Source organism: Ranitomeya imitator, chromosome 2, assembly GCF_032444005.1.
Source record: "Ranitomeya imitator isolate aRanImi1 chromosome 2, aRanImi1.pri, whole genome shotgun sequence".
NCBI lineage: Eukaryota > Metazoa > Chordata > Amphibia > Anura > Dendrobatidae > Ranitomeya > Ranitomeya imitator.
In genome coordinates, this window is record NC_091283.1 from 556625047 (window position 1) to 556913404 (window position 288358).

General features: G+C 44.5%; 1 protein-coding gene across 1 annotated transcript; it reads left to right on the forward strand.

Moving 5' to 3' along the window:
* Nucleotides 1–24887: 24887 nt before the first annotated feature.
* LOC138664945 (rho GTPase-activating protein 39-like) lies at nucleotides 24888–127724 on the forward strand. Its single transcript, XM_069752007.1, has 10 exons — nucleotides 24888–25028; nucleotides 51919–52347; nucleotides 90180–91425; nucleotides 102564–103116; nucleotides 109414–109506; nucleotides 117251–117324; nucleotides 120394–120593; nucleotides 122048–122139; nucleotides 124230–124399; nucleotides 127199–127724. The coding sequence occupies exons 1-10, from the start codon at nucleotides 25018–25020 to the stop codon at nucleotides 127391–127393; spliced, it is 3063 nt and encodes a 1020-aa protein (XP_069608108.1). The 5' UTR covers nucleotides 24888–25017; the 3' UTR covers nucleotides 127394–127724.
* The last annotated feature ends 160634 nt before the right edge of the window (nucleotides 127725–288358 follow it).

The window sequence follows — 288358 nt, forward strand, 5'->3', positions numbered from 1 at the left end:
GGTCCGTTATTTACGGCCGTAATACGCAGAAAAAATCCAGAAATAGTGATCTGTATGTAATCCGTTGGCAAGGTGTGGTCGCGTATTTTGCACATGTAATGTTGCGTATGTAATCCATATGACATCCATACTGCGTTTTTTCCACAAAACCTGACTAAATGGACATTTAGGCTACTTTCACACTAGTGTCGGATTCGGCCCGTCGCAATGCGTCGGGCCGAGATTCCGACGCTAGCGTTTGATGCGCTGCACAACGGAGGCAGCAGATGCATTTCTCCAGCGCATCCGCTGCCCCATTGTGAGGTGCGGGGAGGTGGGGGCGGAATTCCGGCCGCGCATGCGCGATCGGAAAAAGCGGTCCGTCGGCAGTAAAAAACGTTACATTTAACGTTTTTTGCTCCCGGCGGTCCGCCAAAACACGGTGCAACCGTCGCACGACGGTTGCGACGTGTGTCAATACGTCGCAATGCGTCGGTAATGTTACTCTATTGGGCAAAAATGCATCCTGCAAACAACTTTGCAGGATGCGTTTTTTCCCCTAAACGACGCATTGCGACGTATTGAAAACAACGCTAGTGTGAAAGTAGCCTTAATGGTTTTGTAGCCTGAAATTAATTTAAATCAGCATCAGCAACCCTATTTAAGGCCTTTACAAAAGGTGGCACCCTTCCATATGGACATTTTGTGGTTGTGCATTTGTTGGTGTGTTGTGGTAACATTTGCACCATGTCTGACCTACTGCACTTCACCCAACTCAGCGGGTTTTATTTAACTGGGTCTTGTCACGTCGGTTTGGGTAGCCATACCCTGTGATTGCTGATCCGCGAAGGAGGAGAAGAAGATTGTGGGTGCATCCTCTTTTGACCCAACGTCTCACAAAAGGCCATTTTCAGAGGCTCTATACAGCTCTACGGGCACATCCTGATAAGTTTTACCTATACTGTCGAATGACAATAGCAACATTTGATATCTTGTTGGAGACAGTACGTCCAGGACTTACGTATCAGGACACCAGGATGCGAAAAAGCATATCCGCAGAGGAGTGTCTTCTCCTTACCTTACGGTATGTATTCAACATCCTCACATACTGTATGTTGATGATGTTTTTTTTCAGGGTTGTTTGCTAGCAGCTATTTGATAATATATGTGTAAATTAAGACAAAACCAGAATAAAAATATGCTTTTCTAATGTTCTACTTATGTACCCTAGGTAAAAATCGATTAATTTCATTGATAATCCTGTGGGTTTTTTTTAAACAACATACTTGTGCTTTTTCATGTTTTGTGTAAACGATTGTTACCTAACTAATATGATTTTTTCTGTCCTTTCAGCTTCCTGTCAACTGGATTGTCTTATGCGGGACTACACCTAGAGTTTCTCATTGGTCGCTCCACGATTTCTGGCATTGTGCGGTCAACATGTAGTGAAATATGGGCGAAACTACATGAACTTGTCAAGCCTGAGCCAAAAATGGCTGATTGGCTCAAAATAGCCCGTGGGTTCAATGACACTTGTGACTTCCCACACTGCATTGGAACCCTGGATGGGAAACATATCAGGGTGCGTAAGCTGCCAAACTCTGGCTTCCAATTCTACAATTATAAGCAGTTTTTCTCTGTAGCTCTGTTAGCTGTAGTTGACAGTAACTTCAGGTTTATAATTGTAGACATTGGGGCCTATGGGCGAACAGGAGACTCAAGGGTCTTCAATTTGTCCATTATGGGTCAGTGGCTACGTGAAAACCAGTTAGACCTCCCACCACCACAACAACTACCAGGCTCCAATGCTGAAGCAGTGCCATATGTTCTTGTGGGAGATGAGGCCTTCCAATTGACAAGGAATGTCATGAGGCCTTATCCCAGGCACAACCTGGATCACCGGCGGCGTGTTTTTAATTTGAGGCTTTCCAGGGCGCGTAGACTGGTGGAGTGTGCCTTTGGGATTCTGTGTGCCAAATGGTGTCTCCTCCAGTCTGCAATTCAGCTGAGTGAGGCTACTATTAATGAAGTAATTAAAGCGCGTTGTTTTGCACAATTTTACTAGACTTCATGATTGTCCCTCATCTGCTATTGATGACGAAATGTTGCCCAATGTGAGTAGGCCTACACCACATGGCCCTCCTCCGCGCCGTCCCCTTTCTGGAATAAAAGTGAGAGATATTTTCACAAATTATTTTGTTTCTCCTCAGGGTGCTACTCCCTGGCAAGATTATGCTGTTTCTCAGTAGTGATTTCCTTATTTTCAAAATACGTTATCACCATAAAATATCATTTTTCTATAGAAACTGTAATCTGTGTGTTGTATTTACTTAATTACCAGATGGTAAAGAAAAGAGCATATGTATGTGATGTAAGAATGATTGTCCCATAAACGTCAATTGGCTTTTGACTAAATTTTTTACTTATAGCTAAAGCCTTTTGTTGTTAACTTTAAACCATATTTTTTTCATATGGCTTTGTATATATTTTTTTTTTCTTTAAGAACAACAGAACAAAGTGCTATTACAGCACAAAGTTAACGGAAACATGGTTATGTGGCAAAAAGATAAACAAAAAAAACTTTTTTTTACAGATTTATGTACGTTGGTGGAGGTGATGGCGGAAGCTCAGGGTCATGCTCAGGTGGCCTTTGTTGGGCCAATTGTCCTTCGCCCTGTGTGGATGCTGTGTGTGGCGGATCCAAATACAGGCCTTGATCATATTGGCCAGTTGGGTATTGCCCATAAGGGATTTGACTCTGGCCCTCATGCTGCTGTAAATATTGCCTGGTCTCATAGCCACCCCCAATATGGCCATGTTGTCCAAACCCAGGTTGGGACCAGCCTACAGCACTGGGTCTGGAAAAGTGGGCATCGTGGGAAGGTTGGTTGTAGGCTGCCATATGGTACGGTGCTGGCCTTGGTGGATTTTGGGTGGGAAGGGGTTGAGGTGTAGGCACACATGGAGGAGGTGCTTCAAATCCTGATTGACCATGCACCTGTTGAGTTCGTGGAAGGCGCAAGAGGTTATTTGGTGAAAGCTGCCTTCTCTCAATAAATTCTAAAACCTCATAGGGGTCATTTGGGAAGGTGCACAAATCAATCAGGATTTGAATACACCCTCTCACACGTAGCCTCACCTAACGGGGAAGGGGACGGAGGTACCGGGCCAGGCTGCAAGCAAAGGCCTCCTCACCATCATCCGTGGCTGCCCTGGCCAAATAATTAAGGACCCCAGCGTCCACATTCCTCCTACTGTCTTGCAACTCTCTCCTTCTGCAGCCTCTGCGTAAAGGCACAGCTGCCTGTTGGGAGGACACCAGTGGGACAGTAGGGCTGCTGCTGTGTCCATGCTCTTCCTGGCTTACAGGATCTGGTGCTGCTGAGGGTGGAGGTGCTGCATCTTGGCCACTTGTTGCTGGATCTTGGGATGCGGAAGTCGATGGTCCAGGAAGGATGGAGCTAGAAGAGGCCAAAAATGGGCCTGCCACATCTTATTCTACACCAACCGGATCAATCACAACTTCAGAGTCCGACCCGATCTCCCTCTCAGTGAGGTTGGACTGTGTTCTGTTTAGAAATTATTAAAATTATTACCCCTAATTAATAGTTGAGTCAATTGCTAACATATGTTTATTGTGTTGTGAGGTTTTTACTTACGGTCTTAGATCCATACGGGGATCCAAAAAGGAAAGCCGATCATAGTATATATACTTTCGCTTTTTTAGTGGAGCTGCTGACCCATTCCTGGCTCGCTGCTGCCTTTCCCGGCGATATTGGTCCCTGATGCTGCACCATCGTGTCATAACATCTTCAACTACAATGACATGGTAACAAATATTCTATAAGGTCATTCTGCACATTGCTTAAAACAGTTGGCATTGATTGATCATATTTTAACAAGGCTAATAAAATCCTTTTTTAAATTAAGTTCATAAAGTAAAAAGAGCTTAAAACCCAAAAAACATTATACACAATAAAATGAAACACAAGGACAGGGTCCACTCCCCTCTGTACCAGTCTGGCGTTCCCAAAAATATTACCCTACGCAACATCTATATAATCTCTGTACGGAAACCCTTTCTCTTGTTCAGCATCTTTGTTTTTGCTCAAAAATACAAAAACAAAAAATAACAGACTAAGCCAAAAAATAATCTGCATGAAATCATGTAGGTAAAGCATTTTTCAAGGTTAATTAATGTCGCAACATGAGTGTACTTACAAAGTTGTGTCTGCACTGCACGTGTGCGTTGGTCATAATCTGGGAATAGGATCCCGCAGATGGTCCTCCAAGCTGCCTCTTTCCTGGCCCGGTTTGAGTAGTTGGGATCCCGCTGGTCCCTGATTTCAGGCCTTTCTTGGACCAGGATGAGGAGCATATCCACATTAATTATGGATGCCATGCTGCTTGCAACTCCGTGGAGGCGAGTGCCAGGGATCCGGGATGTCTGTCTGGCTTTTTCAGCTAATTGTCTTCAAAGGGAGATTTGTAGTTAAAATTCTGCGCTGCCGCTAAGATGAATTTCAGAAGAGTATAGTTGATTCACAGTGGTTTTATTCTACGCGTTTCAGGGGTCTCAGCAAATAATAGGTGTGGTATTTCCTGATGAAGGGGGCATGAGACCCCTGAAACGCGTAGAATAAAACCACTGTGAATCAGCTATACTCTCCTGAAATTCATCTTAGCGGCAGCGCAGAACTTTAACTACAAATCTCCCTGTGAAGACATTATTTTCTCTGGTCGGTGAAGACCTGTGGATCTGCAGCAGCCGCTATCTATATGCTCTAATCTCATCCTAACCAGGTGAGCAAATTTGGTGTATATTATCCTCTGTGTAACGTGGATAAGACCCTATTGCACTCTTTGTCTCCCCATTGTTTTGCAATTTTTCAGCTAATTAGCATGTCTGAGCTTCCTGATTGAGGGCTTGGCACATTTCCTGGCACCTGGAGATGTCTAGCGTATTTCTCGCAAGTCACACTGCTGGTCCATGTGTCATCCGTATTTTTCTCGCCCCCATAGACTTGCATTGGCGTCTTTTTTGCGCAATACGCTGACAAACGCAGCATGCTGCGATTTTCTACGGCCGTACAATACCGTATAATACGGATACGTAAAATACGGCAGATAGGAGCTGCCCCATAGAGAATCATTGGTCTGTGTGCAATGCGTATTTTCTGCGCCTCTCATACGTCCGTAAAACTCGCTAGTGTGACGCCGGCCTAACAGTATTTGGTCAGTATTTTGCATCAGTATTTGGAAGCCAAAACCAGGAGTGGAACAAATAGAGGAAAAGTATAATAGAAACATATGCACCACTTCTGTATTATCACCCACTCCTGGTTTTGGCTTCCAAATACTGAGGTAAAATACTAACCAAATACTGAGAGTGTGACGGCAGCCTCCGTCTGTACACTGCATAGGAACACAAAAGTATTAGTTTAAGGCCACATTCACACAGTATTTGGCCAGTATTTACCTCAGTATTTGTAAGCCAAAACCAGGAGTGGGTGACAAATACAGAAGTGGTGCATATGTTTCTATTATACTTTTCCTCTAATTGTTCCACTCCTGGTTTTGGCTTATAAATACTGAGGTAAAATACTGACCAAATACTGCTACTGTGACGGCAGCCCCCGTCTGTACACTGCTTTGCACACACTAAAGTATTAGCTTAACCCCTTAGTGACAGAGCCAATTTGGTACTTAATGACCAGGCCAATTTTTACAATTCTGACCACTGTCACTTTATGAGGTTATAACTCTGGAACGCTTCAACGGATCGCGCTGATTCTGAGATTGTTTTTTCGTGACATATTGCACTTCATGTTAGTGGTAACATTTCTTCGATATTACTTGCGTTTATTTATTAAAAAAACGGAAATATGGCGAAAATTTTGAAAATTTTGCAATTTTCAAACTTTGAATTTTTATGCCCTTACATCAGAGAGATATGTCACACAAAATGGTCAATAAATAACATTTCCCATATGTCTACTTTACATCAGCACAATTTTGGAAAAAAAAAAAAAAATTATTAGGGAGTTATAAGGGTTAAAATTTGACCAGCAATTTCTTATTTTTACAGCAAAATTTACAAAACCATTTTTTTTAGGGACCACCTCACATTTGAAGTCAGTTTGAGGGGTCTATGTAGCAGAAAATGCCCAAAATTGACACCATTCTAAAAACTGCACCCCTCAAGGTGCGCAAAACCACATTCAAGAAGTTTATTAACCCTTCAGTTGCTGCACAGGAACTGAAGCAATGTGGAAGGAAAAAATGAACATTTTACTTTTTTTCACAAATATTTTACTTCAGAATCAATTTTTTTTATTTTCACATGTGTAAAAAAAGAAAATGAACCACATAATTTGTTGTGCAATTTGTCCGGAGAATGCCGATACCCCATATGTGGGGAGGGACCACTATTTGGGTGCACAGTAGAGCTCAGGAGGGAAGGAGCGCCATTTGGCTTTTTCAACATAGAATTCCCTGGAATTGAGATCGGACACCATGTCGCGTTTGGAGAGCCCATGATGTGCCTAAACAGTGGAAACCCCCCACAAGTGACACCATTTTGGAAACTAGACCCCCTAAGGAACTTATCTAGGTGTGTGGTCAACACTTTAAACCCCCAAGTGCTTCACACAAGTTTATAACGTAGAGCCGAAAAAATTAAAAATCATTTTTTTTTCACAAAAATGATCTTTTCACCCCCAATTTTTTATTTTCCCAAGGGTAGCAAGACAAAATAGACCCCAAAAGTTGTTGTGCAATTTGTCCTGAGTATGTCGATACCCCGTATGTGGGGGTAAACCTCTGTTTGGGTGCACAGTAGAGCTCAGAAGGGAAGGAGCGCCATTTGACTTTTTCAACATAGAATTCTCTGGAATTGAGATCGGACACCATGTCGCGTTTGGAGAGCCCCTGATGTGCCTAAACAGTGGAAACCCCCCACAAGTGACACCATTTTGGAAACTAGACCCCCTAAGGAACTTATCTAGGTGTGTGGTCAACACTTTGAACCCCCAAGTGCTTCACACAAGTTTATAACGTAGAGCCGAAAAAATTAAAAATCATTTTTTTTTCACAAATATGATCTTTTCACCCCCAATTTTTTATTTTCCCAAGGGTAGCAAGACAAAATAGACCCCAAAAGTTGTTGTGCAATTTGTCCTGAGTATGTCGATACCCTGTATGTGGGGGTAAACCTCTGTTTGGGCGCACTGCGGAGCTTGGAAGGGAAGGCGCGCCGTTTGACTTTTTAATCTCTTAATTGTGAGAGCGGACGTCATTTTGGGTTTGTAGATGTGCCTAACAGCAGAAACCCCCCACAACTGACCCCGTTTTGGAAACTACACCCCTCAAAGATTTTAATCAGGGGTATATTGAGCAATTTGAACCCACATGTATGACACAGAGATTGATAACATTAGGTTGTCATATTGAAAAAATTCATTTTTTTCCACGAGAATCTTGTTTTAGACCTGAATGTCTCGATTTTTCAGAAATAACATCAAAAAGTGGACCCCACAATTCGTTACCCACTTTATTATGAGTGCAGCAATATCCCATATGTAGTAAAAAAGTTCTGTTTGGACAAATGGCAGGGCTTGGACAGAAAGGGGCACAATGTGACAAATTTGGCTTTATTTGAAATTGAAGATCCAGGACCCATTCAAAGCTTCTAGAGACATTGAGCAAAAAAGAAAATCCTTCCAGGAATTATTACTCACAGAGGGAGGCATGCTCCTAAAACACAATGGCTGACTATAAAATTGGTCTTGCTAACAAAACAGTTGTCCCGCATTTGCGTATATTGTAGCAGGAAGAATAAACTGTACTGGAATGAAGGGCAAAATGTGTAGGAAAATGCAGCCAACTATGTGGCAAAGCGGAGTTTGTTCCAAAGATGAAAGAACACCATCAGGGCTAGAATGGCAGACACTTTCAGAGACTGGTCGTACAACGTCCTTTTAGCTCCATCAATCCCTATATGAGAGACGAATGTGCCAATAGACGTGGTACACCATAGCAAGCTCCCACCCGCCAAGGTCAGAACCGCTATATGCACAAAACAACCAGTTCTCTATAGAAAGTATTGTCTGGTACCAGAGGTTCGGCAAGAACCATAAAGTAAAGCCCATAGTGTATAAGTACAGAACTTCCTCATTTTTTAGAAATCCTACAATAAAATGATCATGCCCGTATCATCAACATAAATATAAGTAATATAAATGGAAGCCAAAGTTTTGTGTAGCAAGACAGTTATAAAAACAGTCAAAGTTAGATAAATGGTCAAAAATGTTTGAGTAATAAAGTCCTAGAATTCATTTTCAGATAATCTCACTTTTCAAGATCATTTCTGGGGTCCACATTCTAACGCTTATTGACATAGGTACGTGGACGAGAATTTGTTGGAATAGTAGTTTGGTATGGGATTGATCGAGTCGTAGAATTTTCAGATGACCTGACTTTGCAAGAACATTTGTGGGGTCCACACTCTAGAGCGTACAGACGTGGGTACGTGGATGAGAATTTGTTGGAATAGTAGTTTGGTATGGGATTGATCGAGTCGTAGAATTTTCAGATGACCTGACTTTGCAAGAACATTTGTGGGGTCCACACTCTAGAGCGTACAGACGTGGGTACGTGGATGAGAATTTGTTGGGATAGTAGTTTGGTATGGGATTGATCAAATTCTGGAATTAATTGTGAAATGGGGTAAAATGGGATCTACTAATTAATATATTTATCAATTGTTCCAAATTGTACTACTGGGGCCACTAAGCAGAAAATAAAAATGATTGAAAAAACAAACAAACTAATAATTGTAGGTGGTGTGGTAGGTCTCAAAACAGGGGGAGATACAAAGGCCTGGTTGGGATGGGCATGTGGGGCAATAAAATCGGGAATCACTCCGCCTGCCATGCTTTCTGCAAACTCGGCACCTTTTTTGAGGATACCTTTGGGTGGGAGTGACAGGGACAGGGTGAGGAAAATGGCGTTCTGACAGTCTCCGGGAATCCTCAGAGTCGAAGGCTTCCCCCGGTGCCATGGACTCAAATATGAGGCTCTCTACTACTTTTTCCTGAAAGTGCAGGAAAGTTAGTGGTCCTTGAGATTTTTTGTATAGGACAAAACTGTTGTAGGTGGCAGTCTGAATTAGATAGATTCCCACCTTTTTATACCACGCCCTGGTCTTCCTCTTGACCAGGTATGGTTGCAGAACCTGGTCTGACAGGTCTACGCCACCCATATGTCTATTATATTCTGTGACGCAGACAGGTTTTTCTTTGTCCCTGGTGGCACCCCTCTCTCTGACCGTCACAGTGGTGTCCGTATGCAGTGTGGAAAGCATATAGACGTCCTTCCTGTCTTTCCACTTCACTGCAAGTAGTTGGTCGCTTGCAAGTGAAAATGACGCCCCCCTCTCCAAACGTCTGGACACCAACTGTGACGGAAACCCCACTCTGTTTTTCCTCACTGTCCCACAGGCCCCTGTACTTGCAGCATGGAGGGATTTGTATAGGGGGATACTCGTGTAATAATTATCTGTGTACACGTGGTACCCTTGATTGAGAAAGGGCGTCATTAGCTCCCAGACAATTTTGCCTGGGATACCAATTGTCTGGGGGCAGTTTGGGGGGTTTATTTGGCGGTCCCTACCTTCGTAAATTAGGAAGGTGGACGTGTACCCTGATGAGCTCTCGCAAGCTTTATATAATTTTACGCCGTATTTGGCTCTCTTGGAGGGAATAAATTGGCGGAATGAAAGACGGCCCTTGTAGCTCATCAAGGACTCGTCGACTGCCATATTTTGCTCTGGGGTATAGGAATTTAGAAAGGAAGTTTTTAGGAGGGAAATTAGGGGTCTTAATTTATTTAGCCGATCGTAGTTGGGGTCAGTTCTTGGGAGAGCTTGGGCATTGTCACTGAAGTGGAGGAATCTCATCAGGGCTTCGTAACGGGCTCGGGACATGATGGCTGCAAATACAGGGGTGCAGTGGACAGCTTTTGTTGCCCAGTAAGAGCGGAGAGTGGTTTTTTTTACTATACCCATATTCAGGGTGAGGCCTAAGAATTTTTTAATTTCGGGGACATTTGTGGGGATCCAGGAACGGGAATGAAAGGCAGTGGGTTTTTGGGAAATATATTGCCGGGCATATAGGTTAGTTTGGTGGACGATTAATTGCAGGACTTCGGGGCTAATGAAAATTTCAAAAAAATCAATGGGGGTAAAATTGGCGACATCTACTTTTATTCCAGGGACTGCAGAAAAAGGGGGAATTTGAGGGGAAAATGAGGTGTCATTATACCACAGCGGTGGGGGGACTGCGGTACTTGGTCCTGCCTCTGAAGCTTCAGCAGTGACGACCGACTCCGCTACCACCGGGCTGGGGGATCCCGTGGAGGAAGAGTCGTCATCACTGTCTGAAAACTGCTCAACTTCAGGGGCAGAATCTGTTTCGCTGCCGGAGCTGCCGGAGCAAAGCAGGCTGTAAGCTTGCTCCGCGCTAAAAGTTCTGCGAGCCATTTTATCTAATTCCTCCCCTAACCCTAACCCTAACCCTACCCCTAACCCTAACCCTAACCCTAAAAAAAATTAAAAAAAAAAATTATAATTTTTTTTTTCTTTTTTTTTTTATAATCCTCTGCTGGTGATGCAGGGATTACGGAGAACGGGGGTGGGTAAATGGGATGCTGGCGGAGGCAGATATTATGTTTTTTGTCACTGACAGAGCAGCACTTGAACTGTAGTCTCTCTCTCTTCTCTCCTAGAACAACTACAAGGAGAGAAGAGAAAGGTACAGCCCAAGTGCTGCCATGTTTATCAAATATTAGGGGTTTTGATCACTGTAATTGGACATATTACAGTAATCAAAACCCAGCAGCCAATGAGAAAATTCTCATAGGTTGCTGGGTCTCTGCTGGCAGATCATGGCAGGCGCACTGCGCATGCGCCCGCCATTTTCTTCCAGCAGAGAAGAAGAAGGGGGGCCAGGAGCAGTGGGCTGGGGACCGGGGACCACTACTGAGGACCGGGGACCACTATTGAGGACCGGGGACAGGAGCAGGCGGTATGGTGGGGGGCTCGGGGGCTCTATTTCTCTCCCCTCTGATGTGCGATCACATCAGAGGGGAGAGAAATGCAAAGCATTTTTTTTTTTTTACAAACTATTTGCAGCGATCGCAATCCCAGGGGTCTGTAAAGACCCCTGGGATTGCGATCGCTCCAGGGGGTCTGCGATCGCTCCAGGGGGTCTGTAAAAACAGACCCCAATACACCGGGGGAAGCTAGGCTTTGGCGGGCGCATCTGCACATGCGCCCGCCATTTTGGAGCCCGGGCAGGAAGGAGGAGGGTCGGGGACCGGGGGGGCACCTTCTCCGGTACATAAGGTACCGTGGGGGGCTCGGGGGACCCTATTTCTCTCCCCTCTAATGTCCGATCACATTAGAGGGGAGAGAAACACAATACTAATCGCGTTTTTTTTTTTTTTGCGATCGCCGGTAAACGGTTAATTACCGGCGATCGCAAAAGCGGGGTCGGTGAAAACCGACCCGAATCATGTTCTCTGGGGTCTCGGCTACCCCCGGCAGCCGAGACCCCGGAGAAAATCGGCCTCTGGGGGGCGCTATGTACTTTTTCAACAGCGCCGTTAATTAACGGCGCTGTGGCTTAAGTACCCTTAGCGGCCGCCGTTAAAAGGCGTATCGGCGGTCGCTAAGGGGTTAAAGAGAACCTGTCACCTGAATTTGGCGGGACCAGTTTTGGGTCATATGGGCGGGGTTTTTGAGTGTTTGATTCACCCTTTCCTTACCCGCCGGCTGCATGTTGGCTGCAATATTGGATTGAACTTCATTCTCTGTCCTCCATAGTACACGCCTGCACAAGGCAAGATTGCTTTGTGCAGGCGTGTACTATGGAGGACAGAGAATGAACTTCAATCCAATATTGCAGCCAGCATGCAGCCAGCGGGTAAGGAAAGGGTGAATCAAACACCCGAAAACTCCGCCCATATGACCCAAAACCAGTCCCGCCAAATTCAGATGACAGAGTCCCTTTAAGGCCACATTCACACTTTCAGTATTTGGCCAGTATTTACATCAGTATTTGTAAGCCAAACCCAGGAGTGGGTGATAAATACAGAAGTGGTGCAGATGTTTCTATTATACTTTTCCTCTAATTGTTCCACTCCTGGTTTTGGCTTATAAATACTGAGGTAAAATACTGACCAAATACTGCTACTGTGACGGCAGCCCCCGTCTGTACACTGCTTTGCACACACTAAAGTATTAGCTTAAGGCCACATTCACACTTTCAGTATTTGGCCAGTATTTACATCAGTATTTGTAAGCCAAACCCAGGAGTGGGTGATAAATACAGAAGTGGTGCAGATGTTTCTATTATACTTTTCTTCTGATTGCTCCACTCCTGGTTTTGGCTTATAAATACTGAGGTAAAATTCTGACCAAATACTGAACGTGTGAATGTGACCTGAGTAAAAAAGGCATTCAGAGTAAATTATGCTTCTTTTCTTGGTGAACACATGCTCGCAGTTCATTTGCATTATTACAGACTTCTTGAGGGCAGAAAACACTGGAATCCTTCGTATTTGTCACATTTCAATTCTTTCTGTTTCTAAACCTGCCACAGCCAATTTGATGAGATTTCCATGCAGGACAGACACAGGAATCTGTTACTTTGACCCATCTCTTGTGCTCTTGTTTTGCTTGAACTCTGGAATATAACAGCTGCTTTCTCTGGTGCCCTCCAGAGATCCATTCCGCATCGCCTGCCTAGCAACTAACCGGCACAGTCACCTTGCTCTTGCATCAGACACAATAGGACAAGTGGCTCTACAAGAAATACTTTTAATAGTGAACAACGGGAAATCTGTAACATATATTTTCTAACTTAATTTTTGCAATACATCAGAAGAATAGCAGACAATCAGCTGCTCCAATCCATATAAAATGCGGAAATGTACAGTTATTACTTGGGCACCCTCTTATCCTGCGTAGCAGCAGCAGGGCTGCCACTAGAAATTTCGGGGCCCCATACTGGCAAAATTTTCGGGGCCCCCTTGAAACTCCGCCCAGGCTCCACCCCAGCCCCGCCTCCAGGCTCCACCCCACGAACTGTCCACAGTCCCACCACTCTCTCTTGGAAAATCTCCACTTCTCACCTATCACACATTGACAGTTCCCATCACCAGATCACACATATAGCCGGCAGCTTTTGTTTTGGCCAAAAGATTTTTTAAGCCGCCACCACAACAAGGTAGACACTTTTGGCCGGGCCCTACTCTACTGTAACCTACTAAATATTTGTTAAAATATGCAATACAATTTAGGTATATTTTTATTTATTTTTCAATTTTTAAAATGACCTATAATACTACATACAAGGAACAAATACCACAACACTATGACCAGATGACATATTACCACCACAGTGATCGAATAATATAAAATACAAGGAACAAATACCTCTACACCATGACCAGACCACATATTACCTCCACATCATGACCAGACCACATATTACCAACAATGACTGAATACTACAATACTGATCAGTAATACAAAAAAACCCACAATACTATCACCATCAGTGCCATTATGCACAGGAGATCTGTAATTAGTAAGCAGTGTCTGTGTACAGGTAATACAGTGATCACTGGTGACATTACACACAGGAGCTCTGTATATAATGTATAGATAATACAGTGATCACTGGTGACATTGTACACAGGACCTCTGTATATAGTATACAGTGTATAGTGTAAGTGTATAGGTAACACTGACTCACCAGTGACGTCTCTAGGTGAAGTCCTTCATCTTTCATCCAGCACAGACCGCCATCACTTTATCCAGCCAGGACTCGTCTCTGCAGGAAATAAAACAGTTATCTCGAGTTCCGCTTGTAGAACACATTACTTAATTTTCCCAACTTCTACATTACACCACATGAAGAAGGCAACATAGTATCACTCTACACAGTAACAGGACCGCCCCCCCCATTTAAAACAGTATACTCAAAAAATAAAATAAATACATCACTGCAATAATAATATCCCTTAATTAGCCCCTATGGTAATATTCGCCATCCTGGCCACCGTGTGTCTCATTTCAGGCTCCAGCCATATGTTCTCCTATCCTGCCCTCATGAGTATCCATTCTACCCCATATGATCTCCCCATCCTGCCCCATCTGTCTCCATCGTATCCATCCTGCCCCATCTGTTTCCAATCCTGCACCATCTCTGTCCAGCACTCTGCCCCATCTCTGTCCAGCACTCTGCCCCATCTCTGTCCAGCACTCTGCCCCATCTCTGTCCAGCACTCTGCCCCATCTCTGTCCAGCACTCTGCCCCATCTCTGTCCAGCACTCTGCCCCATCTCTGTCCAGCACTCTGCCCCATCTCTGTCCAGCACTCTGCCCCATCTCTGTCCAGCACTCTGCCCCATCTCTGTCCAGCACTCTGCCCCCCATGTGTCCAGCTTTCTGCCCCCCATGTGTCCAGCTTTCTGCCCCCCATGTGTCCAGCTTTCTGCCCCCCCCCGTGTCCAGCTTTCTGCCCCGCCCCCCCCGTCCAGCTTTCTGCCCCCCCCCCGTGTCCAGCTTTCTGCCCCCCCCCCCGTGTCCAGCTTTCTGCCCCCCCCCGTGTCCAGCTTTCTGCCCCCCCCGTGTCCAGATTTACTGCCCCCTCTGTGTCCAGATTTACTGCCCCCTCTGTGTCCAGATTTACTGCCCCCTCTGTGTCCAGATTTACTGCCCCCTCTGTGTCCAGATTTACTGCCCCCTCTGTGTCCAGATTTACTGCCCCCTCTGTGTCCAGATTTACTGCCCCCTCTGTGTCCAGATTTACTGCCCCCTCTGTGTCCAGATTTACTGCCCCCTCTGTGTCCAGATTTACTGCCCCCTCTGTGTCCAGATTTACTGCCCCCTCTGTGTCCAGCTTTACTGCCCCCTGTGTCCAGCTTTACTGCCCCCTCTGTGTCCAGCCTTCTGCCCCCCCTGTGTCCAGCTTTACTGCCCCCCTGTGTCCAGCCTTCTGCCCCCCGTGTCCAGCCTTCTGCCCCCCGTGTCCAGCTTTACTGCCCTTCTGTGTCCAGCTGCCTTCTGCCCCCTCTGTGTCCAGCTGCCTTCTGCCCCCGTGTCCAGCTGCCTTCTGCCCCCTGTGTCCAGCTGCCTTCTGCCCCCCTGTGTCCAGCTGCCTTCTGCCCCCTCTGTGTCCAGCTGCCTTCTGCCCCATCTGTGTCCAGCTGCCTTCTGCCCCCCTGTGTCCAGCTGCCTTCTGCCCCCTCTGTGTCCAGCTGCCTTCTGCCCCCCTGTGTCCAGCTGCCTTCTGCCCCCTCTGTGTCCAGCTGCCTTCTGCCCCCGTGTCCAGCTGCCTTCTGCCCCCGTGTCCAGCTGCCTTCTGCCCCCTCTGTGTCCAGCTGCCTTCTGCCCCATCTGTGTCCAGCTGCCTTCTGCCCCCGTGTCCAGCTGCCTTCTGCCCCCTCTGTGTCCAGCTGCCTTCTGCCCCCCTGTGTCCAGCTGCCTTCTGCCCCCCTGTGTCCAGCTGCCTTCTGCCCCCCTGTGTCCAGCTGCCTTCTGCCCCCTCTGTGTCCAGCTGCCTTCTGCCCCCCTGTGTCCAGCTGCCTTCTGCCCCCCTGTGTCCAGCTGCCTTCTGCCCCCTCTGTGTCCAGCTGCCTTCTGCCCCCCTGTGTCCAGCTGCCTTCTGCCCCCTCTGTGTCCAGCTGCCTTCTGCCCCCTGTGTCCAGCTTTACTGCCCCCCTGTGTCCAGCTGCCTTCTGCCCCCGTGTCCAGCTGCCTTCTGCCCCCGTGTCCAGCTGCCTTCTGCCCCCTCTGTGTCCAGCTGCCTTCTGCCCCCCTGTGTCCAGCTGCCTTCTGCCCCCTCTGTGTCCAGCTTTACTGCCCCCCTGTGTCCAGCTGCCTTCTGCCCCCTCTGTGTCCAGCTGCCTTCTGCCCCCCTGTGTCCAGCTGCCTTCTGCCCCCCTGTGTCCAGCTGCCTTCTGCCCCCTCTGTGTCCAGCTGCCTTCTGCCCCCTCTGTGTCCAGCTGCCTTCTGCCCCCCTGTGTCCAGCTGCCTTCTGCCCCCTCTGTGTCCAGCTGCCTTCTGCCCCCCTGTGTCCAGCTTTACTGCCCCCCTGTGTCCAGCTTTACTGCCCCCCTGTGTCCAGCTGCCTTCTGCCCCCCTGTGTCCAGCTGCCTTCTGCCCCCCTGTGTCCAGCGGCCTTCTGCCCCCTCTGTGTCCAGCGGCCTTCTGCCCCCCTGTGTCCAGCTTTACTGCCCCCCTGTGTCCAGCTTTACTGCCCCCCTGTGTCCAGCTGCCTTCTGCCCCCCTGTGTCCAGCTGCCTTCTGCCCCCCTGTGTCCAGCGGCCTTCTGCCCCCTCTGTGTCCAGCGGCCTTCTGCCCCCCTGTGTCCAGCGGCCTTCTGCCCCCTCTGTGTCCAGCGGCCTTCTGCCCCCCTGTGTCCAGCGGCCTTCTGCCCCCTCTGTGTCCAGCGGCCTTCTGCCCCCTCTGTGTCCAGCGGCCTTCTGCCCCCTCTGTGTCCAGCGGCCTTCTGCCCCCCTGTGTCCAGCTTTACTGCCCCCCTGTGTCCAGCTTTACTGCCCCCCTGTGTCCAGCTGCCTTCTGCCCCCCTGTGTCCAGCTGCCTTCTGCCCCCCTGTGTCCAGCGGCCTTCTGCCCCCTCTGTGTCCAGCGGCCTTCTGCCCCCCTGTGTCCAGCGGCCTTCTGCCCCCTCTGTGTCCAGCAGCCTTCTGCCCCCCTGTGTCCAGCGGCCTTCTGCCCCCTCTGTGTCCAGCGGCCTTCTGCCCCCTCTGTGTCCAGCGGCCTTCTGCCCCCTCTGTGTCCAGCCTTCTGCCCCAACCCCCCCCCCCCCCGATCGCCGCTCTCCGCTCTCCGCTCTTCGCTCTTAATAGAAAAAAAAAAAAGTTCTACTTACCTGCCGCGCTCCTCTCTCCACGCAGCTGCACTGTGCACTCGCCGGCGACTGACAATGACGTCAGACGCCGGCGACCTGCACGCTGCGGCTGGCGCCTGTTAACTATTGACGTGCGGGCGCGGGCCCGCATGTCAATAGCGTACAGCTGCAGCGCCGGCCGCCGCTAAGGGCCCGGTTCAGCCTGCGGCTGCCGGTAGGGGCCCGGTGAGCAGGTAAGAGGGGGCCCGATGCGGGCCCCCTCTGCTCACCGGGCCCCTTACGCCAGTCACGGCTGTAATGCCCTGATGGCGGCCCTGAGCAGCAGTATTATAGAACAACTATATATTACCAGTGCCAGCATGCTTGGAATACTGGGGCAGATTTAATATTGTGTGCGCATTGACTTTGGCAGAAAATGTGGATGCTTTTTTGGCACAAATAGTCTTGTCTCGTTTTAGACCTACTTATTATGTGTATAAAACACTGCTTGGCTTCACATGAATGTGACGTGTCTTTATGGGAGGTGTATGGCTTGACTAGAAAGGTGAGTATGGATTAAAATGCGATGTTGTGCCAAAATGCACCAGAATTTAGACATAAACTAGGCCAACCAAGAGGTGGTGTAACCCGTACAGACTCCGTGCACAAACCTTACAGTTGTGAAATGGTATCGAAAGGAATCTAAAAAGGTACTGAGTATTCGATCAACCCACTTCTTACGATTTAGCAATAACTTCTGAAGGCCTTCATACACATTACACTAAAGTTGGCTGAACCCTTGGAAAACATTTGGGCGCCCTGGTTAGTCAGTTCAAATTCAGGTCCCTTGACTTTAACAGGGTTAAGGATATATCTTGGCATGGCTTGGCATGATATTACTAATGGGTGCAGATGCGTTATATAGTTCGGGGCTCTCTGCATACTTTATGTCAAAATATGCCTGGTGAGATCATGATTTATTGAGATTGAGAAACGGACATTTGGGATACTTAATCTGTTCTATTACAAGACTTGTACTCTACTAAGATATGGTGCCAAAAATCATCTGTGAAAGAAACATATACTTGTTGATGGACATTTTGCTCTTTATTCCTTTCCTTATTGAAGCAGAGTCTGTACTAAAGGGTGTGGAGGGTGTAGATGGGGGATTTTGTTTTTGGTTTAATGTTTGTATTATTATCCTAAATTGCATCATTAAAAAGTTGTCTGATTGAAAAAATGTACCTGAACCTGTCAATATTGGAAGATCAGCAATCTAATGTATTTGAAAAAACATGTTGACTAAGTACCATATATTATTTTCATGCACTATACTATTTATTTACTGCAGGGTATTTGATTATTATGTTTCTGTCTTTGTTTTTTTCTGTTCAGTGGCTAGTATGAAGGTGCACTTACACGTTGCATGCTCACCAATTTATGTCCCAGTTCATACCTTTAGGTTTTTTTCTGTCTGCGCCATGTGCATGTAAAAGTGTGGCATGCCTTTCTTTTGGCTTGGGCATTATTTATTTAGTCTCCCTCGGCTGTGCGATACGACCTGGCCGTGATCGTTGGTAAGGCTACTTTCACACTAGCGTCGGAATCTCCCCATCGCAATGCGTCGGGCCGAGATTCCGACACTAGTGTTTGATGCGCCGCACAACGGGTGCAGCGGATGCATTTCTCCGGCGCATCCGCTGCCCCATTGTGAGGTGCGGGGAAGTGGGGGCGGAGTTCCGGCTGCGCATGCGCGGTTGGAAAAAGCGGTCCGTCGGCAGCAAAAAACATTACATTTAACTTTAACATTTAACATTGGGACCTGTTCTCTTCAACATATTCATTAATGATCTGGTAGAAGGTTTACACAGTAAAATATCGATATTTGCAGATGATACAAAACTATGTAAAGCAGTTAATACAAGAGAAGATAGTATTCTGCTACAGATGGATCTGGATAAGTTGGAAACTTGGGCTGAAAGGTGGCAGATGAGGTTTAACAATGATAAATGTAAGGTTATACACATGGGAAGAAGGAATCAATGTCACCATTACACACTGAATGGGAAACCACTGGGTAAATCTGACAGGGAGAAGGACTTGGGGATCCTAGTTAATGATAAACTTACCTGGAGCAGCCAGTGCCAGGCAGCAGCTGCCAAGGCAAACAGGATCATGGGGTGCATTAAAAGAGGTCTGGATACACATGATGAGAGCATTATACTGCCTCTGTACAAATCCCTAGTTAGACCGCACATGGAGTACTGTGTCCAGTTTTGGGCACCGGTGCTCAGGAAGGATATAATGGAACTAAAGAGAGTACAAAGGAGGGCAACAAAATTAATAAAGGGGATGGGAGAACTACAATACCCAGATAGATTAGCGAAATTAGGATTATTTAGTCTAGAAAAAAGACGACTGAGGGGCGATCTAATAACCATGTATAAGTATATAAGGGGACAATACAAATATCTCGCTGAGGATCTGTTTATACCAAGGAAGGTGACGGGCACAAGGGGGCATTCTTTGCGTCTGGAGGAGAGAAGGTTTTTCCACCAACATAGAAGAGGATTCTTTACTGTTAGGGCAGTGAGAATCTGGAATTGCTTGCCTGAGGAGGTGGTGATGGCGAACTCAGTCGAGGGGTTCAAGAGAGGCCTGGATGTCTTCCTGGAGCAGAACAATATTGTATCATACAATTAGGTTCTGTAGAAGGACGTAGATCTGGGGATTTATTATGATGGAATATAGGATGAACTGGATGGACAAATGTCTTTTTTCGGCCTTACTAACTATGTTACTATGTTACTATGTTAAAGTTTTTTGCTCCCGGTGGTCCGCCACAACACGGCGCAACCGTCGCACAACAGTTGCGACGTGTGGCAATGTGTCGCAATGCGTCGCTAATGTTAATCTATGGGGCAAAAACGCATCCTGCAAACAACTTTGCAGGATGCGTTTTTTTCCATAAACGACGCATTGCGACGTATTGCAAAAAACGCTAGTGTGAAAGTAGCCTAAGTCGTTGTGTGGTCGCTGGGGAGCTGTCACAGAGATAGCTCTCTCCAGCGACCAACGATCAAGGGAAAGACTTCGGCATTGTTGAAACTGTCTTCAACGATACCGAAGTCCCCCTGCAGCACCCGGGTAACCAGGGTAAACATTGGGTTACTAAGTGCAGGGCCGTGCTTAGTAACCTGATATTTACCCTGGTTACCATTGTAAAAGTAAAAAAAAAAAAAACAGTACATACCCACATTCTGATGTCTGTCACGTCCCCCGGCGTCCACAGGGTTAAAACTGCTTTCGGCAGGAGCGCTGCTAATGCACGCGCTCCGGCCGAGAGCTTCCCTACACTGACTGTCAGCGCCGGCAGTAACAGGGGTGTGCTCTGCTTTACGGCTGGCACTGACAGTCAGTGCAGGGAAGCTCTCAGCCGGAGCGCGTGCATTAGCAGCGCTCCTGCCGAAAGCAGTTTTAACCCTGTGGACGCCGGGGGACGTGACAGACATCAGAATGTGAGTATGTACTTTTTTTTACTTTTACAATGGTAACCAGGGTAAATATCGGGTTACTAAGCGCGGCCCTGCGCTTAGTAACCCGATATTTACCCTGGTTACGAGTGAACACATCGCTGGATCGGCGTCACACACGCCAATCCAGCGATGACAGCGGGTGATCAGCGACCAAAAAAAGGACCTGATCATTCCCCAGCGACCAACGATCTCCCACCAGGGGCCTGATCGTTGGTCGCTGTCACACATAACGAGATCGTTAGCGGGATCGTTGCTACGTCACAAAAAGCGTGACGTTGCAACGATATCCTTAACGATATCGTTATGTGTGAAGGTACCTTTAGTCCCTCTCAGCCCTTATCTACATGCATGTCACTTGACTAATGGTAAAGTTTTTAATATTAGGTCGGAGTCACACTACAGCGAGATACGGCCGAGTCTCGCAGGTTAAAACCAAGCTCTGGCACCGGCACTCCAGAGCGGAGCTCCATGTATTGCTATGCGGCCGCAAGCTCCGCTCCGGAGTCCCGGTGCCAGAGCTTGGTTTTAACCTGCGAGACTCGGCCGTATCTCGCTGTAGTGTGACTCCGGCCTTAGAGTTAAGACTGTCCCAATTACAGTTGCGATGATGAGGCGGGATGGCTTTTGCATTTTTTTGATCAAAAAACATGTTGACTAAGTATCGTATATTATTCTCATGCACTATACTATTTATTTACTGCAGGGTATTTAAGCATTACGTTTCTGTCTTTGTTTTTTATTTCTGTTCAGTGGCCAGTATGAACATGCGCTTATACGCTGCATGGACACCAATTCATGTCCCAGTTCATACCTTTTGGGTTTTAATCTAATGTCTATGAAGCCTCCTGACTCTTCCCCAACAGATGATCCTAGTGAAGAGAGGGATGGGAAAGTTGGAATTACGCGGCCAATCCTTCTATTCCTTTATAAAAGACAAGAGCGCTCAGCCGAGGGTGTGGGGGATTTGGGGGAGATAGCTGTCAGCTGAATTATTTAGGCTATGTGCACACGTTGCGGATTAGGCTTAGGAATTTTTGGTGCAGATACTGCATCTCTTGGCAGAAAACGCAGGTGCAGATTTGACGCGTTTTTTTGTGCGGATTTGCTACGGATCTACTGCGGATTTTTAGCGTTTTTTACCCCTGCGGATTTCTATAATGGAATGGGTACAAAAACGTTGCAGATCCGCAAAAAGGAAGTGACATGCTACTTCTTTTAATCCGCAGCGTTTCCGAACGGAATTTTCTGCACCATTAGCACAGCGGGGGTTTTTTTTCTCATTGATTTACGTTGTACTGTAAATCACTTGCGGATCTGCAGCGTCTCTGCACTGTAAAAAATGCTGCGGATCTGCAGGAAATCCGCAACGTGTGCACATACCCTCAATGTCTATGGGGTCTTTTAAACACCTGTTCCCAGTGTCGGACTGGGGTGCCAAGGGCCCACCAGTAACTGTGACCCTGGGGGCCCGCTGTTCTGCTACATGTAAATACTACCTTACTCTCATTCACAAATTTACCTTTGCTTCTATATAACAATAAACTGGACAGAATATTAAATGAATGATGAGATGCTGTCATTGTCTGTACATTGTTTATATTGGACTTTTGGTCAGTCTCGTGGTTCTCTTTCGCTTTTAACATTGTCTGTACATAGTAAATCAAGTTAATTGTGCCAACTTTTGCTTTTACAGAGCTGGATGGCCTTTTTCTGCAGTGGGGCCTACCGGGGAATTCACCTGTTCTCCTGTGGGCCAGTCCGAGCCTGTTTTTTCCCCATTATTATTAATATTATTATAAACTCAGTCCTATCCATTCATTTTGATATTGTGAAAGTAATTATTAATGTTCATTATTGGTTTAGTTGGACAAAAATGTACTATGGTTACAAGTGTTAAAAAAAAAAAAGTCATCCCTTACAGGCTGAAAGCCTTTGACAATAATCCGATCACAGTGTTACCCCGCTGTGACTTCCTGAGTGAACTGTTATTTGTGGGAAAACCTGGCAGTTGGTGTCTATTTCCCAGAACTATTGCACAGTGTCCATTTTCTTCACGGTTGTCTGTGTACTCCAGGGCAGGTCCCCTGAGCAAGAGACAGCGTATCTGCTCCCTAAGAAATGGAGGTCCTCAACAGAGGACCCCTATACTAATTCTGAATTTCCTAATCATGCATATTATAGATGCCCCAAACTGGGCAACCCCTTTAACAAGATCTGCTTGGCATTGTCATTATATTGATCAATGCAGCGAACGTACTATCCCAATTGTATCGGTGATTTTATGAGATATATTACAAATAAATGTACGTGTTATGTTGCTTTGGTACTGCAAATGCTCGGAGACGTCACTGGACTTTGCTTGGTGACTTTTGCACAGATACATTTAGCCCTAGGGTAAAGGTGTAAGTTAATTAAATCACTATGTTAATTGGAGACCCATGCACATACATCCAGAGTTTACTGGAGAGGTATTCTGAAAGGCCAGATGTTATTTGTGGGATAGGTAAATGAGCCTTCCAGACTGCGCATTTGTATCTGAGTGCGGTGGGAATCCCACACTAGGTGGAGCTGCAATATTTTTCTTACAGCGGGGGAGCATTATCACTGCATTGTAATAATGGCTAATTTTCACTTCACAGTGTAAAAGTAAAAAATATAGCAAAAAAAGTTTGGCTTTTTGGTTTCAGCAGAGACAAATAATTGAAAATGTTCTTAGGAATTATACCAAACCTATATTGAACTATATAAAGCAGCAAAAAAGAATACAAAAGTCCCAATTTAGACCAGAAATGCATCAAAATTGGTCATTTACTTTTTGAGAATTCATTTGATATTCCTTATGATGTTGTTTTTCGTTTGTTTGTTTTTTTTTTTTTTAATAAAGAATGGCTTAAACTATACAGAATTGAAGAGAGAAAAATTGTTGTACTCGAAAAAGTGCATGAAAAATGATGGAAGAATTCTCTTGTACGGCACTTTCCCATGTGCAGGCCCATACGGCCTTGTGCATATGCAGTGGACATTTTCTGCTGCCTAAAATCTGCTGAAAAAATCAAAATGTCACATGAGACCTAATAATAATCCATGGAAAATCATTTTCAACCAGGTGAAAATATCCTCTGAATGTTGGTCCTGATTGGTCTATTTTTGAGCCAATTTATTGGCATATAAATTTTCCAAAACCATATCACACCCTCTAATTTATGCATGCTTTTTCTGCAGCATGTGTATGTCTCGTTTTTTTTTTCAACCCCAGTCACATGCGAAAAGTGGCCCTGAGTAGAAAAAGCATTAAACGGAACATATCATGTTGAATGTACAATCGGAAAATGTTGGATAGTCGGGTGAAATGATCTTTTGTGGAGCACAAATAATCATCTTTTTTTGGCAGCACTTCATCTTACGCAAATGAGAACAATGTCAGTCTATACACACAGATCGATCTATAACAGGCTGCTCAGTGCACATTGGAAGCCGACCGGTGGAAACAGGCTATGCCCGCTGATCAGGAAACAAGCAGTGTCCCAAGTCGGCCCATGTCGTCAGACCCTCAGTTTCTATCTTTTGTATAGCTTGTAACATATTGATTACAATTCTCTTTTTATACTGGGGTGTCCAGTGGGTGGTCCTAGTTATTGATTGGTAGATTTCTCGGTATGAACATTCATAATTGGATCATTTGCAATCATATGAGTCCCGACTCCACCCACTGGACTCCTAAAGATAAAAAGAGCAGGAGTTTCCATGAATGAGTTACAACTTCCATAGTTTTGTGGGAAACAGTTTCTTGTATTTCAGTCCATTGTGATCACCCTCTCTATGACCTGAAGCCGGTAGGTTATATAACATTTTGGTGGTGACCGGCTCCCTTTAAAGTTATAATCCACTGATCAGCATTTTTCGAGCATGAAACCATGACGTCTAGACTCTCACGATAATCGCCTGGAAAAACATATTGCAAAAATTGAATTTCATTTATTCCTTTGCGTGCGATGCCATGTGTCGTGATCACAAAACTCGCATATTGTCATAATTGCAGAAAAGCAATTGAATATTTTCCCGTCTCAAACCATGTCAACATCATATGGGAATTAACAACTCGTCAGTTTATGGAATAGCAATCGGCATTTTTTAATATATGCCCAAAAAAATAATTTTACGCTATGGAAGCGAAATTTGTTTAGAGGAATAAAGACGGGACTTTTTGTAGTGGGAATTTCTTCCTTTTAACTCTTTAAGTTTTTAAATTCTGATCCAGAGCTAAACAGGTCACTGGCGTGAAATGGGTTAAGTCCCCCCCTCCTCTGTGAGCTGTGTGCAGGGTAATGCATGTCCCAGCTCTCTCCAAACCATTAGATGGGGGAGGATGTACTGGGAGTGGAATCAGATTACACATCCTGCCTGGGAAGGGAGAGCCTGAGTCACAGGGAAGGGGGGAGTTTACTATCTGGCCACTTTGTCATATCATTGCTTGGAGTGATCACAGCAGCACAGGATTGGGACAATCAACAAGTCCTGGGCTTAGCATTCACTTCAGGTAGACTCCCCTACTGGACAATGTGAGGGGAGACTTAAAAAAAAATGGCTGATAGGTAAGTACAGCAGCAGCATTATGTGTGTGTATGTATGTGTGTCACAAAGCACAACATGGAGTTGTGTGACCGGTTGATCGTCACCGAGGCCTCGCTTGTAGCTTGGGTATCTTACATTTTAAGTAAACCCAAATCCGAAAAGACTTTTAGAACCAACTCCACTATGTTGTGACGAGTCTTCGCAAAGTATCACGGTTTATTCATTGTTGCCCCTTACGATAGATTTCTGTGCGTGTGAATACTTAGTATGTACCTGAAAAAAAAGTTTTCTCAAAGTGGCCATTAATTCAGATAATTTGGCAAGTGTCAAGAGTAATAAGTCTGTAATGACAAAAACATGGGCCCCGATCGAAGATCTGTTTCATTGATTGCAAAATAAAAGGGTGAATTCCGCACCGAGGACAATGCTGCATATTAATGTGCAATTATTTGCTGCGTTCTAAAGTTTGTCCCATTGTTCCGATAAAAGGGAAGCTTTGGTTCTGGTACATTCACTTGATCACGGCTGAATCTATTTTATGTTACATATCAGTATCACAGTGACATGAGTGAATTAGAAGTTCTGTTGAAGAGTCCAACATCTAGATGGAGATGCAAGTGGCTTTCCACTCACAAACTTCAGTTGTATTGGTGGTTTTGGACATGTCCTCTGTGCTTGATGGGCCGTGACAGACTTGGGGAGGGGGTGATTTGAGCTTGGCAGCTTTTGGGGCTGAATCCTACATGTGGGATTTGAATTCGATCTGTATAAAAACAGCAGCTGCAAAACTCTTTAAATGAGAGGAGCGTGAACTGAGCAACAGGCAGGATTTCAGGACTCTACAGTATCTTGTTAAACAGGCTCGGGCTAATCGCTTTTGCTTCAAAATGTAATTGTCACACTTTCCATTTTGGCCATGAATTTTCATTCTTTTTCACCTTACAGAATGTGTAGATATAATTCTGTGATATTTTTTTTCTTACGCTTTACTTTTTCTTTTCAGACCTTTTTTTGTTTCCTCTTTAGCATTGTCACAGAATGGAATCCATGTGTTTCCATGATGTCTGTTCACCTTACCAAACATGATAAAAACAGCACTATTTGCTTATTGAGGTCTACGTCTGGTATCGCACAGTAATTTAACTATGATTCTGGGGTCATCTGTTTAGGATTTAAGGGGTTTGTCATCTTTGCTCTTCAGGAGAGCTTCCATACCTCCCGTCTTCCTCTTTGCCAGGTGGTGGTGTCTTCCTGAAGATTGACTATCATATCCCAGCTCCAAACTGAGCATTTTCCCATTCTGTTAGCAGAGACAGATTTGCCTCTGCAGCATACGAGAAGCCCAGGTGGCCTGAAGTTGGTTGGTTCCAGAGATCTGGCCTCCTCAAAAGCCCCCATACACATTAGACTAATGTGACCAGAACTCACCGGTATTAGCAGGCTTGGAGAACAGTTTAGTATGTATGAGAGCCTCCTGACTATCCCCTAGTCGATGATGTCTAGGGATATAAGGATACAGCCGGTCTGATTTTGGACTGTCGATCCTTTTGTTTTCGGAGAGATAGGCCTCCACTACAAAGTCTGGCAGCGGCTCTCTCATAGAGAACACAGGAGCATTCAGCAAAGCGGGAGCTTCTGTGTATGGAGGTGTTGGAGAAGTTAGCTGCTGGCCAAACAATTAGCAGAACCATTGCTTGACCAACCGCTATCTTTTTTTTATGGGGCCCTTAAGTCTGTATGGTAGCTGGTACCCTACACTACGAACTGTACACAATAAAATTAAAAATCTCTACATTCATGAAATCTGAGAGGAGTTTCAATAAGAGATAAATTGCTAAGTTGCTTGTTTTTTTTAAGCACTGTCTAATTTTACTCAATGAAAGTCAGACAATCCCTTTAATTCATGTTCGCACATCAATTTTTAAGCCTTGGGCCCTTGGATTTCTGCCACAGGCTTGCTTCAGATGTGATGTTGTGCATGCAATTTAGCTACACAAGGAATAGCCCATTTGTCATTTAATGGGGCTAAATTAGGTGAAAATGCTATCCAAAGCTCACACACAGTTCTATCTCGTTGTCTCATCCACCCCCCAAAATACACATGTATGCTAGAAAAACTCCTCTAGTGATGGACAGAAGGATTCAACTTTTGGTCCTTATGTCTTCAGATAACTGTGATTGGTGGAGAGTTGGGAGGTCTCCATATGCATTAAATGGGGGGCTGGCCTTCCCATAATCACTGGGTTCAGCTGCTATACTGTACATTTTAATGTGTATGACTACCTTAATCCTCAGTGTTTCCTACTAAACTAATTAGTCTAAAGTCTTTTTCTGTCGCATGTGAATAAAGTTGCAGTAACTCTAGTCACTTGCATAGCAAGGGGATTGCCATGAGTTTTGATAAGAATTTTGATATAGATTCCTTGCCAAAACAAGGTAAATCACCCACCATTTTCGTGGTCCTGCTGTTCCTTGTTAACTATACTGCAATGATGAGTTGACCTGCCATCTATATGCACCTGACCATTGCAGCAAATGCCTGCCCTCAGTGGTGATGCCTGCCCTCAGTGGTGATGCCTGCCCTCGGTGGTGATGCCTGTCCTCAGTGGTGATGCCTGCAGGCCGCTAATGACATTAGAAACCAGAAGAACAAGGAGTACTCGGTCCACAAATTATTTTATACAAACGTATATAATACTTTATTTAATTAATAATAAAAAGGTACATATATAACATTTAACACATAGAGGGTTAGGGTAGTCACAGGTTCACCGGCAAAGAATACATGTCAGAGCGTAAAGTGCATAGTGCCGCCACCGACGCGCGTTTCGCTGATCTTCTTCAAGGTGCGGCCAAGAAGATCAGCGAAACGCGCGTCGGTGGCAGCGTGACACGGGCCCGGCTCTGTACTGTATGATGGGTAAGACCCCCAAAATAATACTATAACTTTATTGCGCTACAATTATGTAGTAATCCCTGACGCTAGTGGATACATGTTGCTGGGGAAGGCTTTCCATCAAAACTTTGGGCACTATGCACTTTACGCTCTGACATGTATTCTTTGCCGGTGAACCTGTGACTACCCTAACCCTCTATGTGTTAAATGTTGTTATATATGTACCTTTTTATTATTAATTAAAGTATTATATACGTTTGTATAAAATAATTTGTGGACCGAGTACTCCTTGTTCTTCTGGTTTCTACTCTCGTTTGGAGTGTCCTTTTGATGTTATATGGCCTGTGATACGCGGTTTGTACATACGGATCCTATGGGCTGTGGAATATGTAGTGTTCTACTTGGTTTGGCTTTACGCTAATGACATTAGCTGCATCGATCAGACATGTATAATCTGTATAGGTCAGCATAGTCATTACAGGACAATTAACAAAGTCCAAAAGTTATTTATCAATGTATCACATTCCCTTAATAAATAATCTTTATTTTTATATAGCGCTAACATATTCCGCAGCGCTTCACAGTTTGCACACATTATCATCACTGTCCCCGATGGGGCTCACAATCTAGAATTCCTATCAGTATGTCTTCTTTAAAAGAGATTTTCTGGTCTCAAGAGAAATTTCTGCAGTCTATGTGACTACAGATTGCCAAATCGTGCAGTGTCCAGATTCCCCTCTACTTCTAGCGAGAGCCAGTAGTCTCATTAATGTTTTTCAAAATCGGCGCTAGTGTCCTAACACTGCAACATTAGATCAAACTATAGTCCCCTTATTCCAATATCAGGTTCCTCCGTCTTTGTGAATTTGTCTCATCCAAATAAATAGGATGCTAAGGCCCCCCATACACATTAAAGTCAGCATTTCTCACTGATATTGGCAAGATTAGTTAACCCCAACAGATGATGCCAAAGGAAAAAGGATTGTCAGGTTGACCTCAAATGCAGGATCCATTTGTTTCCACAGGAGATAAGCTGCTGCCATAAAGCTGCAGAGCATTTGTCCCACTGCTAGCTACAGTGAATCAGCACCTTATATGCAGAATGTAACCTTGTCATTGTTTTAATGTATACTATGGTAATATCCCAGACTTGTAATTAAAATTACATGTCGACTGTGCTGTATGCAATATAGTGTATATATAGCATACAGTACAGTCACCTATATATATAGTTTGTAGGAGTCATTTTTGGACACAGCTAAATGTATAGGCCAACAGATGGCTATGTTCAGCAGACTGGTTCTTCTTCAAATTGTCCTACTCAGTAGCAGACACAGATGGAAGAGGGCTTCTGTGCAAGAACATTACATGGGTCCCTCTTAGTGGCTGTAACAGAACTTGCTTGCTGATTTGAAGGTAGACGTGGACCCCCTTACCTCTTGGGCAACTGCACACGTTGCACCAATATGTCTTCCCTTGGTACCACTGATGGTACATCTCCACCACGTCCTTATCAATCAAATATTAACAGTTCCCATCAAACATCAGATCACATTCATAACCAGCAGCTTTTGTTCTGGCCAAAAGAATTTTAAGCCGCCAAAACGACACGGTAGACTCTTTTGGACGGACCCTACTCTACTCTAACCTATTAAAGAAAAATACATACAAATATATTTATATTTAAGAGAACAAGTCACATACATTTTTTAAATGACCATTAATCCAACATACAAGGAACAAATGCCATCACACCATGACCAGACCACATATTACCACCACATAGTGACCTATAATAACTAGTGATGATCGAATATACTCGTTACTCGAGATTTGTCGAGCATGCTCGGGGGTCATTTAGTTTTTCTTGCCGCAGCTGAATGATTTACATCTGTTAGCCAGCATAAGTACGTGTGGGGGTTGCCTGGTTGCTAGGGAATCTCCACATGTACTTATGCTGGCTAACAGATGTAAATCATTCAGCTAAACAAGAAAAACTAAAAGGTACCGTCACACATAGCGACGCTGCAGCGATACCGACAACGATCCGGATCGCTGCAGCGTCGCTGTTTGGTCGCTGGAGAGCTGTCACACAGACAGCTCTCCAGCGACCAACGATCCCGAGGTCCCCGGTAACCAGGGTAAACATCGGGTAACTAAGCGCAGGGCCGCGCTTAGTAACCCGATGTTTACCCTGGTTACCATCCTAAAAAGTAAAAAAACAAACGCTACATACTTACCTTCCGCTGTCTGTCCTCGGCGCTCTGCTTCTCTGGTCTGGCTGTGAGCGCCGGGCAGCCAGAAAGCAGAACGGTGACGTCACCGCTCTGCTTTCCGGCTGACCGACGCTCACAGCCAGAGCAGGAGGAGAGCAGAGCACAGCGCTGGAGGACAGAGAGCGGTAGGTAAGTATGTAGTGTTTGTTTTTTTACTTTTAGGATGGTAACCAGGGTAAACATCGGGTTACTAAGCGCGGCCCTGCGCTTAGTTACCCGATGTTTACCCTGGTTACCAGCAAAGACATCGCTGAATCGGTGTCACACACGCCGATTCAGCGATATCTACGGGGAGTCCAGCGACAAAATAAAGTTCTGGACTTTCTTCCCTGACCAGCGATCTCCCAGCAGGGGCCTGATCGCTGCTGCCTGTCACACTGGACGATATCGCTAGCGAGGACGCTGCAACGTCACGTATCGCTAGCGATATCGTCTAGTGTGACGGTACCTTAACTCTCCAAGCACTAAAAAATACTTGGAGGACCCCCCGAGCATGCTCAAGAAATCTCGAGTAACGAACATATTAGCTCATCACTAATAATAACACATACAAGGGACAAATGCCGTCACACCATGACCAGACCACATATTGGCACCACAGTGACCAAATACCACATATAAGGAACAAATACCACCACACCATGACCAGACCACATCATCATGTGCAGTCCTCCTTTAACCCCCTCCCCACTTCATCATGTGCAGTCCCCCCTTAAACCACCCATCAACATGTGCAGTCTCCCTTTAACCCCATCCCACATCATCATGTGCAGTCCCCTTTACCCCATATCATCCTTTGCAGTTCTCCTTTAACCCCTCTTACTACTTCCCCGTCATCATGTGCAATTCCTCCTCCTCCCCTCACCCATTTAATTCATTTTGTACAGAAAACAAAAAAGTTTTGCATACTTACCTCACACTCGCTCCCCAGCAGGGGGGTTCTGCCCCCAGCGTCCAGAACATGTTGGGCGGCGCATATGCCACCTGACACAGAAGATGGAGGGAGCAGGAGCTGCGCAGCCGTCAAGGTAAGACAGCCCTGCCCAGCTCCGGGAGAGCTCCCTGGCCCCAGCGCCGACGTGTGCGCCGCAGTGCACGCCACTTTGCTGCACGATGGGGCCCGATGAACAGTAGCACATAAGCGGGGCCCCGAACCTGCGGGCCCCTCTGTGCTGCCGTTCACCGGGCCCCATAGAGCAGTAAGGGCAGTAGTGTCCTGATGGTGGCCCTGGACACAAATGTAAACCTAGTCCTAATAAACAATTTTAGATATGTGTTTATCACATCATCTCCATTTACAAATTGATGTGGCGTGCCATGTTTAATGTCCATAGAGGCAGCGCCACAGACCATCTACCTGGTAGATTTTGATGTCTCTCTGACAGAATTGATATTTTGATGATGCAACCTGTGGCCAGATGTGCCCTTATGCTTTATGAATGGCCCCTTAGGCAATGTTTCTGTTTGTATCAGGGATTATGTGACAGGAAATCATTGGTAACACAGTATCTGTGTGCCCCCAGCCTAGCGTTACATGGGCAACATTGTCTAACTTGTCTGACGCTTGCCAATGGATTTTGGGGTGTCTAACCATGCTGACATGCAGCCAGATGCGACATTTGCTGTTTCATGAGTTTTGGTCTCAGCTCTTCCAGTAGGCCAGGTTTTTAAGTCAATTATCATTGCAAAATAAAGTCTAAGTGTTTTTTGGGGGTCTACCCATGGTTAAAGCAGTTGGTATACTTCCGTTATTTGTGATTCTTTTATGTACTGCCAGTCATATATAATAAAACCACTCCGAAAAACCATGGCCTTAGCATCACCAAATTTTCTGTGGCAGATTTCAAGTTCCACCATATATAATTCATAACGACCGTCTTCTTTGAGAAGACCACCGCCCTAGAAGAACACATTTTAATGCAGCTTTACCTAGTTCTCTCACAGAGGCTTTGCTGTATGTATTTTCCATAGTGCACAGGAAGAAGGAGAGGTGCCGGAGGTGAAGAAACCTTTTAGGCAAAATCAAATATGGTAGGATATTTCATTTCACGTTAAAAGATTTTGTTTTTGTTTTTACTCAACCAATTGTTCAGATATCATTAAATTGTAGTCTTATTGATACAGTATGTGCTATGCACAGAGGAGACCACATCATGAGGGATAGCATCGGATTTCTTGTTAGAATTGCTTCCGGTCTGCAGATATATCTGTCTACTGTATATCTGAGGTGAATAACACATAAATGAATGATCTTGACATTGATCTGATTAGGACAAAGTTGTGTTACTGAATGAGAAATGACCGATTTGATCCCGATAACAAGCACTAGGTGCTGTCTGTCTATTCTGTAGAATTCCTGGGGCCGTATTCTTCATATTCCAGCATGCCGAGTCTTGTCTGCTAAGTATGCCTCTCCTGTCGTGTGTGCTTTTGTCTGCAACGTTGCTTATGAACTATGAGCGCTCGACTAACCATAAATGTATTCATGAATAGAAGGACTTGGGTCTTTGTCGCTCCACCTGTGTAGGTATTCACCTTTTTTAATTTTGTGTTCAAAGAATTATGGGCAAGACACGGAAATGGCCTAGCCTCTAATATAACTGCATTGACCCTCTAAGGCTACTTTCACATTAGCGTCGGTACGGGGTTGTCGCGCTGCGTCGGCCCGACGTACCGACGCATACTGTGCAAGCGCCGCACAACGGGGGCAGCGGATGCATTTTTCCAGCGCATCCGCTGCCCCATTGTGAGTTGCGGGGAGGTGGGGCCGGAGTTTTGGCCGCGCATGCGCGGTCGGAAATGGCGGACACAACGCAGCAAAAAACGTTACATGCAACATTTTTTGCTGCCGACGGTACGCCACAACATTACGCAACCGTCGCACGACGGTTGCGATGTGTGGCAAAGCATTGCAATGCATTGCTAATGTTAGTCAATGGGGAAAAAACGCATCCTGCAAGCAATTTTGCAGGATGCGTTTTTTCTCCTAAACGACGCATTGCGACGTGCAGTGCACGACGCTAGTGTGAAAGTAGCCTAAGCGACTGTTGATGTGAAAACTCATATATCAGCATAGTGAACTGTCTGAGTGGCTGAATAGGTTTTGTCAGTGGATATTGGTCTGATTGCCCCGGCATAACAATGGGACCACACTTAGGCTACGTTCACATTTGCGTTGGCGACGCAACGCAAAAAAAAACGCACCAAAACGCACGCAAAAACGCTGCGTTTTGCGACGCATGCGTCGTTTTTTGCCGAAATTTGGACACAAGAAAAATGCAACTTGTTGCGTTTTCTGCGCCCGACGCTTGCGGCAAAAAAAACGCATGCGTCGCACAACGCATCACAACACATGTTAATGCGTCCCCCATGTTAAATATAGGGGCGCATGACGCATGCGTCGCCGCTGCGTCGTCCGACGCAAACACGCAAAACGCTAATGTGAACGTAGCCTTACAGCTAGTAGAAGTGGTAATTTATGGCTGAAGTTTTTAGTGTTTTTTTTTTGCATAGTATAGACCTTTGATAAGCAAGCATTCATATCTGTATTATAGCCTCTTGTTACTGAAGCATTTTAGTCCTGAATTTAGAAAAGCCAAGTCTCATCAGACAGAACGGAGAAGATATTAATACTATATGTTCTAGATTATTCCAATTTTATAGGTGGATGCCAAATGTGCTCATAACCCTTCTTGTTATATTTTGTGTAAGTCAATTCAATTAACCCCTTCATGACCCAGCCTATTTTGACCTTAATGACCTGGCCGTTTTTTGCAATTCTGACCAGTGTCCCTTTATGAGGTAATAACTCAGGAACGCTTCAACGGATCCTAGCGGTTCTGAGATTGTTTTTCGTGACATATTGGGCTTCACGTTAGTAGTAAATTTAGGTCGATAATTTTTTAGTTTATTTGTGAAAAAAATGGAAATTTGGCGAAAATTTTGAAGATTTCACATATTTAATTTTTATTCTGTTAAATGAGAGTTATGTGACACAAAATAGTTAATAAATAACATTACCCACATGTTTACTTTACATCAGCACAATTTTGGAAACACATTTTTTTTTTTGCTAGGAAGTTATAGGGGTTAAAATTTGACCAGCGATTTCTAATTTTTACAATGAAATTTACAAAACCATTTTTTTTAGGGACCACCTCATATTTGAAGTCAGTTTGAGGGGTCTATATGGCTGAAAATACCCAAAAGTGACACCATTCTAAAAACTGCACCCCTCAAGGTGCTCAAAACCACATTCAAGAAGTTTATTAACCCTTCAGGTGCTTCACAGCAGCAGAAGCAACATGGAAGGAAAAAATGAACATTTAACTTTTTAGTCACAAAAATGATCTTTTAGCAACAATTTTTTTTATTTTCCCAAGGGTAAAAAGGGAAAATGGACCCCAAAAGTTATTGTACAATTTCTCCTGAGTACACGAATACCTCATATGTGGTCACAAACCACTGTTTGGGCACACGACAGGGCTCGGAAGGGAAGGAGTGCCATTTGACTTTTTCAATGAAAAATTGGCTCCAATCTTTAGCGGACACCATGTCGCGTTTGGAGAGCCCCTGTGTGCCTAAACATTGGAGCTCCCCCACATGTGACCCCATTTTGGAAACTAGACCTCCCGTGGAACTAATCTAGATGTGCAGTGACGACTTTAAACTTAAGTGCTTCACAGAAGTTTATAACGCAGAGCCGTGAAACTAAAAAATCATTTTTCTTTCCTCAAAAATTATTTTTTAGTCCGCAATTTTTTATTTTCACAAGAGTAATAGGAGAAATTGGACCCCAAGAGTTGTTGTCCAGTTTGTCCTGAGTACGCTGATACCCCATATGTCGGGGGGAACCACTGTTTGGGCACACGTCGGAGCTCGGAAGGGAAGTAGTGACATTTTGGAATGCAGACTTTGATGAAATCGTCTGCTGGCGTCATGTTACGTTTGCAGAGCACCTGATGTGCCTAAACAGTAGGACCTCTCTGACCTTTCCCTGTGCACTGCAGTACTTTGCTCTGCCCTCAACAGGGCAGACAAAGTACGCCTGTGCCGGAGCCGCAGCGTGAAGACAAGAAAAGGACGTCATCGTAAGAAGATGGGAGGCCCCGGACCGGATCGCGACGCCCATCGGACCAGAACAGAACCAGGACCGCCCCTGGGTGAGTATAATATAACCTCTTTTTCTCATCTTTCAGGATACATCAGGGGGCTTATCTACAGCATTCCAGAATGCTGTAGATAAAGGTACCGTTACACTAAACGATTTACCAACGATCATGACCAGCGATACGACCTGGCCGTGATCGTTGGTAAGTCGTGTGGTCGCTGGGGAGCTGTCACACAGACAGCTCTCTCCAGTGACCAACGATCAGGGGAAAGACTTCGGCATCGTTGAAACTGTCTTCAACGATGCCGAAGTCCCCGGGTGACCAGGGTAAACATCGGTTACTAAGTGCAGGGCCGCGCTTAGTAACCCAATATTTATCCTGGTTACCATTGTAAAAGTAAAAAAAAAAAAAAAAAAACACTACATACTCACATTCCGATGTCTGTCACGTCCCCCGGCGTCAGCTTCCCTGCACTGTGTAAACGCCGGCCATAAAGCAGAGCGGTGACGTCACCGCTGTGCTCTGCTTTACGGCCGGCCGGCGCTGACACAGTGCAGGGAAGCTGACGGCGAGGGACGTGACAGACATCAGAATGTGAGTACGTACTGTTTTTTTTTTTTTTTTTTTTACTTTTACAATGGTAACCAGGGTAAATATCGGGTTACTAAGCGCGGCCCTGTGTGACGCCGTTCTAGCGATGACAGCGGGTGATCAGCGACCAAAAAAAGGTCCTGATCATTCCCCAGCAACCAACGATCTCCCAGCAGGGGCCTGATCGTTGGTCGCTGTCACACATATAGATGTCGTTAGTGAGATCGTTGCTACGTCACAAAAAGTGTGAGGTTGCAACGATATCCTTAACGACATCATTATGTGTGAAGGTACCTTAAGCCTCTGATGCTGGTGGGCTTAGCTCACATTCGATTTTGGGGGTGACAGGTTTCCTTTAAATTACCACTAGTCAAGGACATTGTATGGCCTGTTTACACAAGCCAACCAGAATTCCATGAGCACAGAACAATCGTTGATACAATCGTTCTGCGCTCATAGAATATCATGTTATTAGCAGCACATCACATGTTTACCACCTTAAGAATCCTTGCACACAGTGAACAAGCATTTTGCTCATGACAGACCGATTGCATAGCTGTCAATCTGAAGTGTATACCCAGCCTAAGTGCAATGTATCGCAGATAAATGTATTGTATATTTTTGTAATCCTAAGACAAATTCATTATTGGTTCTGAGGTACATACTTTTCAGTGGAAGATACAAATTGAACTTGAATTAGTAGTTTCAGAACTCGTCAGAAAATGGGGCTGAGGTTTAGAAAGGTTTCCTAGTTAGACTTTTATTGTTCTTGAAGTCCTAGTGGTTATAAATAATATAGATTTATGTGATGTAAAATAATGACCAAATGAAATTAGTTTATGTAGCAACTCCTCTGGCTGTGAAATAGAATGTAACTGTATTCGGTATATTTTCATGTTTTTTTCTTTTTTTTTTTTTTCTTAAATTTTTCAGCTAAAGCTTATAAATATATAAAGTGTAGCGGGAGAGTGCGGACTCTGATGAGATGTTTGTAAAATGCACATTCCTGGCACAGGATGCAACCTTCTAATATCTTGGAAACGTTCCCAGGGTCTCACTGATTTGTCTTCTGGCTGGAGAGTAGCCTGAAGTTTAAAAGAAAAGAAAAGGAAATTGGGCTATTTGTGGCTTTTTCATTTATTTTATTTTTAATCCCTTCTTGACGTTTATAACGAGGTGCACTAGGCACAATCATGTACAGATGCACGCCACATTTTTAACGGGGGAATATCCAAGAGGGTTGAATTCAATAATTATTTTGCATTTCTTATTATGTGTGAGTAATGTGTTTTAATGGATGATTAGGGTAAAGAGGCTCCTATAGATAACAAACTCTCCAAAAGGAGCAGGTCCTGGTAATTAATTGTGGTCCCTTTCACAGACCACGTTATTCTACCCACACCCAAATGTTGCGGAGTTCCACCGTTATTCACAAAGTGAACATTTTCCCATATAGAGACAACTTCAGCACTGACAAAGGGAGACGAAGACGCATTTGCTGCAAATGTGATTTACCGGTATTTTGATCCGGCCCCAAAGAAAACACAGAAATTGTCCAATGTTTTGACCAGTTTGTGGTCTTTATCAAGGACATCTGTGTGGGTGGTGGCCAGCTGCATGGATGTATTTGGTGTCCAATGTGTCCCATATACATCTCATGCACCTGGCCACCACCCACACAGATGTTCTTGAAAAGACCACAAACTGGTCAAAACATTGGACAAGTTCTGATTTTCATTGGTGCCGAATCAAAATAAATCACATTTGCAGCAAATCCATTTTCGTCCCTCTTCGTCAGTGCTGAGGTTATTGCTATGTACCTATAGGACAGGGGTGGGGAACCTCATACCCCCAGGCCATTTACGACCCTCGATTATCTTTTATCCGGGCAGATCCCCGGGGACCGCAGTGCTTGGGCCGGCAGCTATATTTTGACGGCCGCCTGCCCATTACTTTCTTCTTGCTGTGTGAGCGCGGGCACACAGTGCTCACTACTGACCCCTGAAACGCATGCAATGAAAGATTACGTCCTGACATCAGTGCTAACATCAAGACATACTTTGCAGGTGTAGTTAATGCGCAATTTGTACGGCCCCCGAAGGATGGTTTAAATATCCAAATGGCTCTCTTCAGAAAAAGATTTCCCACCCCTGCTATAGGATCATTGTACTTTCCTCAAGCATGACTACTGTTATAGGCAGTGTTGCCTACTTGGCCTTGCGTGAACATTTTCTAAAACCTCCCTAGTATAATAGATACCAATTTTCATAGGACCCTGTTCTTCAGTTTGCTCCAGAGAATAAATAATAATAAATAAGAAAGCTGTCATAAGACCGTCATAAATTACATTTTTACTGAAGCAATGCCAAATCTTTTAAAAATGGGCAGGGATTAACATAGGAGGTATAGCCTACAACGGGCCAACAAAATATTGTTGTTGTTGTATTATATTACATTATTATTCATTATTAAATTATATTAAAAGCTCTCTTAGGAATATGTTGGCACCATTTAAGTAAGCATAAGTAAATAGCAGAAATGTATTCAAGCCTGTGAATAAAGTACATTTCTATTTCTCTGGTGCGCATCTGAAACTTTTGTTATTTTTTCATATGGGGCTAAGAACTAACTTGTTCAGTCCAGCGCCAATCTCTACTGGCTCAGAGCCGTCATGGACTGATCCTGCTGGCGATTCTGTGGCTGCCTCTGACATCATGTGGACAGAGCAGCTTCTTTTCCGCTCTGCTCTGTTGACGAGGCATAACTGCTAATGTCATGGTGATTGATAGCCAGCTCCCCACTGCCTAATTCCGAAGAGCTGGCTGTCAATCAGCATGACATCTGCAGTGATGCCTCATGGGCAGAGGAGAGGTGAAATAAATCAGCAGAATTGCCGGCTGAGCTGATAGAGATTGTCCCTGCCAGAGAGTTCTTAGCTCCATACAAATAAATAATAAAAGTTCTGAATAACCTCTTTAATGAATTTGACGCATCTTCATTTTACGGACTGTGAATCAAGATCGGTGTACAAAGCGCCAGTCTTGATCAATTTTTTTTTTTTAGTATGCGCTCACCATAAAATGGCTGGTTGGCTGACATTCATCTCTTCTGACTCTACAATTACATTCTTGTTAGTGAAATGGTATGTTGTTTCAGTAATGGGTTGGGATGAGCATTTGCCTGACTCATCTGGTGCTGCTCATCTTCTCACAATAAAAATAAGTTGGAACAGGTCAAAATCCAATCTGCCCAACAGTTTGTGGTAGGCTATGGTATGATCAGGGGTGTAACTACAACAGGTGCAGGGGTTGTAATCATGAACATTACATTGCTACCTTTATATTGTCAGTAGATATTCTAGGGAATTAAACAGAACATATTGGGGACAGAACCCACTGATTTTGTTAGAATCATAGTGCAAGTTACTTGGAGCATTTTTAACTCCCTTTCTTCTGTTTGTCAGGTAATTAGGATTGTGCATGTTGGATTTTTACCAGCTAATTCAATGTTCCCCAAAAAGAAGACCGCACCGAAGGTGTCTGGAAGACTCTTATTTAGACAGCAGTCGACCTAACAAAAGTTCTGCCGGTTGCTCTCTCCCCACTCTACCATACACGTGAGCGCTTGCTCTGCTGAGAGCTCCTATCTTCTGTATGAGATAGCCATCCCTACCGGTGGCTTATCAATGAAATAACAAATGGATCGGCAGTATGAAATTGAGCAATCCTGGATCCTTATTTCCCCCGATAATCATGTTTGGGGCCTACATGCACATTAGATTGTTGGACGAACCAGTCTATATTGGCTGGTATGGCCAACGTTAGCCGCATGTGCATGGAGGCCCTTATGCCCCTCTCTGTATGGCAATAAAAATGTCTGAACGTACTTATTGGGGAACTGGGGACATAGTTTCCTCATCGGACAAGTGTCCAAAATGTGTGGTCAGGTTAAAAGTTGTTTGTAGTGTTTTTCAATTGTTTATGGGCATTTATTGGACAGCGATTAGCAACACTAATTGGCTGCTAATCTAATCTGCAGTTATCTATTATCTATGGACACCTAAAGGAAGTCATAATCAAGATTTCATTAGAGGTACAATGAGATTGCCGAGACATCTGAGCGCATTCACACCATCAAAGAAACGGACCATTTACATGATAAATGTACTGTTACAGCTATGAAAATGTATATTTGTATAGTGCTTTCATTCCATTGTTCAGCTGCAGTTCCTTGGTTGACTATTGTGAATGCAGCCTTTCAAGAATAGTACTTGTTCATTACGCTTGTCCGAGAGAATATTAGTTCCACCATTTTCCATTCATTCTATATATAGTTTGGCGTATGTGTAAAATGTTGCCTGCAGCAACTGTGGTATGTGCTATTCAGCGGAGCAAGGGCAACAGAGATATCCTTGTTTCAGAGTGTGTAATGGCTGGTTTGTGAGGGTTTTGGTTAACAGAATAGTATTTGTCTGAGTATTCTCTTCTTTTCTGCATAGTAAATCACAGACAGTATGAATGTGGTCCTTGAAGCCAACTAAACCTTAATCGTTCAGCTTATTCACCAAGCTGGTAATGTGATTTCCCAATGTTTCTGGAGAACCTAAGGTTTTCAGAATTGTTTCTGGAGGTTTCCAGACCTGGAAAAGACAGTATGTTAAGTAACTAAATTAATAATGTCGAATGCCTACAGGTTTCTGTACTTTCTAATATCAGAACTGTGGTCTGCTACTTAAAAAAACTTTGCAGAAAACAAAAGTTTGAAAGCAACTATCCATTAGAAATCAATGAAACTCACAGAGGATGGCCAAATGTCTCACCGACCCTGAACGTGGCTGCTGACGCATTGGTGCTCACCCTTGAATCCTGGTGGGATGAGAAGCTCTTTTTGCAGAGCCCATTATGAGCCTAGTCCTTGTCAGGCAGGAGAATAAGGCTGTACATGCCTAACTTTAGATAGACCTCAAGATTCCAATTTATTACATTTTCCGATACCAATCAAATGACTGGTGAGCCTCTGTGTTGGTACTAATCGCCAGGGAAGGGTTAAACCATATGAAAACAGGAAAAACTATGCAATGTGAAGATTTAGGGTAATATGGTAAAGAAAATGGCACGGACAAGTAAATGAAAGCCACCTTAGCAGCTATAGTCTAGTGTTCAGCCACATGGGTATAAACTGTTAACCTTTTAAATACATCCCACTTCATGTGGGATTATTCTTTCCAAGTAGATGGAAATTTTGATTTCTTAGGCATCTGTTCCGCCTTAGACAACGACTGGCGGCTGCCTGCACACTAGGACTCCAGCCGAGTTCTTGTTTCTAGATAGATTTTTGGCTGTGACTTCCATTATGTTGGAGTATTTGTGCATTGTTGGATTGTCCACTGTGCCAGGATATGAATAGAACTTGCATACTTGGGTCTTACTAACGAACGCCTTTGGCTAGGAAGCTTTTCTGAAGCAGAGGGTCTGCTTGCCAGGTATCCATTCGATATGTCTACTCCTAATTTTGTCATTCTTTTGTGTGTTTTTTAGGTAACCAGTGGCATCTATTATGTAGCACTTGTTCTTTATGGACAATCTCAGATGGCATGTGAATGCTATACTAACACTGGCAGACAACTAATGCAGTTTGATTCCTTCCATTTGTTCTGAAAACATGGCTCACCGTTTGCCTATGATACGTGATGAGCTAATGCACACTGTAATGTAATGAACTTCCCTCTGTTGAACCTCAAGGACATATGCCCAAACTTATTTGAACCTTGGCTCATATTGCTGGTAAATCTTATATTTTATTTTTACATTTTCAGATCTAATAAATTTAAAAGTACGTTGTTACAATTTTGAAGATACATTTTAACAGTGAACACATTACATGAGGTTCAGGATGGTTTATGTTTTTTTTTTTTTGCAGATTTGATAAAGCTTTCACATATTCAAAATTATGTATTATATATTTGTGGACCAAAGTTTTGAGATTGACACAAATTTTGCAGTGCTGTAAGACAAAAATGTAAGTGAGACCACTCCCTTGGATGAAAAAGAACTTGAAACATGAAGAGTCTCAGGATTAGTGATGAGCGAGTATACTCGTTGCTTGGGTTTTTCCAGAGCATGCTCGGGTGGTCTCCGAGTATTTGTTAGTACTCGGAGATCTAGGTAGTTTTCGTCGCCTCAGCTGAATGATTTGTGGCTGCTGGACAGCTTGAATACATGTGGGGATTCCCTAGCAACCAGGCAACCCCCACATGTACCCAGGCTGGCTAGCAGCCATAAATCATGCAACTGAGTGAACCAGCATGTTCGGGAAAACCCGAGCAACGAGTACACTTGCTCATCACTACTCAGGATGCGTTACTGTTGGCATAACACGTAGCGCTCACCTTTTCTTCTCCAGACAATCATTCTTCCAGATGTCCAAAACAGTCTAAAGGGGGCTTCATCAGAGAAATTACTTTGCAGGAAGAGCAGGGATTGGACTGAAGAACACTGGGGGAATGTTATTTTCCCTGCTAAAGCCCACTTGAGACTATTTGAGAGATTTGGAAGAATGACTGTTTGGAGAAGAATAGGTGAGCACTATCTTGAGTCCTGTGTCATGCCAACAGTAAAGCATCCGGACACTCGTGTGTGGAGTTACTTTTCATCCACAGAGTGGGCTCAATCACAATTTTGCCCAAGAACACTGTTATGAATAAAGAATTTGGTTTTAACATCCTCCAAGAGCAACTTCTCCCAACAATCAGGCTCCAGAAAATGCTTTTTTCCCCCACATTAGAGAGACCATGTAACAATTCAAAAGTGATAACTAAGTGGCTCGGTGAATGGAACATTGACATTTTGGGTCCATGGCCTGGAAACTTTCCAGATCTCAATCCTATTAAAAACCTGTGGTCAATAATCAAAAAGCGTGACAAACAAAAACACAGAAATTGTAATAAATTCCAAGCACCGATTTCACAAGAATGGGCTGTCATCAGTTAGGGTTTGGCCCAGAAGCTGACATATTCAGCATGCCAAGGGGAATTGCAGAAGTCTTGACAAATAAGGGTCAACCCTGTAAATGTTCAGTCTGAATATACTTTGGTATATTTATCAAGAAAAGTAAAAAAAAACTAATATGCTTAAAATTGTATGTCAGTACCCATAGAAACATCTGACTAAGGCTGGTTTCACACTAACGTTCGGCAGGGCTGCGGATGAAATCCTTCCTCGGTTAAGCCCCGCCCACTGCCGTGCCTCTTCAGCTCCGCCTACATCTGCATGCATACCCAATCTTTAACATTGGGTACGCAGGCCATGCGGATGCCTCCTTATGTGTTGTTTTGACCCTGTGCCAACCACAACAAAATGCAACATGTTGCGTTCGACACAGGTCAGCGCAGCGTCAAGACGACGCATGCGGAGGCATCTGCATACATCCGCATGGCCTGCGTACTCAATGTTAAAGATAGGGTATGCATGCTGATGAAGGCGGAGCTGAAGGAAGAGGCGTGGCAGTGGGCGGGGCTTAACGGAGGAACTCCGCAGCCCTGACGAACGCTAGTGTGAAGCTAGCCTAAGAGATCTAAAAACACTGAAGCAAAAATCTTTGTGAAAAATGTTTTTTGTTTACCCCAGAGTTAAATCGGACACACCGCATTTCTATTAGATCGGACTTCTAACACCGAAGGTACTGTATGTATGGTGCAGTAAGTTAGGGTCAGTAAACAAATGCACAGCTAAAATCTTCCCCTTTAAGAGGAAATGTAGCATCTAAAAATGTCCTATTTTTTAAATAATTTTTTATATTAAATGTATTTTTTGGGGCAATTAAAAAAATAGTTATATTCAATAATAATAATAATAATAATCTTTCTGACAACACATTCCCTTTAATTAACCCTTTTATAAAATCCACAATTTTAAATCCCCAGTTAACAAATTATTTTTTGAGTGCAACATTTTTTTTACAGAAATCCATTTCTTTGACATCTCATTTTTTATGACCAGCACCATTGGACATATTCTTATTACTATATTGCACCTGAGGCACCAAATCTTCAAAAATGGTTACAGTTCTTGGAGAGAGGATAAAAGAGAAGATACCAGGAGTGGGGAAGACTCAGATTTATGTTTGACTTTTCCAGTAGATACATTTTAACACATTAATAGGGATATATAATCAGAAAATGACCTGCAATTTAAATAAAGTTTTAATATTAAATTATTATAAACTGTTTTATCTTCCCTACATTATTTTTTTATATATTTTTTTTTTATATCACTTTCTAAATTAAAAAAAATAAATTCTATACTCTTGCAATTTTCAATTTGCCCAGTAAGAATAATATGAAGATGATAATTCTGTACAGATCAGATTTTAGTAATTATCTCCTTATCAGCAAAAACAGGATTACAATGACAGATAACACCTCTATATACAACACTGGATAATACATGCTGACACCAGCCACAACAGGTGATGGTCACACTCACCTCATCCCCCTCCCTGCACAGTGACCTCTGCACAGGTGACCAAGCATGTCTAGGATAACGTTTTCATGGACGTAAATAATTCATTGCCTCCATAATCATGTTTAGAAAATAAAATAAATCTAGAATTAAAAATGAAAGCATTAGAGAAAAAGGGTTTCATCATCTGGTTTTAGTTAAAAAAAAAAAATAGTATAGGTAATTTTCTTCAATTTCAAACATCTGCATGAGGATTCATGAGCATGAAAGGGTGGCCCTCAGCATCATGTGCCCCAGCGGTCACCAAATTTTCTTACCTTGAGAGCGCCATCCCCCTATTCAATGGGACACCACCTAGAGTCCTCCATTACCAGTGTAACAGTAAAGTTTCCCCACAGAAGACATACTGTACCCTCTTTTGGTATTCTCGAATCAGGCACTCCCATCATGTTATCACAAGCAGCTTCAAGCTAACTGGAAGAATATGAATATACAGTGGGGAAAAAGTATTTAATCAGCCACCAATTGTGCAAGTTCTCCCACATAAAAAGATGACAGAGGCCTGTAATTTCCATCATAGGTAGACCACAACTATGAGAGTCAAAATAAGAAAATAAATCCAGAAAATCACCTTGTCTGATTTGGCAAGATTTATTTTGCAAATTATGGTGGAAAATAAGTATTTGGTCACTAAAAGTTCATCTCAATATTTAGTTGTATACAGTATCCTTTGTTGGCAATGACAGTGGTCAAACGTTTTCTGTAAGTCTTCACAAGGTTGCCACACACTGTTGTTGGTATGTTGGCCCATTCCTCCATGCAGATCTCCCCTAGAGCAGTGATGTTTTGGGCCTGTCGCTGGGCAACACGGGCTTTCAATGCCAAAGGTTTTCTATGGGGTTGAGATCTGGAGACTGGCTAGGCCACTCCAGGACCTTCATATGCTTCTTACAAAGCCACTCCTTCGTTCCTCTGGCGGTGTGCTTGTGATCATTATCATGCTGAAAGACCCAGCCACGTTTCATCTGTTGTACGTCATTTTCGGAACGTTTCGGTTTAATAAGATCTTCATAAGTCCAATTGTTATTTTGATAGTTATATAGGTGTTGTGAAGGAATAAAACGCAATATAGAAAATGGATAAGTGGCCAAACAATGTGCGCACCATCGTCCCATCCTAGCTTACCCTATTTATCTCTCCTTCATGGCAAGCATATGCTCATCCATATCTACTCTTCTGTGCAGGCTACTTACCGAAGTCACCATCTGGAGACCTTCTCTTCATAGCTGCTTGCAAGACCTGGTGCTAATGTACCAAACTAGTGGACAGTCACTATCCACTCCTCATGGGCCCGCAAGCCACATGTGGCTCTCAAGCCACAGGTTAAGGACCCCTCATGTTCCCTGTACATACCTCCTCCTCCCCAGTCATTCCCACACACATTGGTCTATTTAATGACATTAGCGGGATCAAAACGAATCTTTTCTTAAAATAAACTCCACACTCACTGGAAATATCTGTGTTCACATTTGCGACGCATATTTTTAGAATCTGGGAACCTGAGTACCTGGAGATGACCTACACAAGCAGAATATGCAAACACTATGAATATGTAGCCCTAATTGTCTTCTAACCCATGGAAACATTATTCGGTGGACAGTATGGAATAAGGAGGAAGCATAGACTATAATGTGAGCCTGTGTCGAGACAGATCTGGCATCATTCTTCCATGACACCTAGGATCACTGGTTGTTGTCCTATAAAGCACATGTAAAACCCAAGAAACAAACAAAATGAGCATATACCTATAGAACGTACGGTAAATAGTAATAGTACATGTAAATAACATAGGGCACTTAGTTAACACTATTTTGATAAAGTATAAAAGCCATCCCACCGCGACATGGTGTACCCATAGGGTTGGACTTATTCTGTCTCATAGTTGTAGATGCACATACAGAATAACCAAGATAACACTTCCTCAAAAACACACGATTATTTTATTTTTTTTTTGCATGACAAGTGAAGGCTGTGAACATGCATCAATTCCCCCAAATCACAAAATCAGATGCGGAAGAGTTAAAGCGATCCATACAGGAATAGAAAGTCTAAAAGCAATAAATCCTTAAAACAGTTCTGCCAGATGGCTTGAGTGTTAAATAGTCGACAATGCTCAACGAACATCTAATCCCACATCTAAAACCAACGTATAGTCATATTTTTACATATGGCAGTCTTTCCAAAGATTTTTAATAACGCCAAAATTGAAAGTCTCAGTGTTTTTTGTAATTCACACGCTAAAGTTAAATCCAGATGAGGCTTTTTATGTTATGCAGAATTGTTAAATTTTCTTTGGCCGCTTTAATAAATCTTGACAGAAAAGCAAACCACATAAAGTATTTCCTAAAATAATAGACCGCAGAGATATTATAGATGGCACAGTCATTAACTTGGTAATAACGTGCACACAATGGCAAAATGATACTTTAATTCTTCAGACGGCGCTCTATGAAAATGCCTTGTTCTCTGGAAACAGCGTGGAATACCGGAATAATTTTCCTACAGCCCTTTCTTGTTTGTATTCATTGAAAAGACTTAACATAATTGCTAATAATGAAAATTTGTTTCACACTCGCATTATAATAGCATACAGCACTGGGCTTCAGTTATACCCTCAGTGTGTGTGTATGTGTATATAATATATGTATATATATATATATATATATATATATATATATAATATCTCTAATGTAAAAGTGCAATTATATCTGTTATTGCTAGTTGGGGGGAGTGAAGGCCAGCATTTGTATTTGTTCATAGACCAAGAATGAAATCTTAGTTAATGATAAACCTACTGAGTAAACACAATATCACATGCTGTTAATATACGCTGCCCAAAATGCAAAATGCTGGCCCCTGATCCTAAAAGGTAGAACGTGTAAGATGAGAGTCCAAGGTACAGCAGGCAAAATGAAACCATAGCACCTGTGTAGTTTTAAAAGGGACCTGTCACCAGGTGAAAAGTGATCACTTGTTGCTCTTATTTTATTCCCACTGTTCCCTTGAGTAATCAATCTTATTTTCTTTTTTTAAATCCATTATAGAGTTCCATAGATATGGACTGTTTTATTTGGTGCTAATTTTTCTGGCGTTTTCTGCGGGGGCGTGGCTGATTGGATTCTGTGGGGGCGTGGCTGATTGGATTCTGTGGGGGCGTGGCTGATTGGATTCTGTGGGGGCGTGGCTGATTGGATTCTGTGGGGGCGTGGCTGATTGGATTCTGTGGGGGCGTGGCTGATTGGATTCTGTGGGGGCGTGGCTGATTGGATTCTGTGGGGGCGTGGCTGATTGGATTCTGTGAGGGCGTGGCTGACATGATTCTGCGGGGGCGTGGCTGTCAGGATTCTGTGGGGGCGTGGCTGATTGGATTCTGTGGGGGTGTGGCTGTCAGGATTCTGTGGGGGCGTGGCTGTCAGGATTCTGTGGGGGCGTGTCATTAGACTTCTCTCTATAATTACTCACTGAGCAATGCCCCATTGTATAGACCATACAAATTAATGCTAAATAAGAGGTGCATATGTCTGGAACAATATGGCAGATTTACAAAGGTAAAACAGTTAAATACTCATTGAAGCAGCAAGAAAAAGTAAAAACATAAAGTGATCACTTTTGACCTGGTGGCAGTTCCTCTTTAAAGGCCTCTCTAATATGCATCTACTACGGAAGACGTTAGTACAATTAGTAATTTTCCATGATGGTGTTCTTTAGATTTGAGTGTCACATCACTAAACCAGAAGAGTGGATTCCACACATGGGATATATAAGGAGCTGGTGGGACATGTACCCCAGTTGGCGGTCTGGTTATTTAGGACAAGGTCTGCAGCTGAATCTTTCCTGGCTACTGACTATGTATCCTGATAATATGTATTGAACGATCGGTGCATGTTGCAATTAGGCAGGTTCATTAGATAAAGTATCACCCGTAACATGTAGTCATCGGACTCTTATATGGAAAATCAGTCTATTCATGCAATTGTGTAGAAGTCTTTTCACAGCTAGGCTGATTCGCCATTGAAAAGGCTAGCAGAAGTTGAGCGGCAAAGCATGCAAGAGGTATAAGATGTCTGTATTGTTCTTCACCCATTTTAGCTACAATTGATGGCTAAGACAACCCTAAAACTCCTAAACCGTTTATTTCCTGTGGTATTAGTTGGATTGGTCTACCAGAAGAGCCTCTAATGGGCTCAGACTCTGACATAAAAATGGACCCCAATAATCTGTAGTTTCTGCATTTGGAGCTGATTTTTGGGCAAACCATTGCCATTAGCATATCTTGCCCTATTGTGATGTATTTATAAGTGGACGTGTACATGTTCTTTATGGTTGTAGCTTGGCCCTCAGAATCACCTCAGATGAGTGCACGGAGCCCCAATCTTACATTGATTGAGTTCTGGAACCTTTAAGGGAACATCTGTATACTTGTCTGCTCATATAGGCCAAAGCACTGACTTTTTTTAGTAATAAGAGACTGAGTTTAGTGTCACATTCCTTTTATCTAAACACGGAAACTGATCGCGTAGCAGAGGGTCATTCTGGCAGTGTTTTGACTGTTAAACAAAAGCTTGGGTTTGTCAGTAATCCTCTTTATGAGTGAGAACCGCCATCATAGAAACGTGATATCGGTCATAAGTACCGCATTCTGTGCGTTTTTATATATATATATATATATATATATATATATATATATATATATATATATAGTGGGGCAAAAAAGTATTTAGTCAGTCAGCAATAGTGCAAGTTCCACCACTTAAAAAGATGAGAGGCGTCTGTAATTTACATCATAGGTAGACCTCAACTATGGGAGACAAACTGAGAAAAAAAATCCAGAAAATCACATTGTCTGTTTTTTTTAACATTTTATTTGCATATTATGGTGGAAAATAAGTATTTGGTCAGAAACAAAATTTCATCTCAATACTTTGTAATATATCCTTTGTTGGCAATGACAGAGGTCAAATGTTTTCTGTAAGTCTTCACAAGGTTGCCACACACTGTTGTTGGTATGTTGGCCCATTCCTCCATGCAGATCTCCTCTAGAGCAGTGATGTTTTTTGGCTTTTCGCTTGGCAACACGGACTTTCAACTCCCTCCAAAGGTTTTCTATAGGGTTGAGATCTGGAGACTGGCTAGGCCACTCCAGGACCTTGAAATGCTTCTTACGAAGCCACTCCTTCGTTGCCCTGGCGGTGTGCTTTGGATCATTGTCATGTTGAAAGACCCAGCCACGTTTCATCTTCAATGCCCTTGCTGATGGAAGGAGGTTTGCATTCAAAATCTCACGATACATGGCCCCATTCATTCTTTCATGTACCCGGATCAGTCGTCCTGGCCCCTTTGCAGAGAAACAGCCCCAAAGCATGATGTTTCCACCACCATGCTTTACAGTAGGTATGGTGTTTGATGGATGCAACTCAGTATTCTTTTTCCTCCAAACACGACAAGTTGTGTTTCTACCAAACAGTTCCAGTTTGGTTTCATCAGACCATAGGACATTCTCCCAAAACTCCTCTGGATCATCCAAATGCTCTCTAGCAAACTTCAGACGGGCCCGGACATGTACTGGCTTAAGCAGTGGGACACGTCTGGCACTTCAGGATCTGAGTCCATGGTGGCGTAGTGTGTTACTTATGGTAGGCCTTGTTACATTGGTCCCAGCTCTCTGCAGTTCATTCACTAGGTCCCCCCGCGTGGTTCTGGGATTTTTGCTCACCGTTCTTGTGATCATTCTGACCCCAAGGGGTGGGATTTTGCGTGGAGCCCCAGATCGAGGGAGATTATCAGTGGTCTTGTATGTCTTCCATTTTCTAATTATTGCTCCCACTGTTGATTTCTTCACTCCAAGCTGGTTGGCTATTGCAGATTCAGTCTTCCCAGCCTGGTGCAGGGCTACAATTTTGTTTCTGGTGTCCTTTGACAGCTCTTTTGTCTTCACCATAGTGAAGTTTGGAGTCAGACTGTTTGAGGGTGTGCACAGGTGTCTTTTTTTACTGATAACAAGTTTAAACAGGTGCCATTACTACAGGTAATGAGTGGAGGAAAGAGGAGACTCTTAAAGAAGAAGTTACAGGTCTGTGAGAGCCAGAAATCTTGATTGTTTGTTTAGACCAAATACTTATTTTCCACCATAATATGCAAATAAAATGTTAAAAAAACAGACAATGTGATTTTCTGGATTTTTTTTTCTCAGTTTGTCTCCCATAGTTGAGGTCTACCTATGATGTAAATTACAGACGCCTCTCATCTTTTTAAGTGGTGGAACTTGCACTATTGCTGACTGACTAAATACTTTTTTGCCCCACTGTATATGTATATGTGTATATATATATATATAATTATATACATACACTAGATGGTGGCCCGATTCTAACGCATCGGGTATTCTAGAATATGCATGTCCACGCAGCCACATAGTATATTGCCCAGCCACGTATGTCACCGGTTAAAAAATAAACATACTCGCCTTCTGATCCGAGGGCCCCTTGTAGTTCTGTCGCCTGTGCGAGGTACAGGCGGCAGCTTCCGATCCTAGCCTGCTCGCGCAGGCGCGCAGGGCCTATGATGACATCGTGGTCACATGACCGTGATGTCACGGCAGGTCCTTCTGCCAGATGATCTGTGCCAACGGAATGTGGCGGTTGTATCGCGAGGAACGGGTAAGGCGGCGTAGGTGAGTATATAATATTTTTTATTTTTATTATTTTTAACATTAGATGTTATTACTATTGGCGCTGCATAGGCCGCGTCAATAGTAAAAAACTTGGTCACACAGGGTTAATAGCAGCGGTAACGGAGTGCGTTGCCCACGGCATAACGTGGTCCGTTACCGCGGGCATTAACCCTGTGTGAGCGGTGAGCGGAGGAGTGTATGCGGGCACCGGGCAGTCAGTGCGGGGAGTAAGGAGCGGCCATTTTCTTCTGGACTGTGCGCGTCGCTGATTGGTCGCGGCAGCTTATTGGTCGCGGCAGCCATGACAGGCAGCTGCCGAGACCAATCAGTGAACGAATAACCGTGACAAAAGGACAGACAGACAGACGGAAGTAGCCCTTAGACAATTATGTATATAGATAATCAAACTGTATATGTTGTAGTTTTTAATGTAAAAAGATCAGCGATGTTGCCTGAAACTACAGATAACACTGAAGTGTAAGATGTAGAATGTATGAAAGCATCTTGTCCGGGCCATCCAAAAGCTGGAAGTGATATCCAGGCTAAACGATGCACAGAGTCTGATCTTGGATGGACAAGACTTAGTCCTAGACTGCCAAAATATTGTGCATGGAGAGGTCTGATAAGCAATTTTCCATCTTACAGAAATGAAGATGGGATTGAAAATCAGAGGGATGGCGCCAGAAAGGTTAAAGAGGCAACCAGATATTTTATTGCTTTGCGTCATGCAATTATTGTAAACTTTTTATTGTGAGCCGGAGGGTAACCTAAAGCAGTTCATAGCACTTAACATTTTCACGTATTATCCTCTGCCATGACCTCATGTCTTATTATTTTTGTTTTGCAGGTCAGACTGGGTGGAGATTATTGAGCCACGCTCCCATGAGCGGATGTACGTAAACCTGACGACTGGAGAATGTGGCTGGGAACCCCCGCTGGGTGTAAATGTGCGCCAGTCGGATGAGAACCAGTGGTGGGAACTATATGATCAGCAGAGTGGACGTTTTTACTATTATAATGCAATAAGCCATCAAACTGTGTGGCACAGGCCTCAACAATGCGACATTGTACCTTTGGCCAAATTACAAGCAGTGAAACGAGCGTCACAGCCGAGCCTCAGCTCACGTGCCAGTCAAGAGCGGATCTCTCATCGGGGTAGCACAAGCAGTGAGGGAGCAAACGCTCCGATTGAGGTCCTAATGCAAGATTCGGAGTATGGAAAAGATGGAGGCAAAAGGCGAGCAGACAGCATTGATAGCAGAAAGGATTCTGGGAGGTAAGCAATTATTAATAATAGTGCCAACCTACCTGTCCTAGAATGTAGTATTTATGCCATGCCAGGATTTCTTACTCCCTAGTTCTCTATGGGCACCTTATTATATATATACATATACAGCGGATCCATGACATGGACGTGTGTGTACAGTGCTAGGCTGCATTAAATTCCGTAAGTGTTGTGAGGCTACAAGTCCTTTCATGTCTGAGAGCGTGTAAAGAATCGTTTAGTGTGACACAAGCTGGAGAGCCGTCGTGTGTCAGAAAACACAAATAAAGGAGTTTTCCAGAAAAAATGGCGATTCGTGTAATTGGATTAAAAACCCACTTTACCCTTGTACGTGGTAAACTGCCATCACCTTTGCTGGTGTGAGGTAAGCAATGCTTATGGAATATAAGGGTATGTGCACACGTTGCAGATTTTTCCGCACGGATTCTACAGAATCCGCAGGTAAAATGACCTGCGGATTCCCTGTGGGTTTTCGGAGGATTTTGTGCGGATTTCACCTGTATTTTTACACCTGCGGATTCCTATAATGGAATAGGTGTAAAAACGCTGTGGATTCCGCACAAAGAATTGACATGCTGCGGAAAATAAACTGCTGCGTTTCTGCGCGGACTTTTCCACAGCACTGCGGATTTGGTTTTCCATAGGTTTACATGGCACTGTACAACGCATGGAAAACTGCTGCGGATCCGCAGCCAAATCCGCGTGTGCTCATACCCTAAGGGTATTGGCTGACACAGGACCACCGGAGCATTGGTGGCGGACTGGTGGGCGATTTAGCAGGGGAGTTATTTTATTTTGTCATCACAGACCTTTTTTGGCCACTTGAAGTTACACTGAGAAGTGAATGTAAACATATTGGGTCTGTACTTGTTTTCTCTTAAAGTGGTTGCCTGGCCTTGGAGTTCAAATCTGCAGTCACTATGTGACTGCAGACTTGTGAATCCTCACATCGTGCACGCTGCAAGGATTCTCTGGTGCGTGCAGTCAGTATGTGATTTGCATACTTCCAGCCACATTACGACTAGACTGTGTCCAGCCTCGCTCAATACACTTGCATCTAGTCTGTATGTGACTACATGGATGCAAATCACATCTTTATAGTCACACGCCTACCACTTCTGGCACTGGTTCCGGAGGATCCTCACAGCGTGCAGTAAAGTGACTGCAGATTTGTAGCCTAAGGGTATGTGCACACGTTGCAGATTTTGCTGTGGATCTGCAGCGGATTGGCCTCTGCGGATCTGCAGCTGTTTTCCATGAGTTTAAAGTACCACGTAAACCTATGGAAAACAAAATCTGCAGTGCACATGCTGCAGAAAAAATCATGTGGAAACGTAGTGTTGTTTGTTCCACAGCATGTCAATTCTTTGTGCGGATTCCGCAGCGGTTTACATCTGATCCATAATAGGAATTTGCAGGTGTAAAACCGCAGGTGGAATCCGCAAAAAAATCACGTTAAATCAGTAGTAATTCTGCAGGAAATCCGCAGTGCAGTTTACCTGCGGATTTACCAAAATCAGTCCGGAAAAATCCACAGAGTAATTTGCAGCGTGTGCACATACCCTAAGGCTGGACACCCGCTTTAATATATGTGGGCAGTACGATAAAGGAAACTTGCTAGATATTAACACATTCACTCCAGCACCAAGTAGTAGTGACAGGCTCAGAAAACAAGACGAGATGTATATAAAATATTCTGCAGTTGACCCTAGATGATCTGTAGATTTAAGAGTAATCATTTTAATTTTATTTTTCATAAATCAGTGGTACACATGGAAATCAGAAACTCTGTAATATATCTTATCTTTTTCCTCCTGGACTGATCATTCATTCTCAAAATTCTCAATTCCTGGGAGAAATCAGTCCTCAGTGAATACAGAATTTCCCATTACTGAGATGAGATAACAGTTGGTGTTTATAAAGTTCTATGGAGAACTAGCAGCAGAATGTCTGTGTCTGTCTCTAGCTCCTCCCCAGTCTGTAGAGTTTTATAGGTTGAAGAAAATGAAGAATTTGAAGAAAATGGTCCATGACAAGGCTGCAACCTGCAAAGTTGATCTGGCAACAGCAATCAGAGAACGTTGGAGCCAGATTGATGAAGAGTACTGTTTGAGGCCAGTCTCACACGTCCAGATAATTCCGATACCGGAAAAATCGGTACCGGAATTGTCCGTGTGTCTGTGAGCTCACGTAGGCCATCCGTGTGGCACACGGGCGCCACCCGTGTGCTGACTGGGTACCACGCGGAGCGTGCAGGAGACAGCGCTAGAGATAAGCGCTGTCCCCTGCATCTGGTGCTGAAGCCGCCATTCATATCTTCTCTCCAGCAGCGTTCGCTGCAGAGAAGATATGAAAAATCCTTTTGTTTTTTTGTTTGTTCGTGTTTAAAATAAAGATCCCTGTCCCTATGGGAGGTGGAGCCGCATATTCATGACTGTAATCGGCGGCCCCACGTGACCGCTCATTCAGGAGAAGCTGCGGCGAGGACAGGACGCTGCGAGGGAGCCGGGTGAGTATTTTATTAACAGCGGGGGGGCGAACAGGGGCTGGGTGGGGGGGTGGGGACAGGGATCTTTATTTTAAACACGAACAAAAAAAAAGGATTTTTCATATCTTCTCTGCAGCGAACGCTGCTGGAGAGAAGATATGAATGGCGGCTTCAGCACCACTTGGGGGGTTCAGCGCTTACTGAGCGCTGTCTCCTACACGGCACACGGACTGCACACGGACAGCGTCCGTGTGCGGTACGTGTTTTACACGGACCCATTGACTTTAATGGGTCCGTGTAATCCATGCGCTCCCACGAACACTGACATGTCTCCGTGTTTTGCACACGGTCCGTGAAAACACGCTGACATGTGCAGAGACACATTGATTTCAATGTGTCTACGTGAGTCAGTGTCTCCGGTACGTGAGGAAACTGTCACCTCACGTACCGGAGCCACTGACGTGTGAAATCGGCCTGACACAACAGCTCTCCAAGGTGTGATCACTCCTTTTTTAGATGCAGACTAATAAGCAGATCTAATTTGATGCAGGTGTTGTTTTTGGGTATGAAAATTTACATGGCGATTCCATAATTTTTTCCTCAGAATTTAGTGATTCCATAATTTTTCCCCTATACTTGGTTAATAAAAGTCACCATTACTGACTACCACATTTTTAGTTCTTGATTTCTTTTAGTGTTTCTTAAAGCCAGAAAGTTGCCATTTGAAATGACTTTAGTTTTGTGCCATGTCTGTGATCTGCCTTTTTTCTACAAAATTAAACAACTGAATGAACATCCTCCAAGGCCGGTAATTCCATAATTTTTGCCAGGGGTTGTATTATACAAGTAACTGAAAGGCTGAAGCCTTATGTAGCCTACATGAATAATGAAAAAATATACTCAGTACTGCATACGACTATTTTACCTATAAATTGTCTCATTTTAAAGATATGGGTGATTACTAGTGATGAGCTGTCAAACAGCCACGAGACATGCAGCCGCTGGGACTCGACCATATTTTTTGAGCACACCGAAGACAGTCACTACTTACCATATTCATTCACTACTTACTAGTGATGAGCGAGTGTACTCGTTGCTCGGGTGACCTCCGAGTATTTGTTCGTGTTCGGAGATTAAGTTTTCATTGCGGCAGCAGAATGATTTACAGCTAGTAGCCAGGCTGAGTACATGTGAGGATTCCCTAGCAACCAGGCAACCACCACATGTACTCAGCCTGGCTACTAGCTGTAAATCATTCTGCTTCCACAATGAAAACTTAATCTCCGAACACTAACAAATACTCGGTCACCCGAGCGTGCGGAAAACCCGAGCAACAAGTACACTCGCTCATCACTACTACTTACCATATTCATACGCTACTTACTATAGCCATACACTACTGCCTATTACTATATTCATACACCACTTACTATAGCCATACACTACTGCCTATTACTATATTCATACACCACTTACTGTAGCCATACACTACTTTCTAAATCCATACATTACTTACTATATTCATACACTACTTACTTTTACTTTATCCATACACTACTTGCTAAATCCATACACTACATTCTAAATCCATACACTATTTACTATAGCCATACATGCTCGGACCGGACACCCAAAATGTGGTGGTGCACCATCTTGGCCGACTTCAAAATGGCCGCCATGGTCACCACCCATCTTGAAAAGTTTCCCCCCTCCCATATACTAATGTGCCACAAGCAGGAAGTTGATATCACCAACCATTCCCATTTTATTTAGGTGTATCCATATAAATGGCCCACCCTGTATATCCATACACTGCTTACTAAATCCATACACTGCTTACTATATTCATACACTACTTACTATATCCATACACTACTTACTATATCATACACTACGGTGGCGCAGTGGTTAGCACAGCAGCCTTGCAGCGCTGGGGTCCTGGGTTCTAATCCCACCTTGGACAACATCTGCAAAGAGTTTGTATGTTCTCTCCGTGTTTGCGTGGGTTTCCTCCCACACTCCAAAGACATACTGATAGGGAATTTAGAATGTGAGTCTCATCGGGGACAGCGATGATAATGTGTGCAAACTGTAAAGCGCTGCAAAATATGTTAGCGCTATATAAAAATAAAGATTATTATTTATTATTACTTACTATATCCATACACTACTTACTATATCCATACACTGCTTACTATATTATACACTACTTACTATATCCATACACTACTTACTATATCATACACTGCTTACTATATCCATACACTACTTACTATATCCATACACTGCTTACTATATCCATACACTACTTACTATAGCCATACACTGCTTACTATATCCATACACTACTTACTATATCCATACACTGCTTACTATATTCATACACTACTTACTATAGCCATACACTGCTTACTATATCATACACTACTTACTATATCCATACACTACTTACTATATCATACACTGCTTACTATATCCATACACTGCTTACTATAGCCATACACTACTTACTATATCATACACTACTTACTATATCCATACACTACTTACTATAGCCATACACTACTTACTATATCATACACTACTTACTATATCCATACACTACTTACTATAGCCATACACTGCTTACTATATCATACACTACTTACTATATCCATACACTACTTACTATAGCCATACACTGCTTACTATATCATACACTACTTACTATATCCATACACTACTTACTATAGCCATACACTACTTACTATATCATACACTGCTTACTATATCCATACACTGCTTACTATATCCATACACTGCTTACTATATCATACACTACTTACTATCTCCATACACTACTTACTATATCCATACACTGCTTACTATATCCATACACTACTTACTATAGCCATACACTACTTACTATATCCATACACTGCTTACTATATCCATACACTGCTTACTATATCCATACACTGCTTACTATATCCATACACTGCTTACTATATCCATACACTGCTTACTATATCCATACACTGATTACTATATCCATACACTGCTTACTATATCCATACACTGCTTACTATATCATACACTGCTTACTATATCCATACACTGCTTACTATATCCATACACTGCTTACTATATCCATACACTGCTTACTATAGCCATACACTGCTTACTATATCCATACACTGCTTACTATATCATACACTGCTTACTATATCCATACACTGCTTACTATATCCATACACTGCTTACTATATCCATACACTGCTTACTATATCCATACACTGCTTACTATATCCATACACTGCTTACTATATCCATACACTGCTTACTATAGCCATACACTACTTACTATATCATACACTACTTACTATATCCATACACTACTTACTATAGCCATACACTGCTTACTATATCATACACTACTTACTATATCCATACACTACTTACTATATCCATACACTACTTACTATAGCCATACACTACTTACTATATCATACACTGCTTACTATATCCATACACTGCTTACTATATCCATACACTGCTTACTATATCCATACACTACTTACTATATCCATACACTGCTTACTATATTCATACACTACTTACTATAGCCATACACTGCTTACTATATCATACACTACTTACTATATCCATACACTACTTACTATATCATACACTGCTTACTATATCCATACACTGCTTACTATATCATACACTGCTTACTATATCCATACACTACTTACTATATCATACACTACTTACTATATCATACACTGCTTACTATATCCATACACTGCTTACTATATCATACACTACTTACTATATCCATACACTACTTACTATATCATACACTGCTTACTATATCCATACACTACTTACTATATCATACACTACTTACTATATCCATACACTACTTACTATATCATACACTGCTTACTATATCCATACACTGCTTACTATAGCCATACACTGCTTACTATATCATACACTACTTACTATATCCATACACTACTTACTATAGCCATACACTACTTACTATATCATACACTACTTACTATATCCATACACTACTTACTATATCATACACTGCTTACTATATCCATACACTGCTTACTATAGCCATACACTACTTACTATATCATACACTACTTACTATATCCATACACTACTTACTATAGCCATACACTGCTTACTATATCATACACTACTTACTATATCCATACACTACTTACTATAGCCATACACTACTTACTATATCATACACTGCTTACTATATCCATACACTGCTTACTATATCCATACACTGCTTACTATATCCATACACTACTTACTATATCCATACACTACTTACTATAGCCATACACTGCTTACTATAGCCATACACTGCTTACTATATCATACACTACTTACTATATCATACACTGCTTACTATATCCATACACTGCTTACTATATTCATACACTACTTACTATAGCCATACACTGCTTACTATAGCCATACACTGCTTACTATATCATACACTGCTTACTATATCCATACACTGCTTACTATATCATACACTACTTACTATATCCATACACTACTTACTATATCATACACTGCTTACTATATCCATACACTGCTTACTATATCATACACTACTTACTATATCCATACACTACTTACTATATCATACACTGCTTACTATATCCATACACTACTTACTATATCATACACTACTTACTATATCCATACACTACTTACTATATCATACACTGCTTACTATATCCATACACTGCTTACTATAGCCATACACTACTTACTATATCATACACTACTTACTATATCCATACACTACTTACTATAGCCATACACTACTTACTATATCATACACTACTTACTATATCCATACACTACTTACTATATCATACACTGCTTACTATAGCCATACACTACTTACTATATCATACACTACTTACTATATCCATACACTACTTACTATAGCCATACACTACTTACTATATCATACACTACTTACTATATCATACACTACTTACTATATCCATACACTACTTACTATATCATACACTACTTACTATAGCCATACACTACTTACTATATCATACACTACTTACTATATCCATACACTACTTACTATAGCCATACACTACTTACTATATCATACACTACTTACTATATCCATACACTACTTACTATATCATACACTGCTTACTATATCCATACACTACTTACTATATCATACACTACTTACTATATCCATACACTACTTACTATAGCCATACACTACTTACTATATCATACACTGCTTACTATATCCATACACTGCTTACTATAGCCATACACTACTTACTATATCATACACTACTTACTATATCCATACACTACTTACTATAGCCATACACTACTTACTATATCATACACTGCTTACTATATCCATACACTGCTTACTATAGCCATACACTGCTTACTATATTCATTCACTGCTTACTATATTCATTCACTGCTTACTATATCCATACACTACTTACTATATCATACACTACTTACTATATCCATACACTACTTACTATAGCCATACACTACTTACTATATCATACACTACTTACTATATCCATACACTACTTACTATAGCCATACACTGCTTACTATATCATACACTGCTTACTATAGCCATACACTGCTTACTATATCCATACACTACTTACTATATCCATACACTACTTACTATATCATACACTGCTTACTATATCATACACTACTTACTATATCCATACACTACTTACTATAGCCATACACTGCTTACAATATATCATACACTGCTTACTATAGCCATACACTGCTTACTATAGCCATACACTGCTTACTATATTCATACACTGCTTACTATAGCCATACACTGCTTACTATATCCATACACTGCTTACTATATCATACACTGCTTACTATATCCATACACTACTTACTATATTCATACACTGCTTACTATATTCATACACTGCTTACTATAGCCATACACTGCTTACTATATCCATACACTGCTTACTATATCCATACACTGCTTACTATATCATACACTACTTACTATCTCCATACACTACTTACTATATCCATACACTGCTTACTATATCCATACACTACTTACTATAGCCATACACTACTTACTATAGCCATACACTGCTTACTATATCATACACTGCTTACTATATCATACACTACTTACTATCTCCATACACTACTTACTATATCCATACACTACTTACTATAGCCATACACTACTTACTATATCCATACACTGCTTACTATATCCATACACTACTTACTATAGCCATACACTACTTACTATATCCATACACTGCTTACTATATCCATACACTGCTTACTATATCCATACACTGCTTACTATATCCATACACTGCTTACTATATCCATACACTGCTTACTATATCCATACACTGCTTACTATATCCATACACTGCTTACTATATCCATACACTGCTTACTATATCCATACACTGCTTACTATATCCATACACTGCTTACTATAGCCATACACTGCTTACTATATCCATACACTGCTTACTATATCATACACTGCTTACTATATCCATACACTGCTTACTATATCCATACACTGCTTACTATATCCATACACTGCTTACTATATCCATACACTGCTTACTATATCCATACACTGCTTACTATAGCCATACACTGCTTACTATATCACACTGCTTACTATATCATACACACACACACACACACACACACACACACACACACACACACACACACACACACACACACACATATATATATATACACACACACACACACACACACACACACACACACACACACACACAGCTGTGACTCGTCCTTCAAGACTTGGCAAACAGGCCACAAAAAAATATTTTATTCAGAGCAAATTGGCAAATGGGATGTGCTAATGACGCCTTTTATGGCTAACAGATGTTTGATGCCTTCCCAACTGTTCTGCTGCCTGGATGGGACTGCCAGCGACTACATCAGATCACTGATAAACCAGAAGAGTTTATTTTTGTTTCTTCACACTTTCCCTTCATTGCCTGAAAAGAGAACCCACATGTCTGCTTGTACAATGTATTTTCCAGACCCCTCCCCCCCCCCCCCCCCCCGCCCGCCCCCCAGAATAGGAAGGCAGTGTGGTTATTGAGCTGAGTCTGCCTAAGGCAATTAAAGGGATGTTTTGTTTTCACACTTTATGGGTTATATAATGTTACTAGTAGAGCAGCAGCAGAAAAATTGGGGGCAGCATTGCCTAATCTTAAGCTATGTTCACATGTCCAGTAATCATCAGTTAGAGCGGATCCAGCAGCAATTCCTTGACAAAGAAGAAAAGTTGTCATCCGGAAAAAAAAACTGAATTTACATGATCCATTTTTCGAAGTCTATGGAAAACAGATTCGTTAACAGATCCACTTTCCATAGACTTTAATGTTAAAAAATAAATAAATATCCAGTTGAAATCAGTTCAGTCTGACAAAGTTATTTCAAAGCTAATTTTATCTTCACAACTTGTTTGGCTTTAAATTGCTGCTGGATCCGTTCTAAAGAATGAATCCTGGACATGTGAACTTGGCATTAGGCCGGGGTCACACTTGCGAGTGCAATGTGAGAAACTCGCGCCTCAATACCCGGCACTGCCTCCGACACTCGGGACCAGAGCGTTTAGCTACATAGAAATACATGCAGATGAACGCTCCGGACCCGAGTGTCGGCGGCAGTGCCGGGTATTGATGTGAGAGACTCTCGTGAGTTTCTCGCATTGCCCTCGCAAGTGTGACCCCGGCCTTAGTTGAAGACAAAATTTTTTTTGTCCATCTAAAAAAAACCCTGATATTAAATGTATTCGTTCTACATTGAAGTCTATGAAAAATGGTTCCGTTTAGCCACCCGTTTTAATTTAAAAAAAGGATCTGTTTATTACTTACTGGATCAGTTTCAAATGGAAGGAAACAGAAGGCTATTTAACAAATCCATTTTCCATAGACTTCAATGTTAAGAAGAAAAAAAAATTGGATCCAGTTGAAATCAGTTTTCTTTAGCTGGACAAAAAAAAGTTGTCTGCGCAAAATTTTTTCTCAACAGATTGGTGCTGGATCTGTTCTAACAGGTGACTACTACCACTGGACGTGTGAACAGAGCCTTAACCAACAGAATCAATTACTATGAAGCCTTATGACATAGCCGTATGCACAAGTCCCTGGGGTTCTGCACAATGGCGCAGTAGGCATGGCATTTGGTGGGATATGCTACCACCCGACAGCACAGTATTACGGAGGTATTATTACTGCCCTACACTACGTCTGTATAACTTTCTATGAGGGCCTTATCATGGCTCATTACCATTCTGAACATGTATTATTATTTATTTATATAGCACCATTAGTTCCATGGTGCTGTACATGAGAAAAGGGGTTACGTACAGAGTTATAGATTTTGTTTACAGTAAACAAATTTACAGTGATAGACTGGTACAGAGGGGAGAGGACCCTGTCCTTGCGGGCTTACATTCTACGGGATAATGGGGAAGAGACAGAAGGTTGGTGGTGAGGCGGCAGTTCTGGTGGTGGTGAGGTGGCAGTTCTGGTGGTGGTGAGGTGGCAGTTCTGGTGGTGGTGAGGCGGCCGCTCTGGTGGTGGTGACGCGGCAGCTCTGGCGGTGGTGAGGCAGTTCTGGCAGTGTATGAACATAATACAACTTCATACTTGAGTTCGCAACTTGCCACTGACTTTTATATAAAGCAAGAAGTTGTATGACTTGAAGTTGCAAGGCATTACATAGTAACGGTTAGGTGTCTCCTTAATGGAAAAAAAAATTACGTCACAGAAGTTGCTGTTTATGTTGTCCGGTTAGCTAAAAAAAAAATGTGGAGAACATTGCTTATGTTTTATAATAATTTAGAATATTTGCTTATATAGTGGCATTCATTTCCACAACATATAGCAGATAAGATTATCAGTGCCCTCATTGGGGCTCAGAATCTAAATTTCCTATCAGTATGTTTATTGAGGAAAACTGGAATACCCAGAGGAAACCCAGATGTCCTTTGAACCCTGGACCCTAGTACTGCAAGGTGCTAACCACTGAGCCACCGTGCTGTCCTGACAGTAAAGTTCCTGCCATGCCATCACTGCCTCCCTGCTGGTCTGTTATTGCAGGACTGCAGTGCAGTAGTGACGTCACATAAAACATGGCCCTACTATCAATACCTGGGCTCGGCGGTCTCATGCCCTCTACCTCATCATCACTGCTTAGTCCATTGATCGGTTGCAGCTGTCATATGTAGGTATATAGAAAAACAATATGGCCGGCACACTTGGTAAGTGAAATCAGATGCAGTAGTAGGGACCAGATGAACCCACAATAATCAAAATAGTAGACCACTCTGGCATTTTGAAGAATATATATTTATTTGAAGAACCTCATATGTATTAATATGAGGCAGCTGCACACTATACCTTGAAAAAAGGTCCGATGTCGAAATGTTGGCTGTGTGTAAAAAATCAATTTCTCTTCACATGTAGACGTGACCATCATGGATCAAAGCTTCTGACTGCTGTGAAATTGAAATCTCAAAAGTTTTATGAAAGGGAAGTTCCTGGTTCCATAAACGGGGAAAACAATGAGATCTTTTCACACTTTGAGGCCGGAGTCACACATGCGAGAAACACGTCCGTGTCTCGCATGTGAACAGCAAGCTCTAGCGCCGGCACTTCGGAGCGGAGCGTGCGGCTCCATGTGTTCCTATGCGGCCGCACTCTCCGCTCCGAAGTGCCGGCGCCAGAGCTTGCTGTTCACATGCGAGACATGGACGTGTTTCTCGCATGTGTGACTCCGACCTAACTGTTTTTGTGGACCAGAAGACCAGAAAAAAAAATTCTTCATTTTTTTTTTTCTCCATTGAAAGACTTTCTTAGGAGACCTTCCCACAGACCCAGATTTTCCTCACAGAGATGATAGTTCCTCGCTATTATTTGTGCTGTCCTTTTTTTATCCTTTTTGGCTCATAGAAACCTACTGCTGTATTCCTGACATTGCTTCCTGCAAGGACAACTCAGCACATTTTGGCAGGTCATCTATTACCGTGAAATGCAACACTTGGCAAGAGACGAAGACCAAGCAATATTTAAGTTGATATTGGTGTGCCGAAGGTGGAGGGTTTGGTGTCTGGTGTTAGGGAACCACGCATGGAAGCCTCCTGGTCCATGCTCCTGTTCAGGCTTGTAGCTGAAGGGCCTTCGTTTCACACTTGTAGATGCAGATTCGTGGTCTGTGTCTTATGCAGACAGAAAATACCCAGCTATCTGGCTGGCGGGGACACAAAACATGGGCTGAATAGAGCAGCTGTTGCTGGATTCCGTGCAGTCAGCAGATCCTAAGTGTACAGATCTCACTCCCTTCTTACAATGGATTCTTTCATGAGCAGCTTGTAAAGTCCAACCAAAGGGAGGACAGACAGCTGCTGCATTGTCTACTCTGGAGTGGCCGAGGAAACTTCTCAAGATATTTTTCAGATATTGTTGCCCATAAGAAGATTATAAAATTTGTATATTACAAAAGAAAAATCTAAAACTGTATTTTCATTCAAATTATTTTGAGGGAAAACGCTAATAGAACATACTATTACTATAATATTTATTTTATCATGCTTCCTTATATAGCGGCAACATATTCCACAGCGCTTTACATAATTTGTCATTGGTGTCTCACAATCTACATTCCATATCCGTATGTCTTTGGAGTGTGGGAGGAAGCCCGTGCAAATATGGGGAAAACATGCCTTTATTTAAATTTTTCAGTGTTCCTGCATCTTGTTGGGTCAGGCCAAAAGTCTCCATTTTTCTTTTTAAGCTTGGAAACCACATTGAAAGCGTTGCTCCATCTGGACTTTTATTCAGAACGAATTGATATCCCAAAACAGTGCAGCCAACGTGGATCCACCTCCTGCTCTATCTCACCTAAGTCTCCGATACATAGGAACGCTCCACCCAGCCGAGCACTAATGTGTTCTCTATTAGAGAGCTCTCCTCTAGTAGTGGCCTATCTTCTTAGGATCAAAAGGATCGGCCAACGAAAATCAGATGTGCTTCACCCTTCTGTCTCCCCCACTACATCATCTGTCGGGAGGACCCCATACTCATGAGATTGTCTTGCTTATGTCAGGATGTAAGGCCAATTTTAGTCTAACATATATGGGGGCATTGAAAGGAATCTGTCATCTAAAAAAATGCTATTAACTTGTAGATATGAGGTTAATCTGCGGGGTAATAGCATTCTGACATCGTGCAACCTCACTGCTAGCCTGGAAGGAAATTGACGTTATTCTTCCTGGCAGCCTCTGGCTTTCAGTCAGCACTCTGAGCATAGCAAATGTCAGTTGTAACTGTGGCCCCGACAATGACTTACAGGCCACTCGTCATTCTTTTTCAGACCAGGCTGATGGGACAGGTCTGGAGACATGACCCTCCACCAGCGGCCATTGTATGGAAAGAAGTGCTGGTCAGTGTGTGAGGAAAGCTGCACTAACAAGAGAAAATGGCTGACCTCTAAGGCTACTTTCAAACTTCCGTCGGTACAGGGCTGTCAGCCCAACGGACGTTGTGCTAAATTTAGCACAACGTGGGCAGCGGATGCAGTTTTACAACGCATGCGCTGCCCATTGTGAGTTCTGGGGAGGAGGGGGCGGAGTTTCGGCCGCGCATGCGCGGTCGAAAATGGCGGACCCATCGCACAAAAAAATGTTACATTGAACTTTTTTTGTATTACCGACGCATCCAGTGCACGACATATGGAACGTGAGTCCATACGTCGCGATGTGTCGGTAATACAAGTCTATGTGCAAAAAACGCATCCTGCATGCAACTTTGCAGGATGCGTTTTTTGCACAGAACGACGCATTGCGACGTCTTTATAAAGACGGATGTGTGAAAGTAGCCTAACAGAGAATCTGTCAGTAAGCTCGTTATCACAGTCTAACGAGAGAGTTTGTAACTCCATTTTATCTATCTTTTACTGAGTTCCTCTCAGCTGATTTATGGTCATTTTGTGCCAGAAAATAAAGAGAGCCTGTAAGATCAAAACAGTGCAAAATTTTTAAGGAATCCCGGTTGCAAAAAAATAATTTTAGATCAAAATACATGCATTTAAGTTAAAAAAAAATAAAAATAAATAAAATAAAAAACTTGTCCCCAATGGTGGCTCACCCATTTATGTGTTACAGAATATATTCATTTTAAAAATCGTTAGTGTGCAAGGTCAGAGACACTTCACCATTGAGCCGTCTGTCAGCCAGTATTGGATGTGGTTACAGCTGCCACTCACTGAGAAGTGACGGAAGCCGCTCTGGCTGCACCTCTATGACTGAAAGCTGGAGGCTACCAGAAAGAATAAAGTTGATTTTCTCATGGCAGTGGGGCTCTCGGTGTGTTTGCCAGGCATCTTGAGGATGCTATTTACCTGCAGATTAATCGCATATCTGCAGGTTAGTAGCGTTTTTCTACATGGCAGGTTTCCATTAAGTTATTACCATGGTTTACCCAGTCCTTTCTAATTTTTCTGTGTGCTATACTTATTTTGAGGACAAAAATTATAGGAATTGGTTAGTGAAAGTTTGAGAACCAGAAATTTAGGAACAGAAATTGCAACACTGATACATAAAGCAGTTTTTTGGACATTTTACTAATTTTGGACTTTTTTGTGGCAGATTTTCGATTCCTTTATGTTCTGTGTATATCGTTCCTCTTTTTTTAAAAGAGCCTGACAGCAGATTTATGCAGCATGAATCACAGTGGCTGTGCTATTGTAGATGTGCATGTTTTATTCCGAGGCATTGCTGCATTTCAGAGAAAACACGATCAGGGATGATGCGTCTCCGGTGACTAGTCAGTGGTAGATCTCCACCAGCTTCTCTCCACCCTGGATTAACATGTTCCTCTCTATTCATTTCTAGAGCAAAACCTGGCTGTCTAAAGGTACCTTCACACTGAACAACTTAACAACGATATCGCTAGCGATTTGTGACGTTGCAGCGTCCTGGATAGCGATATCGTTGTGTTTGACACTTAGCAGCGATCTGGATCCTGCTGTGACATCGTTAGTCGGAGCAGAAAGGCCAGAACTTTTTGTCGCTGGATCTCCCGCAGACATCGCTGAATCGGCGTGTGTGATGCCGATTCAGCGATGTCTTCACTGGTAACCAGGGTAAACATCGGGTTACTAAGCGCGGCCCTGCGCTTAGTAACCCGATGTTTACCCTGGTTACCAGGGGACTTCGGCATCGTTGGTCGCTGGAGAGCTGTCTATGTGACAGCTCTCCAGCGACCACACAGCAACGAAACAGCGACGCTGCAGCGATCGGCATTGTTGCCTATATCGCTGCAGCGTCGCTTAATGTGACGATACCTTAAGGGTGTGGGGTAGGGGGAGCAGGTAGACTGACAGCAGGCTCAGCCTTAGACTGCCATCACACGATCAGTATTTGATCAGTATTTTACCTCAGTATTTGTAAGCCAAAACCAGGAGAAGAACTATCAGAGGAAAAGTATAATAGAAACATCTGCACCACTTCTGCATTTATCACCCACTCCTGGTTTTGGCTTACAAATACTGATGTAAAATACTGACCAAATACTGCTAGTGTGATGGCAGCCTTAGAGTCGGCTGTCAGTCAGCGCCAGGGTGCGGATACAGCCGCCGCTCACTATACACAGAGCGGTGACTGAACTTGCACTGGTGGATCGGGGCACAGGATACTCGGTACCGGTCCTTTCTGTTTCAGTTCTGGGATTGTCACGGTGGCTGGACCCAGTCCGTGACCCTGCTAAGGGGCGTCCAATAAAAGGTGATAGGAGTCTGTCAAGGTTTCGTGATGCCACCTGTGGTGTTCGGTCAGGATGACCGACGCTGCTTGGGGTCCGCTGGAGTGATGGAATGGCAGCTAGATGGTATACCTTCCCACAGGTGAAGTATGTCCCCAGGGCTTCCCAGTGATGTAGATGGCGATGGTGTGAGGTGCAGACAATAACGAGGACACAAGGTTGCAGTCTCTTTCTCTTTACTGAAGACTTCAGGATCCGCAATCCAGAGCACGTTTAACAGGGCTTTCTGAGACCGGCCGGTCCGATGGGCACATCCAGAGTTCCCTTTGCAGGTGGAAATCAGTGCCTACCACTAGCGCCTGTGTGTTGTAGTGCTACCCTGCTGAGCATTCGGAATAGTCCTCACAACTTCTGTTCTCGTTCGTTCGTTCTTTCAAGTTCTTTCTAATTCTTTCGCTCTCTTGTTCCAGATGTTACTAGTTTCTCGTCCCCCAGATATATTATGGCTAGGGCGCATCCGTATGACGGGAAGGCTTGGAGCTCTTCCGGGACCCTAGAGACGCCCCTCTCCACGTGTTGCCCCCTATGTCTTCGTAGGAAATTTAAGGTAGACAGCCAACCTATAATTAACTGTCCTGCGGAGTTCGAAGTAAGGCATGGAGTCAGTTACTTCCGCGGTGTTCCGGCCACCGGCTACGCGCCTCAGTAGGATGTTGCCTCGGTCTCACGGCACGACTCCTACTGGCTCTCCTTTGTGCTTGATCTCGTTTCTCACTGTTCCACAATACCCTTCGCTTCGTGTCTCTTTCTTAGGATACCGCCGCAAGGTAGTGCAGGCGCGGTTCCGTAACGTTCTGCTCTGTTCGCTAGGTACCTGCCAGGTTCCCACGCCCGACAGGGACCCCCCTGTGTCTTCTCCCTGCAACACCCCCTGCCACGGGATGTTGCCTGAATCCAACCCAGTCAGCTTCTGACTAACTTCCTACCCAACCCCTAGTTTTACCAGTGTGAGGAGTGGCCCAATAAATAAAGCCTTTTTCTCCCCCTAGTGGCCGGAGTGTGAAGTATAATGTGTGCTGGTGATACCTGGTCAGTAGAATTCCTTCAGTGCCATCAGACGTACCATCACTCCCCTTAGCGGCAGAGTGTCATATTGCAACGATTAGATCTCTGGGGCACTGCACTGGCACCACCTCAGTGACTGAAATGCGAATGCTACTGGGAGGAGTAAAGTTAATTTCCTCCTGGCAGCGGGGCTCTAAGTGCAGGTGTCGGGCAGGTTCAGAAGACAATTAAACTGCAGATTAACCCCATATCTGTTTTTTCACATGACGGGTTCCCTCTTAAGCCAGTATGCTGTATTTGGTGCACATTGACTTTTCTGTCTGGCATAAACCCGACCTTTGTTAATTGTTGGCATACTCCTGTGCCCAATCCAGTTTTTAAGGACAGGTGCTGGACAGGAGCCATAAGCACAGAAATAGCTACTGGTCTGAGTCCTAACAGAGGCGTGCAACAGGTGCGCTGAGTAATTTAGTATGAAGAGAAATATGAATCAGAAGTGACAGCTGTTATTTGTTGGTGGAGATGCCATCTTGGACTCGTCTGCGATGCACAATATATGTTTGTGGGATAGGAGACCATATGTGTATGTAGTAATGCATGCGGTGGCAATGGAATGGCCGCTCTTGTGACAAATAGCTGTTTTCGTTTTTCTCTTGTAGCATTTAAAACCTTTCCAATCTTTTTTTTCTTATTGTTTGACTCACATTTATTATCTTATATTAACACTTTCAGCAAGTAAAGTAATTCATTGGTACTTCTAACATACTAGCCCCAAACCGAGGGCTTTTTAGGGCAAATCTATATGTTTTCAGTTATAAAATTAAAAGGAACTTATCTGCAGGATTTACCCCTATAAACCGCTTCTACCACTATTTGTCACTTCAAAAGTTTTTCTCTAAAGTTAAAACCATTAGTTATTAGTGCTGTAGTTTAAAAAGTGTCCTCCGGACAGATACAGATTAGTGAAGGGGGCATTTACACTGGCAGACGTTAACAGCGATCAAGGCTGTTTAAAAGCTTGTTTAGATAAGCTGACCACTCTTTCATGCGCACATAATCATGTTTAATACAATCGTTCTGTGTGCATAGAACATCATACTATTGCCAGAAACATGTGGTGTTTACACAGGATGATGTGCTGCCGAGAACAATAGTAACATAGTTAGTAAGGCCGAAAAAAGACATTTGTCCATCCAGTTCAGCCTATATTCCATCATAATAAATCCCCAGATCTACGTCCTTCTACAGAACCTAATAATTGTATGATACAATATTGTTCTGCTCCAGGAAGACATCCAGGCCTCTCTTGAACCCCTCGACTGAGTTCGCCATCACCACCTCCTCAGGCAAGCAATTCCAGATTCTCACTGCCCTAACAGTAAAGAATCCTCTTCTATGTTGGTGGAAAAACCTTCTCTCCTCCAGACGCAAAGAATACCCCCTTGTGCCCGTCACCTTCCTTGGTATAAACAGATCCTCAGCGAGATATTTGTATTGTCCCCTTATATACTTATACATGGTTATTAGATCGCCCCTCAGTCGTCTTTGAACTGCCGATATCTCACCAGTCATTGCAGTCTGGAAGGGAAGATTGCAGGGCCATAGAGTCACAATAGTCCAATGTATAAATGACGACATAAGAAAAGAAGATAGTGTGAATGACCATTGATTTTTCAGTCTATAGGTGTTTAAGAGTGCAGCTATAGCTTTGCTTTAAGGAATATTATTGGTGAATAGACAATCAAATATCATGACGCAAAAAGAGTATCTCGAGTATGTCAATGAGATAAGTCTAAATAGTTTGCCAGAAAATTGTTTTTAATGTACAGGAAAGATATATATATTGGTACCGTGTTAGCCAGTAGATAGAAAAATATTTAAAATTGAGAGTCCTCAGTGGTTGATACCTTTTAATGGCTAACTGAAAAGATGGTAACAAATTGCAAGCTTTCGAGACTACACAGGTCTCTTCATCAGGCTTAGTCTTTGCCTGATGAAGAGACCTGTGTAGTCTCGAAAGCTTGCAATTTGTTACCATCTTTTCAGTTAGCCATTAAAAGGTATCAACACTGAGGACTCTCAATTCTAAATGTAAGAAGCCAAAACTTTTATTTTGAAAACAAAGAGGAAGTTTTGCCTCATGTGGCTGTAATTACCCAAAAACGAGAACCGGACCTTTCCCCTGGTTCTGCTTCTAAATATGCCTCCAGCTTGTCAGATGACCATCTTCGTGTCATATGATGGAACTTGAGGTTTGTGTGTTCTGTGGTGACATAGACAGCTGTAATTGTGGGGGATGATATTTGTATTTCGATTTCTCGATTTTTCACATCTGATTGTGGCAGTAACTGAGAAATAGGTTTTCAGGAGCAACTTCCACAAATTAAAATAAATCAAGTAACAGCGTTAACTTTTTTTGTGGATTCTGTTGCAAAGCGAGCACAAATTGCAGTAAAGCAAATCTGCCTAAGGGCCTATGTCAGACAGCCGTGATACGTCAGCTCTTTACCATCCTGAACTCCCATGGTTCTACTTAACGGAACATATGCGGAACCCTGTGGTGAGAAATATTCCGTTTAATAGTGTTGTGAGTGATCCTAAACTGTCATCCAGGTGATACAGTGCAGCCTAATAAAAAAGAGCTGCTAAAAAAAAGTCATCATTGTTTTAAATTTTTTTGTATATAAAACAATAGTAAACATGAAAATAAAAAACTTAGAATATATTATGGTGTGTTATGTGTATATATTCTATGTATTAGGTGAAGCTACATTTCCACATTCCTAACATAGGAGATGACAATTGGTGCTTATAAGAGTCTATGGAAAGGGAAGATGAGGAGGAGCTAAAGGCATTCTTCTATACATTTTCCAGAAATGACAGGTATACTTTAAAACACAAAGCTAAATTAGTTGGAACACCTGTTGATATAAGTGCAGCGTGTAGGTGCACATTCACACTGTGGCCATATATCAGACTTAACCTAGTATAAAAGTAAAATGAGCAAATGCCCTGCAGTAAGTAAAGAGGGTATTCAGTTAACAATATTTTTATCAAAAGAGCGTAAAAGCCATCCCACCACGACAAGATATACCATAACTTTAGAAAGGGCTGGAGCCATACTTGTAGGCAGAGGCCCACATAGTTACATAGTTATTAAGGTTGAAGGAAGACTTTAAGTCCATCTAGTTCAACCCATAGCCTAACCTAACATGCCCTAATATGTTGATCCAGAGGAAGGCAAGAAAACCCATGTGGCAAATGGTAAGCTCCACTTTGGGGGAAAAAATTCCTTCCCGACTCCACATACGGCAATCAGACTAGTTCCCTGGATCAACGCCCTATCAAGGAATCTAGTGTATATACCCTGTAACATTATACTTTTCCAGAAAGGTATCCAATCCCCTCTTAAATTTAAGTAACGAATCACTCATTCCAACATCATACGGCAGAGAGTTCCATAGTCTCACTGCTCTTACAGTAAAGAACCCGCGTCTGTTATTATGCGTAAACCTTCTTTCCTCCAGACGTAGAGGATGCCCCCTTGTCCCTGTCTCAGGTCTATGATTAAAAAGATCATCAGAAAGGTCTTTGTACTGTCCCCTCATATATTTATACATTGTAATAAGATCACCCCTTAGTCTTCGTTTTTCCAAACTAAATAGCCCCAAGTGTAATAACCTATCTTGGTATTGCAGACCCCTCAGTCCTCTAATAACCTTGGTCGCTCTTCTCTGCACCCGCTCCAGTTCAGCTATGTCTTTCTTATACACCGGAGACCAGAACTGTGCACAGTATTCTAAGTGTGGTCGAACTAGTGACTTGTATAGAGGTAAAATTATGTTCTCCTCATGAGCATCTATGCCTCTTTTAATTCATCCCATTATTTTATTTGCCTTAGTAGCAGCTGCCTGACACTGGCCACTGAACATGAGCTTGTCATCCACCCATACACCCAGGTCTTTTTCATTGACGGTTTAGCCCAGTGTTTTACAATTAAAGGGAACCTGTCACCCCGTTTTTTCAGTAGGAGATAAAAATACTGTTAAATAGGGCCTGAGCTGTGCGTTACTGTAGTGTATTTTGTGTACCCTGATTCCCCACCTATGCTGCCGAAATAACTTACCAAAGTCGCCGTTTTCGCCTGTCAATCAGGCTGGTCTGGTCAGATGGGTGTGGCGACATCGCTGTTTCTTCCCCCAGATCTTGCATATATTTCCGTTGGTGGCGTAGTGGTTTCCGCATGCCCATCTTCTGAATCCACTGGGCAGGAGAAGAAAAAACACGCGATCGGCGCTATTTCCCTGGTGATCTGTGGGGGCGGCCATCTTCCTGAGGCCACGCGTGCGCATATGGAGTCCTCTGCTGCCCGGGGCTTCAGGAAAATGGCCGTGGGATGCCGCGCGTGCGCAGATGGAGATCACGGCGGCCATTTTCCTGAAGCAGAGTTCGCATCTTTTATTTTGGTGGGGATATCTTTAACAAGAGTTCCACCCACCTTCTTTTTCAGGAAATTGAGGGATTTATTATCGAAAGGTATATATGTTGTTATATTGTTATTGGACTAAATGTTTTGTGTGTCGCAGTGGAGGTGGGGGGGGGGTCCTTGGGGTTGGTGGAATTTATTATGGGGGGGAATTTACAGAGATGGTTCCCCTCAGAATGGTATTACTGTTTGGCTGATCTTGCAGTTAGTGGGGCTCTGGACGGGGGTGTACCCTGGGAGCCAGTGATGGTGTTCTTTTACAACTGAATATGGTGTCGAGCTTGGGGTTACAGCTGAGGGTAAAATAATTATCTTAAAATACTTTTGTTGTACATGTGATTTTGGAGCCCCAAGGACCTCCCTCAACTTTCATTGATTATTGTTGTTTGTTAATATATGGCCACTGTGGCCAAATATATCCAAAAAGAAAGTCTCCTGTGTATCATTATTCTACGTTAAGGGGTGTGGGGGGAGTAAATTAAGTAATATAGGTGATGGTTACAGGGAAACGAGTTGGGCCATACACTGTCATGTAGTTTACCTTATGTGCCAGCGGGTCACAAAATGGATGGAGGTAGAGCAGGATCCAGACTTGACTGTTTTGCACATGGCTGGGGAAAGCTATATAGACAAGATACACATACCAAAATGGGGGAGCCACATCCTGTATGCACAAAGTACAAAAAAACTAAAGCAAAACCAAATAAATGAGCTTTAAAACACAGCCTTCATCAAGTAATTTACAATTTAGCAATATGAGAGTCAATGACTGTGAAGCTGGACAGCCACACTTCTTGTCACACAGATTCATCAAAAAAGCAAATATAACAAGGAGTATAAAGAATAGATGATGTGTTTACCAGTGTGACCTCTCTGTTAATATTCTGTAATTTTCTTATTTTACATGGGATTACCATTCATAAAGTTACCTGGTTTTCACTGGGCAACCCCTTAACCCCTTTCTGCCATTAGACGTACTATTGCGTCCATGTGGGGTGGGCTTTACTTCCCAAGGACGCAATAGTACGTCATATGCGATCAGCAGCGCTCACGGGGGAGCGCCGCCGATCGCGGCCGGGTGTCAGCTGCCTATCGCAGCTGACATCCGGCACTATGTGCCAGGAGCGGTCAAAGACCGCCCCCGGCACATTAACCCCCGGCACACCGCGATCAAAGATGATCGCGATGTGCCGGCGGTGCAGGGAAGCACCGCGCAGGGAGGGGGCTCCCTGCGGGCTTCCCTGAGCCCCCCGCAGCAACGCGATGTGATTGCGTTGCTGCGAGGGTCTTACCTCCCTCCCTCCCTGCTCCAGGCTCGGATCCAAGATGGCCGCGGATCCGGGTCCTGCAGGGAGGGAGGTGGCTTCACAGAGCCTGCTCAGAGCAGGCACTGTGAAGCAGCCTGCACTCCTATCAGATCGGTGATCTGACAGAGTGCTGTGCAAACTGTCAGATCACCGATCTGTGATGTCCCCCCCTGGGACAAAGTAAAAAAGTTAAAAAAAAAATTTTCAAATGTGTAAAAAAAAAAAAAAATTAAAAAAAAAAATTCCAAAATAATGAAAAAAAAAAATTATTCCCATAAATACATTTCTTTATCTAAATAAAAAAAAACAAAACAATAAAAGTACACATATTTAGTATCGCCGCGTCCGTAACGGCCCGACCTATAAAACTGGCCCACTAGTTAACCCCTTCAGTAAACACCGTAAGGAAAAAAAAAAAAAAACGAGGCAAAAAACAACGCTTTATTATCATACCGCCGAACAAAAAGTGGAATAACACGCGATCAAAAAGATGGATATAAATAACCATGGTAACGCTGAAAGCGTCATCTTGTCCCGCAAAAAACGAGCCGCCATACAGCATCATCAGCAAAAACATAAAAAAGTTATAGTCCTGAGAATAAAGCGATGCAAAAATAATTATTTTTTCCGTAAAATAGTTTTTATCGTATAAAAGCGCCAAAACATAAAAAAATGATATAAATGAGGTGTCGCTGTAATCGTACTGACCCAAAGAATAAAACTGCTTTATCAATTTTACCAAACGCGGAACGGTATAAACGCCTCCCCCAAAAGAAATTCATGAATAGCTGTATTTTGGTCATTCTTCCTCACAAAAATCAGAATAAAAAGCGATCAAAAAATGTCACGTGCCTGAAAATGTTACCAATAAAATCGTCAACTCGTCCCGCAAAAAACAAGACCTCACATGACTCTGTGGACCAAAATATGGAAAAATTATAGCTCTCAAAATGTGGTAACGCAAAAAATATTTTTTGCAATAAAAAGCGTCTTTCAGTGCGTGACGGCTGCCAATCATAAAAATCCGCTAAAAAACCCGCTATAAAAGTAAATCAAACCCCCCTTCATCACCCCCTTAGTTAGGGAAAAATTAAAAAAATGTATTTATATCCATTTTCCCGTTAGGGCTAGGGTTAGGGTTAGGGCTAGGGTTGGGGCTAGGGTTAGGGTTAGGGCTAGGGTTAGGGTTAGGGCTAGGGTTAGGGTTGGGGCTACAGTTGGGGTTGGGGCTACAGTTAGGGTTGGGGCTAAAGTTACGGTTAGGGTTTAGATTACATTTACAGTTGGGAATAGGGTTGGGATTAGGGTTAGGGGTGTGTCAGGGTTAGGGGTGTGGTTAGGGTTACCGTTGGAATTAGGGTTAGGGGTGTGTTTGGATTAGGGCTTCAGTTATAATTGGAGGGTTTCCACTGTTTAGGCACATCAGGGGCTCTCCAAACACGACATGGCGTCCGATCTCAATTCCAGCCAATTCTGCGTTGAAAAAGTAAAACAGTGCTCCTTCCCTTCCGAGCTCTCCCGTGTGCCCAAACAGGGGTTTGCCCCAACATATGGGGTATCAGCGTACTCAGGACAAATAGGACAACAACTTTTGGGGTCCAATTTCTCCTGTTACCCTTGGGAAAAAACAAACTAGGGGCTAAAAAATAATTTTTGTGGGAAAAAAAAAAAGATTTTTTATTTTCACGGCTCTGCGTTATAAACTGTAGTGAAACACTTGGGGGTTCAAAGTTCTCCCAACACATCTAGATGAGTTCCCTGGGGGGTCTAGTTTCCAATATGGGGTCACTTGTGGGGGGTTTCTACTGTTTAGGTACATTAGGGGCTCTGCAAACGCAATGTGACGCCTGCAGACTATTCCATCTAAGTCTGCATTCCAAATGGCACTCCTTCCCTTCCGAGCCCTCCCATGCGCCCAAACGGTGGTTCCCTCCACATATGGGGTATCAGCGTACTCAGGACAAATTGGACAACAACTTTTGGGGTCGAATTTCTCCTCTTACCCTCGGGAAAATACAAAACTGGGGGCTAAAAAATAATTTTTGTGGGAAAAAATTATTGTTTTATTTTTACGGCTCTGCATTATAAACTTCTGTGAAGCCCTTGGTGGGTCAAAGCGCTCACCACACATCTAGATAAGTTCCTTAGGGGGTCTACTTTCCAAAATGGTGTCACTTGTGGGGGGTTTCTACTGTTTAGGTACATTAGGGGCTCTGCAAACGCAATGTGACACCTGCAGACCATTCCATCTAAGTCTGCATTCCAAATGGAGCTCCTTCCCTTCCGAGCCCTCCCATTCGCCCAAACAGTGGTTCCCCCCCACTTATGGGGGTATCAGCGCACTCACGACAAATTGGACAACAAATTTTGGGGTCCAATTTCTCCTGTTACCCTCGGGAAAATACAAAACTGGGGGCTAAAATATAATTTTTGTGGGAAAAAATGTTTGTTTTATTTTTACGGCTCTGCATTATAAACTTCTGTGAAGCCCTTGGTGGGTCAAAGCGCTCAGCACACCTCTAGATAAGTTCCTTAGGGGGTCTACTTTCCAAAATGGTGTCACTTGTGGGGGGTTTCAATGTTTAGGCACATCAGTGGCTCTCCAAACGCAACATGGCGTCCCATCTCAATTCCTGTCAATTTTGCATTGAAAAGTCAAACAGTGCTCCTTCCCTTCCGAGCTCTCCCATGCGCCCAAACAGTGGTTTACCCCCACATATGGGGTATCAGCGTACTCAGGACAAATTGTGCAACAACTTTTGGGGTCCAATTTCTTCTCTTACCCTTGGGAAAATAAAAAATTGGGGGCGAAAAGATAATTTTTGTGAAAAAATATGATTTTTTATTTTTACGGTTCTGCATTATAAAGTTCTGTGAAGCACTTGGTGGGTCAAAGTGCTCACCACACCTCTAGATAAGTTCCTTAGGGGGTCTACTTTCCAAAATGTTGTCACTTGTGGGGGGTTTCAATGTTTAGGCACATCAGGGGCTCTCCAAACGCAACATGGTGTCCCATCTCGATTCCAGTCAATTTTGCATTGAAAAGTCAAATGGCGCTCCTTCGCTTCCGAGCTCTGTCATGCGCCCAAACAGTGGTTTACCCCCACATATGGGGTATCGTTGTACTCAGGACAAATTGTACAACAACTTTTGCCGTCCATTTTCTCCTGTTACCCTTGGTAAAATAAAACAAATTGGAGCTGAATTAAATTTTTTGTGAAAAAAAGTTAAATGTTCATTTTTATTTAAACATTCCAAAAAGTCCTGTGAAGCACCAGAAGGGTTAATAAACTTCTTGAATATGGTTTTGAGCACCATGAGGGGTGCAGTTTTTAAAATGGTGTCACACTTGGGTATTTTCTATCATATAGACCCCTCAAAATGACTTCAAATGAGATGTGGTCCCTAAAAAAAAATGGTGTTGTAAAAACGAGAAATTGCTGGTCAACTTTTAACCCTTATAACTCCCTAACAAAAAAAAATTTTGGTTCCAAAATTGTGCTGATGTAAAGTAAACATGTGGGAAATGTTACTTATTAAGTATTTTGTGGGACATATATCTGTGATTTAATTGCATAAAAATTCAAATTTGGAAAATTGCGAAATTTTCATAATTTTCGCCAAATTTCCGTTTTTTTCACAAATAAACGCAAGTACTATCAAAGAATTTTTACCATTGTCATGAAGTACAATATGTCACGAGAAAACAATGTCAGAATCACTGGAATCCATTGAAGCGTTCCAGAGTTATAACCTCATAAAGGGACAGTGGTCAGAATTGTAAAAATTGGCCCGGTCATTAACGTGCAAACCACCCTTGGGGGTAAAGGGGTTAATCACTAATCCGCAGGATAGGTTATGTCTACTTCATCAGTGAGGGTGTGACCTCTGGGACTTGCACTGATTGGCAGAACGGGGCACTTTTATAACCTTTAGAACAGAGCGGTAGTGTAAATGTCGGGCAGTCTTCCCATTCATTCCCTATGGCTGCCAAGCTCTGCACTCATTTTTTAACCGAAGCCCCATAGAGAATGAATAGTCGCGGATGGGAAACTCACCTGCCTCTTTGTGTTTTCACCAGACACTCCCTTTAATAAAGATATATGCTCCTCTCCTGAAGGGGAAACTGTCACAAGCGAAACCTGACCGAAAAGATCAGAACACTTATTTGCATAACGTTACATTGTGTTTTTATAACCTAAATACGTTTCACGGCTTATTGTGCAACTGCACAAATTCTGGATTTATACACTTTCTGTATGTTCATGGTAAAAAATGGATGGTGAAGGTATACTATATACACGGTCTGGGCTGATCTGTGGGCCACTGACATGCGTCTAAATCGTGATGTATGGCAGGAAATCATCCTGTCCATGGTTTGTCTTAGCGGCTCTCAATGTCCTGTTTACAAAATTCAAGATTTGCTCAAAGCATGGTATAATGGACCTTGCTCCTTCAAGGACCTTTTTACACATGACTTGTAGCTAATTAAGTGAATAGTCAGTTATCTATTGACTGATCATTAATTAGCCTTTGACTTCTGACCATGGGAAAAGTCATATTGTAAAAGTAGTCAATATTTAGGAGCCTATCAATTTAATAGTAAATTATTATTGATACTGCCATTTATCTTAAACTGGGTAGACCGGCAGTGTTTGAGAAAATTTGGGTAGGATGGTTGAATGTTCCAGGCTTACCGTCTGTAAATTTATTCTCGTGATACCATGTTTATATCACACTGAAAGTGATTTAGTTGTACTCCATGACTGGTGCTTTGGGATATGTAAACAGAAAGAGGGAAAACAAGCCAGCTCACCGATGAATAGGAGAAGCCCGGAACTCCGTCCTGATGAGACGTAATAGGATTTCACAAGAAAAGAAAAAAGTGGTTCCAGCTTCTGATAAAATAATGACATTTTAATCCAACATGTTTAAAATGGAAGTAACTCCTGGGACAACACCATAGCACTTGCGAGGTAAGCTTACCATTTTTCTCTCATCTGAGAAAATCGGGCCGATTATGCTAATGACGCTCTGATCAGAAGATTATCAGAGTGAGATCCAATTTTCTCGGAGTTGGAGAAACAAAAAGTTTCTCCACCTTCTCTATATTCTCAGTCTGTGAAAATCGGGCCACACCCGGATGTCATCCAACAGCGGTCCGATTTTTCCACGGACCCATAGTTGAATGGGCGAGTGCTGTATGTTTCTCTGAGGCAAATCATGCATTCATGCAAGCCAGAGGAAAAAAATCAGCCCCATAAAATAGCATGGAAACAAGTGCTATCCATCAAAATGACAGATGACTTCCAATTTTTATGGTCGCGTGCATGAGCCCTAATGCTGAGGGAAAACCGATGACTTCCAATTTTTATGGTCGCGTGCATGAGCCCTAATGCTGAGGGAAAACCGATGACTTCCAATTTTTATGGTCGCGTGCATGAGCCCTAATGCTGAGGGAAAACCGCCGTCAGGTTTTTGTCTTTTTTCATACAAGCAAAACAGACAACACATGAATAGAAAAAACAAACGTGGGGACAAAAATGGATCTTGCACAGTAATGAAAATTGGTCCTATTTTTTTTCGTTTGAGAAGAAAAAAAAATAATGTGAATTCGGCCTACGTTTACCAAATTTTGCTGCCGTTACACATTAGTAATTTCTTAAACAACACATTAATTTTCACAGTCGGTAGCCAGACAAAATATATATTTTTTCCTTCTCTCTATATAAGAAAATGATGAAATATTACTGTTCTCACTTGGCTACTGGAGGCATGCCACTTCCTGAGCGTACTAAACAATGGTTTGCAACCACAACGTTCTCTACTACTGGGTGGATAAATAAAGGTATACTAGCATACAAGTATTACACAGAACCGGCCACATCTGTCAACTCGGCTCTCTTCGAAGCGGCCCTAACACCATGCAGAATTTTCACTGTCGTCCTGTAAGAAATTCCAGGACAGTCCTTAAAAATAGGACACATTTTTAGTCTATCTGTAAGAAAAAAAAATTGAAGGCTCCCGTGAATTTTTAAACATGAAGAAGAAAATTGATGATAATTTACAGGTCAAACTGAACGCAGCTGATGTCTTCATATCAGAATTATGGTCTATAGTCATGTATCACTGGCAATCATAATGATTTATTATGGTTTTCCAATGTGTCCGTAAAAAATATTGTCCATGATTTTTTGATAAGCTGTCCGAAAAAAATAAAAAGTAATGTTGGCAACCCTCTACTGTGCCCCAGAGCCACTGCATCGCCTTTATTATAGTAATATTGTGACTTTACCACTCGGCAGCCAAAGCTCTTCTAACCTTGTAAAATATTAGAGATGCAGTTGTAGTAATTAATCACTTTTACGTGCAGGTAATGCCATTTTTCCATGAAACACTACTAGGGATGAGCGGACCTGTGGATGTTCGAATTCGTCGAGTTCAACAAAACTTTTGTCCAAAGCTGGGGAATGATACCAAAACTCTACTCTAACTTGAACCCAAACCAATAAAAGTCAATGGGGACCCGAACTTTGGTGCTGTGTAAGGGCTATAAAATGGTCATAGTAAGGGTTGGGGGGGTCTCTCTCTCACACTAAAGAAGTCCGTGTTCGGAGTTCAGCACCTATGACCCCCAAACTTTACACCTTGGGTTCTTTCATCTCAATATGCACAATATGGGTTGATGCAAATCTAGCAGTTTCTTATCATCTTGCTTGTTTTGCACAATGCTGACTCTTTGTGTGACGCCTAATATGTACAGTGCATTTCCGACCAGTAATTAGGATTTGCAGGAGGACATTTTGCACTCTAGCCCCCTTTTTGAAGTTTTATTCTAATTCTTTACAGCACACATACAGATTTTATGGCAGGTAACTTTGATTTCCCAGTTTTGTATTTACTCGAAAATTCTTTTGGATTTACTTGGTGCTAATGTTAAGAATGCGTAATCCTGGTCCTGGGTGACCTAAAAAACCTGGATTTCCTGTTTCTCTGCTAATCACTATAAGTAATTTATTAGCTGCTTAAGGTCTAACTTGATTATTTTTCTAATTATGTTTGAAATATGTGGGAAAAAACCAATCCCCTCTAATCTATACTTGAAGGAACTATTGTTATTGCTGATAACGGTCCACAATATATTCTTTGGTAAATATGGTGGTTCTCAAATTCAAGATGTTCATGGTTTAGCTCCTGAGACCCCTAGCAGATGGCTAAAGGAGGTTGCGTCCGGCCAGACATATCCCTTAAAGTAGCCATTAAATTAGCATTAATGGAATATATGAACGACCCCAGTCTGCCAGAGCAAGATTTGGCCAAGCAGTGTAGATTTTAATTTTCTGGTTCCTTTCTGTGCTTGGAATCCTTCTGCTGTTAAATATATAAATTCCTATTATATCACTATTTCATGCAATGAGATGTCATTTTTAAGTGACTTAGGCTGCCGTCACATTATCAGTATTTGGTGACTTTTTTTTACCTCAGTATTTGTAAGCGAAAACCAGGAGTGGGTGATAAATGCAGAAGTGGTGCATATGTTTCTGTTAAACTTTTCCTCTAATTGTTCCACTCCTGGTTTTGGCTTACAAATACTGAGGTAAAATACTGACCAAATACTGCTAGTGTGACGGCAGCCTTAGACAGGAATGTTGCTGCCAAACAGTATCAGAACTGCGTCCCCTTGGCAATCGAGACAATTGTTAACACCTCACCGAACAAGCGGCTACAGCCGGCACAAGAGCGCACAGTAGTGGAAATATTGATTCTGTGCACTAAAAATAAATTGTCCACTTCTGATGAATGGTGCCAATTCTGGGAAGGCCTCGGAGCGGCAGCCGCTCAAGCCAGTCGTTTGTCAGTGCGTCCAGAGCTAAACATAGAAATAATTAAACAGCAGCTTAGGTTTCAGTAAATTTGTCCCAGTGGATGTGGCCAGGAGAAATCAGGAATGGATATTATACTTTTATATATTTTTATATGCTAGTTACCTGTTGTCAGAGCAATGAGGTGTACATGTAATAAATACTGTGCAAAATAATCTATAATTAACAATGTTTTATCACATCTGGGAGTTTTGCTTGAGAAACTACCAAGAGCTAAATCACTATATATGCTACCGATGCATTTGCATAGTGAGCCAGTATGTAAAAGCGGCTTCTATTGTCTATTGCATGTATTAGCTGATGAATGATTTAGGGTATTTATTTATTTTACTCACTTATATAGCACCATTAATTCCACAGCGCTTTACAGACATGATCATCGCTGTCCCCGATGGGGCTCACAATCTAGATTCCTATCAGTATTTTTTTGAAGTGTGGGAGGGAAATCTGAGAAACCGGAGGAAACTCATGCAAATACAGGGAGAACATACAAACTCCTTATAGATGGTTTCCTTGGTGGGGTTGGAACCCCGGACTCCAGCACTGCAGTGGTAACCACTGAGCCACCGTGCTGCCCTGGTATGTCTAGAAATGACCTAAAAAACTACTGTGGTTTCTGTTACGGATCTGCAACTACATATGCAGGTATAAGTGGATTATGTTGCAGATCTGCTGCGTATTTCGTCCTACGCATTGTGACGGGTGAAACCAATAGTGAAGATCTGCAGAAAGAACTGATCTCCAGACCTATTTCCAGGCAGAAAATATCTCCATGTATCTTCTTTGCTGCTACTGTCATCTGCTGCAGATTTTCCATCTGTAAATCAGGCAGCAAAATTTTAAGCAAGTCTGTAACTTGTGCGAATGGCCATACTGGAAGATTGTTAAAGGGGTTGTCCAGGCTTGGGATGAAACTCTGCAGTCGAGTGCGGGTGATCATATGACTGCTAGTATGTGATTTACATACATGCGGTCACGTGCCTACTAGGTGTGCTCAGCCTTAGGCCTCCTTCGCACGTCAGTGTCTCCGGTACGTGTGGTGACAGTTTTCACATGTATCGGAGACACTTACACACATAGACCCATTCAAATGAATGGGTCTGCGCACATGTCATTGAGGTTTCACTGACCGTGTGTCTGTGGGCAAAACGTGCTGACATGTCCGTTTCTTTATCAGAACAGGCCGCAAAACGTCCCACACATGTGCACACTGATGACACACGGATGACCTTCATGTGTCATCAGTGTGAAATGTATGCTTCGGGTGCTGAACGAAGCTCTCATCATTGTCACCTCGTCTCTCTAACATCAGCGTAACCAGACAATGATGAGTTATAGCACTTGTGGTGTATATTGTGTGTAAAATAAATAATTATTTTGAAAAAATGTCATAGGCTCCCATGGTATTTTTATAACCAGAAGAGGGAAAGACGATGTTAATAATCTGGGAAAGGGCCAATATCCCAAAAAGTTTTCATGCTATTCACAGCAGCTCACAGCTGTTTGCTTAGCCTTTACTGGTTAGTTTTTGGTGGACCCTAGAAGAAAAATGACATAGGGTCCCCCTATAAATTCAACCAACAAAGTCTAAACAGACAGCTGTTGGATGATATTTATAGACTCGGAAAGGGCCAGGGATATTGTCCCCCCCCCCCCCCTTGGGGGAAGCTAAGAACATCAGCACTGTGGTGCGTTGGTAAGTGGGATAATAGGGTTGGAGTTGGTCAGCTGTATTATGGCTCTGACATCAAGCTCAGGGGTTAGTACTGGAGAGACGTCTATAGGATGCCTCCATTCCTAATCCCATAGTCATACTGTAAAAAATACACAGCCTGAATAAAGTCCTTTAATTGAAAGAAAGACACAGACTCTTAAATTTGAAACAAACACTCTCCTCCCCACATTTTATTCCCCATATAATAGTGTTTTATATTATGCGGCAAATATGAATTAACACAACGTGCATTGCAAATATGAAACACAATATTCATAAAGATAGGTATATACATTATTCATAGGGAGAGACCTGACTAGTCCAGTGCCGCCCCTGGCCAGCATTTCCAGTAACGAGTTTGTTTTCTTAACTATAAATAGGGTGGCACTTATTTTTTTAAGTTAAGGCTCTATTTCCTGAGAGCAGAACATAATAAAACATGTAATTAAAGGCTGACAATGACAGGAAGAGCTATCCTGGGGAGCAGGCGGTAGGGAAAGCCGGCCAGAGAGCTGTGGCTAGCCTATTTTAAATACTAGGGAGTAAGAGTGAGAGGAGTGTTGAAAGTAGAGATTATAAAATGAGCAAAGACATATTTACTGAATTCATACTAACCTTCAATATACAAGGAAAGGCAAGGTGTGCGGCAGACAACCTGGAGCTTTACTCAAGGTAATAGTGCAGAGACGGGCAACTTTCCGAGGTTAGTAACGCCACAGTTGGGTTCTACTGCAAGCTTGGCACAGGCATCACACTGTATTCGGCTCATGTCCAGACTTGTACACCATCTGAAAACTTGTTCAGACACATTTAGAAAAATATAGTTTTGTGGAAATTTTCTTGCTGGTACAAAACACAAGATTATTATTATTTTTTTTTTTTAAGTCTGTCCACATTTGCATCAAATTAGGGCTCAACCCCTAAGGTGAAAATGGCAGGTTGGCTATTTACCATAAAAGTTTTTTAACTCCAAGACGGAATGGATCTGGCTGCTATTCCCTGAACGTTTTGGTTGAAGGGAAAATAAGGAAGACGGAAAAGCAGTGTTAAGTTTTAGGGCCCCTTAATTTTTTTGCATCTATGGGAATTCCAAGTTATAACCCCTCTTATGGAGTGATTGCATACTGCTATACTGTCCAATCTACCATAAGAAAACCACTTGTAAAAACACCCAAATTAGCTCAACCTCTTCTTTATCTTTCAAAGTCGATGCTGGAGAGTAGCTACAGATCGTACCTTGTTTTTCGGGGTTGTTGGTTGTCTCAGTAGTTGGGCCCCAATGGATAAGAATGTCATAACTTCTAAATTTCACAGTATATTAGTGTAAGAGTGTCTTTCTGGTTCCTAATTTCTCTATATGTTTTGGCTTTCCAGTTACATAAGATTGTATTGCCCTTCCTCTTTTATGTATAGCACTGAGTATTCTGATTTTTAAGACTGCACCAATTTTTTGGTTCCAGAGGCTTCTTATTTAATTATATTACTCATATAGTACGAGTAATTTCACAACATTTACAGACATCATCATTACTGTCCTTATTGGGGCTCACAATATAGATTCCCTGTCAGTATGTCTTTGGAGTGTAGGAGATACAGTTTTGCTCAAAATTTTACATACCCCTGCAGAATTTTTGCTTTTTTGGCCTTTCTCGACCTGTCATTGGCTACAGCAGAACAAGTGAAGGTTCTGGAGTGGCCATCTCAGTCTCCTGACCTCAATATTATTGAGCCACTCTGGGAGATCTCAAATGCACAGTTCATGCTAGGCAGCCCAGGAATTTACTGGAACTGGAGGCTTTTTGCCAAGAAGAGTGGGAAGCTTTACAATCTGAGAAAATAAAGAACCTCATCCACAACTTCCACAAAAGATTTCAAGCTGTGATTGATGTTAGTCAGGGCAATACACGGTATTAAGAAATGGGGTATGTAAACTTTTAATGAGTCATTTGGATGTTTTGGGTTGTCATTATGATTTAAAGAGAAAACGCAGTAGTTTGACAATAAATGACTTCATCCAATCACTAACCATGAGTGGAGAAAAAGTTTTGGTGTTATCATTCATAGGCCAAGAAAGCAAAAATTTTGCTGGGGTATGTAAACTTTTGAGCACAAATGTACCTGGTGGAAACCCATGCAAACAAGGACATACAAACTCCTTGCAGATGTCGACCTTGATGGGCTTCTTTATTCATTTTGATCCTGTTCACTTACAGTTCTACTTTGGAAGGAAATGCTGGCCTGTATAAACCCTAGACTGGATTATTCATTGCCTCTCAGTCCCATTGTATATCTAATTGAGGAATTTGATTAAATTCAGGAATTGGATATCCCTTAAAACTGTTTTGCCTCAAGCAGGGTCCAGCATTACTTGAGTTCATAATTGCGAAAAAGTTAGATCAATGGACCAGTAACAAAGATATTTCATAGAATTTCTTCTATAGATTGTGTCGGACCGGCAAACTGTATTTGCTAGACCTCCAGTTGTGAATTGTTCACTATTCCTCCTCTCAAAGGAGTGAATATGAGACAGATCTAGAGACTTAGAATACTGGAGATCTTTTTTTTTAATTAAAACCAGTGTGACAAAGTCACTGGCAAAGTACTGGAGGAGGGGAGAAATGTATCGCTGCCGTTGTTAACCTCAGTGAAAACACTCCAGCACACTAAGTGCTGAGAGGGGTTAATCGGCCATGTTTAGGGCTAGGTAGAGAACAGCTGTAGAGTGGGTGGAGTTAAGATGATAGATATATTCAGGGTTGGGTAGGCCTGAAGATGCAAACTCCTGATCCGTGTTTTCATTATAAGGAAAGCTGAACTTTTGTTGTGTGTTTCTGAGCAGGCGGACCCCCCAGTAACATGAACTGTGCCATACCTTATGGGCTTTTTTTCCCCCGTTAGGCAGGAAAGGACATGTTTGTTTTGCTAAGGCTGCACTGGTTTATGCAGAACCTTTAATAAACCAGTGGAAGATGGCTTGTTCCAGTGTCTTCATCTTTGTGCAGCCTAGTGAGCCAATCTATGACACCAGGGATAACTTACAGCATTGGTGTATTTTTGCTTTATTGTATGTTAGATAAAGCAGAGTGCGTATAGAAATAGCGTCCCCCTTTTTTGTCTGGAAAATGTGAAGAGCGCATGATGACTGAATTAAAACTAGAGGTCATCGCCTTCACTTACCGACCACAACCGGCCCGCTAATCTCTCTAATGCTTTTCTGAAGGGGACAACAATGGGCACTTTCTTTCTCAAATGATTCACAGATGAAGTAAAGCTTGGTTAATTCAGTCTATGTTCTGCTAAATGCAGTACGTTGGTAAAAAAACTGATTTGGATGGAGGAGGAGCTGATGGATTATAAACATTCACTCTGTTCCTCAATTCCATCTTTTATTGTTTTCTTATATAATTTCTCTCCTTCTCCACTCCTTTTCCTGCTTAGGTTACGTTCTGCTGCTATGTAGCCCTCTCGTGATCCGATTAATGTTTTCTAAGCTGTTTGTCTTTTCTTCCTTCTTTAGCTCTTTGTCGACTACTTGCCTGTATCATTACCATCTTACTTTATCTTGCCTGTTCCTCCTTTACAGAAATGTGCAAGGTAATCGTGAATGAGAGTTGATGTAAACAGGCTGCAGATCACCCGATGATCGAGTAAAACGCTCACTCATAGGGTGAAATGATGTTTTGCGCAGCACAAATGATCATCGTTTTCAGCAGTGCATAATCCGGTGTAAACATGACTCCCAGTGCTGAGAATCAGGCGCTGAGCGTTCTAGAATAATCACGTTGTTTGGTCTGCAGAATAGGGAATTTAGATTGTGAGCCCCAATGGGGACAGAGGAGATGTCTGTAAAATGTGGAGTTAATGGCGCTATATAAGCCAGTAAAATAAAGAAAATGAGGACATAACGATGAAAAATGATAAACGAGTACCAGTCATCTCGTATATAGTTAATCTTCACTCGTTAATGGGCCAAAGTCAAGTCGGACTAAATGGACCATAGAGGCCTTTGGTGAGGGCACTGACCAATCGCTTTTACAAAGCAGCAGGGAAGACTGTCAGGGGCAGCGGCCTAGGTGTTGTGTATGTGCCATAACAAATGGCACATGGAAGGTACTGTCAGGCTTTGCATATGGACCCAGGAGCATCACACCTCAGAGGAAGTTGGATAGTAGTGAGCATTCATAAGCAGACATTGATATAAAGATGCACAAGTGAAATTTATTTTATATTGAGTTCACAATGAATATTTACTATTCATTAATAAACTATATAATTGAATCATACTATGATTGGTACAAATACAGGAGGTTATTTCATAATAATAATAATAATAATAATATAACATATCTTATGAACTACTTCCATCTACCAGTGTTGTCACCCTGTCTGTTTTTTTATGGTCAATGGTATTAACAGAAATGTACCCTAACAAAAGTATGATTGTGGGCCTTAAAGCCAGTGCCATTTATCAGGCTACTATTTCCTGTTGTCCACATTCGGGTGGTTCCACCCTGCTCAGCTTCTGCCAGGCAATTGTGTGAGAATTGAGTTGGGAACAGTACAAGAATCCCATTGTTGTCATAATCTGACAGCGGATACACAGAGGCCGAGTGTGAAGGACTCGTTCAGAGATGTTCTGACATCAGAAATCTCCCCATAGCTTTCCTGATTTCACCAGTTCAATGACCCTCATATCGCATGTGGTTTTAGGTGGAACAGAGTACCATCTTTGTGTTACGATGTATATAGATATGAACTGTATCCCTTTGTTACTTATATTTCCTTGCAAGGTTTGCACCTTTATCTAATGAAAATCTGGTTGCTGATTATTGTATTTAAAGCTGAAATATTTTTTATAGGTCTTTTATTTTATGATTTAGTTAAATTCCCAATGTTTGTATAATGTGTATAAGAATAACTGATGGGAGAATCATGTATTATCATCATTTAACCAATAACATTTAAAGGCTAAAGAACTAGATTACTCTTTCATTTTCTTAACTCTGTGTTTTGCCTATTTTTTACAGGTGGCAACCTGTTCCTGGAACAAAGGCAGCCATGTTGGTGAAAGTGAATAGTTTAAGACAAGTGCCAGTATCTCCATCCTGTACACCTCTTCAAAGTAGCAACCCAAAAAATTCTTTAGGCCGAGCTGCTGGATATGCTCATGGTCAGCCCACTTCTGTGCCAGCAAAACCTGGAATTGATACAAAACAATCAATGCAAGTAAAGAAAACAGACAATGGTGGATTCTGTCTTGTCTTGACTAATGGGGCCACTTGTCAAACTCCACAGAGGACTCCTACAGGGACACTGCAGCCTTCCTCCCCCAGGTATGGATCCCCACCACCTATATATGATGAGCCATCTATAGATTCTCCGATTTATGATGAGCCTCCTGCAGAGATGGACTTCGAGAGTATGACTGTACAGTCGCTTTCACCGCCTTTGTCCCCAACTAATAGTCTTCAGAGCCATTCACAGACTCCCAAACTTCTGCCCTACCCAGGTCATCCAAGTAAACACAAGAGAAACCCATCTGCTACGGAATACAGCCCAGCTGGCAGAGAGTATATAAAGCACATGGTCAATGTTGATCAATCCTCTAAACAAACTATTTCTCCTACTGGATCTCTTGATGCCTATCCTAAACAGCAGCCTGGTCCATTGGCGTTAAAAGACAGCTTTAAACATTCTTGGAGAGTCCTGGAAGCGAATGTTCTCAAGAACATGGAGGCTCACCATAACAGGCAAAACAGTCTTCCCCAAGACTACCCAACGGTGGTAAGCCAACAGGACTCTGGTTATTCCACAGGCCCTTCTCCTAGCTTGAGAAAAAGGAAAGGTAGAAGACAAGGCACGGCTCAGCCAAGACCTGGTTCAGTGGGCAGTAGCAGTGAACTCAATGCACTAAATGATAAACTAATTGCAGAAATGAGGTCTGTAGTCTGCAGAACGACTGCAGTAAGGGGCAGTAAGACTAGCCTGGACACGGACATGATAGAAAACATTGCCCCAGACAATAACAAGGTGCGTTTTCAGACGGACTCCTTAAAAAACTGCATGGGCAGAGGGTCAAGGGACGACCTCACATCAAGCAGTAGGTCTTTGTATAGACTTGGATCTGAAGTGAGAGATTATAAAGGAGAAGCAAATACTCAGCCAGAAGTGGTACGACAGAAACGGACCTATGAGAAGATGGACTTTGTGGAGAAGAAAGTCACAAGCCAGATAAGTTTACTCTCATCTGAATCCACAAGGACGGTATCACAGGTATTTTATTTTACTTGATATATATAGAGAATAAAACAGTGAGCAATTACAAAAATACAAACAAAAATGAAGCACATCCCTCACCTATTTAGCTTATAGGATATAAAATATATATTATATCCTGGGATTCTTTCTTGGTAAAGATGGCTTTAGGTTACAGGCTTGAAGCCTTTGTAGTAAACTGCCAGGTTTTGGTGACATATCGTATTCTGATCAGTTTTGTCATGGAGAGCTTGTAAGAGTTCCTAAAAATCAAGTACCTGAATGACCCCATATACCCACATAATTGCTACTATTCAACTCAATACTACAATATTTTTAACTATACACACTTCACCTACTACAGAACATCTTTTTGAAAGAGCAGAGACCTGTAGTACAGTGCCAGTCTCGGTGTGCCCCCTACAGTACCAGCCAGAGGCTTTCCCCCTTTTTACACCATACACCAGACACAGTATGCTAGCAGATGCTAAACCAACATGTACTTAGTTCATAATATTTAAGACTAAAGCCCCCTCATACACTTTAGGTAGCTATTTTTCCCGGTTCCGCCATACACAGGAGCACTCATATGAGGGAGTCAATGCCAGACTCCTCTGGCGGTGGCTTTACTCCCAGAAAAAAAAAGGACTGCCTATTGGAAACATCAACATCCAACGTCATTAGACCCCCCCATACACATTATATAAATTTAATAGGCTGAACCGAGAAAATGCCCCATAATGCGCGTGAAATGTATAATAAGATCTAGTGATACATAATTGAAGTTATGCTGTAATAGACTAAATGAAGGGGTAAACCAACAAAGTTAACAGACAAGCAGAGAAGCAAACATGGTAATAATAACCCTATAACTCTATACGTAACCCCCTTTTCTCACATACAGCACCATGGAATTAATGGTGCTATATAAATAAATAATAATAACCCACAAAACAGTAATAAAAGTGAAAAAACAATTTTATTTTATTCATTAAATAAAAATAATCATGATCCAGGCATGAGTACAACAGTGAGAAATAGGTGTTAGAAGCAGCAGGGAAAGACATATAGTTAGGCATTCATTGTATTCTGTTGTAATATGGCTGTGAACTAATCTGTAAAATTAATGGCAGAGTACTCACAAAGTCAACCATATAATAACACACCCGTTGTAGTCTTCTCCTGCTGAAATGGTGCCAGCGCTATACACATTAGACTGTTGGCCAATCCATACCTATATATGTGGGTTTGGTCAAATGTGTATGGTGGCCTTAAAACTCGGGTGTATCTTTTTCCCTTTAACCCCTTCCCGACCCATGACGCCATGTAGGCGTCATGAAAGTCGGTGCCAATCCGACCCATGACGCCTATGTGGCGTCATGGAAAGATCGCGTCCCTGCAGGTCGGGTGAAAGGGTTAACTCCCATTTCACCCAATCTGCAGGGACAGGGGGAGTGGTAGTTTAGCCCAGGGGGGGTGGCTTCACCCCCCCGTGGCTACGATCGCTCTGATTGGCTGTTGAAAGTGAAACTGCCAATCAGAGCGATTTGTAATATTTCACCCATTATAAAGGGGGGAAATATTACAATCCAGCCATGGCCGATGCTGCAATATCATCGGCCATGGCTGGACATACTAATGTGCCCCCACCCCACCCATCGCCCCCCCAGCCCTCCGATCTGCCGGGTACACTGCCCCGCTCCCCTCCGTCCTGTGCTCCGCTCCCCCCCGTGCTCTTGTCCGCTCACCCCCGTGCTCCAATCACCCCCCCGTGCTCCAATCACCCCCCCTGCACTCCGATCCACCCCCCCCGTGCTCCGTTCCACCCCCCCGTGCTCCGTTCCACCCCCCCCCGTGCTCCGTTCCACCCCCCCAGTGCTCCGTTCCACACCTCCCGCGTTCCGATCCACCACCCCCGTGCTCCGATCCCCCCCCCCCCCCGTGCTCCCCCCTCCACCCCATCATACTTACCGGTCCTGCCGTGGTCCGTCCGGCTTCTCCCTGGGCGCCGCCATCTTCCAAAATGTGCCGGCTGGCAGATTCGTTCAAAGTGCATTTTGATCACTGAGATAGAGTATATCTCAGTGATCAAAATAAAAAAATAATAAATGGCCTTCCCCCCCCCCCCTTTGTCACCCCCATAGGTAGGGACGAAAAAAAATAAAGAATTTTTTTTTTCCACTAATGTTAGAATAGGGTTAGGGGTAGGGGTAGGGTTTCGGTATGTGCACACGTATTCTGGTCCTCTGTGGATTTTTCCGCTGCGGATTTGATAAATGCGCAGTGCTAAACCGCTCCGGATTTATCGCGGATTTACCGCGTTTTTTCTGCGCCTTTCACTGCGGTTTTACAACTGCGATTTTCTATTGGAGCAGTTGTAAAACCGCTGCGGAATCCGCAGAAAGAAGTGACATGCTGCGGAATGTAAACCGCTGCGTTTCCGTGCAGTTTTTCCGCAGCATGTGTACAGCGATTTTTGTTTCCCATAGGTTTACATTGAACTGCAACTCATGGGAAACTGCTGCGGATCCGCAGCGTTTTCCGCAGCGTGTGCACATACCTTTAGAATTGGGCTATGTGCACACGGTGCGGATTGGCCGCTGCAGATCCGCAGCAGTGTTCCATCAGGTTTACAGTACCATGTAAACATATGGAAAACCAAATAAGCTGTGCCCATGGTGCGGAAAATACCGCGCGGAAACGCTGCGTTGTATTTTCCGCAGCATGTCAATTCTTTGTGCGGATTCCGCAGCGTTTTACACCTGTTCCTCAATAGGAATCCGCAGGTGAAATCCGCACAAAAAACACTGGAAATCCGCGGTAAATCCGCAGGTAAAACGCAGTGCATTTTACCCGCGGATTTTTCAAAAATGATGCTGAAAAATCTCACACGAATCCGCAACGTGGGCACATAGCCTTAGGGTTAGGGTTGTGGTTAGGGTTGTGATTAGGGTTACGGCTACAGTTGGGATTAGGGTTAGGGGTGTGTTGGGGTTAGTGTTGGAGGTAGAATTGAGGGGTTTCCACTGTTTAGGCACATCAGGGGTCTCCAAACGCAACATGGCGCTACCATTGATTCCAGCCAATCTTGTATTCAAAAAGTCAAATGGTGCGCCCTCACTTCCGAGCCCCAACGTGTGCCCAAACAGTGGTTTACCCCCACATATGGGGTACCAGCATACTCAGGATAAACTGCGCAACAATTACTGGGGTCCAATTTCTCCTGTTACCCTTGTGAAAATAAAAAAATGCTTGCTAAAACATCATTTTTGAGGAAAGAAAAATGATTTATTATTTTCACGGCTCTGCGTTGTAAACGTCTGTGAAGCACTTGGGGGTTCAAAGTGCTCACCACATATCTAGATAAGTTCCTTGGGGGGTCTAGTTTCTAAAATGGGATCACTTTAGGGGGGTTTCTACTGTTTAGGCACACCAGGGGATCTGCAAATGCAACGTGACGCCCGCAGACCATTCCATCAAAGTCTGCATTTCAAAAGTCACTACTTCCCTTCTGAGCCCCGACGTGTGCCCAAACAGTGGTTTACCCCCACACATGGGGTATCAGCGTACTCAGGAGAAACTGGACAATAACTTTTGGGGTCCAATTTCTCCTGTAACCCATGGGAAAATAAAAAATTCTGGGCTAAATAATTATTTTTGAGGAAAGAAAACGTATTTATTATTTTCACGGCTCTGCATTATATACTTCTGTGAAGCACTTGGGGGTTCAAAGTCCTCACCACACATCTAGATAAGTTCCTTTCGGGGTCTTGTTTCCAAAATGGGGTCACTTGTGGGGGGTTTCTACTGTTTAGCCACATCAGGGGCTCTGCAAACGCAATGTGACGCCCACAGAGCATTCCATCAAAGTCTGCATTTCAAAACATCACTACTTCACTTCCGAGCCCCGGCATGTGCCCAAACAGTGGTTTACCCCCACGTATGGGGTATCAGCGTACTCAGGAGAAACTGGACAACAACTTTTGGGGTCAAATTTCTCCTGTTACCCTTGGGAAAATAAAAAATTGCAGGCTAAAAGATAATTTTTGAGAAAATAATTATTTTTTTTTTCATGGCTTTGCATTATAAACTTCTGTGAAGCACTTGGGGGTTCAAAGTCCTCACCACACATCTAGATTAGTTCCTTTGGGGGTCTAGTTTCCAAAATGGGGTCATTTGTGGGGGATCTCCAATGTTTAGGCATACAGGGGCTCTCCAAACGTGACATGGTGTCCGCTAATGATTGGAGCTAATTTTCCATTTAAAAAGCCAAATGGCGTGCCTTCCCTTCCGAGCCCTGCCGTGTGCCCAAACAGTGGTTTACCCCCACATATGAGGTATCGGCGTACTCGGGAGAAATTGACCAACAAATTTTATGATCCATTTTATCCTATTGCCCATGTGAAAATGAAAAAATTGAGGCGAAAAGAATTTTTTTGTGAAAAAAAAGTATTTTCATTTTTACAGATCAATTTGTGAAGCACCTGAGGGTTTAAAGTGCTCACTAGGTATCTAGATAAGTTCTTTGGGGGGTCTAGTTTCCAAAATGGGGTCACTTGTGGGGGAGCTCCAATTTTTAGGCACACGGGGGCTCTCCAAATGTGACATGGTGTCCGCTAAAGAGTGGAGCCAATTTTTCATTCAAAAAGTCAAATGGCGCTCCTTCCCTTCCAAGCCCTGCCGTGCGCCCAAACAGTGGTTTACCCCAACATATGAGGTATCAGTGTACTCAGGACAAATTGGACAACAATTTTCGTGGTTCAGTTTCTCCTTTTACCATTGGGAAAATAAAAAAAATTGTTGCTAAAAGATAATTTTTGTGACTAAAAAGTTAAATGTTCATTTTTTCCTTCCATGTTGCTTCTGCTGCTGTGAAGTACCTGAAGGGTTAATAAACTTCTTGAATGTGGTTTTGAGTACCTTGAGGGGTGCATTTTTTAGAATGGTGTCACTTTTGGGTATTTTCAGCCATATAGACCCCTCAAACTGACTTCAAATGTGAGGTGGTCCCTAAAAAAATGGTTTTGTAAATTTCGTTGTAAAAATGAGAAATCGCTGGTCAAATTTTAACCCTTATAACTTCCTAGCAAAAAAAAATTTTGTTTCCAAAATTGTGCTGATGTAAAGTAAACATGTGGGAAATGTTATTTATTAACTATTTTGTGTCACATAACTCTCTGGTTTAACAGAATAAAAATTCAAAATGTGAAAATTGCGAAATTTTCAAAATTTTCGCCAAATTTCCGTTTTTATCACAAATAAACGCAGAATTTATTGACCTAAATTTACCACTAACATGAAGCCCAATATGTCACGAAAAAACAATCTCAGAACCGCTAGGATCCGTTGAAGCGTTCCTGAGTTATTACCTCATAAAGGGACACTGGTCAGAATTGCAAAAAACGGCAAGGTCTTTAAGGTCAAAATAGGCTGGGTCATGAAGGGGTTAATATAATGTACCACAATCCTTAGAAATCATCGTTGCCAACACGTTTTTTTATTGTTGGACAAGTTCTCTAAAAAGTCACAGAAAACATAGATGTTTGGAAACCCATACTAGATCATAAACATTAGAAGTGATTCCCGTCTATACCCTAGGACACTGATAGGAACACATTAGTAACATTTACAAGTAGGAAGACAGTCGGCACTCTTGAGATTTGGTGATGCCAGAGGTAGGATGCTCAGCCCAATCACAGCGCTATCAGCACTTGTCCTTGACACTACTCCACATGACACCAGGCCTTGACCAAGGTCCAGAATGACTAAAATATCTAGGTTGGCCATCTTCTTGATACATGGATAGGCTGCAATGAATAGAGGTCAGCATATGACATTCAAGATATTCCGAGTGCTATGGTTTTCTGTACACAATCTCATTAATCTGTACCAAACCTTCCAGCTTCATATAAACAATCACAAATGCAATTTTTCAGAACATTGGATGAAAATACCGTATTGTCTCACAGATTGTCCAGAAATTTGTGGATGGTTGCCAACGTTGTTGGACATGAACATGGATGGCTGTATAAATCAAATTGAGATCTGAACGCAGTGCACGGACTGGCCGGTGGCTCTTCATGTATTTCTACGTAGCTTTCACGCTCAGGTCGTGAGCGTCGCCGGCCAGTCTGTGCACTGCGTTCAGATGTCGTTCCGATTTATATGTCCGTCTGACTGAGCCCATAAGATGAGCCATAGTATGAGTGGTTGGTGGTATAACATGCAGTATCATAGTCTGAGTAGCTGAACTTGTTTCATGAGGCTGTCGTCTTTAGGTGTGGTCATTAACTTTCCAAACCTGGAGGGACATACCAAATATTTCAAGGTAAAACTTTATTGGATGTCACTATTTGTGAAAGGCACCGTCCGGTTTGGCTCTACCAGATGTGCAAGTTAACCCGGTTATCAGTGGCTAACTTGTAGCTGAAATCAGAATTTGTTATGTGCAATGTTGATGTCACATCCAAAACTGCGCAGGATTTTAAGTGTCAGATAATTAAAAAAAATAATCCAAGAATAAGAAAAAACAGCTGCACAACTCCAATCTTCCGTGGAATAAAAAACCTGTGTCCTTTATTTCATTTGCACAATACAATGTGGACAAGGTTACAAAGGAGGGACCTTCCCTCCTTTGTAACCTTGTCCACATTGTGCAAATGAAATAAAGGACACAGGTTTTATATTCCACGGAAGATTGGAGTTGTGCAGCTGTTTTTTCTTATTCTTGGATTATTTCGCATTTGTTTCCCAGCGAACACCTCTATATACCGTGAACATACCGTGTAGGGTGTCCATCATCTCCGCCAGTAAGTCGATTTTTGTCTTTGTGCCATTCAATTTTTCTTTTTTTCTTGTAATTAAAAAAAAAAAAAAATTAATAGTATGGTTTAATATTTTTTTACAAAAAATTATAATGCATTAGGCATCATTCACACATCAGTAATTTCGGTCAGTATTTCATCAGTATTTGTAAGCCAAAACCAGGAGTGTCACGAAAACACAGAACAGGCGTCAGTGTTTCAGTAAGGTCGGGATCACACATACGCATGATACGGCAGTGTCTCGCAGGTGAAATCCCTTCTCTGGCGCCGGCACTTGGGAGCGGAGTGTGCAGCTCCATGTGTTGCTGTGCGGCTGCACGCTCCACTTCGGAGTGCCGGCGCCAGAGGAGGGATTTCACCTGCGAGACCCGGCCGTATCTCGCGTATGTGTGATCCCGGCCTAATAGTCTTTCTCTGTAGGTTCCTCTCCTGATTTTGGCTTACAAACACCGAAGCAAAATGCTGACCAAATATTGATGTCTGAATGAGGCCTTGACACTTGTTACCTGCTCCCGGCTGTGAGGACGCCATGCACACCGATTCATCTGGTGACAGACATCCTTGATAAAGCCTGAGAGACGAAATGTCGGAAATCTTGCCTTGTCCATTTCATATACCGGCTGTAAATAAACATTCTTTTGTTACACAGAATATTCCTAAGAAATATCTTTTTTTGAGTGCCGGAGGTTTTTTCTACTACTGAATGAGGCCTTGGACACATGTTTTGTATGTGAACAGGCATGTTTCAAATCACACAGCAATCTGGAATCTTAAAAATTATACCCTTCAACTATTCTAACGATTAATGTACATAGTGTGAGCTACCAGTCACGATAACCTGGAGTTCAGTTTGACCTTCCGCATCGCTCCCATTCCCTGGGCTGTGTGCAGCACTTCTGTAGTCTAACTCCCTGTCCTGCCTCACGGCCATCATCTACTTCTTATCACATCTTGTTATGACATTGTAGTCCTTGATTCGTATTGTCATCTAAACAAGTCCACCTCCTGTCACTACAGCCGATAGAAGAAAACCTGTATAACCATTTGTTTATACAACCCTGGTATCTTATATCACTTACCGTAATATTAGAAGTCCAGTATGTTCAAACAGATTTTACATGTCACTTATTAATATTTTACAAAATCTTTTAGATTTCACTCTAATCACTGAGCCTCATAATAGGCTGCAATTTCATTATCATCACAGATGAAAAGGTTCCACTATTCACAGTAGGTCATGGTCACAGCTCGCCTCCTCCCCCTCCCTGCACAGATAACAGCACATAAAAAGCAACAAAGCAGACTGAATACTCACAACACATGTATATATCATTGAGCGTTATTATGTGACTATCGTAGATACATGATCATAATTGTGATTATTTATGACACATATGTGCTAAATTAGGAAGAATGGCAGCCCATTCGGAAAGTAATGAAAAACCAAAAAAGAGAGCATTGAACAGAGGTCACACAATATAAGCAGCACGAAATAGAAATAAAACGCCTTCATTAGAGCAAATGGTGAGGCAACGGTGGCACAACTACAGAAATGACTATGGTAAACAATAATGAACATAATGCACCAACCCATTTCCTCAAGTCAAAAATGGGTCACACTCCAAACTCAATATACACATACTGACAAACGGTTTATGAAACCCTGTCACGAAGTGTGTGATATTTAAAAGCAAAAATCTTTATTAACATACAACAGTACAAAAAGTATAAAACAGTGCCTCAAAACCAGATATAGTACAATGTCAAAGGGAACAGCGAATTGAAGGTACCCTCCGCAGTTGTTTCTCTAAATTGTCACAGCAAAACAGCCCTACAGGTCATATCAGAGATGTCGCAAAATTGCTATCATATCCATCCCCAGTAGCTATACATAAACCAACCATAATGTGACCCGAATGAGCCTTCACTTGCCAAACACACCCCTGCACCACCATACAGTACATGCAAGGCCACCAAATATTGCACTTAGTCCTTATGGTATGTCCCATTTACGTGGTCACGGGCAAGAAAAGCCTCCCACCATCAAAGAAACATCCCAGGCCAAAACCCGCTCATAACATGTCTGTCACAGAGAGCCAATAATAAATCACATAAAGGATACCAATTCAAGTTATGGGCAAACTGCCCGGTACATATTACCTGTGTCCTTGTTCCTCTGCCTCGTGGCACGCTATCCCTTGACAACCCCGACGCGCGTTTCGCATCTGCTTCCTCCTGGGGGCGTGTGGAAGCAGATGCGAGATTTTGCGACATCTCTGATATGACCTGTAGGGCTGTTTTGCTGTGACAATTTAGAGAAACAACTGCGGAGGGTACCTTCAATTCGCTGTTCCTGTTGACATTGTACTATATCTGGTTTTGAGGCACTGTTTTATCCTTTTTGTACTGTTGTATGTTAATAAAGATTTTTGCTTTTAAATATCACACACTTCGTGACTGGGTTTAATAAACCGTTTGTCAGTATGTGTATATATGGTAAACAATAGTACAGTACACCTATAGGTACCAACAGTGGATCACAGGTAGCAAGCGGTAACCACACAGACTATACTGGTGAGATAAATGATGGAGTCATGTACAAATAGGAACAAATCTCACAGAACTGAAGTATGCACTGATCATGTATAGAGATGGAATGTGTACAGTGATCTAAACAGCTCATAGGACCAAAGAAGGTGTGAACAATATATATAGATAAGAATGTGCAAGATGTATTCAATGCTTAATAGAAAAAGTGCCATTCAAGTGCAGAAATCATATGGTTTGTACAAAAGATGTCCATATTACCTGGTGGTGTACCATATAAGTGCGGGCACTTACCCCGACGCGTGTTTTGGACCGGTGTCCTGACGAAGGGGGTGAGCTGCAGTATCCGACACCGCTACTAGAAGATGTATAGCACTCTGCCTGGTAAATAAGGAAACCTGACACTCAGATGATCGGGGGTGGGGGGGAAACTAAAGTCATTCCCCCTTAGCATAGGCCATCACAGTCCTAGAAAATTATTTGAAAGCCTCCTTTGGATGTAGTTGGATAGTTGCAGAATAATCGTTCACAGGAACTTTCCCAATTTCTGCCGGTGTGAACATGTCAAAGGTCACCTAATGAATGAGCAAAACGCTTGTTCATGAGTTGATTTGATTTTTATGCATGTCTAAAATTCATGGTGTGACGTCCTTCCAATGATATGAGCTGCGTTCTTCCCCACGCTCAGAGGTCCCTTTGGGACTTACGTCTGAACCCCCCCGCAAAACAGGATTTGGGTGTATGCGCCAACTGGGCCATTGACTAGAATGGTAACAACAGAGTAACGTGTGTTCTGTCGTACATAATTTTACACCAACTGGAGGTGGAAACTCTGACACAGTCTACTACGTCTGGGTTTCCACCGCCAGTAGGTGTATTCATCGGAAAATAATGCACGACAGGACTCATGTTACTCTGTCATTACCAGTCAATGGCCCCGACGGCGTATATGCCCGAATCCCATTTTGCAGGGGGTTTGGATGTAAGCTCCAACGGGGCCACTAAATGTGGGACAAAGCACAGTATGAAAGCACCCTTAGTGATTGACCTGTCGCCATTACTACTAGTCGGCCTGTAAACAGGCCAATAAACAAGCAGCTCGGCACTGGCCTGACATCAACCTTTGTAAATGGGCCAATAAATTATAGCATGCTGCTTTTTTTTTTGGGGGGGGGGGAACCATTGTTTAAAGAAAATTAAATATGAAAAGGACACCAAAATGCCACAATAAAAGCCTTGATTGACACAAGTTTTTTTTTTTCTTCAAGTTTTTCTATATGTAGCAATGTTTTGGCTGTGACTCCTTCCTAAAATAGGCAAATACTCCCTCAGTTCCAATGTTTGGTCCTATATCTAATGGCAAAATGTAGAAGGACTTGTTAGTAATGTATTAGCACTTAATTTAAAGCACAAAGTGTACATTGACGATTTTATATTTTTCTGCTATGTTTTACAATAACACTTACATGTGATAGTCGAGCAGTGCTGAATAATTAAAATCAATCTGTTCAGCCACTCAGATCTGAGCAGCTTGCTGGAAATGCCTCCTCTATTTCTAGATTCATGTAGAACATCAACAGTTTGTGTTTGTTATATTCACATTTCCCCTCTGATCGTATTCATTCCTTTGGTGAAAGCCTCCTGATGATTACTTGTTTATATTTTTTTTTTTACAGTATTATTAGTTATTATCTGTACAAAGGTACAGTAGAAAATCTTGAGGTTCTGTTCATCATATAAAAAATGTACATTTCATTGTCTAAACTAGTTTATTGTGATTTGCAGAGTGGGACTCTGGAGGGGAACCCTACACATGAAGGCCGAGGACAGACAACCTTTGGACCTGGGTACCAGTTTCCTTACGCTACTCTGAGAAAACCACTTTCCCAAACCAGCATGGCGGACTGGGCTTCAAAGAACCTCAATATGCACACACAGGGAATTTTCCGCAGGAGAATCTCAATCTCCAATATGTTATCATGGAATGGTGGGTCCATCAAGAAACCCATGTTGATCACTAGCAATCGAGTCATCAAGAAGGAGGCCTGTGAAATGTTCAAGCTTGTTCAGGTTTACATGGGAGATCGTCAGGGACGGACAGACAGGAACCAAGTGGCTTTGGTGTTGGTAACAAAATGTTGGACGATACAGGGCTTGCGGGATGAACTGTACATGCAACTAGTGAGACAAACCACCAACAATATGACTTACAGAAGCCTGTCCTTGGGATGGGAACTTATTGCCATAAGTTTAGGTTTTTTCTCTCCATCTCCAAAGTTTCAGTCTTACTTGGAAGGTTATATCTACAGACATCTGGAAGAAGCCAGTGACCAAAACAGTAAGTATTCGTCTTTTCACTTTATCTCTTGCTTTTGCTCTTAAAAGGGTTGTCCGCTACTAAGACAACCCCTTATGTTTAGCCACAATAAAATAAAAAAGCTTATGCTCACCTCCTCTTGCCGGCATTGTTCCATTGGTGTTGGCTCTCGTGCGGTTGTATGACACGTGATACCCGGCACCCAATCAGAGCTGGAATCACTGTCCTTACCTTCGGACATTTTGAACATGAAGAAGTTAGTGCTGCAGCTAATCTCATCTTCAAAACATCGGAAGGCAAGGACAGTGACTCCAGCTCTGATTGGCACATGCCATACAACCGCACGAGAGTCCCGGGAACGCTAGTGCTGACACCACTGGAACGGCGCCGGCTTTGGAGGCTAGTATAAGCTTTTTTATTTTATTGGGGCCAAACAGTTAGAGCAAGAAGGGGATGTCGTAGTAGTGGAAAACCGCTATTTTAATATAGAAGGTTATATTACATATTACACGCACTGAATATGGGAAAGAATGTGTCGATAGGTAAAATCTATGTAATAGATGGATGTGTTTCATAAGTAGAGGTTCTCTGCCTGGGAGGAGGAGTGCTGGAATGTGTAGCTTGATAACGAAGGGATTCTCCAATTTTAGATTACACCCATGGTAATAAAGATTTACCTCCACTCTGACCTTTCGCTATTGGAAGCAAGGATTTGCATTGTAAGAGCACACATGAGAACCATACTATTGTTGATAAGCAGAGCTATTACTTGCATCACTTGAAGATCCTGGGCCTCAATGCAAAATGTGTATGTACCAGGACCCCACACCTGCTATGTGATTTGTATGAGTGGGCCACCAGAGCCCTGGTGTGCTTGATCCCTGTGCACCCACTATAGCTCCACCACCATGAGGTGTTATGTTACCACAGGTAAATATTACAGAGGGAGATAACCGATTTTTATATTCTGCTGCAAGCCTATAATCAGGTGGCAAATCTCATCTGTAATTTGAGTACTGGCAAGACCTACTGACGAGAATACCCAAATGGTCTCTTATATTTGTAACCAGAGTAATTATTCTGTAATCTTGTACCCAGAACAAACATGGGAGGAAACAATACAGGAGGTCGGAGCTCTATTTCCAACATTGGCAACTGTTCACCACTCATCGAGCTATAGATGGGTGGCTACAAAGAGAAATATTGTAAAACAGTGAGAATTGACCACTAACCAATTAAGCAAAATGGCCTTTAAATCAGTACAACTAAAATAAGTGTTTTGTCCTCTACTGTTATAGTTAAGACCTATCCTTAGGTTAAGGGTACCGTCACACAGTGGCATTTTGATCGCTACGACGGCACGATTTGTGACGTTCCAGCGATATATCCGTGACGTTCCAGCGATCTCGCTGTGTCTGACACGCTCCTGCGATCAGGGACCCCGCTGAGAATCGTACGTCGTAGCAGATCGTTTGAAACTTTCTTTCGTCGTCTAGTGTCCCGCTGTGGCGGCATGATCGCATGGTGTAACAAAGGTGTGCACGATATTGTATACGATGTGCGCATAGTAACCAACGGCTTCTGCATCGCACATACGTCATGAAATTATCGCTCCAGCGTCGTGCATTGCAAAGTGTGACAGCAGTCTACGACGCTGGAGCGATATTGTTACGATGCTGGAGCGTCACGGATCGTGCCGTCGTAGCGATCAAAATGCCACTGTGTGACGGTACCCTAAGTCATCAATATCAGATCAGTGGCCGTCTGACACCCAGCACCCCCACTGAGCTGATGTCAATGCCAACGCTGGCCGAATGTTAGCCATTGGGGTACTGAACAGCACAGCTTTGACAACTGTGTTGCATCCAGAAAAATGGGACCATTTTTTCACACTTGTCATCTGTGATCAGACGTCATACAATCCATTTTTTAAGAGTAGCAGTTATTAATCATTTACAGGACCATTTACAGTTTCCTATGTCACAGAATTTCAATGTGTCCGTAAAAATCAGACGCTATACTGTGGCTCCTTATGGCACCCGATTTTTAACTCATACGCATAGACTTGAAGGAGTGAGTCTCATCCGATTTTCCGAGGAAAATCATGCATGCTGCAATTTCTTTTCCAGATTCTACTAGTGAAAAAATCGCTCATCTGCACTGCCCTAGTCATCGCTGGGAACTATGGCTCCTAGTGTAACATTTTTTATCACCAGTATGCCCATATTAATAGGTCATATACATCCCGGGGTGACCGATTCCCTTTAAAGAGGTATAAGATAGTGATCATTATCTTTGATTTCCAAACTTTGTGATAGAAATGAATACAGACATATATGTAATCTGATTGATTTTTTGTTAGCGTTGGTAGTTTCTTTCTCTTTTTTTTTGCTGTAACTTTTCTTTTAGACTAGGAGTTGATGGTCTGTTGAATTATATTTTCAGTAGGGTTGTCCACAGTGCGTTTATTTTTTATCCAGATCTTGCTGACTTTAGTGATTGGTGAATTACTTTGCCAGTGTGTAACCTGTTTACGTAGAAAAAAAATAACTAAAAAGACTTCCTACATATTCGTGTAGCATGTTTCTTTTGTATGTTAAGCCCCATGTCGGCCAATTCTGTTGATCAGATGACTGTCTAATGTGTATGGAGGCCTCCCGACACTTCCGATTGGTCTGGGTAGAGCAGGATTGGCACTTTGGAATTCCAACGGTGATTTCTTTAGTTCTTTGCGCTGATAAACTGCTGCCAAAGGAATCTCATAGAGAACACGAGTGCTTGGCCAAATGCTCCTCTTTATGCGGGAGTCCAGGACGATAGCTGTTGTGAATTCTGTTATCGAACTCCCTCCTGTGGTCATGAATGGTACTTCGGCGAGTTCTGTCCATGGACTCCCTCTGGTGGCTGTGAGTGGAGCTGCTGCTTCTGAGGTTCCTTCCACAGGTGACGTAGTTTATTCTTTGGCTGGCTGCTCTATTTAACTTCACTTAGATCGTTACTCCATGCCAGCTGTCAATGTTCTTGTACTGGTTCAGTTCGCTCTTGGATCTTTCTGGTGACCTGTCTACTCCAGCAGAAGCTAAGTCCCTGCTAGCTAATTATTTGTTCATTGTTTCCTTGTCCAGCTAGCTATCATGATTTTGCCTTGCTAGCTGGAAGCTCTGGGATGCAGAGTGGCACCTCCGCACCGTGAGTCGGTGCGGAGGTCTTTTTGCACACTCTGCGTGGTTTTTTTGTAGTTTTTTGTGCTGACCGCAAAGATACCTTTCCTATCCTCTGTCTGTTTAGTAAGTCTGGCCTCCCTTTGCTGAAACCTGTTTCATTTCTGTGTTTGTGACTTTCATCTTAACTCACAGTCAATATATGTGGGGGGCTGCCTTTTCCTTTGGGGAATTTCTCTGAGGCAAGGTAGGCTTTATTTTCTATCTCTAGGGCTAGTTAGCTCTTAGGCTGTGAAGAGGCGTCTAGGCAGAGTTAGGTACGCTCCGCGGCTATTTCTAGTGTGTGTGATAGGATTAGGGGTTGCGGTCAGCAGAGCTCCCACTTCCCAGAGCTTGTCCTGTGTGAGTTTAACCATCAGGTCGTTCCGGGTGCTCCTAACCACCAGGTCCATAACAGATAGCTGACAAAATGTAGAGTTGCATTGTTTACATGTAGGAAAATAAGAATCAGATACGGGTCCCATCCTCACATTTATTATATATGGCAATGAACGTGAGGTGTCACATTGAGGAGGAAAGAAGGGTCATGTATTTGAATTTCAGCACCCACAATCCTTTAGTTTGGAGAAAAGCTGTCCCCCGAGCAATCGTCTATATGGGGGATCGAGAGGAATAGCTGCCAGGTGACAGCCATCTAAGGTGAATGCCTACCGTAAAAATTCCATCAGATAATTTATTACTTTGTCGATGTACAAAATGTTCTGTTGATGATTGAAATGCAAAATACACTCTATATTAGCGATAATTTGTATTAGGGTCTTACAGTAATTACGGTATTCTGTTTTGTGAACTGAAGGGTGCACAGACTTTTGCATGATCTATAAGCAATTTAACACTTTGTGTAACATAAGTTGTGGGAAATAAAACTAACACGCTACCCGCCTGTGCCTGCAAGTGATTAGTCTCTACTATTGTAAACCTTTGCTGTGAAGTTTTAGCATGACGTCTTGTCTTGTGGATTTACGGTCATTGTGTCATATGTCTTTACTGTATGTATGATAACTTGTCCTTGCTTGCCAGCACTAAGCTTGGACGAGAAGGTAAGGATATCAGAAATCTTTCTCATGTACCTTTTATGTGATAGAATTCAAAATAATGTTTTCCCTGACTTAGATTCTCACCTGGACATATTTCATTCATAACAAATACATGAAAGTTAGTGGACACCTGACGGCTCAGCTCACACTTGCATTTATAATTAGTTTATAGGAACCGAAACACTCAATTCCTACAAGAAAAGGATGTGTCCCATAACGGACACAAACTTCTCCAAATGAACCCATTTGACCGTGATGGGGTCTGATTAGTTTTCCTATTAAGATGTCCTTCTTTAAACTGAATAAATAGCTTCTTCTAAAAATGACAACATTTGTGATAGGAACCAAACTTAATACCACTTGTATAAGGGTTTGTCCAGATAAAATAATTACTGGATAATAAAAATTGATGTCTTTCTAAATTACCTTGTGTTTAGTTTCATCACTATTTTGAAGAATTTTTCCACCTGAAGACGGAAATGTTGTTTTCACTCCAAGACTGAAACCACAACCAGTCCTTCTATCACATAGCTGTGGTGTGGTACATGTATCAGAGTGGGTGACAGGCTTTTTAATTTTTTGAGACCTCACCATCAGAAAATTGTGCTGCCCGAGTGTCACCACTGGTCATAGACAACGCCAAAAGTTGTAAAAATTGCCTTCGTTTTATTCCTCAACCCACTAGAACATTAACATAAGTACAAGAGGCATCATTAATGTTGGTACAACAGAGTTTGGTGCTTCTAGAGAAAGGATATTACAGCTTATATTTACCTCTGTCAAAACTACCTCCCGAAATGTGACTCTCCAACAACTTGGGGGGCTTCTCATCAGTGAGGTCTACCTCATAGTTTGAGGAGTGGTCCAGACAATCCTCTATAAGAACTTAATTGTTTCTTCTGTCGGGCAAACCCATGGATATTTATGAGTTTGGCTGAACCTAGTCTGTGTATGGGGCCTTTTTATACGGTATTATTCGAACAATCAAGCTTACGTACATGGTCAAGTCCCTTTGTGAAATTGAAGAGAGGTTAAATAGTTTTCAAAAGAAAAACACAAATCCCTTTATTTTCCCCAAATTAAAAATACTCAAAGATTCTGTTATCCGTAATGACCTGAATTATGAAATGATCGTGCTATTATTAGTCACTCGCTCAGTAAACTTGATTAAATGAAAAATAATGCCAGATTTGCTGTTATTTGCTTCTTCCCCCTCCCAGGAGATAAAAAGTCCTATTTGACACAAAATAATACCAATGAAAACGCATCCCAGAAAAAAAGTCCCAACAGCGCCGACGACGGAAAAGTGTCGTTAAAAAAAAACGAATTTCTTGTGCAACAATACATAAAAACGCAAAAAGTAGTAAAACTTAAAAGAACTGTAATCATTTGATTTAACTGTAATTGTCGTTGCCTGCACAATAAGTTAACCTGTCACTTATTAATCCCAATAAATGCTGTAAAAATAGTAACTAAAGAAAGAAAACTAAAATAAAGTCCTCATACGTTCATGTTAATGGTTAAATACAAAAATAATTGTCTCTTGAAGAGCACAGATAGAAAAGAAAAAAACATCCTGAAAGCCAAAATAGTCTTGTGTTTGTAGAAAGTTAAACTGTATAAAAAAAAATAGAAAAATCTCTCTAATCTAGTCTAATCATGGCTGCTTGGTCCCATGAATTATAATGGTTATTTATTTTTGAAGACTAGGGCCTAGACCAAAGTGTGGCCAGACGTGCAGTAAGAGTCAGTAACCATTTGGGGATAGCTAAAATGGAAGAATTACTGGAGGACGCGCTATTTTGCTTTAGTTTGTTCCTGATTGACTATGGGATAAATTTGCTCCATGCAGCACATCCATTTGTCAGGGTTGTGTCACCGGTAACATCTGTAGTGTGGGCTGCCGACAGGCTAACTAGACAGGCGGATACAGGAGGCATTGTCATCCTGTGTAGCCCTAATCTTCTACTACGTAGCTGTCACTTGATTAATAGTCAAGTTTAGGTCTCGTGTTTCAGGGATCTTGGTTCAGCAGCTAAATTGATCATTTCTGCTTGCAGTTCACCAACGGATTCAGGAAGCTCAGGAACTGAAGTCTAAGAAAAACTCAAAATCCCGGAAAAAGAGGAAGCAAAATGTGGATGAGGAGGAAGGTAAATGCTAATGTCCTGGGGGATGTACCACAATCTGTGCCTGCTCTGCGTGTGACTAGTGTGCTTAATGCTCCAAAAGAAGACTTCTATCCATCGTATTGTCTATGTAGTTTTCTGATAATTGTACTAACTAGTAACTGCATGCGTTTGATCTACACAAAATACACTAAAAGTTTGATTTTGAGCTAATGTTCATGGACGGACACATGAAGTCTGCTACTGATTGTGCTACCCAATAATCCAATTCTGAACTGAGATCTTCATTATAAACATTATAAATGAAGCTAACTCTGTCACACTGCTGATTAAATGTTCCTTTGTTTTTTTTCATATCATTGTAACATTGTGCAGGGCGGTAGCCGTGGGCGAGGTACTAATCTTTTGTGCCCCGGTACCTGCTAGGCACGTGGACTTGTGCTATGGGTGCGCTATGCCCTTGCAGTCAGCATGATACCAATAATTCGGATGGCTAGGGACAGATGTTAAACAGTTCAATGAGGGAGACCACCAGTGATAAAATAAATAACAAATAATCTTTTTACTTTACGATAACTTGGTGGGGGTTATATACCGTTGGTAGCAAGTACGCAACTTCAGAAATGATTCCTTTCCGATGCAGAGCATTTTTCACATACGGTTTCAATTCCTTCCACTTTACTCGCTTGTTCTCTATCTTCTGTGTTCCTCTCTACTTCACGTCCAGCTAGCAAGAGTCCTATTCTCAACCCACGGTTCCATGTCTTCTTCCCCCCCAAGGGAACTATGTTGCCAATATGGCTGGGGCACTCTCTACGTCTTTAGTACTCTGTACCATCTTGGGCCATTACCTTGGAGCTGTACTACTAGGCATTCTCTTCTGGGACCTGTCTCAGATTAACCACTTTGTCCTTCCGTAGGATCTAATTTCCTCTAATTTTCCACTTAGCTTCACGCTAAACACTCTGTTGGTCTCCTCTAAATTCAGAACACCCATGTCATGCGGTGCTGCTACTACCTTAGGTCTGCTCCATATGCACACTGTGCCCTATCTGAGGTCCTGACAGGAAAATGTCTCTGTCCCTTCACATTAGCCCCTCCAACTCTGGGCTTGTCCCAACCATTAACTCTAACTCTCTCTACTGTCAGAATACAATAGTAACACCATTTTCACATGTCACAGTTCCCATTACAAATTACAACCATACATTTGTTCTTCGAAGGGGAAAGTGGGCAGTATGTCCATCTCCTTACATCATGATATTGAAAAATGGGCACTCCTCAAAAGATCAAATAAAAAAAGATAAAAAAAAAAAAATCAAATGGTTTATGCTAATGTCCCAGACTCCATTGGCCTAGCTGAATGACTAAATTTTGGCACTCTAAAGGGAATCTCTTACTATAGAGAAATTATTATTGGTGTAAACATAAAGGTTTGGTAAGAGTTATAACTTGAAGCTCTACTCTTATGATTTCTAGTTTTTGTGCCTGTTTATGCAGCAGTCTTGAGATGGGGAATCTTGCAGATCTTGGAAAATTAACTGGAGAGGCAGTTTGCAAATTACACATTATGTACTCTGCAAAAGTTTTAGGAAGGTGTAAATAAAATGCTGCAAAGTTAGAAATTTTTTTTTTTAAAGTTTTAATAGTTTATTTTTATTAATTAACAAAATGCAAAGGGAATAAACAAAAGAGAAATCTAAATAAAATCAATATTTGTTGTAATCACACTTTGCTTTCAAAACAGCATTGGTTCTTGAATGTACATTTGCACACAGTTTTTGAAGGAACTCATCAGATTGTTGGACAAATAGCCAGAGACATACTCGATGATGTCGAGATGAGGGCGATGGGGCCAATCATCACTTCCAAGTCTCCTTGTTCTGATTCATGCTGAAGATGGTTATTATTATTTATTATTATAGTGGCAATTATTCCATGGCGCTTTGCATAGTTCTTAATGACATTGACTTCAAATTTATTCTAAAGAAGACCCCAAACATACAGCCAGTCAGTTGTCTCTCTGATGGCATTGCATGATGGATACGTATCTGACACAATTAATCTTGACCTAATTCCCAACTTCATTTGCTTGATGCAGCCCCAAACTTGTAAATACCCTCCACCATGCTTCACTTTTGCCTGTAAACACTCATTATTGTATCGCACTGCAGCCCTTTGGCGACAAACCACCTTCTGTTAGAGCCAAATGTTTCAAAATTTGACTCGTTAGTCCAGATCACCTACTACCATTTTTCTGCACCCCAGTTTTTATATTTTTGTGAGTAGTTAAGTCACTTATCCTTGTTTCTATAATGAAGATATGTTTTTTAGCCGTGACTCTTTCATGAAGACCACTTTTCTTACCAGGCTCCTCCAAATAGTAGATGGGTGTAGCTGGGACCCACTGGCTGCTACCACTTCTGAGCTAATGGCACTGCTGGATTCATTCCAATTTCGAAGGGAAGAAGGCAATCCAAACAGCTGCATGACATTTCCTGGCGATAGAACTGATTCTATGTTCCTTAAAATTGTCCATTTGTTGGTGTCATCAAAGCTGAGAAATACAGGAAAATATTTACCTCTCATGCTATACCATCAGGTGAGGCATCTGATTGGCTCCAAATTTATTCTGCCGCTGGACAACAACCCCAAACATACAGCCAATATCATTAAGAACTATCTTCAGCGTCACGAAGACCTGGGTGTGATGATATATACCCCTCAGAGCCAAGATTTCAATGGCATTCAGTCTGTCTGGAATTACGTAGTCAGATCAATTTGTGTAAGCCTACTATGTGGTTCGTTCTCCAAGATGTTTAGAACAACCTTCCTGTTGAGCTCCTTCCAAAACTGGGTGCAAATGTACCGAGAAGAATTGATGCTCTTTTGAAGATAAAAATATATTGATTTGCTTTTGATTTCTCTTTTGTTTATTCACTTTACATTTTGTTAATTGATAAAAATATACGATTAACTTTTTCTATTTTTTAAAGCATTTTTACTTTGCGGCATTTTTTTCCAGACCTGCCTAAAACTTTTGAAAGCACTTGTATGTTCTTATTGACACAACGGCACTGTCCACACTGACATTATGGCTCCATGATGGTTCCTTTATTATCCATTATATTGATCACGTTTTTCCATATCGGCATGTTGTGTCTGTCAGGGTTCTTTTTTATGTATAAACATAAAGCAATTGGAAAGAATAACGTGAATAGAGGTGTATCTACAGTATATAGTTGTGTGTAGCCGTTTGGTGTGGTATATAATTACAGCTTGGAGACAAACAATGACACATAAACACGGCAAATGGACAGGAAGGTGGAAGAGTTAGCGCTGTTTTTTTTGTTATGTGACACCAGTCTTATCTCCTCGCCCATTGTGAATAATACCTTCCTTAGGAATTGAGCTCACCCCCATACAAATACAGAAGTTCAGCAAAAGTAAAGTGAAAATTCAAGGCTCCATATATATCCAAAACAGACTAAAGGGGATCTTTCTTCCGGTTCTTACTGCGGGATGTGTCACTTACTGAACTACGTGCTGTAGTTTTGATAAAATCATTGTTTTATCAGAAGCAGATTATCACTAGAGGACTAGTAAACCTCTTGCCATGTAGTCCTCCATAATTATGGGCTCTGTATAACCCCGCCCCATCACTGATTGTCAGCTTTCTGCCTATGCACAGTGCACGCATAAAGCTGCCAATCAGAAGTGTGGATGAGGTGATACACGGTGTGCACAATTAGTAGACAAGTGACTATTTTGAAAATATGATTTTATGCAGATTTATGCAGTAGACTGCATGTGGGTGTTCATGTCCAGTAGGGGTACACACCTGAAAATGACTAACACGGCACACGTTCACTCTGTCGGCACAGTTATAATCTATGGCCCTGCCAGTGCATATGTCCGAATCCCATTTTGCGGGACGTTCAGATGTAAGCCCTGACAGGACTTAATAACGAGTACCAAAACGCAGTGTGAAAGCACCCTTATTGACAAGGCTATGTAAGCAAACAGCAACTACACTTCATGTTTAATAAGTGTGTAGGTGACCTAAATAAGGTATGTGTTGGATCTTGTAATATTTCAGCAATCTAAATATAAGGATTCCTGAGTTTAGGATTAGACCAGCTCTGGACTTGAAGAACTGGCCTGCACATTTCTGCTGCCCTCATTTATTGTTGTCGTCTGAGTTATGCATTGATGCTGGAGGTAAATGATGGGTGTGTAATAGTACAATTCCTTTGTAATTTCTTGTGCTGCTTTGGCCCTGTGATTAAATTACATGCCACCAAAAAAAAAAGTGAGATAATGACTGTCCTACATATCCTACATTCTGCAATTGTGCTAACCTTCATTGTACAAAGGCCTACACCATTGACTTATATCATGTACTATATGTACAGTGGGGGAAATAAGTATTTGATCCTTTTCTGATTTTGTAAGTTTGTCCACTGACAAAGACATGAACAGTCTATAATTTTAAGGGTAGGTTAATTTTAACGTTGAGAGATAAAATCAGGAAGGAATCAAATACTGTAAATAGGTTAATAATCACGATTCATGGAGGGAAACTAAACTAATCCTAGGAGTAAACAAGTAAAAAAAAACAGGAACGAAAGATTAGCTGTCAGTCTGTAGGACTTCTGCAAGTTTCTTTAAAAAAAGACAAGTATAATGTCTGTCTTATGAAGTCTACTTTGCAGCCACAATTGTTAATTTACCAGGACCCTGCCCTTTCCCCAAAGTTCTTGTATTACACATGCAGGCCCTGGAGGAATAAGACTGTCCAAAGAATGTAGTTCTACCTTTTCAGTTTTGCTGAAAATGACTCTGAGTTACTTCACAAAAAAAAAATTATATATATAGAGATACATACACATATATATACATACACACACACACACACACACACACACACACACACACACACACACACACACACTATATACATATATAGTGTATATGTATATGGTATATATATTGTGTGTGTGTATATATATGTTGCGTGTATGTATGTACACAATATAAATATAAATGTATATATGTATGTATATATATATATATATATATATATATATATATATAATTAGTGAATGAAAAAAAAAATCACACTCTGGCTTTAGTATGTGTTTTAATAGATTATCAGAAAAGACAAGTACATAATTTTTGGACATAATCTCCTTGTTTTGACACTTTGTGACAAGCTTTTGTATTCTCTCATTGGCCACAAATGCGCCGCTGTCTCCACCTCTTCGTTGGACATGAATCTTCATCCTTGTAGGGCTTCTTTTATGAGACCAAAGATTTGATAGTCCGATGGGGCAAGGTCAGGGCTATAGGGAGGATGCTTTAACAAGTTTCTGACACTTCTTAGTTCTTTCATACACACTTCTGTTCATTCAAAACACTTTCTCCTTACTGTGCAAAAGGTCTTTGATAAATATCGGCACCAGACATATCCTCAAACCACAAAGAATTCATCACTGGACAGTGAATCACAAGTGTGGCAGCCATTGTTTGTCACCATACAGTCACTAATGAACTGATGAAATGTGTTCATCACGGGTTGGCTGGAGAGACGGCGACCTCGTAAGGGCTGATAAGACGGTGTGGCCATTAGAAATTTTGATCTACCATTTTTGACTGACCGTTGTGTGTGTGTTTGTATATATAGGTATGTTTCTTTCTTTTGCTTAGTTTGTCTTTGAATGTAAAATGGCCCCTACCCCTTATTTAATCTTCTACAAGTCCTGTAATTGTAAATGATCAGAGAAGCAGTACCTGACTCCAGATGATAGACTGTTTTTTGGATTTATTCCGTTAACCTACTATTATACAATGTGCCCTCCTTCTCTCTTACGCTTCTGCTATTTCTTTGCTTTCCCTCAGATTCCGAACACTACATTCTTCCTGGCCAGAGTATAATATACCCTTGAAAAATGTGTGGATTTCTTGAAGTGGTTCCGTGTTACTAGAGTTGTCATGGCTGCCTTTGAAGCAGTATTTATGGTTACCACAAACATTATGCGTTAAAGGCAAATATTCCTTGCAGTTTCTGTCTTCCACAGACCATCGCATTGAGGTGGCTGGTAACAGAGCCGTGTCCCAGTTCTCCCATTATTACAGGGCATCCCAGTAGTGAGCTCACGCCACTGGAATGCAGCAATGCATTGTATCCACGTACATCTCAACATTCAGTTTCTTCGAGATCTATTTCAGTAGCTGACACACCTATTCAGCAAATCAGAAGAAATTACCGGCCTGTGACAAAGCCGTTTGTCATGCTTCCTTTTACTGTTGTTATGGTTGTTGGTATGGTTGCTGCTTTGCTTTACTCTGTAATAATCCTTTTTGTACATTGATATGTGTGCATATGTCATGAATTAACCTTTAAACGGAATCTGTCACCTGATTTTTGCTATCTCATCTCAGCAGCTTAATGTAGGGGCAGAGACCCTGATTACAGCGATGTATCACTTACTGAGCTGCTTGCCGTCATTTTGATAAAATCCTTGTTTTCTCTACCAATTCTCTGAATGTTGAGTCCAGTATAACCCCACCCACAACTCTGATTGGCAGCTTTGTGCTGTGTACAAAGACATCTGCCAATCAGTGGAGTGGGCGTGGTTATACAGAGCTCATGAATATGGAGGACTACTTGGCAACAGGTTTACTAGTCCTCTAGTGATAATCTTCTGCTGATAAAACAGTGACTTTGGCAAAACTACACTAAGCAGACCAGTAAGAGATACATCGTTGGAGTCAGGGTCTCTTTCTCTACATCAGGCTGCTCTCAGATTAGTTGGCAAAATCCTGGTGACCAATTCCCTTTAAAAGGGTTGTCTTGGTTAGAAAATATATTTAATAGAGGGAAGTCTCACAAACCATCTATGAAGACTGACTCTGTCCTGGTGAACTCCTCCATGTATCAACACCATCTATTTTGGTCTGTCTGCAGGAGAAATCCCATAATCAGTATTTTTTGGAGGACCCTTCTAATAGGAATAGATTGTTCAAACTGAATAGCCTTTATTGTTTAGTAACTTGATAGCTTACATGAATAAGCCTAATTACCAGTACTAGCGATGGATCACTTTCTACATGAACACTTCTATGTGATCCACTAGATTGGATGTGGACATATTCTAAAGCGGTCCCAGACTAGTGTCAGAATTAAAGACCTCAGCTGTCAGCCCTTTGGCTGATTGACATGCCGTAATTCATTCTGACCGCATTTAGTAATGGTCACTGTGGAAAGCGCCCAAACCAATAATTTCCAAATCATTCTAATCACTGTCATAGTAACTGTAACACGCGTGACCTTAGACGAGCCGGGATGGGATGTTCGCCACATCTAGATATAAAGGAATAAATGGACGGTTGGGCTACGATTCCTGAGAAATTGGCAGCCAATATGCACCGCCATATTTGTGTGTAATCAAATGCATTATTTGGCTGCAGATTTCACATTGTTTAATGACATCAGTTCAATATTCCTCATTTTTATGGGATTTCTGTTTAGATTTCTACGGCTTGACGAGAATCAGCCTTGTATGAACCTTTCTTTAGACTGCAGTTAAACGGAGGTTACCCAAGGTGGATACATTATAGACAAAAGGATGTGCAGATTTCTCACTGCTCTGATTATTGACGATGGAGTACTCGTTTCAAATTGTTGAATCGTTCATTTTAATTGTTGGAAATGTATCTGGAATGGCAACTGTTCCTTCAATCCTTTTTGCTCTTTACATTTTAGGTCTTCCCATCAGCACCTACTCCAAATACTGTTACCGTAAACTGCAGAAAGTCGCAGTTACCGGAGGAAAGAAGGTGAGAAACCTTGAAGCTTGTGGTTTTATAGATTCAAAATGTTTTAGGGCTTCTATATAAACACTTCTCAATACCTAATTACCTATTGTGTTGTATGTCCTGAGCACAGAGGAAATGTAGCGGAAAGTAAGCGTTGTTCCACAGTTGTGAGCTTTTATAGCTATTCTACCAGGATATGACTACTTCTCTCCTGGCGCATTGAAGCCCTTCTCACCCGCTAGAGAGGATACTCTGTGATCACTGTGTACATGCCACTGTTATGTAGCATCCACACAGTGACAGCAGAGGATTGTTCATGGGTCCAATTCTAGCTTTCGGACCCTGCACATGTTCTTCTGATGTGGTACAGTTTACATGGTAATTTTACCGCTCAGGGTGCAAGAGCATTCCCCTGGCAAGGAGAATGAACGTTTAGGAGAGCTTGAAAATATTTTTTTACTTTGGTTAGAATGGTTTGTTTTACAGATAAGTTATTTTCAGGGTGACCTTGTAAAGTTCAGCCAAAGTGAAGACTAGAGACTGAAATTTAAGGCAGACAATCCCTGCTTGTGTTGCTGCTGTCTTAGCAGCCACGAGACATGCAGCCGCAGGGAGTGGAACATAGCAGCCGCGGGGACTCGAACATAGCAGTCGCAACACATCCAGCTGTGGGGAGTGGAACATAGCAGTCGCAACACGTGTAGCTGCGTGGAGTGGAACAGAGCAGTCGCTACACATGCAGCTGCGGGGAGTGGAACATAGCAGCCGCGGGGACTCGAACATAGCAGTCGCAACACATCCAGCAGTGGGGAGTGGAACATAGCAGTCGCAACACGTGTAGCTGCATGGAGTGGAACATAGCAGTCGCAACACATGCAGCCGCGGGGAATGGAACAGCAGTCGCATCACATGCAGCCGCGTGGAGTGGAACAGCAGTCACATCACATGCAGCCGCGTGGAGTGGAACATAGCAGTCGCAGCACATGCAGCTGCGGGGAGTGGAACATAGCAGTCGCAACACATGCAGCTGCGGGGAGTGGAACAGAGCAGTCGCGACACATGCAGCTGCGGGGAGTGGAACATAGCAGCCGTGACAGAAGCAGCTGCAGGACACAAGCAGCTGCAGGGAGTGGAACATAGAAGCCACGACACATGCAGCTGCGGGGAGTGGAACATAGAAGCCACGACACATGCAGCTGCGGGGAGTGGAACATAGAAGCCACTACACATGCAGCTGCGGGGAGTGGAACATAGCAGTCGCAACACATGCAGCTGCGGGGAGTGGAACAGAGCAGTCGCGACACATGCAGCTGCGGGGAGTGGAACATAGCAGCCGTGACAGAAGCAGCTGCAGGACACAAGCAGCTGCAGGGAGTGGAACATAGAAGCCACGACACATGCAGCTGCGGGGAGTGGAACATAGAAGCCACGACACATGCAGCCACGGGGAGTGGAACATAGAAGCCACGACACATGCAGCCGCGGGGAGTGGAACACAGAAGCCACAACACATGCAGCCGCGGGGAGTGGAACACAGAAGCCACGACACATGCAGCTGCGGGGAGTGGAACATAGAAGCCACGACATATGCAGCTGTGGGGAGTGGAACATAGAAGCCACTAAACATGCAGCTGCAGGGAGTGGAACATAGAAGCCACGACACATGCAGCCACGGGGAGTGGAACATAGAAGCCACGACACATACAGCCGCGGGGAGTGGAACACAGAAGCCACAACACATGCAGCTGTGGGAAGTGGAACATAGCAGCCGCGACACATGCACCCGCATGGAGTGGAACATAGCAGGCACGACACATGCAGCCGTGGGAAATGGAACATAGCAGACACAGCGCATGCAGCAGCAGGGAGTGGAACATAGTATTAAAGCACTTGGTTAACACTCGGGTGTGCTCAGATAACCTTATCCCAGCACTTTCGCTCATCATTAGTTAGTACTAGAAGATAAACCTGTGGGTTAATAATACCTTTGAGTAAGTCTACCCCTTTAACACATGTGTATGAGAAGTACACTGTTTAGATGGGAAAACAATGTTTGGCTTCCACTCTGCTCACAAAATTCTCAGTAAATATAAATTACCCTATGTCCCAGTGAAGTTCTAAGGGACAGACATATGTCTTTGTCTCCTGGCTTCGCCTCCTCGGACTCTGCACGCGCTGCGGTTTTGTTAATTTGATTTATTTAGCTGGGGGTTTCATTGTAGATTTTAACATCCCCATGTAAGGACATGTCATTAAATCACAGCAGGGGTACATTTCCCAGGTTTTCCTGCCAAATGTAGAAGTGCTGCTGTCACCAGCAAATAAACCAGAGGATGAAAATATACACACATTGAAAAGCTGGGGATAGTGGAGACTATGTACTGTGCGAGGGGTGTATTATTCGGAGTCCTCATGTAACTGCTCTTATCACAATCAATTAAGTGTTTTTATTGTTTTAATCTTATGTGAAAAGCATCCACTTCCATTAGGCTTGGGTGAGGTATTCTGTTTGTTCTGTGAGCCAGTAGGACATAAAGTAACACAAGGATATTGTAATAGGTGCTAATATCCAAGTTTCTAATTAATGATTTACTTGATTATATCATTTATCATATTTATCAATATTCCTGTAATGAAAAATATAGTAAACATTAAGGCCACGTCTGTATTTGGTCAGTTTTCTACCTCATTATTTGTAATGCACAATGGGCGTGCGCTAGCAATGTGCCGTCATTGAATGACGGACACTGGGACGCGGGCTGCAGCGTTTCCAGGTCCGTCACCGCTAGCGCAGATAGAGCATCTGCTAGCTCTATCTGCGCTAGCGATTTGGCATGTCGGCACTTGCGTTAACACAGCCCGTTTAACGCATGTGTTGAGCGGGCTGCTGTTAACGCAATGTGAACCTAGCCTTATACATTAAGGTGTTCAAAAATTGATTATGAAAATCAGCCCCTAGAAAGTCACTGGTAAATCGCTTGGCGTACGGATAGTTCTTGATTCTTTCTGATAATTTCGTTACGTTACTTCATAGGCCATGTTGGTAAAAGTATATCGTTTTTTTTATCTCCAATTTTACTATTGTGTTAGGGATTGAGGAAGCCGACACTGGAGGAAATTGAGCAAGCTCGGCAAGCCATTCTCACCCCATCTCTGTTTGGGAGCTCTCTGGAGGAGATTATGGAAAGGCAGAAAGAAGTGTATCCTGACCGGCGGCTGCCTTGGGTGCAGACTCAGCTCTCCTTGCAAGTGTTGGCATTGGGAGGTGAAAGGACGGAAGGAATATTCAGGTGTGTTTCACGGGGAAGTATTTCATGTAGATAACCAGCAGTAGTGAATCCAAGACACCGCAAAGATGCAGATGGTTCCGTTCTGTAGGATCCACTCGTGGTTTTGGCTTACAGATATTCAGTATATTGATGTGTGAGGCTAAGTGCACACGTTGCAGAAATTTCCGCGGCAAATCTGCGCCTCCTGCCGCGGGTATATCGCATGCGGAATTGGCATGCATATTCCCGCAGAAAACTAGCGTTTTGCAAGCATAATTAGCTTGCAGAATGCTAGCGTTTTCCAAGCGATCTGTAGCATCGCTTGGAAAACTGATTGACAGGTTGGTCACACTTGTCAAACATAGTGTTTGACAAGTGTGACCAACTTTTTACTATTGATGCAGCCTATGCCGCATCAATAGTAAAAGATAGAATGTTAAAAATAATAATAAAAAAAAATGGCTATACTCATCTACCGCAAACAGCCGATCTCCTCAGCCACTTCCGTTCCTATAGATGGTGTGTGCAGGACCTTCGATGTCGTCATCGCAGGTCCTTCACACACCATCTACAGGAACGGAAGTGGCCGCGTGCAGCGCTGAGGGGCAGGAAGACTCCCGGGGCCATAGAAGGTGAGTATATCACGATTTTTTTATTTTAATTCTTTTTTTTTTTAACAATTATATGGTGCCCAGTCCGTGGAGGAGAGTCTCCTCTCCTCCACCCTGGGTACCAACCGCACATGATCTGCTTACTTCCCGCATGGTGGGCATAGCCCCATGCGGGAAGTAAGCCGATCAATGCATTCCTAGGTGTGCGGAATCCACGCGATTCCGCAAATGTAATGAACATGCTGCGTTTTTTTTCTGGAATGCGAATCCGCTCAGGAAAAAAATGCAGCATGTGCACAAAAAATGCAGATTGCATTCTATTAAATAGGATGCTTAAAGGGACACTGTCGCCTGAATTTGGAGGGAACAATCTTCAGCCATGGAGGCGGGGTTTGAGGGTTTTTGATTCACCCTTTCCTTACCCGCTGGCTGCATGCTGGCTGCAATATTGGATTGAAGTTCATTCTCTGTCCTCCATAGTACATGCCTGCACAAGCCAATCTTGCCTTGCGCAGGCGTCTACTATGGAGGACAGATAATGAACTTCAATCCAATATTGCAGCCAGCGGGTAAGGAAAGGGTGAATCAAACACCCAAAAACCCCGCCTCCATGGCTGAAGATTGTTCCCTCCAAATTCAGGTGACAGTGTCCCTTTAATGTGAGCATTTTTTTTGCGGTTTTATGGCATTTTTATAGCGAAAAACCGCGAAAAATCTGCTATGTGTGCACACAGCCTGAGAATAGATATGCATCAGATTCACCTAATAATGTGCTTCTACGATCTCATATTTACTATGATATAAAACAATGACTTCTTTTTATTCCTATGCTATTTTTATTCTCTTTTTATCATTTTGGTGTAGAGTCCCTGGCGATATTGATGAAGTGAATGCACTAAAGCTGCAGGTGGAACAGTGGAGAATTCCAGACAATTTGTCTGACCCAACCGTTCCTGGTAAATACATCCATTCTTCGTAACACTAATATTTATTTACATTTTCTTAAAATAATTTTTAATAGTTATTAAACTTTGCAAATCACTTTATTAGGGTATTTTCATTGTTATAAAACATTGCATGTAAGTAGCTTCCAAACCCCTGCTTGTCCGCTTTATACAGGGTGGAGCGCGGTAATTTGCTTTTTTGCACTGCATGCTGTGGCGGCACTGTTGGTCGAAGAGAGGGGAGAGTGGGTGTGGCTTACAGTGGCTGATGGGAGATTTGTATTCCTCTGCCTTTCAGTTGCCATCATGCAGTGGACACGTGAGGAGAGGTCATTTTGTGTTGAAGCGTATTTTTCAAATGCCCACTCGATCATTGCAGTGCAGCGTGCTTTTCGTTTACAATTCGCTGTTCCTCCACGCGGACGTGTTCCTGGACGGCAATCAATTGTAAATTGGGTGAATGCATTCAGAACAGCAGGGAATGTGTCATGTGTACGAAGGGGACCTGAGAGAAGGATTACAACACCACAAAACATCGAGAGAGTTAGAGCAGCAGTACTGCAATCTCCGAAACGCTCTGCTCGGAAGCAATCATTTGCTCTTGGCATTTCAAGACGTTCTCTCTCCATGAGATGTGAACTGGCCAGCACGCTCACCAGATTTAGCCCCATGCGATTTTTTCCTTTGGGGTTACCTGAAGTCTAAGGTGTATATCAACCGTCCCAACACCTTGGAAGACCTAAGGAACAATATTGAAGCTGAAATTGGCAGAATACCAGTGGACATGCTTGTTAGAGTTCATGAAAACTTCAGAAAACGTATGCAGCAGTGTGTGGATAGCGAAGGTCGACATTTGCCAGATACACTATTTAAAACCATGTAATTTAAAAATTCCATTACTGTTCAGTATAATTAAAATATAAAATACATTTTCCTAATGATCATAATTTTTTTATTTCATTCCCAAATCAGCAAATTACCGCGCTCCACCCTGTATTTGCTGCCTTCAGCTCCACTGATATCAGAATATACTCATTTTGGAGTACAGATGATGGCAGTGAAAGGGTTAGCACCTGTGTCTCACTAACTCTGGGTTGATCAGGCTACAAATCGGCAAAATGCTATTTTATTTTCTTTGTTGGATCATTTATGGAGAGGAGAAATAACTTTGTAGCATATCATGTACAAAGGATGTGCTGCCAGCAACATGAAAGTTGCATAGTGACAGAATAATCGTATTGATTATTCAAGCATTATGCATTTTGTGTCGGCCTTGTGAATGGTCCTTTAAAAGAGCAACCATCAATTGGCAAACATAGTTGATAGCTTGTGCTAGACTCGAAAACATAGACTCTAATAGCCAGTCATACATTTGGGTGGCATAATGCTTTAATAAACTGTATTGGAAAGTGTAGTCGTTTTTTTTTAAATTTTCAATAATGGGAGTAAACCATATAGTTATATAACCTCCAAACTTGCCTCAAGTCGTTTCTGATTATTTTATTTTTCTAGAATTGTACCTTATGGCATCTGTAACATTAATCTCCGTTATGGAATGTATAGTTGATGCCATGAGGTCAGAAACATGCAGCTCTCCTTTGATGCTTGTGCTGAGCCAAGCTGTTATCAAGTCCATTCTTCTATGGAAACATAAGCTGGTGATGACAAGGAGCCGTTCCTGAGGCATGAGTAGGATATGTGGGATATGGAGAATGTTCGCATTAGTCTCAGGAATCTGTGCTATGAATACACTGGACTTAGATTTTAACCTGTGATCGCTGCCGTTTAACCCCTTGGGTTCCTCAGACCTATGTATATAAAGGATGTGACCTGACCATATACGTTCTAGAATTTATACGTTATATAGAATTACCTGTTGCATTTTGTTTCCTCCTTTGGGTGTTTTACAGTTTGTCTTCCTGTGATAATATATTATTCTTCCCTGCATCTTTTGTCTTGGAAAACAAATTTATTCCATGAAGACCTTTTTGTTCGATATTTTAACCTCCTGTGGATTTGTGTCACATATGACCAGTACTTTCTTCTGATTGCTGAACATTTCTAAGATCATCACAGCACATTTTTACTAATTTTTCCTTCAGCATCGCTCTTGAAGCTTTGGTATCGAGAGTTGGAGGAGCCACTAATCCCACAACAATTCTACAAGCAGTGCATTAGTAACTATGAAAATCCCGACGCCGCAGTGTCCGTTGTGCAGCAGCTTCCTGAACTGAACAGACTGGTGCTGTGTTACCTCATCCACTTCCTCCAGGTATGTTATCACAGGAGGGCAAGCTCATCGATCATTTGCCGTTCTCTGGATTCTACAGGCTTGGGATGAAAGTCTGTAGTCTCTCTAAGTGACTGCAGACTTCTGCATGCTGAGTTTTCTGGCATTGATGGTCAGACTAGACTTGCTCATCTTCTCCCATTGAGAGAGGACGAGCAAGTCTAGTCGACACATGACAGCAAACTCTTTCCAAGCCTGGACAACCCCCCACCTTGACTATATTATATTTTATTTCTGTATTTCTTAGCTTTTATATTCTGGCACAGTTCCTCTGGAAATCTTTTAAGCAATGGTGTGTAAAGTTGTATATACATCCTTATCTACATGAGACGTTTCAGGTTTCTTCTACAAATACATTGTGTTATGCACTGATCTTGAGTTACAGCCTTTATACCAATTCTGAGCCACATTCACAGATCTCTCAGCCTTCCTGGCTCCACAGAGCACGTTCATAAGAGAACATCATTTCAACAATCCAAGAAATTGTGAATTCAAGTACCCTAAGGGGACTAAAAATGTTTTTTTTCTTTCTATATTAAAAATAAAAAAAATTAAAATGCCAATTCTTTTTTTCCTTTAAAAATAAATGAAAAAATAATCATATTTTGATGTAATCACTCCCAAACCCGTTCTTAAATCTAAGTTGTCAAAAATAAATTTACCCAATAGAGTAAAAGCCATAAGGAGTAAAAATTCATAAAACTGTGGGGAGATCACATGTCCTATGTACTGTGGTATTTAAGAAAGCGCAGCTTGCCATGCAGAAAAGCAAGCCCTCACAGAGCTCAATCAACAGAAAAACAAAAAAGTTACTGGTCTCAGAAAATGGCAATACAAACCCTTTGGGGGGTTTGTTTACTTCTTAACGGGAACCTGTCATGCGAACTAGAGACCTGGCAATCACCTGAAGCAGTGTTGGGATTTTTCGCTGGAGCATTTAATAGAACAATGTACTTGGCTGTAATAGAGTAGCCGCGCTCTGACTCATGTCGCCCATGGTTTGGGCAGCTGGAATGGTTTGACAGGTTCCATTTGAATTCTAATAAACAACGAGCACCATAAAGGATAAAGAATGGCAGAATTTGCAGGGATTTTTTACCATTTCATCCCTCTTGATTTTTTTTTCCCCATTTTTAGTACGGTACATTGCTATTTTCCGTGCCACCGTTCATTTTCCTATACAATTCAGGTGAATTGTATGATCTAATGAGTTCGGGTGATGAACCGGCCGCCTGCAGTGCAGACCTTCAACACTTGGTGCATTATAAAATGAAAAATCCTGCGAAGACCCTGGAGCGTGGTGCAGCGAGAATCCATGCAGACAAGAATGTGACAACCTTCCCCTCCCAAAACTCCAGCAACTGGTCTCCCAGACATCCACAGACTGTCATAAAATAAGAGTGGATGCTGCACCGTGGTAGACATGGCCCTGTCCCAACTTTTTTTTTTTTTTTTTTTTTTTAAAGTGTTGCCGCTATCAATTTTTAAATAAGTAATTTTTTTCAAAAGAAGTGGAATAATGTCTCACTTTCACCTTCTGATCTATGTTCTGTTGTATAAAAATGTGGCTATAAGAGATTACCAAATCATGACATTCTTGTTCTCTATACATTTTACATATCATAGTTACATAGGTTGGAAAAAAGACTCGGGTCCATCAAGTTCAATGTTTCTCCATCAATTATACACTCTTTGTCACTAAATTATCTATAGTCTACAATGCCATTCCTGCTGAGGAAATCGTCCAGCCCTTTTTTAAAAGCTTGTTATAGTGTCTGCCATTACTGCTTCTTGTGGTCGGCCATTCCATAGTTTGACTGCTCTAACTGTAAAGAACCCTTTCCTGTTTAGCTGCCGGAGTCTCCTTTCTTCCACCCATAATGAGTGCCCCCTGGTCCTTTCGTACGGTCTTTGGAAGGAATAAGTCATGTGCCAGTGTTTGGTACGAGTCACACAAATATTTATAAATGAGATCTCTTCCAAAACATCTTTTTTTCTAAGCTAAACAAGACCAACTTTCCCAAACTTAGTACTTAAAGGGTTATTCTTATGTTCTGGTCTCCTGCTTGCCGAGGGGAAGCACAGGGACACAGAAGCTGGTGAGATCCAGCAATAAAGCCAGATTCAGTACAGTGCGTGCAAGCTCTATGGACAATAACTTGTATGAACTGCAATCCATGACTAGGAGACCAGCCAATGCTTATAGACTGCTGAAGTGGCCGGTAACCTAGCCAAGAAGGAGAACACAAAGAATTAAAAAAAAAAAAAAAAAGTCTTCTCAATAAAAGCTAAATCACAAAGTTGCTTGGTTTTAAAATTACTTTACAGTTTGACCCATTTAAGGAGACGAGACAGCCCCTCTAACAGTCAGGGCCCACATCACAGCGCTGCTTTTATGTCCCTTTAATTAGGTGCAGACGAAAAGTGAGACAACATATAATGGGACAGCACGGTGGCGCAGTGGTTAGCACTACAGCCTTGCAGCGCTGGGGTCCTGGGTTCAAACCCCACCAAGGACAACACCTGCAAAGAGTTTGTATGTTCTCCCCGTGTTTGCGTGGGTTTCCTCCGGGTGCTCCAGTTTCCTCCCACACTCCAAAGACATACTGATAGGGAATTTAGATTGTGAGCCCCATTGGGGACAGCGATGATAATGTGTGCAACCTGTAAAGCGCTGCGGAATATGTTAGCGCTGTATAAAAATAAAGATTATTATTATTATTAATGGAAGCACTTTTAAGAGAAAAATAATAACTGACCTCTCTTTTTATTTCTAAACAGATTTTCTCCCAACCTTCCAACGTGGGCACAACAAAGATGGACGTCAACAATCTCGCTATGGTCATGGCTCCAAATTGTCTGCGTTGTCAGTCAGATGACCCCAGAATTATTTTTGAGAACACTCGGAAGGAGATGTCTTTTCTGAGGATGCTAATTGTCCATCTAGACACCAGTTTTGTTAGGGGGTTGCTGTGAGAGTGGAAAATGTCAGCTGTTCTCTATGGTTCCTGTTACTTTTATATATCAGAATTGTTTTCTCATTTCTTAAGAGAACAAGGTGCGTCCCCTCTGGAGGATTCATACCTGTACTAGAGCGTCAGGATATTTCTAGCACTTTTCAAATCTGTGCTTTTTAGAGGTCATGAGTGCCAAAAGCATTAGATATGACTTCATCGGAGGTGCTCGGAGAACTTGTGAAAGCATGTCTGCTCTCGGTGGTGGGAAAACAATACCTGCTTCTTTGTTCTCACAGTGAATGTTTCATTGTAGAAAGGTTTCCCTCGTGCAGAGACATTAAAGTGCGCTGAAAATTAAAGTGTGAGATATTAGGAAATCGCGGCTATTTACTATGTGCTATCGCTCTGGAGGGGCCGGAGCTCTTAATATATTTTATTTTATTTTTTATTCTCTGTATGTTAATTTTGCTTTAAGCTCTCAGCTGTAATGTCGGAGCTCGGGGTGACCATTGTGACTATACAATATAATATGTCAGGCTTTTAATTCCACTAATGAGTCTGTTGCAAACGTGAATAGTTTATTCAAGGTGTGAATTCCATTTCTCACTGTCTACTATTAAATGCGACATAAATCTAAGCCAAAAGTCCGGTAAGTTCAGGTGCCGTTACCTGCCCTGACATCGCGGGAGCAGCGACATGTGACGTACCATAGTTCCTATAACTCAGTACTGAAGGTCCGGCACATATTACAACATATGGCGAATTATGCTATAGTTCAGGATCATTTGTTGGGAAGCAGACATTGGTTTCAGGAGGTAGTCATTTTATGCTACCTGTTCGTTACTCTTTTCCTGTGAGACAGTACAGGGCTTTTTTTTCTTCTTGTATCCCATTGATCTGTTGCAAAATATTGGTCTCTGCGGAATTTACTGTAAAATGATTGTTGCTTCCAAATCTTGCAAGCCTCGAAGATGGATTTGATGACTGACTCAATGAAAGTCATATTTTCCTTTCTCTAGTTTTACTATATAACTTTTGTTATAAAAAAGTTACACAGACGGTGGCCATTACTGCACCTTATCTTTCCTCAAGTGAAAAGGGGTTAGTTCAATGTCAGACACAGTGTGCTTGAGTGAGTGGCGCTGTTTCTGGGAATGATCCTAAACAAGAACCTGCCATCAGGACCCTGCTCGTTAAACTAAAGGTATGGGCATAAAGGCGCTGTTCTACTGATTTAATAGGTACCTTCAGTGTAGAAATCCATAGCCTGATTGTTGTTTAATTATCAGTACAAGCTTTGGTGCAATAAGCTCTTCGTGCATCAGGGCGGGACTGGCTCTTGTGCATATTGATCTCGCTGTGGACTTCAGGAAAATGGCGCCTGTGTCGCGCACAGATTTAGATCTCTGCTCAATGACAAGCCGAGATCTCAATCTGCACATGTGCCGCCACGGCACCATTTTACTAAAAATCAACGGGAGGTCATTGTGCACATGCGCCAACACTGGCCCCATTTTCCTAAAGTCATCAATGGATGGAAGCGCTGCCCGTGGTCAGGACGGCGCCGCCGAGAAATTTTAAACGAATAGAAGCTACAGATGCTAAGGGCAGAGGGGGAGCTGTGGCAAAGCCAAAAATCTTACCCACAGTACCGCCCCACTGTCCCACCCCAATGCACGAACATCATATTGCACCAAAACTTGGAATGATAATTTATACATCAACCAGGCTGCGGATTGTTACACAGAAGGTACCAATTAAATCAGTAGAACGGTACCTTATTATGCCCATACCTTTAGTTTAACATGCATAATCCTGATGACAGGTTCTCTTTAAAGGGTTTTTTTTTACTATAGACCTAAAAACTATCACTCATGTAGTTGCCAACTACCTGCCTGTTCTATCTGGCGCCGGCACAGACCTCCTGCAATTCAGCTGCTCCGCATCAACATCTTTCCCTCTTCGAGGCTGCTCTGTCGACATGCCGGGATCATGCTGATTGACAGCCGGCTCCCCGCAGTTAGGCAGCAGTGAGCCTGCAGTCAATCAGCATGATGTCAGCATTCATTCCCCATCAACAGAGCAGAGTGGAAGAGAAGCCACTTGTCTGTCGATGTGACATCAGTGGTAGCTGCCGAATCGCCGGCTGGAGCGGTTTGTCTCCGATGTGCACCAGCAGAGATAGGAGCCAGTCACAACAGGCAAGTAGGTAGCAACTACCTGTCTTAGTTCTTAGGCCCATGGTAAAACAAAAAATATTCTGGATAACCCCTTTAAATGTTACCACCAAAAACACCGATCTTTTTGCATCTTTTTTTGTATTATAACACATGCGTGCTCAACCTCTACAACTGGTAAACTGATGACCTCGGGAACAGGAGAGCAGCTCTAAAAAAAATGGTGTACAAAATGATAGGGCAAATGTGTTTTACTCTACAGATAAGGCACAGAGCTTGTTTTCTCAGCAGATCCCGTTTACTATGTACTGTGATTTTTTTTTTTTCAATGTTTTCACGTGGGACTGCATCTTAGATACTGAAGTGTGAAATCTGTAGTAAACTGTACTAACAAGTATCATTTTCACAATTCACTGAAATGCAGAATAATGTGAACACCCGTCCGAATAGTAAACATTTACTACCAAAACGTGTCTAAATATGTGAAAACTCAATCTTACGGAAGTATTGTGCCACACTGAGCAACACATTGAGACAATGTAACATATACCGGTAAGTTCTGAGTTCATGCTCTAAAAAGGCGTCTGTTTTCTGACCTGGAAATATGAACGGTAAAATATCATTACCAGCTTCTATGGTATATAACATACACCAGTGTCCATGGTGCTTATCTAGTAAATGGAAACTATTTTATCCATCACTGAATTTTCTTACTGTGATTGTCAAGTGTCACTAATACAAATCCCGGCCACTGGTTTCAATTTGTTTTATTGAGTTTATCTGCTTTATTACAAGGGCGGTTTACAAATACTTACAGAATGCTTTAGGGTGATGCAGAATACTCGGTTATATATACTTGCTTATATATTGTCAGATCTCAGGTTTGAAACGTAGGAGTAGGTCTGTATTGGAGAACGTTTTTAACCGCCCATACAAATTAGAACTGAGAGCTACTTTTCCTATCTCTACTATGAACGTACATGATTGGTTTAGCCAATGGCCAGAGGGGAAAAAGTAGCTGTCAGACACATCTGATTGGGGTTTATCTCCATGCGGGAACAAAGGATCGGCCTTGTTGGAATCAAACATGCCTGATTCCTCTGCCCCAAACCCCATATACATACCATTTGCAATTTACTTCTTATTAAAAATCCGCTCCGTTCTCAAAAACGGATGGATTTTATAATGTTCTAGTTTGCAGCAGTGACCATAACCTAGGCGACGAGCAGTAGTCTTCTCAGTGGTGGCCAGGCTGCTAAACATGGAGCACAGTGCTGGACGTATCTCTGGATCTGGCCAGCCTCAGTGCCCGTATGATCCTCCAATGCTGCACAGGCAAAGTTGGGAGAGTGCAGAGTTCAGACCAACGGTGCAAACATGCTACTGGCCCTAAGTATAAAATGAAAAGAAGCACACTGACCCCGAGCAGCAGGAAGCTGCAGGGCTGAGGCTCGGTGCACTCCTGAAAACTCATAATGAGACAACCCACTCAATAGTCTGTCTGATTCCCATAGTATTAAAAGGGCAGTTCAATCATTTCCAACTGTTTCCCTATCGACAGGATAGGGGTCTGATCCCTGGAACACTTAGGGTGCTTTCACATTGCGTTCATGGGTCCCATATGCGCTGACGGGGCTATAGACTGTAATGGTGATGGCAGAGCGAACTTGTGATCTGACGTGCATCATTTTCAGCAGTGTATAACTACAGGAGGCGGACACTCAGATAGTCTACTACGTCTGAATGTCCGCCTCCAGTAGGTGTAAACTCCCGAAAATGATGCACATCAGATCACACGCACACTCTGCCATCACTATTACAGTCCATGACCCCATTGGTGCATACAACCGAACCCCGTTTTGTGGGGAGGTTTGGAAGTATGCCCCGATGGGACCCAGAAATGCAATGTGAAAGCACCCTTAGCATTGGGACGCCCACTGATCATGACAACTGAGCAGCTGTTGTGTAACTGTGGAGTCCCTGAGGGGGCACATTGCTCCTCCTACATTCATTGTCTATGGGACTGTTGAAGATAGCTGAGTGCTATACTCGGTTACAGTGTGCAGTGTGCCCCCAGGACCCCCAATGATCAGACAAAGTATCATTTATTCACAAGATAGGTGGTGTAGCTGTGGGACAACACATTTAAAAGCCATGAATCAACTCGGTTTAGGAGGAGAAATGCCACTACATCATATTTCAGCTGTCATTATATACAATTAATGGGAACCTGTCGGCTGCACCAAATTCGACTGCACCCACGTCTATATTTTAACAAGCTCCTTATGCCTGATTGATTGTAAGAGGGTACATGCGTGCTATGTTATTTCCTCCCTGGGCATGCGCACTGTGCCAATAAAGCCGGTGTGCGTACACCCAACTTCATTAAACATCTCCAGGGAGGCAAAACGTAGCGGATGTGAGGATATGTGCAAAAAGCCAATGGTGATGTCGCTCTTGGAAATCAGGTCAGTCACAAGTTGGGAGGGAGGCATCAGCCTGGGGGAATCGATGCCCAGCTGGATTAGTCCTCACAGATCTGTATAACGCTAGCACGGACTAAACAAATATAGAGCAATTGTTGAGGCATAAGAAGGGGCTTGTTAGAATGGGACATAGCCAGGTTATTTTAAGAGGAACCTTTCATCCTCCATGGCTTCCCCTAAAAGCTGCTGTGACTGTGTTAGTGCTTTACAATAAGTAGTTGATCTTACCATACATACATTTAATGTATTCTGTTAGTTCATGATCACATTCATGCTGCACATTTTTGGTGTAGATTCTGCACTGACAGTCTACATCAAACAGTAGAGCTGCATCACCCCTATGGGGACAGAGCTGAGAACCACCCAAAATGGGGAGTCCAGCTGTACACATCTATGTGCTGCACACTTTCCATCGGTGTGGATGATGCTATACCATTTGCCTTGGACCCTTCTTGGACTTCTATGATAGATCAAGATGGAAGCCACGCCAAGTCAGCACTCCCCTTCATCTTCCCTTTCCTGTGAAATCTTGCACAAATTCAGATATAAAACCACAGAACGTTTTTCATCCTTTTAACTCATTTCTACGATATCCATGCAATATCTGGAGGAGTTTATGTATAAACACTTTTGACAGAAAAGGAGCCCTCTCTACCTTTTGATTTCTTTTATGCTGAGGTGTATAAATTACTATGTCTAAAATGGTAAAATGCTTTATTTTATTTTATTTGGTTTGTCAAAGCCGGACTGCCAGGATATGTAATTCTGTTTACTCTTGTGCCATTTGGTCTCTTTTCGTGGTGCGTTAATATGGCGGGGTTTCTGAAAATGTTTGTATCTTTTGGTTTGATTCTGAAATTGCAGTTGTGTTTCTGTTCTAGAATGTGCTCTACACTGGAACTTTGGCGGTAACATGTACGTGCATTAATTCATCTGCAACATTTTCTGCTTTTGTATTTTGCATCAGCAAATAAAAAAAAAATATTTTACATTGTAATTGAGTGTTGGCATTATTAGTTTACAGAACAGTGTTATTTTTTTTTTTTTTTTTTAAGCGAAATTTAGGTGGTAAGATTTTATTCAGCAAGTATTTAATATCTCAATTTATAAATCGAAAGAATCCGGCACTCGAATGAGGGTTATGGTGAAATCAGAAGAAAAATGTAAACTGTTGTCCAGACAGTGTGCACAATCATGACGTCTCGGTCTTGCATATATTGTACCTTTTTCAAACATACACACTGAGAGATCAGGGTAAATTGTATGACATCCTTCAGATAGTGTTGCCGCTGCACCACAAGCGACGGAGGTTGCATTATCAAATTGCACTGTTTGCTCTCTCACCCACGCCTCAGCTGTCAGAACCTGGTGAATCCTCTTCAACACACTATCTGAAGGATGCCGTACAATTTACCCACAACAGGATGTCTCAGGATCATCAGGGTGTATTATTATTATGTTTGAAAAAGGTCTAAGTAAGATTGAACGAAATATCACATATTGTAAAAAAAAGTTTAGACAACATAATACATTTTTCATCTGATTTCACCATAAGTAGACTGTGAGCCCTCGCGGGCAGGGTCCTCTCTCCTCCTGTACTTGTGTGTTCCTTGTTTTACTCATGTTTATTGTACTTGTCTATATTTGCCCTGTTCACATGTAAAGAGCCATGGAATAAATGGCGCTATAAAAATGTATAATAATAATCCCCATTCGAGTGCCGAAATCTTTCTATTCATGGGTTTGGGTTGGGACCCTATCCAAGCACTGACTTATCAAGGAGTGCCGTATTCCTATTTCTGAATTTGACATAAAATAATTCTCTTCGTTGGACAGATTGCATCTGTACAATACATAGAAAGCCCTTTATATCCTTGACAATAACATTTCATAACCTGCAATCCGCTTATTATAAGGTTATATAGTGGCTAAAAGGAGCTAAGGCCTCATTGACAAGTCCTATTTTTCCACATATGAGAAAAATGGACAAATTATTCTAATCCAACTCTGATCGGAGCGTGGTCCAATGGTCAACAGATTTTCTTGTACATAGAGAAATGAAAAAAACAAATCTCCACCTTCTGCATTCTGACAGCTTGTGAAAATCATGACATCCAAGTGCAGTCTGATTTTTTATTTTTTTTAACGAATTGATTGACTTGCATTGCTGATTTTGATCTGACCCTCAAAATTGAACACGTCTAGGCAATTTTTCACAGATATCTGAATGCCCCATAGACTATCAGACGTCTGAGTGATATCAGTTAAAATCCACAGATAGCACTCATAAGTGAATATCAGATGTGTAAATGAGGTCCTTTATAAACCTTATAACTTTAAATTGGAGATCAACCGCTTACATATAACATAACTTCTGTCAGGGACTGTATTTTTTATGTCGCTTATCCATGTTATGTAAATAAAAGCTTATAACCTGACGTTAAATTCATCCATTGGTTGTATAAATTGTTTTGAAAGCTGAAACCCTCCGAAATGTGGTTTAGGGTAAGAAAATAAATTGGCATCAATACAGAAATATTGATCAGTTAATGAACACAGAATTTTTTATGTAGAATCTCACCAAGTAATATATTTTGTATTAGTCTTACATTTTTGTAATAAAATAAATGTTTTTATTAATTATATTTGGGATCTAGTTTCTTCAAAATTTCTCTATCGGTACTTATATTTGATGATGAAGGGATCCGATTAACCATAGATGAAGTATTTCTTCTTTTTGGTTATAATGAACACAGAATGGTCAGATTTTGGCAAGACAAAAGTTTTGTCGCCTGGTCATATAATGCACCCAATCCTAGTTTACATCCTCACCTGTGCTCAGTAAATGATCCGTTAGTGTGTGTGTGTGTGTGTATAAAAAGAAACCCAGCACCCCAGACCTTCACTTGAACTGCAACTTGAGCTCTGAAACATGCCAAAAATCCACCCTGCGACCAAAGCCTGGATTATCAAGAGGCTGAAGACCAGATCCACTGCAGAGGTGCCTGGAACCTTTAATATGGCTCAGCGTCAAGTACAAAGAATTAAAAAAAGATAAGAGATTGGAGATGTGTTTGACAAGCCCAGGTCCGGCAGACACTGCAAGACAATTACTCAGGAGGAACGTTTGTTGGTTAGAAAATCCAAAGCAAACCCCTCTTCCACTGCAGCAGAGCTCCAACAGGCCTGGTCACCTCAAGTCCCTGTGTCAACTAGAACATTTTGTAGGATTCTGTCTCGAAATGGCCTCCATGGTCAAATCAGTGCCCAGAAGCCAGCACTAAACAAAAGGCAAATAAAAAACCATGTGGCATTTGCAAAGTACCGCAGCCTGCTAAACAGATGGACGCTGGAAAAGTGGCAGAAGGTGGATTTCTCTGACGAATCTTCAGTAGAATTACACCACAGCCGCCGCAAATACTGCAGGAGACCTACTGGATCCAAAATACACCCAGAAAACAGTTAAATTTGGTGGTGGAAAGACCATGGTCTGGGGTTATATTCAGCATGGGGGTGTGCGAAACATTTGCAAGGTGGAAGGCAATATCAATAGCCTAAAATATCAAGAAGTATTAGCTACCTCTTATATTCCAAATCATAAAAGGGGTCAAATTCTGCAGCAGGATGGTGCTCCATCTCATACATCGAACTCTACAACAAAGTTCCTCCAGGCAAAAAAGATCAAGGTGCTCAAGGACTGGCCAGCCCAGTCGCCAGACACGAATATCATTAAGCATGTTTGGGGTAGGATAAAGAGGAAGCATGGAAGAAAAAAACAAAGAATCTAGATGAACTCTGGGAGGCATGTATGACTGCATTCTTTGCTATTCCTGATGACTTCATTAATAAATTGTATGAATCATTGTTGAACCGCATGGATGCAGTCCTTCAAGCTCATGGAAGTCACACAAAATATTAAATATGACTTATAGCACCACAACTTCATTCACCAATGTTATGCAGCATATATCTGTATTTTAAGTTAATTATTTGTATGAATATCACATTACTTTCTGTGGGCGACAAAACTTTTGTCTTGTGAAAATCTGACCATTTCTGTGTCCATTAACTGATCAATATTTCTGCACTGATGCCAACTTATTTTCTTAACCTAAACCACATTTCGGAGGGTTTCAGCTTTCAAAAGAATAATTTATACAACCAATGGATGAATTTAACGACAGGTTATAATCTTTTATTTACATAACATGGATAAGTGACATAACTTCTGTCAAGGAGTGTATATACTCCTCAGAACAAGTTAACATTTTTACTTGTATCCAGATCACGTGCTGTTATACCGATATACCAATAGGGTAAAAAATCATTCGAGGGCTATTTGAACAAAAATGTTATGATAATTTGACAAACTTATCACTTCTCTAAAACCTATACTTGTCTTAGCAAAAGTGGATGTGGTCAATGGTAGTACAGCAAATTTATTACAATACCTAGAAGAAGCAAAATAAACACAAACTCCCCCTGTAACTAAGTAAAAAGCAAGAGTGTATTTAAATAGCACAGAGTTCTTAGTAATACTGTTTTTGATCAAAAATAGCATAAAAGCCATCCCACCGTCAACAAGGTGACCCTGATTAGGAAGGTCCTACGCTGTCTAATATTAAAAACCTTACCATGTGTCAGAATTGACCTCCAGTGTGTGAATAAGGGCAAACAAAAGGATTTGGTCCCAACCTGTGGACACCAGTCTGGGGAAGATATTAACCCCTTTCTGCTGTCGGACGGAATAGTACGTCCGAGGACAGAACCCCCGTTTTGATGCAGGCTCTGGCGGTGAGCCTGCATCAAAGCCGGGATATATCAGCTGTTTTGTACAGCTGACATGTGCCCACAATAGCGGCGGGTGGAATCGCAATCCACCCGCCGCTATTAACTAGTTAAATGCCGCTGCCAAACTCTGACAGCGGCATTTAACTAGTGCTTCCGGCCATCGGGCCGGAAGTGCGCTCATCGCTGACCCCGTCACGTTTTCGGGGGGTCAGCGATGCGTCGGCATGACAACCAGAGGTCTCCTGAAGACCTCTATGGTTGTTGATGCCAGATTGCTGTGAATGCCACCCTGTGGTCGGCACTCATAGCTGTAATTCAGCTACATAAGAGCAATCTGAGCATTGCTCCTATGTAGAAGAGCCAATCAGGCTATGCCAGCTTCTAAGCCTCTCATGGAGGCTATTGAAGCATGGCAAAAGTAAAAAAAAAAAAAAGTTTTAAAAAATGACAAAAATATGAAAGTTCAAATCACCCCCCTTTCACCCCATTCAAAATAAAACAATAAAAAAAAACACATATTTGGTATCGCCACATTCAGAATCGCCCGATCTAGCAATAAAAAAGATGAACCTGATGGCTAAACGGCGTAGCGAAAAAAGTCAAAACGCCAGAATTACGTGTTTTTGGTCACCGCGACATTGAATTAAAATGCAATAACGGGCGATCAAAAGAACATATCTGCACCAAAATGGTATCATTAAAAATGTCAGCAAAAAATAAGCCCTCACCAGACCCCAGATGACAAAAAATGGAGACTACGGGTAACGAAAAATTGCGCAATCTTTTATTTTTTTTAAGCAAAGTTTGGATTTTTTTTTACCACTTAGGTTAAAAATTACCTAGACATGTTTGGGGTCTATGAAGTCGTACTGACCTGGAGAATCATAATGGCAGGTCAATTTTAGCATTTGGTGAACCTAGCAAAAAAGCCAAACGAAAAAAAAGTGTGGGATTGCACTTTTTTGCAATTTCACCGCACTTGGAATTTTTTTCCCATTGTCTAGTACATGACATGCTAAAACCAATGATGTTGTTCAAAAGTACAACTCGTTCCGCAAAAAATAAGCCCTCACATGGCCATATTGACAGAAAAATAAAAAGTTATGGCTTTGGGAAGAAGGGGAGCGAAAAACAAAAACGCAAAAACAAAAAAAGTTGGGGTCATTACGGGGTTAAATGTCATTTCTAGCTCAAGGGCAAGCAACACCCCGGCTTGCACAGAACGCAAAAATACAAAGAAAAAAAATCAAAAAAATTGAGCTTGGTTTAAGTTGGTGTATATGCAGCACGGAAACACATGTTCACTTTGGCCATAAAACATACAAAACCTACAAGAAACAAAATGATCAAACTATACAAAACTAAACTAAATAACTGTAACTAAGTATAAACCAAAAGTGCATTTAAATAACAGAGTTCTTAGTAATACTGTATTTGATCAAAAATAGCATAAAAGCCATCCCACCCTCATCAAGGTGACCTTGATCAGGATGGTCCTACACTGTCTAATATGAAAAATCTTACCATATGTCAGAGTTGACCTCAGTGACTACAATGTACAGTACAAATTTGGCGTGCATTGTAAATGTTCATACGATTCCATTTTCTGGCATAACTACAAGTCAAAGATCCCAGCTTTAGGTATGTGTGGTAAGTATACAGAAGTTTTCCGCAGTTAATTATTATATGTCCAAAATTACTTAATGGTCAATAAATTACAAAATGACACTAAATCAGAACGACAGGCCCAGAAAAGTTGTATTCATTCATGGTCTTAAACTAGACACTCTACTACATTCAACAAGATAGGTTTCTGATTTTTATATACCTTACATACTTCTGCCTTTTAGACCGCGTCTGTCACCTTTGCCAGGACTGCTTAATAATTACTTGTATTCCTCATGAAATTACAATTCTGGGTCATCATTTCTTTTATCTGCCTTTCACATTCCTCTGTTATACGCCAGAAGTTTATGAATAAATCGACAACTGGGGGTTACAATTCCTTTTGTGAAATGGGCGTGTCCTCAGAGTTTGACAGTGTCAAAACAACCGTGACTGCTAAAGTCTAGTTGAAAGTGTATTTTTATGTTTCTAGGAGTCATAAAAAAAGAATAGCTAAACGTTGTAAGGAAAGGTGCTCCAGAACTTCTATATTGTGAAGAATACAAAAATTTCAAAAAATACACAACATTAGAGCTGACATTTCTCCTTTAGGATATGTTAACATTGTGCGCATTTAGTGCATAAAGCTTATGCACTGAATAATCCACAGTGTGATAGACTGGTGAACATCTCATACAGTTGTGTGAAAAAGTGTTTGAATCTTCCCGATTTCCTATTCTTTTGCATACTTAAATGTTTCAAAACACCAAACAAGTTTAAATATTAGACAAAGATCACACGAGTGAACACAAAATTCATTTTTTAAATTGAAAGTCTTTATTATTAAGGGAAAAAGAAACTCAAACCTACAGAGCCCTGTGTGAAAAAGTGATCCCCCCTTTAAGGGCAGTCTCACACGTCCAGATAATTCCGGTACCGGAAAAATCGGTACCGGAATTATCCGTGTCCGTGTGCTGGTGCGTTTCTGTGGCACATCAGTGTGGCACACATGCGGCACACGTGTGCCGCCCGTGTGCCCACTGGGTACCACACGCACCGTGCTGGGTACCACACGCACCAGCATCTGGTGCTGAAGCCGCGATTCATATCTTCCCTGCAGCAGCGTTTGCTGTAGAGAAGATATGAATAATCGTGTTTAAAATAAATATCCATGTGCCCACCCCCCTCCCACCCCCTGTGTGCCCGCCCGCTGTGGTTAAAATACTCACCCGGCTCCCTCGCTGGCTGGCGCTGCTTCCTGTCCTGGCGGCACCTTCTACTGTATGAGCGGTCACGTCGGGCCGCTCATTTACAGTAATGAATATGCGGCCAGGACAGGAAGCTGCGCCAGCGAGGAAGCCAGGTGAGTATTTTAACAACAACGGGGGGGGGGGGGCACATGGATATTTATTTTAAACACGATTATTCATATCTTCTCTACAGCAAACGCTGCTGCAGGGAAGATATGAATCGCGGCTTCAGCACGAGTGGGGGGGACAGCGTTTACTGTAGCGCTGTCTCCTGCACGGCACACGGACTGCACACGGACAACGTGCCTATTAACTAGTTAAATGCCACTGTCAAATGGCATTTAACTACCGCTTCCGTCCGGGCTGCCGGAAATGATCGCATCCCCGACCCCCGTCACATGATCGGAGGTCGGCGATGCTTCTGAATAGTAACCATAGAGGTCCTTGAGACCTCTATGGTTACTGATCGCTGGTAGCTGTGAGCGCCACCCTGTGGTCGGCACTCACAGCACACCTGCATTTCTGATACATAGCAGCAAACATCAGATCGCTGCTATGTAGCAGAGGCGATCGCGTTGTGCCAGCTTCTAGCCTCCCATGGAGGCTATTGAAGCATGGCAAAAGTAAAAAAAAAAGTAAAAAAAAAATGTGAAAAAAATAAAAAAATATAACAGTTTAAATCACCCCCCTTTTGCCCCATTCAAAATAAATCAATAAAAAAAAATCTAACCTACACATATTTGGTATCGCCGCGTTCAGAATCGCCCGATCTATCAATAAAAAAAAGCATTAACCTGATCGCTAAATGGCGTAGCGAGAAACAAATTTGAAATGCCAGAATTACATTTTTTTGGTCGCTGCAACATTGAATTAAAATGCAATAACGGGCGATCAAAAGAACGTATCTGCACCAAAATGCTATCATTAAAAACGCCAGCTCAGCACGCAAAAAATAAGCCCTCACCCAACCCCAGATCACGAAAAATGGAGACGCTACGAGTATCGGAAAATGGCGCAATTTTTTTTTTTTTTTAGAAAAGTTTGGAATTTTTTTTCACCACTTAGATAAAAAATAATCTAGTCATGTTAGGTGTCTATGAACTCGTACTGACCTGGAGAATCATAATAGCAAGTCAGTTTTAGCATTTAGTGAACCTAGCATAAAAGCCAAGCAAAAAACAAGTGTGGGATTGCACTTTTTTTGCAATTTCACCGCACTTGGAATTTTTTTCCCATTTTCTAGTTCACGACATGGTAAAACCAATGATGTAGTTCAAAAGTACAACTCGTCCCGCAAAAAATAAGTCCGCACATGGCCAAATTCACGGAAAAATAAAAAAGTTATGGCTCTGGGAAGGAGGGGAGCGAAAAACAAACACGGAAAAACGGATAATCCCATGGTCATGAAGGGGTTAAAAAAAGAATTAAACTAAAAAATCGTGATATTCTCACCTTCCGGCGTCCCCAGCAGTCTTCCCGCTCCTAGTGATGCTTGCTCACGTTCCCAATAATGCTTTGCGGCAATGACCTGTGATGACGTAGCGGTCTTGCGAGACCACTACATCATCACAAGTCATTCTCGCAATGCATTACTGGGAACAGGAGCATCAGGAACGCTGCGGGGGATGCCGGAAGGTGAGAATATCATGATTTTTATTTTTTTGTATTATTTTTAACAGTAGATCTTTTTACTATTGATGCTGCAATATTGGATTGAAGTTCATTCTCTGTCTTCCATAGTACACGCCTGCGCAAGGCAAGATTGCCTTGTGCAGGCATGTACTATGGAGGACAGAAAATGAACTTCAATCCAATATTGCAGCCAGCATGCAGCCGGCGCATAAGGAAAGGGTGGATCAAACACCCGAAAACCCCGCCCCTATGGCTGAAGATTGTTCCCTCCAAATTCAGGTGACAGAGTCCCTTTAAGGTCAGTGTTCATTACTCCATCATAAGACAGAGATTGGGGAAAAATGGCCTGCATGGCAGAGTTCCAAGAAGAAAACCACTGCTGAGCAATAAGAACATAAAGGCTCGTTTCAGTTTTGCCAGAAAACATCTTGATGATCCATAAGACTATTGGGAAAAAACTCTGTGGATTGATGAGACAAAAGTTTAAGTTTTAGGAAGGTGTATATCCCATTACATCTGCAGTGTGATTCCTATAAGTGTGTCCTAGAAGTGTGAAGATTATGTAGAATTAAAACCAGAAGGATATATACAGACTGTGCCCTTCTATCTGCCACCATCGCACTCTAACCAGCATGTTTATTCTTCCTACAGGTATGTTCATGCACCCAGCTCTCCAGCCTGCTTTCCTGCCTTTTCTGTCTATGAAGTGCATATGGCACATCACCCAACTTTCCACACAGACTTTCCTCTGCTCCTAGCAGTAGCGTTGCTACTGGGGGGCAGAGGGAGCCATCGCCCCGGGTCCCGTGCTCTGAGGGAGCCCACCCGGAGCTACGCTACTGTAACTGCATAGGCACACGCTGATACAGTACACTCTGCAGCAGAGCAGGGTGAATCAATCTCCCTGCTCCCCCGCCATGGGTCCCCTGAGCAGCCGGGGGGCCCAGTGCCAGCAGTGGGCCCCCACGTCATCGCAGGGTCATCTGTATCAACATCTAGCCGATACAGCTGACCGCGGTGATGAGGGAAGGAGCGCTGCGCTCCTTCTCCCATCATCCCCCACATCGTCTGACAGCGGGCGCGATGACGTCACCGCCCGGCGCCCGCTGTCAGGAGATGAGCGGGAGCAGGGAGCGCTACTGCAACGAGGTACAGAGGTGAGTATTTATTGTGTTTTTTTATGAGGGTGCTGTCTTATATACAGGATCTGCCTTTGGGGGGTGCTCCTTATGCTACAGGATCTGCCTATGGGGTGGGGTGCTGCCTTATACTTCATGATCCCCAGAGAACATGATTCGGGGGGTTTTTAACCCACCCAGCATTTGCGATCGCTGGTAATTAACCGTTTACCAGTGATCGCACAAAAAAAAAAAAAAAAGCGATCTCTTTTTAATTTCTCTGTCCTCCGATGTGATCGCACATCGGAGGACAGAGAAAAGGGGTCCCAGGTGGCCCCCCAATACTCACCTAGCTCCCCCGATGCTCCTCGTGTCTCCCGGTGGGCGCCGCCATCTTCAAAATGGCGGGCGCATGCGCAGTGCGCCCGCCGGCCGGCACCGGGAGAATCTTTGGGGTCTCGGCTGCCGGGGGTAGCCGAGACCCCAAAGAGCATGATCGGGGTCGGTATTACCGACCCCTGTTTTGCGATCGCCGGTAATTAACTGTTTACCGGCGACCGCAAAAAAGAAAAAAAAAAAAAGTAAAGTGTAATTCTCTGTCCTCTGATGTGATCGCACATCAGAGGACAGAGAAATAGGGGGATTCGGGGACCCTAGCATACTCACCTAGGTCCCTGGATCCTCTTGCTGCTCCTCCTGGCCGCCGGCAGAAGAACATGGCGGACGCATGCCCAGTGCGCCCGCCATCTGTCTCCATCTGCCGGCCGGCAGGAGAACAGCAGTTGGGGCTAAAATTAGGGGTAGGGTTAGGGGTAGGGTTAGGGGTAGGGTTAGGGGTATGGTTAGGGGTAGGGTTAGGGCTGGGGTTGGGGCAAAATTTAGGGTTAGGGTTGGGGCTAAATTTAGGGTTAGGGTTGGGGCTAAATTTAGGGTTAGGCTTCTTTCACACTTACGTCGGTACGGGGCCGTCGCAATGCGTCGGCCCGACATACCGATGCACGTTGTGAAAATTGTGCACAACGTGGGCAGCAGCTGTAGATTTTCAACGCATCCGCTGCCCAATCTATGTCCTGGGGAGGAGGGGGCGGAGTTACGGCCACGCATGCGCGGTCAGAAATGGCGGATGCGACGTACAAAAAAACGTTTCATTGAACGTTTTTTTGTGCCGACGCTCCGCCAAAACACAACTGATCCAGTGCACGATGGTCGCGACGTGTGGCCATCCGTCACGATCCGTCGGCAATACAAGTCTATGGGCAAAAAACGCATCCTGCGGGCACATTTGCAGGATCCGTTTCTTGTCCAAAACGACGGATTGCGACGGAATGCCAAACGACGCAAGTGTGAAAGTAGCCTTAGGGCTAGGGTTAGGGTTGGGGCTAAAGTTAGGGCTAGGGTTGGGGCTAAAGTTAGGGTTAGAGCTGGGATTAGGGTTAGGGTTTGGATTAGGGTTGGTATTAGGGTTAGGGTTGGCATTAGGGTTACGCTTGGGATTAGGGTTAGGTTTGGGATTAGGGTTAAGGTTAGGGTTGTGATTAGGGGTGTATTGGGATTAGGGTTAGGTTTGAGGTTAGGGTTGAGATTAGGATTAGGGGTGTGTTGGATTTAGGGTTTTGATTAGGGTTATGGTTAGGGTTGACATTAGGGTTGCTTTGGGGTAAGGGTTGTGATTATGGTTAGGGTTAGTGATTAGGATTATGGATCAGGTTGGGATTAGGGTTAGGGGTGTGTTGGGGTTAGGGTTGGAGCTAGAATTGGGGGGTTTCCACTGTTTAGGTACATCAGGGGGTCTCCAAACACGACAGCCAATTTTGCACTCAAAAAGTCAAATGGTGCTCCCTCCCTTCTGAGCTCTGCCGTGCGCCCAAACAGTGGGTTACCCCCACTTATGGGGCATCAGCGTACTCGGGATAAATTGGACAACAACTTCTGGGGTCCAATTTCTCTTGTTACCCTTGTGAAAATAAAAACTTGGGGGCTACAATATCTTTTTTGTGAAAAAAAAAATATTTTTTATTTTCACGACTCTGCATTTTAAACTTCTGTGAAGCACTTGGGCATTCAAAGTTCTCACCACACATCTAGATAAGTTCCTTGGGGGGTCTAGTTTCCAAAATGGGGTCACTTGTGGGGGGTTACTACAGTTTAGGTACATCAGGGGCTCTGCAATCGCAACATAATGCCCACAGACCATTCTATCAAAGTCTGCATTCCAAAAAGGCGCTCCTTCCCTTCCGAGCTCTGCCGAGCGCCCAAACAGTGGTTTACCCCCACATATGGGGCATCAGCGTACTCGGGATAAATTGGACAACAACTTCTGGGGTCCAATTTCTCTTGTTACCCTTGTGAAAATAAAAACTTGGAGGCTACAATATCTTTTTTGTGAAAAAAAAATATTTTTTATTTTCACGACTCTGCATTCTAAACTTCTGTGAAGCACTTGGGCATTCAAAGTTCTCACCACACATCTAGATAAGTTCCTTGGGGGGTCTAGTTTCCAAAATGGGGTCACTTGTGGAGGGTTTCTACTGGTTAGGTACATCAGGGGCTCTCCAAACGCGACATGGCGTCCGATCTCAATTCCAGCCAATTCTACATTGAAAAAGTAAAACGGCACTCTTTCACTTCCAAGCTCTGCGGTGCGCCCAAACAGTGGTTTATCCCCACATATTGGGTATCGATGTACTCAGGAGAAATTGCACAACAACTTTAGTGGTCTAATTTCTCCTGTTACCCTTGTGAAAATAAAAATTTGTGGGCAAAAAGATAATTTTTGTAGAAAAAATGCAATTTTTTTTTCACGGCTCTACGTTATAAACTTCTGTGAAGCACATGGGGGTTCAAAGTGCTCGCCACACATCTAGATAAGTTCCTTAAGGGGTCTAGTTTCCAAAATGGTGTCACTTGTGGGGGGTTTCCACTGTTTAGGCACATCAGGGGCTCTCCAAACGCGACATGGCGTCCAATCTCAATTCCAGCCAATTCAACATTGAAAAAGTAAAACGCCGCTCCTTCACTTCCGAGCTCTGCGGTGCGCCCAAACAGTGGTTTACCCTCACATATGGGGTATCGACGTATTCAGGAGAAATCGCAAAACAACTTTTGTGGTCTAATTTCTCCTGTTACCCTTGTGAAAATAAGAATTTGTGGGCGAAAAGATCATTTTTGTGTAAACAAAAGCGATTTTTTATTTTCACGGCTCTACGTTATAAACTTCTGTGAAGCACTTGGGGGTTCAAAGTGCTCACCACACATCTAGATAAGTTCCTTAAGGGGTCTAGTTTCCAAAATGGTGTCACTTGTGGGGAGTTTCCACTTTTTAGGCACATCAGGGGCTCTCTAAACGTGACATGGCGTCCAATCTCAATTCCAGCCAATTCTGCATTGAAAAAGTCAAACGACGCTCCTTCACTTCTAAGTTCTGCGGTGCGCCCAAAAAGTGGTTTACCCCCACATATGGGGTATTGGCGTATTCAGGAGAAATTGCATAACAAAATTTATGGTTACATTTCTGTTTTTACACTTGTGAAAATAAAAAAAATGGTTCTGAATTAAGATGTTTGCAAAAAAAAGTTAAATGTTCATTTTTTCCTTCCACATTGTTTCAGTTCCTGTGAAGCACGTAAAGGGTTAATAAACTTCTTGAATGTGGTTTTGAGAACCTTGAGGGGTGTAGTTTTTAGAATGGTGTCACACTTCATTATTTTCTATCATATAGACCCCTCAAAATGACTTCAAATGTGATGTGGTCCCTAAAAAAAAATGGTGTTGTAAAAATGAGAAATTGCTGGTCAACTTTTAACCCTTATAACTCCCTAACAAAAAAAAATTTTGTTTCCAAAATTGTGCTGATGTAAAGTAGACATGTGGGAAATGTTATTTATTAACTATTTTTCATGACATATCTCTCTGATTTAAGGGCATAAAAATACAAAATTTGAAAATTGCAAAATTTTAAAAATTTTCGCCATATTTCCGTTTTTTTCATAAATAATCGCAAGTAATATCGAAGAAATGTTACCACTAACATGAAGTACAATATGTCACGAAAAAACAATCTCAGAATCAGCGGGATCCGTTGAAGCGTTCCAGAGTTATAACCTCATAAAGTGACAGTGGTCGGAATTGCAAAAATTGGCCTGGTCATTAAGTACCAAATTGGCTCTGTCACTAAGGGGTTAAATGTAAAGTGGGCACTTATTGCTATAGGGGAACTCAGGTTACTGTGACTATCAAAGGGGCACACAGGACAATATTTCTAGGGGGCAAAATGTGGGCTCTCTTTTCTAGGGCACTTGCACCCGGCATTGCTATATTATAGAGGGGTGCCTTAGAATTTAGAGGTTGCAGAGAACCACACAGCAGGTGCAGCAATAGGGTCACATATGGCAGCAGTGGCTCAGTATTGGGGTATCAGGGGCAGTAATAGGGACACAAGGGACATGTGGCAGCAGCGGCTCAGTATTGGGGTATCAGCAGGATGAGGAGTTTGTGCAGGTTGGGAATAGATGGTGATGGGGCTGGAATATGAGAAGTGAAATGTGTCTGTTGTATTCTCTGCAGGTGAGTCATTGTTGGAAGAAGTTGTCATGTCGGTCTGGGCAAGATGGAAAAGACGGGAAAAGTGAACGATTCCATCAGAAAGGTCATCAGCGGTAAGTCATTATCTGTAACTGTGCAGTGATCTTTTATATGTTCTGTAGGGCTGGTATTTACCACTGACCATATGGCGGTAATATCAGTGTTGGTCTTTATATACAGATTATCTTCAGTAACAGCTAGATCAGAAATGAAGAGAGACGTGGCAACACTCACCGATCCTGTGAAGAAGGCTTTACCTTTTATTAAAGCAAACGTGAGACCATCTTCATGGCACGGGGGAGACAAAATAGAAGAGGTGAGCGGGGGAGAGGACAACAGCCGTTTCGCGCCCACACCGGCGCTTCTACATAGAAGTGCCGGTGTGGGCGCGAAACGGCTGTTGTCCTCTCCCCCGCTCACCTCTTCTATTTTGTCTCCCCCGTGCCATGAAGATGGTCTCACGTTTGCTTTAATAAAAGGTAAAGCCTTCTTCACAGGATCGGTGAGTGTTGCCACGTCTCTCTTCATTTCTGATCTAGATGTTTGCTGTGCCTTGGACGTGAGCACCTCGCTGTACACGCTGGGCTCAGTGGTTCCTGCGGTGACTCCATATGGTTACTCCTTATCGGGCTGTGCTGCTTTCTACCCTCTTTTGCATATTGATCTTCAGTAACAGCGCAGTCATCTGCTGAGGTTCTCCTCCACTATTAGGGTGCGTCACCCAATTGTTTTCAAGGTTACCTGGTTAGGGGCCCACCCAGAAGTTTCACCCCCCCTGAACCAAACCATAGCTACACCTTTGGCTCCTAGTATTCACATGGTATGCCTTTCAGCTCACCCCAGATTACCCCAGTGTTATTTATGACCTTGTTTACTTTGGTTTGATTGTATGCATCTGGTCCACTCTTAATTCTCTGACCAAGATGAACAGAGACAACTCCTCTCTGCTTCACACCTGAATGCTCTTTGTTGTACATATATTGCATAGAACAAGTCTGCAATGACTTTAGTCTGCAGTGTGATTCCCATAAGTGTGTCCTAGAAGTGTGAATATTATGTAGAATTAAAACCAGAATTGAACCAGAAGGGAACTGAAGGTAACTGGCCAGTCACTGTAAACAAGGTTTCTGTTTGTTTTCACTTTCACCCCTATAATCCTTCACTTTCTGCTAACTCCCCTAATCCCTACACCTAGTAAGGAACTGTTCATCTCTTACTCAATCCTCCCCATCCATCTCGCCTTCTCCTCAGAACTGTTCCTCAACATACAATCTTCTGTCTCCAAGCACAGACAGCCACCTCATGCCCTCTCCTGCTCCCACCTGCTAACACTTTCTCTGCTCCTTCTCACTGCTGGTGATATCTCTCCAAATCCTGGTCCTCCTCACCACATCCCCACAGTCAGTTCTACCTCCCATCCACGCTCTATCACAAATTTCCATAACCTCTCTAACTTTGTACCCATTTGCCCAGCCCCCACTTCCTCAGTCCCACTAACAGGAGCTCTATGGAACGCTCGCTCTGTCTGCAACAAGCTTTCCTACATCCATGATCTTTTTATTACTCACAAACTTTCCTTTCTCGCCATCACTGAAACCTGGCTCACCCCTTCTGACACAGCCTCTCCTGCTGCACTTTCGTATGGTGGCTTCCACCTTTCTCACACACCCCACCTCTGCAGCAAGCATGGCGGATGAGTTGGTTTTCTCCTGTCAGATAACTGCTCCTTCACCCCAATCCCACTTCCACCCTCTGTTACCCTCCCCTCCTTTGAGGTGCACTCTGTGCGCATCTACCCCCCCCAACCTCCAACTGGCTGTCATTTACCGCCCCCCAGGGCCAGCCACCACCTTCTTTGACCACTTCACCACCTGGCTACTTCGTTTCTTTTCTGCGGACATCTCCACTATCATCATGGGTGACTTCAACATACCCATTGACACTACCCTCTCAGCTGCCACTAAACTTCTATCTCTCACTTCCTCCTTCGGCCTCACTCAATAGTCTTCTGCAGCCACTCACAAAGATGGTCACACACTGGGCCTCATCTTCACCCGCCTCTGCTCCCTATCTAACCTCTCTAACTCACTTCTTCTGCTTTCTGACCACAATCTACTCACATTCTCTTCCCTCTCCACTCCTTTTCTACAATCCCCACCCCACAAACTTGCACACCCTCGCAGAAATCTTAAAAACTTCGATCTACACTCACTCTCTGAATCCCTCCTCCCTCTCACAAACATAAGTTCCCTACACAATGCGGATAACGCTGTCGCTCAATATAACACCACAATAGCTGTAGCTTTGGAATTTTCTGCCCCTCTCACGCATACCAAAGCTCGAAAAATCAACAGACAGCCCTGGCACACCAGCCTGACCAAAGAACTGAGGCGAGCTTCCAGGGCTGCTGAGCAGAGATGGAAAAGATCCCACTCCAATGAGCACTTCATCGCATTTAAACAGTCCCTCACTACTTTCAAGACCACACTCGCCACAGCTAAACAAACCTACTTCTCATCTCTCATATCCTCCCTGTCTCAGAACCTTAAACAGTTATTCAACACCTTCAACTCTCTCCTCCGTCCCCAGCACCTCCTCCCTCCCCACTCATCTCAGCTGAAGACTTTGCCTCATTTTTCAAGCAGAAGATTGAGAACATCAGAGACAGTTTTAGTTGACAACCCCAGATCCCTTCCAACTACCCAACCATCCACCTCCAAAACCAACTTCTCCACTATTACAGAAGATCGACTCTCCACTCTACTCTCAAGATCGCATCTCACCACCTATGAACTTGACCCGATCCCTTCCCACTTCATCCCAAACCTCGCCACAGTCTTTATCCCAACTCTAACCCATCTCTTCAACCTATCACTAACAACTGGTGTTTTCCCCTCAAGCTTTAAACATTTCTCAATCGCACCTATCCTCAAAAAGCCCTCTCTTGACCCATCCTCTGTATCGCCCTATATCACTTCTCCCCTATGCCTCAAAACTACTGGAACAACACATCCATCTATCTTCCTGCTCCCTCTTCGACTGCTTACAATCAGGCTTCCGGTCACAACACTCCACTGAAATTGCCCTAACTAAGGTCACCAATGACCTATTAACTGCCAAGAGCAAGCGACACTACTCTATCCTCCTCCTCCTGGACCTGTCCTCTGCCTTTGACAGAGTGGACCATTCCCTGTTGCTGCGGACCCTCTCATCCCTTGGCATCACAGACTTGGCCTATCCTGGATCTTGTCATACCTAACTGACCGGACATTCAGCATCTCCCACTCACACACCACCTCCTCACCTATCTGTCGGAGTCATGCAAGGCTCAGTTCTAGGGCCCTTTCTCTTTTCCATTTACACATTTGGCCTGGGACAGCTCATAGAATCTCATGGCTTTCAGTATCACCTCTATGCTGACGACACACAGATCTACATCTCTGGACCAGATATCACCACCCTACTAACCAGAATCCCTTAATGTCTATCTGATATTTCATCCTTCTTCTCCACTAGATTTCAAAAATGTAACATGGACAAAACAGAATTCATCGTCTTTCCCCCATATCACGCGACCCCACCAACGAACCTATCCATTACAGTAAACGGCTGCCCACTCTCCCCAGTCCCACAAGCTCACTGCCTCGGGGTAATCCTTGACACTGATCTCTGCTTCAAACCACATATCCAAGCCCTTTCCACTTCCTGCCGCCTTTAACTCAAAAATATTTCACGGATCCGTACATTCCTAAACCAAGAATCTGCAAAAACTCTGGTCCATGCCCTCATCATCTGCCGCCTTGACTACTGTAACGTCCTGCTCTGTGGCCTCCCCTCTAACACTCTCACACCTCTCCAATCTATTCTAAACTCAGCTGCCCGACTAATCCACCTGTCCCCCTGCTATTCCCCGGTCTCTCCCTTCTGTCAATCCCTTCACTGGCTCCCCATTACCCAGAGACTCCAGTACAAAAGCCTAACCATGACATACAAAGCCATCCACAACCTGTCTCCTCCATACATCTGTGACCTCGTCTCCCAGTACTTTCCTGCAAGCAACCTCCGATCCTCACAAGATCTCCTTCTCTACTCCCCTCTTATCTCCTCTTCCCACAATCGCATACAAGATTTCTCTCGCGCATCACCCCTACTCTGGAACTCTCTACCACAACATATCAGACTCTCGCCCACCATTGATACCTTCAAAAAGAACCTGAAGACCTACCTCTTCCAGTAAGCCTACAACCTGCAGTAGCCACTGATTGACCACTCTACCCTCACCTACTGTAGCTTCACCCATCCCTTGTAGATTGTGAGCACGGGCAGGGTCCTCTCTCCTCCTGTACTAGTTGTGACTTGTATTGCTCAAGATTATTGTACTTGTTTTTATTATGTATACCCCTCCTCACATGTAAAGCACCATGGAATAAATGGCGCTATAATAAATAATAATAATAATTATATCTGACATAGAAGTAACACACCTTTTTCAGAAAAGGAACATCATGCCAACAGTAAAATGTGGTGGTGGTGGTAGTGTGATGGTCTGGGGCTGTTTTGCTGCTTGAGGACCTGAAAGACTTGCTGTGGTAAACGGAACTATGAATTCTGCTGTCTGCCAAAACATTTTGAAGAAGAATGTCCAGCCATCTGTTAGTGACTTCAAGCTGAAGTGTACTTGATTTATGCACAGGACAATGATCCAAAACACACCAGCAAGTCCACTTTTGAATGGCTTAAGGTGAACAAAATTAAGACTTTGAAGTGGCCAGGTCAAAGTCCTGGCCTTAATCCAATTGAGATACTGTGTCATGACCTTAAAAAGGCAGTTCATGCTTGGAACCCCTCCGATGTGGCTGAATTGCAACAATTCTACAAAGATGAGTAAGGCAAAATTCCTTCAGAGCATTGTAAAAGACTCATTGCCAGTTATATCGCAAACACTTGATTGCAGTTGTTGCTGCTTAGGGTGGCCCAACCACTTATTAGGTTTCAGGGGGCAATCACTTTTTCATACAGGGCCCTGTAGGTTTGGATTTCTTTTTCCCTTAATAATAAAGACCTTCATTTAAAAACTGCATTTTGTGTTTACTTGTGTTATCTTTAATAATATTTAAATTTGTTTGATGATCTGAAACATTTAAGTGTGCCAAACATGCAAACAAATAGGAAATGAGGAAGGGGCAAACACTTTTTCACACAACTGTATATACCTTTCAGCATAAAGTGACCTGAGGTACACAGTTTTAAATCTGCAGCATGACAACTGTTTGTGGATTTACCCTTTCTAAGTACTTAGGCTGGAAACTACAATAATCTACAACAAAATCTGCATATAACACATACACAGTGGCTACAATGAGGAAAATCTTCAATAAATCCTTGGCATATAAGTACCCCTGAGTATTAGTATGCCAGAATTTTATGCCATGGACATATCTGCTGCAAACACATAATGTGTTTAGACAGGTTTCACTTGTCCGAGCTTCATGGTATGTTTACAGACTAAGATTTCTGGACCAGTCGTGGGGTTCCTGACCTGAACTCAACAGCTTCATACTTATTCAGATCAGGAGACTTACAGCCAGCTCTCAAATCGTGGTACATACGCAGAAACTGAAATGTGGATTGGTAAAGCTGGCCTTTAATGAGTATTTTGATGGTGATTTAAAGGTAAGCTATCAAGAAGCTAGACCGAAGTGATGCTGCAGTTTGTATAAAAGTGATGTTAGTCCCGGTGTATATCCGGACTAGTCAAGAATTGCTGTCACTCATCCTGCAGCAACAGTTAAGGATAATGATGGGACCACTGAAAAACAGGAAGATGATAAAGAACTCTTTCTAAAACATTACATTACCCATGGTGGGTTCCCTTTAACCTTTTTATTTATCAGTGTCATAAAATTATGCTGCATGTCAATCCATTCTTGGTTAAAAGAAATGTTAAAAAAAAACAATTTTTGAAATAAAAATAAATACTTCACAACTATCTCACATGATGTAACAACCACAAAACTCTCAATGTCTCAAACGGTGTGCTTAATATCTGGACATTCCTTGGCTATAGGCTTGTCTAACTCGATTTTTAGAGAAAAGTGAAAATGGTAACAACATTTAAGTTAAAAACATTTCACAAATGCAAACACATTACAAAAACCTGATTTATAGGACAAAACGTATAACTTTATTATTTCAAATGACTAACAATTTTTCTAACAATTTGTGCTGGATTTCTGCAACTCACAAAGGGTTTCTCAATAAGAGGCTTGTAACAACATAGATCCTAGTAAGTTTGGAGTGGAAACAAATGCAGATTTTTATTGCAAACACTTAAAGGACTTATCTAACATAAAATAAAAAATAAAAATCTAATACATTTATTATTAAAAAAATAGAGACAAGGGATACTCCCCTGTTGTTTGCACTGTGTAACCAGCGCTCTCCGATAAGGTGGTTGGTGCCATGATGTGCAAGTCATCTAGATGTCACAGAATTGCTTCAGCCTGTTATTGGATCTGGAGTACATTATTACGGAGTATTGGTGGCTGGTACAAGATGGCACTGAATGTTTCTCCTAATTATTAGCTCCTGGCAAACGCTCCCCTACCAAAAGATTACAATTATCTCCAAGAGTCTACTTTCTATGCAACAAAGAACATAAAAAAGGCTTCCATCGACTCTTGGGTCCTCTCAGTGCAGTAGTGATGGGTTGTCCGTGACCAATCTGAGACAAAGAGGCAGTTCCCTGCTATAAACTATGGGAGCTTGCATCCCAGTGAGAGCCACTAAATTCTTGGAATGGCTCTTACTAACCTAACATGACAGTGTTCAGCTCACCCAAACAAAAACGGGTGGAATGAGTTTCGGCTGCATTAATTTCATCTTAAATGTGTGTTCACCCGTGGTGAACAAAGATTTAATTTGGATCCATTTAGGATCCAAAAGACACAGCTATTTTTGGCGAGCAGCACCAAGTGATCTAGATCACCAAAACGTGTCGGACGACCCATCACTACAGTACAGAAGGTGCAAAGTCTATTGGCTCCAATGAGCAATTGATCTAAATGCTAAACCTATTGTATATTTTAAACATAAGATTCCTTAAAATAGTATTATACTTACCAGCCGCTGTCTTCTGCTCTTCCTGGCACTACTCCAGTCCAGCGATGTCATCTTTTGACCCCAGCTTCTAACTGACCGGAAGTCAGAAATAACAGTCACAAGCTCTCAATATAAGTGATCCACTCAGAGCTGCCACTGGGAGTTTCGGGGCCCCATAGTTGCAAAATTTTCAGGGCCCTTTTGAGACTCCGCCCAGGCACCAACCTAGCTCCACCTCCAACCTACCATAGTCCCACCACCCACTCATAGAAAAACTCCACATCTGCACAACGCCCTCACCAATCACACATCATCGGTTCCCATCTAACACCAGATCACATACATAGCCAGCAGCTTTTGTTTTGGCTAAAAGATTTTTTTAAGCCACCACCACAACTAGGAGACTCTTTTAGCTAGGCCCTACACTACTCTAACCTATTAAATGTTTGTTAAAATATCCAGTACTCTTTTTAGGTATGTTTTTATTTGTTTCTTTAAGCGAATGTGTCACATACAATTTTTAAAATGAACACCACATACAAGAGACAAATACCCTCACACCATGACCAGATCACATATTACCACCAGATAGTGACCGAATACTACCGCATACTAGGGAGAAATACCACCTCACCATGGCTGCACAACATATTACCACCACGTAGTGACCTATAATACCACATACAAGGGACAAATGCCCCCACACCATGACTAGATCACAAATTACCACCACATAGAGACTGAATAATACCACATACAAGGGACAAATAAGCAAACACCATGGTCAGACCACATATTACAATCACATAGTGACCAAATATTACAATACTGAATAATAAAAAAAAACTATAATAATTTTACCATAAGCACCATTATACACAGGAGCTTTGTATATAGTGTCAGTGTACAGATAATACAGGGATCACCAGTGACACTATACACAGGAGCTCTGTATATAGTGTCAGTGTACAGGTAATACAGTGATCACCAGTGACATTATACACAGGAGCTCTGTATATAGCATATAGTGTACAAGTAATACAGGGATCACCAGTGACTAGTGTTGAGCATTCCAATACTGCAAATATCGGGTATCAGAAAATATTCGCTGTATCGGAGTTCCGATACTGAGTTCCGATACTTTTACGATATCGAATACCGGAATCGGAAGTTCCCATAGTGCAATGATACACTATAATGGAGTGTGGGCGATGCGTGGGCGGAGACTGCGTGTCTGTGCGTGACCGTGGGGAGTCTGTGCGAGCCTGCACCGGGTCTGCTGTATGGGCCTGCCGGGGGTCTGTGCAGGCTGCCGGGGGTCTGTGTGGGCCTGCCGGGGGTCTGTACAGGCCTGCCAGGGGTCTGTGTGGGCTGCCAGGGGTCTGTGCAGGCCTGCCAGGGGTCTGTGGGGGCTGCTAGGGGTCTGTGCGGGCCTCTCGGGGGTTGTGTTTGTGTGCAGGCATCGTCCGATGGGACTACAAGTCACATCTGGCTATGCCTGCTACAATGACAGTGATTGACACATTAGCCAATGATGGGACAGTAGTAGCCCCATCATCCGGCTAATGTGTTGAATGTAAAAAACGCAAACATACATACTACATACATACAACATACATACTACATACATACAACATACTACATGCATACTACATACATACAACATACATACTATATACATACTACATACATACATACTACATACATACTACATACTTAATACAGACATACTACATACTATATACGGTACATACTACATACATACATACTACATACATACAACATACATCATACATACATACAACATACATACTACATACATACTACATACAATACATTCATACATTACATGCAATACATACATATAGACATACAGTACATATAACATAGAGTACATATTCACCATCACTTGTCACTTTGTTTCCCGAAGCCAGTGTCATCTGTAAAAAATATTAAAATAACAAACAAACAATATACTCCCTGATCCGCAGAAATCCACGAGTGTCCCACGGCCATCTCCCATGGAGAACGGCAGCATCAGCTGATGCGACCGCTCTCTAGGGGCTCCAGGAATACAATGACGGGAGGAAGGTATCCTTCCGCACTGTATTCCTCCGCCGCTGTAAAAAAATAGTCCCTAGTCTCACTTTTGGCATTGCTGTGTGAGAAATTTCCCGCGCAGCAAATGCCATAAAGTGAGTCTCTGAACTATAGTAACCTCACAGTGATGCACTGCAGGAGCCATTGTCTCCTGTCAGTGTGTCACTGAAGGTCCTATAGAGCAGTGACATCACCCGATGTCACTGTTCTATAGGGGAGATCGTCATGGGACACTCGTTATTAATTGGACTATGGCAGACAGGTAGTATACGGTTTATTATTTTACGTTTTTTGCAGGCGCTGAAGTATGGTAAATATGGTTAAATGAAGAACATTAAAATACTTTTTCTGGCTGTCTTTATTTTTTTTTTTAACTCTTTCACTACACTAGGATTAATAATGGATAGGCGTCTTATTGACGCCTTTCCGTTATTAACCTGGCTTAATGTCACCTTACAACAGCAAGTTGACATTAACCCCTAATTATCCCATATCCCACCGCTGCACGGGAGTGGGAAGAGTGGGGCTATGCGCCATTTCTGGGGCGGCTGCGGACTGGTATTTGTAGCCGGGGGGTGGGGGCAATATCCATGGCCCCTCTCTAGGCTATGAATATCAGCCCGCAGCTGTCTGCGTAGCATTTCTGGCTATAGAATATAGGGGGACCCCACGTCATTTTTTTGGGGGGTCCCCCTATTTTATTAGCCAGTAAATGCTACGCAGACAGCTGCGGGCTGATATTTATTTACAAATATTGGCCCCCGGCCGTCGGCTTTCCCCCTCTGGAGCAGAAAATTGCACGGGAGCCCATGCTGTTTAAAAAAAAAATCAACGCTCATTAAGGCCTCTTTCACACTTGCGTCGGTACGGGTCCGTCGGGCCGACGTACGTTGTGAAATTTGTGCACGATGTGGGCAGCGGATGCAGTTTTTCAACGCATCCGCTGCCCATTCTGAAGTCCGGGGAGGAGGGGGCGGAGTTTCGGGCGCACATGCTCAGTAGAAAATGGCGGACTGGTGCAGTTTTGATGCAGTTTTTGGTGCCGTTTTGGTGCGGTTTTTGCACGGTTTTGATGCAGTTTTGGGAAATAAATAAATAAATGGAAAATGTGCATGATTTGATTGGAAACATGCATGAAAAAATGGATTCGGGGGCCGGATTCATCATTTCACATCTCAGTTTCATCATTTCACATCTCAGTTTCATACGTTTTTCGCCAGATCCATTGCTGTGCGTTTTTTTCGCCGGACAGAAAAAACGTTCCTCTGTATGTGTTTTCCGTCTGGCAGAAACAGCTTTTCACGGATCCGGCAAAAAACGGATGAAACGTGTGGCCATCAGGCGCATTCCGCACTAATACAACTCTATAAGAAAAAAACAGATCCGGTGGAAAAAAACGGATTGTGCCTGACGGCAAAAACCTGATGTGTAAAAGCAGCCAGATATATGGATAGATACATCTATGTATCTATAGATATATCTGTAACAACTCTGCTGGCATCACGTCATGGCCTCACATCTCTCACACTATCTTACCCACTGCTCCAGGTCATGATGTGGTTTCTGTTTCATGCCAGCTTCATGTTCTGTGTCTCTGCTCTCTGCATGCCTCATGGCTATGTGTATAGGGGGCCGGCGCCTGAACTCTCTGGTTCTTATAGGAATCAGGTGCATCTGTCTAATCAGTTCCTGACCAATTATCAAGAGGCCTCCTGTATATAGTGCAGCTCCACCCTGTGGTCTGGGCATGTACAATGTGTTAGCTCAGTTTGTTTCTTGCTTCTGAGTTTGCCAGGTCCTGTTCTGAGTTACTCCCTCTCTGGAGGCTTTTCTCTGTGCTATTGCCTTTATCTTGTTGTCCGCCCTCCAGGAGGCAGAATATCCTGGTCCCTGTGTCTTTGTCCCTGTGTCTTGTTCCATTGCCTTGTCTGTACTTTGTCTTTTCTCGGTCTCCTTGTCTGTGGCTTCCTTCCTTACCTGTTCCTTCATATTTCATATCTGTTCCTGCACCTCCAGTGTGAACAGGTCCCTACCTGTTCCTCCAAACTATATATCTCTACCTGCACCTCCAGTGTGAACAGGTCCCTACCTGTTCCTCCAAAATACATATCTGTTCCTGCACCTCCAGTGTGAACAGGCCCCTACCTGTTCCTTCATATACCACATCAACCAGTCCTGTGTTCTCTGCAGTGCCTCTCAATCCTGTGTTCCTGACAGTCCTGCCGTTCCTGCCCTGCCTTCCAGTCCTGTGTTCCTGCTGTCCTAGCCAGTCCTGTTTCCTGCCGTGTCTCTGCCAGCCCTGTGTTCTCTGCCGTGTCTCTGCCAACTCTGTCTCAGCCGTGCCAGCCTACTCGTCTGAGTTCCAGCCCTGCTCTTCTGCCAGTCCTGCCTGATGCCCGCACCAATCCTGGTGTTCCTGTCTCCCAAGTGGGATCAGCAGCCACAGCCAGACACCTGTTGTGAATTCTGTGACCAAGCTCCCTCCTGTGGATGAGAGTGGTACTGCGGCTTCTGAGTTTCCTTCCTCAGGTGATGAGGTTAAGTCGTTAGGTGCTGCTCTATTTAACTCCACCTGGTGCTTTGATCCTGGCCTCCAGTCAATGTTCTAGTATTGGTCTTGCTTCCTTCTGGATCGTTCCTGTGGCCTGTCTATCCTGCATAAGCTAAGTTTTGCTTGTGTTATTTTTGTTTGCTATTTTTTCTGTCCAGCTTGCTTTATTGGTTTTTCTTGCTTGCTGGAAGCTCTGAGACGCAGAAGGAGCACCTCCGTACCGTTAGTCGGTGCGGAGGGTCTTTTTGCCCCTCTGCGTGGTTGTTTGTAGGTTTTTGTGTTGACCGCAAAGCTATCTTTCCTATCCTCGGTCTATTCAGTAAGTCGGGCCTCACTTTGCTAAATCTATTTCATATCTGTGTTTGTATTTTCATCTTACTCACAGTCATTATATGTGGGGGGCTGCCTTTTCCTTTGGGGAATTTCTCTGAGGCAAGGTAGGCTTATTTTTCTATCTTCAGGGCTAGTTAGTTTCTCAGGCTGTGCCGAGTTGCATAGGGAGCGTTAGGCGCAATCCACGGCTACCTCTAGTGTGGTGTGTTAGGATTAGGGATTGCGGTCAGCAGAGTTCCCACGTCTCAGAGCTCATCCTTTGTTTTTGGTATTTGTCAGGTCACTTTGTGTGCTCTGAACTTCTATGTCCATTGTGGCTCTGAATTACCTGTTCATAACAGTACTGGAGGCCCAAAGTACTAATGCTTCTCAATAGAGGGAAAAGAGAAGTTCTGAGACCATTTTTTTTCTTTGCACTGTGTTCTGTCTTTCTTTTCCCCTTTACATCAGGGTGGTTCAGAACACAGGTGTGGACATGGACATTCAAGGTCTGTTCTCTTTGATGGATAATCTCGCTATAAATGTACAGAATATTCAAGATTTAGTGGTTCAGAATCCTATGTTAGAACCTAAAATTCCTATTCCTGAGTTATTTTCTGGAGGTAGAGCTAAGTTTTTGAATTTTAAAAATAATTGTAAATTATTTCTGGCTTTGAAACCCCGCTCCTCTGGTGACCCAGTTCAACAAGTTAAGGTAATTATTTCTTTATTACGTGGCGACCCTCAAGACTGGGCATTTTCCCTTGCGCCAGGAGATCCTGCATTATGTAATATTGATGCGTTTTTTCTGGCGCTCGGATTGCTGTACGACGAACCAAATTCAGTGGATCAGGCAGAGAAAAATTTGCTGGCTCTGTGTCAGGGTCAGGATGAGATAGGCTACGTTCACATTAGCGTTGCGCGCCGCTGCGTCGGCGACGCAACGCACGACGCACAAAAAAACGCGCGCAAACGCACGCAAAAACGCTGCGTTTTGCGATGCGTGCGTCGTTTTTTGACGAAAATCGGACGCACGAAAAATGCAACTTGTTGCATTTTCTTGCGTCCGACGCTCGCGTCGGAAACGACGCACGTGTCAGAAAACGCAACAAAAAAACGCACGCGTCCCCCATGTTAAACATAGGGGCGCGTCGCTGCTGCGTCGCCGCTGCGTCGCCGATGCAACAGCGACGCACATTAGCGGAACGCTAATGTGAACGTAGCCATAGAGATTTATTGTCAGAAGTTTAGAAAGTGGTCCGTGCTCACTCAATGGAATGAATGTGCGCTGGCAGCTATTTTCAGAAAGGGTCTCTCTGAAGCCCTTAAGGATGTCATGGTGGAATTTCCTATGCCTGCTGGTCTGAATGAGTCTATGTCTTTGGCCATTCAGATCGGTCGACGCTTGCGCGAGCGTAAATCTGTGCACCATTTGGCGGTATTATCTGAGCATGAACCTGAGCCTATGCAGTGCGATAGGACTTTGACCAGAGCTGAAAGGCAGGAACACAGACGTCAGAATGGGCTGTGTTTCTACTGTGGTGATTCCACTCATGCTATCTCCGATTGTCCTAAGCGCACTAAGCGGTTCGCTAGGTCTGCCACCATTGGTACGGTACAGTCGAAATTTCTTTTGTCCGTTACTTTGATCTGCTCTTTGTCTTCCTATTCTGTCATGGCATTTGTGGATTCAGGCGCTGCCCTGAATTTGATGGACTTGGAGTTTGCTAGGCGCTGTGGATTTGTCTTGGAGCCCTTGCAGTGTCCTATTCCATTGAGAGGAATTGATGCTACGCCTTTGGCCAAGAATAAGCCTCAGTATTGGACCCAGCTGACCATGTGCATGGCTCCTGCGCACCAGGAGGATATTCGCTTTCTGGTGTTGCATAATCTGCATGATGTGGTCGTGTTGGGGTTGCCATGGCTACAAGTCCATAACCCAGTATTAGATTGGAAATCAATGTCTGTGTCCAACTGGGGTTGTCAGGGGGTACATGGTGATGTTCCATTTCTGTCTATCTCATCATCCACCCCTTCTGAGGTCCCAGAGTTCTTGTCTGATTACCGGGATGTATTCGATGAGCCCAAGTCCAATGCCCTACCTCCGCATAGGGATTGTGATTGTGCTATCGATTTGAATCCTGGTAGTAAGTTTCCTAAGGGTCGACTGTTTAATTTATCTGTACCTGAGCACGCCGCTATGCGGAGTTACGTGAAGGAGTCTTTGGAGAAGGGTCATATTCGCCCGTCATCGTCGCCATTGGGAGCGGGGTTCTTTTTTGTGGCCAAGAAGGATGGTTCACTGAGACCTTGTATTGATTACCGCCTTCTAAATAAAATTACAGTCAAATTTCAGTACCCTTTGCCGCTGCTGTCTGATTTGTTTGCTCGGATTAAGGGGGCTAGTTGGTTCACCAAGATAGATCTTCGTGGTGCGTATAATCTTGTGCGTATTAAACGGGGCGATGAATGGAAAACAGCATTTAATACGCCCGAAGGCCATTTTGAGTACCTGGTTATGCCATTCGGACTTTCTAATGCTCCATCAGTGTTTCAGTCCTTTATGCATGACATCTTCCGAGAGTACCTGGATAAATTCCTGATTGTATACTTGGATGATATTTTGGTCTTCTCGGATGATTGGGAGTCTCATGTGAAGCAGGTCAGAATGGTGTTCCAGGTCCTGCGTGCTAATTCTTTGTTTGTGAAGGGGTCAAAGTGTCTCTTTGGTGTTCAGAAGATTTCATTTTTGGGGTTCATTTTTTCTCCTTCTACTATCGAGATGGACCCTGTTAAAATTCAGGCTATTTATGATTGGACTCAGCCAACATCTCTGAAGAGTCTGCAGAAGTTCCTGGGCTTTGCTAATTTTTATCGTCGCTTCATCGCTAATTTTTCTAGCATTGCTAAACCGTTGACTGATTTAACCAAGAAGGGTGCTGATGTGGTCAATTGGTCTTCTGCTGCTGTGGAAGCTTTTCAGGAGTTGAAGCGTCGTTTTTCTTCTGCCCCTGTGTTGTGCCAACCAGATATTTCACTCCCGTTCCAGGTCGAGGTTGATGCTTCCGAAATTGGAGCAGGGGCTGTTTTGTCGCAGAGAAGTTCTGATTGCTCGGTGATGAAACCATGCGCCTTCTTTTCCAGGAAATTTTCGCCTGCTGAGCGAAATTATGATGTTGGCAATCGAGAGTTGCTAGCCATGAAGTGGGCATTCGAGGAGTGGCGTCATTGGCTTGAAGGAGCTAAGCATCGCGTGGTGGTCTTGACTGATCACAAAAACTTGACTTATCTCGAGTCTGCCAAACGGTTGAATCCTAGACAGGCTCGTTGGTCGCTGTTTTTCTCCCGTTTTGACTTTGTGGTTTCGTACCTTCCGGGCTCTAAAAATGTGAAGGCGGATGCCCTGTCTAGGAGTTTTGTGCCCGATTCTCCGGGTTTGCCTGAGCCGGCGGGTATTCTCAAAGAGGGGGTAATTTTGTCTGCCATCTCCCCTGATTTGCGGTGGGTGCTGCAAAAATTTCAGGCTAATAGACCTGACCGTTGCCCAGCGGAGAAACTGTTTGTCCCTGATAGGTGGACGAATAAAGTTATCTCTGAGGTTCATTGTTCGGTGTTGGCTGGTCATCCTGGAATCTTTGGTACCAGAGATTTGGTGGCTAGATCCTTTTGGTGGCCGTCTCTGTCGCGGGATGTGCGTTCTTTTGTGCAGTCCTGTGGGATTTGTGCTCGGGCTAAGCCCTGCTGTTCTCGTGCCAGTGGGTTGCTTTTGCCCTTGCCGGTCCCGAAGAGGCCTTGGACACATATCTCTATGGATTTTATTTCGGATCTCCCCGTCTCTCAAAGAATGTCGGTCATTTGGGTGGTTTGTGATCGCTTCTCTAAGATGGTCCATTTGGTGCCCTTGTCTAAATTGCCTTCCTCCTCTGATTTGGTGCCATTGTTTTTCCAGCATGTGGTTCGTTTACATGGCATTCCAGAGAACATCATTTCTGACAGAGGTTCCCAGTTTGTTTCGAGGTTTTGGCGAGCCTTTTGTGCTAGGATGGGCATTGATTTGTCTTTTTCCTCGGCTTTCCATCCTCAGACAAATGGCCAGACTGAACGAACCAATCAGACCTTGGAAACATATCTGAGATGTTTTGTTTCTGCTGATCAGGATGATTGGGTGTCCTTTTTGCCTTTGGCTGAGTTCGCCCTTAATAATCGGGCCAGCTCGGCTACTTTGGTTTCGCCGTTTTTCTGCAATTCTGGGTTCCACCCTCGTTTCTCTTCAGGGCAGGTTGAGTCTTCGGACTGTCCTGGTGTGGATACTGTGGTGGATAGGTTGCAGCAGATTTGGACTCATGTAGTGGACAATCTGACTTTGTCCCAGGAGAAGGCTCAACGTTTCGCTAACCGCAGGCGCTGTGTGGGTCCCCGACTTCGTGTTGGGGATTTGGTTTGGTTGTCATCTCGTTATATTCCTATGAAGGTTTCCTCTCCTAAATTTAGACCTCGTTTCATTGGTCCATATAGGATTTCTGAGGTTCTTAATCCTGTGTCTTTTCGTTTGACTCTTCCAGCTTCTTTTTCCATCCATACCGTGTTCCATAGGTCATTGTTGCGGAGATACGTGGCACCTGTGGTTCCATCTATTGATCCTCCTGCTCCGGTTTTGGTTGAAGGGGAATTGGAGTATATAGTGGAGAAGATTTTGGATTCTCGTGTTTCGAGACGGAAACTCCAGTATCTGGTTAAGTGGAAAGGTTATGGTCAGGAAGATAATTCCTGGGTCTTTGCCTCTGATGTCCATGCTGCCGATCTGGTTCGTGCCTTTCATGTGGCTCATCCTGGTCGGCCTGGGGGCTCTGGTGAGGGTTCGGTGACCCCTCCTCAAGGGGAGGGTACTGTTGTGAATTCTGTGACCAAGCTCCCTCCTGTGGATGAGAGTGGTACTGCGGCTTCTGAGTTTCCTTCCTCAGGTGATGAGGTTAAGTCGTTAGGTGCTGCTCTATTTAACTCCACCTGGTGCTTTGATCCTGGCCTCCAGTCAATGTTCTAGTATTGGTCTTGCTTCCTTCTGGATCGTTCCTGTGGCCTGTCTATCCTGCATAAGCTAAGTTTTGCTTGTGTTATTTTTGTTTGCTATTTTTTCTGTCCAGCTTGCTTTATTGGTTTTTCTTGCTTGCTGGAAGCTCTGAGACGCAGAAGGAGCACCTCCGTACCGTTAGTCGGTGCGGAGGGTCTTTTTGCCCCTCTGCGTGGTTGTTTGTAGGTTTTTGTGTTGACCGCAAAGCTATCTTTCCTATCCTCGGTCTATTCAGTAAGTCGGGCCTCACTTTGCTAAATCTATTTCATATCTGTGTTTGTATTTTCATCTTACTCACAGTCATTATATGTGGGGGGCTGCCTTTTCCTTTGGGGAATTTCTCTGAGGCAAGGTAGGCTTATTTTTCTATCTTCAGGGCTAGTTAGTTTCTCAGGCTGTGCCGTGTTGCAAAGAGAGCGTTAGGCGCAATCCACGGCTACCTCTAGTGTGGTGTGTTAGGATTAGGGATTGCGGTCAGCAGAGTTCCCACGTCTCAGAGCTCGTCCTTTGTTTTTGGTATTTGTCAGGTCACTTTGTGTGCTCTGAACTTCTATGTCCATTGTGGCTCTGAATTACCTGTTCATAACAGACACCACCCTGGAGTAGCACCTGGCAGCTGCCTGCTGCACAAGCCTGACCTCACCATCAGAGGCTCCAGTGAAAACCCAGGCAGCTGTCATAGTTACGCCCCTTCCAGGGTAGTCTGGTTTGTGGCACAGTGGGGCCACAAACCCCCCCGAGCTCACGCCCACCAGTCAGGGCGTGAGCGTGACAATATCTATGTATAAATATATCTATAGATAGATATATCCATAAGAGTTCAAAAAAGAAGCAGCAGTCCATTATCCAGTGTAAAAACGTGCAGGGTTTAATTTACCCACATGTTCAGGCAACGTTTCAGCTCACATTTAGCCTTTCTCAAGCCATTGATTGTCTGGGGGCCTTGCACCCGAAGATAAGTATCTCTGTGCTGTTCCCCTTTTTTTTTGTTAGATATATCCATAGATATATAATAGAAAGGCCGATGTTTCTAAGGCTACTTTTACACTTGCGTTTTTAGCAATCCGTTGTTTTGGGAAAAAAACAGATCCTGCAAATGTGCTCGCAGGATGCGATTTTTACCCATAGACTTGTATTAGCGGAGGATCGCGACAGATGGCCACAGGTCGCGTCCGTCGTGCAACGGATCCGTCGTGTTTTGGCGGACTGTTGGCACCAAAAAAACGTTCAAGTGAACATTTTTTTGTCCGTCGCGTCCGCCATTTTCTAACGCGCATGCGCGTCCGAAACTCCGCCCCATCCCCTCCGGACTTCAGAATGGGCAGCAGATGCGTTGAAAAACTGCATCCGCTGCCCACGTCGGGGCACACATTTCACAACGTGCGTCGATACGTCGGCCCGACGCATAGCGACGGACCCGTACCGATGCAAGTGTGAAAGAGGCCTTAATGAGTGTTTAATTTAAAAAAAAAACGGGGCTCCTGCGCAATTTTCTGCGCCAGAGGGGGAAAGCCGACGGCCGGGGGCCAATATTTGTAGCCTGCTATGAATATCAGCGTTGCCTTTACTGGCTATTAAAATAGGGGGACCCCCCAAAAAAATGACGTGGGGTCCCCCTATATATTATAGCCAGAAAGGCTACGCAGACAGCTGTGGGCTGATATTCATAGCCTAGAGAGAGGCCATGGATATTGGACCCGACCCCCCCCCCGGCTACAAATACCAGTCCGCAGCCGCCGTAGAAATGGCACATCTGTAAGATGTGCCAATTCCGGCACTTAGCCCCTCTCTTCCCACTCCCGTGTAGTGGTGGGATATGGGGTAATAAGGGGTTAATATCACCTTGCTATTGTAAGGTGACATTAAGCTGGGTTAGTAATGGAGAGGCATCAATAAGACGCCTATCCATTATTAATCCAATAGTAATAAAGGGTTAATAAAACACACACACATTAGGAAAAAGGTATTTTAATATTCTTCATTTAACCATACTTACCATACTTCAGCACCTGCAAAAAACATAAAATAATAAACCGTATACTACCTGTCCGCCGTAGTCCAATTAATAACAAGTGTCCCACGACGATCTCCCCTATAGAACAGTGATATCGGGTGATGTCACAGCTCTATAGGACCCTCAGTGACACACTGACAGGAGACAATGGCTCCTGCAGTTCATCACTGAGGTTACTAAAGTTCAAAGTCTTACTTTATGGCAATTGCTGCGTGGGAAAATGTCTCACCCAGCAATGCCATAAGTGAGACTAGGGACTACTTTTTTACAGCAGTGGAGGAATACCTTCCTCCCGTCATTGTGTTTCTGGGGCCCCTGGAGAGCGGTCACAACAGCTGTTGCTGCTGTTCTCCATGGGAGATCGTCGTGGAACACTCGTGGATTTCTGCGGACAGGGAGTATATTGGTTGTTTGTTATTTTAATCTTTTTACAGGTTGACACTGGCTTCGGGGAACAAAGTGACAAGTAATGGTGAGTATGAACTCTATGTTTAATGTACTGTATGTCTATATGTATGTACTGTATGGAGTATGTATGGAGTATGTATGGAGTATTTTTTTTTTTTCATTCAACACAGCCAGATGATGGGACTACTACTGTCCCATCATTGGCTAATGTGTCCCATAGGGGTGGAGCCGCATATTCATTTCTGTAATGATCGGTAACTGTGACCGCTCAATACAGGAAGAAGATGCAGTGGTGGAAGAAGCAGGGACTGCAGGGACCGCGCCAGGAGCAGGTAAGTATACGTGGAGAGGAGCGCTGCGCGATATTTACCTGCTTCTCGTTCCGGTGCGGCTCCGTCTCCAGCATCCTCTGGCAGTGACGCTCAGGTCGGAGGGCGCGGTGACGTAGTCAGTGCGCACCCTCTGCTGAGCGTCAGTGCTGGAGATGGAGCCGCACGAGGAGCAGGTAAATATTGACAGCGCCGGCGTCCAGAGCGAAGAGAGCTGAGTATGTGATTTTTTTTTTTATTGCAGCAGCAGCATTATATATGGCACAGCTTTATATGGAGCATCTATGGGGCCATAATGAACAGTGCAGAGCATTCTATATGGCACAGCTTTATATGGAGCATCTATGGAGCCATAATGAATGGTGCAGAGCATTCTATATGGCACAGATTTCTATGAAGCATCTATGGGGCCATAATGAACGGTGCAGAGCATTATATATGGGGCACAGCTTTCTATGGAGCATCTATGGGGCCATAATGAACGGTGCAGAGCATTCCATATGGCACAGCTTTCTATGGAGCATCTATGGGGCCATAATGAATGGTGCAGAACATTCTATATGGCACAGCTTTCTATGGAGCATCTATGGGGCCATAATGAATGGTGCAGAGCATTCCATATGGCACAGCTTTCTATGGAGCATCTATGGGGTCATAATGAACGGTGCAGAGCATTATATATGGCACAGCTTTATATGGAGTATCTATGGGGCCATAATGAACGGCGCAGAGCATTCTATATGGCACAGCTTTCTATGCAGCATCTATGGGGCCATAATGAACGGTGCAGAGCATTATATGTGGCACAGCTTTATATGGAGCTTCTACGGGGCAATAATGAATTACATGGAGCATTATATGTGGCACAGCTTTATATGGAGCATCTTATGGGGCAATAATGAATGGTATGGAGCATCTATTTTTATTTTTGAAATTCACCAGTAGCTGCTGCATTTCCTACCCTAGGCTTATACTCGAGTCAATAAGTTTTCCCAGTATTTTGTGGCAAAATTAGGGGGTCAGCTTATACTCGGGTCGGCTTATACTCGAGTATATGCGGTATTTACATTCCAATATTTGTGTCCCATTGACTTACATTGGTATCGGGTATCGGTATCGGCGATATTCGATGTTTTTTAGATATCGGCCGATACAATCCGATACCGATACTTCTGGTTATCGGAAGGTATCGCTCAACACTAGTCATAGCGGTATGAGGGCTTGATTGATACAATTTCTATTATTTACTAACTAATGTACAGAAAAATGTAGTAAAAAAATTATGGCTTAGAATTATGAAAAAAATGCAATTGCAGCATTGTTCAGGTTTCGTTTTTAAGGTTTTCAGTATGCAATAAATTAACTTTGTTATGCAGGTCAGCATGATTATGGCAATACTAGATGTATATGGTATTTTATGTGACGGTATACTGTTTTAAAACTTGAAAAAAAAAACTAGCTTGTGAGACTTCTGGTGGTTGATAGTGTTGAGCATTCCGATACCGCAAGTATCGGGTATCGGCCGATACTTGCGGTATCGGAATTCCGATACCGAGATCCGATACTTTTGTGGTATCGGGTATCGGTATCGGATCCATAGGGATGTGTAAAATAAAGAATTAAAATAAAAAATATTGATATATTCACCTCTCCGACGGCCCCTGGACATCACGCTGGTAACCGGCAGGCTTCTTTGTTTAAAATGAGCGCCTTTAGGACCTGCGAATGACGTCGCGGCTTCTGATCGCTCAGGTGACCGCCACGCGACCAATCAGAAGCCGCGACGTCATTCTCATTCACTAAACTCCTAATTCTAGGAATTAAGGACCTGCAATATAATGTTTATTGAACAAAATCAATTACATTTTATAAAGATGCATGAATAAATTTTATTGTTTAAATTAGATTCAGTCAGTTACACCACATTTCTTGAACTCCACAATACACCGCAAATAAACAAATCAAATCAATTATCACTTAGCACTCACTATTACAATCATATAGATGACTCGGAATTTAATAATGTATATACATAATATTTCTTGCATAATAATTTATAGCAATACAATTGATAACTGCTACATAGAGAGCCACGTGGATTGTAGTATCGGCGATACTTTTTTTTTTTTAAGTCTCAATGGTCCTTGAGCGATACCTAGTGGTGAGGAGTGTAAAGGACGGATCGCACGGCGTGGTGTGAATATAATTTGTGGCTTAGATGTTCCATCAGTTTCATTCATTGGAATTTTTAATCAATCAAATTATTCTCTAGTAGTGGAATTACCCACAACAGTGGAGAGCATATTTCATTCCAAAATAACCTGCATAAACGTCTAGCATGAGCCAAGTATCTCTGTAGTACATAACAATATTTTTTAATTTTCACATCGTCTGGTATATCACAACGTTGTAAAATTTCAAAAATTTCACCATCAAGACGTTGGGTAACTCTCTGGTGTATGTTAGTTGTAATAGGGGGTCTTAGTTTAATTCGTTCCTGCTTGGGAACAAGATACATTTTTTCGGTATGTTCCATTAATTACCCAAAGAGAGTCTTCTCAGCGGTATGTGCACACGTTGCGGATTTGCCTGCGGATCCCCAGCGGATTTGAGACTGCGGATTCGCAGCAGTTTTCCATCAGGTTTACAGTACCATGTAAACCTATGGAAAACCAAATCCGCAGAGCCCATGGTGCGGAAAATACCGCGCAGAAACGCTGCGTTGTATTTTCCATGGCATGTCAATTCTTTGTGCGGATTCCGCAGCGTTTTACACCTGTTCCTGTATAGGAATCTATAGGTGGTAAAACGCAGGTGACATCCGCATAAAAAACACTGGAAATCCGTGTTAAATCCGTGGTTAATCCGCAGGTAAAATGCACTGCGTTTTACCTGCGGAAGTTTAAAAAATGGTGAGGAAATATCCGCACACGAATCCGCAACGTGTGCACATAGCCTTTCAGAGGAATTAAACCTTTTAAGATATTTAGGCTATGTGCCCATGTTGCAGATTCGTCTGCGGAATTTTCCACACCGGTTTTTAAAAATCCACAGGTAAAACGCACTGCGTTTTACCTATGGATTACCCGCGGATTTACTGTGGATTTCCTGCAATTTTTTGGGGGTGGATTTCACCTGTGGTTTTACACCTGTGGATTCCTATTGGGGATCAGGTATAAAACGCTGCCGAATCTGCACAAAGAATTGACATGCTGCGGAAAATATACCGCAGCGTTTCCGTGCGGTATTTTCAGCAGCATTTGCACTGCGGATTTGGTTTTCCATAGATTCACATGTATGTACTGTAAACCGCATGGAAAACTGCTGCAAATATGTAGAGGCCAATCCGCTGCGATCCGCAGCCAAATCTGCAACGTGTGCACATACCCTTAAAGCGATTTCCCCTATCACTGTAGTTAAATCATGGGATTGCACAAAATAGATTTTATGACAGAAGGAGATGCCGTCACCAGTGTTTTTAAGAGATCCCAGGTACGACGTATTCTCTCAGACATCTTTACAACACTATGTCCACAGTGTAGAATGTCTGATTTTGTGTAAATTCACTTTTTAGAAGGTTTTTCATTTTGAATATACACAGCAGGAAAAGCAGGAGGAAACAGACCCATCCTCAAGCGAAGTTCCTCAGGGGTATCGGCTCTTAAGTCATGCATCAAATACCCATAAGGTTCTTGCGTGGCATCCTCAAAAGCTTCTAAGAAAAAGCGAGTTTTTCCCGGGTACATTTGTCGCGCTAGTGTTACAATTTGTAATTTATCCCGAGGTTGTTAAAAAGGACCATGTATTTTGTGTTTAAATTTATCGTGCAACTTTTCTTTCCTTGACAAAATGTCTTGCACCGGGTAGAAAATGCTGAGATTTCTGTGATGTACATACTTGGTAAATGCTTTTCTATTTCACTACTAGATGGTGGCCCAATTCTAATGTATCAGGTATTCTAGAATATGCATATCCTCGTAGTATATTGCCCAGCCATGTAGTATATTGCACAGCCCACGTAGTATATTGCCCAGTCACGTACTATATTGCTGTCATGTCGGACGCTGTTCACACTAGGGCGTCCGACAGACAGCGGTAATTCCACATTTGTCCACTATACGCTCAGTGGCGCCGGCTAGATTTTATCCAGGTTATCCAGGGTTAATCTGGCTGGTAATCTGGTTGGAGGCTGGGTCTAGCCCGTGGCCTTTAAATAGTCATTCTGGATTTTGGGCGTTGCCGATTATAGCTTGTGTCTTGTGCCTGGTGATCTCGGTCTGGAGTGGTGATCTAGGAGTTGAAGTATCGTATCTGGTGGTGTATTATCCTTTGTCATATTTGTCCTTCCTATATTTGTGTTTATTTTTGCCCTGTGCACATTATAGTGTTTTCCTGTGTGTCTGCGGCGAGGTGCGTTTTTAGTTTTCCCTGTCTGTACTTTCTGTGTAGGTTGGTGTGTGTTCTTATCACTGGGTGGCGTGTGGAAGTTTCAGCATAGGGCTGAAACAGGAGTCAGGGTCAGGCCTGGCGGCCCAGACAAGCACACCATCAGTGTAAATTCTGGGAGAGGGACACACAGGGTTTTCCCTAGTCTGAGGGATATCGCAGGGGCCCGGTTAATCAGCTTTAGTCTACCCAATACCCCCGTGACAATTGCCCAGCTACGTAGTATATTGGCCAGTCACGTAGCATATTGCCCAGCGACGTAGTATACAGCACAGAGCATATTGCCCAGCCACGTAGTATATTGACCAGTCACGTAGTATATTGCCCAGCCATGTAGTATATTTCCCAGCGACGTAGTATACAGCACAGAGCCACGTAGTATATTGCCCAGTCAGGTACTATATTAGCCAGCTACGTAGTATATTGCCCAGTCACGTAGTATATTGCACAGGCCACGTAGTATATTGCCCAGCCACATAGTATATTGCCCAGCGACGTAGTATGCAGCACAGAGCATATTGCCCAGCCACGTAGTATATTGCCCAGTTACGTAGTATATTGCCCAGTTATGTAGTATATTGCCCAGTGACGTAGTATACAGCACAGAGTCACGTAGTATATTGGCCAGTCACTTAGTATATTGCCCAGCTACGTAGTACATTGCCCAGCCACGTATGTCACAGGTTAAAAAATAAACATATACTCACCTTCCGGTCCGAGGGCCCCTTGTAGTTCTGTCGCCAGCTTCCGGTCCCAGGGTGTGATGACGTTGCGGTCACATGACCGTGACGTCATGGCAGGTCCTTCTCGCATAGGCCCTGTGATGACGTCGCGGTCACTTGACCGTGACGTCATGGAAGGTCCTTCTCGTGCAGGCCCTGTGATGACGTCGCGGTCACATGACCGTGACCCCATGGAAGGTCCTTCTCGCGCAGGACCTGTGATGACGTCGCTGTCACATGACTGTGACGTCATGGAAGGTCCTTGTCGCATACCATCCTTAGCACCGGAGCGTCGCAAGGAGCGGGAAAGGCGCTGGAGGGTGAGTATATGATGATTTTTTATTTTTTATATTATTTTTAACATTAGATCTTTTTACTATTGACGCTGCATAGGCAGCATCAATAGTAAAAACTTGGTCACACAGGGTTAATAGCGGCGGTAACAGAGTGAGTTACCCGTGGCATAACGCGGTCCGTTACCGCTGGCATTAACCCTGTGTGAGCGGTGACTGCGGGGAGTATGGAGCGGGCGCCGGGCGCTTACTGCAGGGGATTAGGGAGGGACTAATTGGACTGTGGCCATCACTGATTGGTTGCGGCAGCCATGACAGGCAGCTGGCGAGACCAATCAGTGACTTAGATTCCATGACAGACAGAGGCCGCGACCAATGAATATCTGTGACAGACAGAAGGACAGACAGACAGAAAGACGGAAATGACCCTTAGACAATTATATATTATATATCAACAATAGTCAAATTTACCTTTTTGGGAGAGAATAATCCATCATCTACGAATGTATGCGGCAGACTCTCCACAAATCTGACCCTTGGAAAAGAAAGGGTAATTTTGTCATATAGCTTTTGCCAACACGAATAAAACTAAACAATATTATTGGGTTTGTGAGAAAAATGGGTTTCAAAATTATATAACAGCTGTTTCACAAAATAACTTTTTCCAGAATTAGACGGCCCTGCTAGAATGCATGAGAATGGGTGTTGCATGCGGGGATCCATCACAATCCGTAACTAATAACCAAAAGGTACGGTGGAAAAATCGTCTAACAGTAAACGTTTTGTGTAAACACACTTTTGTGTTTTGCATACTGCTCTTGTTTCAATGTCCCAGTACTTTCTATTTTTCACAATGCCGGCCTGTTCAACGATAATACGTTTCTGTGTTTCAGAATCAGAATTATGCGGATAGTCCAGTACTAGATCTTTTAGACTGTTGAAATTAATAGATTGCATATTACCAACATTTAGTGTTATGCCCTTCACTTTTAAGACAATTTTACCAGTGTTGAGATTGTAACCGTGAGTTTTTGGACCTGCAGATACAAATTCAGTGATGTATCATCAGGTATCTCACTGGTCAATTCCACAAGGTAATCACCTAAAGAAGAACTCCACTCACCTTCTCTGTGCACAAAAATAACGGAATCTGTGTTGTGATAAATACCCCTTTTCTGCAGTTTGTCCAGCAGAGGAAAGCTCTAGTCTAGCATACGTTGTTATAAAGCATGCTATAAAAATGTTTTTGTTGACTGTGTGGTGTCCTTCTGTATATTTCTAATCCATTGATGTGTTTTCATCATCAATAACATGCAACATTGAAATGTCATAGTACGCTAAAAAAAAAAACATGTTGAAAAAGCTCTTTGGGATTCCTAATAATGCTGGTACATGATAAATTAGATCTCTGGGCAAACTTTCCCCATAAAGAATTTAAGAAAAGTTTAGAGATCTGTCTCTTAGGCCGGCGTCACACACAGCGTAAAACAATACGGTCCGTATATTACGGCCGTAATACGCTGAAAAGTCCCGAAAATAGTGGTCCGTAGCTCCTCCGTAGGCAGGGTGTGTCAGCGTTTTTTGCGCATGGCATCCTCCGTATGTCATCCGTATGGCATCCGTACTGCGTGGTTTTCTCGCAGGCTTGCCAAACCAACATACCGCTATAGAAGTGATCCATGTGTCCCAAAAAGAAAAGAAAATATATATATATACTGTCTATATATATATATATGTCAGTAGACACATATATGTATATATATTAATATTTATTCCAGCGCTATACAGCTTGAAAGCCGGTAATTAAATTACCGGCTTTTTCTTTCTCCTTCCTAAAACCCGACATGATTTGAGACATGGTTTACATACAGTAAACCATGTCTTCTCTCCATTTTTTTTGCAGATTCCACACTACTAATGTCAGTAGTGTGTATCTGCAAAATTTGGCCGTTCTAGCTCTTAAAATAAAGGGTTAAATGGCGGAAAAAATTGGCGTGGGCTCCCGCGCAATTTTCTCCGCCAGAGTAGTAAAGCCAGTGACTGAGGGCAGATATTAATAGCCTGGAGAGGGTCCATGGTTATTGCCCCCCCCCCGGCTAAAAATATCTGCCCCCAGCCACCCCAGAAAAGGCACATCTGGAAGATGCGCCTATTCTGGCACTTGGCCACTCTCTTCCCATTCCCGTGTAGCGGTGGGATATGGGGTAATGAAGGGTTAATGCCACCTTGCTATTGTAAGGTGACATTAAGCCTAATTAATAATGGAGAGGCGTCAATTATGACACCTATCCATTATTAATCCAATTGTAGTAAAGGGTTAAATAAAACACACACACATTATTAAAAATTATTTTAATGAAATAAAAACAATGGTTGTTGGAGTATTTTATTCAACGCCCAATCCACTCACTGAAGACCATCGTTCTGTAAGTAAAAAAACATAATAAACCAACAATATACTTACCCTCCGCAGATCTGTAACGTCCAACGATGTAAATCCTTCTGAAGGGGTTAAAACATTTTGCAGAAAGGAGTTCCGCTAATGCAGGCTGCTCCTTGCTGCAAAACCCCGGGGAATGAGGCTAAATATAGATCACTGATCTATATTTAGCTTCATTTGCGGTGAGGCGCCCTCTGCTGGCTGTTCATAGATCGTGGGAACTTACCTAGAAGGCTCCCAGGCTTTCTAGGAAATTTCCCATGATCTATGAACATCCAGCAGAGGGCGCCTCACCGCAAATGAAGCTAAATATAGCTCATTGATCTATATTTAGACTCATTCCCCGGGGTTTTGCAGCGAGGAGCAGCCTGCATTAGCAAAGCTCCTTGCTGCAAAATGTTTTAACCCCTTCAGAAGGATTTACATCGTTGGACGTTACAGATCTGCGGAGGGTAAGTATATTGTTGGTTTATTATGTTTTTTTACTTACAGAACGATGGTCTTCAGTGAGTGGATTGGGCGTTGAATAAAATACTCCAACAACCATTGTTTTTATTTCATTAAAATAATTTTTAATAATGTGTGTGTGTGTTATTTAACCCTTTACTACAATTGGATTAATAATGGATAGGTGTCATAATTGACGCCTCTCCATTATTAATTAGGCTTAATGTCACCTTACAATAGCAAGGTGGCATTAACCCTTCATTACCCCATATCCCACCGCTACACGGGAATGGGAAGAGAGTGGCCAAGTGCCAGAATAGGCGCATCTTCCAGATGTGCCTTTTCTGGGGTGGCTGGGGGCAGGTGTTTTTAGCCAGGGGGGGGGCCAATAACCGTGGACCCTCTCCAGGCTATTAATATCTGCCCTCAGTCACTGGCTTTACTACTCTGGCGGAGAAAATTGCGCGGGAGCCCACGCCAATTTTTTCCGCCATTTAACCCTTTATTTTAAGAGCTAGAACGGCCAAATTTTGCAGATACACACTACTGACATTAGTAGTGTGGAATCTGCAAAAAAAATGGAGAGAAGACATGGTTTACTGTATGTAAACCATGTCTCAAATCATGTCGGGTTTTAGGAAGGAGAAAGAAAAAGCCGGTAATTGAATTACCGGCTTTCAAGCTGTATAGCGCTGGAATAAATATTAATATATATACATATATGTGTCTCACTGACATATATATATATATATACCTATTCTATGTGTACATATTTATTCTACCTATTGGACTGTAAGCTGTCAGTGTGATTTTACTGTACACCGCACTGAATTACCGGCTTTTCTCTCTAACAGCGCTGCGTATTTCTCGCAAGTCACACTGCTTGTCCGTGTGTAATCCGTATTTTTCACGCTTCCATAGACTTTCATTGGCGTATTTCTTGCGCAGTACGGTGACAAACGCAGCATGCTGCGATTTTGTACGGCCGTAGAAAGCCGTATAATACTGATCAGTAAAATACGGCAGATAGGAGCAGGGGCATAGAGAATAATTGTGCCGTATTTTTTGCGAGTTTTACGGACGTAGTTTCTGCGCTCTTACGTCCGTAAAACTCGCAAGTGTGACGCCGGCCTTAGCGGGACTCAATCCTATATTTTCAAGCTCCAATTGTACACCTTCTTTTTCAAGAAAGGCGTCAATGTACTGTTGTTTTTTGTTGTCATCAGTGCATCAGCTAGGATAACCCGAGGCCTCCTGCTTATCTCTAAGATCTAATTTAATGTACGGTGCAAACAGATCATCACTGGTATTAGGAAAATCCCATATTTCATAGATGTGGGCTATCCTATACCCTTTTTACACGGCCATCTCAAGCTCTATAGTACACATGTACCTGCCAGAGATCTCTCTTCATCACTATTGTTGCAAACCTCTGTCTGTAAATTTACAGCGCATGTATAGCAAAGAGGGAACATTCATTTTTTGTTGGGCTTTACCGGAAGAACCGGAAAAAATAAATCCCTTGGTGTGAGGACCTTGACTTTGGCAATACCAAAATAATTTTTAATGAACCCAAATCCCTCATAGATAATATGAAAATGGCCTACAGGGTATGTTTTAGTTTTAATTACAAAGGGGTACAGACTGGTAAAATCATAGTAATGTAGGGACTATCCAGATTTCAGGCTTTGACAGAGATTAATGGCATTAGTACGTCCTCCGTAATGTGCACATGTTGCAGATTCGTGTGCGGATTTTTTAGTGCAGAATCTGAAAAAAAACCGCACAAAAACCACAGTAAATCCGCAGGTAAAACAAACGGCGTTTTACCTGCGGATTTACTGTGGTTTTTGTGCGGTTTTCACATGCGTTTTTACACCTGCGAATTCCAGTTATGGAGTAGGTGTAAAACGCTGCGGAATCCGCACAAAGAATTGAGATGCTGGGGAAAATAAACCGCAGCGTTTCCGCGCATGGAAAACTGCTGCGAATCCGCAGCGTCAAATCCGCTGCGGTTCCGCAGCCAAATCTGCAACGTGGCTTGGGGAATGTTTGAAGATTAGAGTCTTTATCAATGAAAATGCTAGGGTGCAATCAGCCTTATGTTTAACAAATATATGGGCTAGGGCCATATACTCTCTAACGGCTAGATCAATATTGAAATTGTTTTGATATGGCTGGGATGGTATCTGTTGTCTGTCCAAAAATAAAGCCGCATTAGTCACGTCATAATGATGAAAGTTCTCATGGTTGGAGATTTGTGTCCCTGCGGGAATGCTGTACACTTTCATGCATACCCTATCAGTAGCGTATTTTGCTGTGGCATTTAACAGGGCCTGGCTATGGCCTATCCGTACTGCCGGCGAAACTTGTACTCTCTTTACATAGAGAGAGGCTTGTCCGCCTCTCTTTTGTTTTGGGGCAGATATTTAATGATGGTAGTACCTGGGTCCAGTGTTGGTGATCCTTCTGTTTACTCGGCTAGAGATTGCTGACCCAGGTTACTCGTCTGTAATTGCTGCTCGTCTGCGTGTGTGTGAGTTTCGCTGTGTATGACCCGGTTTGTCCCTTTACTACTGTCTCTGTCTTCCTGCTCGGTACTGCTTTGTCCCTCCCGGTATTGTGACCCCTTGGCTCGGCCCTGTTTAATCATCTGTTTTACCCTTGGTTACCTCATACTTGTCTGGCTTCTGACCCTTGGCTTTGCTTCGTTATTCGGTTTGCGCACCTTTCTCCGCACCACGGTCAGCTCTCCGTCTGCTCGCGGGTAGCTCCACCCCTATGATCATGTGACCAGCTTAACCCCGCCCCATCTGAGCACGTGAATGGCCTAGCTCAGGTTGTGTGTGCTCTACACATCTTGGTCTTCTTGCTCCATGTGTATCGGCTTGCGTTCCCGGCTAGCGCCCCTGGCCTAAACCTCAGTGACACTGTCCCCATGTCACTACACTATTTTGTGCAATGCCAGCCATGATTTAATTACAGCGATAGGGGAAATCGCTTTAACCCCTTAATCTCATTGGACGTACTATCCCATCAAGGTGACCTGGGACTTAATTCCCAGTGACGGGATAGTACGTCCAGCGCTATCGGCCACGCTCACGGGGGGAGCGCGGCCGATCGCGGCTGCCTATCGCAGCTGACATCCGGCACTATGTGTCATGGACTGCCCCTGGCACATTAACCCCGGGCACACTGCGATCAAACATGATCGCAGTGTTCCGGCGGTATAGGGAAGCATCGCACAGGGAGGGGGCTCCCTGCGTGATTCCCTGAGACCCTTGGAGCAATGCGATGCGATCGCGTTGCTCCGAGGGTCTCCTACCTTCTTCTCCCTGCAGGCCCCGTATCCAAAATGGCCACGGGGCTACATCTGGGTCCTGCAGGGAGGTGGCTTACCAAGCGCCTGCTCAGAGCAGGCGCTGGTAAGCCAGGAGCCCTGCATGTCAGATCGCTGATCTGACACAGTGCTCTGCAAAGTGTCAGATCAGCGATCTGATCTTATAACATGATGCCCCCCGGGGCAATGTTATAAAGTAAAAAAAAAGATTTAGTTGTGTAAAAAAAAAAAAATCCTAAATAAAGAAAAAAAAAATATATATATATATATTATTCCCATAAATACATTTCTTTATCTAAATAAAAAAAACAATAAAAGTACACATATTTAGTATCGCCGCGTCCGTAACGACCCGACCTATAAAACTGTCCCACTAGCTAACCCCTTCAGTGAAGACTGTAAAAAAATAAAAACAACAAGGCAAAAACAACGCTTTATTATCATACCGCCGAACAAAAAGTGGAATAGCACGCAATCAAAAAGACGGATATAAATAGTGAAGGTACCGCTGAAAACGTCATCTTGTCCCACAAAAAAACAAGCCACCACACAGCGTAATCAGCAAAAAAATAAAAAAGTTATAGTCCTCAGAATAAAGCGATGCAAAAATAATTTTTCTATAAAATAGTTTTTATTGTATGAAAGCGCCAAAACATAAAAAAGATATAAATGAGGTATCGCTGTAATCGTACTGACCCGAAGAATAAAACTGCTTTATCCATGTTACCAAATGCGGAATGGTACAAACGCCCTCTCCCCCCCAAAAAAAAAAAAAATAAATTCATGAATAGCTGGTTTTTGGTCATACTGCCTCACAAAAATCGGAATAAAAAGCGATCAAAAAATGTCATGTGCCCGAAAATATTACCAATAGAAACGTCAACTCGTCCCGCAAAAAACAAGACCTCATCGATCGCTAGAAGACGGCAAGAAAACCCTTGATCGCGCTGGGATTCCAGTTCTGCAGGCAGTACCACCTCAGCCACAGCGGAGGCCACGTCCAACTAAATATTGGAAGTCGGCACCTAAAACTAGGAGCCAGAACACACGGGTTACTTGAACACGTTTTAAGTAATTTGCTACTTGAATTCACTTGGCTTCGAAAACATTAATATTAATGTGCTCTTCGAATAGTCCTCACAAAAAATAAGGTTCATAACCTTATCATTGGATCTTATCAGACCTAAAACGTGGTACAATGTCTATAATATTTACACTTGCTATAAATTCCGAGTAAAATACCATATGCCCTAACTTATTCCTCCCTCCCCCTTCTTATCTTCCCGCCAAGCCTTTCTCCCAACCCCCTCCCTTTCCTCCTACCCTACCGCCCCAAACCTCACCCTTCCTCCCCCTTTCCTCCCTCATCCCATTCTCCCTCATCCCATTCTCCCTTCTCCCTATCCCCTTTTCTCACCCCTTTCCCACCCTTCATTCCTCCCTCCCCCCTCTCTTCCCCCTCTCCCCTCCCCCCCTTTTTTTCCTCATAAGGGCATTCTAAAATAGGGGTAAGGCACTCGGGCATATAGTATGCTGCCCAACATTGGTGATACTTGGTGCTCCCGTTAATATGGAGCCCCAAATCACCATACAACTTGGGTTCTTAAGCCAATTGATTTTCTATTGTTTTTTCTACGTCATTGTCTCCCCCTGTTATGTCGCTTCCCTATTGTATCCCTGCAGAAATGTTTATATCTATAGCTATCGTTCTTGCCTGTTCTGGTATTTTGAGGAAGAATTAGAGTTGAAACCCCAAGATTCTCCGTCGTTCAGCAGTAATCAGTTATATTACCATGTGTAGAGTCCTTTCCCACAATGTGCGAGGGTTTAACTCCCCCTTGAAACGCAGAAAGGCTTTTATAGACTACCATAAACAAAAACCCGACATTATATGTTTACAAGAAACTCACTTCTCTAGGTCCTCAAGCCCTAAATATTTTGATTCCCATTTCACGCGTTTCTTTTTAGCTTCTCGGGAATTTAAAACTAGAGGTGTAGCCATATTTCTTAAAAATAAGCAACACATACTCGGACCCTGAGGGCAGGTTTATAATCATACAAGGCTCCTTACAAGGCCAAAATATCTGCATAATGAATAGCTACTTACCAGCTAATACTCAAACTTTGGTTTTTAAATTAATTTTGTCTAAAATATCTTCAATCCCATACCAACATTTGATATGGTGTGAAGACTTAAACTTCACCCTAAACCCAAACTTAGACAGCAGTGCCTTAAAACGGTCAGATATTACCAAGGCAGATAGAAAACAAAATCCTTCGCTTGATGGGCGAGAGCAGATTGGTGGCTGTGTGGAAGGAGACTAATGAGGCTACACATGCTTTTCCTCCGTACACAAATCATACTCAAGAATTGATCTGCATATAACCACAACAAATTCGCTTCCAACTGTATTATTTTCACACCATATCCCATCTTCATGGTCCAACCATGACGCAGTTCTTTCTGTGTTTAAATTCAATATAGCGACATCTCGCCTGTTCCGCTGGCGATTAAATGAATCTCTAATTGTAGACCCCACGGTCACTGCTCAAATTAAGGAGGAGTTAAGATTCTATTTCCAATCTAGTTAGTGAAGATTCGAGCCCTGGAAACGTGTGGTTAGCCCATAAAAAATACATTACTGCTACTTTTATTAAATTAGCGGCGAACAAAAAGAAGAATAGATCAGAACTCCAAACTAAACTAGAAAATAAGCTGGTGAAACTCGAACAAGCAAGCCAATTATCTACTTCCCGTTACTTAATTAAACAAATACATGATACCAAATTGCAATTAAATGCCACCCTTATCAACAGAACAGAGAGGGCCTTGGCCTGGACCAGAGCCACTTTTTATAGGGAGGCAAATAAGCCAAGTAGAATGCTGGCGTGACAATTCAATGACTATTATCAAAAACTTTATTCCTCTCCGCAATCTCCCCCTCCACACCTTCTACAATCCTTTTTACAAAATTTACCGCTTCCCAAAATCAACGAACCCAAATCCCAACAACTTCAAGCAGAAATATCTGAGGAGGAAATAAAATCAATAATTAAAAATTTGAAGACTAGTAAGGCACCCGGACCTGATGGCCTCACGGCTCTTTATTATAAAAAATTTAATGAACCACTCACGCCCCACATAAAAAACTTCTGCAATACCCTTTTAAATGGATCCCAGATGCCCCCCGAATTCTATACTGCGCACGTGAAAGTGATCCCCAAGCCGAAAAGAGATCATCTATTAACCAAAAATTATAGGCCTATTTCACTACTAAATGTTGACCTTAAAATATTTACCTCAATTATCACCAACAGAATTAACAAGATACTCCCCTCATTAATACATAGAGATGAAGTAGGTTTCATTTCTATGAGGCAAGGGCCAGACAACATAAGAAGAAATTTAAACATTATTCACTCAGCACATAATTCACAAAGATCGACCAAGCTATTAGCACTAGATATCGAAAAAGCCTTCGACACAGTATCCTGGTCATACCTCTTTAACCCCTTTCTGCCAGCTGACGGAATAGTACGTCAGCTGGCAGATCCCCTGCTTTGAGGTGGGCTCCGGCGGTGAGCCCACCTCAAAGCCGCGACATGTCAGCTGTTTTGTACAGCTGACATGTGCGCGCAATGAGCGCGAGCGGAATCGCGATCCGCCCGCGCTCATTAACTAGTTAAATGCCGCCGTCAAGCGCTGACAGCGGCATTTAACTAGCGCTCCCGGCCGCGCGGCCGGAAGTGCTCGCACTGCTGACCCCCGTCACATGATCGGGGGTCAGCAGTGCATCGCCATAACAACCAGAGGTCTCCTTGAGACCTCTATGGTTGTTGATGGCCGATTGCTTTGAGCGCCACCCTGTGGTCGGCGTTCAAAGCAACCCTGCATTTCTGCTACATAGAGGTGATCTGTACTTCACCTCTATGTAGCAGAGCCGATCGAGTTATGCATGCTTCTAGCCTCCCATGGAGGCTATTGAAGCATGCTAAAATAAAAAAAAAAAGTGATTAAAAATATAAAAAAAATAAAAAATATATAAAAGTTCAAATCACCCCCCTTTCGCCCCAATCAAAATAAAACAATAAAAAAAAATCAAACATACACATATTTGGTATCGCCGCGTTCAGAATCGCCCGATCTATCAATAAAAACAAAGGATTAACCTGACCGCTAAATGACATAGCGAGAAAAAAAATCAAAACTCCAAAATTACGTTTTTTTGGTCGCCATGACATTGCATTAAAATGCAATAACGGGCGATCAAAAGAACGTATCTACACCAAAATGGTATCATTAAAAACACCAGCTCGGCACGCAAAAAATAAGCCCTCACCTGACCCCAGATCGCGAAAATTGGAGATGCTACGGGTATCGGAATATCGCGCAATTTTTTTTTTTTTTTTTAGCAAAATTTGGAATTTTTTTTCACCACTTAGATAAAAAATAACCTAGACATGTTTGGTGTCTATGAACTCATAATGACCTGGAGAATCATAATGGCAGGTTAGTTTTAGCATTTAGTGAACCTAGCAAAAAAGCCAAACAAAAAACAAGTGTGAGATTGCACTTTTTTTGCAATTTCATCACACTTGGAATTTTTTTCCCGTTTTCTGTTACATGGCATGGTAAAATCAATGGTATCGTTCAAAAGTACATCTCGTCCCGCAAAAAATAAGCCCTCACATGGCCATATTGAAGGAAAAATAAAAAAGTTATGGCTCTGGGAAGGAGGGGAGCAAAAAACGAAAATGAAAAGGCGGAAAAAGCTCCGGGGGTGAAGGGGTTAAAGTCCTATCCAAATTTGACCTCCCTTGCAAGCTACTTTCATGTCTTCATTTACCATATGACAATCTGACTGCATTCCTCAAACTACCCTCAACACAACCTCTCCCAATAACCAGACAGGGAGGAACTAGGCAGGGATGCCCTTTATCACCAGCATTATTTGCCTTAGCTATGGAACCCTTGGCAGAAGCTATAAGGAATAATCCTAATATATTAGGCCCGGTTGACCTCAGAAACCAGTATAAAGTTAGCCTCTTCGCGGATGACCTTCTTCTGACCATTACCAGCCCGCACACTACTCTCCCCAGTGTGTTCTCGTTACTCCGCAATTTTGAATCAATTTCAGGCCTGAAAATAAATGTTGAAAAGTCAGAAGCCTTATTTATAAATACCCCAGAAGAGGTACAATTAGGCCTGATTTTTCAGTTTGGGTTCACAAAAAAGAGCACTTTTTGACTTATTTAGGGATAAATCTCACGAGTCACGACCAATAAATCAACACTATACAAGTGGAACTATATCCCATTGATTCGAAATCTTCAGAAAGACATGACCAAATGGTCTTCAATTGCACTGTCTTGGTTGGGGAGATTAAACGCCATAAAGATGGTGACCCTCCCACGATTCCTATACTTATTTCTTTCCCTTCCTATCACGATACCTTCCAAAGTTTTTCGGGATGTACATACCATAATCTCTAAGTTTATAAGGCAGGGGAAGAAACCGAGAATCAAGCAGAAAACAATGTTTGTACATAGAAAAATGGGAGGATTGTCCCTACCTAATTTAATAGCCTATTTTAAATTGGCCCAAATTTCTCAATTAACCAAAGTCTACTCTACTAATAACAAACCTAGATGGGTTTACCTAGAATCACACCTATTAAAACCCTACTCATTACCAGGCCTAGTATGGACCACAGAGAAGCTCCAGAGAGACATTTCTATTGGAGCGCCTTTCAACACTCACTCATTAATTCTCTGGAAGATGGAAAGATTTAAGCATGGACTCCAGTTTAAATATACCCCATTACAAAGTATATTTAACAATCCAATGTTTTTACCAGGTCTAGATCCCCTCCCTTACTCTTGGTGGATACTAAATGGCATAATTACGCTAAAACATCTTTGTACCCCATTTAACATATTATTAACCATGCAAGAATTCACCCGAAAACATAACCCACCATTTGGGGAAGCCTTTCGTATGAATCAAATTTTTAATTTTGCAAAACAGAATCTACCGAATAGAAATCCCTTCTCTATATCAGGATTTGAACAAAAATGTGTGAATGATCCCTTGGGTAGGGGAACAATTTCTTTATTATATTCTATACTTAATGTTATACAAGATGAGGACAAATTAAAGTTTATGAAGCAGTGGGAGGAAGACCTGGGAATCGATATGTCACTAGAGGAGTGGCGTAGATGTTGTGATAATCTATCTAGGGGCAGCCATCAGGTCTCTTTGGTGGAATCATCTACTAAAGTTCTTCATAGAACCGATCTGGTCCCTACAAACCTTCATGTCATCTACCCCCATGTATCTAATATATGTTTTAGAGGATGTAGCACTCCAGGTGACATGGAGCATATATGGTGGAGCTGCACTGTAGTCTCCGCTCTTTGGCAAGAAGTAAAACTTACAGCTGAAAAAATGTTTAATAAAGTAATCCAACTTGACCCATCTGTTTTTCTATTAGGATCTAAACACCCTGTATTTTCTAAGAACTCGCATAGACTGCTGAGTTTACTATGTATGGCAACTAAAATTATGTATGGCAACTAAAATACATATAGCATCTATGTGGAGGACCTCGTCACTTTCTATGTACTTAGTCAGAGATAGAATGAATGTGATTATGCTATATGAGCGTATTCAAGCAACTAGGACTGATAATTGGAATGCATTCTTTCAAATATGGACTCCCTGGCTGGACCTGGACCATAGCGTCTGCCTAACTCAAGCTCTCACGCTATCACCATGAAACCACTGCCCACATATGAAAAAGACATGGACAGCCGCCCCCATTGATCATCTTGCTTTATAATTTCTGTAATCACTCTCTCCCTTCGCAGGCAATTTATCTTTATTACCTGTTTTCACGCTCAAAAAACTTAAAGGTGATAAGTATAGGAATAGATGAACGATTAAGGAACTTTAATTGAAATGTACCCCCCCACCTAGTGTTTTTTCCCCCTTTTGTTACTGTCTTTTCTTTATATGTATAGAGTTGGATCGTTTTGCAATCTCTTTATTGAATGTGTTAAGTATGTTGACCTCCCCTGCGCGGGAAGGTTTTTCTTAAATTGTTAAATGCTAAAAAATCAAATAAAACTTATTGAAACAAACAAAAAAACAAGACCTCACATAACTCTGTGGACCAAAATATGGAAAAATTATAGCTCTCAAAATGTGGAGACGCAAAAACTATTTTTTTGCAATAAAAAGCGTCTTTTAGTGTGTGACGGCTGCCAGTCATAAAAATCTGCTAAAAACCCCGCTATAAAAGTGAATCAAACCCTCTTTCATCACCCCCTTAGTTAGGGAAAAAAAAAAAAAAATTATTTCTATTTTCCCGCTAGGGTTAAGGTTAGGGTTGGGGCTAGGGTTAGGGTTAGGATTACACTAGGATTAGGGTTAGGGGTGTGTTGGAGTTGGGGTTAGGGGTGTGGTTGGGATTAGGGTTAGGGGGTGTGTTTGGGTTAGGGTTTCAGTTAGAATTGGGGGTTTCCACTGTTTAGGCACATCAGGGCTCTCCAAACGCGACATGGCATCTGATCTCAATTCCAGCCAATTCTGCGCTGATAAAGTAAAACAGTGCTCATTCCCTTCCAAGCTCTCCCGTGCGCCCATACAGGTGTTTACCCCAACATATAGGGTATCAGCGTACTCAGGACAAATTGGAAAACAACTTCTGGGGTCCAATTTCACTTGAAAATAAAAAATTGGGGGGCTAAAAACCATTTTTGTAGGAAAAAAATGATTTTTTATTTTCACGGCTCTGCATTATAAACTGTAGTGAAATACTTGGGGTTCAAAGTTCTCACAACACATCTAGATAAGTTCATTGGGGGGTCTAGTTTCCAATATGTGGGGGGTTTCTACTGTTCAGGTACATCAGGGGCTCTGCAAATGCAACGTGATGCCTGCAGACCAATCCATCTAAGCCTGCATTCCAAATGGCGCTCTTTCCCTTCTGAGCTCTGCCATGCGCCCAAACAGTGTTCCCCCCCCCCACATATGGGGTATCAGCGTACTCAGGACAAATTGGACAACAACTTCTGGGGTCCAATTTCTCTTGTTACCCTTGGGAAAATTAAAATTTGGGGGGCTAAAAAAACATTTTTGTAGGAAAAAAATGATTTTTTATTTCCACGGCTCTGCGTTATTAACTGTAGTGAAACACTTGGGGGTTCAAAGTTCTCACAACACATCTAGATAAGTTCCTTAGGGGGTCTAGTTTCCAAAATGGTGTCACTTGTGGGGGGTTTCTACTGTTTAGGTACATTAGGGGCTCTGCAAACGCAATGTGACGCCTGCAGACCATTCCATCTAAGTCTGCATTCCAAATGGTGCTCCTTGCCTTCCGAGCTCTGCCATGTGCCCAAACGGTGGTTATCCCCCACATATGGGGTATCAGCATACTCAGGACAAATTGCACAACTTTTGGGGTCCAATTTCTCCTGTTACCCTTGGGAAAATACAAAACTGGGGGCTAAATATAATTTTTGTGGAAAATTTTTTTTATTTCCACGGCTCTGCGTTATTAACTGTAGTGAAACACTTGGGGGTTCAAAGTTCTCACAACACATCTAGATAAGTTCCTTAGGGGTCTACTTTCCAAAATGGTGTCACTTGTGGGGGGTTTCAATGCTTAGGCACATCAGGGGCTCTCCAAATGCAACATGGCGTCCCATCTTAATTCCAGCCAATTTTGCATTGAAAAGTCAAACGGCGCTCCTTCCCTTATGAGCTCTGCCATGCACCCAAACAGTGGTTTACCCCCACATATGGGGTATCGGCGTACTCAGGACAAATTGCACAACATTTGGGGTCCATTTTCTCCTGTTACCTTGGTAAAATAATACAAATTGGAGGTGAAGTAAATGTTTTGAGAAAAAAAAAATTAAATGTTCATTTTTTTTTTAAACATTCCAAAAATTCCTGTGAAACACCTGAAGGGTTAATAAACTTCTTGAATGTGGTTTTTAGAATGGTGTCACACTTGGTTCTTTTCTATCATATAAATACCTGAAAATGACTTCAAATGTGATGTGGTCCCTAAAAAAAATGGTGTAAAAATGAGAAATTGCTGGTCAACTTTTAACCCTTATAACTCCGTAACAAAAAAATGTTGCTTCCAAAATTGTGCTGATGTAAAGTAGACATGTGGGAAATGTTACTTATCAAGTATTTTGTGTGACATATCTCTGTGGTTTAAGGGCATAAAAATTCAAAGTTGGAAAATTGCGAAATTTTCGCCAAATTTCCATTTTTTTTCACAAATAAACGCAGGTAATATCAAAGAAATTTTACCACTATCATTAAGTACAATATGTCTCGAGAAAACAATGTCAGAATCACTGGGATCCGTTGAAGTGTTCGAGTTATAACCTCATAAAGGGACAGTGGTCAAAATTGTAAAAATTGGCCCAGTCATTAACGTGCAAACCACCCTCGGGGCTTAAGGGGTTAAATATCTTAAAAGGTCGAATTCCTCTGAAAGAGCAACAAAAAAAATACTAAAAAAGTGGAGTAAAGCTATAAGAACCATGAGTAATAAATCCCACAGCATAAAGAAATAGAAGCATCTACTAAATCAGACCGGAGGATTTATAGGTCCTCTTTTAGGTTTTGCGATTCCGATATTAACAAGTCTTCTCAGTGGTAATTGCTGGAACATACCGAGAAAATGTTTTTTTTTTTGTTTTAGTAAAGTACAAAGATTGCTAAGTCTGGGTGCACACTGTGTCAATACACAGGCATCCATCCACCAAAAACACCCACAGTATTTGTGTGTCTGTGTGTATTGTGATGCAGTGACCCATGCTGCAACAAGGGGGCACTGTGTGGGCTCCTCAGGATACACATGGAGGCGTAACTGGGTTTGTGAAACAGGGTCCGGCATGATTGTATAGCCGGTATGTGTCGCAGAGGGAGTCTGCGCTGTAAGTTAGTATTGTTGTTCTGAGACTTGAAGACACAAAAGAGCATAGTAAAACCAAAAACACTCAGTTTCAAGAAATCACAGTAATCCGCAAGTGCTAGTAAAAAGATGTAAAAAACAGGGTATTTGGTTGATACGTTTTTTTGCAAAAAATGTATACTAAGCTGCTCCACCAAAAGGCAAGGTATACCCATATAGAGCAGTCCTAACTGATGTATGCAATCCCTACCTGATGTATTTAAAATCCTGATCATCTGTATATTACCTGTGTGAACAGGTTTCAAAGAGGAAATGTCCATGTAGACACGCTGAGTGGAACAGCTTTTGTGCAGATAGCCCACAAGGAGTGGTGGGTAACGCACCCTAGTCTTGTAGACACAAGAGAACAATTATGGAAACAGCAACACATGGGCTACTTGCACAGTGAATAAGTCTGTAGGAACATGTTCACACACCATCAAGAATCTGGAAGACACAAAAGAGCATAGTAAAACCAAAAACACTCAGTTTCAAGAAATTACAGTAATTCGCAAGTGCTAGTAAAAAACAGGGTATTTGGTTGATACGTTTTTTGCAAAAAATGTATACTAAGCTGCTCCACCAGACGTCAAGGTATACCCATATAGAGCAGTCCTAACTGATGTATGCAATCCCTATCTGATGTATTTAAAAACCTGATCATCTGTATATTACCTGTGTGAACAGGTTTCAGAGAGGAAATGTCCATGAGGACACGCTGAGTGGAACAGCTTTTGTGCAGATGGCCCACAAGGAGTGGTGTGTAACTCCCTAGTCTTGTAGACACAAGAGAACAATTATGGAAACAGGAACACATGGGCTACTTGCACAGTGAACAAGTCTGTAGGAACATGTTCACACTCCATCAAGAAACTTGAAGACATGGACAGTAAGGATCACACTGTCACTTTAAAAGACTGCACCCCCTTGTTTGGTGTGATGGAATGTTCTGCTTCTCCCCACGTTCGCGATATCATCGCCGCAAGGGAGGCAACTGATATTTCTATATTAAAAACGATACCACGACATTTTCGAGCATATCACGGATCTGATCCCAGCGGTTTGAAGGTGAGGGGGATTGACACAATTCATGGGGGCATCATTGGTGGCAATCTAAACCAACTCCTAGCACAATGTGAGTGCAGGTGGATTGTCACCCTTGATACTATTGCCCCTAAAGGATTAAACGAAAAATTGAGTTTTGCCCCCTTTTTATGAGTATGGGGGAAATTTGGGACCATTAACCCCTGTTCCACCACTTCGTCGTCCTCTAGAATGCGATATATTGACAGGTGTTGCCGTAGTGCACTACCTGTATTATTACTGATTTACGCTTCGGTCTTCTATTCCTCTCCCCTCCTCTTTATTGAGGTATCCTCCAATTCTGATTTTATATTTTTTTTAATCTTTGTCTGTTCTTTTTTTATTCTAGTATGGTAGCACTATTTGCACGACCGTGGCCTATCTTCCTGAGACCGCATTTTCTGGCTGCCTTGATCCATGCGTCTATATCTTTATATTTAAATACAGAGGGATGGAAAGGACCCTCTTCTATCACAGCATTATATCTTCGTTCCAATTATGCACCTTATTATAGTCTCTTTGTATGTATTATACTTCATATGTATTTGTGCAGTTTTATTCTATATATTAGTCACCTTATTATCGCACATCGCATCATCGCACTTTACTAATGTTTATATGTCTGTAATTGTTATACCTATTTTTCTTTTTGGTATTATATATGTGGATATATATAATGAATGCGCTTATTAACGCTGTCATATCTGTGCACTCTTTATATTTGCGGTGTTATATGGGGGTATTCCATGATATCTAGGATTATGGCAGCCTGTATGGTCTCTACAAAATGGCCAGCGACTGTGCGCACGCGCACCTTGGACCGAACAGGTTTCCGGCTCCCCGATGGCTATCAATAGTGGCTGCGCACGCATATTATCTGACGTCATTTGGCGGTGTTCCGCCCCATGCAGGCGCGGCTATGAAGGCCTGAAGGGGAGTCGGCGCCGGGTCTTAGGTGCGCGTGCGCCGATATGTCACTTACATTTCCGGTATGTGCACTATTTAAACAACAAGGAGTGGCCAATGGTTAACCCTCTTTGAGAAAGCTGACCGCGAAACGTGCATCAGGGGGCCGCTGGTGGAACAGGGAGAATCTCTTGCCTCCTACATGGGTAAGCTCTGATACTTTACAATTTGATTGGGATTTAATATGGAGGTGTATCTCTGCACAATTATGTGCCTTACAACCTGGTTCTGATTATGGGTTTCCCCTCACATATTTCCTGGACGAATATATGATACATGTATATACCCAGTTTGGGGCAACTAGGCTCCCCTATACCACTAGCATACCTATGGGTTTCCTTTGTATTTTCTCCTGCCTTATATGTGCTATTACAGCATTTGATGTTTGAAACTATTGTTGTTTATTGTTATAATAAAAATTTATATGTTTTTATTTAATATGTGTTTTGGGATTTTTGTACTCCGGCTTTTTGTTGCATACGTATTTTGGAGTTTCCTTGTTAGTCCTATTGGTGTGGACAGTAATAGTGGTGGAGTGATACCTCTCTGCTCTCAGCCATTAAACCCATGATACGCTTTTATGGTTTATGTGTAGTCCTAAACTTATGTCTGTGGTAATGGGTCGGGACTTGCAAGGCCTATGGGATTGGTGGTTAAAAGGAAAAGTCTCGGTAGAAATAATGCTTGACAAAGACTCACCGGGTCGAAACGTTGCTGTTTTATGGCTCAATAAACTTATTCGTTTGGACTATACACCTGGATGGAGCGCTGTCATTTCATTTCCTGGTAGAAATAATGTGTCTAGGAGGTAATAATGTGGAGAATGCGTCCCCTAGAGTTAAAAGTCCCACGTTAGGCATGACCAGAGGAAAGGTTGTGTCTGCCCAACTTACAGATCTGACAGAAAAATGACTGGCACAGCCAAATTAGTGTGAATAGGTGCATACCAGGAGCAGCTACCTCCATATACAATATAAGGTTGCACTCTATCGTGCCAAAACATGTCTAATATGAAATACATGAAATATGAATAGCAAAATGGCTTTTGAACATTGGGAAAAATATTTGAGAGACGCTGTTAAGGACTGGCGGAACGCACCAAGTATAGATGATATGAAACTAGGTGCGTTCGCAGTCCGAGGTCCACCGTGCAGGTAAAAACCCTGCTGCTAGTAAGACGGACTATATGGCAGTACTAAAAGTATACACGCACGGGTTAACTTCACCCTGCGTGAAGGAAGTGATCCTGTTGAGTCACAGGACCGCGGTACCACACATAGAGCGCAAACAAGAAGTCAGCGAACACAACCCCAACACAGGATTGAAGTCCGATTAGACCACTTGCTGGCACAACACCGCAACTGGGTGTGTAAGGAAACTATTAAAATAGTATATAAAGGCACGAGAGTGCATGCAGTGCCGCACTGACGAACGCCACTAACCACCCAGGCTTGGGTAAGGAAAGCGCAGAGGAAGCGCACGGCGCCGTACAGGCGGTCACAGCAACTAGACGCTGTTATGTGTGTAACGTGCTGTTGGAAAAGTCGGGCCTAGATAGCAAACATACACCTTCCGCGAACAGTCATCCAATAGGGAGGGTATTTTAAAGAGCGACTTTCACACACAACACACACACATATTATCAAGACAATACTAGCGCATGGCCGTGCGGTCATGCGCAGTTTATATAGTTGCAGCACAGGAAGCTGCTACTGAAGTTTTGCCCTTTCAGGACCTTCCTGGAGGACCAATGGAATGTGCTGCAGTACCTGAGCATGTGACCCTCGATCTCCAACGGGAGATCTTGCCCTGGGCATGCTCAGTGTGTGCAAATAAGGACTTAGTCCCAGAGAAGCCCGCTCGCCGCAGATCAGTGCAGGGTACAACAGGAGAGCCAGAAAAGGCAACAGTAACCCTTTGCACAGAATCAGTCCCAGCAAGACGCTGGGAGCGACGCCTCTGCTGAGCAGGCCCCACTGCAGCCGGTACAGAATGGGAGACCGCAGCAGACAGGGATCGAGATTCCCCCTGTGCAGCAGAGGAAACTCGACTCCTAACATCACCCCCCCTCCCCAGGGCCCCCCCCTCCCTTGGCCTCGCTACGCCTGAAGACAGCAATGAGCTGCGGAGCCCAAATGTGCTCAGCAGGCTCCCAGGACCTGTCCTCAGGACCATAACCCTACCAGTCTACCAAAAAAAATTTTTTGCCACGTACCACCTTGCACCCCAAAATAGCATTCACCTCATAATCGTCTGAAGACGAACCCGATGTCCCAGCAGATGACTCGGAAAACCGGGACATGTACACGGGTTTCAGGAGGGACACATGAAAGGTGTCGGTGATACCCAGGTGTGGCGGAAGAGCCAAGCGATAAACCACAGGATTAACCTGTTTGAGCACTTTGAAGGGACCCAAGTAGCGAGGAGCAAACTTAGTGGACTCAACTCGCAGCCTGATGTTACGGGCGGAGAGCCACACCAAGTCGCCAGGAGCAAAGGTCGGAGCGGGGCGCCGATGAGCATCGGCGGAGGACCTCATTCTCTCCTTAGAGGCCCAAATGGCATCCTGAGTGCGGTCCCAAATATCCCGTGCCTCCACAGCCCAGTCTGCCACCCTGGAGTCTGCGGAAGACACGGGCATAGGCACAGGTACCCGTGGATGCTGACCATAGTTGAGGAGGAATGGGGTTTGTCCAGTGGAGTCGGCTACGGCGTTGTTCAGCGCAAACTCTGCCCATGATAGCAAGGATGCCCATTCATCCTGCCTGGCTGAAACAAAATGTCGCAGGTATGTGACCAAGGTCTGGTTGGCCCTCTCTACCAATCCATTCGTCTCGGGATGATAAGCGGAAGAGAGATTCAACTCAATACTGAGAAGACGACAAAGCTCTCTCCAGAACCGAGACGCAAACTGGGGACCCCGGTCACTGACAATTTTGTCAGGCATACCATGTAGGCGGAAGATATGTTTAATGAACAACGCTGCCAAGGCCCGTGCAGAAGGTAACCGTGGTAGCGGCACCAAATGCACCATTTTTGAGAAATGATCGGTGATGACCCAAATGATGGTACAGCCGCGAGATTTGGGTAAGCCCACGACAAAGTCCATCCCGACCATCTCCCAGGGCCTATCTGCCACCGGCAAGGGATAGAGCAACCCAGCTGGCCTTTGACGTGGAGATTTATTTTTGGCGCAAGAGACACACGCCAGAATATAATCCCTGACATCCCGGGCCATATGCGGCCACCAGTACGTCCTCGCCAGTAGCTCAGATGTCCTCTTTGTCCCAAAGTGTCCACCCACCCTGGACGAATGAGCCCAAGAGAGAACCTCCGGTCGCAAATTAATGGGCACAAAAGTCTTGCCCGGAGGCACAGACTCCAGCGAAACCGGCGCTACGGTTCTCAGGCTCTCGGAAGGGACAATAAGCCGAGGCTCCTCTTCCTCCTCTTCAGTTGACATAAGGGAGCGAGAGAGAGCGTCAGCACGAATATTCTTCTCCCCGGCGAGAAAATGAAGGGAAAAGTGGAACCGGGAAAAGAACAAGGACCATCTGGCCTGACGAGAATTTAGCCGCTGGGCTGTTTGCAAATAGACCAAATTTTTGTGGTCCGTGTAAACTTGGAAGGGAAAGCGTGCACCTTCCAGAAGATGTCTCCACTCAGAAAAGGCCAATTTCATTGCTAGCAGCTCCCTATCCCCGATGGAGTAGTTTCTCTCTGCTGGCGTGAAGGCCTTAAAGAAGAAGAAGCATGGATGCTTCCGACCTTGAGCATCCTTTTGATAGAAAACTGCTCCAGCACCAACGGATGAGGCATCCACCTCCATTAGGAATGGCTTATCCACATCGGGACGATGTAAGATGGGAGCGCTAGCAAAGTCGGACTTAATAGAAGTGAAGGCCTTGGAGACCTCTTCCGACCACAATTTGGGATTCGCTCCCTTCTTGGTGAGGGCTACCAAGGGAGCTACCAGAGTTGAGAAGTGGGGAATGAACTGGCGGTAATAGTTAATGAATCCCATAAAGCGCTGCACCGCTTTAAGAGAATGGGGCTCTTGCCAGTCCATCACAGCCTGTAGTTTGGCAGGATCCATAGCCAATCCCTGGGCGGAGATGATATAGCCCAGGAAAGGTAAGGACTCCTGCTCAAACATACACTTCTCCAACTTAGCATAAAGAGAGTTTGCCCGTAGGAGGTCGAAGACTCTGCCAACATCTCTCCGGTGGGAGTCAATATCTGGAGAAAAGATGAGAATATCATCCAGATAGATTACAACTGAGGTGGAAAGCATATCCCGGAAGATGTCGTTGACAAAGTCTTGGAAAACGGCTGGGGCATTACAGAGCCCGAAGGGCATCACCAGATACTCATAGTGCCCATCTCTGGTGTTAAACGCCGTTTTCCATTCGTCCCCCTCACGGATGCGAATCAGGTTATAAGCACCCTGCAGAATTAATTTAGTAAACACTATAGCTCCCCGAAGCCTATCGAAGAGCTCGGATATCAAGGGCAAAGGATACTTGTTCTTAACGGTGATAGCGTTAAGACCCCTGTAGTCTATGCATGGACGTAATTCCCCATTCTTCTTCTGCACGAAGAAGAACCCTGCCCCAGCAGGTGACACTGACTTCCTGATGAACCCTATTGCCAGATTCTCTTGAATGTACTGAGACATGGCCTCCGTCTCCGGGAGAGATAATAGATAAACTCGACTCTGGGGAGGCTCCGCACCTGGCAAGAGATCGATAGGACAGTCATAGGGGCGATGGGGCGGAAGGGTCTCCGCCGCCTTTTTGGAGAACACGTCTGCATAAGACCAATATTGCTTGGGAAGAGAGGAAAGATCTGCGGGTACCTCTGTAGTAGCAACCTGAACGCACTCTCGGTGACACCTACCCCCACATGATTCACCCCATCCCAGAATTCTGCCTGAGGACCACTCGATGTGAGGAGAGTGGTACCGTAACCAAGGTATCCCCAACAGGACCTCATCAATCCCCTCAGGAATGATGAGCAGAGATATAATCTCCTGATGGGATGGTGACATGGACAGAGTAAAAGGGATGGTCTGATGTGTTATCTGTGCGGGGAGTGTCGACCCATTCACCACTCGTACCGTTACTGGTTGAGATAGCATAACCAGGGGTATTGCGTGACGTTGGGCGAAGGCAGAAGACATAAAATTGCCCTCCGCTCCAGAATCCACGCAGAGCTCCACCGAGTGGGAGGATGAGCCAAAAGTTATTGTCCCCTTAAAGGACAATTTGGAGGCAAACGTCGCCGTGTCTAGTGCACCTCCACCTACCACCACTAGACGCTGACGTTTCCTCGACCGCTGGTGACATCTGGTGGCTAGATGTCCTGACTGTTGGCAAATATGGCAAACCTGGAGTGCACGAGCGGTCCGGGAGTTAGATCCCGCTCGTGACACTACCTTAGGTTCATGAGACTCAGGAGCCTGGGCTGGAGATTCCAAAGGTTTGGCGAAGGTGGGAGCCAGCCGAAACCTCTGCCTACACTGGGCTCGCTCTAACCTCCGCTCGTGAAAACGGAGGTCAATACGAGTAGATACTGTTATTAATTCTTCCAGTGTGACGGGAATCTCCCTAGTGGCCAGGGCGTCCTTAACGTGGTCAGCCAGCCCCCTCCAAAATATGGGAATAAGGGCTTTATCCGACCACTCCAGCTCAGATGCTAGAGTGCGGAAGTGGACGGCAAAATGGCTGACCAAGGACGAGCCCTGAGTCAATGCCAACAGTTGGAGCGCCGTATCATGGGTGACACGAGGTCCTAAAAAGACCTGTTTCAGAGTGCTCAGGAATAACGGAGCACTCTGCACCACATGATCGCCACGCTCTCACAGCGACGTAGCCCACTGCAACGCCCTGTCCGACAATAAAGATATGATAAAGCCCACCTTAGCCCGCTCTGTAGGGAAACGAGAGGCCAGAAGCTCGAGATGTATTGAGCACTGACTCACGAAACCCCTACAGGACTTACTGTCACCAGAAAATTTCTCTGGTAGCGGGAGGCGAGATAGCGTTGGTACAGGGGCGGCAGTGGACAAGGTAGCTGCAGCCACACTTGCAGCCTGAACAGCGACAGCAGTAACATCCACAGCTGAGGTTGAACGCTCAAGAGCCGCCAACCTTCCCTCCAGCTGCTGGATGTACCGCTGTAAACGCTGATCGTCCGTCATTACTAGCCAGACCTTGGCGCTAGTATTCTGTTAAGGACTGGCGGAACGCACCAAGTATAGATGATATGAAACTAGGTGCGTTCGCAGTCCGAGGTCCACCGTGCAGGTAAAAACCCTGCTGCTAGTAAGACGGACTATATGGCGGTACTAAAAGTATACACGCACGGGTTAACTTCACCCTGCATGAAGGAAGCGATCCTGTTGAGTCACAGGACCGCGGTACCGCACATAGAGCGCAAACAAGAAGTCAGCGAACACAACCCCAACACAGGATTGAAGTCCGATTAGACCACTTGCTGGCACAACACCGCAACTGGGTGTGTAAGGAAACTATTAAAATAGTATATAAAGGCACGAGAGTGCATGCAGTGCCGCACTGACGAACGCCACTAACCACCCAGGCTTGGGTAAGGAAAGCGCAGAGGAAGCGCACGGCGCTGTACAGGCGGTCACAGCAACTAGACGCTGTTATGTGTGTAACGTGCTGTTGGAAAAGTCGGGCGCTAGATAGCAAACATACACCTTCCGCGAACAGTCATCCAATAGGGAGGGTATTTTAAAGAGCGACTTTCACACACAACACACACACATATTATCAAGACAATACTAGCGCATGGCCGTGCGGTCATGCGCAGTTTATATAGTTGCAGCACAGGAAGCTGCTACTGAAGTTTTGCCCTTTCAGGACCTTCCTGGAGGACCAATGGAATGTGCTGCAGTACCTGAGCATGTGACCCTCGATCTCCAACGGGAGATCTTGCCCTGGGCATGCTCAGTGTGTGCAAATAAGGACTTAGTCCCAGAGAAGCCCGCTCGCCGCAGATCAGTGCAGGGTACAACAGGAGAGCCAGAAAAGGCAACAGTAACCCTTTGCACAGAATCAGTCCCAGCAAGACGCTTGGAGCGACGCCTCCGCTGAGCAGGCCCCACTGCGGCCGGTACAGAATGGGAGACCGCAGCAGACAGGGATCGAGATTCCCCCTGTGCAGCAGAGGAAACTCGACTCCTAACAGACGCTTTGCACAGAATTTTGCAAAATAGTGTGAGCCCATCAACCATTGTCAAGATGGTCTCATTAAATCTGATGGGTCTCTGACCTCCCTGTCCAAATGTGAACATTTACCGAAGGCTAATGTCTGTATGCTTGGGTGAATATGGACACCTCTATCAGCAAAGCCTACATATCGGTTGGCCGGAACCAAGTGTGATTAGATGTAATTAAAAACCACATGGTGAAGGGAGGAGTGCTCAGTCAGTAAGCTAACATAGAAATGACAGAAAAACGACTGGTACATCTAAACTAGTGTGAATAGGTGCATACCAGGAGCAGCTACCTCCATATACAATATACAAAAAAAGGTTGCACTCTATCGTGCCAGAGCATGTCTAATATGAAATACATGAAATTTGTATAGCAAAATGGCTTTTGAACATTGGGAAAAATATTTGAGAGACGCTTTGCACAGAATTTTGCAAAATAGTGTGAGCCCATCAACCATCGTCAAGGTGGTCTCATATTAGACATGCTTTGGCACGATAGAGTGCAACTTACAGACCTGACGTCACCTGAAGTGTACCACAAGGTGACTGATAGTGATGTGGTAGATAAAAAGACCATAGCTGACTTGAGTAACTTGAGGGATCAACATACTCTGGGGTGTGACACAGGCTCCGGGGGTGACGTGTCATAGCCAGTAGCAACTGCTAGGGCTAAAAACAATGGTGTGCTGACAGAAGCATTGACACAGTGAAACGACAGTGCTCCACAAGGTGAAGTCAGGATGACAGAGGAAGCCATACCAGAATGTATGACAGGACGGAAGTGTGTGTCTGACCACCTCTGGGACTTAGCAGAGGTGACCAAAGGTATGACCATTGAAGACGAGGAAACTCCAGGAATGGGGTCCGACACCATTAGAAATGGGGACCACTGGTTCCAGGATGACCGATCAGGTGGTGGTGACTTCCATTCAGACGGTGTCGAAAGCAGAAAAGAGTGCAGTAAGGCTAACTCGGGTATAAATGGCAAGTCTTTCTCCTTTTGCCGGAGACGAAAAAGGTGTAAAGGGGCTGAACAAATTGCACCCTCTGAGAAGATTGATAAAGAGGAGGTCTGTCAACAGCTGGCAAATGAGAGGTTGAAGGTGTTGAGTATGGAAGCCGCCAACTCCACACAGTTGGATCAGGTGCATCACCTGGAGTATGAGCTCTCGGTAGTCAAGGCTCAGCTCAAAGAGAAGGAATTGCAGGAGGTCCAGATCTTGACAAAGAGTTGACTCATGAGGAGCAAAAGATGACAGAGTTACTGGTCAAGTTAAAACATCTGAGAGACCAGAAATATGAGGAAAACATGGCTTTGGAGTCCAGGAACAAGAACAGCGATGCTTTAAAGATGCTTAAAGACGCTATAAAAGAGCATGTTGAACAAGAAAAGGCCCTGAGACAAACGGTTGAGCACAGGGTGGATGAGTTGGAGAAAGAAGTCTCTGAGCTCAGAGGTCACCTGTTCACGTGGCAAAGTGTGAATAAGGCCATAAGGGAAGATGTGGACGTGCTCAGAGAAGCATTGAGAGGTCTTCTGCCAGAGGATAAGATGGTGGTCGCCGACTTACAGCGGCGGTGCCAGAGTGGTAACGAGGTGAAGCTGCCATTGCCCATCTTGGCCAGGGGTTTGGAAGAGTGTAAAGTTGAGGAAGAGTTGGCGCTAAAAGCAGAACAAGACAGTCACCCGGTCGTGACAGAGGTCGTGATGGAAATATCCAAGGCAAACTGGGAGCCATCCATTCATGAAGAGAGTGAAACCTCATTCTTCAAGTGTGTGATAGAGGTACCCGAAGACGTTCGAGATGCATGTACTAGTGAGAGTGTGCATGAGGCCTTTAAAAAAACAGTAGAAGCATGTAGTGTGCACTGGAGACTCAGCAGTTGGTCATATTGTCGACTAGGGAAGTCACAGTGAAGCGGGTGGCTATCCTGAGGGATATGCATCTACAATGCCTCTGCACGAAACAGATGATCCTGGTGAGGAATAAGGAAGCCACTTGACATTTGGAGCGTGCCAGGAAAGCTCAAATTCAGCTGGGCATTATGGAAGACATCATTCAAGTTCCCAGAGGTTTGGTGAGGAAGGTCATCGGAAGACTTGGGAAAGTGATGCAGAAGATTGTGAATAGATCCGGTGTGAAAAGAGTGAGGATTCCAGCTGATGATGAAGCCCAGGTCATGCGTGAGGTTGGGATGGTTCCATTCCTGGTTGTTGGATCCATGGAGAGCCTTGGGAATATCTGGATGCTCATGGAATACCGCGTGGCATACCTAAAAGATAGAGCAGCTAAGATTTGAGATAGAGCAGATCAATAGAGAGCTGCAGGAAATGGGAAACAGGTGGCCGCCACCTTCAACTCGTGGTATAGAGAGGTGAAGAGGTTCGCCAAAGACTGGAGGTTTTCAAGCTAAAGTTAACAGAGGACATAGAGACAAATGGAGGAACTGCTCTCCGGGCAATAAAGACCATAAGAGAAATGGCCAGCAGACAGTTAATAGAAGGGGGCCTGATGGAAGAGGTAGAAGTAGTGATGCCTCAGTTAGCTCAGGGCTGAATGGCCTAGGCGGGAGACCCGGTAGCGGGCGTGAGAACAAAGAGTCAGACTCAGATCAGTCACTAGGCTCCACTGGATGGTGGACTCATGACCGCAACAACAGTGGGAGGTGGCCATGGAAAGAAAGGTCAGATGAAGGGCCACACTTGGAAAGTGGGTTGACTAAAAAGGGTCTGGTGACACAGACAGATGGTGACTCAAGGGCTGAAGCCCAAGGCCAACATACTGACCACTGGGGGCGAGGGAGGACTAACAAAGGTGTGATGCTGAATGACGCTCAAAACCGTTTGAGTCGGTCCTCTCAACTTGTAGGGCAAGTGGACATGGATGCCCACTCTCAAGGCCACTGGTGTGTGACAAATGTTCAACCCCACAAGTTTGAACAGAGGGGGGTATGTGATGCAGTGACCCATGCTACAGCCAGGGGGCGTTATGTGAGCTCATCAGGATACGCATGGAGTCGTAAGTAGGTTTGTGATAAAGGGTCAGGCATGATTGTAAATGGGTGGTATGTGTCACAGAGGGAGTCTGTGCTGTTAGCTAGTATTGTTGTTCTGGGACTTGTAGTTCCATAAGAGTTGTGTTTGTGTAGCTTTAAAGGGAGTCTTACAGGGTTAGTTGGAGAGCTGCGCCGGTTTGACTAACCACACACACCTACCACCTATGAGAGTGGTTATAAGTATATAACGTGACCATGGTGTTGTCACATGGGGAGTGTGTAAGGTCTTGGAAGGTCTATGTGTTGGAAGGTCCTATGTGGGGACGGACTTCCTGAAAACCACATGGTGAGGCCTTGGACCTGGAGACCTATGTGTTGGAAGATCCTGGGAGTAGGATTTCCTGAATAGCACATCTTGTGTTGGAAGATCCTGCGAGTAGGTCTTCCTGAATAGCACATGGAGATGCCATGTATGCAGAGTCTGTGACGGAACTGCACTGGGGGAGCTACTGTCTGTCTGAGGATCTGGACTGTCAGGTGGCCTGGTGAGCAAGGCATTTTCCGGGACGGTGATCCCAGTTCGGCAGCTTCCTTGGGAGAGAGAGTACTGACAAGAGTCAGCGTGTGGAGCAGGAGCTCCTGAAAGGTAACCCAGAGTATGGGGAACTGTGTGCAATGACATGGGGTCAGTTAATGAACTGTGCGGTCATCCATGGTAACTGGACGGAGTAAGGTGCAGCATGTTTAGAGACTGCACCCTAATGTCATGTGTTGGTGCCTGTTGTGTTCCATGGACATTAACCCCTTAAGCCCCGAGGGTGGTTTGCACGTTAATGACCGGGCCAATTTTTACAATTCTGACCACTGTCCCTTTATGAGGTTATAACTCTGGAACGCTTCAACGGATCTTGGCGATTCTGACATTGTTTTCTCGTGACATATTGTACTTCATTTTAGTAGTAACATTTATTTGATATAACTTGCGTTTATTTGTGAAAAAAACGGAAATTTGGCGAAAATTTAGAAAGTTTTGCAATTTTCCAACTTTAAATTTTTATGCCCTTAAATCACAGAGATATCTCACGCAAAATACTTAATAAGTAACATTTCCCACATGTCTACTTTACATCAGCACAATTTTGGAACCAAAATTTTTTTTTGTTAGGGAGTTATAAGGGTTAAAAGTTGACCAGCAATTTCTCATTTTTACAACACCATTTTTTTTTAGGGACCACATCTCATTTGATGTCATTTTGAGGGGTCTATATGATAGAAAATACCCAAGTGTGAGACCATTCTAAAAACTGCACCCCTCAAGGTGCTCAAAACCACATTCAAGAAGTTTATTAACCCTTCAGGGGTTTCACAGGAATTTTTGGAATGTTTAAATAAGAATGAATATTTAACTTTTTTTCACACAAAATTTATTTCAGCTCCAATTTGTTTTATTTTACCAAGGGTAACAGGATATAATGGATGCCAAACATTGTTGTACAATCTGTACTGAGTACGCTGATAGCCCATATGTGGGAGTAAACCACTGTTTGGGCGCATGGCAGAGCTCGGAAGGGAAGGAGCGCCATTTGACTTTTAAATGCAAAATTGACAGGAATTGAGATGGGACACCATGTTGCGTTTGGAGAGCCACTGATGTGCCTAAACATTGAAACCCCCCCACAAGTGACACCATTTTGGAAAGTAGACACCCTAAGGAACTTATCTAGATGTGTGGTGACCACTTTGACCCACCAATTGCTTCACAGAAGTTTATAATGCAGAGCCGTAAAAAAAAAAAATCATATTTTTTCACAAAAATGATCTTTTCGCCCCCAATTTTTTATTTTCCCAAGAGTAAGAGAAGAAATTGGACCTCAAAAATTGTTGGCCAATTTGTCCTGAGTACGCTGATACCCCATATATGGGTGTAAACCATTGTTTGGGCGTATGGCAGAGCTCGGAAGGGAAGGAGCGCCATTTGACTTTTCAATGCAAAATTGACTGGAATTGAGATGGGACGCCATGTTGCGTTTGGAGAGCCCCTGATGTGCCTAAACATTGGAACCCCTCACAAGTGACACCATTTTGAAAAGTAGACCCCTTAAGGAACTTATCTAGATGTGTGGTGAGCACTTTGACCCAACAAGTGCTTCACAGAAGTTTATAATGCAGAGCCGTAAAAATAAAAAATCTTATTTTTTCACAAAAATGATCTTTTCGCCCCCAATTTTTTATTTTCCCAAGGGTAAGAGAAGAAATTAGACCACAAAAGTTGTTGTGCAATTTGTCCTGAGTGCGACGATACCCCATATGTGGGGGTAAACCACTTTTTGGGTGCATAGCAGAGCTCGGAAGGGAAGGAGCGCCATTTGACTTTTCAATGCAAAATTGACTGGAATTAAGTTGGGACGCCATGTTGGTTTGGAGAGCCCCTGATGTGCCTAAACATTAAAACCCCCCACAAGTGACACCATTTTGGAAACTAGACCCCATAAGGAACTTATCTAGATGTGTTTTGAGAGCTTTGAACCCCCAAATGTTTCACTACAGTTTATAACGCAGAGCCGTTAAAATAATTTTTTTTTTTTTTCGCAAAAATTATTTTTTAGCCCCCAGTTTTGTATTTTCACAAGGGTAACATAATAAATTGGACCCCAAAAGTTGTTGTCCAATTTGTCCTGAGTACGCTGATACCCCATATGTGGGGGGGAACCACTGTTTGGGCGCATGGCAGAGCTCGGAAGGGAAGGAGCGCCATTTGGAATGCAGACTTAGATGGATTGGTCTGCAGGAGTCACGTTGCATTTGCAGAGCCCCTGATGTACCCAAACAGTACAAACCCCCCACAAGTGACCCCATATTAGAAACTAGACCTCCCAAGGAACTTATCTAGATGTGTTGTGAGAACTTTGAACCCCTAAGTGTTTCACTACAGTTTATAACGCAGAGCCGTGAAAATAAAAATTCTTTTTTTTTTTCACAAAAATGATTTTTTAGCCCCCAGCTTTGTATTTTTACAAGGGTAACAGAATAAATTGGACCCCAAAAGTTGTTGTTCAATTTGTCCTGAGTACGCTGATACCCCGTATGTGGGGGGGAACCACTGTTTGGGCGCATGGCAGAGCTCGGAAGGGAAGGAGCGCCATTTGGAATGCAGACTTAGATGGATTGGTCTGCAGGCGTCACGTTGCATTTGCAGAGCCCCTGATGTACCCAAACAGTAGAAACCACCCACAAGTGACCCCATATTGAAACTAGACCTCCCATGGAACTTATCTAGATGTGTTGTGAAAACTTTGAACCCCCAAGTGTTTCACTACAGTTTACAACGCAGAGCCGTGAAAATAAAAAATCCTTTTTTTTCCCACAAAAATGATTTTTAGCCCCCCAAATTTTTATTTTCCCAAGGATAACAAGAGAACTTGGACCCAAAAAGTTGTTGTCCAATTTGTCTCGAGTACGATGATACCCCATATGTTGGGGTAAACCCCTGTTTGGGCGCACGGGAGAGCTCGGAAGTGAAGGAGCACTGTTTTACTTTTTCAATGCAGAATTGGCTGGAATTGAGATCGGACGCCATGTCGCGTTTGGAGAGCCCCTGATGTGTCTAAACAGTGGAAACCCCCAATTATAACTGAAACCCTAATCCAAACGCACCCCTAACCCTAATCCCAACTGTAACCCTAACCACACACCTAACCCTGACACACCCCTAATTCTAATCCCAACCCTAATCCCAACCGTAAATGTAATACAAACCCTAACCCTAACCCTAGCCCTAACCCTAGCCCTAACCCTAGCCCTAACCCTAACCCTAATGGGAAAATGGAAATAAATACATTTTTTTTAATTTTATTATTTTTCCCTAAGGCTAGGTTCACATTGCATTAGGGAAATCCGTTTAGCACTAGCGGATTGCGCTAACGCAATGTCTTTTTAGGTGTCGTGTTTAGTGGTCGCGTTAACGTCCCCGCTCTGGAAGATCGGGGATCGGACCTCGGGCGCGCCGCGGACGCTGCAAGCAGCGTCTGAGGCGCGCCACAAAAGAACGGCACCTTGCTAGCGCGAGCCGAAAATGGCACGCTCTAGCGATGCGCTACACCCGAAAATCACATTGCTGTCAATGGTTGTGCTAACGGACCCGTTGCACGGCGTTAATTGTGACATTTTCGCCGTGCAACGCTGTCCGTTAGCGTTAACCCATTAACGCAATGTGAACCTAGCCTAACTAAGGGGGTGATGAAGGGGGGTTTGATTTACTTTTATAGCGAGTTTTTTATATCGGATTTTTATGATTGGCAGCCGTCACACACTAAAAGACGCTTTTTATAGCAAAAAAGTTTTTGCGTCTCCACATTTTGAGACCTATAATTTTTCCATATTTTGGTCCACAGAGTCATGTGAGGTCTTGTTTTTTGCGGGACGAGTTGACGTTTTTATCGGTTACATTTTCGGACATGTGACAGTTTTTGATCGCTTTTTATTCCGATTTTTTGTGAGGCAGAATGACCAAAAACCAGCTATTCATGAATTTCTTTTGGGGGAGGCGTTTATACCGTTCCGCGTTTGGTAAAATTGATGAAGCAGTTTTATTCTTCGGGTCAGTACGATTACAGCGATACCTCATTTATATCATTTTTTTTATGTTTTGACGCTTTTATACGATAAAAGCTATTTTATAGAAAAAATAATTATTTTGGCATCGCTTTATTCTCAGGACTATAACTTTTTTATTTTTTTGGTTATGATGCTATATGGCGGCTCGTTTTTTGCGGGACAAGATGACGTTTTCAGAGGTACCATGGTTATTTATATCCGTCTTTTTGATCGCGTGTTATTCCACTTTTTGTTCAGCGTTATGATAATAAAGCGTTGTTTTTTGGCTCGTTTTTTTTTTTTTTTCTTACGGTGTTCACTGAAGGGGTTAACTAGTGGGCCAGTTTTATAGGTCGGGTCGTTACGGACGCGGCGATACTAAATATGTGTACTTTTATTGTTTTTTTTGTTTTTTTTATGTAAAGAAATGTATTTATGGGAATAATATTTTTTTTTTTCTGCTTTATTTAGGAATTTTTTTTTTATTTTTTTTTACAAGTGTGGAAATTTTTTTTTTTACTTTTTCACTTTGTCCCAGGGGGGGACATCACAGATCACCGATCTGACAGTGTGCACAGCACTCTGTTAGATCGGTGATCTGACATACAGCCGGGCAGGATTAGAGCTGCAGCTGCAGCCTGATCCTGACCCGGAAGTGCTCCCTGCAGGACCCGGATGCAGCCCGGCGGCCATTTTGGATCCGGGGACTGCAGGGAGAAGACGCTCGGTACACGGTGAGCACATCACCGTGTACCGATCGTCTCAGGGAAGCCCGCAGGGAGCCCCCTCCCTGCGCGATGCTTCCCTGCACCGCCGGCACACCGCGATCATCTTTGATCGCGGTGTGCCGGGGGTTAATGTGTCGGGAGCGATCCGTGACCGCTCCTGGCACATAGTGCCGGATGTCAGCTGCGATAGGCAGCTGACACCCGGCCGCGATCGGCCGCGCTCCCCCCGTGAGCGCGGCCGATCGCATATGACGTACTATCCCGTCCATGGGAATTAAGTCCCAGGTCACCTGGACGGGATAGTACGTCATATGGGATTAAGGGGTTAATGAACTGTTTGGCGTGCGGTCACCCACGGTAACTGGACAAAGAGGTCCAGCGTCTTTATTGACTGCATCTCAAAGCCGTATACTATGAAGTGCTAAGGTCTATGTGAGGTCTGTGATGGGTAACATGGCCTACAGTAGTTTATAATGCTGGAATAAACCAAAATAGACTGTTTATGTGAAAAACCATGGCTGTCTACATTTATCCTGTTGCCCAGCGAGTATTCCCCAACCTGTTAGTGATCGCGGCATCACAGTATATACAGTATATATATATATATATATATATTATACACACCCACACACATGAGCATAACGCAAGGTGTACTTTGTTTTGCAGTGGTCATCGGTATGCTGAACTTTTCCTATATACAGGTCCTTCTCAAAAAATTAGCATATAGTGTTAAATTTCATTATTTACCATAATGTAATGATTACAATAAAACTTTCATATATTATAGATTCATTATCCACCAACTGAAATTTGTCAGGTCTTTTATTGTTTTAATACTGATGATTTTGGCATACAACTCCTGATAACCCAAAAAACCTGTCTCAATAAATTAGCATATTTCACCCATCCAATCAAATAAAAGTGTTTTTTAATAACAAACAAAAAAACCATCAAATAATAATGTTCAGTTATGCATTCAATACTTGGTCGGGAATCCTTTGGCAGAAATGACTGCTCTGCTTCAATGCGCCGTGGCATGGAGGCAATCAGCCTGTGACACTGCTGAGATGTTATGGAGGCCCAGGATGCTTCAATAGCGGCCTTAAGCTCATCCAGAGTGTTGGGTCTTGCGTCTCTAACTTTCTCTTCACAATATCCCACAGATTCTCTATGGGGTTCAGGTCAGGAGAGTTGGCAGGCCAATTGAGCACAGTAATACCATGGTCAGTAAACCATTTACCAGTGGTTTTGGCACTGTGAGCAGGTGCCAGGTCGTGCTGAAAAATGAAATCTTCATCTCCATAAAGCATTTCAGCCGATGGAAGCATGAAGTGCTCCAAAATCTCCTGATAGCTAGCTGCATTGACCCTGCCCTTGATGAAACACAGTGGACCAACACCAGCAGCTGACATGGCACCCCACACCATCACTGACTGTGGGTACTTGACACTGGACTTCAGGCATTTTGGCATTTCCTTCTCCCCAGTCTTCCTCCAGACTCTGGCACCTTGATTTCCGAATGACATGCAAAATTTGCTTTCATCAGAAAAAAGTACTTGGGACCACTTAGCAACAGTCCAGTGCTGCTTCTCTGTAGCCCAGGTCAGGCGCCTCTGCCGCTGTTTATGGTTCAAAAGTGGCTTTACCTGGGGAATGCGGCACCTGTAGCCCATTTCCTGCACACGCCTGTGCACGGTGGCTCTGGATGTTTCCACACCAGACTCAGTCCACTGCTTCCTCAGGTTCCCCAAGGTCTGGAATCGGTCCTTCTCCACAATCTTCCTCAGGGTCCGGTCTCCTCTTCTCGTTGTACAGCATTTTCTGCCACATTGTTTCCTTCCAACAGACTTACCATTGAGGTGCCTTGATACAGCACTCTGGGAACAGCCTATTTGTTGAGAAATTTCTTTCTGGGTCTTACCCTCTTGCTTGAGGGTGTCAATGATGGCCTTCTTGACATCTGTCAGGTCGCTAGTCTTACCCATGATGGGGGTTTTGAGTAATGAACCAGGCAGGGAGTTTATAAAAGCCTCAGGTATCTTTTGCATGTGTTTAGAGTTAATTAGTTGATTCAGAAGATTAGGGTAATAGGTCGTTTAGAGAACCTTTTCTTGATATGCTAATTTATTGAGACAGGTTTTTTGGGTTATCAGGAGTTGTATGCCAAAATCATCAGTATTAAAACAATAAAAGACCTGACAAATTTCAGTTGGTGGATAATGAATCTATAATATATGAAAGTTTAATTGTAATCATTACATTATGGTAAATAATGAAATTTAACACTATATGCTAATTTTTTGAGAAGGACCTGTACACTATGTTTCAAATTATTATGCAAACTGGATTTAAGTGTCATAAAGATTTAATTGTTTATGTTTTTCAAATATACTCGTGGATGATATTGTGTTTCAGGGCTCAATGGATCACTGAAATCAATCTTAAACAAATGTGATAATTAGTTTTCCAGGTGATTCTGATTAAAGGAAAACTACTTAAAAATGTTGTTCCACATTATTAACCCCTTAAGCCCCAAGGGTGGTTTGCACGTTAATGACAGGGCCAATTTTTACAATTCTGACCACTGTCCCTTTATGAAGTTATAACTCTGGAATGCTTCAACGTTGATGATTCTGACATTATTTTCTTGTGATATATTTTATTTCATGATAGTGGTAAAATTTCTTCGATAAGACTTGCGTTTATTTGTGAAAAAAATGGAAATTTGGTGAAAATTTTGCAATTTTCCAACTTTGAATTTTTATGCCCTTAAATCACAGAGATATGTCACACAAAATACTTAATAAGTAACATTTCCCACATGTCTACTTCATGTCTACATCAGCACAATTTTGGAACAAAAATTTTTTTTGTTAAGGAGTTATAAGGGTTAAAAGTTGACCAGCAATTTCTCATTTTTACAACACCATTTCTTTTAGGGACAACATGTCATTTGAAGTCATTTTGAGGGGTCTATATGATAGAAAATAACCAACTGTGACACCATTCTAAAAACTGCACCCCTCAAGGTGCTCAAAACCACATTCAAGAAGTTTATTAACCCTTAAGGTGTTTCACGGGAATTTTGGGTATGTTTAAATAAAAACGAACATTTAACTTTTTTCCACACAATTTACTTCAGCTCCGATTTGTTTTATTTTACAAAGGGTAACAGGAGAAAATGGACACCAAAAGTTGTAGTACAATTTGTCCTGAGTACGCTGATACCCCATATGTGGGGGTAAACCACTGTTTGGGCACATGGCAGAGCTCGGAAGGGAAGGAGTGCTATTTGACTTTTCAATGCAAAATTGACTGGAATTGAGTTGGGACGCCATGTTGCGTTTGGAGAGCCCCTGATGTGCCTAAACATTGAAACGCCCCACAAATGACACCATTTTGGAAGTAGACCCCCTAAGGAACTTATCTAGATGTGTGTTGAGCACTTTGACCCACCAAGTGCTTCACAGAAGTCTATAATGCAGAGTCGTAAAAATAAAAAATCATATTTTTTCACAAAAATGATTTTTTCGCCCCCAATTTTTTATTTTCCCAAGAGTAAGAAAAGAAATTGGACCCCAAAAGTTGTTGTGCAATTTGTCCTGAGTACGCTGATACCCCATATGTCGGGGTAAATCACTGTTTGTGCGCATGGCAGAGCTTGGAAGGGAAGGAGCACCGTTTGACTTTTCAATGCAAAATTGACTGGAGTAGAGATGGGACGCCATGTTGCGTTTGGAGAGCCACTGATGTGCCTAAACATTGAAACCTACCAAAAGTGACAAAATTTTGGAAAGTAGATCACCTAAGGAACTTATCTAGATGTGTTGTGAGAGCTTTGAACCCTCAAGTGTTTCACTACAGTTTATAATGCAGAGCCGTTAAAATAAAAAAAAATTTCCCACAAAAATTATTTTTTAGCCCCCAGTTTTGTATTTTCCCAAGGGTAACAGGAGAAATTGGACCCCAAAAGTTGTTGTCCAATTTGTCCTGAGTACGCTGATACCCCATATGTGGGGGGGAACCACCGTTTGGGCGCATGGCAGAGCTCGGAAGGGAATGAGCGCCATTTGGAATGCAGACTTAGATGGAATGGTCTGCTGGCGTCACATTGCATTTGCAGAGCCCCTAATGTACCTAAACAGTAGAAACACCCCACAAGTGACCCCATTTTGGAAACTAGACCCCCCAAGGAACTTATCTCGATGTGTTGTGAGAACTTAGAACCCCCAAGTGTTTCACTACAGTTTATAACGCAGAGCCGTGAAAATAAAAAATCATTTTTATTTTTTTCTCTGCTGCTGAAAAGCATTAAATAGTGCAATGCCTTGGACAAGGTGTGAAAACATTAGATAGTTCACGAAAACTTAAGAGTGATAATCATACTGAAATTTGATACTGAAACAGAGCACAGAGTTCATGCAGATAAAGGCATAATGAGGAAGGTTTCTGCCAGACAAATTCATTGGATTAAGAGAGCAGCTGCCAAAATACCATTACAAAGCAACAAGCAGTTATTTGAAGCTGCTGGTGCCTCTGGATTCCCTCGAACCTCAAGGTGTAGGATCCTTCAAAGGCTTACTGTGGTGCATAAACCTACTAATTGGCCACCCCTAAACAGTGTTCACAAGCAGAAACGGTTGCAGTGGGCCCAGACATACATGAAGACTAATTTTCAAACAGTCTTGTTTACTGATGAGTGTCGAGCAACCCTGGATGGGCTAGATGGATGTAGTAGTGGATAGTTGGTTTATGGCCACCATGTCCTAACAAGGCTGCGACATCAGCAAGAAGATAGAGGAGACATGTTTTGGGCCGGAATCATGGGGTAACAGTTGGTAGGGCCCTTAAGGTTCATGAAGGTGTGAAAATGACATCTGCAAAGTATATAGAGTTTCTGATTGACAACTTTCTTCCATGGTATAAAAAGCAGAAACGTGCCTTCAGGAATAAAATCATCTTCATGCATGACAATGCACCGTCTCATGCTGCAAAGAATACCTCTGAGTCATTGGCTGCTATGGGCATAAAAGTAGATAAACTCATGGCGTGGCCACCATCTTCCCCTGACCTCAACCTTATAATGAACCTTTGGAGTATCATCCAGCAAAAGATCTATGAGGGTGGGAGGCAGTTCACATCAAAACTGCAGCTCTGGGAGGCTATTCTGACTTCATGCAAAGAAATATAAGCAGAAACTCTCCAAGAACTCACAAGTTCAATGGATGCATGAATTGTGAAGGTGATATCAGAGAAGGGGTCCTATGTTAACATGTAACTTGGCCTGTTAGGATGTTTTGGAGTTAAATATCTTTTTTGTTCAGTAAATGTGACCTCCTAATGCTGCAAATTACACAAATGAGCATTTTCAGTTATTTAAAACATATCAAATGTTTAGAAATTCTACTGTGCCTAATAATTTGGAACAGTGAATTCTGAGTTTTTATTCATTTTGGAGATTATACTGTTATCATTGGGAGGTTTCTTAAATAAAATTTGATGTATACTCTAACGGGCGATGACTTTTATTAGACTGACTGTCATTTGCACCGACCATTTAGGAAAATCCGAGAAAAATGTAATTTGCATAATAATTTGGAACATGGTGTACTAAATCAAACTGTATGCAGATGTATGGTAGCCAGACAGAGGCAAAAAAACTAACACATTTTTGGCCTCTGTCATGGGAACATTACAATACACATTGGGAAAAGTTCTTGATGTGTACCGTAGGCTTACATGCACAAAACGCAGTGTGCACCTAGCCTTACACAAAGAACACATTTTATTTATTTTTACTCATTGCTTAGGCTAAGCTCTCCCCCTGCTGGTTAAACATGTTCACTTACATCACATACTATATTTGTTTTTTTTTACTGTAGTAACTTTATGGTGGACTAGCTGAAAAGCCCAGCGTTGCCCAGGCTTAGTAACTAACTGTGGTAACAAATTATAATGACTATATTGCACATAAAAACATTTCACATCATATATTAAACACTACAAATTTGCAACACAAATGAACTAAATGATTACCCAAGTATTATTATTATTATTAATTTATATAGCACAATTAATTCCATGGTGCTGTACATTAGACGGGGTTACATCAAAATACAAATATCACTTACAGTAACCAAACCTAACAATGGCAGACTGGTACAGAGGGAAGAGGACAGTGCCCTTGCGGGCTTACATTCTACAGGATTATGGGGAAGGAGACAGTAGGTCGGGGTTTCAGTAGCTTCGATGGTGTTGAGGTGGCCGTGTGGTCATTACAGGTTGTAAGCTTTTTTGAAAAGATCGGTTTTCAGGTTCTGTTTGAAGGATCCAAATGGGGTGGATAGCCAGACGTGTTGGGGCACAGAATTCCAGATGATGGGGGATATTCCGGAGAAGCCTTGGAGGCAATTGAGTGAAGAGCGAATAAGCTAGGAGGAGAGAAGGAGGTCTTGGGAGGACCGGAGATTACGTGAGATAAGATATTGAGAGATTAGTTCAGAGATATATGGAGGAGAAAGGTTATGGATGGCTTTGTAGGTCAGTATTAGTAGTTTTAACTGGATACACTGGGAAATTTGGAGCCAGTGAAGAGATTTGCAAAGAGGGGAAGCAGAAGTGTAGCGAGAAGAGAGATGAATTAGTCAGGCAGCAGCGTTAAGGACTGACTGGAGGGGTGCGAGAGTGTTAGAAGGTAGGCCACAAAGGAGGATACTGCAGTTGTCGAGGCAGGAGATGAGTGGGGCCAGGGGCGGATTATAATAGGGTCAATCTGGGCGGTAGCCCAGGGCCCAGTGGTGTGGGGTGGGTCAGGGCTACCGCTCAGATTGCCCGCCGCCATTAGGGCATTACTGCCCTGACTGGCATATTGGCCCGCTGGGCTGCTGGAGGGAGCTTGCTGCTGGAGCGCCGGTCAGGTGAGGAGAACTTGGTTTTTTTTGTTTTTTTTTGCGAATGGCAATCCGGGGGGGCCCGGGGCAATATGCTGGACACACTGGGGCAGATTGCTGGACACACTGGGGCAGTTTGCTGGACACACTGGGGGCAATGCTGGAGACACTGGGGCAGATTGCTGGACACACTGGGGGCAATATGCTGAAGTCAGACACTGGGGCAGATTGCTGGACACACTGGGGCAATATGCTGGACATACTGGGGCAGATTGCTGGACACACTGGGGGTAATATGCTGGACACACTGGGGCAGATTGCTGGACACATTGGTGCAATATTGGAAACATTGGGGCAGATTGCTGGACACACTGGGGGCAATGCTGGAGACACTGGGGCAGATTGCTGGACACACTGGGGGCAATATGCTAGAGTCAGACACTGGGGCAGATTGCTGGACACACTGGGGCAGATTGCTGGAAACACTGGGCCAGATTGCTGGACACACTGGGGGCAATATGCTGGACACACTGGGGCAGAATGCTGGACACACTGGGGAGCAATAAGCTGGAGACACTGGGGGCAACATGCTGGACAGTTTGGGGGCAAAATGCTGGACACACTGGGGGCAGGATGCTGGACACATTGGGGGCAGGATGCTGGACACATTGGGGGCAGGATGCTGGACACATTGGGGGTAGGATGCTGGACACATTGGGGGCAGAGATGCTGGACACATTGGGGCAGAGATGCTGGACACATTGGGGGCAGAGATGCTGGACGCATTGGGGGCAGAGATGCTGGACGCATTGGGGGCAGAGATGCTGGACGCATTGGGGGCAGAGATGCTGGATGCATTGGGGGCAGAGATGCTGGAAGCATTGGGGGCAGAGATGCTGGACGCATTGGGGGCAGAGATGCTGGACGCAATAAGGGCAGAGATGCTGGACACATTGGGGCAGAGATGCTGGACACATTGGGGGCAGAGATGCTGGACACATTGGGGGCAGAGATGCTGGACACATTGGGGGCAGAGATGCTGGACACATTGGGGGCAGAGATGCTGGACACTGGGGTCAGAGATGCTGGACACACTGGGGGCAGGGATGCTGGACACACTGGGTGCAGGACTGGAAACATGGGCAGAATGTAGATACGGGGCATGATTGGAAGCACGGGGCAGAATGAAAGACATGGGGCAGGAATGGAGACAGATCGTGCAGGATCATGGGGCAGGATGGATATGGACTACTCTTTTTCTTCATGTGGTGTAATGTAGAAGTTGAGAAAAATTAAGTAATGTGTTCTACAAGCGGAGCTCGAGATAACTGTGTTATTTCCTGCAGAGACGAGTCCTGGCTGGATGAAGTGATGGTGGTCTGTGCTGGTTAAAAGATGAAGGACTTCAGCTAGAGATGTCACTGGTGAGTAAGTGTTACCTATACACTGACACTATACACTGTATACTATATACTGAACTGAAGGGTAAATTGACTAGATCAATGGATGTTTGACAGGTTATAGTTTCACACAGCAACTATTTTTCTGGAATAATCTGGTTCAGGTATATGATGACCCCGTCGCATGACCCCGTCACGACCCCGTCACATGACCCCGTCACATGACCGAGGGGCCCACAGTGTCTGAACAGCCCGGGGTCCTGGCTACCCTTAATCCACCCCTGATTGGGGCATGCACAAGCATTTTGTTAGGGTTGAGGAAAGGACGGATTCTGGAAATATTTTTGAGCTGGAGGTGACAGGAGGTGGCGAGAGTTTAGATGTGCGGTTTGAAGGACAGGGCAGAGCCAAGGGTTTCCTCTGTCCCAGTAATCCGAGGCAGCAGATTACCAGGACAGGGGAAAGTGTGAATTAATTTATTGTGATAGATAGATCAGGTAGGGAAGGTGTGCGAGATGGAGGAAAGATAATTAGTTCAGATTTGTCCATATTGAGCTTGAGGAAGCAAGAGAAGAAGGAGGATATGACTGACAGACACTCTGGGATTCTGGAGAGCAGAGAGGTGACATCTGGGCCAGAGAGGTAGATCTGAGTGTCATCAGCATATACATGGTACTGGAAGCCATAGGACTTTAAGAGTTGTCCCAGGCCAAGGGTATAGATTGAGAAGAGAAGGGGTCCTAGGACAGAGCCTTGAGGGACACCAACAGAGAGGGGGAGAGATGAAGAGGTTGTTAGAATCTGTATTGTTTTGACCATCCGCCACCATTTTGTGGTTTTCTGGCTGCTGGTCTTTTTCCTCTGGTGCTGGGTTGTCTTGGTCAGGTGATTGTATCACCCTTTATTACCCAGCACCTGCCTCCCATTCCTTGCTGGACAACAGTGTTAATCCGCTAGAGTTCTGGCTAGGTGCTTTGACAGCTTTCTGTGTTTGAAATTTTGCCGTTCTGGGATCTTTGGTTCTGCTATCTTTACAAACTGTTTTCAGTTTGTTTCTGCAGCCTTCTCTGTGTTTCCTATTAGGCGGTGACCTGTTTTTTGTACCCAGTCCTTAGATCTTTTAGGGACCTCCTTCCCCTTAGCTATAGATCTTCACTGAGTTTAGACTAGGATCGTCAGTGGGTCTATTCGCAAGGAATGGGTCGCCCACTCCATCATAATGTTTAAGCCTAGTCTTAGTGCAGGGTCAGCTTTCCCCCATCTCTCCTAGTTCTGTGCTGCAGTTTTGTAACAGTTTGTCCAGCCACACATATATAAAAAAAAAAAATTCTGGATTCTTTCAATATGTGCAGCTTCCAGGAACTTGCTCAACGCTTGCAAGGGTAAAATTTGGAAGTAACTAACCTTCAACAGCACGTGAGTAATTGCTCTGGAGCACGCCTTGAAGAACCTAAGGTAGGATTACCTGAGTTTTTTTCAGGTAAACGGCAGGAATTTCTTGCATGTTTACTATATTTTCGGCTTAGATCTAGATATTCAGGGAGTGAATTACAGCGTGTGGGGATTATTATGTCTTTATTGCGAGGTGAACCCCAAATCTGGGCGTTTTCATTACATCCTGAAGATCCTTGTTTGACATCAGTAGAAGCATTTTTTTTCTGCTATGGGGTTGTTATATGATGATCCTGATCGGGTCACATCAGCTGAGGCAGAGCTCAGATGGCTTAAACAGGGCTCTGTGGATGCTGAGAGGTATTGCACCCTGTTCAGTCGATGGTCCACCGAGATCAGGTGGAATGACCCAGCACTGGAGTCAGTTTTTAGCACGTTTGAGTGAAAGAGTTAAAGATTTGCTCATTGCATATCCTGCACCTGATACTTTGGAAACTGCTATGCAGTTAGCTATCCGTGTGGATAGAAGATTAACCCTGATGTTCTGTTCGGGTCATAGTGACCCGAACAGATTTTTTTGCGGCCCTGTTGATTTTTTTCTGTAAGTCTCTAAAACTTGAGACTCCTTGACTTTTCCTCATTTGGGGTGACCTACCTATGATTATTTTTTTTTTTTTTCCGTTTACTTTTTGCTACACGCAAAAAGTTACACTTGTTGTGTTCGGGTCATAGTGACCCATCATTTTTTACAGCTGTGAGGCCATATTTTCAGTGAAATAAAGGAGTTATAACCTCAGTTGGGTCTATTTATTGCATCTACTATTGTATATCAATTGATTTATTTCCTAAATTATTTCAATGGGGTCGTACACGCGCTCTACCGGGGGTATGCATTGAGATCTGCGCACCATAAAAATGGCTTTATATTGATTATTTTTGGTGTGCAGTCTATTCTAAAATGTAGAGTGCATCCGGAGAGATCACTAGGTGTGCACTACACGTGTATATTATGCGCAGAACGGACTGCTTAGAACGCGCTGTCTAAGATGTTTTTTTTTGTAAGGCTAGTCTGTCTTCCTGGCTTATCTGCTTGTTTTCAGAAGGGTTCTTATCTTCTCTGCTCTTATCAGTACACATATGCTAGCCCAGACATGTTACCTTTCATTTTCGTTGGAGAGCAGCTGTGTACAATACATACCTCTGTTCCAGGATATCTCTGTTCCAGGCAGTATCTTTGTTTTCTACAGGTATGTTGCTTGTTATGCTTTTACTAATCAATTCTATTGATAGATTGTATATTGTAAAGGAATACTTTTATTTTATTTTATTACATGTAATTAGTGTTATTACTGTGTGATACACTTAGCATGATAGATTGCTGGATATTGAGCACTGGTATGCTTTGATGTAGTATAGAAGCTCTTATTGTTTTTGAAGCCGTTTTTTTTCTCAGACTTTATTATTATCGTTTACTTACAAAGGTTTTTTTTTATTACAAAATATGTGTAGTTTTCTATTTTCGTTTTGCTCATTGATCTGTTTTTTCAGAATAAAAACAAAAAAAAAAGATTTCTAGTTCATTTTTCTTTTTTTTTTTACTACCAAACATGTTCACAAACAGTCTAGTAAGCAGAAAGTATAAAAAAAATGGAGTTAGAGTGTCTAAAATCAAGGTTTAATAAGCTGGGTCATAGTGACCCGGAACACTACAAGTGTATAGTAAATGCGAACAAAACAGCAGGGTTAAGAGACAGGCGGAGTGAAGAGAAGACTCTTATAATGCTGGACCCAGTCTCTAAGGATAGCCCCGTCGACAGCGGGGAACCGATGCAACTTGGGGTGATGTCCTCTTGTTCCCAGGAGAAGAGGTTCGCTGAAGGGCTATGCTTGTATTGTGGTAAGGCTGACCATTTTATTAAGCAATGTGAGGTTCGCATAAGGAAAGAAAAAAAAAGGTCAGTAGGAGTAACACTCCAGTTCGTATTGTGTTTTTACGGTCAGCAGGAGTTTTTTTTTCTGGTAATAGCAATTATCATGGTCATTCCACTGATTTTCAGGCAATGGTGGATTGTGGTTCTGCACTTAATTTGATTGATCAACAATTCCTAGACAAATATAAGGGCTCCTTCTCCCTTGTGAGAAATACGTCCGAGTCTCGCAGGTTAAAACCAAGCTCTGGTGCTGGCACTCCGGAGCGGAGCGTGCAGCCGCACAGCAATACATGGAGCTGCACGCTCCGCTCTGGAGTGCCGGCGCCAAAGCAGGGTTTTAACCTGCGAGACTCGGACGTATTTCCTGCAAGTGAGAAGGAGCCCTAAGTTTGATTCTGAACCATTGTCATCGCCTATTCCTGTTGTGGTTATTGATAACACTCCTCTGGAACATGGGTGTATTTCTCGAAAGGTTTCCGGGTTCCCACTTATTGTGAATATGGAACATCAGGAGTGTATAGACTTGTTTGTTCTTGCAAAACTACCTTGCCCAGTTGTCCTGGGTTTACCCAGGTTAAAAATGCACAATCCTTTGCTGGACTGGTCGTCTAGTACTGTAAGGTCCTGGGGTGAGGGGTGCTATGGTAATTGTTGTAATGTTCACATTTGTGCTGTTGTGAAGAAGGAGCTACCTGAAGCCATTCAGGATTTCTGGAGGGTATTTTTGGAGGTAGAGTCGTTAGCTCTACCACCCCATAGAGATTACGACTGTGCAATTGAGTTCGTTCCAGGTGCCACACTTCCTAATAGTCGTTTATTTAATCTGATGAGTCCTGAGAGGAAGGCCTTAAAGGAATACCTACAGACTAGTTTAGCTGCAGGTCATATAAGACCCTCTAAATCCCCTGTGGCTGTGGGATTCTTTTTTGTCAAAAAGAAGGATGGGGGCCTTAGGCCGTGTCTGGATTTTCGGGCGCAATCCTTACCCGTTGCCACTGATTCCGGATTTGTTTAACCAACTAACCAGAGCAAAGTGGTTGTCTAAGATTGACCTTCGTGGGACATATAATTTGCTGTGGGTGAAGGAGGGCGATGAATAGAAGACAGCCTTTAATACCCCGGAAGGTCATTTTGAGTGGTCATGCCTTTTGGCCTTACTAATGCGTCTGCGTTTTTTCAAAGTTTGATTCATGACATTCTGAGGTCGTTGATCAGTAGGAATGTTTATTCGGACGATATGTTGATATATTCACCTGATCAGGAGTCGCATTGGCAGAGAGTCTGCGAAGTTCTACAGATTTTGAGTGAAAACTCACTCTTTGCTAAATTGGAGAAGTGCGAGTTTGCGGTACAGAAAATGATTTTTTTGGGGTACCTTGTCTCCAGTAATGAGTTTGAGATGGACCCGGTGAAGGTTCAGGCAGTGCTGGAGTGGCCTAGGCCTGAATGTTTGAAGTCGGTTCAGAGATTTTTGGGGTTTGCCAATTACAGAAAATTCATAAAGTATTTTTCTGTGATCGCTAAACATATAACTGATCTCACCAAGAAGGGTTCTAATACTGTCCAATGGTCCTCGGAGGCTGTTAAGGCTTTTGAGCAGCTCAAGGAGAGATTTAGCTCTGCTCTTTTTGATCTATACGGATGAGACCAAGCTATTTCTGGTAGAGGATGATGCCTCTTCAGTAGGGGTGGGGGCAGTTTGGTCCCAGGAGGGAGAGGATGGGGTGCATCCCTGTGCTTTCTTTTCTAAAAAATTTTCGGAGACTGAGCTCAACTATGATGTTGGGAACAGAGAGTTGCTGGCTATTAAACTCGTGTTTGAGCATTGGCGACATTTTTTGGAGGGGGCCAGACATCCGATACAGGTTTTTACTGATCATAAGAATCTGATATAACTAGATGCTGCTAAACGTTTGAATGCCCGTCAAGCGAGGTGGGCACTGTTTTTTGCCCGGTTTCATTTCTTCGTCACATGTATCCCTGGGACAAAGAATGTTAAAGCGGATGCTTTGTCTCGTAGTTTCTCTTCACCAGTTAATACTGAGAAGGAGGAATGTATTTTGCAGAGAGGGGTGGTGGCAGCATTGGGTTCTGAGTTGGAGAGTAGCATCCTAGAGGCCCAGAATGCTGCACTAACTAACACTCCGTATGGTAAATTATTTTGTGCCTAGAGCCTTGCGGAGAGCTTTGCTGAATGTCATGAGTCTCGGTTGGCCGGTCATCCAGGGATTTCGGAAACTAGAAAGTCGATGTTTCTGGTAGCCAGGGTGGCAAAGAGAAATCATTAAGTGGGTGCGTCAGTGTACTGTGTGCGCTAGGTCGAAGGCCTCACATGACCCGGCTGCAGTGTTGCTCAGTGGAATAGTGGGGACGGAAGCCAGAATGTAGGTTGTCGAAGAGCGAGTTAGATGCAAGGCGAGAGGAAAGTTCAGCGTGAACGTGCTGCTCAGGGAGTTTGGAAGCAAATGGGAGCAAAGATATGGGACGATAGATGGACAGCGTTCAGGTCAAGGGAAGGCTTTTTGAGGATAGGTGTGATTGTGGCATGTTTGAAAGCAGAGGGGAAGGTACCAGAAGTTAGTGATAGATTGAAGAGATGGGTTAGGGATGGGATAAGGGTAGTGGTGAGGTTGGGGAGGTGGGATGTGATTGGGTCAAGTGCACAAGTGATGAGATGTGATTTGGAGAGATGAGCAAGCTGTCCTTCAGTGATTTTGGAGAAGGAAGTTATAGGGGTAGGGCATTGGTCTGGCATACAGAGGGGTTATGGTGGTCGGACAACAAAGACTTGCCTTGTTCGGTCTATCTTATTTTGAAGTGCGTGGCAAAGTCCTCGGCAGAGATTAGGGAAGTTGGAGGGGGCAGTGGTGGGCGGAGTAGGGAGTTAAAAGTGTTGAACAACTGTTTGGGTTGTGGGATAAGGAAGATACAAGGGATGTAAAGTATTGATAGTATTTTATTTTCAACTCATTCAAGAGCCTTTTAATAAACAACATTCTTGTTTTTTCCTTCCTGTGCAAAGATGAACAGATTTTTGGCAGTTCCAACTCTTGAACAGGCCACGTGAGGTTGACCATGAGAAAAGCATGGAGATTATAAATCGATCCCTACTACTTTCAAGGACTGTCCGTGAGCCCTGTTAATCGACACTGCAAATGCCAGTCGAACTGGAAACTGAAGGTGTTTAAAATCAAAAGGCAAATCAGATGGAATGAGTGGAATTCTTGGAAATACAGAACGTGTGAATGTGGCCTTCTACACAGCCTCCACCTGCAGGGTCTGACTCTTCTCTATATAGAGCCTCATACTGCAGCAGCACCTCACTTCTCTCATTTTCCCATCACGCCTCTCTTCATTTTTCCCCTCACATCTCTCATTTTCCCCTCACTCTTCTCATTTTCCCCCTCACACCTGTCATTTTCCCCCTCACACCTCTCATTTTCATCCCCCACATCTCTCATTTTCCCCTCACTTCTCATTTTCCCTCTCACTCTTCTCATTTCCCCCTCACACCTCTCATTTTCCCCCTGACACCTCATATTTTCTCCCCTCACTCCTTATTTTCCCCCATACCTGTTATGTTGACCTACCACTTGTCATTTTCCGATCATTCCACTATTTTCCCATCTCTTCTCTCATTTTCCACTCACACCTCTTCATTTTCACCTCACACCTTTCATTTTCCCCTCACTCCTCTCATTTTCCTGTCACTCTTCTCTTCCCCTCACATGTGCACAGAAACTTCAAGTTATGAGCAAAGCGGTATAATCAATGAGGCTCCTCCCTTTCCCTTGACATCATGCCTCACAGGAGCAACTCCATTCTAGACACGACGGAGCTAGATGTGGCCTATGCCTGCCGCGCATTGATACTCTGAAGGCGGCGGCCCTGATTGTAGCTTGCAGCGGCTGGGACGTCGCAGCTGGTGAGTTTTGCAGGCTGGTTTTCGAGGTGAATGTGTCTCTGCCCATGTGCGCTAACAACGTGGGCCTTGTGGATGGGGATTTGCGTGTGGAGAAAGTGTGGCTATGCAGAGTAGCGTGGCTTGATACATACACACACACACATACATACACTCAGCTTTATATATAGATTTATATATGGCATAATTATCAACTGCAAAATCAGCAACAATAATTTTGCATAAAATATTCAAGCAGAATTACTGTTGTTGATATTGTGGCATATTTAAATCAGTGCAGTTAGTATCCTCTGATGTGGAAAAATGTGCTGCAAATCCACATATACTTGTGCAGTTTTGATGTAGATTAGAACCATAGTAATGGCTAATAGTTTTTTCCATAGTGTGTGAAAGCGCTGTTCCCTAGCTTTATACCATAGTTTTCTTTGAATATTGCAACATGAATGTCATTAGCGCCAAATCAAGACATCTGGAAGCTTGCACCTACAACCAAATTCAACATCCAGCCACAGATCCAAAGCCGCCTCCTGGACGAGTAAAATCTTCACACTGCATGGATCGTTAGCATGGGTGTAATGAACTATCCACTGGTAGAGGTACCCTGGAAATTGAAACTAAAATCACAGGCCCTGTGAAGGGCATTCAATACGGCAATGGTTTTGTTCTCCACTAAGGCAGGGTTCACATTTGCATATGTGTGCGCAGTGTATACCTGCATACCAATCCGCATGTGTCTTGCATACATATATTTAACATTGTGTACGCAGGGACATGAGTTAGCATGCGTTTGCCTGCAGATGCATACGCATGTGTCGTTTCGCAGTGTGCGGCGAATGCAACATGTTGCATTTTTTGAGGTGTCAATTTAGCGCAGACATACGCATGAGTGTTTCAAAACAACGCATTACTGTCTATGGGAATGCATTGACATGCAAGGATATGCGTACGCATGCGTTTGATATGCATGCGTACTTCACACTAATGATGTCCAGGAAATGATGTCACCACCTGTAAAATCCCTGATGTATAAAAGGAGGTCTGGAGACAGGTAGTCCATTACTCTCAAGACTGTGCATGCAAGCAGAAGACTCTGGACAAAACTCTGGATGTAAGTAGAGAAGCTTTGAAACTGTATGTCGGTTTCTCACTGCATTCTGTACTCTGTACTTAAGTTTTGTTTTCTCGTCCTTCTAGACTGTGCTTTATTCCTTTCCTTGACTCCTTGCTTGGCTTGCTCCTTCCTTTTCCTTGATTACCTGTTGTGAATTGCTCCTGTGGGCCTGTGAAAGTATGAGTGTGTGTACTATGTTGCTCTGCCCAGTCTCACACTCTGCCCAGTTTCACACCCTTCATCACTTTGTGTGTTATGTTTTCCTTTTTTTCTTGTAGACTGTGTGGTGCTGCTGTCCGTGTTTTGGGAGGCTTTTCCAGAGCAGTCCTGCTGTCCCCGTGTTGAGCTGCTTTTCCGCTGCGGTGCTGCTGTCCCGGTGTTGTGCTGCTGTTTCGATGCTGTGCTGCCTGCTGTGCTGTTGGACTGCTGCCTGTAATGTAAGTATTGGCCTTCAAATTTTTTTTTTTTTTTTTTTACTTTTACTTAACCCCTTAACCCCCAAGGGTGGTTTGCATGTTAATGACCGGGCCAATTTTTGCAATTCTGACCACTGTCCCTTTATGAGGTTATAACTCTGGAACGCTTGTATGGATCCCAGTGATTCTGTTAGAATTTGTATTATGGCAAGAAAAAAATCAGCTAAGTAAAGGAAAACTAGTGGCCATCATTACTTTAAGAAATAAAGGTCAGTCACTCTGAAAAATTGGGAAACCTTTGAAAGTGTCCCCAAGTGCAGTGGCAAAAACCATCAAGTGCTACAAAGAAACTGGCTCACATGAGGAATGCCCCAGGAAAGGAACACCAAGAGTCACCTCTGCTTCTAATGATAAGTTTATCCGAGTCACAAGCCTCAGAAAGCACAGGTTAACAGCAGCTCAGATTAGAGACCAGGTCAATGCCATACAGAGTTCTAGCAGCAGACACATCTCTACAACAACTGTTAAGCGGAGACTTTGTACAGCAGGCCTTCATGGTAAAATAGCTGCTAGGAAACCACTGCTGAGGACAGGCAACAAGCAGAAGAGACTTGTTTGGGCTAAAGAACACAAGGAATGGACATAAGACCAGTGGAAATCTGTGCTTTGGTCTGATGAGTCCAAATTTGAGATCTTTGATTCCAACCACTGTGTCTTTGTGCGATGCAGAAAAGGAGAAACGGATGGACTCTACATGCCTGGTTCCCACCGTGAAGCATGGAGTAGGAGGTGTGATAGTGTTCGTGTGCTTTGCTGGTGACACTGTTGGGGATTTATTCAAAATTGAAGGCATACTGAACCAGCATGGCTACCACAGCATCTTGCAGTGGCATGCTATTCCATCCGTTTTGCGTTTAGTTGGACCATAATTTATTTTTCAACAGGACAATGACCCCAAACACATCTCCAGGCTGTGTAAGGGCTATTTGACCAATAAGGAGAGTGACGGGGTACTACGCCAGATGACCTGGCCTCCACAGTCACCAGAGCTGAACCCAATTGAGATGGTTTGGGGTGAGCTGGACCGCAGAGTGAAGGCAGAAGGGCCAACAAGTGCTAAGCATCTCTGGGAACTCCTTCAAGATTGTTGGAAGACCATTTCCGGTGACTACCTCTTGAAGCTCATCAAGAGAATGCCAAGAGTGTGCAAAGCAGTCATCAAAGCAAAAGGTAACTACTTTGAAGAACCTAGAATATAAGACATATTTTCACTTGTTTCACACTTTTTTGTTAAGTATATAATTCTACATGTGTTAATTCATAGTTTTAATGCCTTCAGTGTAAATGTGCAATTTTCATACAGAAAATTTTTTAAATGAGAAGGTGTGTCCAAACTTTTGGTGTGTACTGTATGGGTTTCCACCAAGAGCATCAGGTGGAAGTGTGCAACTGGGACCTGGAGTTCCAGGGTGATTGGGCCATATCGGGTGTTGGCCATTCTCAGCCCGGGGACTTTTCAGTTGGAGTTACCCCAGTTATGCATGTACACAACTCATTCCCAGGACGTTGCTCTGGAGATTTGTGGCGCCTCCGGAGCCTACATTGTTGGCATTTTCATCAGGCCGCGTTTGCCATAAACCTTAGTCAGGTGACTGCCGAGGTTAACTCTGGTGGATTGAGGCGTCCTCACCGTAGGTTAACTGGTGAAGTCTGGTGTTGAGTGTCCAGAGGCCCCTCATTGAAAGGGGGTACTGTCATAATCCATGTTTGCATCGGTGGCAAATCTGGTTTTCCTCTGATTAAAACCTTTTTTCCTTTCTGGTCACTTTCTGGTCATCGGGGGTTAATGCAGTTCCCCCCCTTCCCGGTGGCCACTGGTGTTATTGCATTGCTGCTGGGTCAGCTGATGTTGGTTGCGACCACTCCCATCATCCTACATAAGGTCACCTGATGCATCAGCTGACTGTTGGTTTTACAGGTCCTTCTGGAGATCAACCAAGCAGGTGGAAGTAGTTTTCTGAGTGCAGTGGTTCTTCTGCTGAATATTCATACCTGGTGCATTACTCAGCTTTCTCTGCTGCAATGCACAGTACAGCAAAGTGTTTGCTTATACCTTGTTTGTCTTTCTTTCCCTTTGTGTTTATTAGTGCAGCAGTGGGACCAGTGTTCTTACTCGCTAATTCCCTACTCAGGGATAGGTGCAGGGTGAGTGAGCCATAGCCTGTGGACAGCGCTTAATTGGAGCCAATTTCAATCCTACAACAGGACAATGACCCAAAGCACACCTCGAAATTATGCAAGAACTATTTAGGGAAGAAACAAGTAGCTGGTAGGTATTCTATCTGTAATGGAGTGGTCAGCACAGTCACCAGATCTCAACCCCATTGAACTGTTGTGGGAGCAGCTTGACAGTATGGTATCCAAAAAGTGCCCATCAAGCCAAACCAACTTGTGGGAGGGGCATCTGGAAGCATGGGGTGAAATTTCTCCAGATTACCTCAGCAAATTAACTGCTTGAATGTCAAAAGTCTGCAATGATGTAATTGCTGCAAATGGAGCATTCTTTGAAGAAAGCAAAGTTTGAAGGAAAAATTATTATTTCAAATAAAAATCCTTTTTTTCGAACCTTGTCAATGTCTGAACTAGATTTTCAATTAATTTGGCAATTCATTTGATTAATAAAAGTATGAGTTTTCATGGAAAACACAAAATTGTCTGGGTGACTCTAAACTTTTGAACGGTAGTGCATATATATATACAGTGCTCAAATAAATAAAGGGAACACTAAAATCCCACATCCTAGATATCACTGAATGAAATATTCCAGTTGTAAATCTTTATTCATTACATAGTGGAATGTGTTGAGGACAATAAAACATACAAATTATCAACGAAAATCACAACTAATATCCCACGGAGGTCTGGAGTTGGAATGATGCTCAAAATCACAGTGGAAAATGAAGTTACAGGCTGATCCAACTTCAGTGGAAATGCCTCAAGACAAGAAAATGATGCTCAGTATTGTGTGTGGCCTCCATGTGCCTTTATGATCTCCCTACAACGCCTGGGCATGCTCCTGATGAGGTGGCGGATGGTCTCCTGAGGGATCTCCTCCCAGACCTGGACTAAAGCACCCAACTCCTGGACACCCTGTGGTGCAACGTGACATTGAAGGATGGTGCTAGACATGATGTCCCAAATGTGTTCAATCGGATTCAGGTCTAGGGACCGGGCGGGCCAGTCCATAGCTTCAATGCCTTCATCTTGCAGGAACTGCTGACGCACTCAAGCCACATGAGGTCTGGCATTGTCCTGCATTAGGAGGAACCCAGGGCCCACTGCACCAGCATATGGTCTCACAAGGGGTCTGAAGATCTCATCTCGGTACCTAATGGCAGTCAGGCTACCTCCACACCATTACTGACCCACTCCCAAACCGGTCATGCTGAATGATGTTGCAGGCAGCAGATCGCTATCCACGGGGTCTCCAGACTCTGTCACGTGTGCTCAGTGTGGACCTGCTTTCATCTGTGAAGAGCAAAGGGCGCTAGTGGCGAATTTGCCAATCCTGGAGTTCTGTGGAAAATGCCAAGCATCCTGCACGGTGTTGGGCTGTGAGCACAACCCCCATCTGTGGACATCGGGCACTCAGACCATCCTCATGGAGTCGGTTTCTAACCGTTTGCGCAGACACATGCACGTTTGTGGCCTGCTGGAGGTCATTTTGCAGGGCTCTGGCAGTGCTCCTCCTGTTCCTCCTTGCACAAAGGCTGAGGTAGCGGTCCTGCTGCTGGGTTGTTGCCCTCCTACGCCCCCCTCCACATCTCCTGGTGTAATGGCCTGTCTCCTGGTAGCGCCTCCACCAAGCAAACCTTCTTGCCACAGCTCGCATTGATGTGCCATCCTGGAATAGTTGCTCTACCTGAGCCACTTGTGTGGGTTGTAGAGTCCGTCTCATGCTACAACAAGTGTGAAAGCACAACCAACAGTTAAAAGTGACCATAACATCAGCCAGAAAGCTTTGGTACTGAGATGTGGTCTGTGGTCCCCACCTGCAGAACAACTCCTTTATTGAGTGTGTCTTGATAATTGACAATAATTTCCATCTGTTGTCTATTCCATTTGCACAACAGCAGGTGAAATTGATTGTCAAACAGTGTTGCTTCCTAAGTGGACAGTTTGATTTCACAGAAATTTGATTTACTTGGATTTATATTCTGTTGTTTAACCCCTTAACGACCGCCGATATGCCTTTTAACGGCGGCAGTTAAGGGTACTTAAACCACAGCGCCGTTAATTAACGGCGCTGTGGAAAAAGTGAATAGCGCCCCCCAGAGTCGGATTTTCTCTGGGGTCTTGATTGCCGGGGGTAGCCGAGACCCGAGAGAACATGATTCGGGGTTTTTCACCGACCCCGGGTTGCGATCGCCGGTAATTAACCGTTTACTGGCAGTCACAAAAAAAACCAAAAAACGCGATTTCCCATTTAATTTCTCTGTCCTACGATGTGATCGCACATCAGAGGACAGAGAAATGGGGTCCCCGATACTCACCTGTCTCCCCCGGTGCTCGTCGTGGCTCCCGATAAGCGCCGCCATCTTTTTCCGGCAAAAAATGGCGGGCACAGTGTGCCCGCTGGCCGGCACCCGAAAGATCTTTGGGGTCTCGGCTGCCAGGGGTAGCCGAGACCCCAAAGAACATAATCTGGGTCGGTTTTTACCGAACCCTGTTTTGCGATCGCCGGTAATTAACTGTTTACCGGCGGTCGCCAAAAAAAAGTGATCTGTCATTCTCTGTACTCTGATGTGATCGCACATCAGAGGACAGAGAAATAGGGGGATTCAGGTACCCTGTTATACTTACCGGTGTCCCTGGATCCTCCTGTGTCCCCTCCTGCCCACCGGCTTCTTCATCGGGAAAGAAAATGGCGGGCGCATGTGCAGTACGCCCGCCATGATCTGCCGGCCGGCAGCTAGAGGACTTGGGGCTAAAATTAGGGTTAGGGTGGGGGCTAAATTTAGGGTTAGGGTTAGGGTTGGGGTTAAATTTAGGGTTAGGGCTAGGGTTAGGCCCGACGTACCAACGCACGTTGTGAAAATTCTGCACAACTTGGGCAGCAGATGCAGTTTTTCAACGCATCCGCTGCCCAGTCTATGTCCTGGGGAGGAGGGGGCAGAGTTACGGCCACGCATGCGCGGTCGAAAATGGCGGACGCGACGTACAACAAAAAGGTTACATTGAACTTTTTTTTGTGACGACGGTCCGCCAAAACACAACGGATCCAATGCACGACGTATTGTTGACGGATGGCCAAACGTCGCGTCCAAGTCTATGGGCAAAAAAGGCATCCTGCGGGCACATTTGCAGGATCCATTTTTTGTCCAAAACGATGGATTGAGACGGATGCCACATGACGCAAGTGTGAAAGTAGCCTTAGAGCTAGGGTTAGGGTTGGGGCTAAAGTTAGGGCTAGGGTTAGGGTTGGGGCTAAATTTAGGGCTAGGGTTAGGGTTGGGGCTAAATTTAGGGTTAGGGCTAAAGTTAGGGTTAGGGTTGGGGCTAAAGTTAGGGTTAGGGCTAGGGTTAGGGTTGGGGCTAAAGTTAGGGCTAGGGTTGGGGCTAAAGTTAGGGCTAGGGTTGCGGCTAAAGTTAGGGTTAGAGTTGGGATTAGGGTTTGGGTTTGGATTGGGTTGGTATTAGGGCTAGGGTTGGCATTAGGGTTACGTTTGGAATTAGGGTTAGGTTTGGGATTAGGGTTAGGGGTGTATTGGGGTTAGGTTTTAGGTTAGGGTGGAGATGAAGATTAGGGGTGTGTTGGATTTAGGGTTTTGATTAGGGTTATGGTTAGGGTTGAGATTAGGGTTGTTTTGGGGTTAGGGTTGTGATTAGGATTATGGATCGGGTTGGGATTAGGGTTAGGGGCGTGTTGGGGTTAGGGTTGGAGTTAGAATTGGGGGGTTTCCACTGTTTAGGTACATCAGGGGGTCTCCAAACACAACAGCCAATTTTGCGCTCAAAAATGGTGCTCCCTCCCTTCTGAGCTCTGCCGTGTGCCCAAACAGTGGGATACCCCCACATATGGGGCATCAGCGTACTCAGGATGAATTGGACAACAACTCTTGTGGTCCAACTTCTCCTGTTACCCTTGTGAAAATATAAACTTGGGGGCTAAAAAATCTTTTTTGTGGAAAAAATTTTTATTTTTATTTTCACGACTCTGCATTATAAACTTCTGTTAAGCACTTGGGCATTCAAAGTTCTCACTACACATCTAGATAAGTTCCATGGGCAGTCTAGTTTCCAAAATAGGGTCACTTGTGGGGGGTTTCTACTGTTTAGGCACATCAGGGGCTCTCCAAACGTGACATGGCATCCGATCTCAATTCCAGTCAATTCTACATTGAAAAAGTAAAACGGCACTCCTTCTCTTCCAAGCTCTGCGGTGCGCCCAAACAGTGGTTTACCCCCATATATGGGGTATCGACGTACTCAGAAGAAATTGCACAACAACTATTGTGGTCTAATTTCTCCTGTTACTCTTGTGAAAATAAAAATTTGGGGGCAAAAAGATCATTTTTGTAGAAAAAATGTGATTTTTTTATTTTCACGGCTCTACGTTATAAACTTCTGTGAAGCACTTGGGGGTTCAAAGTGCTCACCACACATCTAGATAAGTTCCTTAAGGGGTCTAGTTTCCAAAATGGTGTCACTTGTGGGTTTTTTTTCACTGTTTAGGCACATCAGGGGCTCTCTAAACGTGACATGGCATCCAATCTCAATTCCAGCCAATTCTGCATTGAAAAAGTCAAACAGCGCTCCTTCACTTCCAAGCTCTGCGGTGCGCCCAAACAGTGGTTTACCCCCACATATTGTGTATCGGCGTATTCAGGAGAAATTGCACAACTAAATTTATGGTTAAATTTCTGTTTTTACACTTGTGAAAAAAAATGGTTCTGAAGTAAAATGTTTGCAAAAAAAAGTTAAATGTTCATTTTTTCCTTCCACATTGTTTCAGTTCCTGTGAAGCACGTAAAGGGTTAATAAACTTCTTGAATGTGGTTTTGAGCACCTTGAGGGGTGCAGTTTTTAGAATGATGTCACACTTGGTTAGTTTCTATCAAATAGACCCCTAAAAATGACTTCAAATGTGATGTGGTCCCTAAAAAAAAATGGTGTTGTAAAAATGAGAAATTGCTGGTCAACTTTTAACTCTTATAACTCCCTAATAAAAAAAATTGTTTATTTTCCAAAATTGTGCTCATGCAAAGTAGACATGTGGGAAATGTTATTTATTAACTATTTTGTGTTACACATCTCTCTCATTTAAGGGCATAAAAATACAAAGTTTGAAAATAGCAAAATTTTAAAAATTTTCGCCATATTTCCATTTTTTTCATAAATAATCGCAAGTAATATTGAAGAAATGTTACCACTAACATGAAGTACAATATGTCACGAAAAAACAATCTCTGAATCAGTGGGATCTGTTAAAGCGTTCCAGAGTTATAACCTCATAAAGTGAAAGTGGTCAGAATTGTAAAAATTGGCTCGGTCATTAAGTACCAAATTGGCTCTGTCACTAAGGGGTTAAGTGTTCCCTTTATTTTTTTGAGCAGTGTACATATAATCCGAATGTTCAGGTAGATTTGTATTTGTAGTTTACTACTTGACAAACATGTTAACAAAAATTATTCCTTAGACCCACTAAAATGAACAGCTAACGCGTTAAAGGGGTTTTCGCTGACTATTTTTTTTTCTTATTGGTCTGAAAACTGACAGCCAGGTAGTTGCTAACTATCTGCCTATTCTGCCTAGTGTCTATCTCTGCCGGCTCAGAGCAGACATGGACTGCTCCTGCTGCTTCACGTCAACAGAGCAGCTTTTTCTCTTCCGGGCAGCTGTGACGGGCTGTGAGTACAGACGTCATGTTGATTGACAGCTGGCTCTCTGCAGTTATGCAGTGGGGAGCCAGCTGTCAATCAGCATATTGGCAGTCACAGCTTGTCAACAGAGCAGAATAGAAGCAGTTGTTCTTTCGATGCGACATCACGGGAAGCTGCAGAATTGGTAGCAGGAGCAGTCGGCACCGGGCACAACACATGGATAGTTAGCTGCGACCTGCCTATAAATTCTGAGGCTTGCAAGAAAAAAACATAAATAAACCCGGACAACCCCTTTAATGACTCATGAGGAGAAAATTGTTTTATTTTTCCTCACTTTTAAGGGGGTTCATAAAAATACTGTACTGTACAATATATGCTTTTGGCAACACAAATATAGAATTCCCATTTTAGGAATTGATTTTATTTTGCATAGTGTTCATACTGCATAACAAATAATATGTTGAATTATTCAGGTTATTATGGTCTTGTGAACACCTAAGATGTACTGTATATAGTTTTTCATGATATTTATGCAATAAAATATTGGCATTATTGCATCACTTTTTTATGCTTATATTTCCATGTATTTGTTACATAGTATGTCCACCAAGAGATTGAAAAAAAAACACCCCTTGGGTGCATTTTTTTTTATTGCTCAGTATATTTCACTGTAACTGGGGCATCTACAGAAGTGCCAGTTTCAGGAAAAACATACCTTTCCTGCACCACAAATTACTTGCAGAGCTGATCTGGGTCTGTGATACTTGGCAGACACCCGCCGATCAAGTGATTAATGAGTCCAATAGAAGTAATTGCTTTAGACTCGGGTCCCACACTTTTCGTCACCAAAAGACATTGGTGTTATGACCTGGTGGTCAGGACAATAATGGACCTGGTGGTTAAGAGCACACGGAATGACCTGATAGTTACTGATAATAAAGGACGAGCTCTGGGACGTGGGAACTCTGCTGACCGCAATCCCTAATCCTATCACACACACTAGAGATAGCCATGGATTGCTCCTAACGCTCCCTATGCAACTCGGCACAGCCTAAGGAACTAGCTAGCCCTGAAGATGGAAAAATAAAGCCTACCTTGCCTCAGAGAAATTCCCCAAAGAAAAAGGCAGCCCCCCACATATAATGACTGTGAGTAAAGCTGAAAATACAAAACACAGAGATTATAAACTGTGCAGGAGTTGTGGGTTAAATCCGCGCTGCCTTAATGAAGAAGTTCCAAGGATAATAAATTTAAAAGGTGGTTTATTCAACGCATTTCAAGGTCAGTGCGAACTCTTCTTCAGGAAATTCCACATACAACATACCTAGGTATGTGGGTTGTGGGTTAAATACCTAGGTATGTTGTATGTGGAATTTCCTGAAGAAGAGGTCGCACTGACCTTGAAACGCGTTGAATAAACCACCTTTTAAATTTATTATCCTTGGAACTTCTTCATTAAGGCAGCGCGGATTTAACCCACAACTCCTGCACAGTTTATATTGTCATACGGCCGTTGATCGGCTTGTGGATCTGCAGCAGCCAAAATCGCTATATGCTTTTCATTCAACAAAATCAGGTGAGCAATTCTAAGAAAGCTCTCGTGGTTATCTAGAGGATAAGACCCTATTTTGCGCTTTGTGTCTCCATTTTTTTCCTATAGTATAAAAACACAGAGATGAAATAGATTTAGCAAAGTGAGGCCCGACTTACTGAACAGACTGAGGATAGGAAAGGTTGCTTTGCGGTCAGCACAAAAACCTACAAAAAGACCATGCAGAGGGCGCAAAAAGACCCTCCGCACCGACTCACGGTGCGGAGGTGCTCCCTCTGCGTCCCAGAGCTTCCAGCAAGCAACACACCAATAAAAATAGCAAGCTGGACAGAAAAATAGCAAACCAAAGAAATACAAGCAGGAACTTAGCTTCTGCTGGGAAGACAGGTCACAAGAACGATCCAGGAGTGAACTAGACCAATACTGGAACATTGACAGGTGGCATGGAGCAAAGATCTAAGTGGAGTTAAATAGAGCAGCCAGCTAACGAATTAACCTCGTCACCTGTGGAAGGAAACTCAGAAACACCCACCAGAGGAAGTTCATGGACAGAACCAGCCGAAGTACTATTCATGACCACAGGAGGGAGCCTGACAACAGAATTCACAACAGTACCCCCCCCTTGAGGAGGGGTCACCGAACCCTCACCAGAGCCCCCAGGCCGACCAGGATGAGCCAAATGAAAGGCACGAACCAGATCGGCAGCATGAACATCAGAGGCAAAAACCCAGGAATTATCCTCCTGACCATAACCCTTCCACTTGACCAGGTACTGGAGTTTCCGTCTCGAAATATGAGAATCCAAAATCTTTTCCACCACATACTCCAACTCCCCCTCAACCAACACCGGGGCAGGAGGATCAACGGATGGAACCACAGGCGCCACGTATCTCCGCAATAATGACCTATGGAACACATTATGGATGGCAAAAGAAGCAGGAAGGGCCAAACGAAATGACACAGGATTGATAACCTCAGAAATCTTATACGGACCAATGAAACGAGGCTTAAACTTAGGAGAGGAAACCTTCATAGGAACATAACGAGACGACAACCAAACCAAATCCCCAACACGAAGTCGGGGACCCACACAGCGCCGGCGGTTAGCGAAACGTTGAGCCTTCTCCTGGGACAATGTCAAGTTGTCCACCACATGAGTCCAAATCTGCTGTAACCTATCCACCACAGTATCTACACCAGGACAGTCCGAAGACTCAACTTGCCCTGAAGAGAAACGAGGATGGAAACCAGAATTGCAGAAAAGCGGCAAAACCAAAGTAGCCGAGCTGGCCCGATTATTAAGGGCGAACTCAGCCAACGGCAAAAAGGACACCCAATCATCCTGATCAGCAGAAACAAAGCATCTCAGATATGTTTCCAAAGTTTGATTAGTTCGTTCGGTTTGGCCATTTGTCTGAGGATGGAAAGCCGAGGAAAAAGACAAATCAATGCCCATCCTAGCACAAAAGGATCGCCAAAACCTCGAAACAAACAGGGAACCTCTGTCAGAAACGATGTTCTCCGGGATACCATGTAAACGAACCACATGCTGGAAAAATAATGGCACCAAATCAGAGGAGGAAGGCAATTTAGACAAAGGTACCAAATGGACCATCTTAGAAAAGCGATCACAAACCACCCAAATGACCGACATCTTTTGAGAGACGGGGAGATCCGAAATAAAATCCATAGAAATATGCGTCCAGGGCCTCTTCGGGACCGGCAAGGGCAAAAGCAACCCACTGGCACGAGAACAGCAGGGCTTAGCCCGAGCACAAGTCCCACAGGACTGCACAAAAGAACGCACATCCCGTGACAAAGACAGCCACCAAAAGGATCTAGCCACCAAATCTCTGGTACCAAAGATTCCAGGATGCCCAGCCAACACTGAACAATGAAGCTCAGAGATAACTCTACTAGTCCATCTATCAGGGACAAACAGTTTCTCCGCTGGGCAACGGTCAGGTCTATCAGCCTGAAGTTTTTGCAGCACCCGCCGCAAATCAGGGGAGATGGCAGACAAAATTACCCCCTCTTTGAGAATACCCGCCGGTTCAGGAACACCCGGAGAGTCAGGCACAAAACTCCTTGACAGGGCATCAGCCTTCACATTCTTAGAGCCCGGAAGGTACGAAACCACAAAATCAAAACGGGAGAAAAATAATGACCATCGAGCCTGCCTCGGATTCAACCGTTTGGCAGACTCAAGATAAGTCAAATTCTTGTGATCTGTCAAGACCACCACGCGATGCTTGGCTCCTTCAAGCCAATGACGCCACTCCTCGAATGCCCACTTCATGGCCAACAACTCTCGATTACCAACATCATAATTACGCTCAGCAGGCGAGAACTTTCTAGAAAAGAAAGCACATGGCTTCATCACCGAGCCATCAGAACTTCTTTGCGACAAAACAGCCCCTGCTCCAATCTCAGAAGCATCAACCTCAACCTGAAACGGGAGCGAAACATCTGGCTGGCACAACACAGGGGCAGAAGAAAAACGACGCTTCAACTCCTGAAAAGCCTCTACAGCTGCAGAAGACCAATTGACCACATCAGCACCCTTCTTGGTCAAATCAGTCAACGGTTTAGCAACACTAGAAAAATTAGCGATGAAGCGCCGATAAAAATTAGCAAAGCCCAGGAACTTTTGCAGGCTCTTCACAGATGTCGGCTGAGTCCAATCGTAAATGGCCTGGACTTTAACAGGGTCCATCTCGATAGTAGAAGGGGAAAAAATGAACCCCAAAAATGAAACCTTCTGAACTCCAAAGAGACACTTTGACCCCTTCACAAACAAGGAATTAGCACGAAGGACCTGGAACACCATTCTGACCTGCTTCACATGAGACTCCCAATCATCCGAAAAGACCAAAATATCATCCAAATACACAATCAGGAATTTATCCAGGTACTCTCGGAAGATGTCATGCATAAAGGACTGAAATACTGATGGAGCTTTGGAAAGCCCGAATGGCATAACCAGGTACTCAAAATGGCCCTCGGGCGTATTAAATGCTGTTTTCCATTCATCGCCTTGTTTAATACGCACAAGATTATACGCCCCTCGAAGATCTATCTTGGTGAACCAACTAGCCCCTTTAATACGAGCAAACAAATCAGATAGCAACGGCAAAGGATACTGAAATTTGACTGTAATTTTATTAAGAAGGCGGTAATCAATACAAGGTCTCAAAGAACCATCCTTCTTGGCCACAAAAAAGAACCCTGATCCTAACGGTGATGACGACGGGCGAATATGGCCTTTCTCCAAGGATTCCTTTATATAACTCCGCATAGCGGCGTGTTCTGGCACAGATAAATTGAACAATCGGCCCTTAGGAAACTTACTACCAGGAATCAAATTAATTGCACAATCGCAATCCCTATGAGGAGGTAGGGCACTGGCTTTGGGCTCATCAAATACATCCCAATAATCCGACAAAAACTCTGGAACTTCAGAAGGAGTGGAAGACGAAATAGACAAAAATGGAACATCACCATGTACCCCCTGGCAACCCCAGCTGGACACAGACATAGATTTCCAGTCCAATACTGGATTATGAACCTGTAGCCATGGCAACCCCAAAACGACCACATCATGCAGATTATGCAACACCAGAAAGTGGATATCCTCCTGATGTGCAGGAGCCATGCACATGGTCAATTGGGTCCAGTACTGAGGCTTATTCTTGGCCAAAGGCGTAGCATCAATTCCTCTCAATGGAATAGGATACTGCAAGGGCTCCAAGAAAAAACCACAGCGCCTAGCATACGCCAAGTCCATCAAATTCAGGGCAGCGCCTGAATCCACAAATGCCATAACAGAATAGGATGACAAAGAGCAAATCAGAGTAACGGACAATAGAAATTTAGACTGTACCGTACCAATGGTGGCAGACCTAGCGAACCGCTTAGTGCGCTTAGGACAATCGGAGATAGCATGAGTGCAATCACCACAGTAAAAACATAGCCCATTCCCACGTCTGTGTTCTTGCCGTTCAGCTCTGGTCAAAGTCCTATCACATTGCATAGGCTCAGGCCCATGCTCAGATAGTACCGCCAAATGGTGCACAGCTTTACGCTCATGCAAGCGTCGATCGATCTGAATGGCCAAAGACATAGACTCATTCAGACCAGCAGGCATGGGAAATCCCACCATGACATCCTTAAGGGCTTCAGAGAGTCCCTTTCTGAAGATTGCTGCCAGGGCACATTCATTCCACTGAGTGAGCACAGACCACGTTCTAAACTTCTGACAATATATCTCCGCTTCATCCTGACCCTGACACAGAGCCAGCAAGATTTTCTCTGCCTGGTCCACTGAATTAGGTTCATCATAAAGCAATCCAAGCGCCAGGAAAAACGCATCAACATCACGCAATGCCGGATCTCCTGGCGCAAGGGAAAATGCCCAGTCTTGAGGGTCACCACGTAACAAAGAAATAATGATCTTTACTTGTTGAACAGGGTCACCTGAGGAGCGAGGTTTCAAGGCAAGAAACAATTTACAATTATTTTTGAAATTCAAAAACTTAGATCTATCACCAAAAAACAAATCAGGAATTGGAATCCTAGGCTCTGACATCGGATTCTGAACCACAAAATCTTGAATGTTTTGTACCCTTGTAGTGAGATTATCCATCCAAGAGGACAGACCTTGAATGTCCATGTTTACACCTGTGTCCTGAACCACCCAGAGGTAAAGGGGAAAAGAGAGACAAAACACACTGCAAAGAAAAAAAAATGGTCTCAGAACTTCTCTTATCCCTCTATTGAGATGCATTAGTACTTTGGGCCACCTGTACTGTTATGACCTGGTGGTCAGGTAAATAATGGACCTGGTGGTTAAGAGCACACGGAATGACCTGATAGTTACTGATAATAAAGGACAAGCTCTGGGACGTGGGAACTCTGCTGACCGCAATCCCTAATCCTATCACACACACTAGAGATAGCCGTGAATTGCTCCTAACGCTCCCTATGCAACTCGGCACAGCCTAAGGAACTAGCTAGCCCTGAAGATAGAAAAATAAAGCCTACCTTGCCTCAGAGAAATTCCCCAAAGGAAAAGGCAGCCCCCCACATATAATGACTGTGAGTAAAGATGAAAATACAAAACACAGAGATGAAACAGATTTAGCAAAGTGAGGCCCGACTTACTGAACAGACTGAGGATAGGAAAGGTTGCTTTGCGGTCAGCACAAAAACCTACAAAAAGACCACGCAGAGGGCGCAAAAAGACCCTCCGCACCGACTCACGGTGCGGAGGCGCTCCCTCTGCGTCCCAGAGCTTCCGGCAAGCAAGACAACAATAAAAATAGCAAGCTGGACAGAAAAATAGCAAACCAAAGAAATACAAGCAGGAACTTAGCTTCTGCTGGGAAGACAGGTCACAAGAACGATCCAGGAGTGAACTAGACCAATACTGGAACATTGACAGGTGGCATGGAGCAAAGATCTAAGTGGAGTTAAATAGAGCAGCCAGCTAACGAATTAACCTCGTCACGTGTGGAAGGAAACTCAGAAACACCCACCAGAGGAAGTCCATGGACAGAACCAGCCGAAGTACCATTCATGACCACAGGAGGGAGTCCGACAACAGAATTCACAACAGTTGGTCAGTCAGGAATGGGTTAATGGACCATGGGCTGTCTATTCTCTGAAAATCAAAGAGGCTCCATATTTGAGATCTGTAACTAAAAATAAAATACATATCAAGGCCTTATTCATATGGCCATTTTTAAAAAAGGTTGTGAAAAAATGGTACCGGTAACATCAGTGTTTTTCATAGATGGATAAATGACAAACCTTCACTAATGCTTTGCAGCGTTAACTGTTATGACCTGGTGGTCAGGACAATAATGGACCTGGTGGTTAAGAGCACACGGAATGACCTGATAGTTACTGATAATAAAGGACGAGCTCTGGGACGTGGGAACTCTGCTGACCGCAATCCCTAATCCTATCACGCACACTAGAAATAGCCGTGGATTGCTCCTAACGCTCCCTATGCAACTTGGCACAGCCTAAGGAACTAGCTAGCCCTGAAGATAGAAAAATAAAGCCTACCTTGCCTCAGAGAAATTCCCCAAAGAAAAAGGCAGCCCCCCACATATAATGACTGTGAGTAAAGATGAAAATATAAACACAGAGATGAAATAGATTTAGCAAAGTGAGGCCCGACTTACTGAACTGACTGAGGATAGGAAAGGTTGCTTTGCGGGCAGCACAAAAACCTACAAAAAGACCACGCAGAGGGCGCAAAAAGACCCTCCGCACCGACTCACGGTGCGGAGGCGCTCCCTCTGCGTCCCAGAGCTTCCAGCAAGCAAGACAAAAATCAAAATAGCAAGCTGGACAGAAAAATAGCAAACCAAAGAAAATACAAGCAGGAACTTAGCTTCTGCTGGGAAGACAGGTCACAAGAACGATCCAGGAGAGAACTAGACCAATACTGGAACATTGACAGGTGGCATGGAGCAAAGATCTAAGTGGAGTTAAATAGAGCAGCCAGCTAACGAATTAACCTCGTCACCTGTGGAAGGAAACTCAGAAACACCCACCAGAGGAAGTCCATGGACAGAACCAGCCGAAGTACCATTCATGACCACAGGAGGAAGCCCGACAACAGAATTTACAACAGTTAACCTCTTCATGATGTATATTTGTCAAATGTTCTGTCCCTGCCTTTGGTCTGGGCTTGCACGCCAATTCAACATGATGGCTGATTTCATCCGTCATCGTGTGGCTTTAACAGCTTCAAGGATGGAGGTCCGCCCCAGTTGTTAACCAGTTAATTCCCGCTGTCAATTATGGAAATCTGTATTTAACACGCGCAGGCCAGAAGCACGTCATTAGTTCCGCCCATTGGCGGCCCTGTCACGATTGCTGGGTGCCAATGGGTTGTCATAACAGCTGGGGTTCTGCTGATGACCTCCGTGCCAATCATTGTGATCTTCCTGTGAACACCAGCCCATGGTCAGTGTTCATAGGAGATTGTGATTTCTGCTATAAATAGAAAGGAGTTCTGGCAATAACGCTCATCAGAGTTCCCAGGTCTCACAGAGTGCAGCGTAACTCGGTGACTCTGATGAGCATTATCATTACTGATATCACCGCTCTTCAGAGTTGTTGGGTCTCGCGGAGCGCAGCCTGAGCCGGGAATGGTTGCTGCTAAAGCCTATGGAGCCTTAGTATGATTTAATTGGGGAACGTTGTGGGAAGCGCTTTTTTATTATAAATTGGTGAACAAGGAACAATGTCTGGATTTTCTTTCCCTCTTTTTTGTTTTTAGGTTTTCATTTGTGAACAACGTCATAGTCCCTGGACTACATCGGACCTGCATTTTTTTTATTTTTATAAATTGGTGAACGAAGGAAAGTGTTGGGGAGTGTTTATTCTTATAATGTATTTTTGTGTGTTTTTTTTTTATTGTTGGGTTACTATTGGGAGTTTCGTAATAGATACTTCTCCATTTCTAACACCAGGGCTTGATGCCAGCTGTGATTTGTGACAATTCGCAGCTGATATCAACCCCAACTACAATTACCCCAATTGCCAATTTACCAGGGAAATTTGAAAAAGCTACAAGAAACAAAGGTTCCGTCCTGATTAGGGAGGGGCACCTTGTCGATGGTGGGATGGCTTTTATGCTATTTTTGATCAAAAACAGTATTACTCAGAACCCTGAGTTATTTAAATGCACTTTTGCTTTTTTACTTATTTAGTTACAGCAGGGTTTTTGCTCATTCTGTTTCTTGTAGGTTTTTGTTGTGAATTCCGCTCTTGGGCCCCCTCCGGTGGTTGTAAGTGGCACTTTTGTGAGTTCTGCTCTTGGGCTCCCTCCAGTGGTTTTGACTGGAATGGCTGCTCCTTGGATTTAGCTGTCAGCAGCTGCTTCCACTGATTGTCTTTTCTGCTCGGCTATTTAGCCTGGCTCTTTCCTTCAGCTTGTGCCACTTGTCAATGGTTCCTGGTTGGATTCACATCTCTTTGGATTTCCCTGTTATCCTGACCAGTTCAGCAAAGCTAAGTCCTTGCTTGCTCTTTTCTGTCCACAGGTTGTGGACTTATCCGTTCTGTGCTTTCTATGTTTGTCCAGCTTGTCAGTATGAATTAATTCTGTGATGCTGGAAGCTCTGGGAAGCAGATTTACCCTCCACACCTTTAGTCAGGTGTGGAGATTTTTGTAAACTCTGTGTGGATTTTTTGTAGTGTTTTATACTGACCGCACAGTATTCCATCCTGTCCTATCTATCTAGCTAGACTGGCCTCCTATGCTCATCCTAGTTTCATTCTGTGTATGTCTTTTCCCTCTCCACTCATAGTCATTACTTGTGGGGGGCTATCTATCCTTTGGGGATTTTCTCTGAGGCAAGATAGTTTTCCTGATTCTATCTTTAGGGGTAGTTAGTTCTCAGGCTGTGACGAGGTGCCTAGGGAGTGTTAGGAGCATCCCACGGCTACTTCTAGTGTTGTGTTGAGCTTAGGGACTGCGGTCAGTACAGATACCACTTCCTTCAGAGCTCGTTCCATGTTGCTCCTAAACCACCAGATCAGATCAACAGGTCGCTAGGTCTGTTACCATCAGTACTGTACAGCCTAAATTTCTTTTATCTGTGACCCTGATTTGCTCATTGTCATCCTTTTCTGTCATGGCATTTGTGGATTCAGGTGCTGCCCTGAACTTAATGGACTTAGAATTCGCCAGGCACTGTGGTTTTTCCTTGCAGCCTTTGCAGAGCCCTATTCCTTTGAGGGGCATTGATGCTACACCATTGGCCAAGGATAAACCTCAGTACTGGACGCAGATGACCATGTACATGGCTTCAGCATATCAGGAAGATTGCCGTTTTCTGGTGTTGCATAACCTGCATGATGTTGTTGTACTGGGTTTTCCATGGTTACAGGAACATAATCCGCTGCTGGATTGGAAAACTGTGTCTGTGACTAGTTGGGGTTGTCAAGGGGTACATAGTGACGTTCCTTTGATGTCAATTTCCTCTTCCCCCTCTTCTGAGGTCCCTGAGTTTTTGTCGGATTTCCAGGATGTATTTGATGAGCCCAAGTCCAGTTCCCTTCCTCCACATAGGGACTGTGATTTTGCTATTAACTTGATTCCAGGTTGTAAGTTCCCTAAGGGTCGACTTTTCAATCTGTCTGTGCCAGAGCATGCCGCCATGCGGAGTTATGTAAAGGAATCTTTGGAGAAGGGGCATATTCGGCCATCTTCGTCACCATTGGGAGCGGGTTTCTTTTTTGTTGCTAAGAAGGATGGCTCCTTGAGACCCTGTATAGATTATCGTCTTCTTAATAAGATCACGGTCAAATTCCAATACCCCTTGCCTTTGCTTTCTGATTTGTTTGCTCAGATTAAGGGGGCTAGTTGGTTTACTAAGATTGACCGTCGAGGGGCATATAATCTTGTTCGTATTAAACAGGGTGACGAATGGAAAACTGCATTTAATACGCCCGAAGGCCATTTTGAATACCTTGTGATGCCATTCGGGCTCTCTAATGCTCCATCTGTGTTCCAATCTTTCATGCATGATATTTTCCGCAATTATCTTGATAAATTCATGGTTGTATATTTGGATGATATTTTGATTTTTTCCGATGATTGGGAGTCTCATGTGAAGCAGGTCAGGATGGTATTCCAGATCCTTCGTGATAATGCTTTATTTGTGAAGGGGTCTAAGTGCCAATTCGGAGTTCAGAAGGTCTCTTTTTTGGGTTTTATTTTTTCTCCCTCGTCTATGGAAATGGATCCTGTTAAGGTCCAAGCTATTCATGACTGGATTCAACCCACATCTGTGAAGAGCCTTCAAAAATTTTTGGGCTTTGCTAATTTCTATCGCCGTTTCATTGCCAACTTTTCCAGTGTGGTTAAGCCCCTTACTGATTTGACGAAGAAAGGCGCTGATGTGACGAATTGATCCTCTGCGGCTGTTGAGGCCTTTCGGGAGCTTAAACGCCGATTTACTTCTGCCCCTGTGTTGCGTCAGCCGGATGTTTCTCTTCCTTTTCAGGTTGAGGTTGACGCTTCTGAGATTGGGGCAGGGGCCGTTTTGTCTCAGAGGGATTCTGATGGTTCCTTGATGAAACCGTGTGCTTTTTTTTCCAGAAAGTTTTCGCCTGTGGAACGCAATTATGATGTCGGCAATCTGGAGTTGTTGGCTATGAAGTGGGTGTTTGAGGAGTGGCGACATTGGCTTGAGGGAGCTAAGCACCGCGTTGTGGTCTTGACTGATCATAAGAATCTGATTTACCTCGAGTCGGCCAAGCGGCTGAATCCTAGACAGGCTCGATGGTCCCTGTTTTTCTCCCATTTTGATTTTGTGGTCTCGTATCTTCCGGGATCTAAGAATGTTAAGGCTGATGCCCTCTCTAGGAGTTTTTTGCCTGATTCTCCTGGAGTCCTTGAGCTGGTTGGCATTCTTAAGGAAGGGGTGATTCTTTCTGCCATCTCCCCTGATTTGCGGCGGGTGCTTCGGGAATTTCAGGCTGATAAGCCTGACCGCTGTCCAGTGGGGAAGCTGTTTGTTCCTGATAGATGGACAAGTAAGGTAATTTCTGAGGTTCATTGTTCAGTGTTGGCTGGTCATCCTGGGATTTTTGGTACCAGAGATTTGGTTGCTAGGTCCTTTTGGTGGCCTTCTTTGTTGCGGGATGTGCGTGCTTTTGTGCAGTCCTGTGGGACTTGCGCCCGGGCCAAGCCTTGCTGTTCCCGCGCTAGTGGGTTGCTTTTGCCTTTGCCGGTCCCTGAGAGGCCCTGGACGCATATTTCCATGGATTTTATTTTGGATCTTCCTGTTTCCCAGAAGATGTCTGTTATCTGGGTTGTTTGTGACCGGATCTCTAAAATGGTCCATCTGGTACCTTTGCCTAAGTTGCCTTCCTCCTCAGATTTGGTTCCATTGTTTTTTCAGCATGTGGTTCGTTTGCATGGCATTCCGGAGAATATTTTGTCTGACAGAGGTTCTCAGTTTGTCTCTAGGTTTTGGCGGGCCTTTTGTGCTAGGATGGGCATTGATTTGTCTTTTTCTCCGGCGTTTCATCCTCAGACTAATGGCCAAACTGAGCGAACTAATCAGACCTTGGAAACCTATTTGAGATGCTTTGTTTCTGCTGATCAGGATGATTGGGTGGCTCTCTTGCCGTTGGCCGAGTTTGCCCTTAATAATAGGGCTAGTTCGGCTACTTTGGTTTCACCTTTCTTTTGTAATTTTGTTTTTCATCCTCGTTTTTCTTCGGGGCAGGTTGAGCCTTCTGATTGTCGTGGTGTGGATTCTGTGGTGGACAGGCTGCAGCAGATTTGGACTCATGTGGTGGACAATTTGACGTTGTCTCAGGAAAGGGCTCAACGTTTTGCTAACCGCCGTCGGTGTGTTGGTCCCCGGCTTCGTGTGGGGGATTTGGTTTGGCTGTCTTCTCGTCATGTTCCTATGAAGGTTTCTTCCCCTAAGTTTAAGCCTCGGTTTATTGGTCCTTATAAGATTTCTGAAATTATCAATCCAGTGTCTTTTCGTTTGGCTCTTCCAGCCTCTTTTGCCATTCATAATGTTTTCCATAGATCTTTGTTACGGAGATATGTGGTGCGCGTTGTTCCCTCGGTTGATCCTCCTGCCCCGATGTTGGTTGAGGGAGAGTAGGAATATGAGGTTGAGAAAATTTTGGATTCTCGTTTTTCGAGGCGGAGGCTTCAGTATCTTGTCAAGTGGAAGGGTTATGGCCAGGAGGATAATTCTTGGCTTGTTGCCTCCGATGTCCATGCCGCCGATTTGGTTCGTGCGTTTCACTTGGCTCGTCCTGATCGGCCTGGGGCCCTGGTGAGGGTTCGGTGACCCCTCCTCAAGGGGGGGGGTACTGTTGTGAATACCGCTCTTGGGCTCCCTCTGGTGGTTGTAAGTGGCACTTTTGTGAGTTCTGCTCTTGGGCTCCCTCCGGTGGTTTTAAGTGGAATGGCTGCTCCTTGGATTTAGCAGTCTGCAGCTGCTTCCACTGATTGTCTTTCTGCTCGGCTATTTATGCCTGGCTCTTTCCTTCAGCCAGTGCCACTTGTCAATGGTTCCTGGTTGGATTCACATCTCTCTTGGATTTCCCTGATATCCTGACCAGTTCAGCAAAGATAAGTCCTTTCTTTGCTCTTTTCTGTCCACATGTTGTGGACTTATTCGTTCTGTGCCTTCTATGTTTTGTCCAGCTTGTCAGTATGGATTAATTCAGTTAAGCTGGAAGCTCTGGGAAGCAGATTTACCCTCCACACCTTTAGTCAGGTCTGGAGATTTTTGTAAACTCTGTGTGGATTTTTGTAGTTTTTAATACTGACCGCACAGTATTCCGTCCTGTCCTATCTATCTAGCTAGATTGGCTTCCTGTGCTACATCCTGGTTTCATTCTACGTATGTCTTTTCCCTCTCCACTCACAGTCATTACTTGTGGGGGGCTATCTATCCTTTGGGGATTTTCTCTGAGGCAAGATAGTTTTCCTGTTTCTATCTTTAGGGGTAGTTAGTTCTCAGGCTGTGACGAGGTGCCTAGGGAGTGACAGGAGCATCCCACGGCTACTTCTAGTGTTGTGTTGAGCTTAGGGACTGCGGTCAGTACAGGTACCACCTCCTTCAGAGCTCGTCCCATGTTGCTCCTAAACTACCAGTTCATAACAGGTTTTGTATACTTTATGGCCAATGTGAGTCCACATACGCCTCAGAGAAGAGTATTCCAACAGTTAGTGCATGCAGCTCAATCTCAAGAGACTTGCTGTGAAGGGGGAATGTTAGGCAAAGTGATTGTTACCGCATATTCCAAGCTCATTTTACCACCCGGACAAAAAGTACTCACTCTGCCTGTCCGAGCTCACGTCCTATTGGAGGGAGTTGAGATTCAAACTGAGCCTTCTTCCTCGGAGCAACTTCCCTCAGGATTCTTGGTGGCACGAAAGATGGCCATTGTACTCGATGGGACTGCTCCTGTACGCTGTGTCAATTTAAATGATAAAGAAATCATAGTTCTTCCCAAATTCAAAGTAGCCCGGATTGTGCGTATGCGTGAAGAGATAGTACCATTTCAGTCTGTACAGCTGGAGGTGCAACAAGGGAACCCCTGGACTGTGACGGTAAACTCCTCTTTGTCACCAGAGCTCCAACACATTCAGGATGGACGACTTGTTCTGGAAGAAATGCAGGCTGAATTGGCTGGACTCACTCAAGCACAAGTACTACAGTTGGAAGCTCTGATAGGGCGATATATGGATGTGTTCGCTTGCCATGAAGACAATTTTGGCTGCACCATGGCTATCAAACATGAGATTCCTACTAGAAATACCACGTCCATTAGAGAACGCTATCGGCAAATTCCACCACAACTGTATCAAGAGGTGAAGAGCATGTTGGGGCAGATGCTGCAGAAATGTGTCATCAGAGAGAGTCAGAGTCCCTGGGCTGCTCCAATAGTGCTAGTGCAGAAGGACAGGACTCTGAGTTTTTGTGTGGATTACCGGAAACTCAATGCTTGTACCGTTAGAAACTCATACCCTTTACTCAGGATTGAGGAATCCCTGTCTGCGCTAGGAAAACCAAATTCTTTTTGACAATGGATCTCGCCAGTGGCTATTGGCAAGTGCCATTCTACCCATGGGCCTGTTTGAAGTCAATGCCGTTCGGCTTGGCCAACGCTCCTGGAACTTTTCAGCATCTCATGGAAAAGTGTCTGGGTGACCTGAATTTTTAAGCCACACTTATCTACCTAGACGACAGTAGACTACAACAGTAGTCTACGCTACTTCATTTGCAGAACATCTCAGACGACTCCAGAAGCATGGATTAAAGGTGAAACCTCAAAAGTGTCATTTGTTCCGCACACAGGTTGAGTACGTGGGCCATGTTGTTTCTGATGATGGGGTAAAACCATCCTGAGAAAAGATATCAGTGATACAGGATTGACCCACTCCAGATACGGTGAAAGATGTTCAAGCGTTTCTGGGATTAACCAGTGTCACGAATCCTCACTCCGTGGTGTCACTAATTCGTCACGTTTCCGCTCTCAGCATGTGACTTGGCATTGTGCCTGCAAGGGTTAATCTATCTCCCCACTCTCAGTCCAGCATTCAACCTCTGTCCTATGCTGTAATGGGAGCATAATTCACACACCGACCCAGGCCACACACCCACTCATACACGCTGCCACCACTCATCAAACACACGGGCAATGAGTCCCGGAAATGTTAATAATAATATTGTCTACTACCCATAAGGCTCACACACCTTAGGCTATGGATTCGTTAGAACATTCAAGGTTAAAATTGTTAAAGTTTATACTTTAATACAAAAAGGTTCAGTGCTTACAGTAAGAAAAAGGTAAAAAAAATGTGATAATAAAACGACATACATCTTATGCAAAACAGTATAACATAAACAGGAGAAAACCTACAGAAATCATCTAACTTGGTAGTCTGCTTTCTGCTCCCTGAGGGGGGTGAACATGGAGTTGGTGGAACACATCATCTTCTCAGGCTGCCATCATATGTGAACCCAATTCTATTAATATAGGTCTAATTTATAGCTTTGGGCTGGAGGTCAGATTTCTAGACCAGCCCCTCAGGTTAATATCATAATTACTTGTTTTTGATTGGACCACGGCCGCGCTACCAATGAATACATTATTTTCTCTTGAGATCCTTTGTGTACACATTCTCACAGAGATAGTACCAGGCAGTAATTTACATCCTTTTTCCAATGAGCTAGGAGGTGTCAAGTGTTACCTTTTCTTCTTGGCCCTAGCTAGACCCCCCTGGTGAGATTTGGAGACAGAAGTCTGCTTGTCCCAGGAAAATACATATTAACACCTGGGTGAAACATGCAGCCTTCAGGATAGATGTTACTAGTCACACAATACCTATACATAGGGCACTGCACACATATACAGTACTACGCTGCGGGCCCTGCATTTGTGCCAGCCGCAGTACTAGTATGGCGCCGCCATTTTCCGGGCATCGCGCAGTGATCGGGTTCCGATGGCTGCTGTCCCTGACAGCAGACCATCTCTGCATATAGCCCTGGGGGGCTGCACCGCCCCCCTGCATCGGTGATCGCTGTGATTGGCTGGTCAATTCTGACCAGCCAATCACAGCAACATAACAATAAAGTAAAAAAAAAAAAAAAGCATGTGACAGGCTGTGATTGGTGCTCTGTGACGTTGCACCAATCACAGCCATCACAGTAGGTGGGGTGATCGCCACGTCCCCTCACCTGATTAACCCCTATGGTGCTGATTGGCTGAACAATAGCTTCTAGCCAACCAGCGCCAAAGGGGTTAATTTAAAATACCGATCACCGCCCTGCACGCCATCTTTACCTCAGATTTGGCGTGCAGAGCAATGGTCTAAGCCCCTCTGTGTTACCTGAGATAGAGAATCCATTGGTGGCCAGTGTGATCAACCCGGCGATCTCCTGCCCTCCTGTGCTGTGTGCTGCTCCAGCTCCGTGCTCTGTGCTGGTGCTCTGCTGCCATCTGCCTGCTGTGTGTGTGAGGCCTGTGATCACAGCAGCAGCAGTACCTCCCCCACCCCTTTCCCATCCCTGTTCCAGTACCCCCTCCCTCCAATTGAATTTTTTGCGCACTTTTTGTGCTTTTTTCCTGTGCGCAGCGTCCTGCGCAGAGCATTCGTGCTCTCCCTGTGTCCGCAGCGCTCTTATCAGGATCGCTGTTGATCAGAGACTGCGCCACAGGACTTTTTTTTTTAGCTAGTTAGCGTAGCAGACATCGCAGTCTAAGCGACGTCCTTTTTTTTTTTAGAAAAAAAATAGTAGTTAGTACAGTGTAGTTTTAGACGTAGCAAGGTAGTCAGTGTTTGGTGACGTCCCCCCATCCCTGTTCCAGTACCCCCCTCCAATTCAATTTTTTGCGCACTTTTTTGCGCTTTTTTCCTGTGCGCGGCGTCCCGTGCAGAGCATTCGTGCTCTTCTTGTGTCCGCAGCTCTTTGATCAGTATCGCTGCTGATCAGAGCCTGCACTTTTTCTTTTTTTAGCTAGTTAGTGTAGCGGACTTCGCAGTATAAGCGACGTCCGATTTTTTTTTTTTTTACAAAAAAATAATAGTAGTTAGTACAGTGTAGTTTTAGACGTAGATTAGCTGGTGTTACAGCGTTAGTGACGACTGGTCTTTTTTTGTAGAGGAAAAAAAAATTGTACAGAGTAGTTTAGTTGCACGTGTTAGTGTAGCCGGCTTCACAGCGTTAGTGACGACCGATCATCTTTTAGAAAAAAAAAATCGTACAGAGTAGTTTTATAGGTAGGGAGGTAGCGTCTTTTTTCATAAAAAAATCTGCTATCGCCGGATAATCTCTAGTGCATTAGGGGAGTGTACGTCACACTGTTAGTGGCGTTAGCTTTTCTTTTGTAAAAAGAATAGTTGCGTAATCTAATTTTTAGCGCGTTCATTAGGGGAGTGTACGTCACACTGTTAGGCTACGTTCACATTAGCGTCGCGTCGCTGTTGCGTCGGCGACGCAGCGGCGACGCGCCCCTATGTTTAACATAGGGGACGCGTGCGTCTTTTTGCACGCGTTTTCCGACACGTGCGTTGTTTTAGACGCTAGTGTCGGACGCAAGAAAACGCTACAAGTTGCATTTTTCTTGCGTCCGATTTCGTCAAAAAACGACGCACGCGTCGCAAAACAACAACGACGCGACGCTAATGTGAACGTAGCCTTAGTGGCGTTTGTTTTTCTTTTGTAAAAAGAATAATTAGTTGCGTCGTCTAATTTTTAGCGAGTGCATTAGGAGAGCGTACGTCACACTGTTAGTGGCGTTCGCTTTTCTTTTGTAAAAAGAATAGTTGCGTTGTCTAATTTTTAGCGAGTGCTAAGTGTACGTCACACTGTTAGTGGCGTTCGTTTTTTCTTTTGTAAAAAGAATAATTAGTTGCGTCGTCTAATTTTTAGCGAGCGCATTAGGGGAGCGTACGTCACACTGTTAGTGGCGTTCACTTTTCTTTTGTAAAAAGAATAGCTGCGTTGTCTAATTTTTAGCGCGTTCATTAGGGGAGCGTACATCACTAGTGTTGAGCATTCCGATACCGCAAGTATCGGGTATCGGCCGATATTTGCGGTATCGGAATTCCGATACCGAATTCCGATACTTCCCGCGTATCGGATACCGGAATCAGAAGTTCCCAGAATTCAAACTGCACGCAGCAGCCAATGAGGAATGATTGGAAGTGTGGGCACATCCTGTTTAGCATGGTGGGCATGTAAGTACTGGCAAGGCTGTGATTGGCTGCTGAAATGATGTCACTCTGCACTATAAAAAACGCTGCCGCCATTTTGCGCTCACTCTGCTGTGATTTCAGTTAGGGACAGGACGCTGTGTTCTAACTGAGGGCCAGTTGAGCTAGCTAATTGCTTTATTTTCCTTTCCAAAGGCTAATTTAGCAAAACGCTGTGTGTTCTTCACTGTTCACCTTGCTCTTGCCTTGCAGCGCCGTTTTAACAGCGTTCTGCAAGGTCTCTGTGTGTGTGTGTGTGTGTGCAGCTCACTCTGTAGTCTGTGTGCAGCCATATACCCGGTTGTATTCAGCTCAGGGGGGGTTCACACTGCCTCACACAGTTGTCCTTTTTTGCTCATAGTGCAGCCTGCTGCACATTTTTTCTCAAATTTCCTATTAGTGTTTTTCCACCCGTCTCCAGCTAAATTGTGGAAAAACACTACATAGGATAACCTAGAGGGGGGTTTTTGGGCCTTGCAGCGCCGTTTACGGCTGTCTGCACGGTCTCCGTGTGAGCCCAGCTCGCCCTGTAGTCTGTGTGCAGCCATAGCCGGTTGGATTCAGCTCAGGGTTCGTTACTGGCTCATACCTTGAGAAAAATTTTCCTTTCTTTCAAATAGTGCAGCCTGTTTAAAAATTTAAAAAAAAATTCCCTATTAGTGTTTTTCCACCCGTCTCCAGCTAAATTGTGGAAAAACACTACATAGGATAACCTAGAGGGGGTTTTTTGGGCCTTGCAGCGCCGTTTACGGCTGTCTGCACAGTCTCCGTGTGAGCCCAGCTCGCCCTGTAGTCTGTGTGCAGCCATAGCCAGTTGGATTCAGCTCAGGGTTCGTTACTGGCTCATACCTTGAGAAAAATTTTCCTTTTTTTCAAATAGTGCAGCCTGTTTAAAAATTTTAAAAAAATTCCCTATTAGTGTTTTTCCACCCGTCTCCAGCTAAATAGTGGAAAAACACTACATAGGATAACCTAGAGGGGGTTTATTGGGCCTTGCAGCGCCGTTTACGGCTGTCTGCACGGTCTCTGTGTGAGCGCAGCTCGCCCTGTAGTCTGTGTGCAGCTATAGCCGGTTGGATTCAGCTCAGGGTGCGTTACTGCCTCATACCTTGAAAAACAATTTCCTTTTTTTCAAATAGTGCAGCCTGTTTAAAATTAAAAAAAAAAAAATCCTATTAGTGTCTTTCCACCCGTCTCCAGCTAAATAGTGGAAAAACACTACATAGGATAACCTAGAGGAGGGTTTTTTGGCCTTGCAGCGCCGTTTACGGCTTTCTGCACGGTCTCCGTGTGATTTAAACTAGCTCTGTAGCCCGATCTGCACAAAAAAAAAAGTAAAGTTCACCAAACACAACTTAACACTTGTGTAGGCCACATTTTAAAAATAATAAAATTTAGTCCACACTTTACAACATTAGTGTTTCTTACACCTGTTAGGAGGAGCATTTCAGGAATAAGCACGCTAAGGCCTTAGTACTTTTCTGCTTATCTTTATCTGTCAACCAAGATGAAGAGGGCAGGGAGTAAGGCACGTGGGCGTGGGCGCGGAGCAGGGAGAGGAGCAGGGAGAGGACGTGGTGATTCTGTGCCTGCTGCGGGCGCCGGTGACTCGTCGTCACTCAGTTTCAGCAGGGAACAGTCCTTCATGCGCAGCTTTGTCGGAGAGCGCCGTGCACCGCTGCTGCGTAAAGACCAAATTGAAGCCGTTGTCGGGTGGATGGCAGCTAACGCCTCGGCATCGACTTCAGTTAGTGCCACATCCTCTCAGGCACAGAGCACTGGAGAGCAGCCATCTGTCTCTTCACCACCTGCCAAATTGGCCAGGCAGTCAGAGAGCCCAGGACAGGAGCCGTCTCTACTTCTGTTCTCTGAATCTCTTGGCTTGGAAACAGGGGGCCAGCCAAGCAGCATTGGAGAAATGGAAGAAGAGGCAGTGTGCAGTGATGCCCAACAGCTTTTTCTCTCTGACTCTGAAGAGGCAGGTGGGCCAGTGCCTCCGGTGACCACAGCGCAGTACGCATCTGATGATGAAACTCAGGTGCCGCTTTCTGATGCGTACTGTGCTGCCGAGACTACCCAGGAGGAGCAGTTGGTGGCAGAGGGTAGTGGAGATGATGAGGTCCTTGACCCATCGTGGCGTGAGGAACAGGAAGGTGGTGGGAGCAGCTCTGAGGAAGAGCTTCCCCTTACGGGCCAAAGAGGGAGAGGGAGGGGGAAGACTGCGGAGCCTGTAGCCTCCACTTTGGCACCCGTTAGGAGCCTGTCTCTTTCCAAAGCCAAAAAGGGCGCTCCCAAGACTTGCAGTGCCTGGTCCTTTTTTGACACAGTTGCAGATGACATTTGTTTTGTCAAATGCAAGCTGTGTCATCAGAAAGTAAAAAGAGGTAAAAGTGTCAGCAACCTCAATACCACAAATATGTGGAAACATGTGCGGACCAGGCACGCGGTGGAGTTACAGAAACACAGTGAAGACGTAGGCCAACCAACAGCGGCAGCTACCACCTCTTCATCTCGTGTTGCCTCTTCCTCCACTGTTGTCCAGAGACCTAGTGTAATTCCACCCACAGCACCACCTTCCCAGTCATCCTCACACTCCCAGTCTACTCTACAGCCATCGGTAGTACAGGCATGGGAGAAAAGGCGGGCATTCTCGGCCAACCACCCCCGAGCACAGGCTCTGAATGCAGGCATTGCCAAACTGTTGTCCCTGGAAATGCTCTCGTTCAGGTTGGTGGAGACTGACAGCTTCCGTGACTTGATGGCATTGGCAGTCCCACAGTACAAGGTGCCCAGCCGCTTTTACTTCAGCAGGCAGGCTGTCCCTGCCCTGCACAGGCATGTTGAGGCAAACATAAAACATGCGCTACTGAACGCCGTCAGTAGCAAGGTCCACCTCACCACCGATGCGTGGACCAGTCAGCATGGACAGGGGCGATATGTTTCCCTCACTGCCCATTGGGTTAATGTTGTTGAGCCAGGTACAGATCATGCGAGTGGCGCAGGACGTGTCCTGCCCACTCCAAGGATTGCAGGAATCCAGTCTGTACGCATCGACTCCTCCTCTTACACCAGTTCCTCAGATTCCTCTCTGCAGGATCCGTCACAGTCCACCTCCACATGGACCCGTGAACGTTTACCTATGACCGACATGAGCACAGCCGTGGCCAAACGTCAGCAGGCCGTCTTGAAACTAGTTTCATTGGGGCATCGAAGCCACACAGCGCAGGAGCTCTGGAATGCCATCAAGCAGGAGAGCGATGTGTGGTTACTGCCAGCGAATCTCCAGCCAGGCATGGTAGTGTGTGACAATGGCCGAAATCTGGTGGCAGCTTTGGCCCTTGGCAACCTCACTCACATCCCATGTCTGGCACATGTGCTCAATTTGGTTGTGCAGAGTTTTCTGAGGGACTATCCGGATCTTGATGCCCTGCTGCACAAGGTCCGCCTAGAGTGTGCTCACTTGCGGCATTCCAGCTTGGCCAGATCCCGCATTGCTGCTCTGCAGCGCCGATTCCGCCTTCCGGAACACCGCATCATATGTGACCTACCTACCCGGTGGAATTCCACGTTACATATATTGGAGCGGTTGTGTGAGCAGCAGCAAGCAGTTATGGAGTACCAGCTGCATCAGGCGCAAAGAAGTCGCAGTCAGCGCCGATCAGACTTCACAACCACAGAGTGGGCCACTATGAAGGACGTCTGCCAGGTTTTGCGTCCTTTTGATTATTCCACGCGGATGGCAAGTGCAGATGATGCACTAGTCAGCATGACTGTCCCCCTTATCTGCCTGCTTCAGCAAACTTTGCAAGGGTTAAGGGATGATGTTGTGGAAGAGGTGGAGGATGAGGAGTCACCTTTTCCATCAGCTTCTGGAGAGTCAGCGCCACGTGGTTCCTCACAAAGGGGTACGCAGGGGCCAATTTGTGAGGAGGATGAGGAGGAGTCAATGGAGGAGGAAGAGCTCCATCCAGAGGAGGGAGCGACACAATTGTCCAGTGGTCAGTGTGTACAGCGAGGGTGGGGTGATGACGAGCGGGCAGAGATCATGTCTCAAGCAGGGGACAGCGTTTCTGGGCCAGTTGGCACTCTGCAGCACATGGTGGATTTCATGCTGCAGTGCCTGAGAAACGACCGCCGCATCGACCACATTCTCAACATGCCTGATTATTGGGTGTTCACCCTCCTCGATCCTCGCTACCGGGACAACGTCCAAAACCTTATCCCTGCGTTGACCCGGGAGCGTAAATTGCGGGAGTACCACGACACACTGGTGAATTCCATCATCTTCTCCTGTCCAACTGAGAGGAGTGCTGCTAGTGCTTTACAAAGCAGCTCAGTGCGTCGAGGCATTGGGGGAGGCTCTGCCCAAAGAGGGAGCAGAAGCAGTGCCTCTGCCCAAGGCAAGCCCAGTATGGCACAACTCTGGCACACTTTTGTGTGCCCGCCCCAAATGTCTACACCATCACCGGCGGCTCCAGTCAGCAGGAGGCAACGGTTCCGTCAGATGGTGACAGACTACATGGCTTGCCCTCTTACTGTACTCCCAGACGGCTCTTCCCCGTTCAAGTTTTGGGTCTCTAAGCTGGATACATGGCCAGAGCTAAGCCAGTATGCATTGGAGGTGCTGGCTTGCCCTGCGGCTAGTGTCTTATCGGAAAGTGTCTTTAGTGCCGCAGGTGGTGTACTAACAGACCGTTGCATGCGACTATCCTCCGATAACGTTGACCGGCTTACTTTCCTGAAAATGAACCAGGCCTGGATCTCGCAGAAATTTGCCACTCCTCTGCCTGATTAAGTAATTGGTTGTCATCCAGGTCTCCTGCTGTGTTCATCTTTCTACCACCTGAACTGCTATTCCTGGGCTCCAACACCGCCAGTTGCGGCTCAGAAGTGCAGGCTGCACAGTAAAAACATACGACCCAGTGATATTGGGTTTCAGTAACGTCAGCTGATCCCCAGCTGTGTAGCCGGCAATGTGTCCTGCGACCGCCACGCTGGCACAACAACCTAAATGTAAGGGAACCTGTCCCCCCCCCCCCCCGTCGTTTGTTACTGAAAGAGCCATCTTGTGCAGCAGTAATGCTGCACAAGAAAAAGGTAGCTCTTTTTTTTTTAGCTCCTTGCACACGCAGAACTTAACACTTATAAAATGTGTTCACTGATACCGTTATACTGTCCCGGAGCTGGGACTTTCCTTCGCAATGTGACGCAGCACAGCCGTCATTCCTACCCCCTTGGTGCCATGCGCTGCCTCCTCAGCGTTGTTTTAAGCTGTCACGGAGCCTGCGCTGTTCTGTTATCCCTTGGGCATGCCCTATTTGCGCTGCCTGTCTTCTGACATAATTTGGTGTCAGGCTGGCTGCGCCTGTGCGGCCGCGCTGCCCGAGATCCCGCCTCGCTGTGTCTTCTGATTGAGTCACACTGCGGGCCTGGGATCCATGGGCATGCGCAGTGCATATCTTCCCCTCGGGCTCTCGCTCATTTCCCTCCGCCTTCTTTAGACTGTGCGCCGTCAGCTGATCCCTAATAGCATGCCACGGCCGTGACACCGCACAGTCTGAAGAAGAGGGAAGGAGGGGAGTGAGAGTCGAGGATATGCACTGTGCATGTCCATGGTTCCAAGGCCCGCAGTGGGATTACGTTGGACGAGACTGCTAGGTGGGATCTGGAGCAGCGTGGACGCACAGGCAGTGACAGCCTGACACCAAATTATGTCGGAAGACAGGCAGCGCTAATTGGGCATGGCCAAGGGCTAACAGAACAGCGCAGGCTCCGTGACAGCTTAAAACAACGCTGAGGAGGCAGCGCACGGCACCAAGGGGATAGGAATGACAGCTGTGCTGTGTCCCATTACGAAGGAAATTCGCACCTCCAGGACGGTTTAACGGTATAAGGGGACACATTTTTAGTGTTTACTTCGGTGTTTGCAAGGAGCATAATTAAAAGAACCACCTTTTCCTTTTGCATCGTTAGTGCTGCACAAGATGGCTCTTTCAGCTACAAACGTCTTGGGGGGGGGTTAAAGGTTTCCTTTCAACTTGCTCCAATCAGGCTTCGGCCTACACTCTGTTCCTCTGCTCCTCCTGCTGTCCCTGGGCTCTAACACCGCCAGTTGGTGCCTGGAAGTGCTGTGTGCACAGTCAACAGTCGCTCCTCTGTTATTGGGGTTCAGTAACGTCAGCTGATCCCCGGCTGTGTGTGCGGCAATACCTCCAATCTGCTCCTCCTGCTGTCCCTGGGCTCTAACACCGCCAGTTGGTGCCTGGAAGTGCTGTGTGCACAGTCAACAGTCGCTCCTCTGTAATAGGGGTTCAGTAACGTCAGCTGATCCCCAGCTGTGTGTGCGGCAATACCTCCAATCTGCTCCTCCTGCTGTCCCTGGGCTCTAACACCGCCAGTTGGTGCCTGGAAGTGCTGTGTGCACAGTCAACAGTCGCTCCTCTGTTATTGGGGTTCAGTAACGTCAGCTGATCCCCAGCTGTGTGTGCGGCAATACCTCCAATCTGCTCCTCCTGCTGTCCCTGGGCTCTAACACCGCCAGTTGGTGCCTGGAAGTGCTGTGTGCACAGTCAACAGTCGCTCCTCTGTTATTGGTGTTCAGTAACGTCAGCTGTTCCCCAGCTGTGTGTGCGGCAATACCTCCAATCTGCTCCTCCTGCTGTCCCTGGGCTCTAACACCGCCAGTTGGTGCCTGGAAGTGCTGTGTGCACAGTCAACAGTCGCTCCTCTGTTATTGGGGTTCAGTAACGTCAGCTGATCCCCAGCTGTGTGTGCGGCAATACCTCCAATCTGCTCCTCCTGCTGTCCCTGGGCTCTAACACCGCCAGTTGGTGCCTGGAAGTGCTGTGTGCACAGTCAACAGTCGCTCCTCTGTTATTGGGGTTCAGTAACGTCAGCTGATCCCCAGCTGTGTATCCGGCAACGTGTCATGCGACCGCCACGCTGGCACAACTAAAATGTAAGGGGACCTGTCCCCCCCCCCAGGCGTTTGTTACTGAAAGAGCCACCATGTGCAGCACTAATACTGCACAAGGGAAAGGTCGCTCTTGAAATTATGCTCCTTACAAACGCTGAACTACACACTCATGTAATGTGTCCCCTCACACCGTCCAACCGTCCCGGAGGTGGGACTTTCCTTTGTAATGTGACGCAGCACAGCCGTCATTGCTACCCCCTTGGCACCGTGCGCTGCCTCCTTAGCGTTGTTTGATTCCGTCATAGACCCTGCGCTGTTATGTTATCCCTTGGCCATGCACAGTTTGCGCTGCCCGTCCTCTGACATCATTTGTTGTCGTCCTGGCTGCGCCTGTGCGTCCACGCTGCCCGAAATCACACCTCGCAGTGTCGTCTAATGTGATCCCACAGTGGGCCTGGTATCCATGGCCATGCGCAGTGCATCTACTAGCCTCTCACTCCCCTTCTTCACGCTTCTTCAGACTAGGCGGCGTCAGCTGATCCCTAATAGCATGCCACGGCCGTGACGCCGCACAGTCTGAAGAAGCAGGAAGGATGTGAGTGAGAGGCGATGATATGCACTGCGCATGCCCATGGATCCCTGGCCCGCAGTGGGACTACATTAGATGACACTGCAAGGTTGGATCTCGGGCAGCTTGGACGCACAGGCACTGCCAGCCTGACACCTACATGATGTCAGAAGACGGGCACCGCTAACTGTGCATGGCCAAGGGATAACATTACAGCGCGGGCTCCGTGACAGAACCAAACAACGTTGAGGAGGTGGCGCCCGGCACCAAGGGGGTTGGAATGACGGCTGTGCTGTGTCACATTACAAAGGAAAGTCCCACTTCCGGGATGGTTTGACGGTGTGAGGGGACACATTATATGAGTGTGTACTTCAGCGTTTGCAAGGAGCATAATTTTCGGAGCCACCATTTTCCATGTGCAGTATTACTGCTGTACAAGATGGCTCTTTCAGCAACAAATGCCTGGGGGGGGGGGGGGTTAAAGGTTCCCTTTCAACTTGCTCCACTGCAGGCTTCGGCCTACACTCTGCTCCTCTTTGATTCCCTGGGTTTCAACACTGTCAGTTGCCACCTGGAAGTGTTGTCTACACAGAAAAAACACTAGGTGATGTGTCAGTGGGGTTCAGCACCGCCAGCTGTTCCCCTGCTGTGTAGTCGGCAACGTGTCCAGCACAAGCCACGCTGGCACAACAGAACAAAAGCTGCCACCAGTGCAGGCTTCGGCCTACACTCTGCTCCTCTCCTCCTCCTGCTGACCCTGGGCTCAAACACCGCTAGTTTTTGCCCGGAAGTGCTAGCTGCACAGAGAAAAACACCAGCCAATGTGTTAGTGGGGTTCAGCAACGCCAGCTGTTCCCCTGCTGTGTAGCCGGCAACGTGACCTGCAAACGCCACGCAGGCACATGAACTGAAATTAAAGGGAACCTGGCCCCACCCCCCCAGGTGTTTCTATGTATAACAGCAACCTAGTACAGCAGTACTGCTGCATTTGTACAAGGTGGCTGACTTTTTCTCCTTGCCCACGTGGAACTCAACACGTACAAAATGTGTCTCATTGAGACCATTCCACTGTCCCTGAGGTGTGACTTTCCTTTCTAATGATACGCAGCACCCCCCTTGGTAGCGTTTCCCGTCTTTTGTCATCATGGTTAGCTGGCTGCGCCTGTGCATCCGCCCTGCTAGAAACAACGCCCCTCGTTGTCATATTTATTTTGTCAGCGAGGGTGTGGTTTATGGGCACGAGCAGTGCATATGTTCGCCTGTCTTAACTCATCTCCTTCCGCCTTCTTCAGACTGTGCGGCCTCCTGGCCGTGGTAGGCGATAAGGGATCAGCTGAGGCCGCCCAGTCTGAAGCAGGTGTAAGGACATGTGTGAGCGGCAAACCTATTTACTGCACAAGGCCACGAATCCCAGCCACGCAGTGTGATTTTTTGAAAACACACTGTGGGTCTGGGATTCATGTCCATCGCTAACCGCAACGGCCGACATGAAATGAGGTCAGAAGACAGGAAGCGCTCACAGCGCATGGCCAAGGGATCACAATAGTGCAGACTCCTGTACAGCAAATAACAACGCTCAGGAATCTGCGCCCAGTACCTAGGTGCAAATTTTGACACCTGTGCTGCGTCTCCTTAAAAAGACAAGTCACGCCTCCACAACTGTTTGACAGTATAATGGGCTAAATAGTGTACGTGTTTTATTCAGCGTGTGCAAGGAGCAAACTAAATAGAGCAACCTTTTACTTGTGCAGCATTAATGCTGCACAAGGTGTGGCTCTTGTACCTTGCAACACCTGAGGGGGGGTTAAAGGTAACCTTTGAAATTGGTTCAACAAGGCTTCGGCCTACACTCTGCTCCTCTCCTCCTCCTGCTGACCCTGGGCTCTAACACCGCCAGTTTTTGCCCGGACATGCGATCTGCACAGAGAAAAACACCAGTCAATGTGTCAGTGGGGTTCAGCAACGCCAGCTGTTCCCCTGCTGTGTAGCTTGCATCGTGTCCAGCACAAGCCACGCTGGCACAACCGACCAAAAGCTGCCACCAGTGCAGGCTTCGGCCTACACATTGCTCCTCTCCTCCTCCTGCTGACCCTGGGCTCTAACACCGCCAGTTTTTGCCCGGACATGCGAGCTGCACAGAGAAAAACACCAGTCAATGTGTCAGTGGGGTTCAGCAACGCCAGCTGTTCCCCTGCTGTGTAGCTTGCATCGTGTCCAGCACAAGCCACGCTGGCACAACCGACCAAAAGCTGCCACCAGTGCAGGCTTCGGCCTACACATTGCTCCTCTCCTCCTCCTGCTGACCCTGGGCTCTAACACCGCCAGTTTTTGCCCGGACATGCGAGCTGCACAGAGAAAAACACCAGTCAATGTGTCAGTGGGGTTCAGCAATGCCAGCTGTTCCCCTGCTGTGTAGCTTGCAACGTGACCTGCAAACGCCACGCAGGCACATGAACTGAAATTGAAGGGAGCCTGCCCCCCACCCCCAGGTGTTTCTATGTATAACAGCCACCTTGTACAGCAGTACTGCTGCTTTTGTACAAGGTGGCTGACTTTTAATCCTTGCCCACGTGGAACTCAACACGTACAAAATGTGTCTCATTGAGACCATTCCACTGTCCCTGAGGTGTGACTTTCCTTTCTAATGATACGCAGCACCACCCTTGTTAGCGCTGCCCGTCTTTTGACATCATTGGTTAGCTGGCTGCGCCTGTGCGTCTGCCCTGCTCGAAACAACGCCCCTCGGTGTCTTATTTTTTTGGACAGCGAGGGTGTGATTGATGGGCATGTGCAGTGCATATGTTTGCCTGTGTTCACTCATCTCCTTCCGCCTTCTTCAGACTGGGTGTCCTCATGGCCGCGGCAGGCGATAAGGGATCAGATGAGGCCGCCCAGTCTGAAGCAGGTGTAAGGACATGTGTGAGCGGCAAACCTATTTACTGCACAAGGCCACGAATCCCAGCCACGCAGTGTGATTTTTTGAAAACACACTGTGGGTCTGGGATTCATGTCCATCGCTAACCGCAACGGCCAACATGAAATGAGGTCAGAAGACAGGAAGCGCTCACAGCGCATGGCCAAGGGATCACAATAGCGCAGACTCCTGTACAGCAAATAACAACGCTCAGGAATCTGCGCCCAGTACCTAGGTGCAAATTTTGACACCTGTGCTGCGTCTCCTTAAAAAGACAAGTCACGCCTCCACAACTGTTTGACAGTATAATGGGCTAAATAGTGTACGTGTTTTATTCAGCGTGTGCAAGGAGCAAACTAAATAGAGCAACCTTTTACTTGTGCAGCATTAATGCTGCACAAGGTGTGGCTCTTGTACCTTGCAACACCTGAGGGGGGGTTAAAGGTAACCTTTGAAATTGGTTCAACTAGGCTTCGGCCTACACTCTGCTCCTCTCCTCCTCCTGCTGACCCTGGGCTCTAACACCGCCAGTTTTTGCCCGGACATGCGATCTGCACAGAGAAAAACACCAGTCAATGTGTCAGTGGGGTTCAGCAACGCCAGCTGTTCCCCTGCTGTGTAGCTTGCATCGTGTCCAGCACAAGCCACGCTGGCACAACCGACCAAAAGCTGCCACCAGTGCAGGCTTCGGCCTACACATTGCTCCTCTCCTCCTCCTGCTGACCCTGGGCTCTAACACCGCCAGTTTTTGCCCGGACATGCGAGCTGCACAGAGAAAAACACCAGTCAATGTGTCAGTGGGGTTCAGCAACGCCAGCTGTTCCCCTGCTGTGTAGCTTGCATCGTGTCCAGCACAAGCCACGCTGGCACAACCGACCAAAAGCTGCCACCAGTGCAGGCTTCGGCCTACACATTGCTCCTTTCCTCCTCCTGCTGACCCTGGGCTCTAACACCGCCAGTTTTTGCCCGGACATGCGAGCTGCACAGAGAAAAACACCAGTCAATGTGTCAGTGGGGTTCAGCAACGCCAGCTGTTCCCCTGCTGTGTAGCTTGCAACGTGACCTGCAAACGCCACGCAGGCACATGAACTGAAATTGAAGGGAGCCTGCCCCCCACCCCCAAGTGTTTCTATGTATAACAGCCACCTTGTACAGCAGTACTGCTGCATTTGTACAAGGTGGCTGACTTTTTCTCCTTGCCCACGTGGAACTCAACACGTACAAAATGTGTCTCATTGAGACCATTCCACTGTCCCTGAGGTGTGACTTTCCTTTCTAATGATACGCAGCACCACCCTTGTTAGCGCTGCCCGTCTTTTGACATCATTGGTTAGCTGGCTGCGCCTGTGCGTCTGCCCTGCTCGAAACAACGCCCCTCGGTGTCTTATTTTTTTGGACAGCGAGGGTGTGATTGATGGGCATGTGCAGTGCATATGTTTGCCTGTGTTCACTCATCTCCTTCCGCCTTCTTCAGACTGGGTGTCCTCATGGCCGCGGCAGGCGATAAGGGATCAGATGAGGCCGCCCAGTCTGAAGCTGGTGTAAGGACATGTGTGAGTGTCAAACATATTTACTGCACAAGGCCACAAATCCCAGCCACGCAGTGTGATTTTTTGAAAACACACTGTGGGTCTGGGATTCATGTCCATCGCTAACCGCAACGGCCGACATGAAATGAGGTCAGAAGACAGGAAGCGCTCACTGCGCATGACCAAGGGATCACAATAGCGCAGACTCCTGTACAGCAAATAACAACGCTCAGGAATCTGCGCCCAGCAGCTAGGTGTAAATTTTGACACCTGTGCTGCATCTCCTTAAAAAGACAAGTCACGCCTCCACTACTGTTTGACAGTATAGTGGGCTAAATAGTGTACGTGTTTTATTCAGCGTGTGCAAGGAGCAAATTAAATAGAGCAACCTTTTACTTGTGCAGCATTAATGCTGCACAAGGTGTGGCTCTTGTACCTTGCAACACCTGAGGGGGGGTTAAAGGTAACCTTTGAAATTGGTTCAACTAGGCTTCGGCCTACACTCTGCTCCTCTCCTGCTGACCCTGGGCTCAAACACCGCTAGTTTTTGCCCGGAACTGCTAGCTGCACAGAGAAAAACACCAGTCAATGTGTTAGTGGGGTTCAGCACCGCCAGCTGTTCCCCTGCTGTGTAGTCGGCATCGTGTCCAGCACAAGCCACGCTGGCACAACTGACCAAAAACTGCCACCAGTGCAGGCTTCGGCCTACACTCTGCTCCTCTCCTCCTCCTGCTGACCCTGGGCTCAAACACCGCCAGTTTCTGCCCGGACATGCTAGCTGCACAGAGAAAAACACCCACCATTGTGTCAGTGGGGTTCAGCACCGCCAGCTGTTCCCCCGCTGTGTAGCCGGCATCGTGTCCTGCAAACGCCACGCAGGCACATGAACTGAAATTGAAGGGAGCCTGCCCCCCACCTCCAGGTGTTTCTATGTATAACAGCCACCTTGTACAGCAGTACTGCTGCATTTGTACAAGGTGGCTGACTTTTTTCTCCTTGCCCACGTGGAACTCAACACGTACAAAATGTGTCTCATTAGAGACCATTCCACTGTCCCTGAGGTGTGACTTTCCTTTCTAATGACACGCAGCACCCCCATTGTTAGCGCTGCCCGTCTTCTGACATCATTGGTTGGCTGGCTGTGCCTGTGCGTCCGCCCTGCCCGACACAACGCCCCTCGTTGTCTCATATATTTTGACTGCGAGGGTGTGATTGATGGGCATGAGCAGTGCATATGTTCCCCTGTCTTCACTCCCCTCCTTCCGCCTTCTTCTGACTGTGCGGCCTCATGGCCGCGGCATGCGATAAGGGATCAGCTGAGGCCGCCCAGTCTGAAGCAGGTGTAAGGACATGTGTGAGCGGCGAACATATTTACTGCACAAGGCCACGAATCCCAGCACCGCAGTGTGACTTTAGGAAAAGGCACTGTGGGTCTGGGATTTATGGCCATCGTTAACCGCACCGGCCAACATGAAATGAGGTCATGAGACGGCCTGCACTAACAGGGTATTGCCAAGGGATAACACAAGAGCGCAGTTTCCTGTACTGCAAATAACAACGGTAAGGAATCTGCGCCCAGCACCTAGGTGTAAATTTGTACACCTGTGCTGCGTCTCCTTAAAAAGACAAGTCACGCCTCCACTACTGTTTGACAGTATAATGGGCTAAATAATGTACGTGTTTTATTCAGCGTGTGCAAGGAGCAAAATTAAGAGAGCAACCTTTGACTTGTGCATCATTAATGCAGTTCAAGGTGTGGCTCTTGTACCTTGCAACACCTGAGGGGGGGTTAAAGGTTACCTTTGAAATTGGTTCAACTAGGCTTCGGCCTACACTCTGCTCCTCTCCTCCTCCTGCTGACCCTGGGCTATAACACCGCCAGTTGTAGCCTGGAAGTGCTAGCTGCACAGAGAAAAACACCAGCCAATGTGTTAGTGGGGTTCAGCACCGCCAGCTGTTCCCCTGCTGTGTACCCGGCATCGTGTCCAGCACAAGCCACGCTGGCACAACCGACCAAAAGCTGCCACCAGTGCAGGCTTCGGCCTACACTCTGCTCCTCTCCTCCTCCTGCTGACCCTGGGCTCAAACACCGCTAGTTTTTGCCTGGAACTGCTAGCTGCACAGAGAAAAACACCAGTCAATGTGTTAGTGGGGTTCAGCACCGCCAGCTGTTCCCCTGCTGTGTAGTCGGCATCGTGTCCAGCACAAGCCACGCTGGCACAACTGACCAAAAGCTGCCACCAGTGCAGGCTTCGGCCTACACTCTGCTCCTCTCCTCCTCCTGCTGACCCTGGGCTCAAACACCTCCAGTTTCTGCCCGGAAGTGCTAGCTGCACAGAGAAAAACACCAGCCAATGTGTTAGTGGGGTTCAGCACCGCCAGCTGTTCCCCTGCTGTGTAGCCGGCAACGTGTCCTGCAAACGCCACGCAGGCACATGAACTGAAATTGAAGGGAGCCTGCCCCCAACCCCCAGGTGTTTCTATGTATAACAGCCACCTTGTACAGCAGTACTGCTGCATTTGTACAAGGTCGCTGACTTTTTTCTCCTTGCCCACGTGGAACTCAACACGTACAAAATGTGTCTCATTAGAGACCATTCCACTGTCCCTGAGGTGTGACTTTCCTTTCTAATGACACCCAGCACCCCCATTGTTAGCGCTGCCCGTCTTCTGACATCATTGGTTGGCTGGCTGTGCCTGTGCGTCCGCCCTGCCCGACACAACGCCCCTCGTTGTCTCATATATTTTGACTGCGAGGGTGTGATTGATGGGCACGAGCAGTGCATATGTTCCCCTGTCTTCACTCCCCTCCTTCCGCCTTCTTCTGACTGTGCGGCCTCATGGCCGCGGCATGCGATAAGGGATCAGCTGAGGCCGCCCAGTCTGAAGCAGGTGTAAGGACATGTGTGAGCGGCGAACATATTTACTGCACAAGGCCACGAATCCCAGCACCGCAGTGTGACTTTATGAAAAGGCACTGTGGGTCTGGGATTTATGGCCATCGTTAACCGCACCGGCCAACATGAAATGAGGTCATAAGACGGGCAGCTCTAACAGGGCATTGCCAAGGGATAACACAAGAGTGCTGACTCCTGTACAGCAAATAACAACGCTCAGGAAGCTGCGCCAAGCACCAAGGCGTTATTTGGGACACCTGTGCTGCGTCTCCTTAAAAAGCCAAGTCACGCATCCACTACAGTTTGACTGTAGAATGGGCTAAATTGTGTACGTCTTTCATTCAGCGTGTGCAAGTAGACAAATTAATAGAGCAACCTTTCACTTGTGCAGCATTAATACTGCACAAGGTGTGTCTCTTGTACTTTGTAACACCTGAGGGGGGGTTAAAGGTTTCCTTTGAAATTGGTTCAACTAGGCTTCGGCCTACACTCTGCTCCTCTCCTCCTCCTCCTCCTGCTTCACCACGGGCTCTAACATCGCTAGTTTTTGCCTGCAAGTGCTAGCTGCACAGAGAAAAACACCCGCCATTGTGTTAGTGGGGTTCAGCAACGCCAGCTGTTCCCACACTGTGTAGCCGGCAAAGTGTCCTGCAAACGCAACGCTGACACAAAGCTGCCTCCAGTGCAGGCTTCGGCCTACACTCTGCTCCCCCTGCTTACCCTTTGCTCCAGCACCGCTAGTTGGGGCTCTAGGAAGACAATCTTTAATAGGCAACGCATCTGGGTTCCAGCACCGCCAGCTGGTTCTCGGCAGTGTTTTTGTCACTGGTACTCCCTCGTGCCAAACCTGGTTCCAGCACCGTCAGCTGTTTCCGGGGTAGTGTCAAGCTCACTGAGACGCCTATGCTTGCCCCGTCGTGGTGCGGTCGGGTTAGCCAACTCCAGGGTGCCTCCAGTTTAGGAGCTTCCTATGTGGGCTGCGTGAACTGGTAGTCAAGGCTGGTTCTGTAGTGCCAGTAGGCCCAGCTCCCCCTGTAGGACTGTTGGGGTTCGGTAACTGCGGCTGCCTCGCGGCCTAGCTGTTCTCTCCTCTCCTGTGGGCCTTGGGGTCCACCACCTGGTTCCAGCACCGTTAGCTGGTTCCGGGCCGAGCCTTTGGCTTAGGTGCCTCCTCCTGGGTATCCGAGTTCCGCCAACGTCAGGCGGTCCTTGGTAGTGCTTTTAAGCGCGGGCACCTACAGCTTAGTAACCGGGTTCCAGCACCGTCAGCTGGTCCTCGGTCGTGCCATTGGCTCTTGCACACTGGGGCAACGCATCTGGGTTCCAGCACCGCCAGCTGGTTCTCGGCAGTGTTTTTGTCACAGGTACTCCCTCGTGCCAAACCTGGTTTCAGCACCGTCAGCTGTTTCCGGGTTGTGTCAAACTCGCTGAGACGCCTATGCTTGCCCCGTCGTGGTGCGGTCGGGTTAGCCAACTCCAGGGTGCCTCCAGTTTAGGAGCTTCCTATGTGGGCTGCATGAACTGGTAGTCAAGGCTGGTTCTGTAGTGCCAGTAGGCCCAGCTCCCCCTGTAGGACTGTTGGCGTTCGGTAACTGCGGCTGCCTCGCGGCCTACCTGTTCTCTCCTCTCCTGTGGGCCTTCGGGTCCACCACCTGGTTCCAGCACCGTCAGCTGGTTCCAGGCCGAGCCTTTGGCTTAGGTGCCTCCTCCTGGGTATCCGAGTTCCGCCAACGTCAGGCGGTCCTTGGTAGTGCTTTTAAGCGCGGGCACCTACAGCTTAGTAACCGGGTTCCAGCACCGTCAGCTGGTCCTCGGTCGTGCCATTGGCTCTTGCACACTGGGGCAACGCATCTGGGTTCCAGCACCGCCAGCTGGTTCTCGGCAGTGTTTTTGTCACAGGTACTCCCTCGTGCCAAACCTGGTTTCAGCACCGTCAGCTGTTTCCGGGTTGTGTCAAACTCGCTGAGACGCCTATGCTTGCCCCGTCGTGTTGCGGTCGGGTTAGCCAACTCCAGGGTGCCTCCAGTTTAGGAGCTTCCTATGTGGGCTGCGTGAACTGGTAGTCAAGGCTGGTTCTGTAGTGCCAGTAGGCCCAGCTCCCCCTGTAGGACTGTTGGGGTTCGGTAACTGCGGCTGCCTCGCGGCCTAGCTGTTCTCTCCTCTCCTGTGGGCCTTGGGGTCCACCACCTGGTTCCAGCACCGTCAGCTGGTTCCGGGCCGAGCCTTTGGCTTAGGTGCCTCCTCCTGATTATCCGAGTTCCGCCAACGTCAGGCGGTCCTTGGTAGTGCTTTTAAGCGCGGGCACCTACAGCTTAGTAACCGGGTTCCAGCACCGTCAGCTGGTCCTCGGTCGTGCCATTGGCTCTTGCACACTGGGGCAACGCATCTGGGTTCCAGCACCGCCAGCTGGTTCTCGGCAGTGTTCTTGACACAGGTACTCCCTCGTGCCAAGCCTGGTTTCAGCACCGTCAGCTGTTTCCGGGTTGTGTCAAGCTCACTGAGACGCCTATGCTTGCCCCGTCGTGGTGCGGTCGGGTTAGCCAACTCCAGGGTGCCTCCAGTTTAGGAGCTTCCTATGTGGGCTGCATGAACTGGTAGTCAAGGCTGGTTCTGTAGTGCCAGTAGGCCCAGCTCCCCCTGTAGGACTGTTGGCGTTCGGTAACTGCGGCTGCCTCGCAGCCTAGCTGTTCTCTCCTGTGGGCCTTCGGGTCCACCACCTGGTTCCAGCACCGTCAGCTGGTTCCAGGCCGAGCCTTTGGCTTAGGTGCCTCCTCCTGGGTATCCGAGTTCCGCCAACGTCAGGCGGTCCTTGGTAGTGCTTTTAAGCGCGGGCACCTACAGCTTAGTAACCGGGTTCCAGCACCGTCAGCTGGTCCTCGGTCGTGCCATTGGCTCTTGCACACTGGGGCAACGCATCTGGGTTCCAGCACCGCCAGCTGGTTCTCGGCAGTGTTCTTGACACAGGTACTCCCTCGTGCCAAGCCTGGTTTCAGCACCGTCAGCTGTTTCCGGGTTGTGTCAAGCTCACTGAGACGCCTATGCTTGCCCCGTCGTGGTGCGGTCGGGTTAGCCAACTCCAGGGTGCCTCCAGTTTAGGAGCTTCCTATGTGGGCTGCATGAACTGGTAGTCAAGGCTGGTTCTGTAGTGCCAGTAGGCCCAGCTCCCCCTGTAGGACTGTTGGGGTTCGGTAACTGCGGCTGCCTCGCGGCCTAGCTGTTCTCTCCTCTCCTGTGGGCCTTGGGGTCCACCACCTGGTTCCAGCACCGTCAGCTGGTTCCGGGCCGAGCCTTTGGCTTAGGTGCCTCCTCCTGGGTATCCGAGTTCCGTCAACGTCAGGCGGTCCTTGGTAGTGCTTTTAAGCGCGGGCACCTACAGCTTAGTAACCGGGTTCCAGCACCGTCAGCTGGTCCTCGGTCGTGCCATTGGCTCTTGCACACTGGGGCAACGCATCTGGGTTCCAGCACCGCCAGCTGGTTCTCGGCAGTGTTTTTGTCACAGGTACTCCCTCGTGCCAAACCTGGTTTCAGCACCGTCAGCTGTTTCCGGGTTGTGTCAAACTCGCTGAGACGCCTATGCTTGCCCCGTCGTGTTGCGGTCGGGTTAGCCAACTCCAGGGTGCCTCCAGTTTAGGAGCTTCCCATGTGGGCTGCATGAATTGGTAGTTAAGGCTGGTTCTGTAGTGCCAGTAGGCCCAGCTCCCCCTGTAGGACTGTTGGCGTTCGGTAACTGCGGCTGCCTCGCGGCCTAGCTGTTCTCTCCTCTCCTGTGGGCCTTCGGGTCCACCACCTGGTTCCAGCACCGTCAGCTGGTTCCGGGCCGAGCCTTTGGCTTAGGTGCCTCCCCCTGGGTATCCGAGTTCCGCCAACGTCAGGCGGTCCTTGGTAGTGCTTTTAAGCGCGGGCACCTACAGCTTAGTAACCGGGTTCCAGCACCGCCAGCTGGTCCTCGGTCGTGCCATTGGCTCTTGCACACTGGGGCAACGCATCTGGGTTCCAGCACCGCCAGCTGGTTCTCGGCAGTGTTCTTGACACAGGTACTCCCTCGTGCCAAGCCTGGTTTCAGCACCGTCAGCTGTTTCCGGGTTGTGTCAAGCTCACTGAGACGCCTATGCTTGCCCCGTCGTGGTGCGGTCGGGTTAGCCAACTCCAGGGTGCCTCCAGTTTAGGAGCTTCCTATGTGGGCTGCGTGAACTGGTAGTCAAGGCTGGTTCTGTAGTGCCAGTAGGCCCAGCTCCCCCTGTAGGACTGTTGGGGCTCGGTAACTGCGGCTGCCTCGCGGCCTAGCTGTTCTCTCCTCTCCTGTGGGCCTTGGGGTCCACCACCTGGTTCCAGCACCGTCAGCTGGTTCCGGGCCGAGCCTTTGGCTTAGGTGCCTCCTCCTGGGTATCCGAGTTCCGCCAACGTCAGGCGGTCCTTGGTAGTGCTTTTAAGCGCGGGCACCTACAGCTTAGTAACCGGGTTCCAGCACCGTCAGCTGGTCCTCGGTCGTGCCATTGGCTCTTGCACACTGGGGCAACGCATCTGGGTTCCAGCACCGCCAGCTGGTTCTCGGCAGTGTTCTTGACACAGGTACTCCCTCGTGCCAAGCCTGGTTTCAGCACCGTCAGCTGTTTCCGGGTTGTGTCAAGCTCACTGAGACGCCTATGCTTGCCCCGTCGTGGTGCGGTCGGGTTAGCCAACTCCAGGGTGCCTCCAGTTTAGGAGCTTCCTATGTGGGCTGCGTGAACTGGTAGTCAAGGCTGGTTCTGTAGTGCCAGTAGGCCCAGCTCCCCCTGTAGGACTGTTGGGGTTCGGTAACTGCGGCTGCCTCGCGGCCTAGCTGTTCTCTCCTCTCCTGTGGGCCTTCGGGTCCACCACCTGGTTCCAGCACCGTCAGCTGGTTCCAGGCCGAGCCTTTGGCTTAGGTGCCTCCTCCTGGGTATCCGAGTTCCGCCAACGTCAGGCGGTCCTTGGTAGTGCTTTTAAGCGCAGGGACCTACAGCTTAGTAACCGGGTTCCAGCACCGCCAGCTGGTCCTCGGTCGTGCCATTGGCTCTTGCACACTGGGGCAACGCATCTGGGTTCCAGCACCGCCAGCTGGTTCTCGGCAGTGTTCTTGACACAGGTACTCCCTCGTGCCAAGCCTGGTTTCAGCACCGTCAGCTGTTTCCGGGTTGTGTCAAGTTCACTGAGACGCCTATGCTTGCCCCGTCGTGGTGCGGTCGGGTTAGCCAACTCCAGGGTGCCTCCAGTTTAGGAGCTTCCTATGTGGGCTGCGTGAACTGGTAGTCAAGGCTGGTTCTGTAGTGCCAGTAGGCCCAGCTCCCCCTGTAGGACTGTTGGGGTTCGGTAACTGCGGCTGCCTCGCGGCCTAGCTGTTCTCTCCTCTCCTGTGGGCCTTGGGGTCCACCACCTGGTTCCAGCACCGTCAGCTGGTTCCAGGCCGAGCCTTTGGCTTAGGTGCCTCCTCCTGGGTATCCGAGTTCCGCCAACGTCAGGCGGTCCTTGGTAGTGCTTTTAAGCGCGGGCACCTACAGCTTAGTAACCGGGTTCCAGCACCGCCAGCTGGTCCTCGGTCGTGCCATTGGCTCTTGCACACTGGGGCAACGCATCTGGGTTCCAGCACCGCCAGCTGGTTCTCGGCAGTGTTCTTGACACAGGTACTCCCTCGTGCCAAGCCTGGTTTCAGCACCGTCAGCTGTTTCCGGGTTGTGTCAAGCTCACTGAGACGCCTATGCTTGCCCCGTCGTGGTGCGGTCGGGTTAGCCAACTCCAAGGTGCCTCCAGTTTAGGAGCTTCCTATGTGGGCTGCGTGAACTGGTAGTCAAGGCTGGTTCTGTAGTGCCAGTAGGCCCAGCTCCCCCTGTAAGACTGTTGGGGTTCGGTAACTGCAGCTGCCTCGCGGCCTAGCTGTTCTCTCCTCTCCTGTGGACCTTCAGGTCCACCACCTGGTTCCAGCACCGTCAGCTGGTTCTCGGCAGTGTCTTTTGCTCTTGTACCTTCTGCTCCCCATCCTGGTTCCAGTACCGTCAGCTGGTTCCGGGCAGAGCCTTTGGCTTAGGTGCCTCCTTCTGGGTATCCAAGTTCCACCAACGTCAGGTGGTCCTTGGTAGTGCTTTCGGGCACGGGTACCTCCTGCTTAATAACCGGGTTCCAGTAACGTCAGCTGGTCCTCGGTAGTTCCATTGGCTCTTGGACCTTCGGCTACCCATCCGGGTTCCAGTACCGTCAGCTGGTTCTCGGCAGTGTCTTTTGCTCTTGTACCTTCTGCTCCCCATCCTGGTTCCAGTACCGTCAGCTGGTTCCGGGCAGAGCCTTTGGCTTAGGTGCCTCCTTCTGGGTATCCGAGTTCCGCCAACGTCAGGCGGTCCTTGGTAGTGCTTTTTAGCACGGGTACCTCCTGCTTAGTAACCGGGTTCCAGTAACGTCAGATGGTCCTCGGTAGTTCCATAGGCTCTTGAACCTTCGGGTAGCCATCCGAGTTCCAGTTCCATCAGCTGGTTCTTGGCATTTTCTCAGCCTTCTTGTACCTTCTGCTACATTTCCAAGTTGAAGATCCTAAAGTCGACGACCCGGAAGACCACCCCGATGACGACGACGACGACGACGACCCGGAAGACCACCCAGATGACGACGACGACGACGGCGGAGACGACGACGGCGGAGACGACGACGGCTGAGACGACGACGGCGGAGATGACGACACTGGAGACGACGACCCTGGAGACGACGACATGGAAGACCGAGAAGCAGAAGAACAAGAGGCTGCAGAACAAAGAGCAGAAGAACATTAAGCATAAGACTTAATATCAGAGCAAAAGATATTATCTAAATTATATGCAGAAGAAGACTAAGCAGTGTATGGGGGTGAGTCCGTTCCTCCTCGTGGTGCCCCTGGATAAAGCCTGATGCTGCAGGCCAAACTGAACGCGGACAAATGTAACTTTTGTGACTGGCAGAACGGAAGGTGTAATCTTCCAACTTTTATAGATAACAACTACGGGAATGCCTGTCACAAATGAGAATATGATGAAGAAGTAGAATAGGAAGAATAATAACAGTGGAATAAAAAGAATATGTAGAATAGGAAGAATAATAATAGTTGAATAAAATGAATATGAAGAATGTAATAAAAAAAAAAAAAAAAGGTAAAGGATGAAGAAGAAGATGAATAAGGTGAAGAAGAAGTTGATGTCAAAGATGCTGATGATGATGAAGATGAAAGTGTGGGAAAAGAAAAAAAAAAAAAGAAAAAAAAGAAGGGGAAGGGCGTGGAATAGTGAAACATCAATATCTGACAAAATTAAAAAAAAAATTTACATAGTCAATATCTTTGTCACTCCGAACGTCTTAAAAAAAAAACAAAAAACATGCTATTCTATTTGATTGGGATAAACCTCTATGACTTTAATGTCTCCGCCACCTCCCCAAATACATCCGGCATTATTCTTAGTTGTTTTCCTTCATGTAGAATGAACCTACAAGGCAAGAAAGGGTTTATTTTAATTCCGATATTTTGGTCCCATTGACTTGCATTGGGATCGGGTATCGGTATCGGCGATATCCGATATTTTTTGAATATCGGCCGATCCTATCCGATACCGATACTTTCCGATATCGGAAGGTATCGCTCAACACTATACATCACACTGTTAGTGGCGTTCGTTTTTTCTTTTGCAAAAAAAAGACTTAGTTGCGTAGGGTAAATTTATACTTTTTTTTACACAAACTTATTTTTTTACATCTGATTTTTCATTTCATCTTTTTTTCTTGTTTCTTCTACATTTTTTCTCACTACTTGTTTTTTCTCTCTGATTGGTTATAATAGAGAGTACCCTATACACAAGCCCCACACATTACACGTGTAAAAGCACCACTTATACACACATCCCAAGGGTTTGGGGGAAAAAAAAGGCCCATTCGTCAACAAGGCGCTATTCACCAGAGGAGGCTTACGCCATCCTTGCGTCCGACACGGATACAGCCAGTGAGGAAGAGCCCAAGATCCCACATTCCTCTATTCCTCCTCCTCCTCATCATTTGGTGAGGAAGGACCCCCAACAAGGCGCCGTAGGACCTAGGCAACTCCTGCAGCAATCAATCCCATATGGATTGCACCCCTTGAAAATTTGCAGCCCGTCATTCCGTATTTCAGCAGCAGCTCAGGAATCCAGTTTGACACGACTGGCCTCACTGAAATTGACTTCTTCAAATTCTTTTTCAGTGATGAAAATAGGTTTTAGACCTACCGGTAATTATGTTTCCAGGAGTCCATACTGACAGCACCCAGGAGGACGTCCTCCTCCTCCTTGCTGGGACAGGAAACACACGAGAGTACAAATATCCGGTCCCACCCACCGATCCTCAGTGTTATTACAAGAACATCTCATGGAATAATGCAAATAAAAACTTTTTAATGACAGGACCACGTTACAATATAGTATGTAAATACATATATACATATACCTTGAATTTATAACGACTGGGGGGGTGGAGAGGGGGAACTACCAGTGCTGTCAGTATGGACTCCTGGAAACATAATTACCGGTAGGTCTAAAACCTATTTTCCAGGATGTCCCTCCTGACAGCATCCAGGAGAGTACCAAAGCACATCCTTAGGGTGGGATTACCGCTTGGAGGACCTTCTTCCCAAAAGCAGTGTGCTGACCGGACATAACATCAAGTTTATAATGTTTACAGAATGTGCTAACACTGGCCCATGTTGCGGCCTTACAAATCTGGTCTACTGAAGCACCTGCCCGCTCCACCCAGGAGGCGGAAATCCCGCGAGTAGAAGTGAGCCCTTAAGCCCACTGGAGGGGAAATACCCTCCGATTGGTAAGCATCTGAGATTACCTTTGGGATCCAACGTGCAATTGTGGCCTTAGAGGCCTTTTTACCCCTGTTCTTTCCCCCAAAAAGAATAAAGAGGTTTGGATCTATACGCCAAGACTCTGTCGCCTTCAAGTAATCTAAGACCCCCTGTCTAACATCCAGAGAGTGGAGAGCTTTCTCTTTCTCGTTGGAAGGATTATTACAAAAAGAAGGAAGCACTATGTCCTAATTCCTATTTTTGGTAGAGCCTACCTTTGGGATAAAAGCTGGATCTAGTTTCAGAATTAAACTATCATCCCTAATCTGGAGATACGGGTCTCTGATACATAGAGCTTGAACCTCTCCAACCCTCTTGGCTGCAGTGACCGCCACTAAGAAAGCAGTTTTGCATGTGTGAGTAGGGATAGGCATATCTTCACCCAGGGCATAAGAACCTTTACACAAAGACTTAAGGACTAAGTTAAGGTCCCAGGATGGGGACAACTGTCTAATGGTGGGACGCATTCTCTGGGTGGCTCGAATAAACCTTATTATCCATGGGTGAGATGCCAAAGGATAGTCCAGAAAGGAACTTAGTGCTGACACCTGCACCTTTAATATGCTGGGTCTAAGACCCATGTTGAACCCTTTTTGTAGGAAGTTTAGGATACCCGGAACATCCGGAGAGCCTGACACAACATCGGACCTGCCACTTTCTGAGCAAAATCGTTTCCAAATTTTCCGATAAATGGCCGAAGTTACAGGTTTCCTACTAGCTTGAATAGTGGCTATAACCTGATCTGACAAGCCTTTAGACTTCAGGATGTCCCTTTCAGGATCCAGGCTGAAAGACGGAGTTTGCTTGGATCTGGATGGTACACTGGCCCCTGGTGAATGACCTTCCCCCTGAGGGGCAACTCGACTGGGTTGGTGATCGCTAAAGTCCCCAGTAAGAGAAACCAGCTTCTTCTTGGCCAGTATGGAACGATCAAAATGACCCTCGCTCGATCCTCCTTGATCTTCCGTAGAACAGCTGGAATTAATGCCAGGGGTGGGAATGCGTATGAGAGAGGCTGGTCCCACTGCTGGCTTAGTGCATCTACCCTGTCTGGAAGATCCGAGGGGTTCAGAGAGAAGAATCTTGAGACCTTCGAGTTTCTTCTGTTCGCAAACAAGTCTATATTGGGGGTTCCCCACCTGCAACAAGGTTTCTGGAAGATACTCTGATTCAGTTCCCACTCTGTTGGACACAGTTGCCATCTGCTCAGATAATCTGCTAACACATTCTGAGAACCTTCTAGATGTATAGCTGTTATAGATAGAACCGTATCCTCTGCCCAGTTGAAAATCGTCTCTGCCAGATCCTGCAGTGGTCAATATCTTGGGCCTCCCTGATGATTCAGAAATGAGACTGTTGTCACATTGTCGGAAAAGATTTTTACATGACGATCTGAGAGCGTGAGCTGATTTCGCCTTAACGCTTCCCATACGGCATATAGTTCCCTGAAATTGAAGGATCTGTTGCTGATGCTCGCTGGCCATCTGCCCTGGAACATCTTGCCCTGTAGATGAGCTCGCCAGCCCCATGAGCTGGCGTCTGTGGTGATGACCACGTAAGGGGAGGTGGACCAAAGAATGCCCACCTTCAGGTTCTCTGTCTGCATCGACCAGTGGAGAGATCTTCTTGTTGGACCTGCCAATTTCAAGGGAGCATCTAGAGACGACTGACGGCGATCCCAAGCCGACAGGATCTGTCTCTGCAGAGGTCTTGAGTGTGCCTGTGCCCACCTGACACATGGTATGCAGGCCGTCATCAGGCCGAGTACCTTCATCGCCCTCCTTATGGAAACTCGATGTTCCAATAGATGCCTGACTCAAGTTTGAATTGTCACTCGCTTGATATCTGGTAATATGGATATTCTGCGTCTGGAGTCCAGACACACTCCCAGGAAAACCTTCCTTTGTTCTGGTAGTAGGTCTGACTTCTGCCAGTTTAATACCCATCCAAGATGTTCCATTACCGAAATCGTTCGAGTCCTGTGAACCATCAGGCGCTCTACTGAGTTTGCCACGAGAAGAAAGTCGTCCAGGTACGGGATTATTATAATACCCTGGCTTCTCAGGAAGGCCACCATCTCTGATACAAGTTTTGTAAAGATACGAGGAGCAGAAGCCAGCCCGAAGGGAAGGCCCTGGAACTGGTAGTGACAGGTCCGGGTTGGCAGAGCTACCGCAAACCTCAGCAGATTCTGAGAAGAGGGATGCACCGGGACCTGATAGTAGGCACTTTTTAGGTCAAGAGTGCACATAAAAGCATCTTGATCTATTAGATGAACTGCTGAATGGATAGATTCCATTCGGAACCTTTTGTATTTCACCCAGGCATTCAAAGGCTTTAGATTTACTATGGTGCGAGTGTCGCCTGATTGCTTTGTGATAGTGAATAAGGATGAATAGTGCCCCCTTCCTATATCTGACGGAGGGACTGGGATTATTACCCCCGTACTGAGCATGTCTTGTAAATCTTTTAGTATGGCGGAGTCTGACGGAACTATAGTAGGTGAAATGTACCTTTCCGGGGGAGGGGAGTAAAGCTCTATGCTGTATCCCTCTAACACGGCTCTGCGAACCCATAGATTTTGCGTGATCTGGGCCCAGTTTTTTGCAAACTGACGAAGCCTTCCGATGCACGTGGCGTCATTGTGACTTATTTCTAGAGGATGGACTAAAGAAGAGACCTCTGCCCCTGTTACTCTGTCCATGGGAACCTCTGTAGGATCCCCTGCCGGACCGATACTGGCCCCGAGAATCAAACAGCTTTCTGGAGAAGAGACCTCTCCGAAAGGGCTGGGACCGCTTAGGCCTGTCCTCAGGAAAACCTTTCTTTTTATCAGAGGCTGACTCCAGGATAGAGTCCAATGCCGATCCAAACACCCTCTGTCCTGAAAATGGAATAGAGCAAAGCTTGGACTTAGAGGCATTGTCCCCTGACCAGGACCTCAGCCATACTGCCCTCCTAGCGGCATTAGATAGGGAACTATTACGAGCGGAGAATCTCACTGATTCTGCTGTCATATCTGATAAAAATGCCATGGCTGACTTCATGATACGTAGAGAGCTCAGAATATCAGATCTAGGGGTCTTGTTGGCTCGATGATCTTCCAACTGACCCATCCATAGGTACATGGATCTGGCCACAGAAGTGGCAGCAATGTTTGCCCTAATTAGGGCCGCAGAAGACTCCCAGGCCCTTTTTAGGAGAATGTCAGTCTTCCTATCCATAGGGTCACGCAGACTGGACGAGTCCTCGAAAGGTATAGCAGTGTTTTTGGTGACTTTTGCAACTGGAACGTCAATTTTAGGGTCCTCCTCCCATAACTTGACCTCCTCTGGGTCAAATGGCAGACGACCCTTAAAGTCACGGGATAGCACAAGTCGGCGCTCGGCATCCTTCCACTCATGGCCTTGATATGATCACTTATGGGAAATACAGTCTGGTTTCGTGCCACAAGTCCCCCAAACATCAAGTCCTGTCTGGACTGTGGTTTAGAAGTGTCCTAGATCTGCATAGTATTTCTCACTGCCTGAACAAGCTCATCTGTCTCCTCGGACTGGAAGAGGTATTTCCTGGTACGATCCTGGTTTTCTACCGGAATCTCTCCCTCCTCTTCTGATAGGGAATCCCTTAACTCAGAACCTTCATCAGAAGAATACTCTGGCTCCCCATGGACTTTCTCGAGCCTGGCTCGCTTACGACCAGCTATGGGACTGTCAGGCCGTGAATGTGAGAAGCTGGATATAGAGGCCTGAACCTCCTCCCGTACTAGGGACCTCATCTCCTAAAGCAGTGATGGCTGCTCATCCTTCATGACCCTAGAGGTACAGGGTGCGCAGAGGGTCTTGCCATGGGAGTCTGGGAGCTATATATTGCATACAGGACATCTGTTGGTTTTCACCGTGACCTTCACAGATTTTTTAGCCGTGGCTGGGAGAGCAGCGGGGTTTCCCTTATCCTAAATGACATAAGATAGGGAGTAATAGGATAGAAGCTATGCGTGGTATGATGGGAGGAGAGGTTGAACTGCACCAGGCAGACTTACCCCTTCCTCCTCGATCCTGTCTTCCATAGCTGAACTGAAGCCAACAATGCACCCCTTGCATGCTGCTGGACGCTAATACTGGTAGCGGCCGCACTGCACTGCGCTCTCCTGCTGGAGCGCCTGCTCTCCCCGCTCATAGAACGCCACAGGAAGTGACGTTTTGCCGACCCCTGACGAAACCGGAAGTGATGTGGCTCCCCTGATCTGGAAATGCTCGTCAGGTGCGGCGTCTCCCGAACAGTACGCCTGGCCGAATGGAGGCCCACAGGATCACCGCCGCGTCCTGAGCCGAGAGCCTCCCACTGGGAGGAGCGGCTCAATCCCGGAGCATCGTCCCGCTTCGGGCCTTTGGGGTAGAGGGACTCCCCACTGGGGAGTTTTGACCCTGAGCCTCTTGACAGGGGGAAGGATTGGAAGACCGCACGATCCCCCTGAGCTCGGTAAGCCTGCGCAGCTTTCCCTCGTGTGTCCCTCCATGCAGGGACAGGAAAAAACACTCGGATCGGTGGGTGGGACCAGATATTTGTACTCTCGTGTGTTTCCTGTCCCAGCAAGGAGGAGGAGGACGTCCTCCTGGGTGCTGTCAGGAGGGACGTCCTGGAAATAATAAATCTTATGGTGGCCCAGACGAACCTTTATGCCCGACAATTTTTCACCCAAAATTCCACGTCATCACATGCCCGATGGACCCCCGTAAATGCAGCAGAAATGATGGCATTTTGGGGAATTGTGCTGCATATGGGCATAATCAAAAAGCCAAAGCTTCGTCAATACTGGAGTACTGATATTCTCTACAGTAAATCGGTATTCCATATGGCCATGAAAAGGACACGATTTGAAGGGATCCAAAATTTTTTGCATTTTAGTGATAATGCACAGTGTCCTCCTCGAGACGATCCAAACTTTGATCGTCTATATAAAATTCGGCCAGTGATTGAACACTTCAGCAGAAAATTTGCTGAGGCGTACACACCCCAGAGGGACATCGCTATTGATGAATCTCTCGTTCACTTCAAAGGGAGGCTAAAATTCCGACAGTACCTGCCCAGTAAGAGGTCCAGGTATGGAATAAAGCTGTACAAACTGTGCGAGAGTACCTCAGGGTACACCCACAGATTTAGGGTCTACGAGGGGAAGGACACCCAGATTAACCCCCCTGAATGCCCCCCCCCCCCCATCCTGGGGGTGAGTGGGAAAATTGTGTGGGAATTGCTGCACCCACTGCTGGATAAGGGTTATCACCTCAACATTGACAACTTTTACACCAGCATCCCACTCTTGAAGGCCCTCTCTGCCAGAGGTACAGCTGCATGTGGCACCGTGTGAAAAAATCAGCAAGGCCTCCCTAAGCCGCTAATTGGGCAAATGCTGAGAAAAGGGGAAAGCAGAGCCCAATGCAGCGACAACATGCTCGTGGTCAAGTATAAGGACAAAAGGGATGTCCTTATCCTGACCACCATACACCGTGACAACAGCACCCTTGTCACTGTTCGTGGGACCACAAGTCACCAACCCAGATTGTATCCTGGATTACAATCGGTACATGGGGGGTGTGGATCTCTCAGATCAGGTCCTCCAACCCTACAGTGCCATGCGAAAAGCTTACGTATGGTACAAAAAATTGTCAGTGCACATTGTACAGATGGCAATGTACAATGCTTTTGTGCTGTTCCAATCTACAGGCAATACGGGGGGGACCTTTCTTCAATTTCAGGAGGTAGTCATCAAAGCACTAATGTTTGGCACTCAGGGAGGTGAGGGCCCCAATACTTCTGAATCTGATAGTGCCCGTATTGTCCCAGGTCACCATTTCCCAGGACAGGTTCCCCAAACAGCGAGGACAGGACGATCACAAAAACGGTGTAGAGTATGTTCCAAGAGGGGAATCCGAAAGCACACAATTTACCATTGTGAAACCTGCCCTGAGAAACCTGGCCTTTGCATTAAGGATTGCTTCAAAGCATACCACACGTCCACAAATTAATAAAATTAGTTTATACCCTGTTGACACAACACACTTTTATAATCTGATGTACCCCGCACATCTTACACATACCACCACATTATAAATTCACACACCAGTAAAACCAAAAGAATTATAATCAATACTATAAAACTATACCTCTAGATAAATTCCTTCAGGGGTGTAGTTTCCAAAATGAGGTCACTTGTGGAGGATTTCCACTGTTTAGGCACATCAGGGGCTCTGCAAATTCAACATGATGCCCGCAGACTATTCCATCAAAGTCTGCAATCCAAAATGTCCCTTATTCCATTCCGAGCCCCGACGTGTGCCCAAACAGTGGTTTTTCCCCACATATGGGGTATCGGCGTACTCGTGAAAAATTGCACAACATCTTTTTCTGTCTATTTTCTCCTATATCCCTTGGGAAAATAAAAAAAATCGTAGCTAAAAGATCATTTTTGTGGAAAAAATGTGTTTTATTTTTTTTCACGACTCAACGTTATAATTTTTGGTGAGGCACTTGGAGGTTCACGGTGCTCACCACATATCTAAATAAATTCCTTGGGAGGTCCAGTTTCTAAAATGGGGTCACTTGTGGGAGATTTCCACTGTTGTGGCACATCAGGGGCTCTGCAAATGCAACATGACGCCTGCAGACCATTCCATCAAAGTCTGCAATCCAAAACGTCACTTATTCCATTCCGAGGCCCGACGTGTGCCCAAACAGTGGTTTTTCCCCACATATGGGGTATCGGCGTACTCGTGAAAAATTGCACAACATCTTTTTCTATTTTCTCCTATAACCCTTGGGAAAGTAAAAAAAAATCATAGCTAAATGATCATTTTTGTGGAAAAAATGTTTTATTTTTTTTCACGACTCAACGTTATAATTTTTGGTGAGGCACTTGGAGGTTCACGGTGCTCACCACATAACTAGATAAGTTCCTTGAAGGGTCTAGTTTCCAAAATGGGGTCACTTGTGGTGGTTTTCTACCGTTTAGGTATATTAGGGGCTCTCCAAACGCGACATGGTGTCAGATCTCAATTCCAGCAAATTTTGGTTTGAAAAGGTCAAATGGTGCTCCTTCCCTTCCGAGCCCTGCCGTACGCCCAAACAGTGGTGTTCCCCCACATATGGGGTATCAGTGTATACAGGAGAAATTGCACAACAACTTTAGTGGTCCATTTTCTCCTTTTACACTTGTGAAGATAGAAAAAAATGTTGCTAAAAGATCATTTTTGGGGAAAAAATTAGATTTTATTTTCACGCCGCTACGTTCTAAACTTCTGTGAAACACCTGGGGGTTCAAAGTGCTCACCACATAGGTAGATAAGTTCCTTGAAGAGTCTAGTTTCCAAAATGGGGTCACTTGTGGCAGTTTTCCACTGTTTAGGCACATCAGGGGCTCGCCAAACGCGACATGGCGTTTAATCTCAATTCCAGCCAATTTTGGTTTGAAAAAGTCAAACGGCGCTTCTTCCCTTCCGAGCCCTGCCGTGTGCCCAAACAGTGGTTTTTCCCCACATTTGGGGTATCAGTGTATTCAGGAGAAATTGCACATCAAATTTAGTGGTCCATTTTCTCCTTTTACCCTTGTGAAAATAAAAAAAATTGTTGCTAAAAGATCATTATGTGAAAAAAAAGTTAAATGATCATTTTTTCCTTCCACATTCCGTTAATTCCTGTGAAGCACTTGAAGGGTTAATAAACTTCTTGAATGTGGTTTTGAGTACCTCGAGGGGTGTAGTTTTTAGAATGGTGTCACTTTTGGGTATTTTAAATCATATAAGCCCCTCAAAGTGACTTCAAATGTGATCTGGTCCCTAAAAAATGGTTTTGTAAACTTTTGTTGAAAAAATGAGAAATCACTGTTTAACTTTTAACCCTTATAACTCCCTAACAAAAAAAAAATTTGGTTCCAAAATTGTGCTGATGTAGTAGACATGTGGGAAATGTTATTTATTAACTAATTTGTGTGATATGAGTCTCTAATGCAAGGGTATAAAAATTCAAAGCTTGAAAATTGCAAAATTTTAACCAAATTTCCTTTTTTTTTCACAAATAAACGCAAGTAATATCACAGAAATTTTGCCTCTATCATAAAGTACAATATGTCATGAGAAAACAATGTCAGAATCACCAGTATCCATTGAAGCGTTTCAGAGTTATTACCTCATAAAGTGACATTGGTCAAAATTGTAAAAATTGGCCCTGTCACTTAGGTGAAAACAGGCTTCGGGGTGAAGGGGTTAATAATAATATTGTCTACCATTCATAACGCTTACACACCTTAGGCTATGGACTCATTAGAACATTCAAGGTTCAAATTGTTAAAGTTATACTTTAATACAAAAAGGTTCAGTGCTTACAGTAAGAAAAAGGTAAAGGTATAAAAATATAATAAAAAGACATACATACATCTTATGCAAAACAGTATAACATAAACAGGAGAAAACTTACAGAAATCATCTAACTTGGTAGTATGCTTTCTGCTCCCTGAAGGGGGTGAATATGGAGTTGGTGGAACACATCAGCTTCACAGGCTGCCCTCACATGTGAACCCAATTCTAGGTATACAGGTCTAATTTATAGCTTTGGTCTGGAGGTCAGATTTCTAGACCAACCCCTCAGGTTAATATCATAATTGCTTGTTTTTGATTTTACCACGGCCGCGCTACCAATGAATACATTATTTTCTCTTGTGATCCTTTGTGTAAATGTTCTCAAAGAGATACTATCAGGCCGTAATTGACATCTCTCTTCCAAGAGCTAGGAGGTGTCAAGTGTTACCCTTTCTTATTGGTCCTAGCTAGACACCCCTGGTGAGATTTGGAGACAGAAGTCTGCTTGTCTCAGGAAAATACATATTAACACCTGGGTGAAACATACAGCCTTCAGGACAGATGTTACTAGTCACACAATACCTATACATAGGTCACTGCACACATATAGATATATACATATTTCACCACACCTCCCACCTTATGAACGTGCATGGGGGTTGACTTACAGGTCAGCTCCCAAGCACGTATCTGGTTCCGCCCCACCTTGGCGAGATAGGCCATCAGCATTGCCATGATCTACTCCCTTCTTATGCTGAATTGTGAAATCATATTGCTGTAATATCAGACTCCATCTAAGCAATTTCCCTTTGTCCTCAACTACTCTGTTAAGCCAACTCAATAGGTTATGATCTGTTATCACGGTGAAGTTGCGCCCATAGAGGTATGGTTGCAGCTTCTGCAGAGCCCACACAATTGCCAAACATTCCTTTTCAATGGTGGCATAAGCCACTTCTCTGTGCAGGAGTTTCCTACTTAAGTAAAGAATTGGGTGCTCCTCTCCTCGTTGGTTCACCTGGCCGAGAACCGCACCTAGCCATAGGTGCTGGCATCTGTCTGCACTACAAACTGGCGAGTGAAATCTGGGGCCTGCAGAACGAGTGAACTAACCAATGCTGACTTTAGAACAGAAAATTATTCCTCACACTGAGGACTCCAGGAGACAATTTTGGGCAATTTCTTCCTGGTCAGATCAGTTAACGGTTTGCCAGAGCACTGTAGTTTGGTGCAAACCTCCTATAGTAGCCAGCCGTACCCAGGAAGGACAGAACCTGATTCTTGGTTTGTGGGGTGGCCCAGGCTGTAATGGCTTCTACCTTCCCTGGCTCAGGTTTAGTCCTGCCTCCACCTGGTGTCCTAGGTATTGTACTTCCCGCATGGCTACCTGACACTTCCCTGGCTTAACAGTAAGACCTGCAGTTTCAAGCCTTTGCAACACCTAAGAAAGATGTACGAGGTGTTCTTCCCAAAAATCACTAAAAAAGGCTATATCACCAAGTTAAGCGACGGCAAAACCATCACATCCTTCCAATAAGTGATTGACCAACCTCTGGAAGGTGGCAGGGGCATTATTCATACCAAATGGCATCACCAGAAACTCAAAACAGCCCGAATGGCGTTATAAAAGCAGACCTCTCCTGAGCTTCTCTGGTCAGGGGTATCTGCCAGTATCCCCTACTTAGGTCCATGATGGTGAGGTATGATGCTTTAGCTAGATGCTCTAACAGCTCATCTATCCTTGGCATGGGGTAGACCTCACATGTAGTCAATACATTTAATTTCCTGTAGTCTACACAGAACTGGGTAGTATGGTCCTTTTTTGGGACAAGAACCACAGGTGAGGCACAGGCACTCTGGGATTTTTGTATCACCTTGAGGTTCAGTATCCCCTCTACTTGTTCCCTCATGTGTGCCTTCACCTCTGCTGACACACGGTATGCAGACTGCCGTACTGGGGGATTAGTACCAGTGTCCACATGGTGAGCTGCTAAGTGCATCCTCCCAGGCTCCCCTGTGAAGACTTCGGTGAACTCACTGAGCGCCCCCATCAGCTCAGACCGCTGACTGTGGGACAGCTCAGGGTTAAACTCTGCTGACTCCATGTACTGAGTCCCAACCCCCACATCTAGCAACACATCAGCCTCCCCCTCCTCAGGCAGGCTACAGACAGGTAAGACACAGGTCTCCCTGTCATGATGAGCCTTCAGCATATTCAAATGAAATACTTTCTGACATTTTGCATGCTCATCTAGTGTCACCACATAATTAACATCATTTAGCCGCTTATGTACAGTGTATGGTCCCTCCCATGCGGCCTGCAATTTATTCTGTAACATAGGGACCAACACCCAAACCTTCTGCCCCTCCTCATATGCCCTCAGTCTGGCAACCTTCTGGCAACCTTCTGGTTGATTTGGACCTGGGTCCTGTTCTCATGGGCCAGGTTGCTCAGTTTTTGCATTCTCTCTCTAAGCCGCAGTACATATTCAACCACTGAAACTCCAGTAGTTCTGGGGTTTATCTCCCAACAGTCCTTAATCAAATCAAGTGGCCCCCTGACCCTCCTCCCATAAACCAGTTCAAAGGGGGAGAATACTGTAGACGCCTGGGGTACATCTCTGTATGGGAACAACAGATGGAGGAGGTACCGCTCCCAGTCTCTCCCTTCAGTCTCCACCAGCATTTTGAGCATTTGCTTTAATGTTCCGTTGGTTTGGGGATGATAGGCGCTGGCCACAAAATGCTGTACTTGTATTTTTTCGCAGAGGCTTTTCATCAGATTGAACATGAACTGGGTTCCCTGATTGGTTGTCATTTTCCTGGGGAAACCCACACGAGAGAAAACACAGTAAAGCATCCGCCACTTTGTGTGCTCGGATGGAGGACAGTGCCACAGTTTCCGGGTATCGTGTAGCATAGTCCACCACTGTGAGGATGTATTTTTTGCCAGAGCTGCTAGGGATTCCAAGTGGCCCTATGATATCCACAGCCACCTGCTGGAAACAGGGCCGGCGTCAGCACCCGGCGTACCCGGGCAAGTGCCGGGGCCCTGACGAGACGGAGGGGGCCCATAACGCTAAGACACTGCTGCCGACACTAATGCGCATCATGCGCTCGTGGGAGGGGCCCCGAAGCCAGACTTCATCCCTCCCTGCAGGGCTGCACTGGCGTATGGTGCCCGCCCGGTGAGCAGAGAGGGGCCCCGAGCGGCCCCTCACTTCTGCTCTCCTGGTACAGCCGGCGTGCTGGAACACCGGGTATCAGCGCGGCTGCGCGCACTCATTCTCTGCTCCTTCCTCTCTGCATAGTGAGGACTGGAGCAGAGCGCTGGCAGTGCGCGCGGCTGTGCAGAGAGTTGCTGGCTGCATTGTAGCAGGGGCACACAGTCACATACGCTGTAACACTAGTACTCACCCCCGCACCTGCAGTCAGCAGCAGAAGCATCCTATCCCTCCCCTCCAGCAGCATCACAGCTCTCACACTGTGAAGACCCATGGAGGGGCGGGGCTAAATGTCAGGGGTGAAGCCACAGACAAGCAGCAGGGAGAAGAGGAGGCAGAAGGAAATATAAAAATCAGAGCGGGAGAGAGAAAAGATGTAAGAAGAGAGACAGAAAACACAACAGAGAGGCAAGACACAGGTGAGAAGTTTATATATATATATATATATATATATATATACTATATAATTGTCTAAGGGTCACACTTCCGTCTTTCTGTCTGTCCTTCCGTCTTTCTTTCTGTCACGGATATTCATTGGTCGTGGCCTCTGTCTGTCGTTGCTGATTGGTCTCGGCAGCTGCCTGTCATGGCTGCCGTGACCAATCAGCGACGGGCACAGTCCGATTAGTCCCTCCCCTGCAGTCAGTGCCCGGCGCCCGCTCCATACTCCCCACAATCAGTGCCCGCTCCATAATCCCCTCCAGTCACCGCTCACACAGGGTTAATGGCAGCGGCAACGGGCCGCGGTGTAACGCACTCCGTTACTGCTGCTGTTAACCCTGTGTGTCCCCAACTATTTACTATTGATGCTGCCTATGCAGCATCAATAGTAAAAATATGCCATGTAAAAAATAATAAAAAAACTGCTATTTTCACCATCCGTCGCCTATCCCTCTCCTCGCAACGCTCCGGTGACCGCTCCATGCAAGCGGCAGGTTCCGGTGCCAAGGATGGTATGCGAGAAGGACCTGCCATGACGTCACAGTCATGTGACCACAACGTCATCACAGGTCCTGCGCTCATACCAACCCTGGGACTGGAAGCTGCCGCGTGTGTTACAGGGCCAGAACTTCAAAGGAGAGTGAGTATATGTTTATTTTTTATTTTAATTCTGTATACTACGTGACTCTGTGCTATATACTTCGTCACTGGGCAATATACTACGTGGCTGGGCAATATACTACGTGGCTGTGCAATATACTACGTGGCTGTGCAATATACTACGTGGCTGTGCAATATACAACGTTGCTGGGCCATATACTACGTGACTGGGCAATATACGTGGCTGGGCAATATGCTACGTGGCTGGGCAATATACTACGTGGCTGTGCAATATACTACGTGGCTGGGCAATATACTACGTGGCTGGCCAATATACTACGTGGCTGGTCAATATACTACGTGGCTGGGCAATATGCTATGTGGGCTGTGCAATATACTACGTGGCTGTGTTATATACTACGTGGCTGTGTTATATACTACATGGCTGTGCTATACGCTACGTGGCTGTGCTATATGCTACGTGGGCTGTGTTATATGCTATGTGGGCTGTGTTATATGCTATGTGGCTATGCTATATTTCTCTGCTGTATCTGTGCATCATGAATCGTGCTATGTGTTAAAGGGGGGGGGCCCAATGAGACTCTTTCGCCCCGGGCCCTCTAAAACCTGGAGCCGGCCCTGGCTGGAAAGGCTCATAGATCACAGGCAGTGGTATCAATGGAGCTTTCTGTATAGTCCCAGACTTTCCAACTCTCTGACAAACTACACATGATCGACAGTAATTGGCAATATCTGTCCCCATGTTGGGCCAATAGAAGTTATGTGTCAGGCGAGCTTTAGTCTTTTGTATTCCAAGGTGTCTGGCCAAAGGAATTTCATGGGCAATTCTCAGTAATTGCTCCCTAAATGGATAAGGGACGATCAGTCGCCTTTCATAGTCCCAAGATTTTGTAGTATCCGTGGGGAGTATCTCTTTATATAGTCTGCCCTGGTCCCAGTATACTCTCTCTTTGCCAGAAGCAGCAGGGGGTTGGTCTGCAGGACATCTGAGCTCTTCCAAACTGACAGCTGTCCGGAGGGCCTCCTGGAAGCTCTGACTGTCAGCCTGCAGGCCCTGGCCTAGTGTGACTGCCAGGCCCTGGTCTGAAGCTGAGTCTTCAGTGTCTGCTATCAGGGACCTTGTTGGGTCTGCCATGTGATTAGGCTCCCGGGCCACAGTATGGGCCTCCTGTTCTCGCAGTTCTGTCTGAGACTCACCCTCTAATCTCTGGGCCTGAGTTTGAGCCACTGCCTGGCTCCGGATCACAGCTGCCACATATTTACAGTCCTGTGCATTTGGACATTTTCCCTCCTCGCATGGGATCTCAGGTGGGTCACTTGATTCCAACTTCTCTGTAGCATTTACTTGCAAGGGAGGAACATAGTGGGACAACATCCTCCCCAGGTCCGTGCCTAGCAACACATTGGTGGGAATAGCCTCTGATACTCCCACTTCTCTCATTCCTTTCCCTGCTCCCCAGTCCAGGTACACACGGGCCATGGGCATGGCAGGTCTGACCCCTACAATCCCGGTTATAGACATAGTCTTTCCTGGTATGATATCAACAGGGGTTATCATGGCTGGACGCACCAGGGTCACCTCTGCCCCTGTGTCTCTGAGACCAATGGTGACTTTATTGCCAACAGTGACAGATTGACAGTTTTCATTAGCCCTCGCATCAGAGCCGGCCACAAAGAGGACAGACGTGGGGACACAGATGGCTTTGTGGTTGTAGTCGGGCGTTTCTCCCTATCAGGGCAGACAGTGCTAACATGTCCCACTTTGTTGCAGGAGAAGCACCGGCGTGCATCACCTAAAGAATGTCTATTCCCCGGGACCCCATAGGAATTGGGCTTGGACAGCACTGTTGATCGGCTGGCAGAGGGAGAAGGGTCCCCGTTTGGCTTACCTCCCCTGCAGCTGAATCCCGATGGCTTCTAAACCTCAGGAATCCTGTTAACCACATAGCAGTCCGCAATCTTTGCAGCCTGATCCGCTGTTTGTGGCTCCCGATCCCTCAGAAATTGTCGTACATCCGTGGGGCACATGTGAAGAAATTGATCCTTGACCATAAGATCCGTTAAGTCCTCAAAACTGTTAACAGAAAGTCCCCTGATCCATTGGTGGAATG

Excerpts from the sequence above, each read along its gene's own strand:
- LOC138664945 (XM_069752007.1), top strand. Across the intron at positions 109,507-117,250 it reads AAATGTGGATGAGGAGGAAG|GTCTTCCCATCAGCACCTAC; the intron begins GTAAATGCTAAT and ends TTTACATTTTAG. Across the intron at positions 124,400-127,198 it reads ACCTCATCCACTTCCTCCAG|ATTTTCTCCCAACCTTCCAA; the intron begins GTATGTTATCAC and ends ATTTCTAAACAG.